Genomic DNA, 271,044 nt, shown 5'->3' with positions numbered 1-271,044 from the left:
GTACATGTAAAGAATTCAAATGCGAAGACGGTATAATAATACGCTATAACGACAATAAAACATGCATTTGGCAGGCCGTGCATCAACCAAATTTATTTAATTTTTTAAGAAACTTTTGTATATAAAGTATTTGAAAAAACACACCATTTATTAGAAACCTGGCCTTTAGCATCTCAGAACGCATCCTAAGAGTGATGCTCTTTGAATTCTCCACCTTGCATAAGAGCAGGTACAATAGCAGGCTATTAGCTAGCTATAAACATATTTTAATGAGATAAAAGATGAGAAAGAAGAGCAATGGGCTACAGATCTGTAGCCAGCTGCAGCACGGACTCCAAGACACAGTGTGTGTATGACAGGTGGGACCATATATTAATAGTACAGTAAATATCTATTGTATGAATTGATTATTAGATTGGCTATAGATAAATTGGAGTTAGCAGTGGGCTATACTATTAAACTTGCTCTAAGGCCATCCTAACCCTCCATGTCATCTAGTTTCATAGCATTTAATATATTGCCACATAAGTAAAAATCTGATGTGGCAAGAAAGTTAATGAGGAGAGAGATAAAAAGATAAAGAAACTATCTCTACAAGAATCAAGAATGAAAACAAGGGGATAGGTGGATAAAAGGAGAGAGAAGAAAGGTGATTGGATGATAATTTAATTTGAAGACACCATCCATTGGATATATATTTTCTATACATAGTGTCTATATGACATAGCTAGTATAGAAACTACTAGATAGTTTTTGGGTTGGGGATGGCCTAAGTTTAAGAAGCAATACACATTGATATTGCTTTCATTAGTTTGTAGAAGCAAATACTAGGCAGCAGTGCATGCATGGCCTTCACTGCATGCGCCTCTCAAAATCCATTGCTTCTGTCCGTCCTACTTTGCATCACAATATATGCTGAGAGCCCATGCTCTCTTCTCGCCCCAAAACATCAAATTGCTACCATTAGGACGACAATTAATCGTGCCATATCCATCTACAACGAGAGAATGCATATAGTTTTGGGATTGAGTGACACCAAGGAAAATGTTTTTGTCGATTTGCCGTGGTTGTCGTTAAGGTATACTCACGTCTAGCCCCAGTTCGTATGAGACTAATACTCCTCCAGCTTGGTGATTTCACCAGGTGGGTTATAAGCGTGATTTCCTCAGAGAGGACGCATCAAGAAGTGACGGTGTGGGAGAATTTAGATAATTTATCATCAAATCCGTGTGCCTCAAACTAATAATACCAAGAAAGAATCCTAATAATATATTATAGAGGGTATGCGAGTTAAGAGGTAAAAAAATTAAGGCACACGAATTTGATGGTAAATTCTCTAATTCTCGACGGTGTGGTAGCATCTAGTAGCATATGATTGAACTGTGTGCGAAAGATCACCAGGTAAATGGGCCACATTCTCTCATGCTGCGAGAAAACTTTGGCACACCTTTAGTTGTCAATTAGTTGAGCTATTTGATTCACATGGCTGTAGAGTCGGACATGTTGGGTAAGGTTGAAGGGCTTAAAAGGATAACCTCGCAATAAAAATGCACTAATGAAATGGCCTTTTGTCCTTTCTTTTAACACTATTGTTGTCAAGCTAGTCCCCATCCAAGCTTGGAAATGCCATTAAAGTGCACTTGGAAATTTCAAATTCTATTTAGATGGGTTTCTTTTTGTTATATATGGAAATTCTATTTAGTTACCTTTCCTTTTTTTTATACATAAGCCACAAATACTATACTATACACCAATGTAATTTTGTAGGTAAAATCTTTTCGTGTCTTAATCAAGCAGGCTTGAAGCTAATTTATGAATCCCACCCACCATCTAACGGTCACATCTACTGATTCACTTGCCCGTGTGCATATATATATCAACATTGTTCTCACTCTCATGTTGACATGGTCCTTAAGGTACGGGCTCAAATCAGCCATGCATGAACGATGAGGAAAATCAGTTCGACACCAAGAAAACTGGCATATACATCAAGTGATGGGCTCGATCGGAATGGGAGGTGTCGAGAAAATATCTTTGACCTTGGGGATTTCGAATTGCATCCGCTCCATACAGTTTTTGCGCATAGTATAGCTCATCGGCATAGGACCTCATTGTTACACTCATCCTAAGCCCCTTAGTAACGCCTAAGGGTCTTATGGCTAGCTTTACAAAATGGTGGGCTAGCTGATCTAGGTTCGAAGTCTCACCCCCTCTAATTATTTATTATTATAGGTCATACCCTAATATTCGTGTTTGGGAGCCTCCATGCAACAACTGTTCATGTGGCTGGTGAACTAACGTTGAAGTTGAAATACGGCTTCTGACTATTTTGAATATGGTTTGTCCAATTTCCGTTTGGTTCGTCCATTAGATAGTTTTCGCTGGCACCTCCGGTTTTCTTATCCAGGAGTGTAAAGTTTTAACGTGTCACATCGGGTATTATATAGGGTATCGTATAGAGTGTTTGGATACTAATAAAAAAATACGAAATCCGCTAGTAAACCGCGAGATGAATTTATTAAGCCTAATTAATCCATCATTAGCAAATGTTTACTGTAGCACTACATTATCAAATCATGGAGCAATTAGACTTAAAAGATTCGTCTCACAAATTAGCCGCGAATCTATACAATTAGTTATTTTTTTGTCTATATTTAATACTTTATACATGTGTTTAAACGTTCGATGTGATACGGTGAAAAATTTTGAGGTGGAACCTAAACATGGGCCTTAGCAGTGCAATGAAAAGTCAGTATAGATACCAGAACGTAGCTATTAACTTCATCCAGTGAGTGTCATCGTTTCTTGGCTGACATGTCCCGATCAGGTTTCACATTTCTGATTTCGAGTTGAAAACCGGTCCCTATCAATTCACCGAAAACCAAGAAAAACCAATAGAAATTGATAAAAAAAAACCATGACTTTCTGTTAACTTATTTATATGAAAACCAGGTAAAATTGTCTGGTTTTTACAAACCGAACCCTAACAGTTTTACCAAAATCGATCGGAATTATAAACCCTGGATGGAAGATGAATATCAAAGAGAGAATTCGGCAACACAATGTTAATTATACTCCCTCCGTTTTTTAATAGATGACGCCGTTGACTTTTTCTCACATGTTTGACCATTCGTCTTATTAAAAAAATTTACGTAATTATAATTTATTTTGTTATGAGTTGTTTTATCACTCATAATACTTTAAGTGGATTTATATCTTATACATTTGTATAAAATTTTTAAATAAGACGAATGGTCAAACATGTAAGAAAAAAAGTCAACGACGTTATCTATTAAAAAACGGAGGTAATATTAGCTTAGCAATTCATTAACACAATGTCAACGTTTGGCAACCAAGCCACCGGCTCACACGGCCGTATATATGGGCATCCAATCCCACGCCGTACGTTCGACTGTGTGGTGCACGTGCCCGGGCGACGCAGCAACTTTGGGCCGTTTTCGTCCTTCTTGTTGTTTGTGGCATATCAAGCTGAAGAAACCATCGACCATCGCTCTGAGTGATTACTGTCAGTCAGAGCCTCCGATCTCTCGCGTGGATAAACTCATGATTGTCTCTTAGCAGACGGTTTGCTAATGATTTGGTTTTGAATTTTGTCAACCATCACCTCATAACATCATTATATTGCCCATGTATATACTCTTTCCGTCTCAAAATATAAGCATTTTTTTAGATCCTGACACGGTCACCGAGATGCTACTTTAACCAACAATATCTATAAAAGTAAGATGTTTTAAATAAAAAGAGTTGCATATTATGATAGTTTGTTTAATGATAAATTTAGGAACGTCAATTTTACATGATTGGTTTTTTTAATTTTGTTGCTATTAATGGTTAAAGTTAAAATTGTTTAACTTGTCACCATGCTAAAAATGTTAATATTTTAAAACAGAGAGGGGACATGCCAGCATACATACATATATATATATATATATATATATATATATATATATATATATATATATATATATATATATATATATATATATATATATATATATATATATATATATATATATACGCCTACTCCCACTTCCCTGTAGCCCACGCTGCTCCTCTTTGGACATGGTCGCTACAGAAAATAACACATTACAATTCAGTAGTGGTCTTGCTTTCTCACTCTCTCTCTCTTAAAAAAAAAACGTTTTGGCCTCAGAAATGGGATGTGTCAGGAAAACACATTCGACGACATAGGCAAATCTGACGACTAACAAGGATGGTCAAGGCTCCTGAGTGGGTATATGTGCAGTGGCTCTTCTAGATTGGCCATGCGGATAGGTGTCCTCCTCGTCTTTGCTCTATTGATGTGGAGTATTAGCAGCCTTTTAACTTCTGGCAACTACACCACGGGCTTGGCAGCCGTTGACAATCAGGATCCGTGGTTAATTTATAGTTAATTTGCCCAATTCCAAATGCTTGTTTGAAGTATGTCAAGTCCAAGATATATTAATTCACGTGAATCTAAGTTAAGTTTTGCATCTTCTGCAGGAGTTGGTTCTTCATAGGCCAAAACAAACATGAAACATGACAATAGGCAGACTAGTACAAATACTTCCAACCCTCTCCCCCCAAAAAAAAAAACTAATTAATAAAGATCCTATTACGTGTGGAGATGTACCAATCGAGATTCTCTGACTTACTTCCGTCTGATGTTGGCAACTGACGTATGAATTCTCTACTCAGCTGATCTACATGTCAGTAATTTAAAGTTAAAGATAAGTAAATCAGAGGATCAAAATAGTACTCTAACAGTCTAACACATCATACATGGGACTATTTCAAAGCCGAACAGTTGATTTGAGCCACGCCGCACAAAAAAGTATCATGTTGCAAGCCTGCAATTCGCAGGTTAAGTGAGGTCGTTGGAACTTGGCACATGAACCCATAGGCCATAACAACAGGCGACGCTAGTAGTTGTCGGGAAAGTGGATGTCCACCCGTTTATTGCATGTCATCTAAATGGTTATGAAAAAAATTGAAAAAATATGAATAAGATAGATCAATATGTAATATATCAATCCACAAACATGCAATTTAAAATTCAACTTCTACAGATTGTAACAAAAATAACAAACAAAACTCAAATTACTATATGTATATTTACAGTTAAATTTGTTATTTTTGTTACAACTTGTATAAGTTGAATTTTAACTTACATGTTTGTGGAGTGATATATTACATATTGATCTATCTTGCCAATTTTTTTGAAAATTTTTCGTAGCCATTTAGTTGACATGCAATAAACGGGTGGACATCCACTCGAGCTATTAGAATCCATCCCCAGTAGTTGTCCTGTGCATGCCATTGTCATCTGCGATGTTGATCAAGCTTGCTCCTTCATGCTACTATTCACTGTCAGCTCAGTGCCTTAGGCTATGTGCTTGTTCCAATAGGTTTGTGCGTTTAAATCCTCATCCATCCGTTATGTACTTGACAATGTGTTCTTAAGTTTATATCCACAGTGACAGTCTAGGACACGACAAGCACTTCGGATTACAGAGCAATGTAAGCAAGTATACAAAGAATAGTGGTATCATGCTTGCGAGTACTAGCTAGGTGTTTGTTTGTGACAGTAAATTTAGGGGGCGGTGTGGAGCATGTAGTTTTGGGATTTAGGGTGTTTTGAGTGTGAATGAAATGTGGAGCAATGATAGGATTAACTGATTTAGGGGGGGGGGGGGGGGAAAGAATGCAGAGATTCGATTTTTATATATGACGATTAAACTTGAATGGTGGAACTATTTTGTAGAACAAAACAGGTGACAGTGCACGCATATATAGCTGCGCGCACATGCATGGCCACATGAAGCATAATTAACTTCGCTGTGCAGCACACAACATTCACTGCTTATTTCTGATATGCATCACAATATATGCTAAGAGAGTAAGAGTCTATGTTCTTCTTCTACAATGAGAGCATCCATAGTTTGGGAATGAGCGACACCAGGAAAGTATTTTTGTCGATTTGGCATGGTTGTAGTTCAGGTTTGCTCACCGTTAGCACCAGTTCGTGAAAGCCCAGTGTAAGTGTGATTTCTTCGGAAGTGGGTGTGCCCGTGAGGCAACTCAACATCCTGATCCCTCGTAGAGGTGCAATGCATCGTCGCGGTGTGGTAGCATCTGATACAACCGTGTTGGAATGGAGAAGTACCGGGTACACGGGCTAAATTTTCTCATGTTGCGCGAAAACTTCAGTATACGTTTTGTTGTCAATCATTTGAGCTATTCTAGTCATAGGACTAGTAGTCAGACATGCTGGAAAAGGTTGAGGGGATAAGCGGATAATCCCACATCGAAAAACTAATGAAATGTATTAACTTTTCACATTATTAATTGTCTCTAGTGGGCTAGCCTCCATCCAAGCACACAATGAAGCGAAAGTGAAATTCTATTTATTTCTTACTTTTAACTAAGCAGGCTAAAAGCTAATCTATGAGTCCCATCCACCATCTCATGATCACATCTATTGATGAGAGCACACTGTCCGTGTTGATATATGTACCCTGATACCCACGTTTCTGTGCTCACTCTCGAGTCTTGATATAGCCATTATAGCATATCCGGTGAAAACAGGTAAAGTGATAGAAACTCATGAAAATCATATCTAAATATTTTGTAAATCATAAAAAATTACTAAAGATAAGTGTAGATATAAAATAAATTCTTACCAAATCTCATGTACAAACTTAACTTCATTTGGGACTAAAAATATAAAACTAATTTTGGGTGAATAATAACAATTAATATGACACTATTCACCTGAGATTTGTCATTTTTGTTTCTCTCAAATGAAATTAAGTTTGTACTTAAGATTTGGTGAGAATGTATTTCATATCTAGACCTATTTTTAGTAGGCTTTTTTATAAATTCATAAAATTTCTAGATATGATCATTTCCACGAGTTTTTAACACTTACTCGTTTTCACGTAATATTTCCCCTTATATATGGGGGCTCAGGTCAGCCATGCATGAACGATGAGGAAGATTAGTTCGATACCAAGTAAACTGGTACATATATCGATCAAGTGATAGCCTCGGAATGAGAGATGTCGAGAAAACATCTAGATCGACAAGATCATCTGCTACATATGGTGGTTACCGTGCTTGTGGGTATATTCCAACCTCGATGTGATTCAAAGGTTTATATGGTTGTAGTCACGGTTCTCGGGGGTGACGAGGTAGGAAGTTTCAGTTCTTGCCGTCATAGTAAATTCGTGTCTGCTACCTGGATTGAAAGCTCACTGTTTCACTTTGATGGGAGTCTTCGCCCATATGCAACGATTTTTCATGTGACTGGTGCCTGGTGGACGATCCCGTCAAAATACGGCTTCTAGTTTTGTCCAGCTCTCATTAATTTGTTCCATCCGTCTTGTTTTTCACCTAACAAATTATAAATAATTTTTAGAACGTTGCTAGCAACGTTATCCACTCGTCCAGTGAGTGTTAATTAGCTTTGAAATATTCATTAACAGAATGTCAACCAAAGCCACACCGGCTCACATTGCCGGATGAACTTCCAATCCCACGCTGTTCGTCGGTGCTACACGCCCCAGCTAAATGGGCTACCATTGCCCGGGCCGCGCCTAGTTATCGTGCGTGGCCCGTGAAACTGAAGAAGTCACCGGCCCACATGCGGGTATCGTTCTGACTGTCAGTCGGAGGCTCCGATCTTTAGCACGGAGAAACTCACCGTTTTCTTCCCACCCACAGCGGTAGAGAAAGAACATTATAAAAGTAGACAATAGGCATAGGTGTAGGGACCAGGGTGAAACTCTCTCTGTTATAGATTTAATCTCGAGTACAAGCTAACCTCAAATGTCTCAGTCTAATCATGTATATATAGGGATCTTAGAAGAAGATAAATCTTATCTTTACTCCGGTTCGGATTGACTCACAAGAAATTTATTTGCTAGAGATTTGTTTCACGATACTGATGATGTGCTTTTGGATTTTGTCAATCACCACCAGCTCACAACCACATTACATTGCCCATCTGTTTACAAACCAGCGTACAAATATATTTCCGGCTACTCACTTCCTTGGAGTCCACTCACGCTACTCCTCTTTGGAGCTGGCCACTACAGAAAAGAACATTACAATTCGATGACAATGATGCAAGGTTGCGGCCGGGGGCCTTGGTTTCCCCAGATAAAGATAGTTTGGGCATTGAAATGGGAGGCGCCAGGAGAATACATTTGACTAAGCAGTTGGATACTCTTTCGACTAACAGGGATAGGAGATGCTTTTGGTGATAAAACGGTAAGAAGCGTGTGGTTTCAACCCTAAAGTTCCGTGTGGAATTCTCGACGAGAATAGTCAGAGCTCTTGAGTGGGTACAAGCACAGTGGCTCAGCTTGATCGGCCACGGTGTCATCTTACCGCCTCGATCCTCTTTGGCCTTAGGCTGTATGTTTGTTCTGATAGTTTGTGCGTTTAATCTTCTTCCATCCGTGATCTACTTGATAATGCGTCTTTAAGTTTATATACTCCCAGTAACACAGTGTCTGGGACGAGTATTTTGGATAACAGGGAAATACAACAAGTATACAAAGCATGACGGTATATTGTGCGAGGTGTTGGTTTGTGTATGTATCTAATCATCTTATCATCTCCTTAATTTCTTCCATTGTCACACTATCTCATGTTTCACCTGGTTTTCTGGTAGACTAGAGCACATACCATCCCGATGCCTATTTTTTTAATGGATAAAATCTGGCTTTTGCTTTAAAGAAGGTACGGCCATTTATTATAAAATTTGTTAGCTTATAGATAGAATGAAGACATAAAAAACACCCTACTACCAATAAAAACCACCCTACCAACAAAAGTAGAGATACATATATTTAGATAGAAATTCCCGATGCCCATAGTTGCTCTATCAGAATGAGGGGCACAAGGACCGTGAGACATGTACTACGGCCCAGTTTAGATGGCAAAAATTTTTTGTTTTAGGGTATCACATAGGATATACCCCAAAAGTGTGAGGAAGATAGTGAGCTTTTAAAGGCTGCATGCCGTATTCTTGAAACAACGGTTATGCAACTTTTTGTCAATTTTGGATGGAGGTTCAAATTCAATAATTGTGTACTCTTTATCTTGGGTTGGCAGTCTTTAAGTTGTTTCTTCTTGATGGTTGGTTTCATCTTTTAAGTTTCTTTGAACTTCACTCATTTTGAGTGTGAGATTGTAATAATTGGCTGTAACTCTTTGAGCAAAGGCCGGAATGCTCTATTCCATTATCTAAAAAAATCACATAGGATATACGGGCACACATTTAAAGTATTAAATGTTGTCTAATAACAAAACAAATTACAGATTCCGCCAGAAAACTGCGAGACAAATTTATTAAGCCTAATTAATCCGTCATTAGCAAATGTTTACTGTAGCACCACATTGTCAAATCATGGCGCAATTAGGCTTAAAATATTCGTCTCGCAATTCACACGCAAACTGTGTAATTGGTTTTTTTTCCACATTTAATACTCTATGTATGTGTTTAAACATTTGATGTGATGGGTGAAAATTTTTTGTTTTGGAAACTAAATAGGGCCTACATACAAATCAAGAGGACTGGAAGTTAACTATTGTACCCTTCCTCGGTTCCTTCTACTTCCTCCGTTTTACAATGTAAATCATTTTAGTATTTTTCACATTTATAATGATGTTAATGAATCTAGATAGATATATATGTCTAGATTCACTAATATTAATATGAATATGAGAAATGATAGAATGACTTACATTGTGAAACGGAGGGAGTATTTAACTGACCATCCATTCATCCAGGCATCCAGTTTTGATCTTTTGGCGGTTAAACAATGCATGCATGTTTCACATTAATGTAGTGGGTGCCTAGCTAGAAATGGGTGGCATCCGGAAGCACACGGAGCAGGCGGTGGCCATCGTCCATCTGCCATGGTCCATGAGCTCAAGTGTTCCCCAAGCTGGCAGAGACGCCAGAAAGGGAGTGCTAACGTCGGAGGATCCTGGTAGATTTTTGACCTCACCCATCCATCAACTGTGCTGTTACAACAAAACGGGCATGTATAGTATGACCCATGGATGAATTGTGGCAGCCACTTATTGTGTATTTCCTGTGTTGCAAAGAGACGGCCGAAGTACATGGGAATTCTGAGCTGTTCATCATAGAAAGTTTGGCAAATTCCATCAACCTGAACGCCTGTGCGTGGTAGATCTTTTTTGAAGGCTGTGTATTAATTTTATGATTTTCTTTATCATAGACTGGGAAACAATCAACTTAACAGAGAATTAGGAGTCAACTCACAACTGGAACCCCCCGTCCCCAGAGATGGCATGCTTGGACCATTGTGTTCCAACTGGCGTTACAGTTTTTGGATAGAGATCGATGCAATTCTTCAGATTTCGCTTAGCCTGCAAGCACAGGACCGTGAGGCGAAAGCATAAGTGGCACTTTAATTTTTTGAGGTAAAAGTGGCACTTCAATTATCAATAGAAATGTACCTCAACTAGCTTAGAGAATAAAAAAACTTGAAATCCATTTGCATTGAATTACAGTTATTAATGTTTTAGCGTTGTTAACAAACCATTTGCATTGAATTTAGAAAAAAAAATGGAATATACGAGGAGAACCAAACAAGCAAACCGTTTTTTTTAAAAGCCTCTTAAAATCTATAAATATTCATGTATTATTAAGCCAAACTTTGAGTAATCTTTTTAGGTGGGTTGCAGCTAGAACTTCACCCATAGGGAGGCTTAAAAGCCACCAATTTATAAATCGTACAAAAATAAGAAATTTGGCTTAAAAGTTAATTTATGTCAAAAAGTTGGGCCATAATAAAGCGACATTACATATCACCTAGAACCCATTATATCTCGTCTACTTATTATACTTATATATAAAGAATCCACCGTGAGCTAACTTCTCTCTAACAAATTTCAGTAGTGCAGATCTCTTGCCCAAACTGATAGTTACAATTACGGGCTCAGACCAGCCATGCTTGAACGATGAGGAAGATTAGTTCGATACTAAGAAAGGTAGTACATACATCAAGTGATGGTCTCGGAATGAGAGGTGTCGAGAAAGTATGTTGAACTAGAGGTCTGCATCTCTGATCCGATCGGCCTCCCCGGAGCCGACGAGCGCGCCGCCAACGCCGATCCGAAGCCGACGGCCGCGCCAGTTTGAGGAACCTGTGACTGGGGCTAAGGATCTGGACTGTCTGAACATAAATTTTGTTGAGAACCTGAACATGTTATCCAGCACAAGGTTTCTAATGATCAACAGTCATGTTACATACCTAAGCCTGCGAAGGCCTATGCATATGCGTCTTCTTACAGTTTGAGCTGTAAACTGGTATCTGTGCTTAAAGTTTTGTCACTTTCACTGCAGGAACTTTGATTACTCTGAAGAGTCGATGAACCAACATGTACTCCCTCCGTCCTAAAAAAACAAACTCTGGTTTCCGTGTCTAACGTTTGACCGTCCGTCTTATTTGAAAAAATTATGAAAAAAATTAAAAAGACAAGTGACGCATAAAATATTAATCATGTTTTATCATCTAACAACAATGAAAATACAAATTATAAAAAAATTTCATATAAGACGGACAATCAAAATTGAACACGGAAACTCAGAGTTTTTTTTTTTTGGGACGAAGGGAGTATATTATAGTTTATTTTTTTATACAAAATGCTGAATCACAATGTATAGTTGACGCCAGCCCGAGTAAACAGTCGTGGTTCAATCCTTTGCAGTTCATGGGGGATCAAAGGCGATTCATGGGGGAGTCGATCATCCGCTACTCTACAAATTCGTGAACCCCGTTAAAATGGCCAAAATCATTCAGAAATTCAGCCTTGTCTTTCTCGTTGAACCCATCGCAGTACGGACCCAAAATTAGTTGCTCTGCTTCCGAAGTAATCTCACTGTTGAGACTATAAATATACTCTGCATTGTTCTTGAACATCTCGAACCAGCGAGTCATCTCAGCATGGTCACGCTCTTTCTCGTAAGCCTCGCACCAGCGCTCGTACAAGGCCCATATGGCTTCGTCCGACTCTAAGTCTTTTCCCGAGATATCCTTACCTGGCTCAGGATCATCTATATCACAAAATACAACAACATTGATACAGTCAAACAACAGCGAAATTGGAGGCTTGTAAGTTGCAATTTGGTTGGTTGCGAGCACAAAGAAACGAAAAATTCAGATCTACTGTTTAGCCTTCGGCTTATAAACACAATTGGACACGTGAATTTTGAAGTTTTTCTTCTTAATTTACTTTTCGTAATACACATATAAAAGTTTTACCTACAAATTATTTTTAATCACTATTGAACCAAGATTCAAGACTTCAAGTACTCCTTGCGAATTGCAAACTCTCCAGAAGGGTATGGGCAGCAGTGCAACATTGGGATAGCATAGACCTTGGATGCTACACACGCCGCGTAACCCCATAAGATCTCTAAAATCCCTAATAATCCTAATAGCCTGAGAACTTTGGTGTGAGAGAAATGCTAGGATTTTTCGCCGTATCGCCGCCACTCCAGCCACCATCGTCGCAAAAATCAAGAAAGAGACCATGACCTAGGCCAAGGCGGGAGCCTCAAAGTTTGCTGAGTTAACTCTTTTGGAAGAGTCCCCGTAATTTCTTTGTTCGGGCTCCCGTTTCTATTGACATAGCCTTATAAATAGACCTTTGTTATGGTTGTTTTCTTCTACCCTATTAATATATGCGAGGTAAAGCTTTTGCCTTTTTTTCAAAAAAAAAAAGAAAAAAAAAAAGAGATTCAAGCACTACCAGAAAAGAGAGACTGAGTGAGGGGATTGGTTTACATGATGGCAATGGGCGGGTAGCATGGTCGTCGTCATCATCGTCGTCGACGAGGTAATATGGGACGCATGAGGCTACGCGGGCGGCGCGAGACGCCGCGGCGCGGCGAGACGCGAGCGCGGCGGCTGCCAGGCGTGCGGGACGACGACGACGAGACGGGGCGGCCGCCTAGGAGCGCGCGGCACGAGATACGGCGGCCGCGGCTACGCGGGCGGCGTCGCGCGCGGCCGCCGCGTCGCGTACGAGCCGCGCCAGCATCGACGACGCCCTAGGTGGCATTGCGTATCAACGAGGAGGGTTTTGGTTTGTCTCGTCGGCACTCGATAGAACCCGTGCCCTGGCTGACTGCGCCGATTGGACGTGGATCAGGTGATCGTGTGGCTCATTTCCGTTAGGCCTCGTTTTCAAGCCCATATTGGATTGGCGCATATTTGGAGCCCAAACTTCGCCACCGATGGAATCAAGGCCCAGCTCTTCTCTCTCGGGCCGAATAAAGATGCATTTGGCACAGAATTGCTAATTAGCACGTACGTGCCATGTACTTAACTCGCGCGCATTTTTGGCCCATAACTCTGCATGCGGCCCACGCCCTCATGCGCAGCCCATTAATCTTCGTCGCGCGTGGCAACCGTCGTTCCTCTTCTTTTTTTGGTCGCGAAGACGCTGCATGTGCACAGGAATCATGAGAAAAAACAGTGATTAGCTGCGCTTTACGTGATTAGATCTAATAATCACGGTCAATCAAGATATATTTCTTTTTTTCACACAACATTATTTTCCTTTTTTACTTAAAGATTCAAAACCTATCAACTTGAATTTTAAAAACTTTCAACTACAAATTTAAATTTTTAATTCAATTTGAAAACATTCAAGTCAGATTTTGAAAAATTTTAACTCAATTTTTAAAACTTTCAACTCGAAATTTGAATTTTTTTTGAAGTCAAATTTTGAAAACTTTCAACTTTCATCTCAAATTTGAAAAACTTTTAACCCAGATTTGAAAACTTTCAAATTAAATTTAAAAACTTTCAACTCAAATTAGAAAACTTTCAACATAAAATTAGAAAACTTTCAAGTAAAGATTTAATAACTTTTAATTCAAAAATAAAAACTTTCAATTCTACATTCGTAAAGAGGTGTGCGAAAGATTGAAAAAAATCGGAAAGAAACAGGAAAAAAAACATGCTCAGAGGCGATCGGAAAAAGTGCGAATAGGAAAATAAAAAAAAAAAGGCACGGGAGGCGGCCGAGCTGACGCGCGCCAGCTAAATTGCTGACGCGTACGCGCCCATTCGCGCCCCCCCCCCCCCCCCATTTGGCAGGCCGTGTATTGACGTCCATCGCGGCCCAAACCCCGTCGACCCCGGCACTCAAACCCAGCATTCCAATAACTGCCTTCTCAAAAACATAAAAAAAAGAAAGAAAAGAAAATTCCAACAACTGTTTCCGGTGCAACTTCTTCTTCTCCTCCTCCTCCTCCTCCTCTACTACGTTCTCTAATCTCTAAGGTTTGGAATTCAGCTTCCTCCTCTCATAAATCATGTAGGGCCTATTCGTTTTGAAGAAATTTTAACACAGAAATTACGAATAGAAATGGTGAAAGAATATGAATGTATGCATATTTCAAGAGGTTTGAGTGAATGGAAAATTTCCTATGTTTTCTCTCTACACATTGTAGAAAAGGAATTTGTTTTATTTTTCTGTATCTACATTTAATGAATTGAATGGCTTTTATAGAAATTAATTCTTAGGAAACCAAATCGTTTGAAATTCATCCAAAACGAATATGACCGTACATCTTTCATCTTGGTGACATGTTCGGATATGGACGGTTCATACCGGACCTGCTCATCGCAGCCAAAGCTTAGGATGCGATAAGAGGAGGACAATTGTAGAATATAATAAAGTTAATGGTAACAAAAGAGATTAAGAGTGGATCAAATGCTACCAAATTAACCCAAAAGATATATAGGATATGCATGCTACCAATTTGAGACGTTGAGAGAAAAAAAGGACAATATTAATGTCGTGGAGAGATATACTAGGATATATAACAGTTAAATGCATTCTAAATGATATTAGGAATGGATCATCCAATTTCTCTATATAAACACCTAGGAGAGGATCACCAAACATAGGGAACTAAGGATAGGCTAGCTACCACCACTCATTAGAAAGCTAATTCCCTCTAAATCTGAATATGGCTCTTCTTGGCAAGACTAGTTGCAAGGCTGCCGTGTTCTTGGCAGCTCTAGTGGTCATGGCTACTGCTTTTTCATCCTCTCATGCTGCCCAAGGACAAGGTAACGATAATACAATTTTCGTTCTGCAATCAACAAATTAACTATAAATGATTTACTCGCAGACAACAAATAAATGATTTAAATAAATGATTTTGATCATGAATTTATTTTGTCTGCGATGAGCATATAATTCGTTTTTGGTCTACTATGCTTTAATTTATTTTGATCATGAATTATATATTCTTACGGTTTACTATTTGTTCTGCAATCACCGAGTACTATTAATTATGAGCAATTTTACCATCCACCATTTGATATCTCGAGATATCACAAATTTTTATTATCTCAAGATACTTTCTAATATAAAAATTAGTACCTCGAGATACCATTATGTGGTACCTTGAGGTATCAAATGTTGAATGGTAAAATTGCTCATTAATTATATGTTCTGCGAGTATATCTTTTTAATTACTATTGATATTTATGCACGAATCAAACATATTCATGGCCTAACTACTAGCTGCACATTGCAATTTTTTGTTTAGGCAATGTAGGCGAAGAGAAAATGGCGTGTAAGCCGCTACAAGGATGCAACACAGAAATGTGCATGGGCTACTGCCAAATGCTCAGCTACCAAGGAGGCACCTGCATACACAACGATCCTGATATGTGCTGCTGCCCGTACTAAGGTCTCGTGTCCAATCACACGGATTAATTGTTAGATTTAATTGGGTAATTAATCCATTTAAATTAATTAAATCAAATAAATTCCAAGGCTCATTATGCTAGGAATTCATGTGAATTCATTCTTCTATGGGATATCAATGGGATGAAGAGTTTTGAGAATTAATCCATTTGATTAAGGAATTGGTAACTTATATCAATTAGTCCTAATTGATGGATGGTTGATGGTTGTGTAGTGGAGGATGGTTCATGGCTAGTTGATGACAATTAGTTGCTATATTCCTCTTCCTATTCCATTGGTAACTTACATCAATTACTCTTAATTGATTGTTGGTTGATGGTTGTGTAGTGGAGGATGGTTCATGGCTAGTTGATGACAATTAGTTGCTCCATTCCTCTTCCTATTCCATGACTCTTACTCTTCATCTTCCATTCCTCTTATAAAATGGGAATGGATTTGATCTCCCGCGAGAAGAAGAAGACACACTTTTATCCATTTTCAAAAGCTGTTGCTGCTACGGTAATCCCATCCCGACGAATGTGTGCACACGCGTTGGGAGAGTAGGCCTCCGAAACCACGCGTTGCTGCGACGTTTGCACAGACGGGCGGGCGATCAGGTTTTTGGGGAGCGCAAGGCGCGACTACTCACTGTTCGTCAACATCTACTTCATCTTCACCAACATGTCGAACACTGGAGACAAGGAGAAGGAGACTCCCGTCAACACCAACGGAGGCAATACTGCCTCAAACTCCAGCGGAGGACCATTCTTGGGGTATAACCTTATTACATTATTTCAATTAGAAGTTTTACTGTTAATGTTCATCGCAATGTCAACATTGTGTCATTATGTGATTGTTGATGCTTATTCAACATTAAGCATGCTCATGTTGATTACATTCACCACTATCACTGGATCAAATCCTATTGTAAATATCATGATTATTATCTTGTTATTTTGGATTAAAATATGCCGAATTATGACCAAATTTCCAACATTCCAAAAACCTTATAGGTCATTTTCGGTAGTTGGCTTTGCTGCTGCACTGAAACCACATGCTTTTGATGGTTCAAACTATAAGAGATGGAAAGCACGTGCACTATTGTGGTTGACAGCGATGCAGTGCTTCTATGTTTCACGGGGCAAACGAAGTGAACCACCTCTTTCTCCTGAGGAAGAGGCTAAGTTCGAGGCTTCGGATTGCCTGTTTCGTGGAGCATTGATCAGTGTACTCGCTGACAACATAGTGGACGTGTACATGCACATGCCTTCTGGGAAGGACATGTGGGATGCACTTGAGGCCAAGTTCGGAATTTCTGACGCCGGCAGTGAGCTGTATGTTATGGAGCAGTTCTATGATTACAAGATGGTCGATGACCGTTCTGTAGTTGAACAAGCTCATGAGATTCAGATGCTGGCTAAGGAACTTGAGAACAACAACTGTGAGTTGCCGGACAAGTTTGTGGCAGGTGACATTATTGCCAAACTACCACCTTCTTGGTCGGACTTTGCCACTTCTCTAAAGCACAAGAGACAAGAGTTCAGTGTTCCTGATCTCATTGGCTCTTTGGGTGTTGAGGAGAAGGCGAGGGCAAAGGACGTCCGGGGCAAAAAGGTTGAGGGAGGTTCTAGTGCCAATATGGTACAGAAGAAGAACCCTCATGCATCCCACAACAACAAGAAAGTCAAGCCTGATGTCAAACCCAAGGCTGCAACCAATTTTAAGAAGAAAAGCAAGGGAAAGGCAAAGGGAGACTGCTTTGTGTGTGGCAAGTCTGGGCATTGGGCCAAGGACTGTCCTGAGCGCAAAGACAGGAAGTCTGCCAACATGATCATTAGCGAGGGCGGAGGAACATCGGGGTACGGTAAAATATTACCTAGAGTTCTCTCTGTTTTTCATTCACCTGATTGGTGGGTGGACACTGGTGCTAATATTCATGTATGTGCTGACATTTCTCTATTTTCTTCTTATCAGGTCGGGAGAGGTTCCTCCTTGTTGATGGGAAACGGGTCGCTTGCGGCTGTTCATGGTGTTGGTACGGTCGATCTGAAGTTTACTTCGGGAAAGACCGTGCAGCTGAAGAACGTGCAGCATGTCCCTTCAATAAAGAAGAATCTAGTTAGCGGCTCTCTATTGTGTAGAGAAGGTTTTAGACTTGTGTTTGAGTCCAATAAATGTGTCGTATCTAAATATGGGACTTTTGTTGGAAAAGGTTATGACAGCGGAGGCTTGTTCCGCTTTTCTTTGAATGACATGTGTAATAATCATAATGTTGTGAACCATATTAGCGAGAATGATGAGTCTAATGTGTGGCATTCGCGACTCTGTCATGTGAATTTCGGTTGTATGACGCGCTTAGCTAACATGAGTTTAATTCCAAAATTCACTTTGGTAAAAGGTTCCAAGTGCCATACTTGTGTTCAATCGAAACAACCTCGCAAGCCTCACAAGGCATCTGAGGCGAGGAATTTGGCACCTCTAGAACTTGTTCATTCCGATTTGTGCGAAATGAACGGCGTGTTGACTAAAGGGGGAAAGAAATATTTCATGACGCTGATAGATGATTGCACTAGATTTTGCTATGTGTATCTATTGAAAACAAAGGATGAGGCATTGCATTTCTTTAAAATCTATAAAGCTGAGGTAGAAAACCAACTTGAAAGGAAAATCAAACGGTTGAGGTCTGATAGAGGTGGGGAGTATTTTTCCAATGAGTTTGCATCCTTTTGCGAAGAGTTTGGAATTATTCATGAGATGACGCCTCCCTATTCACCCCAATCAAATGGGGTGGCCGAAAGAAAGAACCGTACTCTAACTGAGATGGTGAATGCCATGTTAGACACTGCGGGGCTTTCCAAGGAATGGTGGGGTGAGACAGTTTTGACTGCGTGTCATGTCCTGAATAAAATTCCAATGAAGCATAAGGAAGTAACACCATTCGAGGAATGGGAAAGGAAGAAATTAAATCTCTCATACCTACGAACATGGGGCTGTTTGGCCAAGGTAAATGTACCTATAGCCAAAAAGCGGAAACTTGGACCAAAAACTGTTGATTGTGTGTTTCTTGGTTATGCTATCCACAGTGTGGGTTATAGATTCTTAATAGTAAACTCTGGAGTACCCGACATGCATGTTGGTACAATTCTTGAGTCCAGAGATGCTACATTCTTTGAGAATGAATTTCCTATGAAATATACACCTAGCACTTCTAGTAAAGAAACTGTCATGCCCCATGAGCACTTTACACCGATAGAACATAATGATCAAACGCCTGAGGAAAATCCTGAGGAGGACAACATTGTAGATACTCGCAAGAGTAAGAGACAAAGGGTTGTAAAATCCTTTGGAGATGACTACATTGTATACCTCGTGGATGACACCCCAAGAACCATAGAAGAGGCATATTCATCTCCTGACGCTGACTACTGGAAGGAAGCAGTACGCAGTGAAATGGACTCGATTATGTCTAATGGTACTTGGGAAATCGTTGAGCGTCCATATGGGTGCAAGCCCGTAGGATGCAAATGGGTTTTCAAGAAAAAGCTTAGGCCTGATGGTACAATCGAAAAGTACAAGGCAAGGCTTGTGGCCAAGGGTTATACCCAAAAGGAAGGCGAGGACTTCTTCGACACATACTCACCAGTTGCTCGCTTGACCACGATTCGAGTACTACTTGCTCTGGCAGCCTCTCATGGTCTTCTCGTCCATCAGATGGACGTTAAGACAGCTTTCCTAAACGGAGAGCTGGAGGAGGAGATCTATATGGATCAACCAGACGGGTATGTACTAGAAGGTCAGGAGGGAATGGTGTGTAAACTATTGAAATCCTTATATGGCCTCAAGCAAGCACCTAAGCAATGGCATGAGAAGTTTGACACCACGCTTACATCTGCAGGCTTTGTTGTGAACGAAGCTGACAAATGTGTATACTATCGCTATGGTGGGGGAGAAGGGGTGATCTTGTGCTTATATGTCGATGACATACTGATCTTTGGGACCAGCCTTAATGTGATTGAGGAGGTCAAAGACTATCTGTCCAAGAGTTTTGAAATGAAGGATTTGGGAGAGGCTGATGTTATTCTTAACATCAAACTACAAAGAGGAGATGAGGGTGGGATTACACTTGTGCAATCCCACTATGTGGACAAGGTTTTGAGTCGCTTTGGATATAGTGACTGCAAGCCAGCTCCTACTCCTTATGATCCCAGCGTGCTATTAAGGAAAAACCGAAGAATAGCAAGGGATCAGCTGAGATACTCTCAAATCATTGGTTCATTGATGTACTTGGCTAGCGCAACGAGGCCTGACATCTCATTTGCTGTAAGCAAGCTGAGCCGGTTTGTCTCAAATCCGGGAGATGATCATTGGCAGGCTCTGGAAAGAGTAATGCGCTATCTAAAGGGTACTATGAGCTATGGAATTCACTATACCGGGTATCCAAAAGTACTAGAAGGGTATAGTGACTCAAACTGGATATCTGATGCTGATGAGATAAAAGCCACAAGTGGATATGTGTTCACACTTGGAGGTGGCGCTGTTTCCTGGAAGTCTTGCAAGCAGACCATCTTAACGAGGTCAACAATGGAAGCAGAACTTACAGCACTAGATACTGCGATAGTTGAGGCCGAGTGGCTTCGTGAACTCCTGATGGATTTGCCGGTGGTTGAAAAACCAGTGCCAGCTATCCTAATGAACTGCGATAATCAAACAGTGATTATTAAAGTGAACAGTTCAAAGGACAACATGAAGTCATCTAGACACATCAAGAGAAGACTGAAATCTGTCAGAAAGCAGAAAAACTCCGGAGTGATAGCATTGGACTATGTCCAAACGGCTAGAAATCTGGCAGATCAGTTTACCAAGGGGCTACCACGTAATGTGATAGACAGTGCATCGAGGGAAATGGGCTTGATACCCACCTAAGGTTGCATAATAGTGGAAACCTGTCCATTATGATCGGAGATCCCGTGAATTTGGATGGTGAAACAAACTATTGTGTGACTGAAGAGACCCTTGAAAAGGGCTCATTTTCATGATGTGTTTCTCTTCTTTCCTGCATGGTAGGATGGCTTATGTCTTAATGTGATCCGAGTGGCTTTTCCAAGCAGAGATGTTGACCTGCAGAACATCTTAGAAGGAACACACCTATATGAGTTCGACTGCTAGTCACAGTCTATGAGATTTGGGTGATCTCTAGATACTCATGAAAGGCCTGGAGTATGACTTATAAGCTCCAACCCGAGGGAATACTAATGGTTGCCTAGTATCAGTTATGGAATTGAGTGAAACCTAACTGCACAAGACTGACAATTCAAGGCATAGTCCATTGTTCAGTTGTGGTCAGGTGTAGCTCCTTTTCTAGGTGAAAGTTCAACTTAACAGTCTTCACCGAAACACTGGTATATAAAAGCTGCTATGGAATAGAGAGCATTCTCATGAGCCTTGAAATTTGGTGGGGATTGTTAGATTTAATTGGGTAATTAATCCATTTAAATCAATTAAATCAAATAAATTCCAAGGCTCATTATGCTAGGAATTCATGTGAATTCATTCTTCTATGGGATATCAATGGGATGAAGAGTTTTGAGAATTAATCCATTTGATTAAGGAATTGGTAACTTATATCAATTAGTCCTAATTGATGGATGGTTGATGGTTGTGTAGTGGAGGATGGTTCATGGCTAGTTGATGACAATTAGTTGCTCTATTCCTCTTCCTATTCCATTGGTAACTTACATCAATTACTCTTAATTGATTGTTGGTTGATGGTTGTGTAGTGGAGGATGGTTCATGGCTAGTTGATGACAATTAGTTGCTCCATTCCTCTTCCTATTCCATGACTCTTACTCTTCATCTTCCATTCCTCTTATAAAATGGGAATGGATTTGATCTCCCGCGAGAAGAAGAAGACACACTTTTATCCATTTTCAAAAGCTGTTGCTGCTACGGTAATCCCATCCCAACGAATGTGTGCACACGCGTTGGGAGAATAGGCCTCCGAAACCACGCGTTGCTGCGACGTTTGCACAGACGGGCGAGCGATCAGGTTTTTGGGGAGCGCAAGGCGCGACTACTCACTGTTCGTCAACATCTACTTCATCTTCACCAACATGTCGAACACTGGAGACAAGGAGAAGGAGACTCCCGTCAACACCAACGGAGGCAATACTGCCTCAAACTCCAGCGGAGGACCATTCTTGGGGTATAACCTTATTACATTATTTCAATTAGAAGTTTTACTGTTAATGTTCATCGCAATGTCAACATTGTGTCATTATGTGATTGTTGATGCTTATTCAACGTTAAGCATGCTCATGTTGATTACATTCACCACTATCACTGGATCAAATCCTATTGTAAATATCATGATTATTATCTTGTTATTTTGGATTAAAATATGCCGAATTATGACCAAATTTCCAACATTAATACCATGATCAACGGCGTATACATTGTAAACTAGCTCTTGCGGTTGCTTTTATCAGATAATAAAACCTAATGGATTTTGCACGTTTTGTCTCGTATGGATGGAAGCACAATTCCATGGCAACCCTGCTACTTCATCCGTTTCATCATGTAAATTATTCTAGCATTTCTTATATCCATATCTATTTAGATTCATTAACATCAATATAAATATGAGAAATACTGAAATGACTTACATTATAAAATGGAGGGAGTAGAAACATATCTTCACACCCTATCGGCAATCCTGTTCTGACGGTCATGGACATTTTGTGTGCTGCATATGGCAGCTGTTGTCGCTGCCATGACATTAGGAGTTTATGACTATTTTAAAAAAAACATTTTTACAGATAATTATATTGTATTTTCACATGCGGATGGATGAACCGTCTCTAACTTAGAGGCATGTGGAAAACCTCAAGTTTTGCAGGTTTGTTGGAAATTCTCGATTTTTATAGGATAGTCTCTTTTATGGGACCGCATGTGAAAAGATTTTTTTGGCAAAAAAAAATGAAAAAAAAACACCAATCAGGTCCATTTATAGTTTTCAATTCACAAATTCACGATACAATTCCATAATAACATATTCAAAAGAGGTTTACGACAGAGCAAAAGAACAAATTACATCTGGATGGAGAGGACTACAAATTAATTAGTAATTAATAACTTTAGTGCACTCCAAACCATATGAAGTATTTCATCCGTCCTAAAATAAGTGTAGTTTTTCATTGTTCATGTCTAACGTTTAACCGTTCGCCTTAGTTGAAAATTTTGTATGATCAGTATTTTTATTATTATTAGATGATAAAACATGAAAAGTAACTTATGTGTGGCTATTTTTTTAGTTTTTTTCATAAATTTTACAAATAAGATGGACGGTTAAATATTAGACACGGATATATACCCATGGCTGCACTTATTTTGGGATTGAGGTAGTAATTAATTGAGATGCATGCATCCTCTCGTTTGCCGCTTCCTTCGATCTACTCCCTCTGTCCTATAATGTAAGGGATTTTAGGTGGATGTAACATATTATAGTATAGTGAATCTGGGCATACACTTTAGGATGTGTCACATCAAACCAAAATCTATTGTATTATGAAACGGAGGGAGTATATATATTAACCATCCAGCTTTGCCTCCACGGCGGTTAAACAATGCAATGCGTGCGTCGAGTGTGGGGAGTCGAGGTAGAAATGGGCGGCATGCGCACGCGGAGCAGGCGGTGGCCATCGTCCATCTGCCATTGTCCATGAGCTCAAGTATTCCTGATGACCACGGAGACTCCACAAGGGGTGTGCTAACGGCTGTCGGATTTCTTCATCGATTTGAGGCCTCACCCGTCCATCGACTGTGCTGCTATAACGAAACAAAACGGCCGTGGAGTGTGGACTAGAGATCGGTTTGCCCATGGTAGTAACCTGAATGTTTCTTTTAGAAAGTTAATTTTCCAATCTGGAAAATTACTATTAATTACCAACATGAATCAGGACTCCTCTGCGTGTTAGAATTTTTTTTCCAAGGCTATGTATTTATTTTAATTTTATGATTTTCCATATAATTCTCAGATTGGAAAATTAACAAAATTTAGAGCACTGTGTTCCAATTAGAACACGGAAGCGTTACATTTCTGAGCATGAACACCGCAACATTACACGTCACCACCTACCAACCCATTACATCTCGACTACTCATTGTACTCATAATATAAGGAATCCACCGTGAGCTGACTTCTTTAACAATTTTCAATTGTGCAGATCTCTAGCCCAAACTGATCAATTTATTTCTTCTCTATCCGAACTGTAGATTTCTAGTGCGGATTCAATGGGAATGAGCGGCATTGAGAAAACATTTCTAACAATATCCAATCCACTGTCCACTGATCATAGGACTGTCACAAGTCGCGCACCCAAGACATTTTCAAGCCCAATTTATGTTGTAGCATAAGTTTAGAGGTGGGGGATCGATGATGGGCCAAAAATATTACAGATGACACAATTTTCTTTCAAGGATTTAATAAAGATTTAAAATGTGTTGATTGTTTTACTCGGCCACCTTCCTTAAGAAAAATGTATGTAACACAAAATCATGATGGCCAAATGTTTTCATCTAAGATTAAAGCACTGTTAGATCGATATTATCTCTTCCATTTTAATTGCAAGATCTTTGCATCTTTGACATACATAACTGGCCTAGAGTGATCATGCCCCATCCTGTGTTAAGCTCATACTGTAGCAAGATTGTAATTCTATTACGAGATCAATAAAGCTCTCTTTTCCCTAAAAAAAGAGAAAAAAAACGGCCTTCAAAGATTGCTTGTTGAGGCATTTACGAGTTTAATTCACATGCATGCAGGAAGGAAGTGGCCCTTGTCTCTCTCGAGGAATATCCACTCGTTTTACCTATGTCATGTAATTAAAAAGCCATATTTTTTCTTTGACAGTATAGGTCAATATGAGATATCACTGTACATGCAAGTCCAAATTTAACGTATACAAGTTTAATAAAATAACAAATATACTATTATTTTTTTTCTTTGAGAAACACAGTAGGAACATAGGCGCACACACTCATCTCTATGAATACACAAAGGCACACCTTATTTTTATGAGCACGTGCACTCACCTCTATTAATATGACTATTAATAGTGTGTACTGTTTTGAGTCATATTTGTGATTTATAAGAAAAGATTATAGCTTTCTAGGTGACATGTAAAAACATCCCCTGAGAGAAAAAAAAAACCTTCCCCATGCCGTATGATCCATGTCAAGTCATCCTAGCTAGTTTTTGCATATTAACTTGTTAGCATGCCACATGTACATATATATCCACCTTTTGCTCTTCAGTATATGTATATTTCTCATAATCTCTTCTCTTCTTCCATGACATATCTCCCCTTCTTTTTTTTTCTCCATATCATACTAAGTACTCTCTCACTTGTCCTTTTCCTTGAGACCAAGCACAAGCACAGTCCAGCAGATCGATGGTAGTGGTGCATTGTAGGATAATATATAAGCGCTTAAAAAGGCCTAGCAAAAAAATTGGATGATACATCGAACATGTTCATCAGTTGCTCTCTATCGGAATGAGCGGCACCGGGAAGGATTCCATGAAGGTGGCAGCAATATACTGTACATCACTTCCTCGAAATGCTGCGGCGAATGCTATCGAAGTAGAATGGCCACGATTTTTATGACTTCCCATGGAAATGGAAGAATGGAATTGTGTTTAGTTTAGTTCCATGTCGTCTCGATCTCGTGATCGGCACACGGAGCACCAGTGCTTAGTCTATGAGGTGAATGCAGAATCGTCTATGAAGAGAATGAAGAATCGACTTGCTTAATTCAAGCTTAGTCTCTCAACTAAATTCAGTATAAGTGCTAAATGTTGGCCTCTTATTATATATCTGGTTAAACTGAAAGCTCAAATAATTAACTCAACTATATGTCTTGTACTACAAGCTGATACTGAAACGATGAGACTGTTTGTTATCTAAGAGTAGGAACAGACGGATAATTTTACCATCCATAATAAAGGTACTAAGAGATAGTGTAAAAATTTAGATACCTCGAGGTATTTTCTCAAATACTATAAAATTTTCTCGGAATCAGTTAGTGAAAAATATACACACTGCTGCGAATGCTCAATTTCAGTACAAGTTTTTATATTCTGACGAACTAGCCATCAGCACATCTCTTATTTATGTTCCTTGAATCGGTTCCTGGACGCCAATTAATTTCCATGTGAAGTTTCTGGCACGTGTGTTGATCGATGTTTACCATGCATGTAAATGCACATCTCTCTCCATTATTGATGATTCGCCACACATATATATGCAGGCACCAACCCAACCCCTGTGTGTATATCTTGTACTGTACACCCTGCCGCCATCACCCACCGTTCCACATCTCCACATTATATTTTATTGCTTCTGTGTATCTCTTGGCTGGCCGGTGCACGACGACGATATGATGAAAACCGATTGGAATGAGCGGTATTGGGAAGCATGCTAACTAATAAGGCTTATTCCCGGGTTGAACTCGAACTGCCTACACAAGAGCATTCTCATCAACCGCCTGCCGTTAGCGCTGATCAATTGGTCGGTTGGATCGAGAATGTAGCGACAAGTGATGGACGAGATACTTTTTTGGAGTGAAAGTATTCAAATGTTGTAAATTATTAGCTGCGATTGGGGTTCTTTCCACTGCCAGCAACTGAATGTTGTAAATTAGCTGTGGTGAATATTGTAGTAGCAGTGGAGTGGTGCAATGCTGCAAGACTGTTGTACTACAATCTTGTTCACTGTCATGCAAAGTTCCAGATTCAATTTTCCTAACAAATTAAAAAGATAAATCAAAATTTTACATTCTGGCTAGCTAGCCTTTCCCTTTGTCCTATATGTTCATCTTTTTTTTTTTAACTAAACCGAACAGGAGAACTGCCAATTAAGGTTTCAATAAGATCCACCCTTGAACTGGTAACTAATAACTACCCTCTCATTCATTGATTGCCCAGCATAAGTGCATAGTAACTGAGTTTCTCCGTAATATAATGTTAGGAGGCATTAGTTTTTCCACCCAAAAAGATTGTCGCTTCCTCCGAAGGATATATATGTTGACCATCCACCTCCACCTTGGCCTCTCTGCGGGGTTAAGATTAGCACTAGCTTATTGCGCACAGGAACGTGCGCGAGCATCAAGCGAGCAAGCATGCACTACTAGAGAACTGATCTTTTCTCGATGGGCCAAAATCACAAAACTACATGTTCACGCGGTTTAGAAATGGGTGGCGTATGGAACTGGGTGGTGAAGGGTGTACATTCGCCGGTGTCTACGAGCTAACTTGATCTTATAGACCTTAGAGTGGCTAGATTATTGGGAGTGCTAGTAGCAAAATAGCTACGGGCTTGACTAGTGGTTCAAGTCTTATACTTAAGACTGGTGCTCGTATTTATGGTTAATTAATTTTTCAGTGGTAAGCGACGTACCTCTCGACAATGAGGTGCTCGTGGTGACTTCATCAACCTCAAGATATGCTAGCCTAATCTTCTAAAAATGTTCATAGGCATAGGGTGGACATGTGTGCGTTCTTATGGATAAGTGTGTGCGCGTTTTGAGTGTTTGCTTTTGTAACATGTTTCTAAAAAAGAGTCGATACTACATAGTGCACATGAGATCATGGATTCGTGGCCATGCTAACATAAATCCAAATTTTAGTTTTCGTATCAACAACCCAGATTTTACTTTTTTTTGCGAGCCTTTTACTTCATCTCCTACACATGATCCCCCACCCCCCCCCCCCTAAAAAAAATGTTTTCTTTTAATTTTGAGGAGGATGAGAGGATCCATTCGTTAATTCGTCCGGTTTGATATATTACCCAGCACATACAAGTATACAGCAATAACTAACTGTCTGTCTTGCAAAAGAAATAAAATTGAGCGCATTCTTTTATTTCCCACACACGGCCACATCCTCAAATATATTGACCATCCGGTTTTGCCTCGCGGCAGTTGTAATTAGCTCAAGTGTCAAACCATTAGTAGAAGTATGCGCGTGTATGGCAGTGCGAGCGTACCATACGGGGTAGAAATGGGTGGCATCCGGAAGCACGAGGAGCGTACGGCGGCCGTTTTCCATACGCTTACGTCCATTGGCTGAAGCACCAAAGTGGAGATGAGAACCGACGGAAGTGCTCGGCTAACGACATAGAGAGAACTCGTTGGTTTCGGAGCTCGTCCATCCATCAGCAGCTGTGTTGCGGCGCTGCTATACAGCAAAACCGAGACGGGCGAGTTGCGTGGACGAGCAGTACATGCTGTGTGGTTCATGGATGAAATGTGTCGGCTACATGTTACTTGATAGTTTGTACAAAAATTCTGAGTTTTGTCCAAACTCAACTTCTCACACATTGAGATAAAAAAAATTCAGCGTATGAATATATAGTAACATACCATTCACACTCGAATTTGTCTTATTTTGTTTCCAATGTATAGATCAAATCTAAACTTGATTTTTGATGAACTAATAGATGCCACTATACTCTATTGTTTTCTTTAGAGTTTTTCACGAGGGAACATCCCCAGGGCAGTTGAATTCTAAGTTAACATGTTACTAAGAAAGAGAAAGGTAAAATTTGCTGATGTTCTAGTTTTACTAGTTGAATGACGTGCTTGGATACGGATAAGAGAAAATACATTAATGTGTTACCTATCTTTTTGTCATAGAAATTCACCTCGATGTAATATTATTATTTGTGATCATCCATTTATATTTAGTTATTTTTAATATCAAGAAGTTTAAGGGGTAGCACCAAATCTACATTGGAATAGATGGGGTGGCATATTTGCTGACACCATCGTTACTCTTTTTTAAAGGAGTTGAATAGTTGTTTGGCAAAAGACATTCCAACCACTATTTTAATATATCTTGGAAATTTTGCAAAGGATAATTTTACCCTTGGGCGACCATGTGCAAGACTCTAATGGAAACAAATATTTGTTGAATTTAAACATACTTTACAAAATTCAAAACTTGTCACCAATTATACAAATCAAAAAAAATTGCAAATGGTTGTTTAAGTTTAGCAAAATCTGTTTAGTTTTTAATTTTTTTTGGCAATTTCTGTTTTTGCAATTTCGAGCAAATTTTGAGTTTTCTAAATGTTTGAATTCAACTAAAATTTGTTCAGATTTATCTTGCACAGTGGACAAGTGTTGAACCGTCTTTTGTAAAGCTTTATCTCTTCTTCGAAAGAGGCTGGCATTAAAATAATGATCGAAATATCTTTTGGCAACAACCATATAACTAGAGCTTTATCTATTCTCTTTCCCTTGTTGGAATGAGAACACAGTAAACAAATCCTAAACGAGATTTTGCATATATATGGCGAGTCTTCTTTTCTTCTCACACATCGCCACTTCCTCTGGTATATTGGCCATCTGGTTTCGCCTCACGGCGGTTAAATTTTCCAGTAGCTAGTGTGCCCGGGTAGAAATGGGTGGCATCAGGAAATACGCGGAGCGGGCACAAGTGTCCATGGGCTCCAGTATTACTCCAGCTGAGAGATCCACAGATAGCGCTCGGTTGAAGCCACTGAAGTGCATCGATTTCAGATGCCACCCACCCATCGGCAGCTCGGCTCTGCTGCTAGAGCGAAACCTCGCGAGACAGCCTTGCGAACCGTACAGTCCATGGATGAAATGTTATTGGTACTTCTTGAGTTCTTGTGTTTGTGAGATCGAATAACACGACCCAGCTGGTATGCGCGCGGGGGCTTCAGGTTTCGCGTAGCGTGCAGGCGCAGAACGGGTGTGGTACTACGCTACTGTGTGAAATAGTGGATTAAGGGTGTGTTTAGTTGGGGAAAAGGAAATTTTTGGGTGTCATATCGGACGTTTGACCAGATGTTGGAAGGGGTTTTCGGACACGAATGAAAAAACTAATTTTAGAACTCGCCTGGAAACCGCGAGACGAATCTTTTGATACTAATTAAGCCGTCATTAGCACATGTGGGTTACTGTAGCATTATGGCTAATCACGGACTAATTAGGCTTAAAAGATTCGTCTCGCGATTTCCCCCATAACTGTGCAATTAGTTTTTCTTTTTATCTATATTTAATGCTTCATGCATATGTCCAAAGATTCGATGTGATGTTTTTGGGAAAAAATTTTGGGGAACTAAACAGGCCCTAATTGTTCGATGTTTGTTCAGCTTAATAAAGAATCCTTTTTTTTCCGGGAAATAAAGAATCCTAATTGAGATAACTAGCACTACTGATCACTTGGCACCTTATAATAAAGGAGCGGTTAGTATTTAAATAAGTATAATCAAATGCTATCATGAACGCCAGATATTATGATCGGAGGAAGTAACTCTAGTAGAAATGGACATCTCCAGAACCATTTATTTCCCCTCGTTGAAATGGGAACCCCCGTGAACAAAATCCTAATCGAGACTCTGGCAGGCACGACGTGCATATGGCGAGCACACACAGGCACACAGCCGGAGCCAAACAAAATCATCTTCAAACCGCGGCAGCCACAAGGCCGAAAGCACCGAGCCCCCACAAAATCTGCATCTCCACACGGCCGCGCCCCCCACACGTCCACGCTGGACTCCCCCGCGCCAATCCCCGCCTCCCACCTCACTCCCCCCTTATCCCCGCCTCACCCGCTCCCGCCTCCTCCCCCTTATCCCCCCCCCCCCCCCCCCCCCACACGATACAAACCCGCAAACCCACTCCGATCGCAAATACTCTCTCTCGCCGATAGCAGCAGCAGCAGCAATGGCCGCCCTCGCCGCCGCATCCACCGCCTTCGCCGCCAAGCCGCGCCTGGCGCGCGCGCCGTCGTCCCCGGCCGCGCGGTTCTCCGTGTCGTGCTCCGCGTCGGGCAACAACGGCGGCGCCGGCGAGATGGCGCAGTCGCTGGCGGCGTCGGCCAAGACGTTCTCCGCGGCGCTGGCGCTGTCCTCGGTGCTGCTCTCCTCGGCGGCGACGTCGCCGCCCCCCGCCGCCGCCGACATCGCCGGGCTGACGCCGTGCAAGGAGTCCAAGGCGTTCGCGAAGCGGGAGAAGCAGTCCATCAAGAAGCTCCAGTCGTCGCTCAAGAAGTACGCGCCGGACTCCGCGCCGGCGCTCGCCATCAACGCCACCATCGAGAAGACGAAGCGCCGCTTCGAGAACTACGGCAAGTTCGGCCTGCTCTGCGGCGCCGACGGCCTCCCGCACCTCATCGTCAGCGGCGACCAGCGGCACTGGGGCGAGTTCATCACCCCGGGCTTGCTCTTCCTCTACATCGCCGGCTGGATCGGCTGGGTCGGCAGGAGCTACCTCATCGCCATCAGCGGCGAGAAGAAGCCGGCCATGAGGGAGATCATCATCGACGTCGAGCTCGCCGTCAAGCTCCTCCCGAGGGGGTTCATCTGGCCCGTCGCCGCCTACCGTGAGCTCATCACCGGCAACCTCGTCGTCGACGACGCTGACATCGGCTACTGATCACCACATGGATGCTTGGCTACTCAAGCCCCAGGTGAGGTGAGATATGGCCATGCACCATCACATGGTGGATGATGTGCTTGTGACCTTGTTTGTCTCATGAAAATGGAAGAGTAATGTGGCATGTGTTCTTGTTTGTTTTGCAGTTGATTTGGCAGTGGAGGAAGAGGGCTCGTGCATGGTGATTTGTGTGGTTTGGGTGTAGAAGCTGATAGGATCATGGAGGAATGGAAGATCTGTTGTACTTAAGAAAAACTAAGTCTTGTATACCGTACCTCTCTCTTGTGTGTATTTACCATCTTAAGATTCTTGAGAACAATTCCTTCGTGCAATTCTCGTGCTGTTGTCGCTGCAGCTGCAGAGAGATTTTCAATCGTATGTACTCCAGCATAAAGTAGATAGAAACTCATCTGACCGGGACAAACTAGATTAATTGAATTGAATTAGGCGTAGTGCATCAATATCAATATTTGATCTCAGTATTCAGTAGTACAAACAAACTATGCCAAATGTGCAGGCAGCAAATTTAACGTGAGCGGAACAAATTAAAGAATAGCTGACATAATATGTCCCTACTATATTTACGAACTACTACACACTTATAATCACACTGGAAGTACTGAACACTTTAGTATGGTTGAGAGTAGACAATAACTTGTTGCGGTGATTTCAGTCAAATGGAGCACTATCATCATTACCTCCAGTAAATTGGTTGTCGGCATTTGCCAGTTCTGAAATGAGAAACACACTGTCATGGCACGAAACGAAAGGTTGATATTAAATTCAATCCTAATCTTAAGTGGCTAGTATTGTGTCAAAAAATTCTTAAGTAGCCAGTAAGTACATCAGCAATTTGGTAATCGCACAATTCAACTTCTATTCATTTTGAGGAAAGCTAAAGCAGATGCTCGTAGTATTGCTGAAAAGAGCGTGTCAAATTCAGAGTGCCATGAACTGGAGTAATAGTTCCCTCCCAGTCCTAGATCTAGATGTATAACCTGTTCTAGCAGTTTCTCGTAACGAATAATATACTGTTTCAGGTTGCTGGTATCAAAAGGGGGCGAAGCAATTCTGTTATTGTTAATAACATATTGAGTTCACCCAATTTATTATGAATATAAGACATTATTTTGCACACTTTAGGAAATTGGAACTATATTTAGTTGAAAATAACATGTCAAAGCAGTTTAAAAGAAGCATACAAATAGAAACTCAACAGCACCAAAACTTCTGTTACGAAAGTATTCATACTCTACTGCCATGTTCTCCGTGGGTACACATACCGTGGCTATCTGGGAGAAAGGCCTGGTCTGCCTCCACCACATGCCCATAGATTAGTCCTGACGGTTCCTGGAACATCTACAAATGTCATGACAAACAAAGGAAAAAACACCAAACAAGCCACTGACAACATTGCTTCAGATTGAGCACATTGCTTTGAAGTAAATCCCATAGCATGTTCAACTTATTCAGCGCAAAGTACTTACTACATTTGGATACAGATCACTGAAAATCGGATAGTCCCATGGACCAACTCCATCTGAGGAAATTCCAACATCAACATTTCATCACCCAGCAAATACATAATGTAGAAAAGTGGTTTGAGTTGATCGAGTTCACTGCAAATGTACTGTTGAACTATAAGAGTTTCAGTGTAGCTGCACACCTGTTACAGGACAAGAAGTACCAGCAGCGTCAGCTGTAGAGGTGCTGGCATATCCACTGTGCCGTGGATCTGCACCTGGGACCTATATACAGAAACATTTCAAGTCATAAACGAGAAATTACCAACTAAAGAATTTCAATCTTCATTTAGAAAGAGATGGACACGACAAAATATCATGTCCTAATATTTCAATTTCGTTTTTACTTACTACTGCAGTATTTTGAGATAGGATAGTTGATTGTACTAAGCCAGAGCCTAGACCGTTCAAGATGTTTTCCTCAGTCAGAGAGTAAGAAGTTCCATTATGCTGCATAGAAGGACCCTCCCGACCAGATTCTGAAGCAAGTTGAAACTATGAACAGTTATAGTAACTTGGAGGGTGTTCAGTGAAAATTAAGCAGGTATATACTTCATCCGTTTCACAATGTAAGACTTTCTAGCATTGTCCACATTCATATAGATCTTAATGAATCTAGACACATATATATCTCTAGATCCATTAACATCTATATGAACGTGGGCAATGCTAGAAAGTCTTACAATATGAAACGGAGGGAGTAGTATTGACCTTCATGCATACTTTGTTCATAAGGATACTGTTGCAACGGCTCTTTTAGTTGTGTGGAAGTTCCAGCAACATTGTATGGAGTAAATACGTGTACTGCTGAAAATCCATTCTGCTGTTGAAATCGATGTCCCTGACCTAATTACGCAACGACTTGAATCTTGAGTAAAATGAAATGACTAGGATTTTGTATGGATCATAATGAATATATAAAAGACCTTCAAGTGCAATCTGGTGATTAAAGCATGTTGGGTTGGCTTGTATGGAATGACTGGCATCATTTTTTGGAGACACGGGAACAGGTTGGCCATTGATCATGACATGATCAGGAATAAGACACCCCAACTTCTCCAGTTCCTCAAATTTCTGATACGCAGACTCCTTCCACTTGTTCATTTTACGCTGTAACAAAATACTCCATTATGTCATTCCATCACATTATATTATAAATGGCTAGGATTCAAAGTTGGAATTACGTTTATATAGGTAGGGTGGAACACTACAAAAGTACTCACAGACAACAACACATTTTAATCATCATTGAGTGGGTTTATCAACTTATGGCCAACGATATACTCCATAGCACAAATAAATATCTGATTTAACATAAATAATGTTCCCAAATTGTTTTATGCATTGGTCTTCAAATTGACTATATGACTCTCCCATGTTTATGTTCAGCAATGCCACATATAGGTTAGTCATGTGTTCCAACATTACATCTTGATGTACAAGTTGATAATATTTGCAATTGTTAGTAGGCCCAGCATACTAGTACTCCCTCCATCCCAAAATGATCATCATATATATTTATGCACCAAGATCAAAGATAATTTAAATCGCATCAATCAAGACATCATGCACACATTCTCCCATAATGCATGCATCGATTAAAACACCATGCCAATTACACCCTAGCATGCACACATTCTCTCATGCTGCATTAATTGTATTCCGATGAAATTTGTGTCCATGCGGTTATATGATGATCAATTTGAGATATTTTGGATTACGTTATATGATGATCAATTTGGGAAGGAGGGAGTACTATTTTTGTGAATATAAACAGATGTCAATATTTTAATTGCATCGGAATGGTGTTCAATAAATACCTGCTGTAGCTGATTAAGATTGTTGGCGTGGTAAGGAGCATAGGAGCCATCAACCGACATACCGACTAGAGCAAAGAAATCATTGAAGAAGATTATAGTATTTTTCTCAACTCTGTAAGAATGGATCTCATCCCCAGGATCAGACGTGGTTGCATGACTAATCATGGTATTCCAATCTTCATTCTTCATGCCAGTAAGCTGGTTGCAAGAAGATGTGAGTTTCTTAGCACGTGAATATATATAGCATTACTAGCAATTTTCCTTTCAGGAGCAAACATGGTATTACAAGGTAAAGTAAGCAATTAACTTGGTAAATAAACAAAACTGATGTTCACTGAACATTTTATTCCAATTAGTATACCTGAATGATGAAATGTAAAATAGATCAACTTGGTTTAATCTTTAATAAATTGGATTATTATAATAATTCTGATGTGTACTGCACCTACAAGAATGTCTGGGTTAACGTTAGTGCAAGCGGCAAGTACCGCCACGTTTTAACCCTTCAGCATGTGAAAGGTAAGTAGTTGTGTTCCACACATGATTTGTGTTTTAAATCTTGTTTAAACTACATGCAGCATACCTAATACTAATAACAAATATTGCACAAGGAACAGAAGAAGAAAAGAGAAAAGGTAATTACAGAAACTTCCGTAGAGTATGGTTCATAGGAGCTATATCGAATAGCAAGTACAGGCCGATTGTTTATAGCACTAACATTCATATTTATGAAATTTAAGTTATAAAATATCTTGGGACTTTTCTACTGAAGGCTAGGAGGCGGAGGTATCTTTTTGCAAGCTACAGCCATTTCCCAAAAATTGATAAGTAGCATCTCGCAGTTCACTTCTGTGGCATTTTTTTAGTTGGAATATGAACAATATACTGTTCCCTGACAAACTGATAGTATATACTTTTTGCAGGTAATTTGAAGAAACGGTAACTGTAGAAACATCATAGCAATTGCATAATTACCTTTTGGAGACCAGCTGGATCTCTGTGGTAACAGCGCATCAAATGCTTCACCTTAGTAATATATTTGCCCGCAAGGTCATTGCAACGTTTTCCTTTTAGGGAAATTTTCTTCAAACAATGAATCCCTTCTTCCTTAGATGGAGAATTGCTCTTTTTATTTACTGAAAGTAGGCAATAAGGTTGGCTGTGTCAAGACAAGATGTATGTACACAATTATTGCTGGTTGCTAGTATGCAATTGGTTCAGTTTGTCCATCTTTGCAATTAGTTCTAGGGGTATTTACCACATGTGTACCTGGCAAAGTGAAACAACTTGCTGTGCGTACTGTTAATTTACCGTCTATTGTACAAAATTACAGCGATCTGAACCTTTTTCCATTGCGCAAGACATTGTAAGTCATAAGAAAATCCCCAATGATCAACAAAAGTATAACAGACGTCAAAGGACTAGGATTGCATACTGTTTATTTCAGAACTCAGACCTGGAGGTGTTCCCTTCTAAAAGTGCAAGACAAGTGGCAAACTTCGTTTCACTAGAAAAGTGCCATTGCATGTACGAGACCAGAATAGCTAATGAAATATATATAATATGTTCATTATAAATATTTTGTCTATATTATCTTGGTAGCCACTTGTGCGAGTATCATGTTCTTCAGATGATTAGGCATAGAAAATGCTGCATTTTGTGAGAAACATACATCGTGTATTGGAGTTTCCAATCATGTATGGTCAAAAGGGTTCTGATGTTAAAATGAACAGGTGGATACTCACATTTACTACGACGGTCTTTGACAACAAAAGAATAGCTGGTTGCTTCCTGAACCCTGACTGCAAGATCCTGATATTTTACTCTTGCTGCCAATCTTAACCTTTTCCCATGGGAACTCTCTGTAAAGAAGAAGGAACCAAGATTGGCCTCACCATTTGTTAAATTGACAGTTTTCAATACTGACTCTTTCCCTTTGCACATGTATATCTGCTTGTTGAATTCCTCTTTGGTGAAATTTGCTGGTCCTCGCTCAGTGAAGAAATCATCATGGACTGGTAAAATCTCGATTTGTAGTTTAGAAAGACCACCCTGTGTGATTTGACTCCCATTTTCAAATATTGCAACTTTAGCGTTGGCTCCATTTTGCCATTGTACTGGAGAACCTGTGAAAAGTGGGTCTTCTGGTCTCTCAACATCAACAAAAAATAACTTAACCATTCTAGTGCTCCCTCCAGTTTGTGGAAAACCTTCTGATATATTTGGTCTACAATTTGAGATACAATGAGAGATTAATACATGTACATGGAATACATATCATAGTACACTTTCACTCCATCGCAACAACAGAGCACATTCTTAAGCATTCTTCCTATGTATCTTTAGGGCCAGTTTGGTAGGGCTCCTCGCACGGTTTTGGTTCCTATGTTCCTTTTGGTTATTATGTTCCTTTTGGACATGTTTGCAGTTCATAGGTAGAACTTGCAGTGCACTCAGGTTCATTTGTGCACCAAAGAAATGTTAGAATGCATAACACGACTTCATTTTCTTGGTTTTTAGGATCATGACATGGATCAAGAAACTTTTAAAGTGCCTTAATAGAGGAATTTAAATGCCCATCTAGTTTTCAACATTTTAGGAGAAGATACAAAAATGGCAGATACCTTGGATGCTGATAAGCACCTCCAGAAAGTAATGTTGTCTGTCTTTCCTTCATCTGTTGTATGACATATCAAAAGGAGTTAAGACAAAGCATATGTATAGATAGATCACACATTTTACGTGAATAAGGTCCAAAATACTGGCCTCTGAGTGGACAGCCTTGCGAACCGTATCTTGTATGGATTCCATCAAAGATCTTTTGGATAAGAAACAATAAGAGACCAAATTAATGATGGTAGCATTTATCTATCACATCCGTAACATTCAAAGTTTGAGATCAGATACAAAGAAAGAATTTCAAGAGAACAACGCTTTATCCATATTTTGGTGGTGTTTCTGTTACTTGGGGAAAAACAGAAGTTCTATCCTGGTTTATTTGCTAGATGGTATGTAGGTAACCTGGTAATCTGAAATTAAAACAGGACTATGATGTTCAAAATCATAAGTGCCAAGAAAAAAATGGTCAAGAACTGTTTCAGATAATTCTCGGGAAGTAGTTAGTGGAGCTTTGTAATGTTTTGCCTTTCATTTCTGACAGTTATTACTGCAATTATGCAATTAATAAGCAAGTTTCTCCAGTTGGTTTCTACAGAGGAGGAATTCCACTTATTCCAGTACTTTTCTAGGATTTGCAGGTAAACCAACCAAATTTAAACAGACCATCCCGCTATCAGATTCAAGCATATAGCTTTTTTCCAAAAAAAAAAGTGTCACGCACTTTTTGGATCATTCAAAAATAAAAACCCCTAAATTCTCTCTACTACCCCCAACACACATCCAATAAAATGATGGCAACCAAGGAGGAACTTGGTTCTCAAATAAATAGAAGAAATTGTGAGCGTGTTGAGACCCTATACTATACCCCCAATCCAACCTCCTCCACTTCCCCCAAGTCACGCCCCCATAATGATTACCGATGCATTGTCGACAACGAGCTGGCAGCGTTCACTGGTAACATCTAAACCCGACAATGAATCTCGAATTTCATGCTTGTAAAAAAAATGTATGTGTTCCACTCGAGTAAACAGAAGCAAACCTCTGAAAAATACCAAAGTGCTCCTCAAGCAACCTTCGGATCAGATACGGTTGCTCGAGAAGCAGCCTCTCCACGTTGCCAAGGCGCGCGACGAGAAACATGAGAAGCATAAACAATTTGACCATCTGCACTTGCATCTATTGCACGAATGAAGTAGTAGAAATTAATTAAATCAAAACCAACTTCACCCCCCAAAGAAAAAAAAACTGAATCAACTAACATGAACCATCACCCAGAAAACTAATTGGGAGACGATCCCAAATGCAGAGACCACAACCCACCTGCCGAATCAGGCGCGCCGCCATCTGCTCCACGCCGACCGGCTTCGGCTTCCTGCGCCTGCAAGAGCACAGATCCCACGCGAACCAAACGCAACCGGCACTGGTGAGTCGCTATTCCAAGGGGGAGGGGGAAGGAACCAGAAGCGGGGGGAGGGACGAGAGCGGGAACTCACAGCCACATAACGACGAGCCCCGCCCGCCGCAGCCGCTTGCTCGGGGAGAGCGGGGTCGCCGGCGGCGCGACGACCTCGAGCGGGCGCTCGCGCTTCCGTGACATCGCGCGCGGATTTTGGGGAGGTTTTGGGAGGGTGGGGAAGAAGCGAAGCGGAGGTGGTGTGGTGGTAGTAGTTGGTAGCAGCAGCAGCAGCAGCAGCGAATGGCGGGGTGGGCGATGGATTCTGAGTGGGATGGACTGCACACGCTTTTATGAGGGGATTGGGCGAAGTGGAGGGAAGAGGAAAAATGTGGGGGTTGTCGTGTTGGAGACGAAACTTTCGTGTGCCTGGCTCTCTCTCGGTGGCGCTCAACCGGGGCGGAAGCAGCGCCCCCTACCGGCTACCGCGTTGTGCACCAACGCGGCGTGGTGGAAATTTTGGATTGGCCCGTGGGCCGGGTGGTGCATGGGAGATTGGGAGCTATAGCTCGGGTATCCACGACCACGTCGGCCTCGACGTTGACATCTATGTTAGTTTAGTACTTTCTCTGTTTTTTTATTTAACATTGGTTAGTTCAAATTAACTAAACATTACACATTGAGGCTGTGTTTAGTTCAGCGTAAAGTTTAGATTTTAGTTAAAATTAGAGATGATGTGACTGAAAAGTTGTGTATGTATGACAGTTTGATGTGATGTAAAAGGACTGAAGTTTGGATCACAGCCTGAGAGATATAGGTAGGAGTAATAAACTACTCCCTCCGTCCTAAAATAAAGATATTTTTAGACCCTGACACTGTCTCCGATATGTTATTTTGACCAATAATACCTACTAAAGTAAGATGTTTTAAATAAAAAAAGAGTTGCATATTATGATAGTTTGTTTAATGATAAATATAGCAACATTAATTTTGCATTATTGATTTTTTCATTTGTTTGCTATTAATGGTCAAAGTTAAAAATGTTTGACTTGTATGCTATAAATGCTTATATTTTGGGACGGAGGGAGTAAATCGTTTTAACTTTTCTTAAGTTGATTTTTTAAGTTTGACTAAATTTATATAAAAACATACCAACATTTTCAAAAAACAAACACGATGTAAAAATATATTCAATATTAGGTTTAATGAAACTAACTTCGTATTATAAGAGAGTTGCTATATTTTCTCTATAAATTTGATCAAAATCATATAAGTTTAACTTTAAAAATCAAAGCTGCTTATAATATAAAACAGGAAGAGTGATACTTTATTTCTACTATCACTACCCTAAAATATAACGCATTGTTGGTATTCAGTAGTTACTTACCATTTAGAAAAAAAAAGTTAGAATGTTTAAGAATGTGAGTCCTTAAGAATGATATCGACTTGGAGCAGTTCCTGTTAGTTCTCAGGACCTGTTTAATTCGCGGATGAAAATTTTCGGCGTGTCACATCAGATATACGGACACACATTTGAAGTATTAAACGTAGACTAATAATAAAACAAATTACAGATTCCATCTGAAAACTGCGAGACGAAATTATTAAACCTAATTAATCCGTCATTAGCAAATGTTTACTGTAGTACCACATTGTTAAATTATGGCTCAATTAGCCTTAAAAGATTTGTCTCGTAATTTACATGCAATATGTTTAATTAGTTTTTTATCTATATTTTATACTCCGTACATGTGTCTAAACATTTGATGTGACATGATGAAAATTTTTTTTGTTTAGAACCTAAATAGGGCCTTACTTGCGGGAGGTGCTGTTGGTACTTTTGGGACCCTGTTTTTCGACATCTTATTATCGATGTATTTGTAGCTTAATGAAATTGGTCGGTCTCCTTGGGCTGGCCCGGTAAAAATACGTTGACATCAAATGCTCTCATCACACAACTTTCGGTACTCATGTATGTTCACGTACTTTCTAATGCTTCTTAATGTTCAGATTTGTAGGATGGATGATTTTGTTTGCGCTGTCAAACTAAACACAGAAACGCTTCCTGAAATCAATGCACGTCTTTGAAACACACGAGTATACAGAAAAAGGTTAAGATACATCGATCACTGGAAATATAGAATTATAGATTTTTTTTTGAAACTTATAGAATTATAGAATTATACTTCATATATAACTCCTTTCTCCCTCTTGATCGACGTTATCTCAAGAAATTTGTATCCTCCTGATTATAAGTATTTGATTTTTAGAATAAGAGATTTGGTCAAACCCTTAAAACTATAACAATCAATTTTATATAAGAAATGGTTTATAAAATTTAATAAGCTTATGATATTATGGTAGTGCTTTTCAAATCAAATAACAATCAGTTTTATTTGAGAAATGGTTTATAAAATCTAATTGGTTTAAAATATTATGATAGTGCTTTTGAAAATAAATCTACACATGTAGTCTTTTTTAAAAAAAACAAGAATTTGAGGTGTTAATGATGGTTGAAATTTGACCAAAACTTATTCGAAACGTCAACTATTTATGATTAGGGAAGTAGCTTTTTTTATAGGGCTGCCACTATTATCGATATAGTACTGATTGGTAGCAGTAATGCAAGCATAATTATGTATCATCACAGTTCAGTCAGTTCTCCATAGGTATTATTGTTCAAATCATCGTACATTTTGTGATCGTACTCACTAATCCCGTTTGGAACTGTAGGTGGATTATGGATTATTATCGCGGGAATACTTCCTAATTAAAAAGCTAAATGGTATGGTTTATTCGAGAACTTTCTTCATTGGCATTTCATATAAAACGTTAGTTTTAAAACAAAATTTTCAACTTCCTGATATTCAATTTGTTCATTTAATTTGTGCCCTCAAATAAGGAAAAAGTACAAATTACCCCCCAAACTATCGCGGTCGTCTGAATTACCCCCTGAACCATAAAACCGGACATTCTTCACCCCCAACTTTACAAACCGGACGAATTACCCCCCTCGATCCAATCCGCGGTGGTTTTGGTCTACGTGGCGCACACGTGGCAGTTCAGTCAGCATTCTATTTATTAAAAAAATGTGGGACCAACCTGTCATACTCCTCCCACTCTTCCCCTCTCTCTCTTCTCTCTCTCACTACTCTTCCTCTCTCTCTCTTCTCTCACGCGCACGGTGAGCAGGGCGGAGGGGCAGCGGCGGCGAGGCAGAGCGGAGGGGCGGCGGCGGCGGCGAGTGCGACGGCGAGGCGATCGCGAGGCAGGGCAGCAGCAGCGGCGGCGCGGAGGTCGTCGGCGTCGTCAAGAAGGACGGGGAGGCCGGAGTCTTCGCGAAGACGAGCGGCGGCAAGGAGTTCCACGGCGCCTAGATGAGCAAGCTGGTCATCCCCATCCGTCGTCGTCCTCATCCCGTCGCCGGCGTGGACCTCCGCCGCCGCGCTCGCTTTGCCGCCGCTGCCGCCCTTCCGCCCTGCCTCGCTGCCGATGCCCCTTCGCCCTGCCTCGCCGCCACCTCGCCTCCTCCGCCGCCGCCGCCGCCCTGCCTCCGCCCTGCCTCGCCGCCACCTCGCCTCGTTCGCCGCCGCGCTCGCCTCGCCACCGCCGCCCTGCCTTGCCACCGCCTCGCCTCGTCCGCCGCCACGCTCGCTTCGCCGCCGCCGCCGTCCCTCCGCCCTTCCTCACTCGCCGCCGCCCTGCCTCGCCGCCGCCTCGCCTCCTCCGCCGCCACGCTCGCCTCGCCGCCGCCGCCTCGCCTCCTCCGCCGCCGCGCTCACTTCGCCGCCGCCGCCGTCCCTCCACCCTTCCTCACTCGCCGCCGCGCTCACCGCTGCCGCCGCCCCTCCGCCCTACTCGCCGTGGGCGTGAGAGAGAGGTTGAGTGAGACAGAGAGTGAGAGAAGAGAGAGAGGAAGAGTGAGGGAGAGGAGAGAGGAAGAGTGGGAGGAGAATGACAGGTGGGTCCCACATTTTTTTAATAAATAGAATGCTGACTGGACTGCCACGCGTACGCCACGTAGACCAAAACCACCGCGGATTTAGGTCGAGGGGGGTAATTCGTCCGGTTTGTATAGTTGGGGGTGAAAAATGTCCGGTTTTGTGGTTCAGGGGGGAATTTCGGACGACCGCGATAGTTAGGGGGGTAATTCATACTTTTTCCCTCAAATAATGATCACGAAATCAATTTCAGCCATAATCCATCAGCCGCCCTAGTTCAAACGGCCGGGACCTAAGAAGCTGAAAAGCGCAGAGCTGATGATTCACTGGTAAATTGATGAAGCATGCGGCAATATCACCACTAGCAAATTAACGGCAGAAGTGCTACGAATAAGCCGCTTAATTATATTAAGGCCATGTTTCTTTCAGCTTGGGATTATTATAATCTAAATTATTGAGTCAGATTACTATAAACTAGATTGTTATAATCTGTAGTAGAATAAGCGGTTAGTTGTTTCTTTTCTAGATTATTAGAGCCTAGATTATTGGGTTTGCAAGTCTAAAGAGAGAGTGGGGTGGCATGGTGGATAATTTTTCACCCAATAATCTGGAAAAAGCTCACCTAAATGAGCTTATCAGATTATAATAAGCTGGGCTCCAAATTATAATAAGCTACTTCAATAAGTTGTCTGTTTCTTTCAGTTTAGTCCAAATAATCTAGATTATAATAATCCCAAGCTGAAAGAAACAGGGCCTAAACCCAACACCAACGGATCGACCTGTACTTGGCTCACTGTAGAACAAAACAAAACAAAACAAAACGATCGAAACCGTCGCTAATCCCTCGTCTCACCAAACAATAAAAAAAAAACGAGACGGGAGAAGCGCATGATCAGCAACTCAGTCCTGTTCTTGTGTGTTGCAGGTTTGCATGCAGCGGCCTCGCGAGATCGGCATATTTATGCGCTGGTTAGCCAGGTATTACTTGGAAGCTTCATCCTGGTTGATCGAGACGTACGTACACAATATTTGCGTATTTTCGATGCTTTCGTGCCTCTCAAGATAACCAAGGTGAGGATGAAGCAGGGAAAAGGGGTTAAAGAATGCGATCAGCCATGCACTTGCTGTGTGAAAGGCTGATTTAAATTGATGATTTTGTTTCAAACAAACGAAGCCTCTTGGTCATGCAGTGTGGTGATGTTTCCGTTAGTTTTCCGTCGATTTTACCAGAATTTTTCCTTCGTTTTTCTACAACGTATGTAACGGGGCGGGCTGGGCGGCAGACGATGACAGGGATGGTTCAGACAGCAACCCGAATATGCAATATGGCAAGTTGAATGCTCTTTTGAGATAAAATATTCTGGTGCTTTATTTTTTGTTTCGTCTCGTCTCTAGTAGATTAGTGCTGTTCGATTGCCTCGGCATGATGATTTGGCTAAGCCTACTGGAAACAAGTGGGTTTTTTTGTAACATCTGAACTGAACCGCTGCGTTTTCGGAGAATGATCAGCACTGCAAGTTCAGTGTGTTTTCCGGTTGAAATCTTCTGTGCAAGCCTGGGATGGGAAGATTATGGAAGTGTTTCAGAGTTCAGACACTGCAGCTTACACGGAATGGTCAGGGAAAGACTAATGAAACAGAAATGAAATCCCAAATGTTCAATTGTCTATTGAGATGCAGAAATTACGCATGTTAAATTGTTTTTTTAGAGGGCATATGTTAAATTTGTAGGCGGGCCCCTCTATTTTAGCTTGTATTGGGCCATTTGCAGATGGGCCATGGACGGATGCCAGCTGATTCAGCCAAGACGGCCGGCCTAATCACCGGTTCATTAGAAGGAAAAAGTCCACTTTAACTTCCTTAAAAATAGGCCGTATCTAATTCGTACCCTCAATTGAAAAACCAGATAAGACAACTCCCCAACTATTGAAACTAGTGCAATTTAACTCCCTTAATGGTTTTGAAGGGTGGTTTTGCTGATGTGGTGCTGATGTGGTGGTGCTGACCTGATCTTCATCCCATGTAGTGCCTATGTGGCATTAAAATTAAAAAATATATGAGGGACCCACTTGTCATTCAAATAAAAAAAGATATTGTGGAGCCCACCTATCATCCTTTCACTCTCCAACCCTTCTTCCTCCTCCCTCTCTCTTCCTTGTAGCTCTTTTCTTTCCTCTTCCGTGGTGGCGGCGGATGGCGCTACCCTTGCAGAGAGAGGGGAAATGGCTTCCACTGCCGGGGGCGGAGGCGGCTAGGCGTTCGGGGACGTCAGTGCCGTCCGATTTTTCGGCGGAGAGCTTCGACGACCGGCGGCAGAAGCAAGTGTTCGTCCGTGACCGGATGCCCAGCGTGGCCGCCGTCGCCGGGTATGTGGTCCTGTCGGTCATGTCCACCATTGTTGTACTGCGCCTCTACACCGAGCTGAAAGTACCACCACGTCGCCGTCGCCTGCCTCGTCGCGCTGGTGCTCGCCTTCTGCAACACGTACGTCACCGGCGTCATCGACATGAACATTGCGACCACCTTCGGCAAGGTGGTGGTCCTCGCATTCGGCGCGTGGGTGGGGCTCAAGGACGGCGGCGTGGTCACTGGGCTCGCCGCCTACGGCGTCATCATGGCGACCGTCTCCACCGCCTCCGACCTCACCCAGGCCTTCAGGACGGGCTACTTCATGTTAGATAGATCCCCTCCCCGTTGGGCCCAACGGCACAACGGGGATCTTGACCTGCGCCCTGATCGGGGGCGCCCAGCCCAATGGCTGGTGGGCCTTGTCACCCTGCGCCACATAAATAGAGGGTGGAGGCCGGGGCGGCACACGGCACGAGGTTCGCTACCACCGCCAACTCCACCCACAAAACCCTAACCGATCGAGGGTGCACAGCTAGTGACGGGAAGCATCACTGCGCGCCACGCCTCATCGTCACCACCTACGACCGCCGCTGCCGCGACCACCATCGCCATCAAGTCCACCGTCGCCACCGTCCACGTCAAGCACGCGACGACAACTAGGGATGGCAGTGGGTCAAGAAAATCGGACGGTACTGATGTCCCCGAACGCCCAGCCGCCTCCGCCCCCGGTAGTGGGAGCCATTTCCCGCTGTCTCTGCAAGGGTAGCGCCGCCTGCCGCCGCCACCACGGAAGAGGAAAGAAAAGAGAGAGACAAGGGGGAGAGAGAGAGGGAGGAGGAAGAAGGGTTGGAGAGAGAAAGGATGATAGGTGGGCTCCACAATATTTTTTTATTTTAATGACAAGTGGGTCCCTCATATAATTTTTAATTTTAATGCCACATAGGCGCCACATGGGATGAAGACCAGGTTAGCACCGTCACATCAGCGCCACGTCAGCAAAACCACTCTTCAAAACCGCTGAGGGAGTCAAATTGCACTGGTTTCAATAGTTAGGGAAGTTGTCTTATCTGATTTTCGGTGGAGGGGTACGAATTAGATTCGGCCTATTTTAAAGGGAGTCAAAGTGGACCTTTTCCTCGTTAAAATTCTCTGACGGCCCAGCTAGGCAGCTAAAGGCCTGATATAATTATATTTGTAAATAAACGAAATTATATCCGGTAAATAAACGAAATTATATTTAGCCCAGCTAGGCTAGCCATCATTTCGAATAAGCGAAACATATTTGTAAAAAAAATAATTTGTGAATAAAACTTTTATATATGTGTTCTTAGCGATATAAAAGTAAAAGATAAAAAATAAAAATTAATGAAAAAAACCTTGAAACAATTCAAAATTTAAGATTAAAAATTCAAATTTTAGCCGATAAGCATGAGTATAAACCTTGATCGGACAATTGCCATCCAGTTGTCCACTTGTACCACAGTATCACTAGCCCCAACCCACTGACGCTTGGGACCCGCACAAATCCGGCATCCTAATCCTTTTAAACCCACACCACTATGCCTCGGGACACGCGTCGCGCCCCCACTGGCACCACACTGTCGCCCACCTCCGGTCGCCGCCACGAGCCCCACCGCCGCCTATCTAAAACGTCACACTCACCGGCAAGTCCACCCCCACTGCCACGCGGGCCATACCCCCCTGTGGGCCACCACTGTCAGTCACAGAGCCCGTGTACCCGCATCTCGGAGTAGTAGATGCCTCTCGGTCTCCCTCGGATCCCCTCTCGCCCCGCATCCACACCCAGCTCCCCCCACACTCTCTCGCCTCCTCTCGCCGGCCGCCGCAGCCAAGGCAAGACGCCTCCTCCCCACACCCGATCTCCCCTCCCATCTCCGATCACTATATAATCCCCCCGCGCCGCCCGCTTGCCGCCCAAATCCCCGCGCCATTTCAAATCCCCCCCAACCCTAGCCTCGCCTCGCCCCCCCCGCTCATGGCTGACCACGCCGCCGCCTCCGCCGCCGCGGACGCGGACCCCTCGCTCCGTCAGGGCGGGGACGCTGCTGATGCTGATGAGGAGGAGGAGGAGGAGGAGGCAGCGCCTTCGTCGGCGGCGGGGGTGGGGGTGGGGGTGGGGGTGGAGGAGAGGTGCAGGGCGATGATGGAGGTGGTGAAGAAGGACGCGGTCGGGGGGAAGTGGAGGGTGTCGAAGCTGGTGGTGGAGCACAACCACGAGGTGGAGGTGGCGCCGTGCGGGGAGGGGGAGGGGGAGGTGGCCGCGGCGGTGCCGGTGATGGGGATGGAGTTCGAATCCGTGCACGCCGCCAAGGGGTTCTACTACGGATACGGCGAGAGGGTGGGGTTCAAGGCGCGCACGGGCTCCAATCGCCGATCGGTTGGTAATGGCGTCATGATCATGCAGAGGTTCCTCTGCTCCAGAGGAAATTACGCCAATCGGAGGAACAAGGCAAATGGTTTGGATGAGTTGAAAGAGGAGGAGGTGCAGGATGGTGCTGCAGGCAAGAGGAAGAGGGGCGCCAATAATAAGAGGAATCCCAACCCTGTGAAAAATAACTCAGAGGTGATCGAAGTGGAGAGCTCTGCGGAGAAGGGTGTCGGGACAGCAGTCCCAAATAACGGGCAAGAGGCGCGCAAGATGAGGGGTTCTAAGAGGGGTAGGACTAAAAAGGATGTTACAGAGAAGGATGAGAAGCCTGTTGTCGAATTGGAGGCCGAAAAGGAGGACGAGGTGGTGGCGCAAGATGGTGATGATGTTGAGGAGCAGAAAGGGGAAGGGGAGGAGGAAATGGAAGAGGAGGTACAAGTGGAAGTGCAGGAAAAGAGAGGGAGGGGAAGGCCGAGGAAAGCAGATGCCGAGGGCAATGCCCTGCAGGCACGTGTGCTGAGGGAACTCGGTTTGAGGGCATCACAGTACACTAATGAGGAGAGGAAGAAGATAGTTAGTAAGTACCTCTCAAAGCGACAGAGCAGACCTGTTTCGGCAAGGCCTGCCAAGGTAAAATATTTGGAGTTAGTTATTAGCTGTGACAAAGATGAATATAAATTACTGAGGGGGTAGATTTGAATGTATGTAGGCACCACTGAACACTGATAAGATGGAAAGTAAGAAGCTTGATACGTGACATTTTACTGGTCGTCATGTCTTTTAACATAGAAAGGGAAGGAAGTTATTTTTTTGTACTAGTCACACACTTAATAGAAGCTGCACAGGTAGCTATGCTTTATTTATGCAAATGAGCATATATATATGTCAAGAGTTTTGAACTCAATGTTGTCTCAAAATGATTAGCAGTCGCTCAACTGGATAGTGATCCAAATAGGAAAGCGACAAAGCGCTGTAGCCCACAACTGGAAATCAGGAACAATATATAGCTTTGGATAGAAATATATGCTGTCATTTTTCTTGTAGTGATTGGAAGCTGACCATTGTGCCCAGGCAATATAAGATATTTATGTCGCTAGGTCATGCACACACATTTTCATACGTGATGCATGCAAGGTTGATCATATTTAAGGATTTCAGATAGTTTTTCAAATTTCAACAAAAGCATGTGAGGATATATACATTTGTGCTAGAAATGTCAACACATAAGCATGTGCTACAAGTGTTGAATTGTCTGGATATATACCAACAGTAGTTGGTACATGCACATCGGTTAACTAGTTTCACTTGGTAAGTATATGCTTGTCGTTTTCAGATCGCCTCACATCAAGCTTTGGCTGAAAGACGAAAACGTGGTGATGGAGGTAGATTTCTGTCAAGCGAAGGACTGACGGTAACTTCCCTTCCATGTTACTAATGGATATTGCTGATGCTCTGTTTGTATTTTTTTTCCATTTTAGTACGTGATTAATTAGCCAATGAGAAGAGCCAAAATAGTACACATCTGGTATCTAGCAGTTAGTACCTCAGAAGTTAGAGGTCACACAACTCAGTTTACAACTCACTGCACTTGATATACTCACTTGCAAACTGGCATATAAATTTCCTTTTTTTTTTTGAAAGAATGCACTATCACTTCATTTGTAGTTTGCACAGTTTGTGTTTGTTACTGAACTAGGAATTATTAGCAATACACAAATCTTTTATTGCATACCAATGTAATTGTTCACTTCTCTGGGGTTAATATCAAAACAAACTGTGTATTCTGTGACACTTCTTGGCATCTGCTGCACAAACTATACATTAATTCTATATTGGTTCCACATAGATATTTCATTTATGCCATCTTGTTGTATTTTCTTATATTCATGAATTGGCAACCACTGCAGCAACCTTCGGAAAGGCGCTCTAAACGTCTTGAAAAGCAAAATCTCAAAAAAGAAGATAAGGTAAGACCCACTTGTGAAATGATGTATGTTTATTTGAAAAGTTTTTTCTCTGCAATGCTGCATTGAAGCTAATTGTTTGTGTCCTCCGTCTTATTTTTGATTGGGTAACAAAAGGGAACAATGGCTTATACTTTAAACTTTACATTATTAATTCCTAATGAACCCCAAAAAAATTCCAAATGAACCACTTCTTTATATTCGATTCCTCATTGCTTTAACACATACAGTTGTTTTCTTTGGTCCAGGGTGAGAGTAAAGAAGATGAAATAATTGAAGGAGAACCAGATCCAGAAATGGAAGTAGTTGCTGGACCTGGAGGAGAACCAAAAGTTGGAATGGTTTTCCTGAATGAAGACAAGGCCTATGACTGCTATGTCACCTATGCTGGAACTGTGGGGTTCAGCGTCCGAAAAGGATGGTTGGAAAAAACAGCAACAAATACTACAAAATCTCGGGCATATGTCTGTTCTAAAGAGGGATTCCGCTCTAAAAGTGTCAGTACTGATCCCAAGAAGCCACGGCCAGAAACAAGAACTGGTTGTCTGGCACACATGACTATTAAAATCACTGTGAGTGGCAAATATGTAGTGACTGAGTATGTGGCTGATCATAATCATGATCTTGAAACTCCTTTGGTGGACATCCAGGTTCTGAGATCACATAAGTTATTAGCAAAGTTACAGCAGCCTCCAGATCCACCAAGAGTTGTTTTGATACCAAATGATTATAAAAATTATGTAAGGACAAGGCACACAAAAGATATGCAATTAGGTGATACCCAGGCAATTTATGAATATTTGCAGAGGAAGAAAGGTGAACATCCTTCTTTCTTTTATGCCATCCAAGTGGATGAAGATGACCAGTTGACAAATGTATTCTGGGCAGATGTTAAGTCGATTCTGGATTACCACTACTTTGGTGATGTACTGTGTGTTGACACAAGATATAGCACAAGTGATCATAGTAGGCCTCTATTGTTGTTTATTGGTGTTAACCATCATAAGCAGCCAGTCATATTTGGTGCAGCATTGGTTTATGATGAATCAGTTGAATCCTTCAAATGGTTGTTTGAAACTTTCAAATCTGCAATGAGTGGCAAGCAACCAAAAACAGTTATGATCGATCAATCTACAGCAATCAGTGAAGCAGTTGCTTCTGTTTGGCCAAGGACCACCCAGCGCTTTTCACTGATTCATTTATATAAAAATGCCACTAAGATATTAAGGGATGCCTTCCAAGCCTCGGAAACTTTTGCAGACGATTTTAGCATGTGGTTGTATGGCTATGAGGAGGAGGGGGATTTCTTGTCAAGCTGGGAAATCCTCTCAGATAAGTACAATCTAAAGGACAATGAGTGGCTAGGTAAATTGTATGCAGATAGAGAAAGATGGGCTTTACCTTATGGACGTGATTCATTCTGTGCAGATATTGCAGCCGCACTCCGAAGTGATAATAACACTGATGCTATACTGGCAGATCTTCTAAAGAAAGAAACGGATTTCCCATCCTTCTTTAACAATTATGACAAACTTTTGGAGAACAAACGCCTAGCTGAACAACAAGCTGACTACCTTGGGGTTCAAATGGCACAGAGAGTAGCACCTCTGCGGATGCTTTGGCAAGCTGCTAATGCATATACTCCTACACTTTTTGAGATGTTCAGGTTGGAATTTGAACTGACCTTGACTTGCATGGCTTATTGCTGTGGTGAGATTGGACCAATATCTGAGTATGAGGTAACTGTCAAAAACAGGCCCCGTGACCATTTTGTTAGATTTGACTCATCAGAATGTATGGTTGTTTGTAGCTGTAAGAAATTTGAATTCACAGGTATTCCATGTTGCCATGTACTGAAAGTTCTTGAGGTAAGAAATATTAAAGAACTTCCACCACACTACATTTTGAAAAGATGGAGAAAGGATGCTCAGAGTGAATCTCCGAGGGAGAACTATGGTTTTGAAGCTGTAGATGAAGATCCCAGGTTCTTGTTGTCTAAACGATACAGCATGTTGTATCGAACGTTCTACAAAATTGCAGCAAAAGCTGCCGAAAATATTGAAGCTTATACATACATGGAGAGCCAATGTGATCAGTTTATAGAGCAAGTTGAACTTCTATTGCAAGCAAAGTTACATGATAAATCTTCATTGAGCACTATACTGAAAGTTCAACAGCCAAATTTGTTTCCGAATGAAGCCAGCAACAGTGAAACTCGCAGAGTAAGTAGTAAGAAAATTAAAAATGTAGATACGCGTCGGCAGCAGCAAAGTCCTCTTCAATCAAATAAGAAGAAAAAGGGTAGACAAGGTTTGTTCTTCATCCAAGCTTCTTCAGAACTAGATTTTATATAGATCAAGGATTGATCTTATTAAAATGTTGTAGGTCTACCGGAGCCTGAGGAGGCTGAAGTTCCGCTTAGGGTTGATCCTCCTACAATATCAAATGACATTCCAAATCATCTGAGAACTCCAACCAGTCAATTTCTTGCAACAAGCCATATAATGCAGGTAACATTTATATTTGCTTTCTGCTTTCTCCAGTCCTAAACCCCAGTTTTGATGAACAGAGTGCAGACGGTGATAACTGTAGTTTGTAGTTGAACTCTGTATGACCCATGTACTGAATATTGTTGCTTCACATATACAGGCACCGTATATTGCACAGCAATTCGGACTTAGCTCTCTTCAGGGATTTCCTGGCATATCACCATTTGGGCAGGTAATTGGAGCATTGACTACATTGATGAATGGCTGAAGAGAAGTGTCAATTTTGTTCTTCTTATAACTTGCAAATTTGAACTCCAAAACAGTTGCAGGAACCAGCACCTGCTCCTCTCCAGCAACCTCATCTACAGCAACCACCCTTTCATAGCGGTCCACAAATCCCCCAGGTGATTGTTATAACTTACACCCATGTTCCCTTCCCAAGGGATTTCACTTTCACAGATTCCATTAGCAATTACTAGGCTAAGACTACAAGTGTTCGTTGAGTATACACATATTTCCCTTGAAGATTTTCATGTAGGTGTGTTATAGTTAAATCAACCTTTTGTTATCACTCTGTCCCATGATCTCATTTGATACTTTTCTTGTAGTGGAATTAACCTTTGTTTTTTGATCATATAAAATTGCTTAACAAAAATTAATAGTAGGTCGCATGCCGTGTTTTCGTGTAGGCCCCACCTCCGGACATCCAGTCATTGCAGTTTCTTAGCAGCAATCCTCAACTGGGTCACCAAGCCACGGATCAAAGCCAGTACACCATTCCAGTCTGGGATTTCCTGTGATGTACGCTGTGATATACTAGCATGTACCATAGTACTAGCAATCTAGCTGTAAATTATGTAATGGCAATAATGTAGAAACTAAATTATGCCAGCTTGAGCAGCTTTTCTATGTTAGTGGAACAATTGAGCGCGGCTAAGTCTCGGATTCAGCCTTGTGCGCAGGTCAAAAGAGTGCCATCAAGAATGTCAGCAGCTGGATACTCGAATGGACTTGTGTAGTCAAGTTGTAGTGTTGTACAGGATATGTCAAATGCAAGAGAAAGGAGGAAGCAAAACAAGGCTGAACTGAAGTTTATATTCCTCTGAAACGAACATTCTTTAAGCTTAGCAGAAACAAATCAGTCTACTGAGTACAACATCAAAACACAATCCTTTCACGAGCAAGTGACAGGTTAACAAGAAGCGTATTTCTCACGGTGGTCGTCAGCTCCCAACAACCAAGCAACAGAGAACCGTGCAGGTTGTTGGATGAAATGCCATTGTTCAGTTAACTAAGTACGGCAAGGGATTTCTGATCAAGGTACAGTTGCCACTCATCGCCATTGCCTTCTTCTTGAAGCTGACGTCCACCTTCAGAGCAAACATTCTTTGGCCCGTTGTAGTTCAGTATGTCTGAGTTAGCATCTGCGCGCTTCCAATTGGAAGGGAGCTTCAGATAATTGTCATACAAGGCCAATGTTATTGCCAACCTAATTTGATCCCTGAAAAATGGAAAGTCCACAGACAAACAGTGCGCTATTTGAATGAGTTTGAGTGCATGGTGATCTGGCAATGGTGGATGTTGCCCAATACAGAATGTGAGTCACTGACCTTGGATTGGCTAGACTGAAAGCCCTGAACCACACCATGATAGAATCAATAAGGTCCTTCCGTAGTTTGCGTGGCTCCACCACAAGCACATCAAAATCAAGTAAGCATGCATCCTTGTCATAAGGTTCGGTATACACCAAATTTTTCGGAGCTGTTTTCTGAACGGCATTCAGAACATCTATACTAACATAGTCACCAATGCGCTTGGTACAATCTTCAACAGCAGCAATAGCATAAGTGCCTAAATCGATGCGACCAAGATCTTCAATTTTTCCCTGGGAGGAGATTGACGATTAACATAAGTTAACCCAAACATATGTATGGTTTTTGTATGTTTGAGTTGGATACACAACATTTCAATGCTCAAAAGCTTCTATGTCCTTCATCAAAGAACACAGCCATGGCAATATACTCAATTACTACTCACTTACATATGCAGGGTTTTGTTTCCTAATTGACTATTTGAAGCAACTGTTGCACCAGTCATGGAATCACAGATTTAGTTCCATACTCTTGACTTTTTTTATAAAAAAAACTTCTGATAATGCTAGCCAAGCAAAGTGATGTCTTTGAAGAAACTTGGTAGATTTGTATTCAATGTATTCCACATAAAAATCAGAATTATGGTTCACTATCACAAGTTGAAATGATTGAAAAAGGTGAACAAGCAATTAGATCAGCAATTGCATGGAACTGTCCCTGGCACTAATGCTCGCATGATAGTTTATACAGGTTCAATACTTCAATTATTAATTTTTTCAGAGAACTCAATGACAGGTTTGAGTAAATGATCACATATAGAGAAGTGTAAGTACCTTTACAATTGAGTCCGCTGAGATATAGACATATCTCTTTTGCGAGAATTGAGTCGTTCCAATAATGATGGGTGACAATTCATTGGGGAATGACCAAAAGAGGTTTCCTTCTGGAGTGGCAACGTTTAGCTTGTCCTCAATTTTCTTTTGACTGTAATGTAACGAAACAGGAATCAGGGTGCAACAATGCCCAGGATAAAAGTAGAGTTTTAGTTTTTTTCCCCCTCACCTAGCAACAGTAACATTCGAATCAGGCAGTACTGCTTTTAGCTTGTAGTAGGGCGATTTATCTGTGCCTCTTTCAGGTATTAAGAAATTGAAGGATATGTTATGGGGATCACTGTTAAACAAAGACAATTACATCAGAAAACAAAAACTTGAGAATGAAAACAGATTTCGTCATTAGTTCCATATCATTAACAGTGCAAATGAACACTGAATAATAATATCCAATAGCAAAAGAGTTTATCCTTTTGCTATCACTATAGTTATTTGAAATATGCATTAGTTACAAATGCTGAAATCAAACAGAACCTTGAGCTGGATATGGTGGAATTTGTCAGCACAGCAAGAGTCCGAAGATCCAGACAGCTTATCCAAGAAAAGACATTAACGCTTCCAACCTCATCGGGCAAATCCTGCAAAAGGAACCATCAGTACATCAAGAAATTTGTCTTTTCCCCTAACTCTGACCAAAACAATACCGTCTCCTGAGATATCTAGCATGACACAGCAATCCCAGTTTAAGTCACGCTGCCACCAACTACTCCCTCCGTCCCCAAATATAACGGATTTTGACATTTTGCTTGCACTGTTTGACCACTCGTCTTATTCAAAAAATTTGTGTAAATATAAAAAACAAAAAGTTGTGCTTAAAGTACTTTGGATAATAAAGTAAGTCACAAATAAAATAAATAATAATTCTAAATTTTTTAATAAGACGAATAGTCAAACAGTGCAAGCAAATGCCAAAATCTCTTATATTAGGGGGACGGAGGAAGTACCAAAAATGTCTTGTTCACACATTTCGCATTTCAATATCAAACCCAATTTTCACCTCCAGGATAAGGGGGAAAAAGGCATATTAAAAGAAAATATTCCATTACACCGTGAAAATGTAACAGCCTGAGCATGATAATGTAACTGGTGTATCACCATTCCAGAAATGGTACTCCCGGAGCTCAAACATGGCAAAAATTAATGGACAAAAGAGTAGAGCTATATGAAGCGAGAGTGAGAGAGGCAGTAGGGGGGGGGGGGGTGAAGCGCAGCAGCGGCCGTATCGTATCGTATCGTATCCATACCACCGGCTTGCGCGAGCGGTCGAAGGGGATCCAGTTCCGCTGGGGATCGGCGGGGTCGCGGAAGTGGGTGGCGGGGAGGAACTGGAGGCACCCGAGCACCACGATGGCGGCGATGGCCAGCTTCTGCACCGCCGGCCGCGCCCTGGGGGGCGGGTCGATGTCGCCGTGGAGGACGCGCTGCCCGCGGGGAGGCTCCGCGCCTTCCCCCCTCACCGCCGCGGCCGCGGCCGCCGCGGGCCGGCGCTGGAGGCCGGGAGATGGGTCCATGGCAGGTCGAGGGCGGGTTCTAGCGTTGACTGGAGGGGAGGCGCGCGGCGGCGACGGCGGCGGCGGAATGATCCGTGGTGGTGGTGGTGGTCGTCGTCGTGGGTTTCAAGCGGGGGTTTGGAGTTTTTGGAGACGATGGAGGTATCGGCCGGCGCGATCCTCTTTTTCCTCAATTGATTTTGGATTTTTTTTTACGGGTGTTTTGAGGATAGGGGGTCCACTTGCATAGAGATCGACGAGTGGTGATCTGGCAACGATGAAACGGTCCAAGGCTGTGTCCAAAGTTATAAGTTTTGGTTGAAATTAGTACGATGTGACTGAAAAGTTATGTGTATGACGGGTTGATGTGATGGAAAAAGTTGAAAGTTTGGATCCAAACACAGCCTAAGCCGCGTTGAAGCCTAGGACCATTCACCATATAGCTATGGCGTATAGATATCTTATTTGTGTTTGATTTAAAATTTATATGTTACTAAATTATAGTAGTTTAAAATTTTTAAATTTTACCTAAAATAGAAACATTAGTCTAAAATATTATCAACGCAATCGTGGATATCCATGGCTTTATGAAGCCAGAAATTCTCAGCTAAAAAAATTCTTGAATTAGGAGTTGTGCCAAAGAGAGCCTTAGCGTGTCGAAAATCTACTCCCAAGTTCCACGCATGTTAACCAGGTTTTCGAGATTGGCAAGTGAGTTTCGAGCCCAATAGAGACATTCATATTTTTTGTTAATTCTGAACGAATTTCTACTATTTTCACATAAAACTGTTATCAGATGCATATTTCGAGCCGCCTCAAAATATTCGAAATTAACAGAATCCATTCAGATTTCGTCGAGACTGCGAAACCTCGATGTTAGCATAAGAGCATAGACATAAGAATGAATTGTCTATGAAATTTGTCATAGTAAAGGTGTGTAGAAAATTGAGCGATGAACTGGATAGCAGTATATATAATCCATGTCACATGGTATATTTACACGATATTTTCTAAATAAGAATGGCATATAACTAGCTCTATAATAGTAATATATGTCCTGGTCCCACATAGAGTGTTTTCTGATTCCGACCGGCCGATAGTGTTATTATTATATTCGTTTTTGTTTCCGATAAAAAAATTTGAATCGAAAAAAGTCTAAACAGACGAAAAGTATCCATACCAGTTGCATCCCCTAGTCACAACAACACTTTGAGCTTATGATCTCACCATGAAGCTGCAGTTACAACATATCTCACTTTGACTGCTTGTTGTTATCGTTCTTTTATAAAAATTTCCTTTTCATGTGTGATTTATATTGTGAAAAAGCACAATAAATTTTAAATGGATTTATGTCTCGTGTGATGTGTTATGCGGATACGTCTATTGCACGTGCACGATTAGAGGGTGTCTGGTTGATTGCTTCATTTTACTACGTCACATTTTAGTCATGCTACATTTTCTCAGGCATGTGTTTATTTCGCTACCACAACTGTATCATACCACACTTTCTTACCCTTGGGACTCATACATCACAATCTCGAATTTAGAGCTAACATGTCACACTTGTGACCAACTACTCCCTCCGAGCTGATAATATCAGCCGTTTCGAATAAGGGTAAAGTCAAACTTTAAAATAGTTGACTATAAATAATTTCTAAAAAAATACTTCAAGAAAACTATATATTTGTTGATATTTCTATGTATATTATAATAGGAAATAGTTGTTAAAGTTACTTTTTTTTTTAAGATCGTACTCTTATCCAAAACGATAAATATTATTAATCCGGAGGAAGAATTTCTTAGCCATCCTTGCGCAAACAAATCATAACTTATACTTATGTTATAGTCCCGAATAGGTTGAGGGTAACCAAGACATTGAGACTTGAGAGCATAAAAAACCACTCATTTTCCGCGGAATTCGGTGTGCTTTTTGCTTAAACCTTGGACCCTGTTACCTGTTTGGCTGACTTGGTCAAACACAACTCACAACTGCGTTCGTCCAGGCCGGCTGCCGCCGAACCCACCACCATCCCACGATCCCATCCCATCTCATATCGTGTTCGGGCCCGTCTGCACTCTCCACTTCCACACTCCCATCCCACCTCCACCGACCGCGTCCGGTCCATCTCCACTCCCCCCACACTCCTACTCCTTTAACCTCCCCGCGCCGCCGCCTCCCCTCCGCCGAGACACCCAACTGTATACCAGCAGCAGCCATCCTCGCGCGCGCGCGCGGCGTCGGCGATGGCGGGCGGCTCAACCTCCTCCTCCTCGTCGTGGGGCCCCAGCCCGGCTCTGGTGACCGCGGTGGTGGCGCTGCTGGGGCTCGGCCTCGCCGCCTACATCGTCGGCCCGCAGCTCTACTGGCACGCCAGCGAGGCGCTCGGCCGCTCCACGGGGGCGTGTCCCGCGTGCGACTGCGACTGCGACGCCCGCCCGCTGCTCGCGCTCCCCGAAGGTCCGTGTCGGTGCTCACTCTCCTCCCAGATCTTGTTGACATGCGGGAGCTCATTCATCCAGCCATTACCCGCCCGCTGCTCGGATCCGATATCTCTATTCCTTTTTTTTTGTGCTTTCCTTCTTTTCTTTAGTATTCAGAGCTTAGCATCGCGGCTTCTTGTAGTAGCTTTACATTTTGCTATTGACATGTCGCAAAGGAATTTAGTTTAGTTGATGATAGGTTGGCAACCAAGTAGCACGATATGAGCGTGTAGATTCGGAGATCTGTAGCTTCTCTATGTTGTTGAGTTTAGCGTTCCTTGTCTGAAAAAAAAATTGTGTTGGGCTTGTGATGGCTGAATTAGTGATTGTTTGGCAGAATCTGTTCCACTTAACTTTAAGATTTTGCTGAAAACTGAGGGAGAAAATAATTTTGGAGTTACTTAGGAGCTCAATTAGATTTTAGTGGTGGAAAGAAAGTTGGATGCTGGACAAGATTGAATTGAACATATAGCTCGTGGGTATGCTAAAAAAGGATACTACTTTGTTACTATGGGTGTTAGTTTGTTATACAAGATTGTTACTTAATGATCAACGTGAGCCAATCCCTACCTGTTTCGTTGCTTCTGCTGTTGTAGTGTTATGATTTTTTACAAGCGTCAGATGGACTGCCGTTGCTTACGAAAGGAAATATTTTGTGATGTGTTTACCTTTTCTCCTACATCGATTCGGGCTATGATGAATGACAAGGAAGAATAGTTTTGTAGTGCTCTTTTAGGTTTCTCCTCTAACAAATGAAAGGTTTAATACTTTTGTGAGTATTCTTGATGAAATAACAAATGTTTGAAACTCTTTAGCTGCTCATTCATAATACCTAGTAGTAGTATGAAATAACAAAGTCCAAAAAGAATTGGAGGCTTAACAGGCTGAGTTCGCTTGGGCTAGATAGGAACCAATCTTCTACACACGGAAAACGGAGCGGTCCATTAGCACGTTATTAATTAAGTATTAGCTTTTTTTTTCAAAAATGGGTCAATATGATTTTTTAAGCAACTTTCGTATAGAAACTTTTTTTTTGCAAAAAACGCACCGTTTAGCAGTTTGAAAAGCGTGCGCGCGGAAAACGAGGGGAGGAGATGGGAACTTGCTGTGCCAAACACAGCCTCATGAGAATTGTTTCAGTGACCTTAGCCTCTATCGTAGCAACTCTAATTCTTCCCTGAATCATTATCTTGACAATGAACATTGTTACCTCATTTGATCTAAGCTTGCAATAAACATGACAATCACCTTTTGAAATTTATCTTTTATAGACATGTTTTGCAGTTGTTTAGAGGCTGCAGTTTCACTGATTGTGGTTACTTTTGATATTTGCAGACTGTTCCAAACAATTCAAGGATGTTAAGAGCCGTGCGTCTGGTGAAGAAACAGAGAAGAGTTTCACGGAGCTACTCATAGAAGAACTGAAGCAGAGAGAAGAAGAGGCAACACAAGCTCAGCAGCAAGCAGATGTAAAATTGCTGGAGGCGAAAAAATTAGCTTCACAATATCAAAAGGAGGCTGACAAATGCAGTTCAGGTATGGATACATGTGAAGAAGCCCGGGAAAAATCATCAGAAGCATTGGTTGAACAAAGGAAACTGACTGCTTTGTGGGAAGAAAGAGCTCGTGAACTAGGATGGAAACCTGGGAATATCAAACCACACCAGACGTAGTAACGAGCCCTAGCGGGATCGCGAGCAGCTCAAGCCACAGAGATCTAATTCCACACATGCTCCTCAAAGATATAGTAAAGTGACCGAGGTAACAAAGGTGCGACCTTACCTCCGTTTTGCGCTGCTTCACAAGCTTTTGTCCATAGTTGATTTATATTCAGATTGTAGTATACGTCCATAGCTGTTTGTGAGCATATGTTAAAATGATCATAGGATCAGAATGCTGCTCATCCACCTGTATCTGTATGTCTTGAAGGGAATATTGGTTGTTGTGTATGATGATGGTAATAAAGGAATTGTAGTCCAAGTGCATCTATTTCTGTTAGATTGAGTTAGGATTAGCTGCAGCTAGCTAGTAATTGAAACAAGCAATCATATCTGAAGACTGAATTTGAACCTTCGCCTCACATTCTAGATGATGGAGGGTTCAGACTTCAGAGGCACGAACTATACCTTTGAACCTTTGGCATTTGAGATTCCAGAGGAGCAAATGAAATTTCTTGTGTTTTGTGATTGTGAGAGTACTAGGCAGGCAGTATATGGGCCGGAAACCCCTCCACAGCTAGTATGGCCCAACTGCAGATAGTATATGGGCCGGCTTAGCACAAGCATTAGCGCCATTTCATGTGGAGTACAGGAAAAGGGAAATTTGCAAAGGAAAAAGTGCACCCGAGATCCTTAGGTTTTAAACCTAGTTTTAGTGAGACCCACATGGGCCCCACATGTCAGCGTGCCACGTCATCATCCTTACCTCTTTCCCCTCCTCTCCCTTCCTCCACGTCATCATCCCTATCCAGCGGTAAGTGGCAAAGCCGGCCGGCGGGTGGGGAAGAGGTCGCCGGAGCGACGTGGGAAAGGAGGACGTCCGGCGGCCGGCGACGTGGCGGCGAGCGAAGAGGCGGCGGCGGCGGCGGCTGCGGCTGCGACGAGGGCGGAGCGGGGGAGGAGCAGCGCGGCGCGGCGCGCGGGCGGGTGAGGAGCAGCGCGGCACGCGGGCGGGGGAGGAGCGGCGCGGCGCGGCGTGCAGACGAGGGAGGAGCGGCGGCGGCGACGCATGTCGACGGCGGCGGCTCCGAGCAGGGATAGGGTCGCCGTCGCCGTCCGTCCTCTTCTCCTCCACGGCGGCGGCGTGAGCGCGAGACTCTCGGCGCGGCGGTGCTCATGGTCTCCTCGTCGGCGCCAAGGACGGGGCGACCACGGCGGCCTCAGTCCGAAGCGGAGAGGCTGGGGGAGAGTGGAGGCCGCCGCCGCCGCCTTGCTCCCCCCTCCGCCGCCTACGCCTTGCTCCCGGTCGCCGGACTCCACCCGCTCCCACCGCCTCATCCTCGGAACCCACACCTCCGACGAGAAGCCCAACCACCTCTTGCCCGCTCAGGCTCCGCTCCGCTTCCTCCATGCGTCGGCCACCACCGCCTCCACGGGGACCTCGCCGTGGGCGGCGGCCATCGTCGACCTCGCCGCTCCTCGCCCTGCCACCGAGCGCCTTATCCATTACCGCTACCGTCGTCGCCGCCGCCGCCGCAGCAGCGAGAACGGTGCCAGCCGTGCAGGCACGCGCGGCCGAGCTCGGCCTCGACCGCCGTCCGCAATGGGCTCGTCGAGCTCTACCTCGCACACGGCGAGCTCGCCTCCGCGTGGGCGCTCGTTTCTTGTACGGCCATGGTGACAAGCCACGCGAGGCACGGGTTCTTGACGAGGCTGTGGTGCTTTTCTTCGCCATGGCGGATGATAGTGGCGTGTGCATCGACATCGTCGCCGCCGCCGCCGTCGCGTTCTCGGCGTGCACGCAAATTGGAGACCTTGCGCTGGGTCGGGAGGCGCACCGGCGCGTCGCGGAAAGGAAGGTTGCTCTGGGTTTCGTCGCGTGGAACGCGCTGGTTGACATGTACACGAAGTGCGGCGACGCGGCGGCGGCGCACCGGTGCTTCAGGAGGGATGCCCGTGCAGACCAGCTTGTTGAAGATGTTGAAATAGATGTTGAGGAGGTACCAGACGAGGATCATGGCTCCGAGCTGCATCGTCCGCGAAACGCCGCCGGCGACGGCGCTGCCGTCCGCCTTCCCGCCACCTTCCGCCGGTGGCGAGGCCGCCGCGGCCGTCGCCACCGCCATCTTCCTCGTCGCGGCGCCGCTGTTCCACAGAAGTGGGGGCGCGAGCAGCATGCGCCCGCCGCGAATGCCGAGCGGCAGCACGCCGGCGACCGTGCATCGATTGAGAGACGACAGAGTCGTCGTCATCGGGGAAGAAGAACACGAGGCGACATGCCGCCGCCGCGGGGAGGCCACCCAGGCTCTAGAAGTGGCCGCCACCACGGCCTACATCTCGCCACGCCGCGTTCCACAACCACGCGTCCACGGTTTCTTGGTCGCAACAATGGCGTCGCCTCACCGGACCAAATCAAATCAATCGATCGAACGCCGCCCTGGACTCTCGGAACGCGCGCGCGGTGGCAGGAGGACGAGACGCCATCTGCTACTTGTGGAGGAGGAGGGGTGCCTGCGGCTGCGGCGCGAGTGGGCGGCGAGGCGAGGGTCGGGAGTGACCGGCAAAACTAGTCTGCCGGCCTACCCAGTCCAGAGAGAAGAGTGGGGGAGAGAGAGAGAGAGAGAGGGGGGGGGGGGGGGGAGGAGGAAAGGAGAGGAAGAAGGGAGAGGCTGCCTTGCCGACGTGGCATCCTGACATGTGGGACCAACGTGGGTCCTATGCTGACTCAGCCGCCAGATAAAATCGGTGTCAAAAGACTTAGTTCGTACGGTTTTATAAGTTGAGGGATGTGTTGTATCCGGTTTTGCGGTGTACTTTTTTCATTTGCAAAAGATAATCATCCAATCTTGGGGTAAATTTAAACTGTAGTACCTTTCCTGCACCCTTATCGAAATTTTCAGGTCAATTCCAACGCAATTCTAGAATGAACTGCTGCATATTCCTAGATGGAAAAAGACTAGTACTAGTAGAGTTTTTTTTTTTTTTTTGAAAGGAAGTACTAGTAGAGTTTGACACTAGTCCAAACAAAGGCATTTATCTACTGAAACCTGAAAAAGTGTACTCCCTCCGTCCAAAAAAAAAGGTCAAACCCTGAGTTTCCGTGTTCAACTTTGACGGTCCGTCTTATATGAAATTTTTTTATAATTCGTATTTTCATTGTTGTTAGATGATAAAACATGATTAATATTTTATGCGTGACTTGTCTTTTTAATTTTTTTCATAATTTTTTAAATAAAACGGACGGTCAAACGTTGGGTACGGAAATCAGGGTTTGTCTTTTTTTTTTGGATGGAGGGAGTAGTCTAGTCTGTGATTGGGACCCAAGCAAGCATACAGAGAGCAATAAAAGTATAAAACACAATACAAGAAGTAAAAAGAACAAAAAAAATTCCAATCAAACTAAATTTCATCTTGAGATTTCGCAACTCGCGCTGATACTTTTGAGAACATCTAGAACCTTCCACACACAGTTCATTCCCAATTATTTCCCCCTATATCGTATTTGAGCCACTATATTGGCAAAATTAACACCAATCATAATTTCATAATAATCCATTTCACAAGCAACACTTTATTACCCCCTAAAATCGCTCCCATCCAGTGAGAGAGAGAGAGAGAGAAAAAAGAGAGAGATAAAGTGATAAACCCCATCTTGTGTTAATCATTCATTTCCAATTTTAAAGAAAAAGCCCCTGAAAAAGGCTCACGCGGTCGTCGCAAACTCCGCAGGCCTCGTTTTTCTTTTCCCTCGCCGCCGCCTCCTCCGCCTCGATTTTAAATTTCAAATCCCCACCACCTCCTCCTGCTTAAACCTTCGCCTCCTCCTCCTGCCTGCCACTTGGGGCGCAGTTGCTGCTCCTCCTCCTCCTCGAGGCGGATGAAAGCTTCGCCCCGCGCCCACGGCTCGGCTTCTCGGGGGAGGGCGGCGGCGGCGGCGGCATCGCGGTGAGGAGGAGGGGGAGGATGATGGGGTGGCTGCTCGGCTGCTTCCGGGTGGCCGGGTACAGCGGCGAGGGGCGACGCGAACGTGAACGCGACCAGCTGGTTTCGTCTCCCTCCGTTTCGCCGCCGGTGGACGCTCCCAAGGTATGCGGCGGCGGCGGGGAAGCTGTTGGTGGGGGGTGTGTTGCGGGGTGCTTCGATTTCGGATTTTGGGTTGATTGTTTGTGTTGTGTTTCGTGGTGAGGCAGGTCGGGGAGAGGAAGAGGCCGCCGTCCAAGAACGCGCTCTCCGCTGTATTCTTGCGAGAAGGTACATTTCTGGAGAGTTTTTTTTTCCCTTTTTGCGCCTCTCTTTGAACTTATTATCGCGATCATTTCTGGATTGTGATGTAGCGATTTTGTCATTTATTCGTGCTGATCTTTTTTCTTTTTTTGGGTTTGTTTGGATTTTTTTTGTTGGGTGAAGATGAGGGGTCGAGGGTTGAGCATAGTACGAGCTTGGGAGCGAACGGGATCACTGAGAGGACGAAGGTGGATCAGGAGCACAAGAACGAGGTATTCCGATTCCGCATACCGATTCACCGCTAATTTCTTCCCATTATTTATCATGACTAGTTCTTCGCCCTTTTGAAAATCTCACTCAAGTATCATGCCACTTGAGCCAGAATTTGGATGACTGACAACTAGTATCCCCACTGTGATTCGTAGTCAACCAAGGACCTTTTGATCGGTTAACTATATTATATTCGTCATTTTTCTATAAAACAACAATGATGAAGGAGCATTGTTCTCTAGGTGGTAGATACTTACATGTTACTCTAACCTCAAAAAGAACTAATATATCCCTTGACCCTTGTGGCTGTTGTTTATCTGTTAGAATTGTGCGACCAGTTGTGTTTCTAAATTGGAATAACAACCTGTTCCATTGGTCTTGAATGTACGATGCTGTTCATAGGTCATACCCAACCTATCTACATGAGAATTTGAATTTGTTGCTGTACATTAGGCAATACAGATTACAGAGTGGAGGTGTAATAACGATTTTTTTATTTGTTATTCCTTTTCCAGTAGGTTTGATTTTGGTAGACAGACTGACTTTCACCGGTGTCAACAGGTCCGTTTGCTCATACACCGTGATGCATTGGTGGAAACTACAAATGAAATCATAAAAGGGCCAGAAAATACTGACCAAAGTCAAACACATTTGACATGTCTTCCTGCCATTTCTGATGACTTACAATTCATGGAAGGGCTGAAGGCTGAGGCTTGCCAAACTCCATCAGGGTCTCATCAGAGCTCCATTTTACCTGATGCTATGAGGTATGCCAACCTTGTGCTATTCGCTACTAATGCCAATGCCTTCATCCTGTTACCAACTTCTGATGAGGCTGGTGGCTTCCTTTTTGCTGCAATGACTGAATAGATTAATTTAATATTTCGATGGTTCTGCTTAACTATGACAGTTCTTCTTGGAAAGAGTGCGATGCATCAAACCAGAATGATTCTGAAGCTGTGTGCAAGAGCATAGAAGTTGAGGTTGTGGGCAATGATGACAGTGCAATCAACTGTGGGAACAAGTTAACCGCCTTAGATTCACCGTCTTTCACATGTAGGGATGATATCAACCTGGTTGAATCCAAATCTTTACCCATTTCAACTCCTTCAGAAGCGACTGCTGAGATACAGACACCAGCTACAACTCATGCACCTGACCAGGAAGAGCTGAGAAATGAGAACAATACTAGGACTTGTTCAGAGCATACATATGAAGCTGTGAGTTCTGTTGAGGCCTCTGGAAGCTGTGAAAAATTGAGACTAGAATCCTGTCAGCCCAATATATCAGATGAGGATTTCAAGTATGCAAAGAATGACAGTTTGGTTTCTGTTGAACTTTCAATATCTAATGAATGTTCCCTATTCCAGAGTTCTGAGGGTTCAGTATCATCCTGTAATAAGAGAAGAGAGAATTCAAGCACAGAATCTGTGGAGAAATGTCTTAAAAGTGAGCCGCTAGTTCATTCCAGCAGAAAGAAGGTGCTCAAAGGAAATGATTCTGAGGTTGAATTCCCAAGCTTGTCACAGTGGTTAAAGCCTCCAAATCCAAAGGTGTTCAGGGATGAGCCCTTGACAAGTGACAGATCTCATTCTGCTAAGAGTTCAGAAGAAGATAGGCCTATTATTGGATTGGTCGCTGCTCACTGGAGAGACACAGAACCAGATACTTTCACTCCTAAATGGTGGGATGGAAATGGCATTCCCAACTCAACAAACAAATACAAAGAAGTAAAGTCTGCTTCTGCTTCTCTTACTTTCTCATATGTACATATAAAAATAGCTTATCTATAGTTTGTTACATAATTAGGATCAAAAGGTGAGTTGGCACGCAACACCATTCGAGGAGAGGCTTGAGAAGGCTTTATCTGATGAGAAATTGCTTTCACAAAGGTTCGAATTTCCTTTCGTTTTATATTAAATTACATGGTGATCGTACTATTTTATCCACATGGTTGTGTGGTGCGATTTTCTTTCTCATTTGATGATTTTGGCAGAAAATGCTCTAGTGGAAACACATCTCAGCTTTCTGGGCTGGAAGGAGAGGAAAATGATACTGCCGCATCTACTTCTAACTACCTATGTGTCGCTGCTATTACATGATATATTCATCCACCAAGAGGTACTTAAGCTTCTGGTATGGTATGGTTTTCCGCTGCCATCTTCCTAATTGGTGTGTTTTGCACAGTCCTGCTTCCCTCTGCTGTCCTCCAGCAGGTACTAGCCTACTAGGTAGTCCCCAGAAATGATGTTTCTGTCAATTTCTTTGTATTAAGACAATTGTATTTTAAGAAAAATCAGCATTGCTGATTTCAAATATAGCTGAGGTGTGACATTCTGAACTATGCTGCTACTGCTGAATCATATTTCTCTCCTTTTGCAGTGGTTCTTTTTAGTGTAAATTGCGGGGTGGTTTCTGATATTTCCTGTTATATATTCATGTTTTATTCCAGCTGATTATTTGTCATATGCGGCACATCATAGATAAATGAACACACATACCTGTTTGTCTTCAGAATAGATGCAAACAGAATCAAACAACTTTTTTATCCTGCTGTGTACTACTCCATTCGTTTCAAAATGTTTGACACTGTTGATTTTTTAGTATGTGTTTGACCATTCGTCTTATTCAAAAAATTTAAGTAATTATTTATTCTTTTCATATCATTTGATTCATTGTTAAATATACTTTCATGTACACATATAGTTTTACATATTTCACAAATTTTTTTGAATAAGACGAACGGTCAAACATGTGTTAGAAAATCAACGGTGTCAAACATTTTGAAACGGAGGGAGTATATTCGATGGTGCCTTTGCTCAATACAAATTTGTCTTTTTACCATTGTGTCACCAATTCTGTTGGTTCTGTTTTGGACTGTTTCTAGTCTATCACTGCTAGCTCAAACCATTTTATTAACTTTACATCTAAACACAACTCTAGTTTCCTTGGTCAGAGAAGCCACAAATTCTGGTTGTCCGCTTCCATGGTTATCCTAACACATTAAATATCACACATAAATATTTCGTATGGCTGGATGTTTTCTGTTCATGTGGTATGGCTCTTAGTGCCATTTTAGCTTCAAGATGGTGATATAATTTTCCGGGAAGTCACATTCAGCATCCAGAATGGTTGTACACATCTTTTTCGCACAACTGTTCATAGAGGTGACCTGAAAAGGATTTCTTATGGAATTTTTTACAGTTTCACCCCCTGTCACTCATCAGGTGATTCAGATACATTGAATTGAATCACCTGGACACCAGCTTGATAGTAATCCAGTTGATCCCCTCTAGGGTGCTGGAAGAGTCAAATTAGGAGTCAGCACAAGAAATTCTGAAAATGATCCATGATTTGTTTATGTGCAATTCTACAACTTATAACAACATTTTGTCCACTGATGACAAATCTTTACACCAGATCAAATGTCTACGTCGCACGCAAGTTGCAGATGGTTATGTCTGCGCATACGTGTGCAGCTTTGAATGACTTGTGTGAATTTAATCAAATCTCAGTGACAAAGCACTTATGTTATTACCTTTGAATTGATTCTTGAGTATGTTACCAGAGTTACAGCTATTCTCCTTAGCCAACTTTTATTTAACCATTGACAGTAGTTGCCTATGTACACCTGAGTGAGATGGGTAAGTTACAAAGGGAGTTGCACATTGCTGTTGCAATAACATCATTCGTCATGATCACCCCAAAAAATGATTCATTAAGTACTAAGAGATATTACCTCCATCTCAAAATCTAAGAGATATTATCTATGAATTGTATAGCCAATATCACTTATATTTTGAAACAGGTGTAGTATGCATATAGCCAGCAGTTCATCACAGACACAAGTACACAAGTAACAATCAGGTATCTTGTATGACAGTTCACATCCCATCTGGAGTGTATATATTAGATCAGAAAACAAAAGTACAAGACTAATAGTGATAGCAGCCTCTGCAGCATGGGCCCTACATGTCAGCCTCTCACACAAAGGGGGCACTGTTCTTGTCGGCGAATTCTGCATATCTAGCATCTATTCTGAAACCCTGTTCCTACTGATCAATATCTACAGTCATAGAATCCTGTTGGACTTGGATCAGCCACCTCCATCATCCTCGCAATCTCTTCCAAGTACCCATCCTTGTAGAAATCCGCGGCGGCGGCGGGGAAGCCATGGTCGTTTTGATGGAAGGCGATCGTCATCGCCGGCGAGCTCAGAGGCTTCTGCTCCGGCTCCGGCTTCGGCTCCGGCGGCGCCATTTGTAGGGAGCCCCATTGACTATGAAGCTTGTGGTGGCTGTGGCTGTGATGGATGCCGTCGTTGAAGAAGTAGCCGCCGTTGCAGCTCATCGTGCTCATCATCTGATGACGGCCGCCGTGCTGCTGCTGCTGGGAGATGGCCGGAGTCAGGCCGCAGTTCATGAACTCGTCGCCGCCGCCGTCCGACTCGAAGCTGCCGGTGTTGGAGCTCGAGTCCCCCGGCGGTGGGGCCTTGACGGTCACCGTCGCCGGCGGCCTCCAGGCCTGCTGCTGCTGCTGCTTCCTGTAGGTGATGCTTCTCTTGAAGATTCTGCAGATGGTCCAGACCTCCTGCATTTTTTTCAGTCAGAAGTGCACAAGTTAGAGGTCAATGCTATTAGGAGGCTGTACTCTTATCGGTTAGAAATGGCAATCGGTAGAATACTAGAAACACGTCAGAACGTGAGAGGATGTCCAGTACTCCTTTAAAACGTGGGAATTTCAGTAGGACTTTCACATGGATTAGTTCAATTTTTGTAGAATTTTCGCAAAATTTCTTCGTTCAAAAGGAGGCCTGTAATCTCGAAAGAACTGCTGAACTTAGCTTGAAAAAAAATATTAAGACGATTTGGTGATGTAAAGTATTGCAGATGATATTGTACTCCACACTATCAAATTGTACGTAGTTGTGATCTGTCACAGATGAGGAGAACCGGATATGGATATGGTGTGTTTGGTTGCTCGTATCCCTCTAGTCTGACCCATCTCTCTCGTCCAGGTTGAGTCTGGGTAATTCTCCATCTCTCTCCAGGCTGAGTTTGGGTAATTCTCCCATTACGAATGCACTTCTTACGTACATGGGATCGAGTACACGAGGCCTTGACGACGATGGAGAAGGAGAACGAACGAGCATGAGAGCATGGGAGTGCGTGCTTACAGCTTCTTGCATGCACGGGGAGGCGTCGGCGGCGGCGATCGCCGGCGGGAGGCGGAACTCGTGCATCATCCAGTCGGTCTTGGTGCCCTTGCCGGCGCTGCCGCGGTAGTAGACGAGCGACTTCTTCAGCCCGATCGACTCGCCGGAGTTGCTGTTGACGGCGGCGGAGTAGATCGGCCGGTCGATCCCCGTCGCCTTCCAGAACCCGGATCCCGTCACCCTGTTGGGCCTGATGCTGTTCCTGTACTTCCTCCCTCTCAGGCAGAAGAAGTACCACTCCTTCTCTCCACCTACCGTGCTCGCATCTGCACAAAATCATTCCATTCATTCAAACACAAACACAGAATTTAGCTCAATTATTTTGAAAATGATTTGTGTTTGAGGTTATTTGTCAAATTAATTGGGGATGCACTTACTGGGGAGATCCCATGGATCGTGCTTGTAGATGTCCATCTCCTTGATGATCTCTATACTGAGAGACTTCCTCGCCACCTTCCGCCGGAGGTAGAACGTGACGAGCTCCTCGTCGGTCGGGTGGAACCTGAACCCCGGGAGCACCACGTCCCCGTCTTCTTCCTCGTCTCCGGCGAGCACCACCTCGCCGACGTCGCTCTTGATCTTCTGATCCATGGCCGCCTGATCCCTTGCAAACTCCTTGCTGGTCACCATCTCCACGATCGATTATAATTGAACCTACGTGTTTTCTTGTGTTCTTGCTCCAACAATTATCTATGAAGATATCTTCTCTGATGCAATCTTGTAATGGTTGTAAATGGAGCTCTAGCTAGCTCTCTTGAGATATTGGCCTTTCTTTGCAAGGAGCAAAGCTAGCTATATATATATGAGTGTGAAGGAGTCCATGGAGCAATTAAAAGGGTATTCTTCTATGGCTTTATAAATGCATGAGAGCTTGGTCCAAGTCATGCACTGATCGATCGATGGGGTTTGAATCCTCTTGCTGTCTTGACGAATCTTCAGAGCAACATCATGCCTTTTAATTTGTACAAAGCTAAGCTATAGTTTGTTACTATACGCTATCCTTTTATGCCTTTTAATTTGTCTGCGAGAAAAAGCAGCTCAAAGTTGTACTTGCATCTAGCTAATTAAGCTACATGTCACCTCAACAGTGGCCATCCGCTGGTGCCTGACTACCTGGTGATCATGCCACGTCCATGTCGTTGGGTGTAAGGGTGCCAAGAAATCAAAGAGCCGATCGATGATATCTCTTCTTTTGACTGAGATACTGTTCAGGGGAAAGGAGTTTTTTCCCCCTAAAAAGACAAGGGATTTGCTAGTTTTCAGGCGGCTAAAAAATTATAATTTTAGTCGTATTTTAACCGCAATTTTGTTGTTGGTTTTATTTTAATTTTACATAATTTGAATTTTTTGCATGTAACTTTGTACACTTTTATGGGTTAATGTTTTTCATGTAGTTTTGTAAATTTTTGTATGTTAGAACGGTTTATTGTTCAATCATTGAGAGTGATAAGTAATAAGTAGTTGGTGAGTAATGATAACCATTGGATTTTCATCATCCAAGTGGTAGAAAAAGTGATGGAAATTTTTGAAAAATTCAGTCGCCTGAAGTGTATAGACACTCCTAAAAACAAATTATTGTGGAATTCGATGTGTTTTTGGTCTGAATTTTTTGGTTAAGATACCTTTTGTTATTTTGAGATGTAGTTTAAGGCACTTTCAGATATATTAAATAAGGCTGAATTTTTTTCATTCAATTTTGTCCTTTGAGTTAGGGGAGGGAATTCGTATGTAATGGACGACTAACGACTTCTTTTTTTGTAATGACAGAAGCGATTATTAATTTACAAGGTTAAGGACAGTCAGTACTGTAATTGACTTATTTGTTTTAATCTGCAAAACATCGAGTTAGTAATTAAGAACCAGAAAAGTGTGTAACCGGAGAAAAAAAGAAACCTCTTAAGTGACGACATTGTAATTAATATTGCACACTAATGTGGTGAGTCGCTATTGTTGCCAGATAAAAAAACATTATGGAGTATAGCAGGCAGCTGCATTGTCATCGTTGACAGTAGAGCAAGCGACCAATAATCAGAAAGCACGCATAATTCTTCGAGAAGCCCTTGATTATTAGCAGATGAATATGAAACGGGGCATCATGAACCATATGTTCTAATTGTCTATAGTGTACTGTGGATGTTCTTGCACTACGGCCCTTGAAAAGACAGGACCAATATGTAGTTTTTTCATGTGTTTGTTCCATCTGCACTGTACTCATCGGAGCCTATACAGACCGTAGGACTGTAATATACTCCTGCATAACCCATTTGATTATTTTCACAATACATATATATAGCTCTATTTATGAGCATCAGAATTTATACTTGGTGAGTTAAGTCATGTGCCAATCAAAGACTCTACCATCACACGAATGGTACTTTCCTGAATGTGGTTATGTTATATCGTTTTCAAGGGAGCAATCGGCTCACTAAATAATTTGGCCATTCAAAACTAAAATATTTTTAAAGGTATTTTAGTTGAATTTAGGTTTTGATCAGATATAAATGTGCCAATAAAAGATTCAACTCTTGTATATCTAAAGGTTTGGCGTCAGCTTGAAAATGATCAGCACCATAGCCGCAGCTAGAGCACAAATTTTAGTTAATACCGCTAGTATAAAAAATTCAATTGCAATAATGAGTAAAAATAAGTTCAATGTTTTATAGCATTTTCTTCAGCAGCAACTATTTTGACACTCTCTATGGCATTTGATCTTCCATATAGCAACTATTTTGACACTCTCTATGGCGGCGGGGAAGGAGGAGTCCAGGTGCGGACGCGCCGTCGACGGTGGGAACAATTATGGGCGGTGGCCTTGGCCGAATCGCTGAAGGGACAATGTTGTTGACCGACGACGATCCTTCTTGTGCGGATTGGTGGTGTGGGTTTGGACAGGGAATCGCGGGCGAAAGCCTTGCCGAGCCATTTGGCCGGCTGACAACGGCGACGCCGTTTGGCGTCGTTCCCCTCCTTGGAGGCGTTGTTTTAGCATACCCCTTTCCTTTCCCTACCATATTCTCCGGGTGAAAACCTTGCTTCGGTTCCGAACGAGCGGTGGCGGCGATCCACGTCGCATCCTCCTTGGGGGCACCGCTTTGGAGAAACCTCTTCGTGCAAGGATATTGTCATTGGTTTATGCATTGGCTTCGAACTTTAGTCATAGGCCTGGACGAGGCCTTCTAGCTCCACATTTTGTTTTGCATTTTTCAATTTGGGTCCTCTCTTCTCTTGTTTGGTGTGTTCAACTTGTCTTGAACTACACTCTCTTCTGGAGTGGATCTTTGTAATAATAGGCTGTAGTTCTTTTTAAGCAAAGGCCGGAATATTATATTCCATTATCTAAAAAAAAATATAGCACTAGGCTTATGGGTGGTGATACTCACATATCAGTGATCACATTCCTTTAACTTCACGCCAAAGGATCTCAATCCTACGATCAGAACTTTGATAATCTTATGTTGACAAGTGGAGACACAATTTACTAAAAGGCACTCCCTCCGTTTCAGGTTATAAGACGTTTTGACTTTGGTCAAAATCAAACTACTCTAAGTTTGACTAACTCTATAGAAAAAATAGTACACAACCCCAGCATAGTTTCATTAAATCTATAATTGAGTAAATTTTCATAATATACTAGTCTTGGGTTAAAAATATTACTACTTTTTTCTACAAAATTAGTCAATCTTAAAGTAATTTGACTTTGGCCAAACTCAAAGCGTCTTATAACCTGAAACGGAGAGAGTATTAAAGAATGTGGCATTTGTTGAAGACACAGTAAAAAACCGTGGTACTGTTACACAACTCTTTAAATTTGTTTTTACTCTACTATATATTATATTGGTTTCTATTAAAGTAATATATTTGGTTTTTAGGAGAGACAAAACTAAAAAAGAAATGGCCTCTACACCACTCTTATGTAGTCTTCCCCTATTTTAAATAGAAAATTGGTCACTACTTAGACAATCAGAGACATAACTCATGTAATTTTTTTTTTCTGGTTGCATTGCATAGAGTCATTCAAATAATAACAATTAATAACATGAATTCACCTTCTTTAATTTCTAAATCAGTTTAAAATCACCTATAAGTATAACCAGTAGCTAGCAAAATCTGGCTTTGTCTACAGGAGAGAAAACAGACAAGAAGGGACCAAAACACCAACCATAGGCTGTAGGCTGTGTTGAAGAATGTTCAGTGTTTTTGAAAGGGACTCCTTTTCAAGCCTTTGAAAGGGACTACCATTATGAATTTCAAAAAAAAAAAAGTATGAACCTCATATTTTTCTATGGCCCATCGGGCCAGGTCAACCGCCGCACTGTCCGCCTCCTCATTGTGGTGGGCCCCACTGCCACGTATGCACAGTTCTTCCTAGTTTCAACCTTCAATGCACGTGCGGAAGACTCTGGGTGTTGTAGCCACTGAATCACATCCTTGCAAATCCCTAGCTAGCCTTCCTTCCTGGAAGCTAGTGTTGGGCTCATAGTTATTTCAAGTTTTTTTTTAACAAGTTCAAAGTGACTTTATTGTTGGAAAATTTGATGACATAACTAGCCGAGGTGATATCAATAGTACTTCTATTATTATTATTATTATTATTATTATTATTATTATTATTATTATTATTATTATTATTATTATTATTATTATTATTATTATTATTATTATTATTATTATTATTATTATTATTATTATTATTATTATTATTATTATTATTATTATTATTATTATTATTATTATTATTATTATTATTATTATTATTATTATTATTATTATTATTATTATTATTATTATTATTATTATTATTATTATTATTATCTTCTTGATAAGTGTGGAGATTATGGATACCCCATATCTACATGACGGTTGTAATTTAGTCGGATATACAGTACCAAATATAGATGGAATATCTCTATGAAGACTCGGGTTAGGTTCTAAACTTGTATGTCAAGGAAATACCCGGGATCTTAGTCGGTTACGATTGTATTTTATCTATAATTCCATATTCCGTTAGGATATGGACTGTATTTTGTAAAGCGGACTCCTTCCCCTATATAAGGAGGGTCCGTGTGCCTCTTGGGGGGCGATTCTTTTTTCCAGTTTATACAATCAATAACATACTCGGCGGAATCATCCCCGGACAGGAGTAGTGTATTACTTCTTGAACGAGAAGGCCTGAACCTGTATAAAATTCCTTGTCTCCAAACCCATCCACTTTCCTAGCTTGATAGCCACCCCCTTTTATTATTGCCGAAATCTTGTTTCGACAGTTGGCGCGCCAGGTAGGGGTAGCGTCAAGTTTTTGCCGACTAAGTGCGATGGGTTCTGTTTCTGGCATCGACGACTTCGCCTTCCCTCCCGGGCAGGCGTTCCGGTTCGGCAGCCTCAACTTCATCACCAACGACTTCGGCAAGATCTCTCTCCATGACTCGGACTCAAACCAGTCGGGGAGAAACCAGGTCCCCGTGCCATTCGGTATTCTGAACTCGGCCGAGGCCTACTCTAAGATCATCTCTCCCGAGTCGGCTCCAAACCACTCGGACGAGATCCAATCTACTCTTCCGCGGCCGGATCAAGACGACGGGTCCTATCCCTCAATCCTGATGAAACTTCCTGATGATTTGGCCGCTGTCTTCATCGCCAAGACATCTCCCACTTGAAGATCTAGGCGAGCTCCGGCTTCGGCCCCAATCCAATCTAGATCCAGAGAGGTTGGCGTTATACTCCAACCTCTTGGGACAGTCTCGACGGAAGATTTGGATGGCTACCTCAGCTCCCCCGGCGTCAGTTCTCGACCAACCGAGATCCTCGACTACGACGATTTAGGCTACCACTACAACCACGGCGACCTCGACAACTTCGACGACAGCTATGAGGATAACTACACACCCCTCTTCTTTGGCGTATTCATGGCTGACAACGAAACGGAGGAACAGCGTCAAGCCCGAGAAGCGGACCAAGATCGCGCACGGCAAGAAGCTGAACGTCGCCGACTGGAGGAAGAGCGACAGTGACAGGAGCGAGAACGACTACAGCGTGAACAACAAGACCGCGAACGGATTGCAAAGGAGGCTGAAGATCGACGGGAACGCGCCTTGGAATCTGGGCGCCGAGCGAGAGAGCTCATTGGGCAACAAGACGTCGATGGAACAGCGGTCTTTCGCACCCCCCAGCAGAACGCGGTTGCAGCAATCACTCTCCTCGATACCCTCCTCAAGGAAGACGCACTCAACCAAGCCGATCATGTTGTCAACATCTTGAACCAGATGAAGACCATGATCGCTGCCTCGGTTCCAGCCAACTCCGCAAGCACCCGCACCCCGACTGGTAGCCGAGTCCCTCACTTCCGATCTCATGATTATCATCAGCCAAGCCTCAGCATCATCGGCACAGGATCTAGTCGCAGGAGCAGGGGTCACGACGAACGATCTGTTCACTCGCCTCTCGAACGTCACAGGGAGCGCCGAGTCGAACGGCCTCGCTCTCCACCTCACCAGCGTCCCGTCGACCTTCGCGACACGATCAACTAGCGCCGTGCAGCACGAGGTCACCGCCATTCACCAAATCTCTACGACGACGACGTGGATGGAGTAGCTGCCTTCACTAATGACCTGCGTCGAGTAGATTGGCCAGCCGGCTTTAAGTCGACTGGAATCGAGAAGTATGACAGCACCACTAATCCGGAGTCTTGGCTCACCGTCTACGGACTCGCAATCCGCGCAGCAGGAGGAGACAGCAAAGCCATGGCAAACTATCTACCTGTGGCCCTAGCGGACTCCGCCCGATCCTGGCTCCACGGACTACCTCGTGGCACGATCGGATCATGGGCGGAACTTCGTGATCACTTCATCGCCAACTTCCAGGGCACCTTTGAACGCCCCGGCACACAGTTCGATCTCTACAACGTCGTTCAGAAGTCTGGAGAATCCCTTCGAGATTACATCCGACGCTTCTCTGAACTACGCAACAAGATCTCCGACATCACCGACGACGTCATCATCGCCGCCTTAACTAAAGGCATTCGCCACGAGGACCTAGTTGGCAAGTTCGGACGTAAACCTCCCAGGACGGTTAAGCAGATGTTCAAAAAAGCCAACGAGTATGCCAAAGCCGAAGATGCTATTACCGCGTCCAAACAGTCGGGCACCACTTGGAAGCCAAAGAAGGACACGCCGACCGCAGGAGGGAGTGGAAGTAACAACCACAAGGATCGCAAGCGTAAGCCTGAAGAACTTGTGGCGACCACCTCTCCACCTTCCCGACAACGTTCCCGCGTCAACACCTTCGACAAGATAATGAACTCCCAATGTCCGCATCATCCCAACTCCAACCACGTGGCCAAAGATTGCTTCGTCTACAAACAGTTTGCGGAGCAATATGTCAAGAACGCGCGTAAGCCCTCAGACGGAGATCAAGGCACATCAAATAAGAACGATGATGAAGACGATGCCCCGACTGGTTTTCAAGATCATCGCAAAGAACTTAATCACATCTTCGGCGGACCCCTGGCTTATGAGTCTAAGAGAAAACAGAAGCTAACAGAACGGGAGATCAATGCGGTTCAGCCTAACACGCCCCAATATCTTCGGTGGTCAGAGACTGCAATCAAGTTCGACCGCTCGGATCATCCCGACCGAGTGGTCCACCCGGGGCGGTACCCCCTGGTACTAGACCCAGTGGTTCGCAATGTCAAGCTCCGACGGACTCTCATCGATGGTGGCAGTGCACTCAACATCCTTTTCGCTAATACCCTGGACGATATGCAGATTCCTCGCACGGAATTAAAGCCGAGTAATGCACCCTTCCACGGTGTCATCCCAGGATTGTCAGCTACACCACTCGGCCAGATCACGCTTCCAGTCACCTTTGGCACTCAGGAGAATTTTCGCACAGAAAATGTCTGTTTCGAAGTCGCTGATTTCGAGACAGCATATCATGCTATACTTGGACGACCGGCTTTAGCTGAATTTATGGCTGTCCCACACTACACCTACATGATGATGAAGATGCCTGGTCCTCGAGGAGTCATATCACTACAGAGTGACATCAAGCAGGCCGTCACATGTGACAAAGAAAGTTGCGAGATGGCCCAAACCCACGAGATTACTCTCGCCCGTGAAGAGATCCAACTGGCTGCGACCACGGCAAGCGAGGGAGAAGTGCCTGCAACCAAGCTGACGAAGACCGATGAAAGTGATGCCAAGACGAAAAAGATTACCTTAGATCCCTCCGATCCTGATAAGACTGCTGTAATAGGCGCTGAGTTAGATTGTAAATAGGAAAGCGCGCTCATCACCTTTCTTCAGAATAATAAAGATATTTTTGCGTGGAAACCATCCGATATGCCTGGTATCCCCAGAGAGGTGATTGAGCACTCTTTACATGTCAAGGAAGACGCCAAACCCATCAAGCAACGACTCCGCCGTTTTGCGCAGAACAGGAAGGATGCGATCAAGGAGGAATTAACCAAGCTGTTAGCAGTAGGCTTCATTAAGGAAGTCCTTCATCCCGACTGGCTGGCTAACCCAGTCCTGGTTCGGAAAAAGACGGAGCAATGGCGCATGTGTGTCGATTATACCGACCTCAACAAATCTTGTCCCAAAGACCCTTTTGGGTTACCTCGCATTGACCAGGTGGTTGACTCAACGGCTGGCTGCGAGTTACTCAGCTTCTTGGACTGTTATTCGGGATATCATCAGATCCGACTAAAAGAATCCGACTGCTTGAAGACCTCGTTTATCACGCCCTTTGGGGCCTACTGCTACATCACCATGCCCTTTGGATTGAAGAATGCAGGAGCAACCTATCAACGCATGATTCAAAGATGTTTTTCAACTCAGATCGGTCGTAATGTTGAAGCTTATGTTGATGATGTAGTCGTCAAGACCAAGCATAAGGATGACCTGATCGCGGATTTGGAAGAAACTTTTGCAAGCATTCGTGCTTTCAGGATGAAACTAAACCCTGAAAAGTGCATCTACGGAGTACCGTCAGGGAAATTGCTCGGATTTATGGTATCTCAAAGAGGCATACAGGCCAACCCGGAGAAAATCAACGCAATCCTCAACATGAAACCGCCAAGCTCCCAAAAAGACGTCCAAAAGCTGACTGGTTGCATGGCGGCGCTCAGCCGGTTCGTTTCACAACTCGGCGAGCGGGGGATGCCTTTCTTCAAGCTGCTGAAGAAGACTGACAATTTCCAGTGGGGACCCGAAGCACAGAAAGCCTTTGAAGACTTCAAGAAACTTCTCACCACTCCGCCAGTTTTGGCCTCGCCACATCCGCAAGAGCCGCTGCTGTTGTATGTGTCGGCGACCTCCCAGGTTGTGAGCATGGTCCTGGTTGTTGAGCGAGAAGAGGAAGGCCATATCCAAAAAGTCCAACGACCAATTTACTTTGTTAGCGAGGTTTTGGCCGACTCCAAGACAAGATATCCTCAGGTTCAAAAGTTATTATATGGTGTCTTAATTACCGTCAGGAAATTATCTCACTACTTTCAAAGTCACTCGGTCACGGTGGTCACATCGTTTCCACTTGGGGATATACTTCATAACCGCGAAGCGAACGGACGGATTGCGAAGTGGGCCTTAGAATTGATGTCTTTGGACATATCGTTCAAGCCACGAACTTCGATCAAGTCACAAGCTTTAGCTGATTTCCTTGCCGAGTGGACCGAGTGCCAGGAAGACATGCAAGAGGAAAAGATGGAATATTGGACTATGCATTTTGATGGGTCGAAGAGGATTACAGGCACTGGAGCTGGGGTCGTCTTAATTTCCCGGACTGGAGAAAGATTGAGCTACGTATTGTGGATACATTTTTCTGCGTCCCATAACGTGGCGGAATATGAGGCGCTACTCCATGGATTAAAGATTGCAATCTCTTTAGGCATTTGCCGTTTAATCGTCCGTGGAGACTCTTAGTTGGTTGTTAATCAAGTCATGAAAGAGTGGTCAGGTCTAGATGATAATATGACCGCTTACCGATAAGAGGTACGCAAGTTCGAAGATAAATTCGACAGACTCGAGCTCACCCATGTCCTTCGACATAACAATGAGGCGGCCGATAGACCTGGCCAATTTTGGTTCAAAACAGGAAGCAGCCCCTTCTGATGTGTTCGTTGAGCATCTTTATGAACCAACCGTGCCCAGAAAAGAAACAATTGAAGCCATGGATACTCAAGGCGTAAGCATGATTGAAGCCGACTAGAGAGAACCTCTCATAAAATTTTTTACTAAACAAGAACTCCCTCAAGACAAAAATGAAGCCGAGCGGATCTCCAGGCGCAGCAGACTTTACATTATTCATGAAGCTGAACTATACAAGAGAAGTCCATCAGGAATACTACAGCGCTGTGTATCTTTGGAGGATGGGAGACAATTGCTGAAGGATATACATTCTGGTATTTGTGGTAATCATGCTGCTGCACGGACCATTGTCGGCAAAGCTTACCGGCAAGGTTTTTTCTGGCCTACAGCTGTGTCTGATGCGGACAAGATTGTGCGGACATGCGAAGGTTGTCAATTTTTTGCCAGACAAACTCATTTGCCAGCCCAAGAGTTGCAAACCATCCCGTTGTCCAGGCCGTTTGCGGTCTGGGGGCTTGACATGGTCGGCCCGTTTAAAAGGGGCAGTCGGCGGTTACACGCATCTCTTTGTGGCTATCGACAAATTCTCCAAGTGGATTGAGGCTAAACCGGTCATCACGATCACAGCAGATAAAGCTAGAGATTTTTTCATCAACATTGTGCATCGGTTTGGGGTACCTAATCGGATCATCACTGATAATGGCACTCAATTCACTGGCGGAGCATTTAAAGACTTTTGTGAAGACTTCTGCATTAAAATTTGTTACGCCTCCGTGGCACACCCTATGAGTAACGGACAAGTCGAGCACGCTAACGGCATGATACTTCAAGGGATCAAAGCACGAGTTTTTGACCGACTACGTCCCTATGCTGGTAAGTGGGTAGATCAGCTGCCGTCCGTGCTTTGGTCTTTACGCACTACTCCTAGTCGGGCTACCGGCCAGTCGCCGTTCTTTTTGGTTTACGGCGCAGAAGCAATGTTGCCGAGTGAAGTGGAATTTGAATCACTACGATTTCGGAACTTCAACGAGGAGGGCTATGAAGAGGGCCGAGTAGACGACATCAACCGACTAGAAGAAGCCCGAGAAGCAGCTTTAATTCAGTCGACTCGATATTTGCAAGGGTTGCGCCGTTATCATAATCGGAATGTTCGATCGCGAGCCTTTTTAGTCGGCGACCTGGTTCTGAGGAAAATTCAAACAACACAGGATCGGCATAAATTATCTCCCTTATGGGAAGGACCGTTCATAATTGCTGAAGTTACTCAGCCTGGTTCTTATCGACTCAAGCGCGAAGACGGTACTCTCATCAACAATTCTTGGAATATTGAACACCTTCGTCGATTTTATGCTTAGGCATCTTGCTTGTATCTTTCCTATTTGACTGCTAACTTCAAGTTTTTCCTTGAAGTTTTCAGTCAGGGGGCTATTATGATAATAATGGAGTGTGATTTTTATCAATTCAATTTGCTTACTTGATGTATCATTGCCCTGTTTGATTTCTTGGCTTAGTCAATGAGGACTGAAAGTTTTTTAACAACTTTTGTGGGTTTTAGGCTCAACAAGGTTTGACAAAAACTTATAAGAAATCAGGAGCTAAGTTAAGATATCAAGCACAGCATAAATTCATCAGTATTGTACAAATTGTGCCTCCATCATCATTAATCATCAAAATCATTGGTACATTAATCAGTATAAGTTTTTTCATCATCAGACTTATCAGACCCAGTCGGCCGAAGGTCGACATCTTGGAATCTCTCAACTACATCAGCAGCAATTTTGTCAGCCGCTTTCTGCGCATCACTGATGAGGTCAAGAGCAGCATCTTCGCTCGTCCCGTCTGCAAAGCCATCAATGGCATCAATATCAACTCTTGGATAAAGGGATTTGGTCATCGCCAACGCCAGACTTGCTCCCATACTTCCAGCTTCTTTGATGTTCTTGAAATAAGTATCTGGAGTGACTCTCAGCTTGTCGAAGATTTCGGCAGCATCAAGTGTACTCGAACCAGCGTTATTGAAAAACATCGCTTGAACAATTGGGGCAACAGCGTTAGCAACCTCATCCCGGGCTCCTTCAAGTTTTTTGATCTTGCCAACTAGGATGTCAAATTGAGCTTGAGATTTGATCTTGCGGTCTGCATCAACAGATTCACATTAATAAGTCAGTATATGGAGGATAATGGCTTTTGAGGTATTGATTGTTGATACCTTCAACTTCCTTTAAAGCCAGGTCTCTTTGTCTCGCCAGTTCTGCCTTGTCATTTTCCAGAATTTGAATCTGCTTCTCCAACTGAGATATCTTGGCAGCTTGCACTACATTGATTACGGTTAATCAAGATTGCAAAGATAACAGTATGAGTCAGTTGAGCAGAGTTTGTGCGTACCTTTTGATGAGCCACTCAGTTCAAAATTTGATTCCTGCAGCTCAGCGATCCGATCCCTCAGATCATGTTCATTCTTCCTGGCAAGTTCTTTCGCTTCGTGCAGTTGATTCCTGGTGGCTTCGAGGGTTCCGAGATGAGGGACTAACCTCTCTAAGGTTACCGTTTTGGCTTCGTTCCTAAGATGAATCCTCTGCAAGACAGTTTAATTAGCGCATGAATTAAATGGCAAACAAGATGGTTGAGATCAGGTACCAGAGGGCTTACATTTACAATACGGGTTGCCTGACCAAGTGCCTTCTTCAGTAGGCATAACTCTTCGTCCTCTTTTTGCTTATTTATCACGATCCCTTGAGGCTGCATGTTGTCATCCCACCACTTGACCAGAATCGGAGGGCGTGAATCCTCAGCTGCTTGTATCCGGAGGATTTCTTCTTCATCACCAATTATTGGCCCTAGTGTATCCATGAATGAAGATGAAGCAGCTAAATAAAGTCTATTGGATCAAAATGATTTCAGATAGCGTGTCTACCTGTGATGATTCCCGGTCGGGGACGAGTGGACTTTGGTGTCTTCACAGGAGATCTGGGTTCTGATTCACTGTCAGCATCCTTCCCGAGAGGACTGTTCGTTTGAGCTTCAACCTCGGGAACCTTTTGGCTTGGCCCTGCATCCGACTGGTTTCCAGTCGGGGGCTCCTGGTTAGCGCCGACTTCAGCTTCGGCCGACTGGTTCCCAGTCGGGGGTTCGTTGCTGGGTTCTACATTGTTGGTTGCCGACTGCTTGTCACTCGGATGATCCTCAACAGATGGCCCGGTTTCTTTGGAAGAGCTTGTGTCTATGTTGGTCGGGTCAGAGTCTTTCCCAGACGGATCTATATCAGATGGTTTCCTGCAAATTTGATTATCAGTATTATTACCGCAATGGGTGCGCATCAATGCAAGGAAGATCATTATATGAGTTGCACCTGGAAGACTTCCTGATCTTTGGCACAGGGCGACTAGATGTTTTCTTCCTTGGAGTAGCTTGTTTTGGTAGTTTCTTGGTTGTCTCTCGGTCTCCAGGCCTCCTGGTGGTATCATCGGCTTCGTCGTCACTTAGAACCAGCTTCCTCTTTCGAGAATCTGGATGGCCGACTGGATCAGAAGCACTTGGTTGAGTTTTAGACCGAATTCTTGGTCCTCCGCTCCCTTGCCCAGTTTGGTGGCGGGGAGATCGGCGTTGAGCGATTGGGGGATCCGACTTCATTAAAGCAAATTCCTGGGTGTAATATCCTTCATTGTTAACTGGTTCAACAAGAAAACAAGATCATATTTTGAGAAAGGTTGAAGTGTATGAATACGTACCGGTGGAGGAGGATTGAATGCATTGAACGGTACGACTGGCAGCACGTGTGAGTAGCTGACAACGATGGCGTTTGAGAAGATCTTATACATTCTCTCCTTCATGACCTTGAAGTCAAGAGAATCTGGATCTTCACGGTTTGGGTCATGCTTGCCGTCAAATTCGAAGGCTGTGCGAGATCTTTCTTTGATTGGAGCTAACCGACACTTGATAAAGTGCCGGGTGATTTGTTCTCCTTGAAGGCCCTGTTCTTTCAGCTTTATCATCCTCTCCATCAATTCCACTGCCTGAGTAGCTTCATCTCCCATAGGCAATGAGTTCCATGTGTCCTGGTAAACCGGAGGAAGATAGCAGTACTCGGGGAGTGCGGGCTCAGGATTTTGAACATAGAACCAGCTTGCATGCCAGCCTTTGTTTGAGGTTTTGAAGGGCATGGAGAAGTATTTTTGGCTTAGTGTTCCCCTGAGTTGGAAACCAGCACCCCCAACAACGCACGGTTTGCTTTTGTTTGGCTGGGGCTTGAGGAAGAAGATGCGGCGGAACAAGGCGAAATGAGGCCTAATGCCTAGAAAAGCTTCGCAGGCATGAATAAAATTGGCAATGTGCACTATGGAGTTTGGATTCAGATGATGCAAGCTAATCCCGTAGAAGTTCAGAATGCCCCGGAAAAATCTTGAGGTTGGAAGAGAAAATCCGCCATAGAAGAAATGAGCAAATACCACGATTTCGTGTGTGTCGGGGGTCGGGAATGCCTCACCAAATGCCGGTCGCCACCCGATGATTTCTTTTGCTGGAAGAACGCCGTGCGCCACCATCTCCTTCAAATTATCTTCCGTCACATCGGAGGGCGCCCACTGACTCTCGAAGCTTTCTCTTTCTTCCGCCATGAATGTGAACTGGATGGTCTGATTTAGTTCGAGATACGGCTGGGAAAAGATGGGGAATCGGAGCGGTGGATGCAGGGATAAATTTCGTGAAGTTTTTGAGGGTGGATTGGAGCGGATTGGTGAACCCTAGTTTGCCCGGCGCAGTTTTGCACTGTAGCAAGAAATGGGGAAAATGGCGAGAGTCTCAGCAGGGAAGACGAAGAGACGTTTTTCACTTCGGTGTTATTAGGGTATCGGGAGTACTAATGGGCCTGGGCCTGTACAGTACTTTAGCCCAGTCTTATTTCCAGCGTGGCCCGTTGTGATCCTTAGGGACTTAGGCACTTTTTGCTTTGGCAATTTGTGTTCACAATGATGTGGCTCAATGCTGTTAAAATCCTTTTTAGTGTGGTTTGATAATTCTTTAAGAATTAACACGATGCAAACAAAAGGTGCCCGACAGAAAGGTGTTATACCGTTTTTGAAAGCTTTATTAGGCTGCAAAGGCTGTCTGGGTTGATTTGAGATGACTGGTTTATTAATAGTCATTCTTTTAGCATGTTATATGCTTATTTTGGTTATGGTAAGGGTCACAGCCTAGGCTATTGGACTCATTAATTACCATGATTTTCTATCCTGTTTGGTGGGTTATTTTATGAGATTTTTTACTCGGATTCCTATCAAACATGTCTATTTTTGGACCTTTTGAGTGTTTATCACTCGGCCCTTCTTGTATTTTTTGTCCTTGATATACTCAAGTTGAGAAGCAGTCGGCTGGGTATCTTACTAAGTACCATACGTGCTTCGCTATAAAACCACTCGGTTCTTGACTATATGTTTAGTTTTTCAACTAATCACATAGTCGGGGGCTACACCTAATTAGGTGCATCTACTCGATGCACCATGTTTTATTTTCGCCCTTCACAGTTTTTGATTTTTAGTACTCGGCAAGCTGGAGCAAGTTGAATTGAAGCACTCGGACTACTGTTTTTTGTTTCGAGAAGGCTATTTTGTCAACTGCGAAGGTCTCGGGGGCTACTGTGGAGATTATGGATACCCCATATCTACATGACGGTTGTAATTTAGTCGGATATACGGTACCAAATATAGATGGAATATCTCTATGAAGACTCGGGTTAGGTTCTAAACTTGTATGTCAAGGAAATACCCGGGATCTTAGTCGGTTACGATTGTATTTTATCTATAATTCCATATTCCGTTAGGATATGGACTGTATTTTGTAAAGCGGACTCCTTCCCCTATATAAGGAGGGTCCGTGTGCCTCTGGGGGGCGATTCTTTTTTCCAGTTTATACAATCAATAATATACTCGGCGGAATCATCCCCGGACAGGAGTAGGGTATTACTTCTTGAATGAGAAGGCCTGAACCTGTATAAAATTCCTTGTCTCCAAACCCGTCCACTTTCCTAGCTTGATAGCCACCCCCTTTTATTATTGCCGAAATCTTGTTTCGACGATAAGGTAAGTGTGATGTGCTCATGTGCACACATCATATACAAGTCTATCCATCAGCCATATAATAGAGGTGAAAAATTCACGTTAGACGATATTGATAGAACCTCATTCTTTTCTGCTTATTTATTGGATTATTTTCGCTGATTATTTCCTTCGTACTTCTTAAAAACAAGATTTCTTAAAAGAAATTGCTCTACTAGATTCCTTGAATCTCTTGTTCAAGTTCATAATATATAATATTTAGTTCTTACCTATAACCAAGTACTAGATAATGTACCAGCTTTTATCCACGGAAAAAAAATAAAAAGAATACTAGTATTTCACCACATAAATAACTTGTGATCAATATAGTATCTTTTTTAAAATATGTATATATATATATAATTAGGTGTATTCTTGTGTGCTTAATTAGGGGGACCACACTCTAGTTTATTGGTTTATACTATTACTATACATTGTGCACACCAAAACAGTATAAACCATCAATGCATGTTTATAGTACTCATAAATTCCGTGGAAAATCTACCGGCTCAAAAAATCTCAAATGCACTGTAATATGACCTTGCTACATAGTAATAACTTGTTGGTTGTTGCAAATAAATTCTTGGTCGCTCCAAAACAGCTTACTGTCTTCCTAAACTCACCATAGTTTAATTCTTATGGTACTGTCATGAATAAACATGATTTCAGATGTCAAAGAGAAAAAAAATTGAGGCCTGGTACAAACTATAGAATGGTTTTTAGCAAAATCTGGAGAATTGTAAACCATATGTGTTGCAGTGGAAATGGACTTTCATGGTACCGAAGCATGCATATATAAATAAGTTACTTTGTAACATCATATCAATATTTTCTAGTTGAAATTATGGATCTGAATAAGTTTAGCATTTATTAACTAGGAACCATTCCATCTTCTGGCCCACTTTATCCCATTATCTTAACCATGCGAATGTTGAAATAGAGATATATACACTACTCGTGCAACTTGACTAGCAGAGGCCACTTTGACAATTTTTGGATATGTTTATATTTTATCTAGATTAAAGCTTTTACAGTTTGCTCTTTTCCCGTTTTCCCCAAAGTTTTCATAGTAAAATTTAAAAAAATCTCTAATTAATAACTATTTGGTCTCCAATGTTCTTCTTCCCTTTGGATATTCTTGGTCAACAAAAGCAACCATGTTAGTGTTGTGTGACACACAAAAGGAACTGTGAGGGTGGCATACATAAATAATAGGTCTGAGGAGTGGTGAATCGTGTGGTACATGATATAGATACTCGATACATGATAGCGTGAAATTTCTTTGGTAAAGTTTTTACCAGCGCCAGCGGCATATTTTTTGGGTTGTCCTCAAAGTTTTTCGTTATAACCTTTATAAATCAATTGTACTAGATCTTAGATGTCCATTCACTTCAGATATTTTTTTTCAATAAAATCGAACATATTTTCTTTAGTGAACCGGCACTTAGAGGTGCCAATAAAATCAAATGTATTAGTGCTCCACGACATAAAGAATATCGTTGTTACGGAAGTGTCATACACATAAAGAGTGGCGGATTGCGGATACATGATAAAGACATACGATTCCATAATGGTCTAGAACTTTTTTATGTGATAGATGTGGTTAGGGATTTCCAAGTCGACCATCATCACCATACGTGATAAGTAGAAAAGATAAGTTTACGAATCATTAGATCGAGAGAATATTTATCTCATTCTCAATGCGCACGCTTCTCGAATTATTAACAATCCGTTGTTTGTAAACAAAAATAAATAGAAATTGCTTTTAAAAAATATATTAATCTATTTTCAAATTTAAAATAATTAATACTCAAATAATCCTACGCTAATGACTCACTCTTATATATCTTCTCAATCTCACTCTTCTCCTCTAACACTCCCCCGAGTAAAACCGTACAATCAAGGTCAGTAAAAACCACAAAGAAAATCCCATGATTGACTTATATACACGCACGCACGAACACATGATGTGCGTAATACCCTATAGTACTACTCCCTCCGTTCCAAAAAAAGACAAACCCTGTTTTCCGTGTCCAACATTTGACCGTCCGTCTTATTTGAAAAAAATATGAAAAAATTAACAAGACAAGTCACGCATAAAATATTAATCATGTTTTATCATCTAACAACAATGAAAATACGAATTATAAAAAAATTTTATATAAGATGGACAGTCAAAGTTGGACACGAAAATTCAGGGTTTGCTTTTTTTTTTTTTTTTTGACGGAGGGAGTAGCCGACAATTGCTTAATATCCGTTTGCTTCTTGGAAGGTGCAACACAAAAAACGAGACTTTGGGATCTCTACGTTCCCATGTACTAGTACAAACTACACACTAGCTATGCAAAGATTGGCTTCATGTCCTTATCACCATGCTGCTAGTAACCATTAGCCAATGTAGCATCAGGAATAAAAAAAGTTTTTTTTTTTTGAAGACAGAATAAATCGCTTTGTTGCAACATGACTGAAGAAAAGACCTTTCTTCGTCCTCTGATCTTTCTTCTTTCTGTCTTCAGAGGCCTCATCCTTTTGAACCTTTGGAGGAAATATTGCACCTAAATGCGACTTTGAATGCCTCTTGTTTCCTATAGTCAAGAAATGACATTGGATGCTCTCTACTTCCCAAGAGAAATTAAGAAAATAGCACAGGAGAAAAGGCAGACTTATGGTGATCCATATATGTTTTGAGTGGACACAAGTCTCAGGTTTATGCATGGTTATAAGTCTCTGAGTACAATTTTTGCTTCGGCATGCTTGATGCTAACATCTGTCGAATGTAATTTCGCGAGCTCCTTGTGCCTTCAAAAGAAACAAGCAATGGAGATTTTTTTTCTGAATACTTGGAGAAGATTGGTTGAATCTCTCATGTGTATGCATGCCCCCTGATAAGAAGAAATCTTGTTCGATTAATTCGTCTTCTGTTGATCATTGCTAGTGTAAAATGGAAGTAGCGTATTCCACTTCAGTTCTTAAGGTAAGCACAAATTGTACTGTGTTTTTAACCATATTTTCTTTTGACAAATGATGGATAAATGTGAGGTTTCTTCAATATTGCATACTTTGTACACAGAGGCATTTCAGAATTTCCCGCTATGGCGGCTAATTGCTGAATTCAGCCTTAAGATTCAATGTTACCTCAAATGCATACAGCTGTTTTATATCTAGTTATTTTGGAATATCAACATGATTATACCTGAGAAACGTATGAAATCTTGATTCCAAGTGAGAGAAAAAGTCAGGATAGGAGCATTTTTTGTTTGTTTTGCTGTCTGACAGGCAGGTGTCAACTTCTTTTGATGTTGTGCTTTGGAATTTTGGCAGTAGATTGCAGACTTAACCCCCAACATGAATCCAAGTGTTTCGAAAATGGAAGCACGGACAAAATTTTATAGCTCTTTGATTATTAGCCGCCATTCTGCCACCAACAAGCGTTTGGTAAACTTTGAAATTTACACTGTCAGAGATATTCAGTGAAGATTAATTTATCTGGACAAAATGACAAATAATTATAGAAGCTCAATTCTAGCTGCAGGAAAGAGTGTCCTAACTCCTAACCTAGTACTATTCATACGCCAATTACGAAATAAAAGATCTTGCAAATATCTTGAAAGTTACTTTGCCAAATAATGCTGACAGTGTAATCTTTTCTCTGGTCTCTAGGGCCGTGGCCTCAAAACTTGTAAATGTTAATTTTTGTACAATTCGCTTCTCCTCTATTCAATGAAAATTGGCGACTTGCCGATTTCGTTCAAAAATAAATAAATTTGCCAAATAATGTTCCAATACTCATGGAATTCCATATCATTCCATGAAACTGATCTTCTGATTTTCGTCAGAAATATGAGCATACTATCTGAGCTCTGTCCCGTACAGCAGCAGAAGTTTGAATTGCTCTTCAATACGTCATTTAGAAAGCTCCCTGTAACTTGGTCCTAAATCAATACTCCTACAGTGTATTAAATCTTCAGAACCTTTCTGTCCAGCAGTACGTAGCAAACCAGTCATAAATCCGGACAAAGAACTCAATACCGACAGAGACAAAAACCTACTTTTGTGCCTACGGATTCCTCATGATCAAAGTCTTAACAACAGCATTCTTGATTGGACATCTCATGTGTGCACAAGCAGATACGACGATTATCTTTACTGTTGCAGCAGCCCAACATTTATGAAATCCCAGACTTATGCAAGACTTATATGCAAACATTTATGAAAGATTATTTCATGATTTTCTTCCAGAGAGAATCTCATTACTGCGTCATAAGAAACCAAATGCTGCAAGACACGGCCACAGTAACATAAAGCATATCTATCATCTCAAAATCAATCCTGTACAGGAAAAAATATCTAAGAAACATGACCAAACGCCGAGTTGCTGAAATTTTGTAGCAATAGAGGATGAAAAAAGTTATGCAGCCACACTTAATTCGAGCCATCGTATTCGTAATTCCAGAGATGGAATCACTCATCTCAAGAGGCCCCGTTCTTTTTTATTAAGATCGATACAGATTTTACCTCGGTTTCCATTAGTACAGTTTTCCATAATGCTAAACGGTGTATTTCGTGCGAAAAATTTATATATAGAAGTTACTTTAAAATATCAGATAAATCAAAATTTCATGTTTGAAATAATTAAAACTCAATTAATCATGAACTAATGGCTTTCTCATTTTGCATGCTCGTACTTAATCTTCATCTTCAGTGAACTCAAAACGGTGCCTTAGTTAGTTGTATCTTTCCATGAGCAGTTTGGTGCAACAAAAAGCCAGGAGGATGCAGTTTATTCTGTGACTGTTTTCAGGTCTGCTACAGCCTAGAGCTAATTTTTCTGTTCATTTTCAGTCACATTGTGCATGCATTTTCTGTCCTTGTTTCTTGCATCTCTTTCGCAGCCATGCAAGTACAATTGCATAATAAATACAGTCCAAGATGAAGGGCCTCTCTCCTGTCATTTTTCTTCTGCTGGTCCCAGAGACAGATTGTAAGCTTGTAATTTAGGAGCATCAATTGCAGACGACCTTCCAACAGTTCTGCTTTTGACTGGAAAAATTGGCAATGTTGAAGTTTTGCAGATGAACTTGGAACAAAAGGTTATCTGTTGTCAACTTGGACTTGCAGGTTTAGACTTGATGAGGTGAAGCATTCTAAGATGCTCTAGCTCTGAAATCACCCTACGCATGGATTGTCAAAACTGACCATTTGACCTGGAACAAATTACTGACATTTGCTCAGAGCTAGATGAAAGGTCTATTTCTTCAGACGGATAGACATACCAGTTAGTCAACAATTCAACCTGATAAGACCATGATCTGGTCCCGACTTTTGACCAAATGATTAAAATTGATTCACTTGCTTGCATGTCTAATTATCTATCACATGCTGTCATGCCTGATCATCCCTAGGGAATATGATAAGACTAGAATCCCATAATTCAGTGGTTAATTACCCAGGTTTATCTTAGTATGTACAGAATATTCTGAAAAAAATCAGAATAAATAAAGCAGAAACTGTGTGCAATATACTTCCTTTGAATGAACATATGACAGCAAATGTTGGTTGCTTTGCCGTCTTGCAATCTTCAGTTAGACCGTTTCCTTTCCGTCAGTCCGTCTTAATGAATGACACGCAGAGATTTCGTGCTCTCTATTAGAAATCTTGCCCTTTTTTAGTTCTAAACTTTTTCTTCAAACTTCCAACTTTTCCATCACATCAAAATTTTTCTACACACACAAACTTTCAACTTTTCCGTCACATCGTTCCAATTTCAGCCAAACTTTCAATTTTGGCGTGAACTAAACACACCCAAGTGTTCTTCAGATAGTACAAACTTAGGCCGAGTTTAGTTACAATTTTTTTCTTCAAACTTTCAACTTTTCCATCACATCAAAACTTTCCTACACACATAAACTTTCAACTTTTCCGTCACATTGTTCTAATTTTAACCAAACTTCTAATTTTGGCGTGAACTAAACACACCCTTACTAGCTCAGGAACTGAACCATGAATTCAGACAACTCATTCCGTCAGAAGATGAATTCAGATAATTTATTCCATCAGAAGGTTCCGCGCACCTGAACAATCATCAATGGAAGGTTGAATGCAAATGACTTGTTGTCCTCGAAGTTTCCTTTAGAGAAATTTTAATGAAGAATTACTGTAAGCTTTTTGTACAATGAATGCCACTTGCTGTCCTCGAAGTCTCCTTCAGAGAAAATTTTATGAAGAATTACTGTAGCCATTTTGTACAACTTATGCCAGGTATACTACGATGACAAAATGTTTTGACCCCTGAAACAATGTCAATTACGACTTGGACGGTTGGACCTGTTCTGAAGTCGCCCGAGTCAGCGGGATATAGTGATCGATAAAAATGTTGGGTTTTTGAGTTTTGAAGGATTCTGTTTTTCTAGAACTGACAAGGAAAGGTGAGGTCGCCAAGTACTGTTTTTTTATATAATAGAATTTTTTTATTGAGCTTTAATTACATCAAGATGATGATACAATTACTCTGAGCATAGCTAAGTTGCCAAGTACTGTAACCTGTCCCTTCTTCATTCAGATTGTTTCACTTTCACCTCAGCAAAACTGACTTGTAGTAATAGGATAAACTCATAAATCCATCACTCATCAACCTCTGGCAATCCAAGGTCAACCACACTGTCACATCGTAGAGTGGTCAGAACTCATAATTAGCACATTGTTAGATGATCAACTGCATTAGCAACAGCATTTTGACCTGTGACAAACTAATCGCGACTTGACAGCAATTGTTTTGTGCTGTTCTGATGTTATCTGCTACTATTATCATCATGGCAAGAGCGATGTTGCAGTCCTGCAGAAGCTTCGGCTATAAATGTGGAGCTGAATGTGTATCACACGCTCCTTCTCGGTTCCTTCTTGCTGATCTTAAACGACTCCTAAATCATCAACGCAAGCTTCTTGACAAACAAAGTATACAATGCTATATTTAAGGGAAGAATTGACACTCCAACAATGTCAATAATTCTCAGTTGAGAATTCAACAGCATTTAACACCACATGGTGAAAACTGAGACATTCTGGGAACCCTCCTCATCCCATTTTTAATACTCCACCAAGCCTCCACAATAGGCCAGATGACATGGCACTGATCAATCTTATTAGGCCCTGTTAGGTCCCACACAAAAATTTTACACCTTGTCACATCGAACATTTGAACACCTGCATAAAAGATTAGTATAGGCTAAAAAATAACTAATTACACAGATTGCGACTAATTTGCGAAACGAATCTTTTAAGCCTAATTGGTCCATGATTTGACAATGTGGTACTACAGTAAATATTTGTTAATGATGGATTAATTAGGCTTAATAAATTCGTTCGCTGTTTACTGACGGATTCTGTAATTAGTTTTTTTATTAATGCCCGAACACCCCATGCGACACCCTATACAATATCCGATGTAACACGCCAAAACTTTACACCCCTGGATCTAAACACCCCCTTACTCATCTTTGTGCATCCTCACATAAGGGTGTGTTTAGTTCACACTAAAATTGAAAGTTTGATTGAAATTGGAACGATGTAACGGAAAAGTTGAAAGTTTGTGTGTGTAGGAAAGTTTTGATGTGATGAAAAAATTAGAAGTTTGAAGAAAAAGTTGGGAACTGAACCAGGCCATAGTATAACATTGGGTGTGTTTAGTTCACGCCAAAATTGAAAGTTTGATTGAAATTTGAACGATGCGACGAAAAAGTTGGAAGTTTGTGTGTGTAGAAAAGTTTTGATGTGATGGAAAAGTTGAAAGTTTGAAGAAAAAGTTAGGAACTAAACCAGGCCATCAGTAAGTAAGGCCCTGTTTAGATTCCAACTTTTTTCTTCAAACTTCCAACTTTTTTGTCACATCAAACTTTCCTACACACACAAACTTCCAACTTTTCCGTCACATCATTCCAATTTCTTTAAACTTTCAATTTTGACGTGGAACTAAACACATACAGCCTAAGTTACAATTCCATCATCTAGCAAGAAAGAATTCAAAATGGCTTCAACCTAAGCTTAAAAAAAACGCAGACTGGAGGCTCTGAACAATATACTTTAGCAGGATATTGAGTTACTCAATCCAGTAACTTGCATTTGTTTTTTGGTTCAGATCTATGGTACAATCAGCACAGCATGTTAAGGTCGATTAACATGAACCACTACAAGTCATCATGGTCATGGCAAAAACAAAATTCTGTTTCCTTTTAGACAGATTAAAACATGGAACCAGATTTTCCTTTCCCCATCAGCATGTCCTTTGCCTCATTTATCTTCGAAGCGATGTAATGGCTCCCACCAGCATCAGGGTGATTGGCTACCATTACCCTCTTGTGAGCCTCCTTGATCTTATCGAATGCAGCACGTTCTCTGATACAAGAAAATGGTTTCTATAAGTACCAAAGACAGTGGCAAAACACTCTTTAACACCAAAACAACTGAAGATCATTAAGCTTAACAAGAGATTTAAAAAACATCACACAGGATACAGTCTACAGGTGCAAAGAATTGAGAAGAAAACCCACCTTACGCCAAGGATCAGTGCCGCCTCTCTTCTTGTCATTTCTCTCTCGAATCCACCAGGGTAGAACCGCCGCACTCGTGGCATTGCTGCACGGGTCCGGAAGGCTTGCCATGCCTGGAGCATATATCTGCTTCCCATTGCAGCAGCAGCTACTGACAACCCAGCTACCAAGGGAGTAGCCTGTTGGCAACACATAATGTTCCAAGATGGTGATCAGATGCAATACTCAAGTCACAGTAATATTTGGTACGGACTTCAATTTGCAGAATTGAAAAAACTGAAGCTCATATTGCTAGGACAAACATGCACCTCTTTTTTTGTTCTGGAGATGCAAGGCGATGCAGTTCTCAGACTGAACACCTTACATAACAACAAACTATATGAGCAAGGCGATACAGTTCTCAGATCATATCCCTTACAGTCGCACAACAATCTAAATGAGCAATTTGCGACATGACTACTTTTTTAGGAAGCACGATTGAATATAACCAAACCCCTACAGTGGAATTCATTATGTTACCCACAATCACCCTGAAACCGGTCATGAGACTCGTATTCTTAAACTTTACTTTAACGATAAGCTGCTGATGCAGGTTTAATCAAACAAAACGTACTAAAAATCTGATCTGAACAATTTAACATCTTTGCATTTGAAGATCACTAACCACACTAACATAGTTTACTTTTCTGTATAAAAAGGACAGTTTGGTTCAACCAAAAAAAGGAGCAACTAGACATGACTTCCTGACTAATCAACGACATTACAACAAAGGTGAACAACTCAATTGGAGATTTCAGCACATGAACCAATAAAAGAATATAAACCGCAGGTGCAAGGCAGTGCAGTCCGGCGTCTGCTGCTCTTCCCCTGACCACACAAACACCACCCGGGACTTAATGCCCGATTCCTCCTAGCTCCCCAAGTCAGAGACCTCTCCACATCGCAAAAGGACGCGCGGAGACAACCATGGCAGAAAAAAAAAATCCCCCAACGTTTTTATCATCGTATTGTACAGCACCTCCTCTCGATTCTCGAACACACGCTACTAACTAATATCATCGTATTGTACAGCGCCTCTCGATTCTACACTGGTGACAGGTCTGGAAAACTTTGTGCCTCGCATTGATGAACACCCGGCCCGGGGACCAGACCGTGCGGGACACCGAGGCTGGAAATTCCTCGGATGATGAGGGAGAGAAGAGGAGGAGGAGGAGGAGGAGGAGGAGGAGGCGTACCATATCGACACCGACCGGGGACAACTGTATCCGCGGGCGGAGGGGGGAGGATTCCGGCGAGACGGAAACGGTGGGAGCGAGGCAGGCGACGCGCGGCGAGCCGGAGTGGAAGAGAGCGGCGGTAGATAAAGCTATTCGCGTTCTTGCGGCGCAAGAAAGAAGAAACGGGAAGGTGGGAGGCGGCGCGAGGTCGGTTTCGTTGCCTTCTTCTTGAAGAAGGGGACGACGAGGCGAAGACGAAGACGAGTCGAGGACGAATTCGTTTCTTGATTTTATTTTTGTATTTTTTTTTTCAGCGCAGGAGATGCTTCTGGAGAGGGCTGGATCGACTACTCGTGGGCCGCCTCTCGTGCATGCGGAGGTGGAGGCCCATGTGGCCCAATATGAGAACCAATCTGCTGGAATTGGGCCGGGAAAAGGGAATCTATGGGCGGAAAAGCTAACGCGTTTCGTTGGCGGCGAGCGTTTCCAATAGTTTAGTCTAATTAACTAAGTGATTAGTAGATATATAATGACGGTAATTAAGATATAATTTTCTTTTTTCTGAAAGATTTTTTCTACTAACCGATTAAAAACTTTCAAGTTAGATTTGAAAACTTTTGAAGTCAAATTTTAAAAACTTTCAAAACTCAATTTGAAAATTTTCAACTCGAAATTTAAATGTGTAAGACAAATTTTGAAAACTTTCAACTCATATTTAAAAATTTTCAACTCAGATTTGAAAACTTTCAACTCAATATTTGAAAACTTTCAAGTACAGATTTGAAAAAATATGAAAACTTTCGACTCAGATTTAAAAACTTTCAACTTGAGATTTGAAAACTTTCGACTCAGATTCGAAAAATTTGGACTCAGATTCGAAAACTTTCAACTCGAGATTTGAATACTTTCAAATCAGATTTAAAAATTTTCAAGTTAAGATTTAAACTTTCAACTCAAAACATTTTGAAAAAAAAAATAAGTGTGCTAAAGATTAAAAAAAGGTAATCAGAAAAAACCGAAAAAAATCGCAAAAGATAAAGAAAAAACAAATCGTGAAAAAAAAAGGAAAAATGGGCTGATGGGCCGAAGGCCCGGGAGCAGCTGACGCGTGCCAACTAGCAATCCCCATCTATGGAAGAGCCCCAGACTCCCAGTCGAGGTGGAATTCCATTCTTCTCCTACTTTTTAATTTGGAAAGTTTGTATTAGGAAGTTGGAGGTTTGTTTAACTTTGAACTGGAAATTTCTTGTTAGGTTTGATCAGCTTTTATAGTTGAAGTTTCAGAATCTAACAACCCAATCGCAGATAAAAGATCACACGAGACAAAAGTATAGTAAGTACCTCTCTACTTGGTGGTTACCACTTACCAGTCTACCACCAGAACATGTAGGAATATTTTTGACGAGTAATGTTCAAGGGATTTCCGAAGGAGCGGTATTAATAACTAATCAGAAATTAAAAAAAATCATTCTTAAGGCGAATAACAGAATCGAATTCATTCTTTTTTTTCTCTTAGGCGCTCAAGCTACTTCCTTCGTTTCATATCATAAGACTTTCTTAGTATTGCCCACATTCATATATATGTTAATAAATATGGACAATGCTAAAAAGTATTCTAACCTAAATAGTAGATCAAAAGGGTTTCATGCTTTGGAGCAAAGAGTACAAATTCATCTCGTGCAAGCACGCCCTGGACATGGACCTGCCCCACCATTTACCGGCGCCGCTGTCCCGCACAACGATCGCCTTCTTCGTTGCTACGGCGAGCTGCACGAGCCCGACGTTGACGATCCTCATCAGCACGGTGCCGCTTCTCTCCCCGAACCCCTCGAAGAAGACGGTCTGGTACAATCTCCGTGCTTCCACACTCCGATCAATCGCCACCCTCGCGATCACCACCTGCCGGCTCCACCTCTCCACCGCCGCTGCCTCCTCCTCCAACGTCCACACCGAGATCACCTCGCGCTCCGCCATGACAAGGCTCAACACCGCCCCGCCCCGCGACATGACCAGCATGAGCTCGCTCATGCTCTTGGCGTTGCTGCAGCCCAGCATCCTGTCGACGCACCCCGGTGGCAGATCGATCGTCCTGGCCGCCGCCGTGTCGGCGTGCAGGGCGACGACGCGCACGCCGTAGGTGTTAGTGCTAGACCCTCGATCGAACACCTTGCGTGCGTACTGCAGCAATCCGGCACGGCAACGAACGAGATTCAGAGGAATACAGAGCAGAACAAGAACACAGGAAATTGAGAAGTTTCAGAAAACAATAGCAGATAGGAAATTTGTGGGGCTAATTTTCTGTGGTTTTCATTCACTGAACAGAGTAACATGCAACTAGAATAACAGTACAAAAACTCCTACTTAAATTCCACACAAAAGAAAGAATCCGAGGCTCAAATCGTGCCATCCCACGATCCGCTTTTCTCTGAATTCGACGACTCACGCACCCGCGCTAAACTCACGCACACGAACGCTACCGACGCGGTCTTCTTCTGACTCGATCACCGCATCATTTGCATCTGCTAACAAACGCAGACTTATTCCTTCAACCGTTGCAACTGCAATCACCAGGAACACGTTGGGGCCACAGCTGAAATAACAAACTCAACAATCTCCCCCTTAATTCTGCTGTGGCCCAAGAAAACGAACACCAAGAAGGTGCCGAGCCGTTGCCAGCTTCGCCGCCGGCAAACCTTTTGTCAGAGCGTCTGCCTGCTGTTCCTCAGTCCGGACAAACTCAATAACCACTTTCCCTCCATCAACACACTCACGAATGAAGTGATATCGTGTATCAATATGCTTGCTTCTCCCATGAAACACTGGATTCTTCATAAGAGCAATCGCTAATTTGTTATCCACAAATAGCTTAACCACCTTCGCCGGTCCTCCAACAATCTCAACCAGCAGTGCTCTTAGCCAAAGCGCATGACAAGCTGCTGTCGTGGCCGCCATAAACTCAGCTTCACACGACGACAGTGCCACGGTCTTTTGTTTCTGCGAGCTCCAAGCAACCAAACTGCCATTGATGTAGAACGCCATACCACCCGTGCTCCGGCGGTCATCAACATCCCCAGCGGGTCGCTGTCTGTATACCCAGTAATCTGCATATCACCATTTCAAGCTGCATACACAAGGCCGCAATCAATTGTACCTTTCAGATATCTGAGAATTTGTGTCACTGCTTTGAAGTGCATAAGAGTTGGCCGCTCCATAAATCTGCTTGCCACTCCAACAGCAAAGGAAAGATCTGGCCTTGTGTGTAACAGATATCGAAGACAGCCGATCACTCGCCGATACTCAGTTACATCCCACCGGGTGACCATCTGCATCTTTGTTCAGCTGCATCCTTGGATCAATCGGAATTGAGGTTGAATTACACTCCAGCATCCCGAACTGAGAAAGCACTTTTCTGGCATAGGCAGTTTGCTTGAGCGTGGTTCCATTTTCTCCCTGATCAACTTCAATCCCGAGGTAGAACGAGAGCAGACCGAGATCACTCATCTCGAACTCCCCCATCATCTGTTCCTTGAACATCTTCAATTCAACAGGATTTTCACCAGTCACAATCAGATCGTCGACATAGACGCCAACGATGACACCACCACTGCCTATGCCCCAAGTATACACAGCCTGCTCCTGCGTGCACCGCTCAAAACCGAGCTGTTTCAGACATCTATCTAGGCGAATGTTCTAGGCTCGCGGCGCCTGCCAGAGTCCATATAATGCCTTGTTCAACCTGAGCACGAGATGCTCTCTACCTTGCTTGACAAAACCTTCTGGTTGTGCAACATATACCTCCTCTTCTAGCTCGCCATTCAGAAAGGCTGACTTGACATCAAGGTGGTGGACCTGCCACCGGCGATCAGCTGCTAGAGCAAGAACAACTCTTACGGAGATGGATTCTAATAGCTCGAGTGGATGTCCACCCGTTTATTGCATGTCAACTAGATGGTTACGAAAAATTTTCAAAAAAATTAACAAGATATATCAATATATAATATATCACTCCACAAACATGCAAGTTCAAATTCAACTTCTACAAGTTGTAACAAAAATAACAAATTTAATTGTAAATTTACATATAGTAATTTAAGTTTTGTTTGTTATTTTTGTTACAACTTGTAGAAGTTGAATTTCAACTTGCATGTTTGTGGACTGATATATAACATGTTGATCTATCTTATTTATATTTTTTTTAATTTTTTTCATAACCATTTAGATGACATGCAATAAACGGATGGACGTCCACTCGAGCTATTAAAATAGTTTCCCTAACTCTTACTGTATCAAGTCTTGCCACCGGTGCAAAGACTTCATCGAAATCGACTCCCTGTCTCTGCACATATCCTTTTGCCACCAACCGAGCCTTGTGTTTGATCACTTCTCCCGCAGTGTTCTTCTTGAGTTTATAAACCCACTTAAGCCCAATTGCCCTGTGGCCAGCTGGCAACGTGGTGAGCTCCCACGTCCCGTTCCGCTCAATGGCATCCATCTCCATAGCCATGGCGTCCTCCCACGCCGAGTGACCGGCTGCTTCACGGTAAGCTGACGGCTCCTCCGTCTCTGCAAGCAATGCCTCACCATCTTGTTCATCATCAACCAAATCCACCCTGGGCGCATCTCTCAAAATATCAGCAATGTGCCTGTACCGAACAGGAGCACCGTCGGTGTCAATTTCGCCAGCAGAGTGTGGTGTGCTCTGTTCACCGATAGGCGTGGCAGGAGTGGTCGGCAGTGACGGTGACGCCTCCGCCGTGCCTGCCGGAGAGGAAGCTTCCTCTTCTACCACCACCGGCTCCTTGCCTAGACGCCTGCCGGGTGATGGCGCCTGGTACCTCGGTACCGCGCCTGGCAACGATGTCGCCGAGCCGGCTGGTGACTCAACGATTTCTTCAACATCAAATTCAACGGAGACTTGCTCGCCTGCATCTCCAAGCCACTGCCAAACAGCATTTTCTTCAAATATGACATCACGACTTACGTGGATGCGACCGCGACGTGGATCGAACAGCCGGTGCGCCTTGCTTCCTTCTTCCACCCCCAAGTACACATACGGTGCACTCCGGTCGTCCAGCTTCTTAAGATGTGGCGTTGTGATCTTCGCATGTGCAGTACACCCGAACACACGCAAGTGTGCCAAATGTGGCTTCTTCCCCGTCCATGCCTCGTACGGAGTACGATTGCCCATCGCCTTGGTTGGCAGCCGATTGAGGATGTACACCGCGTGGCGCACCGCCTCCCCCCAAAGTCTGCCTGGTACACTCATCCCCTTCAAGAGGGAGCGCGCCATCACCATCACTGATCTGTTCCGGCGCTCCACCACCCCGTTCTGCTGCGGCGAGTACGGCGCAGTGAGATGCCGCTGGATGCCAGCCGATTCGCACACTTGTGCAAACTCGCCGGACAGGAACTTGCCGCCGCGATCCGACCTCAGCGTCTTGATGCGCCGCCCGGCCACATTCTCGGCCAAGGGTTTGAACTTTGTGAAGGCCTCCACTGCTTGATCCTTGGATTTAATCACAAACACCCACATCCACCGTGTGAAGTCATCAACGATTAAAACAAAATACTTGTTACCAGCCATCGTCGCCGGCGAGATCGGCCCGCACAGATCAATGTGAATGAGCTCCAGTGGTTCCTCCGCCCTGTAGTTCACCACCACAAGGAAGGACGCCCTGATTTGCTTCGCCACCAAGCACGCCTGACAAAGCTAATTCGGGTGGACGATGGCCTGTACGCCCACTGCCATGTCTTTATCCACCAACAGCTTCATCGCTTGGAAATTCACATGCCCCAAACGTGCATGCCACAGCCACGCCGGATCATCAAGGCTGGACAGCAGGGACACCGGATGGGCAAGGTTGAGCTCGATCCGGTAGAGACGATTCGACGTACGCCTCACCTTCATCACCAGTCGCCAAGGACACTTGTCGAACACCTCGAGGACATCCTCGTCCATCACCACTCGATGCCCTGTTTCAGTGAGTTGCCCCAAGCTCACCATGTTGCAACAGAGGCTAGGAATGTAGTACACATCCTGGAGAAGCCACTGGTCACCATTCTTGCAAGAAAAGAGAATAGATCCCTTCCCTTTTATCTGCACCGATGATGCATCCCCAAACCTGACGCTGCCGGTGATTGATTCATCCAGCTCCCTAAATTTCTTGCGATCTCCGGTCATGTGGTTGCTAGCGCCATTGTCCAAATACCAGACGTTTCCAGCCATTGCGCCACTATCAGCCAGCAGCAACTTTGGCCACACACGATCCTCGTGCACAACCATCTCCTGTGTCGCTCGCGCCGGCGCGTTCTCGGTCACCGCAAGCAGCAGCACGGCGCCAGCGTCCTCGGTCTGGGCCAAGTGTGCTTCTCCTTTCTTCTTCTTCGGGTGCGGACACTGGTTGGAATAGTGACCATACTCCTCGCAGTTGAAGCATTTGATGTGGCTCTTGTCACGGCCACCGCCGCCTGAGCCACTTGCAGAGTTGCCGCGAGCAGCGCCACCGCGCCCACCCGCACCACGGCCTCGCCCGCGTTCGCGACCGCTCTGGCCGCCTTTAGCTCCCTCGCCGGAAGCTTTCCCTTTCTGAGGCGACGATGACTCCCCGCCATCCTTCTTAAACCGCGCCTCCCACTCAGCCTGAGTGAGAAGAACCTGCCCGTCGGCGGTGACTCCGCCGGCTGCTGCCTTCTTCTTACGCACCCGCTCCTCGTAAGCCTTAAGCCGGCCCACAGCCTCCTCAAATGGCATGTCATCAACATTATAAAACTGCTCAATACCTGCGACAAGGCTGACGAATTTCTCTGGCACCGTGTCGAACAACTTCTTCACCATCGCGGCATCGGTCAACGTCGAGCCCAACACCGAGTGGCGCACGCTCATCGCGGTGATGCGGCCTGCGTACTGATCCAGGGTTTCCCCCGGCTCCATCACCATGGCGCCAAATTTGCCCTTCAGCGTCTGCAGCCGCGCGTCACGCACTCAATCAGCACCCACGAATCTTGTCTTGAGACAATCCCATACTTCCTTCGCCGACCGTTTCTTCGCCACCTGCATGAGGAGATCCTCTGGCAGCGACTGCAGTAGGTGCGACTTCGCTTTCTTGTCCTTCCGAGGGTCGACGGCCGCCCCGGCCGCCGGTTCAATCGCCTCCCACACACCCTGGTCCTCCATCATCGCCTGGACACGGATCACCCAACTAGTGTAGTTGGTGGCTGTGAGTTGTGGATACAGGAAAGCGCTCCCCGAGCTCCCCCTCGCCGGATCCGATGTTGCCAGAACCAACGCCATGGTGTCAAATTAGCCCTCAAACCTGATTGCTCTGATACCACTTGTTAGCGCTAGACCCTCGATCGAACACCTTGCGTGCGTACTGCAGCAATCCAGCACGGCAACGAACGAGATTCAGAGGAATACAGAGCAGAACAAGAACACAGGAAATTGAGAAGTTTCAGAAAACAATAGCAGATAGGAAATTTGTGGGGCTAATTTTCTGTGGTTTTCATTCACTGAACAGAGTAACATGCAACTAGAATAACAGTACAAAAAACTCCTACTTAAATTCCACACAAAAGAAAGAATCCGAGGCTCAAATCGTGCCATCCCACGATCCGCTTTTCTCTGAATTCGACGACTCACGCACCCGCGCTAAACTCACGCACACGAACGCTACCGACGCGGTCTTCTTCTGACTCGATCACCGCATCATTTGCATCTGCTAACAAACACAGACTTATTCCTTCAACCGTTGCAACTGCAATCACCAGGAACACGTTGGGGCCACAGCTGAAATAACAAACTCAACAGTAGGCGCCGTCTTGCCAGTAGTCGCTCGCGACACCGAGCCAGTGCACGGCGCGCCCGACGATGGCGGGGAGCGAGTTGGGCACCGGCATCCGCGGCCGCCGCTGGTGGTGGCCGGGTGCCAGGTGAGCCGCGCGGACGGCGTTCCATCCTCCTTTCTCCGACGAGAACGTCTGGGTTCGCAGGTTGCAGTCCATGACAAGCAGCTCGAACGACGACCGGCCGCCGCCGCCGCCGGCGGCGCCCACGGCGAGCAACGCCGGCGGGTAGATGTTCTTGTGGCTCTCCATGTTGACATGCATGGCAGGATCCATGGGAGGGAGGAACGTGGTGACGTCGCCGCCGCCGGTGAAGATGCTGCAGACGCACACATTGAAACTGTAGCTCCTCCCCTTGAAAAAGAAGCCGTTGCTGCGGTGCTCGCCGCCGTCGCCGGCATTGTTGGCGACGCGCTGCTTGAGGACGAGGAGGCCGTCGCGCGAGGCCATGGGCTCGAACGACTCCAGGAGGCTGGCATTGAAGCGGAGCGGCGAGGACGACGACGTAACGCCCACGAAGGTATTAAGATCGGTGCGGAGCCTGTAGGAGACGCCGAGGAGGAGGCTGGCGTTGCCGTTGCCGGCGCGGTGCCGGTGGCGGAATTGCTGGTGAAGGATGCGGCGGCGGAGCGACTTGCAGGTGGCGGCGGAGCGGACTATGGATGCAGCGTCGGAGCGCACGAAGATCTCGAGCAGCACATCGTCCGGGAGCGTTGAACTCGAATCCATACACGCTAGCTTAACTGGATTTTAAGATACGAGCGTCTGCCAGTAGTACGTGCGTTAGAAGTAAATATATGTACGTTTAGACGTAATAGTTGAATTACAAAATTAAAAATAAATGGAGTTCTAGAGATAAAGATAAGATATAGTTGTAGAGATAAATTCTATCATAACTTGTATTGTACTCTGTATATATCTATTGAGAGGGTTAATACAATATAATAGAATAATATATCTTTTTACATTACTAGAAAAAATATCCGTGCGTTGAAATGGGTAAAGATTATTTTAATCTTGTTATTATTATAAGTTAAGGTGAAATTCACTTTGATAATTCGTTTGAATATATATTTTTCTAGAAAATCATAAGTTTTAATTAGAAATATGATCCTCTCAAATTAGCATGCGAGTTTTTTCAAAAGGTTTCTTATACGATTCTTTCTGTATTTCTAAATGCGAATGAACTTAAAAACCGACTCATACACAGATGACGTACCAAAGTACCGGTAAAAACATTTTTAATTTTTATAATAGTAGAGATAGATATATTAGAGCCTTAGACTAACGTTGCTTGATACATCCCCGGAGAGATGAGATCAATCCTATAATTTTCTTAGGAGGCCGCATCAATTAGCTACTTTATCAATATTAGTGTTAGATCAGATTGATCAACCTGTCTCTCGGAGCAACGCCGGCGATGTTTGTGACAAATCCGGGAGTTGTTGAAGCATAACCCACGGCTACAGCAGCCCAGTGAACCATTGCGACAAGATTGTACTACCTCCGTTTTTTAATAGATGACGTTGTTGACTTTTTCTCACATGTTTGACCATTCGTCTTATTCAAAATTTTTTTTCAAATGTATAAGATATAAATCACACTTAAAGTATTGTGAGTGATAAAACAACTCATAACAAAATAAATTATAATTACGTAAATTTTTTTAATAAGACGAATGGTCAAACATGTGAGAAAAAGTTAACGGCGTCATTTATTAAAAAACGGAGGGAGTATTTCAGGTGGATGGTCCTTCACCAGAAGACACAATTGTTGATGGTGAAGAAACAAAGAAGAAGATGGAAATCCAGCCGTTTTATATGACGCATTTGTATTAGTATGAGGAAATTAAATGAGTCGTGAAGGTAACAAGCTCGGGAATTGCTTTCCCGGCCGTGACGCGATACTTCATAGAGAATGGTTGTTTTTTTTGTCAGTTGGTATAAATCGCGGATTTGGTGAATAGGAAAACAGATTAACACCTTTTTCGTTTCGTATTACAAAACACTTGATTTTTTTCTTGATCAAATTTTGATCAAGTTTATATAAAAATATAATAACTTTTATAACACCAAACTAGTAAATTTAATGTACCATTAAATATATTTTGATAGTATATTTATTTAGGGTTTAAAATGTTACGATATTAATTTTTCTATAACTTCGATCAAAATTTGACTTAGTTTGAAGAAAAAGTCCTAACGACTTGTATGTAATATGGAACGGAGAGAGTAGCAACCGTTTCGTATTAAAAACTGTTTTGATTTTTTTTCTAAAAAGTTTGACAAAGTTTATAGAATAATATAGAAACATTCTCAACCCAAAACAAGCATATTATTAAAATAAATTAAACGTTAGTTTTAATGAAACTAATTTAGTGCGGTAGATATTGCTAATTCTTTTTAAAACTTGCTCGAACTTAAAAAAAACTTGATTAAGAAAAATATCAACAGGACTTATAATATGAAAGTGAGTTAGAAATCATAAAATAGAAGGATAACTATATATGGTACGAATTCTTTACTGCACTGCTAAATTACTGAAAGTCTAGTATAGGATCCAAAAGTAAGTCTCTTTGTTTCATAACTTCAGAACAGATATACACATGAGTTTGACTAGGCCAAAATAATCAAGCAATGAAACATAATTTGGTCTATGGTTTGTAAAGGCTGATAAATACAGCTTACACTATACCGAACGATGGTTTCGTTAAGTCCAAGGAATTTCAAAAACAATAAATACTACAGCATTCGTCTTTTAATAGTGACATCATTGACTTTTCTACAATTATTATATGACAGTCCGTTTTATTCAAAACTTTTTACAAATACAAAATTATTTAAATCATGCTTAAAAATATTTGATAATAAATCAAATCATAATAAGATAAATAATAATTAAATAATATTTTAAATAAGACGAATGATTAAACATATCTTTAAAAATATCAAGAACGTTATAATTAATTAAAAAAACAGAGTACAGTTTTGCTATTTGTCAGTCGATCCCTTTTTTTCAACATGTCAGCGATTTTTGTGGCTGTAAGATCTTTTGACCAACCTATAAAAGTATATCTAGCTAGGGAAAGTCTATTCCTCTCTCGAGCGAATATTCTCTCATTTTCATGTATCATCTAAGGGTCTGTTTAGATCCATTTAGAATGGTAAATGGCAAAAGTTTTGGTGGTAAAAATTTTGGCATTGTAAAAGTCCTAGTTGGTGTTTAGATGCATGTTAAAGTTTTGCCATTCTAGCACTAAAGTGAGAGAGAAAAAGAGAGAGGGAGCGGTCCCAAAGCACTTTTTGGCACAATTTGCTACTATGTACTAGCAAATGCCAAATGCCAAATTGTCAACTTTTGCTACTAGTGTTTATATCCAAAATGGCAAAAAGTGCTATAAAATGGCAAAACTTTTGCTATTTTGGAGGATCTGAACAGGGCCTAAACAGTCTATATTTTTTTTAAAAAAATAATATAATAGATTAATATGTTATATACCATTTAAGTATGCAAGTTCAAATTCTACTTATATAAAAAGAAATAAAAATCATTCTTTTGCTAGGAGGTTTATAAAAGAGTTGTATACTTGATAGTGCTGTCCTGATTTCCGAACAAGCGATAATTAATAACTAATCAGAAAATTTCTTTAAAAATTCATATTATTTTGCTACTAGGATGTTCAGAAAAGAGTTGAATTCATTCTCTGCCAGGCGCAAGATCGAAGTGTTTCATGGCTCGGAGCAAAGAGTACAGATCCACCTCGTGCAAGCGTGCCCTGGAGATGGAGCCCGACCACCTCGTGCTAACGCGGCGCACAACGAGCGCCTCTTTCGTCGCCAGGTTGAGCTGCACGAGCCCAAAACGATGCAAGCGCAAGAGCACGACACCGCTCCTCTCCCCGAACCCCTCGAAGAAGACGTTGCTGTACATTCTCGCGGCTTCCGCGCTCCGGTCGATCGCCAGCCTCGTGATCACCACCTGCCGGCTCCACCTCGCCGCCGTTGTCGTCGCCGCCGCCGATGATTCTTCCTCCAACGTCCACACCGAGATCAGCTCGCGCTCCGCCACGACCAGGCTCAACGCCGTGCCGCCCCGCGACGCGGCGAGCATGAGCTGATGGCTGTCCTTCCTGCAGCCCAGCATCTTGTCGGCGGAGCCCGGCGGTAGCTCCATCGTCGCGGCGCACGCCGCGTCGACGCGCAGGGAGAAGATGACCACGCCGTGGGCTTGGAGCTCCCAGTACCGCTCCGTGCCGGCGAGCCAGTGCACGGCGCGCCCGACGACGGCCGGGAACGTGGTGAAACGGCATCGGGATGGAGGGCTTCCGGTGGCCGGCGTCCATGCGGATCGTACGGGCGGCGCCCCATCCGCCGCCGCCGTCCTTGGACGAGAATGTGAATGTCTGTGTGTGCAGCTCGTTGTCCGCGACGAGCAGCTCGAACGAGCGGCCGGCGTCGCCGACGTCGAGCAACGCCGGCGGGTAGATCAACCTTCTCTTGACTTTCATGGCAGGATCCATGGCAGGGAGAGAGGTGACGTCGCCGGTGATGGTGTTGCAGACGCACATGTTGAAACGGTCGGGGCCGGCGTAGACGTAGTCCTCGAGGACGACGACGAGGCCGTCGCGCGACACCATGGGCTCGAAAGTGTTGAGGATACCGGCGTCGAAGCGGGGGAGAGGCGAGGACGATGGTGACGACGCGGCCTGTGTTACGCCCACAAAGGTGTTAAGATCACAGCGGAACCTGTAGGAGACGCCGCGGAGGAGACTGGTCGCGGCGTTGTTGTGCCGGCGGCAGAATTCCTCCTCCAGGATGCGGCCGCGGAGCGACTTGCAGGTGGCGGCGCAACGAACTATGGACACAATGTCTGAGCGTACGGCGATCTCAGGCATGAGATCGTCCGGGAGGATCGTCGACGCCATCCGTGTGATCGAGCGTGGTACACGATTGCTGATCGACTGCAGGCTGACAGGTTACCTGTTTGTACTAGTAGTGATTATTAGGAAAAGAGTTTGAAGGTAACAAATATAAAGAAGTCTATGGGCCTGTTTAGATCCTAGCAAAAATTTTTCCCTTAAGATTAATTCTACTCGAAGCAGAATAATTCAAGTATATTGCACCAGAGCATCTCTCTTAGACATATGCATGAAACATTAAATCTCTATCTCTACTATTATAAAAATTGAAAATTGAAGATGTTTTTGCCGGTATTTTGGTACATCATTCGTGTATGAATCGGTTTTTAAGTTCGTTCGCTTTTGGAAATACAAATCCGTATTTGTGTCGATTTTTAAGTTTATTCTTTTTTGGAAATATAGAAGGAATCTATAAGAAATCTCTTTAAGAAAAACTCGCATACTAACTTAAAACAATCAAACTTTTAGTTGCAGCTCATTATTTTCTAACAAAATATATATCCAAGCGAATTTAACAGAGTGAATTCACCCTAACTAACTCATATAACAATAATAATAAGATTGAAATAGTCTTTACCTGTCGCAACGCACGGATATTTTTTTTCTAGTATAGCAAAAAAAACTAATTATACAGATTACGTGTAAATTACGAGACGAATTTTTAAAGCCTAATTGCTTCATGATCTAACAATGAGGCGCTAAGTAAACATTAATTTGCTAATGATGGATTAATTAAGCTTAATAAATTCATCTCGCAGTTTACAGGAGAAATCTGTAATTTGTTTTGTTGTTAGTCTACATATAATACTTCAAATGTGTGTCCGTAAATCAGATATGGCACACCAAATCTTTTCACATAGATCTAAACACAGCCTATACCATTATTACACGAGATCGGGGATTTATCTAGCGGCCGTGTGCGATGCGAGATACTCTCGAACGGCTGTTTCCTTATGAGATAATTTCGTGAATAAAGAAACCAGACGGTGCACGTATCGTATATATCGATCACCTAAATTTCCAAAATTTATCGCTGTTTACATCTAAAATCACGGGTGGCTCAGTGCCGGGCCGGCCGCGCAAACCGGCGCTTCATCAACCTAAAACACACCGGAATTTACGTAGTACGTACGTGCAGGTTTAGAGATTGACCTCTCGCACGAGTCAAGCGGGCGTGGACGACGAAGTCGCGCACCGGCCGTGCCCCCACTCGCGAACCCATCGATAGCTTACACGCCTCGACCACGACGACGACCACGACGACAACGATACCACGAAACCACCGTGCAATTCCCACATCAAGCCGTCCACTTCCCCCACGACCACCAGCGTCCGAGCGGGTCGAGGAGGCCATGTCCGGCGAAGCAGAGTCCCGCGAGGCGTCGCGGCAGCGGCGGCGGCGGGAGCGGGCTGCGGCGGTCGAGCGATTCGTCGGGGTGCCGCTCGCCGACGTGGTCAGGGAGAACTCGCTCGTGCACCTCCCGCCGGCGGCGGCGGCGCGCCTCCGCGTCGTGCACCCGTCGTGGGCGAGCCACATGTCGTCCCCGCTCTTCGCCGTCGCGCACGCGGCCGCCCCGAGGCGGGTCTCCGGGGTGTTCGTCCCATCAGCGGGGTTCCTCCCCTTCGACGGCGACGACGACGCCGTGCCGTCCCCGTCGCTCTCGTTCGTGCCGGCCTCGTCGGAGCTCGTCGTGCTGTCGTCGTCGCGCGGGGTCGCCTGCTGCTTCTCCCCCGCCGACGACGCGTACGCCGTGTGCAACCCGGCTACGGCGTCGTGGACGGCCGTCCCGTCCCCGCCGTGGCGGTCCTGGCCGCGCCCGGCGATCGTCGTCCTCTTCGACACGAGCGCCTACAACTTCCGCGGCGACTTCACGCTCGTCTGCCCCTTCGAGTCGGAGCCGGGTTCTTCCGGCGCCTACTGCTTCCAGGTGTTCACGTCCGGGACCGGCGCGTGGTGGGTCACCGACGCGATGTCGCCAGCCGAAGGGCTCGTCGCCGCGTCGGGCGTGGCGGCCGGCGCCACGGCGTGGTGGCGGACGAGCATCGGCACCGCGGTGGGGTACACCCCTGTCACGGGGCGCGTCGACCTCGTGACCTGCCCCGGCGACAGTGACCAGTGGGAGATCGGATTGGCCGCGGGCATGCTCCACTGCGCCGTGATCGACGGCGGCGACGTGGTGGTGTTCCGGCTGCACGAGCACGGAATCTGGGAGGTGACCACCAGGGTCGCCGTCGCAGAGATACTGCAACCATCTCAGCCGCCGCCGCCGGCAAGGGCGACGACGTCCACGGAGATCGTGGCGTCCCAGCAGCACGACGAGTCCGGCGCGGAGGAGGAGGAGGGCTCGCGCGCTGTTGTCGCCGCGGCGAATGCACCACTCCGGCTGGACGACGGGGTGCGGCTGCTGGGTTTCCAGGGCGCGGAGGTGGAGGTGGTGGTGCTGGCAGGGAGGCGCCTGGTGGCGTTCGACGCGCGGACGCGGCGGCGGCGCGAGGTCGCCGTGCCGGACGAGGTCGACGCGGCATGGGACGGCGCGGAGCACGCTGCGCACATCAACACCCTCGCGCTGATCGCGCCCGCCGCTCTCGCGGCCGAGCCGCCGCTCGCGAAGCCGCCGGCTGATCCATGAAGTGGCAATGGCATCGTCATCTTAGCGAATCTTACTGCAATGCATGGCGATCAATCACTCGATCTAAGAGTAAGTTTGTGGATGTGAAGTTCCATTTTGAGAAATTTAACTCGCAAGCTGCAATAAATTGTGTATATTAATCATCAGATGAGCTTTTTCCCCAGTTCAATATATGTTTTTCAAATAGTTTTTGGGTGAGGTACTTGCCAGTTGAGTTGATCTATACTTTAACAGTGGGAGAATGAATAGCTACTTTGTCACTTTTTTTTCTTTGTTTTTGGGTGTGTTAGTTGACGTCAAAATTTAAAGTTTGATTGAAATTGAAACAATGTGACGTTCAATGGAACGATGTGACGCAAAAGTTGAAAGTTTGTGTGTGTAGGAAAGTTTTGATGTGATGAAAAAGTTGAAAGTTTGAAGAAAAAGGTTTAGAACTTAATTCGGCCTTTGTCTTGTGGATGCTCGTTAAATTGCATGATTTAGTTCAAACTCGAAACGACAATATGGATGTGTACCGAGTGTGTATAAGTCTATGCTTTTACCAGAGCTTTCCCTGCAAGTAATGCTGCCGTGTCATTGCACTTATCTTAACTGCCATTAGCCGACAATTGCCGAGAAAAAGTAAAGGGGAGGGGAGAAAATAAAGGTAACTGTGGGCTCACCATGATACAACCATTGGGGCATGGTATTCCCAAGCTAGCCTTTGCACAGGACTCCAGTCCTTTACTCATCTGAAAGACCGCGCTTCTTTCCGTGACACATGTCCAGTACGAATCTCAGTGCAAATAGTCTCTTCTTCCTCTTCGTTCCATGTCCTCATGAGATTAATGCATGACTGTGGTCAATCCTGCTAGCCCTTGCCCGTCCATGTTGCCTCCGACCAGGTGCTAGACGGTGGCATCGCCGCCGTCTCCAAAACTGGAATGTTTATTGTATTTTTTAACACAGTAATATCATAAGCAAACACAATCAGAACTGCTAACCAAGACTCAGTTCTTCAGTTTCTGTACCTGAAGCAATAGTGGTATAGGTTACTTGGGTAATTTATTTTAATAAACTTAGCTTCGGTCATAAGCTTAAAAGGCAAATTAATGATGGAAAACTAAACTTATATTTTTAAATAAAAATCCTGCGCTTCCCACAACTTGCAGTCACGGTCAACACGAAACGAATATCCCCAAAACACAAACAAGTTACAAGTCCTTAAACTGGAGTAATACTCAAGGAAAAGGAGATGTCAGTCACGGTCACAGCCTCACAGGAAAACGATCCCAACTCCGACTCACGCTCACGGCTCATGTTGTTGCGGTGTTCCCAACGACGAAATTCCGTATCAACTCGGATTCTTTCTTCTGAAACTGAAACGGACATCTGCACACAGCGCCGATCGAGTTCGAATCCTACACCCGTATCCACCCCCTATATACGCAGCGCTCCTCGCCGCCTTGAACCTCACAGCGAAACCTGATCACCACCCCACCAACCAGAGTTCACCACGATCGGTTCGATACTTCGATCTACGCACGAGCGCCGCAGCCGAGAACTCAGGCTCACGCACGCAGCAGCCGCCGCTGAGGAGGAGGAGAGCGCAGCGCCGGCCATGGAGGACTGGGTCGTTCTCAGCGACAGCGACGGCGACAGCGTGGAGCTCCACGACGGCAGCGACGTCGGCGGCTCCGACAGCGAGAGCGGCTTCGCGGTCGTGTAGGTCCGCGGCCGTGCCGCTGCGGTCGTCGGCGCCGACACGCCGGCGGCGCTGCCGCACACGACGATCGCCGTGGAGGCCGTGCCACTGCAACCTTCGCCTTCGCCGCCGGGGTTCTTTAAGACCGTCTCGTACCGCCAGGCGTTCTCGGGAATAGCTTCCGAGCTCGTCGCAGCTTCTTCTCACGCTCCGGTGCTCGACGCAGCCGAAGAGGACGAGGAGGACATTACCGAGGTGTCTCCGGCGATCGCCGGAGGTGAGCACGAGAACGCCGAGATATCTGACGTGGCAGAGAGCAACAATGACCACGTCGACTCCAACATCGCCGCCGCCGAGGACACGACCTTCTCCGGCGAGGAGGACTTGGATGATGAGACCGACGGTGACATTGAATGTTTTGATGAGGACGACGGAATCTGCGAGGAGAACCCCGATGACGAAATCTTCGACGACGATGAGGAGGAGAGCGATCCCGAGGAGGACGACACTGGAAGCTCTGACTTGGAGACCGATTCCGATGAGTATACAGAAAGCACGGACGAGGAGAGCGATTACGAGGAGGAGGATACCACTGACTTGGAGAGCGATTCTGACGAAGATACTGAAAGCACTGACGAGGAGAGCGATTACGAGGAGGAGATCGATGATGAGGAGATTGACGATGAATCTGTTGAGGAGGACATTAACCTGGATGATGAGCTCATGGGTTTCGCTAGTGGCCTGTTCGGTGACGATGACACTGAATCTTCCCATGACGAGGAGGACCTAGATGATGATGATGATGAGAGCCTCGACGACGATGGCTCTGAATGCTTTGATGAAGAGGACATAATCTGCGCGGAGAACCTGGACGATGAAATCTTCGACGATGAATACGTGGACACCGGAAGCTCTGACGAGGAGGAGAGCGACGACGAGGAGGACAGCTATTCTGACGAGGAGATTGACGACGAGGAGGAGAGCGATTGTGACGAGGAGATCGATGAGGAGGAGGAGGAGGAGCACGGTGGTAATAAGTACGACGCCATTGACAACGAAAGCTTCGGTGAGGAGGAGAGCGTCTGCATGGAGCAGAGCTATGCTGAAGAGGAGTGGCCGGAGTTCACCGGTGTCCCTGTAAGTTACGACGACATCGACACCGACTCTGACATGGAGATCGACGGCGGCAAGTACGACGACATTGACAGTGAGAGCTTGTATGAGGAGGAGAGCGTCTCCGACGAGCAGAGTGATGATGAGGAGGAGCCCGAGGAGTTCGCCGGTGGCGGCTACGATGACATCGACTACGAAAGCCTTAACGGCGACGACTTCGAGGAGTACCTGCAGGTTCTCGCCGATGGTGGCATTGACAATGAAAACTTTGGTGAGGAGGAAAGCGTCTTGGACGATGAGGTCATGGATTTCTTCCATGGCTTGAGCGATGAGTTCCTGGATTTCTTCTATGGCGACACGCTCTACGACGATGAAACTGAAAGCTCCAGCGACGAGGAGTGCGAGCACGTATGCGTCTGTGGCCGCTGCATGGAGCTCATCGACGGCGAGGAGTTCTATCAGCTCACCGGAGACGAGTTCGATGCCACGCAGCTCGGAGAGGAGATCGGTGGCGACGCAAGCGGCGTTGACGGGGAGGAGCCCTCTGACGCCGGTGAGAGCGACCACGACACTGCTCCCGACGCCGGCGATGGCGAGGCGCACGGCAACAGCGCCGACATGGCAGGCGAGAATAGCGCGGCGGCGACGGCCGAGCCGGCGTCCACGCCGTCGCAGTTCCGGCAGGCGATGCAACAAGCGGCGGCGCGGGACCAGGCTGCAGAGGCGATGGTGAGGGCGGCCGACGTGATCGATTCGTACATGCGGGCCGCCGCCGGCGGGCTGGCGGCGCACGACGTGGAGGCGCTGTCGCAGGGAGCCACGAGCCTGCGCGCCATGGCGGCCGCGCCCAGCTTCGCCGTTGGCGTTGACGTTAGCGCGAGCAACGCGGCGGCGGCGACTGCGGCGGCCTTCCTCCCTGATACGCTCGCACGCCAAGACGGGGTGGTTTCGCTTGCAGTCTTCTACCTGCTCTTTGGTGTCGTGTACCTTCTTCTGCGAATCTGCGCATTGAATTAGAATTAGGGATTTATTAGGGAGTGATGCTAATAAAGTTTGTGGTTTAGTACTGCAAATATCAATGTATAGTATTTTATCATGTTCTTTTATTATATATGGTATATACGATATGATATGAATCATATGATCGATCGTGATTGACTGATGGTATATGTTTGTTACTCCTAATTTGCCTGTTTTTTTCTTGAAATTTCTCAAGTTGTATATATGTAGTAAGTACGAACAAAATCCTCCAATTGGGTTTAGTCGGAATAAATTTGGTCGAGATTCAATCGATGAAAACAGGGGTTGATATTCCATTATATTTACTAGTCTTATTTTGGCAATGAAAGTTTATAAAAAGCAAAAATAGAATCATTGGCAATGTAATACTACTATATTAATAATAACGTTTAAAAAGAAAGAAAAATAGTTTACATACGGTGATATCAACGAGGCAATACGGCGCCAGTAAAAACCCAACTCACTGAAACTGGGCCCAGCCAAACGTGGCCCACATCCCAATCAGAGTTATGCACAAGTTTAAATGCGCGATTTGTAGGGGATTTGGTAGATAAGATCGCAACTTACGCTAACTAAACGCAAGAATCAAGGAACGTAACAAGAGAGGACTCGTGAAGGGCTTATACATGTTCTCCTGATCATCAGCAGCAAAGAGAGCCGGCACGAACCCTAGATGGCGAAGAGGCCAGCCGCCGCCATGGACGAGTGGGTCATCCTCAGCGACGGCGAGAGCAACACGGCGGCGGTGGTCCTCGACGGCAGCTACGACAGCGACGGCACCGCCTCCTCCGACGATATCGACACCGCCGCCTCCGATGTCTACAACTACATGGCCAGGTCACGCCCCCTCGTCTCCCACTTCGGCGGCGGCGGCGGCGTCGATGGCGGCGCGCCGCCACCGCCGCTATTCTATGACGGGCCTCTAGGAGCCGTCGTGGCGGCGGCGGCGGCGGCGGCGCCACCAGCGCCTCCGAAGTTCGTGAAGGAGGTTAGGTACTCCTATGGCGAGGCGCTCTCGATCGGAGGAGGGGATGAGATCAAGCAGAGGCCGGCAGCTTCGGAGATCGAGGCAACAACTGAGCGCTCCATCGACGCCGCGAGCCAAGAGGACACCAGCTGCGAGATCGGTAACGCCGGCGTTGTGATCTGCGACGGCGACGTGGTCGAGCACACGGCGGACGTCGACGGCGGCGGCGCGACTACCGATGACATCTCCGTCGTTGATGTCACCGACGTGGCCGAGCAATCGGCGGATGTAGACGATGGCGGCGCGACCACTGATGACAACTCCGTCGTTGAAGTCACAGACGTGGTCGACAACACGGACATGGCGCATGTTGACGACGGCGGCGCGACTACTGATGACGACTCCGTCGTTGATGTCACCGACGTGGGCGAGCACACGGCGGATGTCGATGGCGGCGGCGCGACCACTGATGACATCTCCGTCGTTGAAGTCACCGACGTGGTCGACAACGCGGACATGGCGCATGTCGACGACGGCGGCGCGGCTACTGATGACAACTCCGTCGTTGAAGTCACCGACGTGGCCGAGCACACGGCCGATGTCGACGACGGCAGCGCGAGCACTGACGATGGCATCGCCGTCGTTGAAGTCACTGACGTGGTCGACCACACGGCCACGGCGCACGTCGACGACGGCAGCACGAGCACCGACGATGGCATCGCCGTCGTTGATGTCACCGACGTGGTCGACCACACGGCCAGGTCGCATGTCGACGACGGCGGCGCGGCCGCTGATGTCATCTCCGTCGTTGAAGTGCCACCATTGACGACAGTATCAGCCGCTCCGCCGCCGCCGCCGACTACGAGCGAAGTCGACGGCGAGCATGAGAGCAGCATCAGATCGCCTCCTACTCCTGCAGTTGTGGCTGCATCGAGGGCTACTAATCCGCCGCCGCCGCGACGAAGGACCTCCCGGGCGCCGAGACTGCCCTGGAGGTACAGACCGGTCATCGACGAGCACAAGAGCAAATCTGGCGACGCGCCACCGACTCCCCCCGCAGTGATGGTTTCACCGGCGGCGACTTCTCCGCCGCCGCTCGATGCAAGAACGTCCGGCGAAGTCGACAAGTCCGTGGTGGTGATCAACGACGAGCCTGTCCATGTGCTTACTGCAGCAGCTGCTGCAGCAGCAGCAGCAGCAGCAGCAGCAGCAGCGATGAAAGCAACGGCGAGCGACTCCGGCGGGAAGAAGGACACGGCGCACGGCGGCGGTAGCAGGTGCATGGTGATTCGGGAGGTCGGGGAGGAGGAAGAAGCATCACACCATGCCGCCTACGAAGCTCGCAGGCGCGCCGAGGCGTTCCACGCCACCATCAAAGCCGCCACCGCCGCAGAAGCTCCATCCCAGCCGCCGCCGGCCGATCGCCGCCATGGCTCGGGGCAGTCCGCCGCCCTCGAGGCTCGCACCCAGCCGCCGCCTGCTACCACCAACGCCGCCGCAGAAGCTCGAACCAAGGTGGCCACGGAGCGACGGCGTGGCTCGGAGCCGAGCGCGGCGGACATGGCGGACTTCGCCATAGCCTACCTGTTCTCCTCCTCGTGCATGATCCTCTACTCGTTTCTTCTTGCTTCGTATTTCTACTAGTCTAGCTAGTTATTGGCTCGATCGAAACAATCGTATTACTATTGGCAGTTATTTAATTAGTTTGGATAATTGGATTTCAGCACTTTCATATCAGTAGTCGATTTGAAGTTTTGAACTATTATGTTTATGATTATGATTTTGTATTCGGTAGTATTGTCTCGTCGTTAAGGAATTGGATCATCAGATTTACGATTATATATGGTTCATCTTTCCGTATATGCTTTATTACTTGTGCTAATAGCAAAATGCATATTCAATTTTTTTTTCATGCGCTTACGATGGTGTGAGTCTTTCCTCGATCAAATCAGGGGCTTCTTAATTGTTTCAAATGTAGATACCGTGATGTTATAACTTAGTATCAAATCAGGGTGATTGACTTTATCGTGATATCAACAATATAAAGTACTACCGTCCTATAAAAGTTAAATTTCTACCTTCCTTCGTCCTAAAAGTTAATTTCTACCTTTGAATCTTTATCTCATAAAAATTGTATTTTTATTAATGTAGCACCTGGCAAATTGATTACATTAAATATGTTTCCTTGTAATTTCCCTTTCTTCCATCTCATCTCTAATACGTTGTCTCAACCTTCCTTTTAATTAAGTTTATATATGAAATGTGTGCATGTATTGTTTTCATTAAATAAAGTTATTGTGGTTATTTGTCTATCCTCCTAATATATGTCCTTAATATCCTAAAAAATTATTTTTCATGGGATGGAGGTAATTTTTTTAACCTTATAATGAACAGAAAAAAGAAAGATAAAAACACAACCGCAAAACGTCCATTAATGTAAAAAACACATATCCGTAGAAAGTCATACACCGTACTTTAAGTAGAAAGTCATACACCTAACTTCTTTTAAAATTAACTTATCTATTGTATTATTAATATAGCACGCACCATGTTTTTGTGGAGGCTATAAATTCCACATTAATTGGGGAAAAATAAAAAAAGGTCTTAACCATTGAACTATTGTAATTTGAGATTATAACGGTATAAATTGATTGATATAGTTGTATAAAATACAATTATATTTATAGAAATATAAATTGAGAGTTGTATATGAAATCTCGGTATTATAGGAATAGAAACTAAGAGTTGTATATAAAATCCAAGGATTATAGAAATATAATTTAAGAGTTATACATGAAATCCACAAGGTGGTTTTCCGGCCACGGGTCTTTTGGTTAGCTCCACAAGGTGGTGGGCTAGACGATATGGGTTCGAAGTCTTACCCCTTTTAATTATTTGATATTAGGTCTTTCCCTAATATTCGCATCTTTTTAAATTCAAAGTTAGGTTATTCCTTAATATTTGCGTCTTTTTAAATCTAAAGTCTCAAAAAATAGGAGCTAAGAGAAACTGCGCGGGGGCAATCCTCTAGTTTCTCTAACAAAATAGTAAGTAATCTTGATCTTCTCCTAATTTTCATTAATAGAAAGAAGTATTTAAAAACAATCCTAGAGAGCTCCTAATATTTTCATTAAAAATATTGAAAACAACCTAAAAAAAAGTTACTCCCTCCATCTACTTTTGATAGTCATATTTTCAAATCTGAAAATTTTATTTTTGATAGGCATATTTCACTTCAACAACCTATCATCTTAATGACTTTCTCGGATTTAATGCATAACTTTCCATTCTTCCACACAAGATTGGCTACATAGGTATCAAGAAACGTAAATATCAATGAATCGCTTGTTTACGAGGAATGACTAGTAGTATGTTTAAATGGATGATAAATATCAATGAATCGCTTGTTTACGAGGAATGACTAGTAGTATGTTTAAATGGATGATAAGTAGAATTACTTATTCTTGTTCTGTGTGCCAAGATAAAATATAACTATGATGGAGAGAGTAGTAAGTAACAAGCATGGAGCTGAGGCTGAGCATTCCATCACGTGCGAAATATTTACGCCATGGCATGCGAGATACTCCACTAGTAGTACGATTTACGGAGGGAGAGGTATTGGGATGTCCACGGTGGCATTCCTGCGATGGCAGCCTCACAAGTCAAAGTCACGGGCTGATCAGTGCGGATGAGGTAACCAAACACCAACCAGAGACACTCCCCCCCCCCCCCCCCCCCCAATGGCGGCCGCATGGAAACGACAGCGCCGCGCGCCGCCACCGCCACCCAGCAACGCGGCCGCCTGAGTACCTACCCCTCCCTTCCTCCTCCTCCTCCTCGCCGGTGAGCCTATGGCGGTGCGGCGGAGCACGATATCGACGCCCGGCGAGACGGATTTGTGATCGCGCGGCCATGTCGATCGTCCCGCCGCCGAAGAGCAGCCCTCCTCTTATGGCCGCTTCGCCGTCGCCCACCAATTCGTCCTCGTCCTCCTCCCCGGCGCCATCCGTCTCGCCTCCACCGGCGCCGTCGAATCCACATGGCGGCGGCGGCGGCGCACCCCCGCCGTCGCCGGCCAGGGTCCCCTCCCCGCCGTCTCGCTCCTCCGGTGGCGGCTCCGGCTCGGAGGACGTCGCCAGGTCGGCGCTCGCCTCCGCGCGCCGCGGCGGGTACAACGCCATGGTCGAGATCGTCTTCGCCGCCGTCGGGGCCGCCGCGCTCCTCGTGCTCCTCGTCGCCGCCTGCCTCTGCTGCTCGAGGAAGACGGCGCCGAGGAGGAAGAGGAAGAAGAAGCCTCACAACCCCGTCACGCATTTCGACGCGGACACCTCGGGATCCAAAGGCGGCGGCGGCCGCGACACCAGCGGGCCGAAGCCGCCGCCACCGCCGCCATGGCTGGCCGAGCCCCGCGCGGCGCCGTCGACGAGCGACGCGGCGGGGATGAGCAAGGGGACGTTCACCTACGAGCAGCTCGCGGCGGCGACGGGGGGCTTCGCGGAGGAGAACCTGGTCGGGCAGGGCGGGTTCGGGTACGTGCACAAGGGGGTGCTCGCCGGCGGCAAGGCGGTGGCCGTGAAGCAGCTCAAGTCCGGCAGCGGCCAGGGGGAGCGCGAGTTCCAGGCCGAGGTGGACATCATCAGCCGGGTGCACCACCGCCACCTCGTCTCCCTCGTCGGCTACTGCATCGCCGGCGCGCGCCGCGTGCTCGTCTACGAGTTCGTCCCAAACAAGACCCTCGAGTTCCACCTCCATGGTCAGTCACTCGATCACTCTAGCTTACCACGCCATTGCTGCCTCCCTCACCTCGCCGCAAGATCAAGAAACATCCAATTCTTGTTGGTTCAGGGAAAGGCTTGCCGGTGATGCCATGGCCGACGAGGCTGCGCATTGCGCTCGGGTCGGCGAAGGGGCTCGCCTACCTACACGAAGACTGTGAGCACCATTGCTCCAATAAATTTGATGTTTAAAAATGTCTACGATTTTTCATATCTGAATTGAAATTGCATTTGCCATTTTGACCATGAAGGCCATCCTCGGATCATCCACCGCGACATCAAATCCGCCAACATCCTCCTCGACAACAACTTCGAAGCAAAGGTAACATTTCAAATTGCTGCAGATTTTCCTTTCTTTTAAAAAAAAATTGCTGCATTTCAAATTGCGGCATCCGATTATCTGATGGTTTGTGTCATTTCAGGTGGCGGATTTCGGGCTGGCGAAGCTGACGTCAGACAACAACACGCACGTGTCGACGCGCGTGATGGGGACGTTCGGGTACCTGGCGCCGGAGTACGCGTCGAGCGGGAAGCTGACGGAGAAGTCGGACGTGTTCTCCTACGGCGTGATGCTGCTGGAGCTCGTGACGGGGCGGCGGCCCATCGACGCCGGCGCCGCCGACCACCCCTGGCCCGCCTCCTTCATGGAGGACGACAGCCTCGTCGAGTGGGCGCGGCCGGCCATGGCGCGCGCGCTGGCCGACGGCGACTACGGCGGCGTCGCCGACCCGAGGCTGGAGGGCAGCTACGACGCGGTGGAGATGGCGCGCGTCGTCGCCAGCGCCGCCGCGTCCGTCCGCCACTCGGCGAAGAAGCGCCCCAAGATGAGCCAGGTATGTCAATGCCATGTGTCATGACCATCGTCTCCGGCGCCGGCGGCGCCGCCGCCAGCCGTGCAGGGCTCACCGGAGATGAAAATCGGTGCAGATCGTGAGGGCGCTGGAGGGGGACATGTCGCTGGAGGACCTGAACGAGGGGATGCGGCCGGGGCAGAGCATGGTGTTCGGCACGGCGGAGACCGGGGGCAGCATCAGCGAGGCTTCCGGGTCGTACACGTTCGACATGGACCGGATCATTCAGGAGGCGACGGCGGCGAGGCTGGAGTCCGGCCGGCGAGACGATGTGTCTTTCTCCGGCGAGATGAGCGCGGAGTGGAAGCAGCCTCCGCACCGGGTGAGCAGGTAGCAGCAGCTTCTGAGTTGCTGGGTATCACTTGGGGTGGCCATGTGTGGTGTGGGAAGTCAACTAACACAAAGTGTGCCCAATTTTTATTGGAAATATTGTTGGATATAGAAAGAGGAGGAAATGGTTTGATTGTTCCATTAAATGAAAGAATCGATAAATCTGCTTGCAGATTTTGAATGAGAAACAAAATCTAGGGTGTGTTTAGTTCACGTCAAAATTAAAAGTTTGGTAGAAATTAGAACGATGTGACAGAAAAGTTAGAAGTTTGTGTGTGTAGTAAAATTTTGATGTGATGGAAAAGTTGAAAGTTTGAAGAAAAATTTTAGAACTAAACTCAGCCCTAGTGAAGGGCTAACAGAATACAGAACTGAATTTTGTTTCAGGTTGTTCAAATGACTGACAGTGTGTGATTGTCAAATTCTCGAGACATTCGCCTGAATATAGCAGTAGCAAAATAAGTGTAAGTGGCAGCATACACAGATAATACGGTCATCGAGAAGGTACCAGTTTAAAATTTGGTTACTCTCCAAAACTGTAAAATTTCTCCCAACCAAAATGTGTAAACACACAAACAGCTTTTCAAGCCAAACAGTAGTAGTATCCTATCTTACTATAAAAGTTATCCTCTACGAACTCCTTAAACTTAACATACAAAGATGCTACATCATCATCCACTAACAAGATGCCACATCATCATCCACTAATTAACAAGATGTCACATCATCATCCACTAACAATCATTACATTTAAACATCATGCAAACATGCTATATCTTTATAGTGTTTATAATTTAAGAGCTTTTCAAATACAAACATGTTAAATTATCATCCAACATAATTCACATAATATTTCAATGTATATCTTCATGCAAAGATGTCACATCATCATCCACTAACAATCATCACATTTAAACATCATGCAAACATGCTATATCTTTATAGTTTTTATAATTTAAGAGCTTTTCAAACACAAACATATTAAATTATCATCCAACATAATTTACATAATGTTTTAATGTATATCTTCATACTAAATTCTCGCAGCAATGCGCGGGGTTTCACCTAATTTATTTAATGACAGCTTCCTCATGCTGACACGACTTGATTTATTTATTCAACAACAGTTTCCTTTTTTTTTCTTTTCCATTTCGTTTCCTGGAGGTCGGAGTAAAGGAAAACAACGAAACTACAGTACTGTAGAACTGGCTGTAAGCCTGTAACAACTCCAAAACGAACTTAAACTTATTACAAGATATGAAGACTCTAGTAATCTTGTTTAACTCAAGACAATAGCGTGCCAAACGTGTCGTGTCAAACTTTCGGCAGTGTGGTAGTGTTGTAAGGAGTGGATGGCTCAACCTACAAAACAGATTAAATTACAACATAAATCCCTCAGTTCTAGGGTATGAGCTGTCAAGAACACTTAGGAAACTAAATTTAATTATATAACATGGATAATAAATTATGATGAACTATCAAAGAACGTACAGCAAGATATCGTGTCAGCAAACTTGTAGTACTGCTGTTAAACCCCAGGACAGGCTTTCCTTCAACGCGGGATGCATGTAGAGATTTTCTCACTTGAGAGGCAAGAGACTGACACGAAAAAAAAATACAGACAACACAGTTCAGTCTTCAGATGAAGAAAATAAGACAAACATATGCCTGGGGAAAGTTGAGAGTCACACATGCTAGAATTGAAGCCAAAAACTAGACCTTCAAACAAAATGGAAATATATGTATAAATATTCAAGCACTAACCTTGCCCAGTTCCACTCCCCACTGGTCAAATGAGTTTATTCCCCATAGGAAACCCTGGACTGCAATCCGGTGCTCGTAGATGGCTAAAAGCTGAAAAGTAGAATTTGCTAGTGCTTAGTACGTCTGTAGAAAACAATAATGCAATTTATAGTAAACCAAGTATTATTCCTGGTAATTTGGAGTCAACCAAATACTCTTCCAAAGAAGACATGAATGAAAAAGGATGTGCATGGATTTAATAGCTGGTCCAGATCATGTAAATTATAACTCAAAGGATTGCATCATGTAAAAAAGAAAAAACTATATTCTAACAAATGTTGTGCCATATGATTACAATCAAGAAAGGAAAATGATGAAGCAGCACAATTTTATTTCTCTGCTCACATGCTGCAGTGGAGGGGGCAGCTGCACACAAGCTTTACTATCATAGGTCTAACAAGCAAAGTAGCTTGCCCACTGTCCTGCACGTCAATTCATCTCAATTTCCCCCCTTTTTTTACATAAAAAACAGTTGATTTGGTATTAAACATAGCAAGAAACCGGCGTAGTCATGTTTTTTCTTGAGAAAAATGGAATATGCTGGTCAGGCTTTCCTTTTTTCGACGCTGATGGTCAGGCTTTCCTCATGAAGAAGAGAAAATGCATTATATATATGAGCCATTTTAGGGCACTCCATCTTTACCTCCATAGAGGTAAGAGAGCCACGGCACAACTCTAAACAAGATCAGAATCCTATTGGTGAAAAGAATTGATATGGTTCAGGACTAAACTTGCAACTCTAAACAAGTGTCCGAATGCATTTGCATACCTGTCCAATCTCATAAGCAGATAATGAGGGCAGCAATAAACTAAGCGATGGTCGGTTGCCCTGAAAAGTCTGTAACAAGAAAGGACCAAGAAAGCACTGTCAGAAGCTACATCTATAGCTGAAAGCATAATGTCTTGGGAAAACTAGACAAGGAATGAGTGAATTATTATTACCTTATGAGGGATAAGATGTTCAGGTACTTTCTCGCTATGCAGTTGTTCAGGAGTCTGGAAATATCCAGTGAACTGCTGTCAGAAACAACAAAAAGAAACAGCTCATGGAAAGTGAGTATATCCGAAATACATCATTTACCTTTCCATAAGCAAGCGCATCAGGCTGAGCAAAGAAATTGGACATCAATTCGTCATGATTGCTCACAATTTCCCCTAAAAAAATACGCACAACATAGGTGTTCAACATGCAGTTGAATAATCACAAGGTCAACATGCAACATATTAAGGTTTGAAAGAAAAAAAGGATCATGTACAACACCTTTCAAGTAAACAGGTTGCTGGCTTTTTACGACACCGATAAAATCACAAGGAATAACTCTTCCCTGGAAGTTTAGGCACAAGTATTATCAACAAAGATGTTTTTTCTTTCATAAAAAACAAAGATGGATATTCACAAATAAGTTTCCTAACTAATTCTTCTTTTCCTTTTGCATTATTAGATACTTAGAAAGGTAAGAACTAAGAAGTCAGTGTTACTGAGATAACTTAAAATATTTTGTTGAAAGAATGACAACGCAGACTGAAAAACACAGTGCTGATATCGCATAGAGCTATAGAAGAAATCAAGAACAAGACAAGATAAATGTACAAGGTAGCATGGTCGCAATTTGCATAATCCATTCATAAAAGTATAAACATATTGATGCAAAAGGACGATGGCATAATAAATGGAGCATATCACAAATCAGCAAAGAGAAAAAGAAATGCTGTACGCTAGCAAAATATCATCAACTCTAAGCACCATGGCATTGTCAAGCTTTGCATACCTTAGATGCTAGTCAAGTAAGTCCTAGATCATAACATGCTAGATGTACCAATCATTACCTGATGGATTAATTGATAGAAGCTGTGTTGCCCATTGGTTCCAGGTTCACCAAAATCAATTTCACCACTCTCAAAGGGCAGTTGAACACCATCAATGGAGACACCCTTTCCATTACTCTCCATGCTAAGCTTTACACCATAATGAGCACATGTTATGACTTAGAAATAACCGGACGAGAATGCAATAATGGAACTGGGAAAAAGGAAGCTAGTGAAGAACCTGCTGAATATGCGGTGCAAATTTCTCAAGTGCTTGGGAATAGGGCAGTATTGCCTAGAAAAAAAAACATTTATATTAGAGATAGCACCCAAATGAAGGCATGGGTCAATTCGTAATTGAAAATACGATCCAATGGGACAGAATTTCTTACTCTAGCTGGATATCCGAGAAATGAAACATTCCACACACTCAGCAAACCAAGGAGTACCTACCCATAAATGATAAGAGCCTGTTATAAGGGTGGTTGGCAACAGTAAACACAATAGAAAAGCCACTTACAGGAATATTTTTCTCAAATGAAGATGAACGAAAGTGTTTGTCGATGCTGGCTGCACCCTCCAAAAATCTTCAAAAGAAAAGAATTATTAATAGAGCACCATCTATCATCGAATTTTAGCCTCAAGGCCCTCCAACTTGACCAAGCGAAAAACTTATTAAAGAATTCCAGCATAATTTAATCATCATATCATCGGATTTTACTTTCCATAGAAACAAGAAATTTCACACCGTACATCAGTATCCTCATTATGACCACATCCTACATAATTTCCACAGTACCACAAGGACCAGAAGATACATTCTGCTGGACAAAAAGGGACCCCAGGTCTTATATTTCTGTGTCAAGGCGACCAGTGATACGTATATGAAGTATGAAACAATGCAAAAGGGTATCCTGATTTAACAAAATCTTTTCCTAGAACTTGAAAATAGGTATAGTTATTAGCACTCACCTATCGGTAAGATAAGTCTGCAGTATTATTATCATGCTATAAGCTTTTCTGTTTCTAGTATATCATTGTTTAGTGCCACAGTGCCATTGTTTTTCAAAGACTCTAGCATAATATGTGTATTGCAAACACAAGAGAGCCAAAGAAAACAACAAATTATTTTATAGTAATGAAATTGATCCTATGCTGCAAATTTGAACTCCTAACGGTATTGTATTATCTATTTGTAATTAAAAAAAGTAGACATTTATGAATAGATAGCATACTTCTGAACAATCGGAAAGCCATACTGAAGAGATAAGGGCAGGACACCAACAGCACTGCAAACTGCAACATAAGATTAAAGTTACAAACAAACATAAGGTATGCATATTTTTTAATTGAAAAAATTCTCACCACTATAGCGGCCACCAACCCAGTCCCAAAATGCAAAAGCATTTTTCGGGTCAATTCCAAACTTCTCCACAAGCTTCAAAACAAGAAAAATGTATAGATGAAATTTCATCATATTACGATAAACAGTACATTGATGAATAACACTACATTTGTAGTATGAAAGCATAATAGCTGAACATGTCAACGATGCAAGTTCAACACAATTTATAATCCAAATGTGACGTAATTTAGAATGCAGAAAATAGATTAGATCAAGTGAAATTTGAATCGAAAAATAAAAGCTCCAGAAGTACCTCAAGATTGGTACTGACAGCAATCATATGTTTTGCAACAGCATCAGGTCTGAATCAATACATTTAGGATCAGTCACGATGATAATGGACCCGAAAGGTGTTTCAGGTGCTAATAAACTAACCCAAGAGAAGAGACAATCCACTCCTTAAGAGTTCGAGCATTTAACATTGTTTCAGCTGTTGTGAAGGTCTTCGAGACTACCACAACTGCAAGTTTTTACACAATTAAAACTTCTGCAGATATTCGTAATGTCTGACAGAACACCTGTACTGAGTGTTAGTATGAAAGAGCAAAACATGGTGATTACCAAGTGTTGTTTCAGGATCTAAATCTTTGATGCTTCGTGCAACATCAACAGGGTCGACATTTGCAAGACTACAAGATAACCAAAATTACATATAAATTAATCGATGAAAAGCATTGTGCATGAGTGATATAAAAATATGGAAACTGAATAATAGAAACAGTAAAACATCATTCAGATTAAGATTAGTGTAAATTAAAGTGCTCAGCATAGCACAAGACCCTATATAGCATAGAAGAACAAGATCTAACAGGAATCGTGACTGATTTCACAAAGTAAAAACTGCTGGAACAAATTACTGAGAAGACATAAAGGCAGAGGTAATACTATGACCCAGTAGAACAAATTGCTGGAACAAATGGTGTTCACATTAGTATTAGAAATATGCCGCAGAAACATACAGTTCACAAAGCATTGAATAGAATTGCTGTTTGGCAGCACATTACATTTGAAAACCTGTCATACACACTTACAATCTTAATTGCCGCCCTTTGGCAGATTCTGCAGCTTCTGGATCTGAAATTTAGCAAGACTTTCAGGGTTCGCCAGATCATAATTTTCGGTAAACAGTCAGAGTCTGGAGAACATAAGAATGAACAGTATAAAAAGTTCACCTGTCTGGAGGGCAGCATGCACAAACAGAGGACCAAGAAAGCTACCACCTATTCCTACTGACACAACATTTGTCAATGCTTTACCAGTTGCCCCAACCTACAGTATAAATAATAGCAGTAATCAATCTTCGGTGTTCAAAAACATTTGGTGAGTTCAAGAAAATCTTCAACTTACCCATGATCCACTCCTAAAAGTTTCTGAAAATTGCTTGATTTTATCTTTTACACCCCAAACTTCGGGAACCACATTGACCCCATTGCTATTTATTACTTCGTCTCTTGGAGCCCTTAGAGCTACATGAAGCACTGATCTGTTCTCTGTGCTATTTATCTAAGAAAAAAGAAATCAAGTAATGTTACAAATGCATCACAGCAACTTCAAACAATGTATATGGAATGGGAAACTTAAAAATAGTCCAAACGTTAATACTAAATTATGCATCAGATCTCAGAACAACTAGTCAAGCTTTTTACTAAGCAAAATTACATGCAAGCTATGTGTACCCAGTGTTCATGGAAAGGCACTCTCTTTAAATATGATGAAATTACTGAATAAACGTCCCCCTCAGGAGACTGAACATCTTTTGCAGGTCATGATGCTTACCTTGTCACCTCTAAACATCTTCTCAATCTTCTCCTTGAGCTTTGCAGCCTACAATAAATTGGATAGGGATATTATCCCAAATTATTATTCAGGAAGACCAACCCCACCATATAAATGACACCAAAACCATAATACATCAAACAGGTCTCACCTCGGCCAATTTAAACAGCTTCTCCATGGTTTCGCCAGTCGCACGCTGCCTCGAGTAATCCAGATATATGCCTTCATACTCACTGTCAATCAACAAGCACCTGAGAAACGAAAGCAGAAACCAACACATGCAATGCAACAGCAGAAAAAAGAATTCAACCCTTACGCTGTCATTGCCTTGCAGCGCTCAACATCATGCATCAGATGGCGCAGGTGCGTTTTCTGAATCTCCCCAACATGCGCCTGCTCCCCGCACCAAAACACGAAATCATAGTGAGCTCTACCAATCTAATCGAAGCATATACATCGAATAAAAGCGGCAGCAATGCGAGCACTCAAAGCTTCGCGCGCGTATGATAACAGAGCCATCAATCCACGCACCTGGAGGCCCTTCCACTGCTCGGTGTCGCAGATGAGCGCCGACGACGCCATGGCTGCTAGCTGCAACAACCAAAAAAAAAACAACAAAAATCACCCAAACGATCAACGAAACCAACCAAATCATCAGCGCAAAACGCATCCATCTTCACCGGAAATCAGAACCAAAGCGGAATCGAACGAAATCGGCAGAAAAACCAGATGCGATAGCAAACAGTAGAGAGCAAAAAATAAATTCGTGGGGGCGAGGAATTATACCGTGGGGGGAAGAAGCCGATCGGTGGGTGAGGAAGCGGATCCGCGCTTCGCTTCCTGCGAATTACTAATTTTTATATCTCAGATTTTTTTTTCCTTTTTCCAATTTCTTCCCGTGTCTTCCGTCACCGTGGGCTGAAAATAGTAGGGCTCCGCGCCTCTGAATTGGGATATCCGGTTGATATGGTGGTGGGGGACGACGGTGGCGGTGGCAAAAAAAAAGAAGTGCAGACAGATGTACTACTGTTGCTTGGTCCACCGTCCACCTAGTCTCCTAGGCGGCGACCGGAAACCGGCGGCGACGAAACGGCGGCGGGGGGGGGGGGGGGGGGGGGGGGGGGGACGGTGGTGGCCCGGAAGGTCGTCGGAGTGCCAGCCAATGGGAGAAAACTGACCGATGGGAATAAGATCATTCCCCCATTATCTTTTATACTTTTTTTTAACTACACATTACAACGCAGACACTCATAACGCACGTACACTCACCGTTATGAGCGTACGCACATAAACCCTATCACTATAAGCATCTTTGAAAATGGCCGGCAAATTCTGAAGATTGACAAAGTCACCTAAGACGTCTCGCTTTTAACGGGTACATCGTCTATTACTGAAAGCACAAAGCCGTTAGTGTCAATCAAATTTAGTGGTTAGCTTAGGCTATGTACAAAATAATTATTAATCATCATTATAATCTAAAGTTGATATTTATTTTACTGTTATAGCCTTGTTCTGTTATAGATTATAATCTTAACTTTAAATTTTTCATACCCTATATTGTTTATAGCAACAGAAAGAAAACTTAAATGTTAATTTAATAATGTTATTTTCACCAAATAAAATTTAATTTATAATAAAATAATTATTGATCAAATATTGAATTCTTTACATGTGTGCCTATGGAGAGAGTAATAATTACTAAGGACAAATAAAATGTTTAACTAAAATTTACCTGAAAATCAAACTTCGGGATGCTAGAGAAACACCCTGGGGTCTTTCGGCTAGTTCCATAAGATGGTGGGCTAGACGACTTGGGTTCGAAGCCTCACCCCTTCTAATTATTTGATATTAGATCTTTCCCTAATATTCTTTAGCCAAAGACAGTACAGGCTTTGTTCGGATTATAGGATACGGGCTTTGTTCGGATTATAGGATAGGAAAAGTATAGGAATCTAAGTGTGAAACAGAGAATTTTTTTAAAAAAAACTTAGGGATGCTAGACCAATCCGTTTTCAGCCAAAGACAATATGGGCTTGTTCGGATTATAGGATAGGAAAAGTATAGGAATAGACCAATCCGTTTTCAGCCAAAGACAGTACGGGCTTGTTCGGATTATAGGATAGGAAAAGTAAAGGAATAGGAATAGGAAAGGAATTTAAGTGTGAAATAGAGAAATGAAAATCAAAGGAATACAAAGTTGAGAACATTCAGATCACAGGAAATTGAGTGCCTAGAATTGCATGCAGGAAGAAGAATAGGAAATGAATCTAAGTGTTAAACAGAGAAATGAAAATCAAAGGAATACAAAGTTGAGAACATTCAGATCACAGGAAATTGATTGCCTAGGATTGCATGCAGGAAGAAGAATAGGAAAGGAATCTAAGTGTGAAATAGAGAAATAAAAATCAAAGGAATACAAAGTTGAGAACATTCAGATCACAGGAAATTGATTGTCTAGGATTTGCATGCAGGAAGAAAAAAAAAGAGCTCAAGGATAGGATTTGCATGCAGGAAGAAAAAAAAGAGCTCAAGGTGGATGTATTTTTCATGTACTTTTCTTGTGAACTCAACATCAAAGGAAACTTTCATTTGGATTTCCTATAACCAATTTTCATGATCTGAATGACAGGAAAGGAAAAAATTCCTATGCACAGTATTCCTCCAAAAATCCTATGAAGATCCTCTAATCCGAATAAACCCTACATGTGAGGGGAAAAAGAAGAGGTACCCAAACTTTGATAACGCTTACATTACCATATTGTAGTTATATAGTTGTAGATTAAGTGTCAGTGTTTTTTCCAACCATTTTTCTTTCGCGAACACACAAAAGACATTCCATTTGGTTCATGTAGGATAGTCCTACTTTCCCTTTTCTATCTTACCTATCACTAGCTATAAGTTAAATTGTTTATACTGCATACCTTACCATAGCTGGATCTCTACAACCGTTTCATTTAGCTAGGCTGCATCTCTCACAAGCTTGTTTCATATCTACACAAATATATGTTTTGCTACATATTTCTCACTAGTGCATAGATTAAGTTGTTTTCTCTATGGGGCAGGGGATGTGGATTGGCTCGTATCTGTACGGCTGTACTCTGGTTGTCTGTACTCCGGTTGTTTTCTCTTTTGCTGAATGACTCATGGTGTAACCGATGCAACAGTCCAACTTCTACTCCTTCCGTTTTAAAATAAATTAATTTAAGTTGTATTTTATACTATAGACTTATGAATTACTACCTTACTAATTATTTGGTAGCATCAAAACTAAGATAAGTTTTGGCACTACCAATTCTTTGGTAGAATTTTATTGTATTGGTTATATTTGATTTGCTACCAATATGAAACTAACATGTGAATTATAGTGTAGAATGCTCTAGATTGATGTCAAATTTAACATGAGCATTACCAATAAATTGACTTCAATCCAAACCAAACATAAATATTACTATTCAAACTACCAAAACATCGGAAGAGCATTTTTTTTGAAACCTAAAACGTGGGAAATTAGCACCTATTTTTTAGATAATGAGAGAGAAACTAAGAAGGAAATTAGCACCTATTTTTTTAGATAATGTGGGAAATTAGCACCTATTTTTTAGATAATGAGAGAAATTAGCACCTATTTTTTAAGATAAGGGAAATTAGCTAATGTGGGAAATTAGCACCTATCTTTAGATAATGAGAGAGAAACTAAGAAGTAAATTAGCACCTATTTTTATAGATAATGAGAGAGAAACTGAGAAGGAAATCAGCACATGTTATTGAATACTATTTTTTTAGATAATGAGAGAGAAACTAAGAAGGAAATTAGCACCTATTTTTTTTAGATAATGAGAGAGAAATATTTTTTTAGATAATGAGAGAGAGACTGAGAAGGAAATCAGCACATGTTATTGAATAGAATTATAAATAGATAATGAGAGATAATGAGAGAGAAACTGAGAAGGAAATCAACACATGTTATTGAATAGAATTATAAATAGATAATGAGAGAGAAACTGAGAAGGAAATCAGCACATGTTATTTTATTGATAGAGAGAGAAAATGGTAAGATAACCCACGCACGAGACATGACTCGAACATAGGCCGGTCCAAACCCTGGTAGTGCTGCTACCACTTGACATCGAAAGAGCATGTTTTGGTAGCAATCTAAAAAGATCCTATTGCTAACTTATTATGGGACGGAGGAAGTAATACAACATCTCAAAATAAATTAATTTAGTGCGTTGATCAACTACTCCAGCATCTCAAAACTGGAGGGTAAACATCAACTTGAAGGAAATGAGAGTTTTCATATCAGAAAATGCTTACATGGATTGGAGCACAGAGGCCAGATCTATCTCGTGCAAGCACAGTTCCGAGGGTCTGCTCATTTTGTCCCAGCGCCGCAGGATGAGGCACTCTTTCGACGCAAGGTGGAGTAGGGCGATGAGCACGGTGTCCAGCACCCGAACCTGCATGAGCACGGCGCCGCTCACGAGCCCCAGTCCATGGAAGCAAACGACGCCCATGAACATGTCGTGCCCGGCCTGCCTGTCGATCGCCAGCCTGCTGATCACCACCTGCCTGCTCCACCTCGCCGCCGGCGACCCCCCCTCCGACGATGACGACGACGACGATGGCAGCAGCGTCCACTGCGATATCACGAGGACCTCCGCGACGATCAAGCTCAGCTCCCCGTCCGGCGACGGCGAGGGCGCCAGGATGATCCCGTCGGATTGCCACCCGAAGGGCTTCATCCTACTGAGGCAGTCCGGCGGCAGCTCGATCCGCGACGCACGACGGCGGTCGGCGCCAACGTCCACGGCGAGGATGTGGAGGTCGGCGGTGACCCCGCCCAGCCTTTGCGGGCACAGCCAATACACGGCGTTGCGGCGGCTGACGACCAGTGGGCGATGGGCGTAGAGTGGCGATGAGATCGGGTGAGGTAGTTCTTCCATGGCGCGGATGGCTCCCCACTTGCCGTCCTCCGACGAGAACGTCTGGGTTTGCAGCCTCTTGTCCATGACGAGCAGCTCGTAGCTGCGGCCGGCGCCGCCGGTGGCGAGGAAGGCCGGCGGGTAGTCGTCGACGACGTCCGACATGGGGAGGCGGGTGGTGTCGCCGGTGAGGCTGTTGCAGATGCACAGCTGCTGACGAGGAACGGTGCAGAATGCACGGACGCCGACTGGTCTCTCCCGGAGGACGACGAGGACGTCGCGCGACGCCACCGTCTCCGAGTGCTTCAATTCCGAGTCGTATGACTTGTAGATAGGGAGGACGGGTCGGTACGACGACGGCGGCGGCGGCTCGACTATGTGGCCGAGGAACTTGCCGGAGATGGCGAACGGAGCAGCAGCGCCGCCGGCCGCCGACTGTGGGTCCTCGACGATGAGCACGGGTGGATCGTCCAAGCGAGCGAGCTTGTAGGAGACGGCGAAGAGGAGGGTAGGGTCGAAGCCGGCACCGTTGGCGGCGGCGCGGAGGGCGAGGCGGATGCGGCGGAAGGACGGGTCGAGGATGGCGCGGCGGATGGACTTGCCGGCGGCGGCGCAGCGGACGGTGGTCGCGGCGTCCAAGCGCGCGACGATCTCGAGCAGGAGATCGACCGGGAGAGTCGTCGTCGTCCGCGCCTCGGCCGTAGCCGCCGCGCGTGCACGTAGCCGCTTTGCCGCTGGCTGCATGGCATTCTCGTCGAAGCACGAGCCGTCTCGTAGGCGTTTTGCTGCCATCTATCCCGGCACGTATGGAACAGGTACTCTCTCGTTGGCAGGCACAATATGCGTCTGTACTGAGCTACTCAGGCAGCGCCAAATATGTAGTAGTAGTACAAGTAAACCGATTCCAACTAGCTATACGTCTCTTGGTCGAATTCATTGGCGGACTCCAATACATGTACAAATCGGTTTCTCTATTTTATATTATATAAATCACTTTGAATTTTCCTTTAATCAATTCTTTTTTAGTTTCATCAAGTTTATAAAAAACTTAACAATATCTATAGCCGACTGCATCGTTCGCTGTTCGCCGATCTCCAAACTCCGGCCATGTCGACGAAGCGCCGGCGAGCTTGCGTATGCCCGAACGAGGTCACCACATCAACGGGGTCAACGGGAGACCTGCACGCATGCCACGAGACTGGGGCCGCGGCCGGCGATCGGTCGTCGTCGCCGTCGCTGCTGGATCTCCCGCTCGACGTCCTGCTCAAGATCGTCGCCCGCTGCGACGCCGCCACCGTCTTAAGTCTCGCCGCCACATGCAAGGCCCTCCGCCGCATCATCCTCGGCGACGACTTCCGCCGCCGCCTGGCGCTCCAAGCTGCCGCCAACGGCGGCTTCGACCCCGCGCTCCTCCTCGGCGTCTCCTACCGGCTCCACGAGCACGGCGGCGCGGAGGATGATAGACGTCTCGTCCAGGCATACGGCCGCCGCGCACGCTTCGACGAGAGCCTGCTGGGATCGTTCACGCCGGTGGCCTCGCGCGATGGCATTCTCGTCCTCCGCCGCGAGCACCGGGATGCGAGCTCCGGCGGCGGCGGCGCTGGCCAACTTTGTGCGATCAAGACTCGACCACTTGAGCTGCTCGTCTGTAACATGCTCACCGGGAACACGTCGTCGCCTCCTACCCTGAGCTTCTGCGACGACGACTTCACCTACCCGCCCGCCTTGCTCACCGTCGCCGGCGCCGGCGCCGGCTGTTCCTTCGAGCTGCTCGTCGCCGACAGTCACCTGACAACGCAGACGTACCAATCACAGAACGGTAAATGGGGCGCCCGCCGTGCCATCGCCATGCCCCCGGACCACCCGCGGCTCGGCGCGCGGGTGGACGGCTGCAGCGCCGCCGTCACCGGACGAACCGTACACTGGCTCTGCCATAAATCCCGACCAAACTCCGGCGAACACGCGTTCGTCGTCCTCTCCGTCGACGCCGACACCGCCCGGGGGACGGTGACGGAGCTGCCGCGTGAATGCATTGGCGGGAAGACCGGCGCCTTCGACGTCCACGGCCTCCATCTCGCCGGCTCGGCGGCGGACGGGAGGCTGAGGCTGGTGGCCGCGGGGATGTAGGCCATATCGGTGTGGACGCTGTCGCCGTCGCCGGAGGCGGAGGAGGAGGCCGATCGGTGGAGCCAGCAGGCGGTGGCGATCCATGTCCAGCGAGGGATCGGCAAGACTCTCTTCGGCGAATCGTGGAAGCCGATACGCCTCGACGAGTCCGGCAGGCTGCGGTCGACGACACGATTCATGGGGTTCGCCGAGAGGAGCGGCGTCGGGATCCTGTGGATGGAGGGAGGCGGCGGGCTCGCCCGGTTCAGCCTCGCGACGGGAGAGCTCGCCGTCCTCCGCCGCGCGCCGGCCGCCGGCGGCGTGCGAGACGCCGGCCATGTCTCGTGCGTGTTCTTGCATGAGGTAGACTTGGCATCATTGCTACGAACCATGACATGCTTGTGATCCACGGCGGCGCGCGCTGCCTCGCCGCGCGCCGGCGCGCGAGAGCGATAGCGAAACAAAATCCTCCGTGGGCCAAACGGAGGCCCTACAAATGGGCCATGATATTGGGCTCGTGTGCTCGGGCCCGTAAACACGATTCGGCCCAATGTTAATCGTAGCAGACCTGCCCGGTCGACGGCGACCCTCTCCGGTGACGGATTGACGCTGCAGTTGCGACAACTACAGAAAACTGTAATGTTCCAATGACAGCGAAAGGAGGTACAAGCAGCAATAAATCCGAGAAAGAAAGCACACAGATAGAGATGAGGTACTAGTAGTCAAGACAGGCAGAGAATGCTGCTGCTCAACGCACGTACAAATTCCTCTATGTACAGAAATCTTGCAAAAATATATGTATATATTTACTGGAAAACCTTGGTAAATATACAAATCTAACCTAAGATCAATCACTTTCAGAAATCAACTCTTGTATCACGTTTCAAAGTCAGTCTGACACTCACTCAGGCCTCACAGGCACAGCACCCATGGCGTACTGATAATTCAATTAGCTCCCTTGCTACATCTGTGATCATGCCACCCAATATGTTCTTCTCCAAATCCCTGACGACTTCATTTCTCTCAATCGGAAGGTCAGAAATGCGGTTCCAACCGAAATCCCACATCGAGTTAGCATCCGGATGATTGTTTTGCATGTCCCTGTGAAGTATCATTCGCAAATTTTCAGCTGTGCAATCTTCACCCAGATGTTGAGATTTCTTGGAGATGTTCAGGCTCTCAATATCTCCATCCAGTTCCATGATAAGATCATCCAAGTATTGCAATTTCATGTTAGTTGTGTTTGCCATGCTAACTTCTACAATTGCCTCAGTTCTTTTACCTTTCTTTCTGATAACTTCCCGCGCTATATCTGAAAAAAGAGAGCTGCCTTTCTCTGACCATCTATCTGCACTGGCATTGACAAAATGTACAGGGACAGGATTTCTGACAAGAGCCTTTGCAGTTTCAAGCAAGTATTGATCCTTTAGCAACATTCTCATAAGCAGTAGCTGATTCTCTGTGAATGAATCACACGAGACCACATGCATCTTTTGGTCTTGCAAATCCGTTGGATTGCTGGTCTCTTTGGCATCACCCAAATCTGTAATAAAGCATTCAGTGTTATACATGCAGTAGATTTTCAAAAGTTCATTTAACAGAAACTGGTCAAGAATATGATACCATCCAACGGTTTCTCTTTAAACTCCACTAATTGCAGATTTTGGTGATGTTCCCCCTCTGTGAATGTCTCTGGTGTTTGTGTAGTTTCACTAGCTGTATTAGAACTTGTGTCATCCTGCACTTGCAGAAAAGAAAACACATTTCATTAGACTGATATGATGGGTGCACAAAGTATTTATGCAGGATGACAAACTTACATTTGTTTGAGTTACACTCTGATCTACCACATTTGATCTATCACTTGCATGCACATCAATTGAGGTCACTTCAGTTATTTGCTTCATAAATTGGTCTGGGGAAGCCATTCCAGTTGTTCTGCTGTCTTCCACCATTCCTGCAAATTGCTCAGAAATACCTCCATCCCCATGGCTATCTGATGGCTTGACAATATCATTATCTTCTTCATGCTTTCCATTCTCTTGCTGTATCTCTGCAGTATATGGGAGAATTTTCAATTGTGTCGCTTCTGACTTTGTTGACCTCTTGTGCTCTAAGTTCTGAATGCCTTCTTTACTCTTCATTTCACGATATTTCTGAGATTTCTTTGGCATGCTATGTACATCTGTCTGTTTATTGTATGATTGCCGCTTCCGTTGATCTGTTTTGCCGTTCTTCCCTCTTGCTGCATTCTTGATTTCAGTAGTGGCAAGGTTTTCCTTGTTAAACTTAACTCTAGTTATCTTAGATTTATCCTCACTGTCTGTGCCCAGCAATTGTTTCATGCTTGTAGTTTGCTTCTTCCCTGTTGTGCTCTCTTCTTGAATAATGTGCTTCTCTTCAGTGACTTGTCTGCTGCCTGAAATTTTCCTAATTCTTTTCAGAAAATCCATCTTTTTCCCTGCATCGGTGCGGCATCCAACATTCGCAACCTTCTGCTGATTAGTTTCTTCAGTCAGTTTCTTCTCCTCATGGAGTTGTTGTCCTAGACTACCTCTTCTCTCTGCATTCTCCATTTTGCTTAACATTTGTCTCATGGTTTGCCTTGTTTGCTTATCAGCCGCAGGAATCGATGAACTATTAGACACCTGCAAATTAGCACTTTTGTATACTTCATAATTTTTCAGGCCAATCTTCCACTCACCTGGCAGCAAATTCATGTTGTGTCCTTTGGATGACACCCTTTCTGAACCTATAATCTGAATCGGCAATCTGCCGCCGACCAAATTCGTCCTCCTATCCTTTCTTGACAATGCTTCAGGTTTCACAAACTTCTCCATGCCCTTGTTTGCTACCTTGGTTGATGGAAGATTGTCCAATCCCATCAGCTTGGCAATCACATTAGGCATCCTGACTTTTGCATCATCCTTGTCAGCTTTAGAAGAATTGCTCCTGGAATTGTTGCCTGTAACAGTAGAGACCTGCAAGACTGATGAGCTGTTTGGAGTACTGAAACCTTGTGAATTCTTGTGAGGAACTATCTGCATTGACAGACTCTTCGAGTTCTTGGCTTGCTCGGCCTCTGAATCCTCATCAACAATCTCCACCAGCCTTGCGGAACTCGGCGAACGCGCCGAGTTCTTCAAGTTCTCCTTGCCCTCCAGTAGCAACACCTTGCCATTCCCGGATCCTTCCATGTAATCTGATGCCTCCTGAAGCATCACAAGCATGCTTAGTGACTCCTCCAAATCCATGGCTCCTCCGAAGAGCTCCCTCCCAATGTCAACCGAGCTCCTCCTGCCCGTGTCCCTCGCGCCGCCGCCCGATGAGTACACCATGAGGATGTCATTGAGCTTCTTGACGCCGATCGCCACCTTGCCGACGTGCGCGCTGGGCGACACGAGGTGGCTCTCCGGCATGGCGTGATCCGTGTCCCTGAAGAAGATGGAGCCGTTGCGCGACACGAGCTCGATGTTCTGGAGCTTGCCTCTGTTGCTGAGAGCGATTGCCAGCGCCATCTGCACGTCGATGCTGCTGTTCGCGGGCTTCTGCTTGGCGCTGCCTCCTCCTTGGAATGGCACGATTTGGTGCGAATTGGCGACCGGCGTGGCGCGGTGGCGCGGCTTGCCGGCTCCGGCAATGGCATTGCCGCTCTGTGGGTGCTGTGATCACAGAGCAAATTGGGTAAAGAAAGCTAGAAAAAAGTGAAATGGGAGATGAATTTGGGAGCAGATTGGTGAGTATCGTTTGGAATTCTTTGCTTACTGATCTGTTTGCTGTTGCTTCTGCTCTTCCTGCTCGAGGAGCTGCTTGTTGTGGCTTCTGGCTTCGATGTGGCCTCTGAGAACTCGAATGAGAATCTGTACAGACGAGTGCAATTTCAGAACTTCTGCAGTATGTTCAGTTTCAAGAAAATTTACTGTTCATCGTAATTTCGCGTGCCATTGGAAAAATAATTAGCAAAAATAAAAGGACAGCGTTTATCTCACTGACAAAAAAAAATTATCTCCACGACTGATATCTGAACATGAATTCTTCAGAATTCAGAATTCAGAGAGGACGAACTCAAAGAAGGTGGGGAACACAACGTACCTCGAGGAAGAACGGCGGCGTTGGACGACGACGTGCGCTGCGGCGGCGCCGGCGAGTCGAAGCCGAGCCTCTCGCGGCGGCGCCGGAGGTCGAGCAGCAGCTTCTGGGCGAAGTCGGAGCCGAGATCAGGCACCTTGGCCATTGCCTCCGGCTCTCAGGGAGAAGAAAACACCCTCCTCTCCCTCTCCCCTGCAGCTGTCCTGCACCATGAAATCACAGCCAGTTTGTTGCCTGAAGAACAGAAAAAAGAAAAAGAAAAAAAAAGTACAGTGTAGTTTTCCTCGAGTTGGTGAGTCATTGTGTTCAACCTCTCATTATCCTGGCTCACCTTTTGCCTTGATCTGCTTCAGTGAGTCTCCTACAGTGAGGTGAGATGTCTCATCTCATCTGGGATGATGCATCCTGTTCAGTGGAAGATTGCCTTGGAAGTAACACATCACTCTGACCTGTTTGCATCCTCAGTTTCACCAGAATGCAAGCAAAGCAAGAAAGATTGTTTGCATTTGGAATCATCCTTGATGATGAGCCTTGTAGCTGTAGCTTTTTGATTAGGTTTGTTGTTAGTGGGGAGTGATTTTCTTTTTTTTTTTTTACTATGGTGGCATGTCCCTTGTGGATGTTGTGGGAAATGTGAACAACTTTAGTGTAACTTTTTGGTGGCAAGTATAGGTCAGGAGAGTTTCTGAAAAAGATATCTTTGGTTAAAGAATCATATCGATTCAGAGGAGAGGGTAGACTAAGATGTGACACGTTAGTAGTAATCTAGTATTTCCAGGGCTGCAAAAGCTTAAAAAGATGTTGATAGTTTGGTGCAACAAATCACAATGTTTCTTTCGTGAGGTTTTTGTCTTGCAAAGTTTGGTTATAAATTAGAGAAAACAAAAGCAGTTATACCATGCTATACCAGCTTTATTGATACCATCAATGGAGATACAGTACAAGGTTCGCTTTAAATACCATCTCTCCAAATACTTTATGCATAGCTTGATAACTGACGCTGACTAAGAAACAAGAAGAAACTGAGAGTAGTATACAGTAGAGACTATTGTCTGCCAGATTGCATCTGAAACAGAAAAGGACTAAAAAACATTCTGACACATTGCCTAAAGACAAACCCACAAACCTAAAAGCGAGTACATCCACAGGTGTACATGGTCCAAAATCTGGAAAAAGCTCAAATAACTAACCATATGACACAAATAACTGGTCACCTAATCGAAGTAATATATGTACAAGATGCCATAACATGCAACGATTTGTAGGTGCAACATCACCCTCTGCACTTGTCGGTCACTTAATTTCCTTCAAGCACACATTTAAGAACCATTTGATGGCTCAAGGTAGCAGCAAGTGATTCGACTCTTTATTTGCCATACAGACTAATATTTACATCTCAAGGGAGCAAAAATGATTGGCATTGCAGACAAGAGAGCAACAGATTCCAGAGTGACTGCAGAATCGAAGAACAAAAAGCCTCACTTATATCTACCACAAGCATGAACAGGAAAGATGGTTGGACAGTTAGTTCCCTACAGAACAAGATAAAGACACATCTACATTCATGGGGTGGTCTGGCCATCAGGGCAATCGCCGCCTGAAGTTCCTACTGGTGCTTTGGTACGTCCGGACCAGCAGGCCAACACCCAATCCAACACCCACACAAATACCAAGGCCAATCCCAACCCCAACTCGGACACCAGCATTAAACCATGAAAGCTCACCGTCCTCGCCCTCTATAAAGTCCTGCCTCGAGTACAAGCTGTTATAATCAACATCCACATCTTGCTCAGATTTGGGATTCTGTGATTCTGATACCTGAAATGAGCGATATGGAAGGAAAGGGTACAAACTATCAAATATCTGCGAGATAAGAACTGAATCAAAGAATGCATCACTTGCAATCAAGATTGCAAAACAGAAGCATAAATCTATTGATTGCTACCCATTATACATGTCACTGTTATTTGGACTGGTGCATCATATTTATAGGAATAGCAACAAATGTCTCAATGAAAACATTCAAGCATGGACAGAGAAAAGCATGTTCCTATCATCGTTAACAGTGAAGGAGGTGATACTTAAGCTATACTAGCAATTACTGGTTATCTTTTATCAATAGACCCTGGGTTTACCAAATTCACTGCTAAAACAAAATATACTTAACATGAATGAATAGGCAAAGTAAGAGAAAAACAGCCAGTTAGAGTTGAGGATGTAATCAAAATGAAGATTTAATTTCTAATATCGCCAGGAATACGGCCACACATAAGCATAACGAGAACTGTGGGCATCAACCTAATTAAGCAATTAATTGTTGATAGCAATCTAGCTTGCATTCTCCCTACATTCTCTTGCTAAAGGCTGTGGTGTTGCTAGTTGCTGTACACTTAACAATTTAGTTGGAAGGCGAGTATTATTTTACAACACATATTCATAGCAGCAATGCTGTCAACAGTCACCCTAAATCATTAACCTGGGAAAGTCAAACTAGTGTCTCTATAGGCTATTGAGTGAAGGTACCCTACTTACCTTCCAAGGAAGTTGACAAGTTAGGCATCATTTATTATCTAGGATACATAGAGTTAACTAGAAGGATATGCCTTATATGTTGGCTTAGAACTAAGGGTGAATTAGTACGCTGAATGTTATATGCATGAATGTAACAAAAAAATTTCTCCATGTTGTCCATATATACTTTGCAACTTGCTTGAGATATTCCCTGGAGCCACATTTTTCACATTATCCACTACAGCAGTACTTATGCTGACAGTACTACTAAATGATCCAACTACTACCAACCTTTACAGTATGTACTCATATCTGTTATCATTATTCTCTGAATCTAAATTAAACAGTATCATTTTCAAAAAGTGAAAAATGACATTCCACTTTAAATAGTCAAACAGATCAATGTATTGATACTTTGTGCATTGGGTGCTCTCATACGACATGACGACAGCTAACTGATTCCCATATATAATTAACATACATTTATCAGTTTGACAGAGTGAAAACAAAAAATAGCATTTCAAACCATTAATATTCTGCTGTTTCTACAGTTCATTTTATCTCATGTGCATGTAAAATAGCAACCAGATCTGCATCAATCAGCCAAGAGAAAAAAGTGATGGAGATGCGTGCACACCCTCCATGTATTTTGCAACTTGCACTGTATATGAATATGGTACAAGTACTGATAATTGAGCTTATATAAGGATTAACAACTGTTCCTAGACTGATTCTAGTCTCTCTGTTATCCTTGTAAAAGAGAACATGGGAAATGACATGGCTATGGTGATATAGTGTTGTTTTCACAGAAACTTGCATAACAACACGTATATGCATTGGAAAATTTAAAAGGGTCTGTTTATACTCCTCATATTGAAACATATGTTATCTGTAGTTGGCTCTTAGCTAAACTAACATGCTGCAAAAAAATGCTCAAACTATTTCACTGTTTCTTATGCACAGTTGCCTCACTGCTTTTTAGGGGGAAAAGGAGTCTCTTGAATTCAAAGCTATCCATCACCTCCCAAATATGAGACTATAGACTACCTAAAACCCTAAATGGGGAGTTTGAGATTGTAGACAAATAAAAACTTTCAAACATGCTTAGCAGGTACCTGCAAAGAGTCCTCATTTAACTCTTCTTTTTGTTGTTCAGTTGCCTCATTCTCAGGGATGGAATCAAGCTTTAGTTTCATTTGGGATTTCCTCCGTGATATATGCTGCACAGTCTTTGTTAATATAATAGGTGTGCCACAGAAAGTGCCAGCAAGATAAACCTCTATCACAGGATGTACAGACTCTGAAGCTGTGGACGGCTTCCCCTTGAGAAAACCATTGCATGATGATGCTGGTTGGCACTTCATATTCCATCTCTTGCTGCTGTTCTTCGATTCCCCGACAACTCCATTGGCACTGCACAACTCTAGGTCGCCTGTGAGCAGCAGATCGTTCTTATCGAACACCTGAAACCTGACACTCCCTGTCATCCTTATACTATCTGTGCTCACGAATGTAGCCTCCTCGGTCATTTTGTCAACCCTGTCCCTCCTGAGGGATGAAGAGATGAACTCGGTGTGCATGCTACTCCGCTGACCATTCACCTCGATAACCGTATCGGGAGACAGCGGGATGTGGTTGAGCGTGAGACGGTCCGGCGCAGACTCATCCACCTCGCAATTGCTCACCCTTACATAGAACACCTTCAAGTCAAGCCACGGCGAAGACCTCGGCGTATAAAGCGGGTGCATGATGATCTTCCTGGCAGTCTCAAAAGCCACCTCATCAGCCATCTTTTCAACCTTCTGGTACCAATTCGACACGATTCCTTATCACGCCGACACGGATCCAAACATATGTATTACACTACATGAATAAATTTCTCTTTCTATAGCCTATAGGACAGCTCCAGTTCCAGCATCTGCAAAAGAAGAATCAGTTCAATTGATCAGCCCGACCTAATGAACCCCCCTAAATTCTCCCAAATTTTGTAAAACAAACTGACGCCGTATTAATCCTGAAGAAAATCAATCAAGTCCGGATGGATCCCCAATCCACGCCGGTTGATGAATTGGAAGCGGACGAGGAAGGCTAAAATACCTTCAATTCGATTCCAATCCAAGCCGAGAGACACGGAGGCCGCGCGCGTCGCCCCACCAGACCTTCTCGCCGACGTGCGCGTGCGGGGAGGAGGCCGTCGCCGTCACACACACACACACCGGTGCCTCCGACGAGCGCGGGATGGCTCCTCCGCTTCGAGGCGGGGCTCCGGCGGCGGCGAGGGGGCGGAGGCGGCGGTGGCGGCCGGATCAGGATATCGGGGGGGAATAATAAAAAAATCGGGTTCGGGAGAGAATTTCCGGGAGCAATTCGTTTTGTTTTTGCTTTTTTTTTTTTTGGTTTTGTCTTTCTCTCTCTTTCTTGTCGACGAAATGGGGGTGGTGGTGTGGTGGAGGTTGGAGGGGGGTGATGAATTGACGAGTCGCGTTGGCTTTGTCTTCGGTCGGTATCCACCGCGAGGGCGGCTGTCATATCTCCCGTCGCCGATTCGGTAAACGAACAAAACTACCGCGTGTTTTTTTTTCCTTGCGTAGTCTAAATCTCATATTAACTTTATAGGATTTATTTATGTGTTAAAAAATTGTTTTAAACCCTATATAGATTAAAAAAGCTTTTGATATACTTACTTCGTTTCACTATGTAAGTCATTCTGGCATTCTCATTTCCCCACGTTCATATTGATGTTAATGAATCTATAACATCAATATGAATGTGGAAAATGTTATAATGATTTACATTGTAAAATATAGGGAGTAGCAAGAAGAGAAGATTTTCGTATGGGTTAAAAGGTAGGCATATTCAGCCTAACAAATAAAGTTTTTTTTCTTTGAAAGGACTAACAAATAAATACTTAAGTTTATTCCTGTACGCTTGATTTTTTTTTCATCATGGATACATGCGCGTAGGTGTTTATTGATTTTAAGGCTTTGTTTGTTTCATTAAGAGAGAAGAATATTTAGAGTGCACACGAAACAAGAAAACTCATTAGCATATGATTAATTAGATACTCTCTCTGTTTCAAAAATATAATAACTTTTAGCCTTTTAAATTTGTCCTAAAATATAACAACTCCTCCACTAACATTCCCTTCTCAACCAATCACAACTCTCCGTCATTCCTAGCTAGCTTCACTTCTCAACCAATCACAATATTCCACTATTTAATTTTACCTACTTTCTTAATAACCGTGTCTAACTCTAAGGGCCAGTTTGGTTCATGGCCTATATTTGGCTTACCAATTTATGGGACACATAAACAGTAGGAACACAAATTTGGTTTGGATCCAAATATCGGCCGGCCTGAAGAGAAAGAATCGGTAACGTCATTGATGGGAGCCGAAGTGCGGGCTTGAAATTTGAACTCATACGCAGGCTTTGGCGGTGGCACATTGACCATATGTATTCCACGCTGCACACAAAAGTTGGCACCAAACCAAACCTGGTTTAGCCAAAAATTGGCAAGGTTAGTTTTGGCCCTTAACCAAACACAATTTGGCCTTGTCAAATATTGGCCATGCTAAATTGTACCTTTGGCCAAATATTGGTAAGGTCCGTTTTGGCCTCAAACCAAACTTGCCCTAAAACTCCTTATATTCTGGAACAGATGGAGTACTAATTATTCTAAACTTGAAATTTTGATTTATTTAATTTTAAAATAACTTTGATATATATTTTTTTTAAAAATACCGTTTAACAGTTTAGGAAGCGTGATAGCAAAAAATAGGAAGTTGAAGTTTGGAGTTGGTGTATAGATGCATAAGTGGTTAGGTTTTTTATCATAACCATAATTAATCATTTTAATTTTTATATGATATTTTACTATGTTCATCATAAAATTTTATGTTTTTCTGCCGGGATGAGAACCAAACAATACAACTAGACTCGTTGTTTCAGATGACATGGATATGTCCATGAGTTGTGATATATGTTGTATTTGACAAAGTTATCCTCCATAAAAAAAATAAATGTGATGTGACACAAGGAAGAAAACTTGAGCTCTCAAATCTTCCTGAGATTTTCTTCATAACCTTTTGTTTTCAAAATCATTTTCTTGCTATTTGATTGGTCTTACATACGCTATCCCTTATCCGCTTCAAGAACTTCAAGATATCTCTATACGCCTTCTACCCGAGAAATCAGATGAGGTAGATGTTTTCCTTTTTTTCAATAATGGATTAAAACCCGATCCCTACACCAATAAGGATGTACTCCGTACGTAGCTAAAGAAGAGGTAGATGTTTATCAGAGTCCTTGAAAATATCCTCCACAAAAATAATTTGATCGAGGCAAGAATTAATCCGAGACACTCTGAACCTCACATTGGTAAGGCTGCAAATCTAACGTATCAATCTGACATCTGGCCTGTCTACTGATTGTTCGATGAGTCGTTGTCATTACCCCCATCAGATTGATAAATAGGTGGGGAGAAAAACGGTCAAAATGGCTAAGCATTTTTGTAGCAAACAACTCGATTTTGTGGATGAGAGCATGTCTACGCATGAACAAGCTTATGTCACCACTTTTTAGTCCAGTCAAACTATGTTAGGTATGCCGTACCAGCCAGTTGGAATTGGATCATGCCATCTTGTAAAATTCGCATCCTCTAATTCTAATCTTATGGCCTTGTTCTTGTGTGAAATAAAATTATATTGAATTTTCTTGGAATGCTTTTCTATAACAGCTTTTCAACTCTAAGAATTAATTCATTTGTTTATATCCTCAAATAGCTGTCACAAAAATCAGATAATGTTCGCGTACTATAATCATACGAATGCTTCTTTTTGTTTTTTTTTTCATTGCCGTTGGCCAGATTTTCATTTCCAGAACTGGCATTGTATTCAGGTCGTAAAAGACGCATACTAAAGGAGGATACAGACAATTCATAACTGAAGAAAGATGTGGATTAACTCATTGTAAAGGATAAAGACGCATGATGCATATAGGTCGCACACGTAAGATTCAGACAACAATTATGCTTCATTTGAAATTGCTATAGATAGAGCACCACACGCCTCCTCTTCCTAGTTCCAAGGAATGAATCAATCAACAACTTCAAATCGTGATAACAACGGATGATGCCCCTGAAACATGACACACCAGATACCGCAATGAAAATATATTTGCTCATTCCAAAACAAGAACAGTTCTGATTTTAAAATTCCAGCGCGAAAAACAATCGACAGATTCAATAAACACTAAATTATGGTACATCATAATTCTCCTTTTTCTCTCTCTTTATATACGAATGGTACATCAAGCACTCAAGCAGCATATGCATAGCCATAGCCATACTATGTGTCTGAAGGACTGGTGCATAAGGTATATTCTCGGTTGCATACAACTCTGAAGGCAAAAATAATGGCACATAGTAACCGCGATTATACATAACCAGCTATAACACAGGGCACATGCAACATGCATGATTATTACTATACAGCAGGCAGGCGCAAGGACGTGTTAGTGTGAGTGTGAATCGTTGGAACAAAGACACTCATCAACCAACTGGCGTAGGTTGGGGTTCTCCAAGGCGGCTGCTACCCTCTCCTTGTCATTCAGTTGCTTGTTTACTGCCAATTGTAACAATCACATTGTTAAAAATACCAAATACCAGAAAATGTGTGTCAAATTATCATTCTCCTGATAGAATTACTGCTTGGTTCCATAAGGTAGGTCTCGTGCAACAACCATTATGTGATATATGTTGAAAATATTTACCAATATATCTCATAGGAGCCTATGTGGCACACATAACTAAGAATACATCAAGCAAACCTTATAAACTCCACAAATCTGCACAATTGTTTTAATCTGAAATTTTAAGGTAACATAAATGGCGTGGGAAGTTTAATAAAATAAAGATAAACTTTAGGAGAGACAATGGAACAAAAGCACAAAAATACAGGACTATTTTGAAGGAGAGGCATCCCCGTTTGACAAATGGAAGTCACCAGATCCCAGTCCAACATAAGTTGTGAATCTTTTGAGGTTCCCTACTTCCCTTATTTGTTTGAATATTTCAACACACCATGTAAAGACAACAAAAAGTTTTAAAATTGATGACGTGAAAATATCATGGCTATAATGTTCTGATGACATGACTGGATCTCATGGAGGAAACCAATAATTACATGAATGTTGTAATGAAGCCCGTGAAGAGTTACATTCCTGTACTAGATTGACATGCATACCTGATTCTTCATTAGCAAGAGATCCTGGAGCAACTTTAATGTCAATCTGCATATTAATAAACAAAATTTGAGGGATCATGGTAAAAAAAAATGCTTGATAGTTAAAGTCAATATAAATTAAGGATAACTACGAACAGGAGGAAATGTTTCTCTTTTTATTTGGCAATGATGAAATTATGAAATAGACCCTGTTAATACAGTTTGAATATTATAAGGTGGAGGCTTCCAGCATTTTGTAGATATGGCCAGATGCCAGAGTGTTGTTACACTTACACCACGTTCTTCGCCAGGTCAGATGAGGTTCTGACAAATAAGGGAAAGCTATGCCAACCAATTCAATAGGTAAGAAGTGTTGTTTCAGAGGACAACAAAAAAGATTGTGGTTGGCCTTATGGCTGCTGACTCGACGCTGTACTTTCCTCAGAGCACTATTGAGTATTGACGACACACTGGCCTAACGAGAGTTGGGGAAGAGGGGCCTTCTATTTCTTGAGAAATTTTTTATGGAATGGCCTCTATGAGTGTTATTTTCCGGACTTTCCTACCTTCAGAATGTTATTTAGCAGTTATCTTGCTTTGCAATTTTTACTCTTATTTATTTGATTTCTATTTTGCCATATGGAACATCTTGAAGGTCAGTTTAAGCATAACTAGCGTCATATCTATGTTACTGAATACCAGTAAACAAATTCTGGAGAAATGTCTCTGTTGAATAAATATTCCAGTTCAGATCAAAATAAGGTCGCCAGACCTGCGTATCAAATATTTCTGTGTAAAAATGACAATTTTGTTGAAATTTTGAGCCCCAAAAGGATGACTTATAGTTCCTTGAGGCACATACAGATTTCTCACAAGTGTTTCACTGTTCCCCATTAGGTTTGGTACAATATCTTAATGCGCATCGATAGAGGAGCTTCTTAGAGTTAAGAGCATGCACAATATGTTGCAGGATTTGACTCCATCTATCCCATATTTAATAGCACAAATCAACTGGAGTAAAGTGATTTCCCAAAACAAGCATGATTACATAACTCACATCTGATGGTATGCATATTGCACAAAGACATAATATGAAATTGTGAACTGTAAAATACCTTCATTAGTTGGACACAGTACGCACCTTGAAATGTGGAGGAAAGTTCTGCATCAATTTAAGCCGAAGGCACAGACCAATCACTGTAGCCATGCTACAGTGCTGCACAGTTGGAGTGAAGGTTATCCTGCAGGTAATTGTGAGGTGTGAACAGTGTCCCAAAAAAGGAAGCTGGATGTCCTCTAAAAAAAGGAAGCCGGATGTAGTTCTTGGATCAAGACAAACGATCATTTCTACAAGTTAGAATGAGCGGTACAGATCAGGATGAAAGTAACATAGGATGCTCCCAATAAGCAAATGTATCAAACTATCATCACACTCTTGTAAGTCGTTTTGACTTTTTTAAAGTCAAACTTTTTGAAAGTTTAACCAAGTTTATAGAAAAATATAATAAGATTTATAGCACCAAGTTAGTTTTGTTGGTGAAAGTTAAAATAGTTTGACTTGGAAAAAAGTCAAAATAGCTTATAATATAAAACGAAGGTAGTAAAGATTGGCAGGGATAGTTGCAACTAACTGGCACAAGTAGATACCCTAAGGCACATCAGAAATCACAATAAAAGAAGTCCAAGAAGCTTGGGATTGCAGCCTCGTGCTAGCAACTAACTGACACAAGTAGATACCCTAAGGCAAGTCAATCCCCACACATATTTGGTTGCTCAATGTGTCGATCTCTTGCTAAGGAAGCAAATCCTGATCCAGCTAGCTGAAACTGCCTGAGTAATGCACATTTCCCACACTTGCACTCAAAAATCACAAGGATTCTGACATTATTAAGGAAAGGTCATGTCCTATATAAGTGCTAGTAGTACTTGGCTACTCCAAAATTGAGTCGCATCACAAACACAATTAAACATCAAGCACCAAATCCCTCGCCTAAACCCCATGATTTCATACCCAGATCACAAAGATTTATCACGAGCTCACTCCACACGCGACGCCAAAAAGGAACGGGAGTGCGAGCATACTGGATGCGGCCGAGCTTCTCGTCGACGGAGACGGACTCCTCGGAGAGCACGCTGAGCTGCTCCAGCGAGTAGGGGTGCTCCGGGTCCTTGATGTCCCGCACCGTATCTGCAGGCGGCGGCGGCGGCGCCAATCAGTTGAAGCTAGCGGGGGGTGGAGCTAACGGATTTGAGCGAGCAACTACGGTTTACCGAAGACGTCGAGGGCGTCGATGGCGTCGGCGGGGTGCGGGTGGGCGGCGCGCTCCGGCCTCTCGTGCACCACCGGGTTCGCGTTGATCATCCCCACCGTCATCTTCCTCCCTCCTCGTCGTCGCCGCCGCCGCCGCCGCCGCCGCCTCCGCGCGAGAGAAGAATGGGATGGAATAGATGCGTGGCGTGGCGTGGCCGCGTGACAGTGCGAGTGATGATTAGAAAAGTAAAATCCGCTTTAACCAATTCGGTCTTACCCTAATTTATTGCCATGCCTCCCTGCGCTTTGGGGAAACCGCAGACAGGGAGGTTTACTTTCTCTTGACTTAATTTATTAGAGTAAATTTGATTTGACAAACTGATGTAAAAACTACGCATTTAAGAATGTTAATACAGATTTAACGCTCGATAAATTTAAGATATCATAAAATACAATACAGATTTAGTGATAAAATTATAGAAAGAACTAAAGTTAGATCATAGCACTATTATTTATTTGAAGTTATAAAAGCTGTGGTTTTGTGGTAAAAATGGTCTTAGATGTCTGCAGTTTTACAATAGGATGTTTTAAATCTTGAAAAATTTAGTGAAAAATATATAGTTTTGTGATATAAATACTTAAATATACGAAGTATTTGTATAAGTAGTTGTACATAGTTTAGTTTAAAATTAACACCAATTATTACTACTAGGACTACTACTTTATTAAGCCCGTGGGCCGTGCGGCCCACTGATCCGCACCGGCACGGCGGCATGCGAGATGCCGCCGCCTTGGAGCTCCACGCCGCCGACGCCGCGGCGGCGGCGCGGCCGGCGATGGTGGCCGCCAGCGATCACTACGCGCGGCTCCTGCAGCTCTGCCAGACGGCGGCTAACCCGGGCGCTGGCCGTGCCATCCACGCGCGCGCCGTCAAGGCTGGCCTCCTCGCCAGCGCCTACCTCTGCAACAACCTGCTCTCCTACTACGGCGAGACCGCCGGCGGCGCCGGTGGGTTGCGGGACGCGCGACGCCTGTTCGACGAGATCCCCTTGGCGCGGCGGAACGTGTTCACCTGGAACTCGCTCCTGTCGATGTTCGCCAAGTCCGGGCGCTTGGCCGACGCCCGCGGCGTGTTCGCGGAAATGCCTGAGAGGGATGCCGTCTCCTGGACAGTCATGGTCGTCGGGCTCAACCGCGCCGGCCGGTTCGGGGAGGCTATCAAGACCCTCTTGGACATGACCGCTGATGGGTTTACGCCGACGCAGTTCACTCTCACAAATGTGCTGTCGTCGTGCGCCGTGACACAGGCCGGCGCAGTTGGGAGGAAGGTTCATTCCTTCGTCGTCAAGCTCGGGCTCGGTAGTTGCGTGCCGGTGGCGAACTCGGTGCTCAACATGTATGGAAAGTGTGGGGATTCTGAGACGGCGACTACTGTGTTTGAAAGGATGCCGGTGCGGAGCGTGTCAAGCTGGAACGCCATGGTATCTCTGAACACTCATCTGGGGAGGATGGACCTTGCCGAATCCTTGTTCGAGAGCATGCCAGACCGGAGCATCGTCTCATGGAATGCCATGATTGCAGGGTACAACCAGAATGGGCTTGATGCCAAGGCACTGAAGTTGTTCTCAAGAATGCTTCATGAGTCTTCCATGGCGCCGGATGAATTCACCATCACCAGTGTCCTATCAGCTTGTGCAAACCTCGGAAATGTAAGGATTGGAAAGCAGGTGCATGCATATATCTTGAGAACTGAAATGGCATACAATAGCCAGGTCACAAATGCTCTCATTTCAACATACGCCAAGTCTGGCAGTGTTGAGAATGCCAGGAGAATCATGGATCAGTCAATGGAAACCGATCTGAATGTGATATCCTTCACTGCCCTCCTGGAAGGCTATGTCAAGATTGGGGATATGGAGAGTGCAAGGGAAATGTTCGGTGTTATGAATAACCGAGATGTTGTTGCCTGGACTGCGATGATTGTCGGATATGAGCAGAATGGCCGCAACGATGAGGCTATAGATCTCTTCAGATCAATGATCACATGTGGCCCAGAACCAAACAGCTATACTCTGGCTGCTGTTCTTAGTGTCTGTGCAAGCCTGGCATGCCTTGATTACGGCAAGCAGATCCACTGCAGGGCTATCAGATCATTGCTAGAGCAATCTAGTTCAGTCAGCAACGCCATCATCACCATGTACGCCAGGTCAGGCAGCTTCCCATGGGCCAGGAGGATGTTTGATCAGGTTTGCTGGCGCAAGGAGACGATCACATGGACATCCATGATCGTGGCTCTAGCACAGCATGGCCAAGGAGAGGAAGCTGTTGGCCTCTTCGAAGAAATGCTCCGCGCTGGCGTGGAACCGGATCGCATTACCTATGTCGGCGTGTTATCAGCGTGCTCGCATGCCGGTTTTGTCAATGAAGGGAAGAGGTACTATGATCAGATAAAGAATGAGCACCAGATTGCACCAGAGATGAGCCATTACGCCTGCATGGTTGACCTCCTCGCCCGCGCCGGCCTGTTCTCTGAAGCTCAGGAGTTCATCCGACGAATGCCCGTTGAGCCGGACGCAATAGCCTGGGGATCACTCCTCTCAGCCTGCAGAGTGCACAAGAACGCAGAATTGGCTGAGCTCGCAGCGGAGAAGCTTCTGTCGATCGATCCCAACAACAGCGGCGCCTACTCCGCCATTGCCAACGTGTATTCCGCCTGCGGGAGGTGGAGCGACGCGGCGAGGATATGGAAGGCGAGGAAGGAGAAGGCGGTGAGGAAGGAGACGGGGTTCAGCTGGACGCACATCCGCAGCAAGATCCACGTCTTCGGCGCCGACGACGTGGTGCACCCGCAGAGGGACGCCGTGTACGCGATGGCGGCGAGGATGTGGGAGGAGATCAAGGGGGCCGGGTTCGTGCCCGACCTGCAGTCCGTCCTGCACGACGTCGACGACGAGCTCAAGGAGGAGCTGCTGAGCCGCCACAGCGAGAAGCTCGCCATCGCGTTCGGCCTCATCAGCACGCCGGAGAAGACGACGCTGCGGGTCATGAAGAACCTGCGGGTGTGCAACGACTGCCACGCCGCGATCAAGGCCATCTCCAAGGTCACGGACAGGGAGATCATCGTGCGGGACGCCACGAGGTTTCATCATTTCAGGGATGGCCTCTGCTCGTGTAAAGATTACTGGTAGGAAAACGTTCATGGTGATTTTGGCGAGGAAGGGGGATATTTGTTTGTTGTTTCATGCAGAGATGTACTCCATTGTAAGCTTGCAAGAACAGCCAATTCCAATATTCATGAATCACATGATTAAAATACATGGCAATTTACATTCATGCCAGAAAGATGCTGAAGAGTTTAGTGTTAGCTGAACTGTTTAGCAGGATAATTTGAATTTTTATAATCTGTGTATTGTTCTTTGCAACATTTCACGGTATTCATCAAAGCACCGGGAAGCTACATTTCACTGAAGATCACGAAAAACATCACAACATTTTTAAACCATCTGGTCAGAGAAATAAAACAGAGCTCCATGTTGTAAAATATTTAGTATAGGCCTATGGCGTACACAATTAATCCAGGAACGGATTGATACACACAGACAGATCCATGAAATGGAAAAGGCCACCGCAAAATTTTGACTATTGAAATCTAGAAAATAGGTTAGTCCTTCAAGGAAGCAATCCGAGGGCTTGGTAACAAAATTGGTAATGATTGGAGATAGGTTAGTCTTTGAGCGCTGCTGCACCATGACGTCTTTCTTTCTTGTAACGAGATTGATCTGGATCAAAGCCACCTTCCTCTGCACCATAGACAGCCCAGGAAGGTGTGAGAGCCATGTAATCTTGGCTCCTAAAAGGCTTTCCGGATGTCACCTGCATTGGTGAAGCCAATTGAGATACATGAATTATCTTCTTGTCTATGTTGCATACTAGACTACTAGTTATTCTTGAGGAAAAGCTCACCAGTTCATGGAATCGATCATAATCTATCCAGGTATGCCATTTGCCGTTGATCTTGAACTTATCCACCTTTGCAAGTAGAACACAGCATGAATGAGCATGCTCACAAGCTACTTCATACACGCCACCGCTTTTTAATGCCAAAGCCTCTGAGAAATCTTTTACATCAGAGTGCCAGGGGACATTTTCCATCGTTAACTTGGAAGTTGCTGACCTGAAAGCATTTGTCACAAAATATAAGGTAGTTAAACAAGCAACTGAAGAGACAGGCTGCAATCCACATGAAAGAAGATTATAAGGCACTTACGAGCCACAATATGTCACACCCTTGATTTCAATGAAATCGGGTTGGCCAAGGCTTAGTAACTTTGCATAACCATCTATCTCTTCTGCATTCCAGCCTTTAACCAATGTCAGCCGGTAGACAGTTCGTTGATCTTTGTCATGCAGTGACTTCAGTGAATCCTAGGGCCACATCAAGGTAAATAGCACGAAAAACAATACAGATCAGTATATGCAAACCTTGTGTTCATGATGTGCGTCTGGAAGTATTTTTGCATTACCAGAAAACGCTCCCAGAAGTCTGAAAATAATGGTCTGTCGACAGCTTTCAAGCTTTCCTTTGTAGCTGCATCCACACTGACATACAGCTGCAACCATACAAAAAGATATTTTTAAAGCTTGTTGCTCCGAGCACTTAAACGCCAAAATAGATCTTAATTCGAATATGACCTGAGTGATTGGTTTCAGTGTCTTAATCTTATCAGGAAACTGTGCATTAGTGACAAGAAATGTAGATATGTGTCTGCGGTGTAGCTCATCGATCAGAACATTTATCTCTGGATACATAATCGGTTCCCCGACCAGAGATAATGCACAATGTCTAGGAGATAGACCCTCTGCCAGCCTCTCTGGCTTTACTCCTGAAAAAGCATGGATCAGCAATTCAGCATTTTTATTTTTAGCCAAGAAAGACTGCAGTAATATTGCTTGCAGATCCATCATGACTGGCAAACCAATTTTCTTGCCAGAAATTTTGCATCATAGTTTTCTTGCAAGGCTGTGTTCATAAAAGCAAAATTTAGAAGCTTCACGTCTGATAAATGCAGACATCCCTTACTGGAGCATTTTGACATGATTGATGCGAGAATATGTGTTGGAATCCTGTTCAGGTTGTTTTCCATATAGGCAAGTAAAACTTGCAGGCAATGGAATGGTCACAGCTTGATTTTCCATGGATTTAACTTATTTTTTAGTAGTAACAGTATGTAAGGCATTTAACTTATTTTTGGGTAGTAACAATATGTAAGGCATTTTCACCATCATGAATATTTACATAGGACTTTAGATACATACATACCTGGTACCCCTTTCATCTGCTTAACCATCTTTGTGTGTTGATCAATTGCAGCATTAACAATGTCGAGAGGATCATCCATCTTCCATTTCCAACTCTTCCCAACAGGATTTGTGTGATGCCTCCAACAAAACACACACTTATTTGCACAGGCCAGACTTGGAGTTGCCTCCATACATCTGCCAAAATGAGCAAAAATAGAAAATAAGATAAGCAATCAAGGTCGTCTACGTAGTATTATTTTCTCATAATATAAATTATGATTCTTCTACAATATCCAAGGTTCTAAGTGGCAAAATATTAACAAAGATAAACATAGCGAAACTGCAGCTACCATCTAACAAGCCTTCTGCATACATTGCTACAATGCTACAGAAACAAAATTTTCACCTGTGACTTTCTATGCCATAAAATGAGTGCTTGTAACACCCTCCGCGGCCTCGGAGTTGTGACTTTGTCCATCTACAAATCTTCACCCCACTATGAGAACCGATAATTTTGTAACCCTGAAACAAATAAAGGGGTAGATTTGGATTACAGTTAAGACCAATAGATGTTACCCATCTACACTAAGCATGCTTAACACTCATAACTGATGTGAACATATGTGATCAAGATATTCCATGTGGCCCTAAAGCTTAACTGGAATTGCACATTATGTATCAATCGTAAAATGTAGAGAAATATGATCCTCACTTGCTTCTCTAAACTCGTCCTGATGATTGGAGTGACCATGTCCCTCACACCATTCTCCCCTCCGTTGGACAAAGCCCCCTCCACCTTCCCATTCCGCCTCCTTGCCGCCGGTGCCTTCCCGGCAATGTCCTCCATGTCGACCTCCCCGCCATCGACCTCCTCTTCGTCGTCGTCATCATCGGATTCCTCCTCTTCCAACTCATCAAAGCCATCGCTCTCTCCGTTGTGCCCCTCTCCGATCTCCTCCCCTTTCACCACCCTCACCACCCTCCCACACCACTCCTCGAACACGACCTCGAGATCCCCACCATCCACGTCACCCTCCCCGACGGCGACCACCTCGGCGGCGCCGAGCGCGCGCAGCCACCGCGAGAAGCTCCTCGCGGCGGCGTTGAACGTCTCCCCGTAGGCCCGCGACCCGACGCCGAAGACGGCGAAGCGGAGCCCCGACAGCAGCGCCGCCCCCGCGCGGAAGTCGGCGGCGGACTCCTCGAGCCAGCGGGCGAGGAAGGCCGCGGCGGGAGGGGGCGCGCCGCCGTCGTGGGTGGGGAGCACGAGCAGCAGCAGCGGGAGGGAGGGGAGGTCGTCCGGGTCGAAGGCCGCGGCGTCGGCGGGGTGGGCGGTGACGCCGGCCTCCGCGAGGCGGCGGGAGAGGCCGGCGGCGAGGGCCTTGGAGGTGCCGGTGGCGGAGGCGTAGAGGAGGGTCGGGGTTGGGGCGGGGCCCTGGCCCGGAGGAGGGGATGGTGGGTTGTTGCGGCGGAGGCGGAGGGACTTGTAGAGGAAGAAGACGGAGGAGGATGAGAGGAGGAGGAGGAGGGCGAGGTGGGAGGTGGTGGAGGCGGCGGCGGTCGCCGTCGGGAAGGGAGGAGGCATCGCGGCGGCGGCGGCGTGGGGAAGGAGGTTGCCCGATTAGCCCTTGGGTTTTGGGGGGTTTTGAAACAATCCGATGAGAGACTCTTATGTAATAAAATTCGTACGAAATTTAAAAACATATAAAGGACCTAAAAAGAAAAAGGTAAAGTATACTTCGATTGAAATTTTTGAAGGCAAAAATCATAGTCCTGTGGTCCTGACCCTGTAGTATCAAAAATCTTGGTTTGCTCTTAAACCATTCATATGTACATCATGAATTGCAATTTCTTTTGTTCGTGTTAATTGGATTTATGCCATTATAAATTCTTCACTTTTGATATATGTCATACTATTCAACTATTTAGAGGTCTGGTATATTTTCAATATCTGAAAAATTATAATGGCGTAGTAATGGTATATGTCAAAACTGAAGAATTTATAATGGCATGGATCCAATTAACCCTTGTTCTTAAGTCTTTTCAGTTTCTGCATGCTAAATGGTTGCATGATCATGTGAATTCATGATGATAAAGCCTGAGGCAAATTTCATGTGACAAATTGCTGCTTTTCTGAAATACAATGTGGATCACAGGTACAAGAGAATGGACAGTAGGAAACACTGTTTGTATTCCAACATTTTACATGCAATTTGAGTTGCATGCTTTCTTGTGGAAGAGCAAGTGCAGAGAGTAATACAGGAAAAGGTTTTGTTCTCGTCTTACGTACAGTATTCACACATTTTTACAATTTTAAACAGCACCAAGCAATTGTTGCAATCTTTACATATTGTTACAATTTACAAGAAATACAAACAATTGCTAAATGTTACAGCTTGTACAACCCTGTTTTTCAGTATCCAGCCTGAATTTCAGGGTCTCTTCCTCGCGCCTGGAACTGGGATGCTCCAGAAGTATTCTACAACAGGTAGTAGATGGCTAGCATATTGTTGGTGCAAACAATGAATCAATCGTGTATCTTTAACCCAGATTAAGAAATCAATAGCTGTACGCCTGTACCACTTCAAAATTGGTATGTCGGGAGACTCGTATCAACAGATTAGATCATGGCCGCCAAGTCGTCTTCTTTACAGACATGATGCCCGCCTTGTCCTTCCTGAATGCCATCACTATTTCCCAATGCAATGATTTCAGAATTTTCTCTAATGGATCAAGGATCTCAAGCTTCTCTCTGATGATGGCCCAACCTCCAGGCCTCAAAATTCGGTCCATCTCAACCACGATTGAGACAGGTTGCTTGCATCTACATAATTCAAGCAATAGCATATCAAGCATTACTTTAATTATCATGCATCAGGACATAGAAGCTAGATGCTCAATGTTTCGGTGAGTTTGGAACTTATGCAAAATGATGTGTCCTAAAAGAGATTTTTTTTAATGGTCCTTGGTTGTGCGAGGTACATATACCTCTGTACATTCCCAAGGACCATAAAAGAACTCTCCAAAAGAACCATGAGATACAGTCATACAGCATAAATAAGCGGCTTCCAATAACAAGATGAAACTAAATATCATATGAAGCCCAAGAAAGACTAGTATTTCTATGACATACCTGTTGTTCAAGCGTGAGAACAAGTGGTCAGCATGTAGAAGATCATATGACCTTGGGTATGTGCTAAATGGTTCACACCAATCATGGTAGACACCAATCAGCCCACGCTCGTAGATTATGGGTAAAGTGTCCGGAGCATGAACAGGAACAACATTCATGACCCAAACTTTTTTCGATGCCAGTGCAGCAGCAAATCTGCAAGGAAACAGTCACAGCTGATTCATTACATATTTTCTCTATTTATTTTTAAAGTAATACTGCATAGTTGCATATTATTACTCAGAGCAATTCTATTAATCTATCGTCAATCAGTAGTTAGAAAGCAGAAGAATACCCTCCAAATACAGCTCTCATATCCAGAACATTTCGGATATTTGACCAATCAATTCCCAATCCATCCAGATATGATTTCTCAACAACAGCCTTCCAATGTTTATGATCAGCTTCCACCCTTGTTTGCAAGTCCCCAAGCCACTCAGGAAAAGTCTCAATCCTCTTGGGCCACTCTTCAGGCCATTCACTGCCTCGTTCTTCAATGCCAACAGGAGCTTTATGCAGGCAATGTCTGATCAGAGTATACCTAAAAGGGAAAACCAAACTTACCATTGTACAGGCTTACAGGAAAAACATTTATCTCAATGAAATGATGTAGTCATGCCGTCCAAGTAATCGTCTTACCATGCAGGAGCTTTGTTCTGGTCTTCCTTACAAAATGGTGGATCTTTTTTTGCTCTCAGATCATATTCATCATTGGAAGGTGGTCGTTGGAATATCTTCACTCCAGCTTCACTGACATCATCACTGTTGTAAGCTATTACATTCCAACATATAGCAGTCATTGAAGCTGATATTCCTGGAAAAGAAAATTGGGAGGAATGTGAATAAGAATATAAAAGGTTAAGCTAATTTTCCTAGTTAGAATAATATTAGGAACTCAAACATACATGACATGGAAATGCACAATTGCATATGCTTCTATAAATTAAAATGGCATCAAAATTAGAGTCATTCCAGGTTTTTCTACAAATATAAAACTTCAACATACCTTCTTCACTCTCAAGGTCACCATGTTTGCTTGATATAATGAAGTATCCTCCTGGACGAAGGATCCTATTTATCTCTAGGAGAAGCTTTCCACCTAAACCATGGAATACATGTAATTGCTTACGATGTAACAAAAGATAGTATCGTTATGTACAATAAAAAGTAATGCAACAGCATGCACATACCATTAGAATGCCATGGTATGTTGCAATCACCACAGTGGATAGCATCAAATGCACCACTAGGGAAGGGTAACCTTTTTGATCCAAGACTGCCAACTGTTGCAGGGATGCCACGTTCAAGGGCAACTTGTGCAAGGTCAGTTTGATCATTCGTAAGACCTAAAGATAGTGTTATCACATCCTTCTCAAGTAGAGCGACACCAAAGCCAGCACTCTTGCATCCAATATCCAGTACTACTCGAATATTTTTACCCCAGTCAATGTCAGGTGCCATCTAAGTGACAAAAGAAGTGATGTGCAGATTGTGTTAGGCATTAAGACAAATGGAATGCCTAGAAGAATGAATAAAGCAACATGCAGTTCAATGTAATTGCAGTTTTTCATACACAAATTGAACATATGAATTCACATCATTTTAACCAGGACACGGAACACAGATCAATGGAAACAAACTTTTCATTTGAGAAAGCCACCTAGCAATCACCCTTCAGAAATCAGAGTAGGCATCAATTAATGCACAAATTTCAAGTTGGAAGGGAGTGTGATTTTACTTGTGACTGTTCAGCTATATCCTCCTATCCGACAAAAATAATCTAAAGTCACAACTAGCCATCAACCATCATCTACAGACTACACATTATGGTCAATAGTAAACATGCACAACATATTTGCTTTATCAGCCAAATATTGTTTTCACATTCGGTTTCTAACTGGCTTTTAATTCTCAAAGGAAAGTCCATCCACTCCTTAAACATCATGCAAATATTTATGGAAAATATTCTTGAAAGAAACATCATTGAAACACCATGAACTATACCACTAGTACAAAATTTCAAGTGTAAACTCGGTGCTCACATCAAAAAACAATTTGGCTTATGGATCAACCTACTTGATATCCTTGGCCACATTGCAGGATAAAAGACAATGTGAAGAAAACCGTATCAAGGTATTTTGACAATGGTGGCCAGTAAGTACTCGTGTGCAATGTGGTAGTCAAGTCTCTCTTTGCCATGTACTTGTAGACCAGCAATTCCTCATCATCCATGGCCAAATGCCCCAGCAATGGAACAATCCTCCCATGGGAATTCTTTCCAAGGAAACCCAAAGGTTGCATCTAAGGGGAACAGATTTGTTACCTCATCGATTGCTTCGACGTAATGCCTTGATCCACCTTTAAATTCCCACTCATCAGGTGGGAACATCAAGTAATCGCCAGTCCGGTTCAACCAGCCATGACCCTTAACATAACTTGACAACCTAGGATGTCCAATATTCCCATACCAAACCTGCAAGCATGCCAACAATCACCAAAAGAACAACTTCAGATATCAATCCACTATCAATGTCCAACTATGAATTATGTGATCCACCTTCTCTTTCCTCTCCGGCCACGGAGCAGGCGGCTTATACTCCTTGGGCATTGACACGAGGCACGTCGCCGGCAACCTCGGGCAGCTCCGCTCGCGGTGCCTCTGGCTCCCATCCCCATCAAAATCCACACAAGGGATGTAATGGTGGCCGCTCTTGGCGCCGCAGTGCTTCCAGTGGTAATGTGCAGACGAGCTGAACAAGGGCGGCTGCTTCTTCGTCTTCTTTGGAGCTTTCTTCTGCCCCTCTTCCGCCTCCTCGCCGTACCCGTCTCCCTCGCTGAGCTCGTCGAGCTCCAGCTCCGGCGCCTTCTCGCTTTCCTCCTCGGGCGCCTTCCCGTCTCCGCTCTCCTCGGGCATGGGCAATTCCGCCTCCTTCTCCTCCTGATCTTGCTCCACCTCCTCCTCCTCTAGCTCAGTCCCTGGCTCCGGCTCCGGCTCGGCGGGTTTTGACTGCACGGCGTGATCCGCGTTTGCCGGAGTGGAATCCGGCGAGGCGGTGGCATTGGGGCGGTGGGGGTGGGATCCGGCGGGAGGATGGCGCTTCTTGTGGCTGCGGGAGGTAGTGGGGCGGGGCTTCCTGTGGCCGCCGGCGGCGGCGGCGGCGGTGGTGGTAGTGGCAGTATGGTTGTGGGAGGCGGGGGGAGGGTCGACGATGTCGGCGGCGAAGGAGGAGCGCTCGGTGGAGATCTGCTGGGAGGAGGAGGTCGGGGAGAGGGAGGTCCAGACGATGGCGAAGGAGAGGCCGAGCGCGATGGCGATGGTGACCTTGGCGCCGAACCCCAGCGGCGGGCGCCTCCTCCAGCACCCGAGGCAGCCCGACGACGCCGCCGGCCGCCCCGGCGGGCCGCGCGACACCGTCATGCGGCGTCGGCGGCGGTGGCGGTGGGTGGGGGCGCGGCTGTCGGTGGGCGGTGGTTGGCGTGGACTGTGGAGAGTACTGGAGAGGAGGAGTTGCAAGTTAGAGGAAATGAAAATATGAAATGGGGGAAGAGCAAGTTGGTTACTGTTGTTACTGGCTTTACTTTGTGAGAAATTTGATGGAGTAATTTGAACTTCTTTTTTGAATTGTTTTAATTGACACTTGTGAGAATGATATGTGGGACCATATGAGTGAATGAAAATGGGTCAAGATATCAAATAATCAAAACCCATGTTAAGAAGTATTAAATTATCAAGTCTCTCATTTATTACTACTAGTTCTTTCTATTTTTGTGTGTACGTTTTTATTTACCTTTTTGTGCTTGAAGAGCTAGATGTGTTGGTTAGTGACTAGTGAAAACTGAAAACACAACAATTTTCTTCAGTTTTGTGCAAATTTGAGTTGTTTCATTTTAAAAAATTTAAGTTGCATTGAGAAAAAGCTTTTTTTGAAAGGAGGATTTTTTTCCTTAGGGTTTGTTCGGTTAATCCCTATAAAAAGTAGACTAAAGGGGGAAGGGAGTAACCAAAGGAGGCCTTGATGAATTTTCTTTATTCTAGTGGAACCTTAGGTTATATTTGAAAAAATAACTTCTTGGCAAGCATTATAATTCCATCGTGAATTTGAGAAATTCTTGCATTGCTGTTTGTATAAAGGGAAGGGAACTGGTTAGCTGACATAAACAAAGTTTCAGCGTGTACAAACAAACAAGAATACCTCTTTGTCCAGTGTCTTGAATTGGAGGGCTCTGAATAAAGAATTGAAGAAAATAATTGAAATCCATTTGTAACACCTAGCTTGGTTTTAGCACTTCTCTCGGCATAGGTTAATTTGAACCCTCAATCCTCATGCTCTATTACTAAAAGTGGTGCTTTTAAAAATTATATTGAGTAATCATGAAACAAAGCAGGGGAGATGTCGTTTTTCTTTCAGGGAGATGCAGCCGTTCGCTGAGCTGGACATGTCACCAACAGGGTGACTGATCTTCAGTCCGGAAGGTTCCAAACCGATTTTTGTTAGTATCAAGCGAAGCAAAGTTCAAAAAGAACATATGGGGCCTACTTGGAATACTACTTTACGGTACTAATTCTTTGGTAGCAAGTTTCCACAATCAATTCTTTGGTAAGATAAAAACTACATTCGGTCATATTTGGTCCGCTATCAACATGGATCCAAAACGTGAAAATATAGTGAAGAATGTTATGGATTTTCACAAATTCTAGCATCGGTATTACCAATTTAACCAAAATAAACATATGTACTATTCAATCTACCAAAACAATAAATTAGAGAGGGAGAGACGACGGATTAAACAAAAGAATGATAGGTGAGTTGGGAGAAGAGAGGGAGGAGAGCAGGAGATTGAGTTCCAGGAGAGAGGAGGGTGGAGAGGGGGAGGCAAAGATCATAGGTGGGACTTTGTTAGAACCCATGCACAAATAACAAAAAAGACTAAATAGTAATATCATAGTATTGGATGACGTAGTTTATGTTGTTGAGCTTATCATAGTAACATACCTATATACTATAGACGGGTATTTAAAATATCATATTGACATCAGTATGAATCTTGTAAATTATGAACCACCCAATTATTTTAAGATTCGTGCAAAGAAACCCAACCCTAAAAATTTCCTTATCTTCCTTTCTCCCGACATTGCTTCGCCGCTCTAGTGTGCTGCCACCGGGCCTCGCCGGCTGGCCGAGAAGGCATCAACGGCACTGGCGAGGCCCTCTCAGCCGGCCTCCTCCCCCTCCCCCCTCTTCCCTCTCCCATCTCCTCCCTCCTTGAGCTACCGACGGTGAGATGCCCCCGGTCCGCCACCAATGTCGGCTCGCTGCCCTCTTTCATCCCTGCGGCTCCGGTGGCACCGCGCACCCACTTCGCCGCCCACCGCCGGGCCACTGCCTCCCATGACCATCCATTTAAACTCGGCGACCTCCCCCTTCTTCCCCTTCTCCACCCCGGGACCCTAATTCATTGATCCTCCGCCGAAGTTTGGGTTGTCATCGGCACCGAAGCACCGAAGAAGAAGAGGAGGTCGCTGGAGTTGGAAAAGAAGCACCAGAAGCATGAATCGTGAAGCACATCCGGTGATTCAAAATCTGCAATATTTGAGATGCATTTTCTGTCGACAGAAGCTTAGCAATTCGGAATAAGTAAAGGGTTGCAGATGGTTTTTTTAAGTAGTGACGTTTTGCGGCGGCCGGAGGCGTACGATCGATGGAGATTAACAGCACAGCTAGCTATAATAAATCCGCACGTGCTTGTCTTCTCCTCCTCCGGTCCTCCCACCGCGACAGCTCCAGCCTCTGCTATACCTCCCCCTCCTACGCGCCATTAATAAACTGACCGCATCACCCGCCGTACGTCGCCGTCGCGCCACAGTCCGCGCGCGCACGTCGATCGCACGAGGCGATCGTCGATCGAAGGAGAGCCCGGCGAAAAATCGCGCACCACCCGCCTACCACCCGTGCCCCGACCCATTACATGTGCACACAATTTAAAGCTCTCCCCCGCCAAAAAAAAAAAAAAAAAAAAAAACTAGCTCATGTACGTGTGGCCCTCTTTTCTTATCTCTTCCTCGCTACTAGCCTACTACCACCTTAAAATGGCCCACACTACTTCCGTGTAAATTCACCGGAGAGGTTTTAGTACGTGTGGCTGTGTGCATGCCATGTCCAAGGAGGAAGAGGAGAGGGAGAAGGTGACGGCGGCGGCGGCGGCGAGCGAGGTCGTCGTCGTCAATGGCGGTGGCGGCGAGGAGGAGGGGGAGGGGGTGAGGGCGCTGCACGCGCGGGTGGAGGCGGAGTGGGGGCCGGTGATGCAGAGCGCGTGCCAGACGGCGGCGGCGAGGGCGCTGTGGGGGCGCGCGGTGCGCGACCCGGCGGCCGGGGTGCTCGCCGGGGGGAGGTTCCTGGCGGCGCTCCGGGAGCGGATGCGGCGCGACGAGGAGGCCGGGGCGAGGGAGGTGCACGGCGTCATGATCGCCGTCCGCACGCTCTGGTTCGACGCCCGCGTCGAGGCCGCCGTCGCCAGCCTCGGCGGCGCCGCCCAGGTCGTCCTCCTCGGCGCTGGTAATTGATTTCGTAATTAAACACAAAACCTAAGCTATCCTCATCTGCTATGATCATGCAGGCATGTACTGTGTGTGCATGCATATGCTGACATGCATGTAACATGTACGTACTTAATTAGTAACCTTCGTCCCATAATAATTATATTTTTAAGATATTTGAGATAAATTAATAAAAACACAATTTACTACGATAACCATATTTAATAACTACCTGATTAAAATTGAATAAAATTGAAGGTTGAGACACACTTTCAATATGTAAAATTAATTAAAAGGAATGTTGGGATACAGATTCCACTTGTTGGATCCCATTTTATCAGAAATTCAATTTTTTGGGACAAAATTTGAAGGGTAGAAATGCAATTATTATGATAGTACTAGTATTGTGCACGCTCAGGAATAGTATGTGTGCGCAACGTACAGTACTGAAGTTTAGTGTTACAATACGTATGTATTCTACGTATTGTATTTGTACAGATGTGTGCTAATACTACAGTACAGTGGTATATACATCATGCCATACAAATACATATATTAGAACATAAACATTTATCAGCTTTGTACACTAATAGGCAACTGATTAATAGAGCTTTTGCAAACATGAACTATATTCATGCGTGGACAATTGGCGGGTCTTCTTCCACGTTGTCCATTTTTAATTATGTGGCAACAAGCAACTTGCCAGGATTTTTTTTAAAAAAGAGAAAGAATAAAGAAAAAAACTTTGGTCTCGTTACGGAATGCCGACATTTAACATAAACTTGCATAAGTGTTAAGTACATTTGGACTAAAGGAAAAAAAACAGAGAAATAATTGTGGCTGGAAATGAAGACACCCGGCAACATAACAGCAAGAACAAAGCTATCCAACAATGTGGGGATGCAGGAGTAGGACGTTCAAGCTTTCATAGTACTGTTTGTCTGGACTCCACATAGCACGTCAGCTTCAAACAGTGAATGCCTGATATTTATATTTGCTCCTCCCTTTCATATTGACACTTGCTGTTAGATCCCTTCATCGCATTATTAGCTGTTTGGCACGATGTACACCATGAGAACTTTTGAATTTTATTAACCCAGGATGAGGATTACACTCAACTGCATAAGGTTTCAACATCAACTTCATCACTATTGGTGTGCTAATCTGGAAAACAAAATGAAAATTGGCAGTACATGAGAATGTGTCAAAAACTCTGTGCTCAAATATTTTGGGATTCAACCATGCGCATTAAAATAAATTTACCAGGAATTACCAAGGCTACTATTGCCTATGCACATTCTGGTATTTCATTTGCACGCACGGCATGATAACAACCCATACAAAGACGACTGAATTCAACAAAGATGGCGAAAAGATTATAGTAGTTTTCTCAAGAATTTCACAAAAAACTTCTGTAACAAGAGATACAACCTTTTTCAGCTGAAGAAGGGACTTTATTTCTTACAAAGTTTATACATTCGTACATCTGTTCCTAGTGAGAAAAAGACTGACTTGGAAAAAAAAATGAATTTGTAGGGATGGATGCGAGAGCTTATCGACTGAGCTGCCTGAAGGAGTGCACGGTATTTGAACTTGACTTCCCGGAGCTCCTAGAAATGAAAACAGATCTTCTTCACGAAGCAATGAGCTCTGCAAATAATCAGAAACTCACCATGATGGCAAAATCATTGACTAGGGTTCCTGCCGACATCCGAGATGGAGACTGGATCACCAAGCTACAGAGCTACGGCTATGTTCCTGAAAGGAACACCATATGGGTTCTTGAAGGCATCCTCTATTACCTTCACCATGTCCATGCAATGCAAGTCCTCGAAACCATTGTGGCCTGCCGCACCTCAGTCCACACTGTCCTCCTGGCTGACTTCATGAACAAGAATGCAGTATCGCTCTCTCGGGCAATGTACCATTTCTACCATGACAGCCCTGATCTCCTGCTGCCTTCCATTGGGTTCTCTCAGGTAACTTTGTCACAAATTGGAGATCCACAAGCACATTTTGGGCTGCTAAGTCACCCGCAGAACCTGTTTGATAAACTGAGGAGATTGCCAAGATCAGTGGAGACAAACCCAGAGGATGGCACACCATGCTGCAGATTGTACTTGGTAGAAGCCTCTGCTTTTCCAGATGACCAGATCACTAAACAGGGCATTTAAGTCCATTGATAATTACGCTTTTTTTTTCATCTTCCCTGATTGCTTGAGGACTTCATCACCGTTCAAATTTCAAACATAGATGTGAGTATGTGACCTGTATAGCAACATTCAGTTCAAGTTAAGGGCCTCTTTGAATCGCAGGAATGAGAAAACATAGGAATAGAAAAAACGCAGAATTTTGATAGGAATGTAAGTGTAAAACAGAGGATTGCAAAACACAGAAAAAACACAGGAATGGTCGTTTGATTGGACCGCAGGAAAAACACAGGAATTAGAGGAGAGATAAAGACTTAAAGGAAAGTTTCCAAGAGGTTTTACCTCATGTTAGAATTCCTCCAAAACTTGCATGGCATTAGGCAATCCATAGGAATTTCATAGGATTCCATAAGATCTATTCCTTTAATTCAAAGAGCTATATAGGAAAAATTTCTATAGGAATAAAATCCTCTAAAATTCCTATGAATTTTCTTTGAATCAAAGGTGGCCTAATAGAGAAAGTCTTGCCGATAAAAAATGTATTGTTTTGCCTATTATCTAGTAACGCACAATAGCTTCCGAATAATCATAGTTTATTTAATAACTATCGATTAGAGTAATCAAATTAAGATCAAACGGAAGAAAATATTCCATTAAGTTTTAGTTTAGTTTAGTTTTATAGGTAACGAGATATGCCTAACAAACCATAAGTCTAAAGTACAAACCATAAGTTTTATAGGTAATGAGATATGCCTAACAAACCATAAGTCTAAAGTACATGGGGAAGATATTCCCTAGAAGGGAATGAGTGAACTTTAAAAAAAGAGAGAGAAAAGGATAGCCTTCTACAATTAAAACCTCCCTAATTACTTCTGATATTTTTCATTTACCCTGTCATGGAATGACCATTGTTACCATAAATAGAACACGTCGAATCAAACATACAAACTGGTCAGACAGCAATAGGTACTGATGAAGAAAGGAACGCAAACTTTACCGTGTGGGTATATTTAGGTTACTCTGAAATTATTTAAGCCTCAAAGAGTCAAAGGTGCTTCTAGAAAATTATAGATACCTAAACAATATTGAACACTCCATTCAAATTTGTCAATGGCAGAGACGGTGCTCAGCAAGCCATTCTTCATCTTCTCTCTTCAGTATAGTGAAGTTGATAAGTGCCGTGCATTTCCTAGCTTGGAAAATATTCCAAAGAAATTCAACAAAAATCACATGTAATCGACATCCTAAAACTCCTTTTGCTGGGAACGAAGGATTCCTTCATTTCGGAACTTCACCATCTGGATGAAACTACCAGAATAGAAAAAAAATAAGAGCACAGTTTTACAATCTGTCAGGTCCGCATCAAAGAAGCTCACACCGAACAGCATCTCCCTCGACTGCTTCAGTAAACTAATGATTTTTGAACATTCATCTTTATCTAAAAATATTGTTTAATTCCTAAGCACTCAAGAATTAAAAGATCAACCATCACAAAAAAGTAACCCATCTGAACTACACGGAGTTATTTACTCAAGGATCAAGGCATTAATCTCCTGTACCATAATGCACAAGACACAGAGCATTATCCTCGTCAGAACTCAGAAGTGAGTTGATCACTTAATCTGATCGAGCTTGATCACTTATCAATCATGCACAACAAATATATAGTTTCCATGAGCAAATTTTAAAGCATGCTATTCACATTTGTACAATTAATTGGACATGGAGAAAAAAATCATAAACCCTTGACATCAGTTGTTATGCATATGGATATATAATTGACATCATAGTCGCATTGAAGGGTAGTAATATATAAAACAACATGCAGAGCATGAATCAGATAGTCTCAATTCAGAACTAATTTATGAACATTTCCATTGAATTGCACAAATAGAATAGATAATACAATTATCCAACCTGAAGTAGAAATGCCTTGTTGCTGGTGGCTCGCGTCCAAGGATGTGAGCCGCGGTGTGGACGTGGACCATGAACAGATGTCGACGGCGAAGGAACTAGATCTCGAGGCGATGCGGGTGTGGAGATGGCGCGGTGGGGAGGGATCCGATGGTTGCAGGCTTGCGGCGGCGCGAGCATAGGGTATCTAGGTGAGTGCAAGAGAGAGAGAGAGAGAGAGAGATTGAGAGAATGGGAGCGTGTGCGAGAGAGAGGATGGGAGGTCGGGAGGCTGCGCGTGGGATGATTTGGATCATTCGATTGCATGTGGATGAATACGGTGCGTTGGATTTGATGAATGAGTAATGTAGGTGCAAGATCCAATTGGTGAATTATAGGGTAGATTACTTCACTATAATCACTAATAATGTAAACCACGTGTCGAGGGATGGCGAGGGAGACTAAGAGCAGGTACAATAGCAGACTATAAACCAGCTATAAACATAATTTAAGGAGATAAAAGAGGAGAGATAAGAGCAACGGGCTACAGATTTGTAGCCAGTTGCAGCACGGACTACAAGACGCATGTGTGTATGACAGGTGGGACCATATATTGATTGTGTAGTATATATTTATAGGTAATTATTGTATGAATTAGCTATTAAGTTGGCTATAGATAATTTGGAGCAAGAAGTTGGCTATACTATTAAACTTGCTCTAAATACGGCCGCGGGTGGGCGGGGCGTTGAGCCGCCCAGCGACAGGGGGAGGTCCGGATTGGAAGAGCTTGTGGCAGCCGCGAGTGAGCGACGGTGCGTTAGTTCGAGGAGAATTTTCATAATATGCCATCGAATTCGCACTACTTTCAGGATATGCCACCCAATTCGTGCTACTTTCAGAATACGCCATCGGAGCACGAATTTCCTTCATTCCGTGCCACTACGTCTCTTCCGTCTGTAGCGTCGTCGTCTTCTCCGCCCGGCGCCGTTCACCACCGCCCGTGCCGGCGCCCGTGTGTTAACGACCAAATTTGGTAATATCTACATCGGAAAAGAGGATTAGATCGAAGCAAAATCAAAGGCGGAGATCGATTCGAGAACAGAGCAAGAATCGGCTGGAGTCCAGATCGGCTACGATTAGGATCGCCTGGGTCCGAGTCAGACTGGGTAAGCTGATACAGCCGATTCCGACAATACGACTTGGTGTACGACATCGGGTTGAATTGAGGTGCTTCAAGATGGTTGCCGCACATGGATAGAGTCCTGAGAAGGCAATTGTATCTATTAATTAGGATATTTTATGTAATCTCCTTAGAGATATGTTTGGGCAAAAGTCTGCCGTAAAGACTTATGGTATCTTAGAGTTTGTTAGAAATAAGAGTCGTGTCCAATATGGACATAGTTTGTAATTTTCGGGTATAAATAGACCCCGAACCCCATGTAATCAATTAACACACACGTTCAATACAATTTCGGCGCATCGCCACCCTTTTGCTTTAGTTTTATTTCGACGAGTTCTTGCTTTCGGGTTGAGCTGCATCGGTTTCGATCTTCAACAAGAGGTAAAACTTGTTACGACGGTTTGCATTCTCGTGATTAGTGCTTCCATCTTTATGATACTCTAATCTTGTTTATGTAATTCATCGAGTTATCATATATCTTACATAATCTCCGGCGATATCGCTATTTAACCTATTATCGGCTAACATCTGTCGGTAGAGGGCAGCCGATTAGGTTAAGCATCGATGTTGACTTAGATTATATAAGATATCCACCACTCTATGAAACTTCCAGCGGTTTGATTATCTAGATATTGTTATTCTTTTCATACTTAATGCTGTATCAGTTGAGTTTGATCTATTAAGTCGTGCTTAGAATATCAATCCCTAGCCTGCCTTCTGGTTGCCGATTAGGGTAGTATTGGAGTTTCAGCCGATCTTATCTGATTTAACTATATTTGCTCTGTATGCTTCATTAACACGTTAAATTTTCCCTTTATGTCAAGATTTTATTGCATATAAGTATATTAAGCTTCTGTTAGGTATATTTTGCTTGTTTTAACATCTTAACATAGAGTCGTATCAGAGTATTAGCCGATACATGCTAGATCTATCTGATCGGCTATGCTATAAACACATATAGTCCCGTTATTAATATATATTTCGATCTAAGTGATTTATATTGTCTAGGCATGGCGACCGATCTATCCCAATCACTTGATTTAAGTATATATCGATATAAGAACTATATATTGTTAATATCTACAGCCAATCAAGTAGATTTAGCTCTTTATTATCTATTCATAATCACCGATCGATTTACATATGACATCGGCTCAAAGATAAATGATACGTCATCGGCGCTTAGCCGATCGGCTATCGTTTATAGGTTTAACTGCGGTTTCTTTGTCGTTATTTCTTGTTGATTGCAGGATCAAATCAACTGGCACGCTAGCATACCCGAAGGCGAGTTTTGGACCTGGACTAGAGTTAAGCAGATCTCCCAGGCCTTGTGTTTTACGTCAACACCATGTCAGCCGCGCCGGCGACTGTCCGTCACCGGCATTGTCCATCCTCGTCGGCGTCCATCGTCGCCGTAGTCGTCGTCCATGGCTCGATGGGCGCGGAGGGAGGGTCCGCCACCGCCGGCGCCGGCGCCAGTGTCAGTCGCGCCAGCGTCCGTCCGTCGTCGGCATCGTCGTCGTCCACCGCCCGCGCCGCGCACGCCCGTGTCAGCCACGGCGTCGTCCGTTCGCCGTCACCGCCATCATCGTCCTCCTCATCTTCCTCCCCACCACCACGGACACCGCCCGCTCACTGCCCATCCCCGCTGTCCACAGCCGCCGCATTCCGCCTCGCCCCACCCCTTCCCCGCCGCCGCAGCCGTTTCGCCCGCAACCGCAGCCGCCGCTTCGCCCGCCGCCGCAGCCGCTGCTAGCACTCGCGGTCGCGCTCGCCATCCGTCCCCTTCAACTTCTACAAGCGACTCCCCGCCAAGTCCGACGTCCTCCTCTGAACAATCCAAGTATCCAACTACTACCTACCCATTCCGTTTCCTTCCGTCCTTGCCAATTCACACTCATCAACTGGACCAAGTACGTGCAGCAGCAACAACATACAGGGAGTTTTTACCGGCCGCCCTCTACTCTCAAAATTCACAAGGCGCGCGCACGAGGTCCAGTCCCGGGCGGTAGTAGACGCAGACGCAGACAGTCAGCTTCGCCCGCCGCCGCAGCCGCTGCTAGCACTCGTGGCCGCGCTCGCCGCGCTGCTAGCACTCGCGTCGCTCTCGCCTCCCTCCGTGCCCACGCCACGCCGTGGACGATGACGACGATGACGATGGACGCCGACGAGGATGGACGATGCCGGCGACGGACGGGCGTCGGCGCGGGCGATGACGGACTGACGACGGCGGCGCCGGGCGGAGAAGACGACGGTGCTACGGACGGAAGAGACGGAGTGGCACGGAACGAAGGAAATTCATGCTTCGATGGTGTATTCTGAAAGTAGCACGAATTGGGTGGCATATTTTAAAAGTAGTGCGAATTCGATGGCATATTCTGAAAATTCTTAGTTAGAGTGGATGATGTCAAGTTTCAGACAGCTAATATGGATTACGTATTCAGTATTCATGTCTTCGTAGAACTTTGACGGGTACAATACAGAAGCGCTTCTTATCGTTTGATGGCGCCCACATAGGCACATACATATATGTGGGCGGATCCAAGAAGAGAGAAACCCTAGCAGCGCCCTTTCCGAGTTCCGACGCCGCAGACCCCCTTCCACCCCTCTCAGCTCCAGTTTCATCCAGATCTTTCTCTATTGTTTCGTGAAAAAAAAACTTCGCCCTTTCATATTTAGAAGATTCATGTCGGAACATGACGGAGGTAAGGAAACAGTATGTGATTTTTCTGTTAATCAGCTATTTCTTTCCCCCCCCCCCTCACCATGGGAGGCTGTAAGGAGTCATTGCCCTCTTTATTTTTTCCTTGAAAATTAGTACTTGTGAACCGCGATGTATCTTTCTAAGGCGAGATCCGGAACCCCTGTTTGTTGCTATTTAAAGGTGGGATCTGTGGCTTCTGGTCATATTCCTCCGACCGGGAGCTATTCTTCATGTCAAAATCTAATATTTCGACTGATACCGACCTTAAGGGTTTGTTCGGATCTCCAAGTTCCCAACTTCCCTTGCTTTGTTTTTCGCGCGCACGCTTTTCAAACTGTTAAAACGGTGCGTTTTTTGCAAAAAGTTTCTATACGAAAGTTGCTTAAAAAATCATATTGATCCATTTTTGAAAAAAAATAGCAAATACTTAATTAATCACGTGCTAATGAATTGTTCTGTTTTCCGTGCGTACTGTTTTGGGTTGGGAACCGGCATATGCAACACAGCCTAAGTAATTGTCGCACCCCCGTTTTCAGTCTATAGTGTTTTATCTCCACAGCAGGACGTCGAAATGTGTACTCTAGCTGTGTATAGGACCAGTAATGTTTTTATTTTTCCCTACCTCCCTTTGATGTAAAGCATCGAAATCTCTCATAGTCCAGGATCAGAAAGAATAAGTTGTTGACGGGCATCAGTAACCATTAGTAAAGTCTGGCAGGAATCACATGTTCAGCTATCACTTTTTTGCTTTTACTTTGTACATGCATAGGTTTTAGCATTCCCGTACAACTAGTATGTGTGAACTTCCTTTTGCCCCTTAATATCACATTTTACCTTATCCAGATGTGTGATGGAAATTCAATATTTTCTTTTGCAGCGTAATATATATTTTATGTTTCAGCGATGCATGCTTCCTCCAATTCAAAGTATATTTTGTTTTAGGATTCCTACTGGTCAAGCCATTTTAACCCTGGTCATCAGTATATAAAAATTAGAGATTGGCAATGTAAGATAGCTATTACTAGATTCATCATGAAAATTACTTTCATAGTTTAACCATTTTATTTGAAAGACCATATTTTCATAGAATTTGCTAGTCAAAATTTTACCTTGTAGATCATGTCAATGTCCTAAGCATCATATATTTTTTAATCCAAGGGAGTAATCCATTTAGAAATACTCCATTTTGTCTTCGTGGCCAACAGGATCATCGTTCAACCATTTATGAGTCTTACAATATATTAGTAGCAATAGAAAATTGTTGTATGTTTTAATGTATTCCATTTTATAAATAAACCTCCTTGTTCCTTGTTTCAGACAAACAAACTACGGGAAGTCTTCAGACCAGTTCTTCTCAAATGGAGAAACACGAGGTGGTGTGCGGAGATAATGCTAGACTTAAAGAAGAAGGAGCAACTGTGGATAATATGGATCCTTCCCGTCCTTTTCTATACCTTGAGAAATTCGATCAGAAAAAGATGGATGAGGTATGTTGGCTACCCATCTCTGTGATCCTCCTCTTGGCTTCTGTTTTCTTCCCTTATGAACTGGCATTTGACATACTCTCTTCCAGTGGGTAAAAATTAAATCTGTTTGGGCCGCCAAGAACGTAAAGAACGATATCATGACAGATCCTACTCCTCAGGTTTTGTTTCTATTTCACTTACAGAATTCAGTTGACAGATCATTCTGTTATATTAGTTATTTCTTTCTAACCTGCAGCATTTTGGTGTATCTAAGTAGTCCATGTTGAAGCTAAGTGTTCTGTTACTTAATTATAAAGCGCATGCCAGTGAAGCTTGTTTATTATGTTCTGCTTTATCAACTGGAAAAATAACTGGCCTTCTTTTTCATTTGTCAATGGATCGATCTAGTGGGTGCAAAATAACTTCTATTGTTTAACTCCCTACTTGGAACACATCCTGAAAAAGGATAGTACCCGGTGCTTCCGCCGCTTGTTTGCAAACTCTTGGATATTGGCATGGGATTTTACCATTACCTCTGAAACCTTGACCTACATGGTCAGGCATAACGCCCTGCGATGTGCGCCAAGTTGTATTGGAGGGCAAGGCACCTGAGCTCAATTATATGCATGCTAATCCCAATTGCATGAATCCATATGGATGTTTTGCACTCCATGAAGCTGCTGAACGGTTCTTTGTTGACATGATCAAGTTGCTCTTCCGCCATGGTGCTTCAGCTAATGTACGCACAGTTGGTAATGCTGGCACTGAGGACCTTCTCCCACTCCATATTGCAGTTGAGAATACTTGCATGCATAAGTATCTGGAGGATAATCTATCTCCTACCCAGTATAATGAGGATTATGTATACAAGCTCATTCATCTGCTGTGCTTACCTGAGATGGTTTGTTTCACTTTCCTCTCTACACAAAACGTGTGCAGAATGGCATTTTAAATATGTATACCTTTTTGAATTTTTCATATGTGGTGCAGCCTGTTTTTATTTCAAATTTAGCAGTCATTTATCCTGAAATTCTACTTCCTCAGTTGCAAGTAAGGTGTTTTAGTTTTGTCCTTAGTCAAAGTTCTTTAACTTTGACCAAATTTATAGAAAAATAATTAACATCTTCAATACAAAATAAATAAACTATCAAGACATATTTCATAGTGGATTTTAATTGAACTAATTTGATGTTGTTTATGTTGGATCATTTTATAGAAAAAATAACATCTTCAGTTCCAAACAATGTGATGTTACGATATGGGGAGTATTAGCTAAGTAAATTTTATTTGGCTTGAAGATTGGTCCTAATTCATGCCTTGTAATTAGAAGAAACTAGGTGATGTAATATAGGAAGTTATTCAGTGCTGCTTGATAAAGGCAATCTAATTTTGTTCCTTGGCGGCCTTTTTGTTTTGCAGAAGATTTTCTTGGATACAACTAGACTGCTTGCCGAAAAAACAGATAATCTTGTTGATGAGCTATGGAATTACATGAAGGATGGCAAGCTTGTACAGTCAGCAGTTCTACTCCTGACAGCTCAAAAACAGTTTCGGAAGGTCAAGCCTGAAGGATTTCATGTTATCGTGCAGCGATTATGCTGTGCTCCCCAAACACGCGAGAAAGGTGATACTGGAGAGGCACAGAAGCAGCTGGAGGAGAAGGGAGCACGTTTTAATTGTTCTTTACAGCTTGTTAGTATAATTTCTCTGGCTGGCGAAGTTCTTGACAAGTATATTCAGGCACATTCAGAGGTACCACCTCTTTTTTAATCATTTCGCTGTTTATTTTGATAGTGGTATTTTACTATATACTTTCAAAAATCCATGCTCTAATTTGAGCAAGAAGAATGCATAGTTCTGTTGATTTCCACGCCCTTTCCATATAGTGTGCATGTGGGAGCATAGTCAGCGTAAAGAGATTGGTGTGTCCTGTTTGTGTTAAACCCATGAGAAGAAACTTGCCACTAAAGTGATGTTACTTCTCAAGATTTTTCATGAAGCTTATGACGTCGGAGCCCCCGGTGTTTTGAGAAGCTGGAGCCCCTCGAGTCTTAGGGATGCGGCCTTAGCATGTTGAAAGAATTGACTATCAAATGGTTGAATTGAGATAGGACTGAATTAGTTGTTTGGGGTATGCCATATGTCAAGTAAACCCTGATTTATGTAGCCTGTTATGGTGATATCTACTAATTCATGACAACTAGCTTCTTAAAAAATACTTTCTGGAGGAAGCTCACCCCTTCAACGATGCCTTTAGAGTATTCACATCACGTCACGTGCTGATATGCATTGTGATTTAAGAGTGTGGTAATATTACATTTCGTTCAACCTTATTTGATATCATGCCAGCTTTGTTTAATACTTTTGCTGCAACCTTTTTTGTCCTGTTTTTGTTCTAGGAGATCTCCCTAAAACCGATTAACGCTATGTACAGAAATATACAATATATATATTATATATCAGTTTGTTCTTCTTGTCGGTGAGGTACCGAGGTTGCTGCAAACCCTTTCTTTTTCCTCGCTACATACGTGCATTACCACTGCCGAGCTCTACATGGCATTTGCAGGAGCAGGACCCACCACATTGCCGCCTGCTTGTCCTACAGACTCACTGCCAGAGGGGTATTCGCTATTTTAGATCACCCCCATCTTCAGTTCAAGAATTAGGGGGCCTAAATGACACCAACAGGATCTGAGACCACTGATGTATTTTACCCATTACTCCCTCCGTCCCAAAAAAAGCTAATTTAGGTATGGATTTGACATTACCTAGGACAACGAATTTGGACATGCTGGACATGCTCTACCTAGGACAAACTTTGACCTAAAACATCAAACTGCGCAGAGGCGCTGCATGCAACAATAGCAAGGAGAGTAAATACGAAAATGATTTTCATTGCTGCGGGACACTAGATCTTTCTTTTTTGCTGTATAATGCTTGAACGTAGAGCATGTCGAGATTCGTTGTCCTAGGTAATGTCAAATCCATGCCTAGGTTGGCTTTTTTGGGACGGAGGGAGTATGTTTGTTATATACATTACGCTGAATATATGTCTCTTGAGGATGCATTGACTTAAGCGAACACACATAAATTGGATGCTGAGACTTTCACCAGTCCTTTTTTTCTTTTGGTTAAAATGTCTTGAACACTTTTGCCCATGCATTTATATAAAGTTAACTACAGCTACAAAATTGAAATTTGAATAACTAGAAGACTCTTCAATTTGAATATGTTTGTATATGTATTTTATGAAACCAAGCATGCTTGTATTCGCTGTGATTGCGAACTGTTCTATCTCCTTCCATTTCATATGGTATGACTAAAATTTCTCCTCTTGGCCACTCTTTCCGTTATCTCTTTGCCACCATTTCTTATAGGAATTCTTTTTCCTACCCCCATGTGCGCCCTCACAATATGGGTGTATCTAACACATCTGTAGCTACACTAGACTGAATTACTGAACAAAAATTCAGTAGCTACACTACTGATGGTGACTACTGATAGTCTGCTACCGAACATAGTTCAGTAGTACAGTGCATTCGGATCAGTAGTTCGCAATCAGTTTTCTTGGTAGTAGTTATATGTGTGTGCGCGCGTGATGTGTGTATGCACCATTTTTCTGTTCCCTTTTCCTTTATCTGATATGATGGTTTAAATGACATTCAGGTGCCCCAGGTGGAGGTCCTTGCACATGTCTCATATGTTCTTAAGGAATTTGGGTTCTGCCATAATGAAATATGCATTGACGTCATAAACCTGTACTACTCTTGCATTTAATTAAATATTTTTTATGGAAATGCATGGTTGTTGATTTAATTATTTCTTCAACTTGTTTTTGAAGCCGCCCTTATGACTGAAAGATTTCTGACAGGGAATTACATTTCAAAGGTATGTGTTGATTTTTTAAGTACTTGTTTCTGAATTTCGCAGAATGTGCCATTGTTACCTTTATTACATGGTTATGTAGATTCAACCAAGGCAGTTACAGAGATGTCTTCCATGCACTCTGTAGAGGAAAAGGTAAATATATTCAAATGCTACCAATAAGTTTCTATTTTTGCTTTTTGTTAGTTTTCCATAGCTCCTTTGTTAATTATTTTGTGCAGCAGCATGTGAGGGATCACATTGTGATAATAGCACACAAGGAGCATTAGCAAGAATACTTATTAGTTTTCTAGATTCCATGTTAGGTTTGTTGTTGTCATCTTACTGGCTTGTGCATATAGGCCACACCATTACCACGTACTCCATTTGTTCCATCTATAAGACGATTAGGGTTTGTCCTTGGTCAAACCTCTTCCAGTTTGACCAAGTTTATAGCGAAAACGTAGTGGCATGTACAACACCAACTTTGTTCCGTTAGATCCACCTTTGAATATATTTTTATAGTACATTTGTTCTGTGTTGGAAATGCTGTTACATTTCCTATAACTTTGGTCAACTCAAACTTGAATAAATTTGACTTAGGACAAACTTAAAACGACTTACAATATGGAAAGGAGTAGTTCTCATCTCTGGACTCTTCTTTTTCCCCCTGTAAGCCATTGCTGCTTGGTGATTTATACAGCAGTGCTTCGCTGTAGACCGAGTAGATAAAATATGATAAACTGGATAAAATATTTATGCTTTAGTATTTGGTGCTTTGGATTGATTTCCCCTCATCTGTTGTGGGCGCATGGTCTTGCAATAAATTTTGGCGTGCAATGTTCTTATTTGGTTGTTCTGATTGTAACTTATGTGAATGCTTACGCAATGAAATTATGTATGATTAGTCATATTGCAGTGGCATTGTAATAAATAAAACTGCTAGATGTCTGTCATTTTCCTGGATGAAATTGTGGGTACTTGTGAAATTCTTGGAGGAAATTGCAGGTACTCGTGAAATTCTTGGAGGAAATTGCAGGTACTCGTGAAATTCTTGGAGGAAATTGCAGTGTGATAGTCTTAGGCTCTGTTCGGGAGTGAGGGTTGGGAACCCTCACTCCCCGGCACACAAAATGAAGCAACGTTTTAGTACGTGATTAATTAAGTTTTAGCTATTTTTTAAAAAAATGGATTAATATGATTTTTTTAAGCAACTTTCGTATAGAAACTTTTTACAAAAAAAAATACACTGTTTAGTAGTTTGAAAAGCGTGCACGCGGAAAACTAGGAGGAGTTGGGAACTTCCACAACCGAACGGAGCCTTAGAGACAACAGCAAAATGATGTTTCACTTGCTATGTTTCTTCCATGCAGCTTACTGATTTACTTGCCTTGTCATGTTGCTTAAGTAAGGTACTTGGGAACACATCACCAATAAATTATGGTTTAGCTGTCTTCTCGTATACACACCATGCACACCAACTAAAAATACCAAAAACTTCCCTAAAAAAAATATTACCAAAAATTGTATACAAATTTGTACATGTACTTTTAGTAGTGCTATATCTGTGTAAAGTATCATCTTCAAATTCATTATATATATAGGGAGCAAAAAAGGACAATTCTGACATATTTATACTCTTAAAATTGTCAGAATTTTTAGGTTAATACTTTACACATAAGTGTAATACTATTGGAAGTACATGTAGAATTTTTGGTGAACTTTGTTAGTTGGTGTGCATGTTGTGTACACAAGCTTGTGTGCATAGGATATGTTCACATCTTCCATGCAAAATGAAAATAAATTAAATGCTCTCTGGTAGATCATGCTGAATTGTGAATGTTTTGGGTCTTCACACGTGTAAAATCTTTCTCAAACTATTAATACAGGCTGTGAGAAAGGGAGCACTTATAGGATGGGATCCAACATACACAAGGAGAAGTTTTCTCCCCTACTGGAGATCTGCATTAGGGCCCCGGGGTCCATCTCAGGAAGCAGTAGAGGTCAAGTCCATAGTGGAGAGCGGACAATATTGGGGTAGTTCAATGATCCCTGGGTACAATCGTAAGATCTGGTTAATGGACAAAATTCCACAAATACAAAGTAGAAGACGGTCAAGAAGGTACAGTAGTGCAACTGCGTTGAAAATGCTCGTGAAGGTGCTAAAGATTGCATGAGTTGAAAGGTATGTATTTTTAGTTTCTTGTTTGAAGTTTCTGAACATGTCAGAATGAAATACATGGGAGCACGTTGTAACTGAAAAGAAGAGAAATTATACTGCCGAATAGTTCGTAATACATGGTAGCGCGTTGTAACTGAAAAGAAGAGATTATATTGCCGAATCGTTCGTTAGGGCTAGGGACTATATGCTTGTTGTTTATATACTTATCTCGATAGAATTTCCCCTGTTTAAAATTTGCTTAATACGCCTTTGTGTACATGCTCATGTTGAACTCAAGTCATCTCGTTATCATGTTTGTGCAGGTAGCTGGTGGCACATGTGCTTGATCATAATTCGGCAACCTGATATTACGTGTCATGCTAAGTAGTATCATAAGTTATATTTAACTGCTATTATGCCGCTTAAACAACCTTTAGATGTAAACAGGTTATCATGCGACATACTAGTACAAAATTGTAAACGAGTGGCTGCATACTGTATTTTGTTATCATGCGTCCTACAAATGTAGCTGACTTTATTTTGTGAGGCTATCTCTATGTTAAAAGTTCTCTGTTAAGGCTGCGTTCGGATGGGGTTTCCAACCCCCCTCCCTCGTACTCCGCTCGCACGCTTTTGAAACTACTAAACGATGTGTTTTTTAAAAAAAAAATTCTATACGAAAGTTACTTAAAAAATCATATCGATCTTTTTTTTTAGAAAAATAGCTAATACTTAATTAATCATGTGCTAATGGATTGGCTGTATCTTGGCAATGGAATGGGATTTGTTTCAATCTATCGTCCCACCTCCCACGTCTCCGGTGCCACTGCTGGGATCTTCATCATGCAAAACTAGCCAGTGACCGTGTCCCTTAACCTCGACAGAGTTGAAGTAATTAGCTAGCCAGTAATCTCGCTGCAAAGTACTACCACGTCCGTCCCAGAATGTTAGCAGGTACAAGCGATTGATGGAGGATGTGATTAGTTGTGAAGAGAATATTGGTGGAGAAGTTATATTTTAAGATAAATCTTAAAGCTAAAAGTTGTTATATTTTAGGACGAAGGAAGTACTTTGCAGCTAGCTGGAGTAACTTCCATGGCAATGCAGCAGGGTTGGTTGATGAAGAAGCGTCAAAAGCCTCGGGTCGGAGAAAATTGACATTTAGCCACTTTCAAGGATGGGTTTCGCTGTAATGCCATTCCGCCAACTTGCTTCGCTAAAATGCCATTCCCACGCTCGCGCAACACGCTGCTTCGCCGTTTTTCCACTTTCACCGGATTAACACACAAAATCAGGAGTGTTGTGACCAATGTGCCCTTGGGTCATTCTTTAGGTCAGTGAGAGAAAGGGGATCGAGATGCGTTGGCTCTTGCTCACGGCAGTGCCCTAGATCGATCTCGTCGGCATCGCCATTCCACCCGCCGCCGCAGTGACCTGTCGCCCTCACCCAGCTGTAGCTCACGGCGGCGCTGCCATCGCCATTCCACCCGCCGCCGCCGCCGCCACCGCTGCAGTCCCAATCTCGCGCTCACCCAGCTCTAGCTCACGGCGGCGCCATTCCACTCACCCGCCGCCTCCGCCGCTGCAGCCCCCCCTCTCGCTGACGCCGAGGGCAGCCTTCGGATGCCGTCGTCCCCGACATGAGATAGGAACAAGGTGGAATCGATGGATTGTACCTCGCATGAGCTAGTCGTGGGGTAAGAAATTGCTTGTCTCCGTGCTTTGATTTGTAACCTTGATTTGTCATTTATTTTCATTGCCGACTGCTGCGAATGAGTTAGAGATTGTTGTAATAATCTTTCGAATTTTTTTCTCAGGCTCGAGGAGGAGCCTGCACTTAGTTTAGAACCCGAAATTGACCATGCTGTTGAATCCGTTTTTGTTGTTGCGCCGGATGGGGTAGTGGAGCCAGTTCCAGCTGGTGGTTTTGCCCCAGCTAGTTCCGATATTGATTGGGATAGCCTAGAGATTCTTGCTCGAGATGATGATGAAGGGAGGCTTGATATCGTTGGGGATGAAACATTCTACGAGCTATTGGGTTTGAGGGCTGAAGATCAGGCTGCAGAGGAGGCTAGACAAGCTGCTACGCAAGGTGGAGCTCCTGAGGGTGGTGCTGATGCTGGTGGTGTTGCTCCTGGTGCAGCAGCTGCTGGTGGTGTAGCTGCTGCTCGTGCTACTGATGATATAGCTGGGGCAGCAATTCCTGTGCATGATGAAGTACCAAGAGAGAGGGTCATGGCCTATGACCCTAATAAACCTTCCATGAAGGCTGGCACAGTGTACCCTAACATGAAGGAATTTAGATTGGCCATGAGACAGTATGCTATAAATGCTGAGTTTGAGTTGAAGTTGGTGAAAACTGACCCTGAGAGATACATAGGTGGTTGCAAAGTTGAAGATTGCCCATGGCATATTGTTGGGCATAAACTACCTAACCAGAAGACAGTGATGGTATTTAATTTCAGTGATTTAATTTCAGTTATGTTTGATTTATGTTTGATTCTGGCATAATAGGTGGAGAATTGATGAATTGTAATTTGCAGGTTACAGTGTTAACAGACTTGCATACATGCACTTCAAGCAGCAGGAGAAGGACTACCACAGCAACAGCTAAATGGGTGGCAAGCAAGGCAGTTCCTCTTCTGAGAAAGAATCCAGGTATGGGCCCTAAAGCCATGCAGACCCAACTAGAGGAAGATCATAAATGCACAATTAACTATGACACTGTGTTTAGAGGTAGAGAAAAGGCTATGGTTGAGCTATATGGGACCTGTGAAGAAAGTTTTCATATGCTTTATAGATGGAGAGCAGAGGTTCTAAGAACTTCACCAGGGAGTGTGATAGAGATAGATACTGTGGAGGTTGGTGGGAAAGTGTATTTTCATAGGTTTTTCTGTGCTTTGAGGCCCTGCATAGATGGTTTCCTAGAGGGATGTAGGCCATACATTAGTATAGATTCCACTGCTTTGAATGGAAGATGGAATGGACACTTGGCTGCTGCCACTTCTGTTGATGGGCACCACTGGATGTATCCACTAGCTTTTGGGTTCATTAATGCTGAAACAGAGGATAACTAGGAGTGGTTTATGAGACAACTACATAAGGCTATAGGAGATGTGAATCCACTAGCTATTTGTACTGATGCATGTAAAGGCTTAGAAAAGGCTGTACATACTGTATTTGAGCATGCTGAGCAGAGAGAATGCTTCTGGCATTTGATGAAGAACTTTGTGAAGAGATTTGGTGGTGATGTGCACTCACACATGTACCCAGCAGCAAGGGCATACAGGGTAGAGATTTGGCAAAGGCACATGAAAGAAGTTATTCAAGCTTGCAGTGATGTGCTTCCTTGGCTTGAAACCTATCATCCATTGAAGTGGATGAGGAGTGGTTTCAATCCAGCAATAAAGTGTGATTACATTACTAACAATCTTGCAGAGAGTTTCAACAATTGGATCAAGGATTACAAGGCATCAAAAGTTGGTAAGGGGGTGGGAAGTCTAAAACCAAAACTGTTTCAACTGACAATGATCCAGGGAAGAGGGTGTTGGTAAGGGGGAAGAGAAGGTGCAAGGGATGTGGTGAATTTGGCCATGTTCAAACAAGCTACAAGTGTTCTCTTAATGGAACCAAAAAAAGGCAAGTCTGCTTGACCCATAATACTGTTTTAAAAAATACCTCATGCCAACTTAATGCATGACTATTTCTTGTATTTTGCAGGAAGAGGAAGCCAAGGAGGAACACTACCAAATATGGGAATACTTCAGAAATTCCTAGTCCCAAAAGACCAGCTGTGCAGACAATACTGGAAGAAAGCCCAGGAAGAATCACAAGAAGGTAATCATGTAAAACCATCACAACAATTTGGAATTGAGGCATTTACTAACTTATTGAACAACCAATGCTTACAGCCGACTATCAACATTGATGGAAGGAGGAGCAAAAAACATTGCAGCTTCCAGTTCCCAGCCTGCTCATATTGGAGCTTCAACTTCTGAGCCTGATCAAGCTCAAGCTTCTATTTCCCAGCCTGCTAGCTTTGCTGGACCAAGCTGGCAGCCCAGAAGATCTCCCAGGAAGAAGATGACACCAAAGAAAAGGCCCAGAACTTGAACTTCCTGGTTATATGTTGGAATTAGCCAAGTGTTGGCGGTAGATCATTTTGCTCCATGTGTGGAGTCCAATATATTATGTCTGGACCTATGTGCTATGTAGTTCTATGGTGGAATTAGCCAAACATTTGCTGGCAGTAGATCATTTTGCTCCATGTGGCTCATTTTGCTATCCTACCATGTGTTATCTGAAATTGTGATGTGAACATGCCCTGCTATCCTGCCATGTGTTATATGAAATTGTGATGTGAACTTGCCCTGTTATCCTGCCTGCACAAATTATGATATTTGTCTTCAAATTCGGTGAGCTGTGTCCCCTTCTAAATACAACATGCTAATTTTCCTTTTCAAAAGCACTACATTGCAAACTATACCTTCTCTGAAAATGTGTGATGTGATTATGTACTGTCTGAAACTACCATGTAATTCTTGAAGTTGGGACAGTTTAATATCCATTCCAGATTGACATTGCATAATATTGTAAAATACAACATGCCAGATTTTTTTCTCACAACAACATGACACCATTCATTACCATTTCAGCAAGCAGCATAGGCAAAAGTTGCCATTCATACATTCCTGAATACATTATAGTAATTCACTTCAAAATCATCACAAACACGCCAATAAAACCTAGAACTAGCAGGCCGATGTTGATCATCACCAATACTTCAATCAAATTTATCAGCTTATCAATCTTTCCATCATCAACTGAACTCCGCTTCATCTCTATAGAACCATCAACCAGTGCAACATCACTTGGACCTTCATCAACAACATGCTCACTCATTCCTTCAACCATCTTCCTATAACTTTCGATCCACTTGAAAAACTTGCAACAATTTGGCACCTATACATACATCAGTACAAAATTAGCCCCAACAACCAAAAGCAAGCAAATGCAACGAATTCAACCACTCACATCTTGTTCGTTTTCCTCGCATTTGAAGAAAACCTTTCCACCATGCCTCATCGATCTGCACTCTACTACTGCAGCGCCACACCTAGGGCAACGAATGAGAGGAAGGTCGCTAGATCCTACGGGTAGCCGAGCAGGAAAGGAGCAACCTTGCGACATCCCGAAATCCTCGCTTCCAGCTGCATACCTTCGCTGCATAGCCCCCCTAGGGTTAGGGTTTCCTCTCATCTCCGCAAATCAGCGCCGGCGAAAGTGGCACAGCGGCGGCGGAGCAAAGCGGCATAGCGGCGGCAGCAGATAAGAGCGGCACGGCGGCGACGGCGGAGTAGAGCGGCAGCGTTGCGGCGGAGTAGAGTGGCGGCGGCGGAGCAAAGCGGCACGACGGAGTAGAGCGGCAGCGTGGCGGCGCTTGCTGCTTCATTTGGCACAAAAGGACCCCTAGGGGCAATTTGGTCAGCAGACAACTCACTTACGGGATTAATCCGGTGAAATTGGAAAAACGGCGAAGCAGCGTGTTGCGCGAGCGTGGGAATGGCATTTTAGCGAAGCAAGTTGGCGGAATGGCATTACAGTGAAACCCATCCTTGAAAGTGGCTAAATGTCAATTTTCTCCGACCCGAGGCTTTTGACGCTTCTTCATCAACCAACCCTGCTGCATTGCCATGGAAGTTACTCCAGCTAGCTGCAAAGTACTTCCTTCGTCCTAAAATATAACAACTTTTAGCTTTAAGATTTATCTTAAAATATAACTTCTCCACCAATATTCTCTTCACAACTAATCACATCCTCCATCAATCGCTTGTACCTGCTAACATTCTGGGACGAACGTGGTAGTACTTTGTAGCGAGATTACTGGCTAGCTAATTACTTCAACTCTGTCGAGGTTAGGGGACACGGTCACTGGCTAGTTTTGCATGATGAAGATCCCAGCAGTGGCACCGGAGACGTGGGAGGTGGGACGACAGATTGAAACAAATCCCATTCCATTGCCAAGATACAGCCAATCCATTAGCACATGATTAATTAAGTATTAGCTATTTTTCTTTAAAAAAAAGATCGATATGATTTTTTAAGTAACTTTCGTATAGAATTTTTTTTAAAAAAAACACATCGTTTAGTAGTTTCAAAAGCGTGCGAGCGGAGTACGAGGGAGGGGGGTTGGAAACCCCATCCGAACGCAGCCTTAACAGAGAACTTTTAACATAGAGATAGCCTCACAAAATACAGTCAGCTACATTTGTAGGACGCATGATAACAAAATACAGTATGCAGCCACTCGTTTACAATTTTGTACTAGTATGTCGCATGATAACCTGTTTACATCTAAAGGTTGTTTAAGCAGCATAATAGCAGTTAAATATAACTTATGATACTACTTAGCATGACACGTAATATCAGGTTGCCGAATTATGATCAAGCACACGTGCCACTAGCTACCTGCATAAACATGATAACGAGATGACTTTAGTTCAACATGAGCATGTACACAAAGGCGTATTAAGCAAATTTTAAACAGGGGAAATTCTATCGAGATAAGTATATAAACAACAAGCATATAGTCCCTAGCCCTAACGAACGATTTGGCAGTATAATCTCTTCTTTTCAGTTACAACGCGCTACCATGTATTATGAACTATTCGGCAGTATAATTTCTCTTCTTTTCAGTTACAACGTGCTCCCATGTATTTCATTCTGACATGTTCAGAAACTTCAAACAAGAAACTAAAAATACATACCTTTCAACTCATGCAATCTTTAGCACCTTCACGAGCATTTTCAACGCAGTTGCACTACTGTACCTTCTTGACCGTCTTCTACTTTGTATTTGTGGAATTTTGTCCATTAACCAGATCTTACGATTGGACCCAGGGATCATTGAACTACCCCAATATTGTCCGCTCTCCACTATGGACTTGACCTCTACTGCTTCCTGAGATGGACCCCGAGGCCCTAATGCAGATCTCCAGTAGGGGAGAAAACTTCTCCTTGTGTATGTTGGATCCCATCCTATAAGTGCTCCCTTTCTCACAGCTTGTATTAATAGTTTGAGAAAGATTTTACACGTGTGAAGACCCAAAACATTCACAATTCAGCATGATCTACCAGAGAGCATTTAATTTATTTTCATTTTGCATGGAAGATGTGAACATATCCTATGCACACAAGCTTGTGTACACAACATGCACACCAACTAACAAAGTTCACTAAAAATTCTACATGTACTTCCAATAGTATTACACTTATGTGTAAAGTATTAACCTAAAAATTCTGACAATTTTAAGAGTATAAATATGTCAGAATTGTCCTTTTTTGCTCCCTATATATATAATGAATTTGAAGATGATACTTTACACAGATATAGTACTACTAAAAGTACATGTACAAATTTGTATACAATTTTTGGTAATATTTTTTTAGGGAAGTTTTTGGTATTTTTAGTTGGTGTGCATGGTGTGTACACGAGAAGACAGCTAAACCATAATTTATTGGTGATGTGTTCCCAAGTACCTTACTTAAGCAACATGACAAGGCAAGTAAATCAGTAAGTTGCATGGAAGGTACTCTTTGGAAGTTAAGTGTGCTGTTTTTTTTCCCTGGTTTGACGTCTATGTACTGTCAACTACAGCAGGTTCTATGATTCGAATGAAGCAGAACTACCGAAACCTGTGTGCCTGAATCAATCAGAAGATGCTCCTGGCACTGTCCTAGCTTTCAAAGGGCCAGTTGCTGCTATTGGTTCACCAAGCAAGGTGATTTGATTATCTTTCTATTTTACCAGATGAGAATAATGTTAAAATTTCCTTCCTTGTGCTATGCTATGTTGTATAGATACACTGTTGTTTTGATATAGTATTTTGGTTTAAGTGACTTGAGTGTAAGTTAATCAACAGCTTAGCTTAAATGCCATATATTGTATTTTGATTTGAGAAGCATGCTAATACATTCATAAGCATACCTTGGAAATGTGTCTTATGGATTATTTGTTGCATATTAAGGGTCCATGGATTATCCAGACTATTTAGACTAATTCTGTTCTATATATATATATATATATATATATATATATATATATATATATATATATATATATATATATATATATATATATATATATATATATATATATATATATATATATATATATATATATATATATATATATATATATTAGGTGGGTTTTTATCATAAAAAGATAGGGGCTTGGAGACCATTTCAGTACAGACAGACTTCATATTGGAATCCTTTCTTAGCAAGACATTACTGCTCTCACAGTGATAATGCAAAACAGCTCTATGATATCAGTTCTCTGGAAGTTGTAGATGATGATGTCGAAAAATTTTTGTCTGACTTGAATCTTGCGATGGCTGATATGAAGAAAGAAAGAGATGCTTTGGCAAAAAAGGAGGCACTTGAGGAGGAGGAAGATATTCAATCCATGAAGGATGAATATATTCGGGATATCGTCCCCGTCTTGTGGCGGCATGTCTCGTTATGCCATGCCCTTTGAATAGTGATTACGCTGCATACACGCATGGCCCGACACATAGCATTCTTAAACGCATGCCTGTGTATCTTTCTGCTTTGGACCTGATGAACAGCAAAAGAGAGATGACTAGGTACCGGTGGGAATGTTTATTGGCTCACATTCTCAAGAAAAGGATTATCATTGCTGATGATTGGGAGAATTCTTACGGGAAGATAAAAATCCTCTTTCATGAATTCATTATGGAAGATTATGATGATGGCAAGCCGATTTTCATGGGCGTATGTGATGGCCAGTTTATCCAGTTATTCAAGGCAGATGGAACTCCCGAAGAGTTTGGCCTTGCTACCCTGGCTTATATACTGTGGAAGAGGAACATTTTGATTGCAGCCAGAGTACTGAAAGGGGTGCTATGCCCTAACAATAACGTTGCTGAAAGTCTTGCCTGCTCTGCATTGATGCAAGATTGCCTCTTGAGGGAGGATGTGGATCATCTGTCCATATTAACAGATAGTGGTGCAGTTCACCGTGCGATAAGTGGAGAACCTGTTTCGGAACATGGTCCCAACAGTGATGAATATGCTCTCTTGAAATTCCTTGCCTCCAAGTTTAAAACATGCACCTCAACTCAGCAGCCTAGGGAGGTTATCTTTCCTGTAGATCAGCTGATAAGGGAAATGGAGGAAAGTACTAATGTAAGAGACACATTGGAGAAAGTTTTGGCTAAATTTGCCCCCCACTTTGGCGGACAACCACTATTTAGATTGAGCCAGAACTCAAGTGCCAAAGATATCATCAACAGCTTAGGTACATTACTGAGTTTCTTCCCTCTCTTGTTAACATATTGTTGTAGCTGCCTTGACATCCCCCGTCCTACCCCACAAAGCTCAAGAGAAATCATACATTCATGTTGATGAAAATTTTAAACTTCAAGCCTATATACATATTACAAATGATCTTTTCCCCTTGAAGGTGGTATTGGTCTTTGATAGCTTTGAAAAAAAGCCATTGTCATTTCAGAATGAAGTGAACAAGTTATTACCCAGAGGTACAGTTAAGCTTGTTGAAGGCGAATGCACAACCTTTACTATATGTAGGGTATCTTTTTTGGGGGTATGTGCTAATGCCATGTTCTTCTCAGATTGAATTATTGCATGTACGCTTCTAGGCTGCGAAACAGTGTAATTATTTTTAAAATGAACTTTCTATATAGACGAAGTTTTAAAAAAAATCAAATAAATGCATTTCTTCAAGTTTATAATAGTTGATACTTAAATTAATTATTATGCGCTACCTATAGTACTACTCCCGCAAACCGCCCTCTGATCAGCCAAACCACAACTCTAATTATAAACGGATAATTAGAACCTCTAAACGGGGGCACAGGAACATCAAATCAAATGCACAGCCAAAAATTATAAAGTCTACTCCCAGTAGTATCCTGTACCATCGCCCTAATAAGAAATTTATAAGTCTGTATTATCCTGTACCATCAATTTACTACTTCTAGTATCATACAATAGGCAAGGTACTCCTACTATGTAGGAGTAGTAGTAGAGTATTATTATTGTTTCTGTGGTAAACAATGGATCTATCAATCAATCGGGCAGTCAAATCTACTCCTATTCGCAGTCAAATCGGCAAGCAGCATCATTACGGTGCAGAAACGGAAGGCGGAGACGGAAGACGGCGGGGTGCAGATCCGGTGACCCGGCGGCATACGGGTCCCTGGAGCACCTCTCTGCATCCCTACCTGCACCACACGCGGTCAAATCGCTAGCGATTACACAGAAATTGATAAAGTAGTGCAAGATATAACCAACAAAAAGTATACTCCTCCTCACCGTACCTCCTTATCTCTCTTTTGCAGAGAGGTTTTCCACATATAGTTCACCTTCCCTCTGCAAATTTCCCGCTCCATCAGATTCCTTCTCCTCAAACCACACACACGCCCTGCCGCAAAGAGAGAGAGACGCATAGGAGTATTTGACTCCTCAGATCAGATCTGATCCCTTCGGATGTGAAATCCCATCCCTACCCTGCAACCCTACCTCCATGCGAATTCCCTATTGTACTCCCACCTGGCCTCCTGGGCTTCCAATCCGTGGGCCTGCCTGTTTCAGCTTTGGAGTGTTAAATTTATGGAATAAGTTCACTTTTACTCCCTTAAAAAGTGGCCCGAATCTAATCCATGACCCTAAACCGCAAAATTGGATATCTTCACCCCCAAACTATTGAAACCGGTGCAATTTTACTCCCTTGGTGGTTTTGGAGGGCAGTTACACTGACGTGGCAGTGTTGACCTAGTCTGTGTGCTGACGTGGCGCTGATGTGACATTTCAATTAAAAACATATATGTGGGACCCATTTCTCATTCGCACACACAAAATTGTGGGGGCCCAATGACGTGTGGGCCCCACATGTCATCTCTTCCCTTTCTTCTTCCTCCCGGACCTCCCCTCCTCCTCCCTTCTCTCTTTCTGTTCTCCCTCTCTCCTTCGGCCGTCTGCAAGGAGCGAGAGGCGGCGGGCGGGGTCTGAAGTGATGGCGGCCGGCGGGAGCTGACGCGGGAGCTAGCTGGAGCAGCGGCAACGGTGGGCTGGAACTGGCAGCGGCGGGTGTGGGCCGGATTGGTGGCGGTCGGCGAGAGCTGAAGCGACGGCGGGCTGGAGCTGACGCGAGAGAGGACGGTAGCGCCGACGCCGACGAGATCGAGCGGGGGGGGACGGTGGTCTACAGGCTACGGCTTCGGATCCATCCGCATCGCGGGGATCAGAGCTCCTCGTCGCCGTCCTCCACCACCTCCCCGCATCCATCCTCGCATCGCCGTCGCGAGGAGGTGAGACCTCGTAGTCCAGTGCCTCCTCCTTCTCCTCCATCCCTTCACGCACGTCAGCTCCAGTGCGGGAGGGTGCGAGACGTCGACGACGGCGGCGGGCGCGGGATGTCGATGGCGGAGGCATCGAGCGGGTTGAGCGGCGTGCGAGCGAGCGCGAGTGCGGGAGGAGGCACCGACGGCGGCGACAACACGAGCTCGGTGGCTCCGCCTCTCCCCTCTCCCTTCCGGCCCTCACGCGCCGCCGTCGCCTCTCGTGTAACCCACCACCTCCGTTCCTCCCTCACCTGCTATCCTCTCCTCTCCTCTCTCCACTTGGCGAGGCCGATGGTGAGGCCGCCGCCGCTGCTCTGGCCCCGCCCGCCGCCGCTCCAGCTCTAGCCGCCCGTGCTCCCCGCGGTCGGCCGAAGGGGAGAGGAGAAAGAAAAAGAAAGAGAGAAGGGAAGAAGAAGAAGAAAGGGAGAGAGAGGATGGCATGTGGGGCCCACATGTCAGTGGGCCCCACAATTTTTTATTTTGTGTGTGAATGACTAATGGGTCCCACGCATATTTTTTATTTCTAATGCCACCTAAGCGCCACGTCAACGCCACGTGGAAAGAAGACCGAGTCAATATTACCACGTAGGCGCCACGTCAGCGAAACCGTCCTCAAAAAACCACCTAGGGAGTCAAATTGTATCGGTTTTAAGAGTTTGAAAGTCGAGATATCCGATTTTGTGGTTTTGGGTAATGGATTATATTTCGATCACTTTTGAGAGTTCCTTGAATTTATAGGGGGCTTATAGAATACGCGCAGACGCTAGCTGAACTCGTCTGCCGTGGCCTGCGTGCTCCCCTAACGTGCGGCGTGGAGCCCACCAAAACTAACGCTAATCACGTTTAACAATAACTAGAAAATATGCGCGCTGTTTGGCGCGCTTAATATCAAACCCGTTGGTTCATATGGGTGTGTTTGGGACTCACCATCCGCGCATATAAAACGGAACGACGTATTTTCTTTTCATTAATGAAGTATTTAATATTTTTTAAAAAAATAAATTAATATAATTTTTTTCAAGCAACTTTCGTATATTTTTTTTAAAAAACGTGCCGTTTAGTAGTTTGAAAAGCGTACGTGTAAAAAATGAGGGTGTGTTAACAGTGAAATTTAGTAAGCCTGGAGTAATTATCGGCTTCGAAGTTCTAAGATTAGCTGATGTAAGCCTGGAGTAATTATCGGCTTCGAAGTTCTGAGATTAGCTGATGAGAGTTATCAAATTGTCAGTTGTCGGATTCTTACTATATTCGGTTAAGGAAATTGATCTACTAAATGAAGCTTATCCAGAAGAGACCGAGTTCAAAGAGAATGCGGCATGGCAAGTTATCTATTAATAAGGAATAGTTTGTTAGTTTACTTTTATCTTTAGGAAAGTGTGTTCAGTGTCCTATAAGGTCTTTATCTTTTCCTTTTATCTTTAGTTTCTTTCTTATCGGATAAGGACTAGTATCTTCCTATGGGTATAAATATGTACATCCGGGGTCATTGTAATCTATCAATCTCTCGACCAATACAACTACTCTTGGCGCATCGCCGCTGTCAGGGTTATGGATACCACATACTTAATAGTAGTTGACTAAATCTCGACAAGACCCACCACATACTATGTCTTATACGGAAACAACCTTCGGATATATGAGGAGTTCCGGATAAGAAAAGACAACTAGAGTTCTACATGGAAACGACAAGAACTACTCGGATATATATATATATATGAGGTTTTTTTATAATACCCACAATTATTTGACCGTTTAAAAAGTGTGTTCACGGTAAATGAGAGAGTTGCAAAAGCGAAACGAGGTTTCAAACACAGCCTAGGCAACTGATTAATTAATAGATTTTTTTGCAAATAGGAACTTTAATCATGCATGGCCAAATGGACAGACTTTATATGTGGCAAGCACTTTGCGATCTGCTACCTGGAAAAAAATGAGAAAAAAAGAAGAGAAAACTATGGTCTCGTTACGGAAGATTAGTAGGGCTAAGAATGCGAGATACATTATCTATGTTTAGAGTATAACCTTGCATAGGTGCATATAGACTAAAAGAAAGAAAAGGGAAATAATTGGGGCTTGAAAAGTCGAAATGGAGACACCCAGCAACATAACAGCAAGAACAAAGCTATCCAACAATGTCACTCTTTCATAATATTGTTTCTGGACTCCACAGAGCACGTCAGCTTCAAATAGGGAATGGACTCTAATGCCCTGATATTTATATTTGCTTTTCATATTGGCATTTACTGTTAGATCCCTTCATCGCATTATCATCTGTTGGCAGGATGTACATCATGAAACTGTTGGATTGTATCTCCACGATTAGTATTACACACATACGGTTTCAGCATCATCTTCATCAACTGCTGGTGCGTTAAACCTGGAAACCAAGACACAATTTTTTGCATTTTGGTACATGAGAATCTGTCAAAACTCTATGCGAAAATATTCTGGGATTCACCCTTGAGCATTCAAATAAATTTATCAGGAATTGCCAAAACTGCTATTGCAGATGAATATTCTAGCATTTCATCTGCATGCATGACATAGCGGCAATAATTAAAAAAAACATGAATTGAACAGAGATGGAGAAAAGATTCTAATGTCTTCTCAAGCACAAAACTTATGTAACAAACTTAGTCAGCTGGAAAAAGTGAATTCATTCGTAGGAGTACAGCACATGACAATGTACCATTTCTACCATGACAGGCCTGATCTCCTGCTGCCTTCTATTGAGTTCTCTCAGGTAACTCGGTCACAAATTGGAGATCTACAAGCACGCACGCTGGGCTGCTATGTCACCCACAGAACCTGTTTGATAAACTGAGATTGCCAAGATCAGTGGAGACAAACCCAGAGGATGGCACACCATGAAGCAGATTGTATTTGGTGGAAGGCTGACCGCTAAAGAGGACATTTAGGTCCATTGAATAGTCATTTGAAAATGATTATGGCTTCCCCCCCATCTTTCCCTGATTGCTTGCAGAATTCATTACCATTCAAAATTTCAAACCTGATGTTAGTATGTGACTTGTATTTGTATAGTTCCCATTCAGTTCAAGGTAAAAATTGTATTACCAAGGTTTTTCCCTATTATCCATTACTGCATAATAGCTTCCAAATAGTCGCAGTTTATTTAGTAAGAATCAATTAGTATAATCAAGCTTATGTTGGACTAAAAAAAGAGGAAGTAAATATCCCATTAAATTTTATTTCCGTTAGTTTAATGAGTATCAAGAACAAGATAATCCTAAGAAACTAAAAGTTTAAGAAGTAAATGGATAACGATTTTAGTGATGCTATGCTGGCCGGTAATTAGTGGAGCACAAGTGCACAACAGACAGAAGATATTGAAGGGAATGATTGAACTAAAGAAAGAAAAAGATAACCTTCTATAAACAAACCTCCCTAATTACTTCTGATATTTCATTTTCCATGCTATGGAATGACCATTTTTACTGTAAAGAGGATATGTCAAATCAAATATGCTAGTCGGAGAACAACATGCTCTGATGAACAGAGGAGCTTAACCTTACCTCGTGGGTAGATTTAGGTTACTCTGGAATAATTTAATCCTCAAAGGTGCTTCTAGAAAATTCTAGATACCTAAACAGTCTTTAACACTCTGTTCAAATTTATCGATGGCAGAGACGGTGCTCAGCAAGCCATCCTTCATCTTCTCCCTGCAGGATAGTTGAGTTGATAAGCGTCATGCATTTCCTAGCTTCGCAAATATTCTGAATAAATGCAACAAAGAATCACATGTAATCGGCATCGTAAAACTCATTTTACTGGGAAATGTAAAGAAATAAGCAGTTGAGCACACTATCATTTCCATTGAATTCCTCCATCGCACTAAGAATAAGATTACAAAAACCAGTTCATGGGAACATGAAAGATGTTCCAAACTGAAAGGAAATGAGATAATGCAGTCCAAGGAATCATGTAACTTGGTTCCTAGTTACCACCTAGAATGACATAAGACCTACCTTAAATTTTCTCCGGACCGAAGACCTACCTTAATTGTTTAAAGAGAGGCCTTTGGCACAGCGAAAAATTAAGGTATTATGTCATTGTTGCCCATGGATGAGTTATTGAATATACCATAGCCAGATGATAAAAATAGATGGCTGCACTGCAGAACTCAAATAGCAACATTTCTGATTACACCATATATATGAAACGTCAATCTATTCTACGGTTAAGAGCCAAGTGTATTCGAGCTGGTAACATGGGAAAAACTGATATAGATGATGTGGAGATAGTACCCACCTATCAGCAGTGAGCTCAATGTTACTGTTATCCACCACAGTTCCCAGGTCAGAGAATGACCTGTACAAAGCAATTTGTAAGTGATTAGAAGTTTACCCAACACAATATAAATTACAAAGCAATTTGGTAAGTTTCTTTGTTTCTGTAACGGGAGTGTTAAACCTACTGTATTAGCTCGGCAAGCCTAGCATCAGCTTCAACCTTGAGAGGGTCCTTATCCGTGAGCAGCGACGCGGCATTCTTCAGTATCAAGCTGAATGTGCAGACCTGAAGCGTAATTCCATCAAACACCTGGTGTACCAAGAAAGAAAAGCAAACCAAACCATGGATATTGTGAGCGCCTCCCAAACCTCAACGCCGCTCCGCGACTGCAGCGAGACGAGTGAGTTCCTCTGCCGCGGCACACAGTCTCGCCCCGCCGCGGCGAGCATCCGCCCCACCTCCTCGACGTCGTCAGCACCCACATTCGCCGAAGCTGCACTCCGAAGCCACATTAGTGAAGAAATTTAACCCAAATTGTCATAGCTTGAGACGGATCGACCAAATTGTCATAGCTTGAGACGGATCGAGTGTACAAAAGGTGATCAAATGGAGTTACCGAGAAGGCTCTGGGCCTTGAGGAGGATTTCGCGGGAGGCGGCGATGGGCGCGAGTAGGAAGCGCGCCGACTTCTTCTTCTGCTCCCGCAGCAACTCCTTCGGCCCAGCTGCGGCATCCCAACAAACAACAACAGCGAGAACAACCGGAGAGGAGAAGAGGTGAGAGCACGGTCTCCGGCGAGCTGCAACAAGTGCAGAGTCAAGGGAGGTATTCGTACGGATGCCGAGGGAGAAGGCGGCGGCGGCGGTGGGCGGGCGGGGCGTCGAGCCGGCCAGGACGAGCGCTAGTAGCGCCGCCCGGCGAGAGGGGAGGTCCGGAAGCGCTTGCGGCTGCCGCGAGGACTCCCGCGAGGCGCGGGCGGCGCTGGTCCTTCGCCGGAGTGGTCGCGTCGCCGTCTCCGTCGCCGGCGCCGGCGCCGCCGGCGCCGCGGCGAGCGAGTGGATGGCGCGCATCGGGCCACTCATGGGTAGCTCTGGGATTTGCTTCGTCTTCGTGTGGGCCTTCATGTTGTGTTGAACACATCGCTTCGAGGATGGATTACATATCCCGTATTTACGTCTTCGTGGAGATTTGACGGGTTTGACTTGAACTACGCTTACACTCATGTAATGGCGTCGAGTAACTCCTAAGATCATATGATAATCAGGGTTTAGGGGTTAATATTCTAAGAAATAGTAACTTTTTTGGGCTTCCGCACCTGAATTTGTCATTTCATTGAAAGGAAGAGTGCAAGGTTCATTACGTAGAGTTTAGAGTTCGTAGGTGGGAAGAGAAGATTTCTTTCCAAATAGAAATTACATGGTGATCTTCAGTCTTAAAGTTTTCAGCCCACATTGTAGCCTCTCGCACACAGCGTTGCAGACATGAAGCAATCGAGGGGACTTGTCATCTGAAGACAACATCATGTCCGTGATTCCACATTGCCCATAAGCAGAGGAGGTAGAAAACCTAAAAATGTAGAATAGGCACTCCTTGTCCTGGCTTCAGCTGATGGAACGGGTTCACGTCTTGAATCATCGGTTGCACTCCAATTTTCTTGCCTGGGCTTCAGCTAAAGAAATAACTTTTGATAGTTAGCTTCGAAGAATCTAAGCAACTATAGATTATTACAATATGGATGAAAAGCTTAGCTATTTAGGGGAGCTTTTGGCTCTAGTCTCTCATGTATTCAGGCTCACGTCATGACAGCAGGAAAAGAAGGTGAACTTTATGAAAAGCAAAAAGGATACGTGCAAGGTTGCACATCAGAGAATACAATACGTGAGGATAATTGGAGGTTATAAATTGGAACAATGGATAAAAACATGTTGCAAGCATAGGATGAACGAGTTGATCGAAATGGATTCGCACAACCTCATCTTTTCATAAAAAGAAAAGGAATCGCATATATAACTCCAACCAATTAAGACGATAACACAATCAACAGAAGATGCTAGATGCGTGATGGATATATCGCATCACAAGCTTCACAAAAAGATTATTCTGTCCTCCTCAACACTTGCAACAACATTTTAGCCTTTGGTTTAGGATATACGTGAGTAATGCAACATATCGAATTTGTTCGATTTTCTTGTCCTTGGAACAAATGGATTCCTGCTTACAAAAAGAATCGAAGTTCTTGTGCCAAACTGCCAATGATGCAGGATGATTGGGAAAAAAAAATCTTGTACCAAACTGCCAAATGCTACTCCTAGTAATGCAAGCCACGTGCTTCAGTGCTCTCACCGCGAATCGTGTTCGGGGTTGGCATCAGATTAATCTAATCACGCCGTCCTAATCCCGACCTTAGCCGCAACAAAAGCCTCTGAAAATAGATCGGATCGATCACTTGGAGTACTGATTTGTTTGTCTCATGCGTCTCGCCCATTAGCCTATTCTCACTCGCGCAAACTTAACACGTACTTACAACTTTATCATAAGTTGAAAGCTACTCACTCAGTACAAAAAAATATAAGCATTTCTAGCATAGTACTCCACAAGTTAAATATTTTTAACTTTGACTATTAATAGCAAAAATATAAAAAAGATCAATCATATAAAATTGATGTCACTAGATTTATCATTAAACAAACTATCATAATATGTAACTCTTTTTTATTTAAAACATCTTACTTTTATAAATATTGTCGGTTAAAGTAGTATCTCAGAGATCGTATCAAAGTTAAAAATACTTATATTTTAGAACGGAGGGAGTAGGTTAATAATTGGACGAAAAGCTTTAACAGAAAAGGTCATGTCATCACTTATAAGATACTACTACTATAACCCAATTTGGAGTGTAATGCTCCCTTTCCAAGTCTATACTACTCCACTTTGTAATCGGTTACTAACCCCACTCTCGCAAGTAATTAAGCAACAAGAGCATGCGAATACTTTGACAAGCTAACAAGGACAATGCGACCAAAGAACTGAAGATATATACCAGTGCAAGCAAAGTGCAAAGAACTGACCCAAGCATGTGCCAAAATGCAACTGATAGCTATCGATCGCTTGGCTGCTTCGTGCAAGAAGACGAGTGCTGTGCGTGCAGCTACTGGTGGCGCACACGGCGTGAGTTATCTATCTATCCAACACGCGTCGGTGGGGCCCAGAAGGAGAGGAAGAGGAGAAGAAAAAGCGACGGGAACGGCTATTGTTCTCCTCCAGGAGTTGTTGATCCAGAAGCCCACGTGGAATCCACGGTCCAAATTGCATGGGAGAATCTATTCAACGGCCAGGATGCCCCATCCATGTCGATGCCCTCTTTATGCCCAGATCAAATATTGATATGCTCACCCTGAAATGTTCACATGGTATTAATAAACCTCTTGGTTCTACAAACAATATAATTCACTCATGTCTGGCTCTCGTTATATGGGTGTTAGAAATATTTATTTTAAAGAATCGATATATCAGGAGCATACGTTGTATTGGAAAAATAGATTGAGGTCGGATCATATCTTGTCTTATCTTGATATTTGTCGTATGTCCTTTTCACCCGTGTCTCCTATCTCACCCATTCTTAACGGATACCTATATTGTCGCATGCACATTGAAACCCTAATTTTAGTCCTTCTCTCTTGTTCCATCTTCTTCCTCATCTCCGATAATTAATCGCCATTAAAACCATTTTTGGTAAGCTCATTTCAACACTCTCGCATTACCTACTCTGACATACACCTTAAGCGAAAAACTCTACAATTGCAACCACTAACATCCCTATTACCAATTCATCAGGTTATCAGAGATACATCCAACTTTGAATTTTTTTTATAAAAACGATAGTTTAACTGTGATATGATCTGATCTGATGTGATATTGAGGACGTTTGAAACCTCTGCATTGGAAATCAATCCACATCTTTTTTAGCAAACCGCTTCTATTAACACATGTACTTTAGGTGAGCGTTCGTGTGGCCGGAGCAATATCCCGGAAGCGGTAGCCGAGCCGCACCGTCCGTTTCCCCCCTCGAGGCCCTGAACCGCAAGGCCCCCCTCGTGTGTGCTTCTCCTGCTTGGCGCGCCCCCGGCCAAACGCATCCCCACCTCCTCCCCTTCCCGTCGCTCGCTGGCTTCCAACGCACGCGAGCCTCGCATCGCATCGGAATCCTCACGCGATCCCTCCGCCCCCCGCCGCGGCGCCGGCCACCACCGCCAATGCCCGGCGGCGCGCGGCGCCGGTGAAGGGTGAGGGCGAGCAGCGCCGTCGCGCGCGCGCCCCGCCCGTTTGGATTCCATTCCTTCCTCTCCCCACTCACACCCACTGCTCAATTTATTCCCACGCGCCCCACGCTGACGCCTCGTCGCACTCGTGTCTCGCGTCCCGTCCCGTCTCGGCGTCGCCTCGCCTTCGCCTTCGCCTATTTAAGGGGGGGCGATATGCTCTTCGCCAGGAGGCCGCTCGCCACCGCCGCCAGCCACCTCGCGCCCTTCTCCCCTCCCCTCCTCCTCTTCTTCGCCTCCGCCTCCTCGTCGTGCTCATCCGCCGCGTCGCCTTCTTCGGCCTCGGGCCCTAGAGGTAAGCGCGTTTTTCCTTTTTTTTTGTTATATGGCGTTTATTTTTTTTGGTTGAATTTTGCGGTTCTCTGGTGATTCTTCTGTGCATGTGCTATTGTTGGTATTTTGTTTTGAAATGGCAGATTTGATCCGACGCGAGCCGCGGAGGAGGCTAACCGTTTTGTTTTAGCCGTCCCATGGCCGACATGGTGCGGTTATATTTGCCGGTTTTTTTAATCATTTTTTGCTGGTTGTTATAGTGAATTTCACGCTCCATCTTAGTTTACAGTGCGACTTTGCTCTCTTGGTGTATTTTACATGGTTCGAATTTTGCGGCCGTTTGCTGAATCGGTAATGGCAATTGGGTATTATGGATTTTGTTTGAATTTTGATGTATTCTTATGTGTGTTTCACACTTGTTATTACATTGCAATCGTAGTACAATTGTTTAGGGAATGGATAGCAGTTCAAATGTTCATTTTACTCTATGTAATCGGCTGATCATCCGTCAATTTTTACCTAGATGCTGGAATTCCAGATTGTGGCACTGCACTTTTTCACTGATTACATGGCGAACATCAATTACTCAATGTTTAGCGTGCTCTGTCCTGAAATATTGATCTCATATCAGGGTGCAGTGCTGTAAGGATGGAGACCGGTGCGGTGGAGCCAGCATCAACAGGAGCAATATGGTCAACGCCATCAGTGGAACCTAGAACCATTTCTGTTGGGAAAGAGATATTCTGCAACCGGTCACTCAACATGAGGAACATCACTGCAGTAGGATTTGATATGGACTACACTCTTGCGCAGTACAAGCCCGAGACATTTGAGGCTCTTGCTTACCATGGCACAATAGAGAAGCTTGTCAAGGACCTTGGCTACCCTGAGGAGGTTAGTTGCACTGAAACACATGCATACTTGTTTGGTGTGTAAAGATAAAACTGTATTAGTTGGTTTAGATGTTTTGAATTACTGTGCCAAGTTCTTCTCTGTATAAACTGAGATATTTCTCCCCTTCGAGTAGGCAGCAATTTGTTTGTGCCGTAGCATCCTCGTGCGTCCGCTGTAGTGGCTGGTGCCTGGTTGCCAATAAGGTACCGGCGCAGCGACGGCAGCCTGTTGTGGTTTGTTCTTGTAGCTGTTGTAAATACTGTAGCTTGGAACTTCTTCTTTCCAAATCTCAATAAACTTCAGCCGGCTTCTACACCGGCCCGGCAATAAACTGAGATATTTCATGGCACAGAGGGACTTTTCTTCTTTTGTTTGTAAGATTGTATTATTTGACTGTCAGAAAAGTTAAACTGTGATGGGACTTCCTTTGTAGCACGTTAGCACTATCATAATGCAATTCTTGTGATGTTTGAATGTAACTTATTTAATGAAAATATAGCATTGTGGACTACTGGGATGATATGATGTTTTTTCATATCATTTCTTTACATTTTTTTATATCATTTCTTTATCTGTATTGAGTAAGCATATATGTGGATATGAAAACAATGAAGAGAATACCACCACAATGTATACTAACATTCTCATGCTCTGGCGTTTGTGTTATTGACTACAGCTGTAATTTGCTGGTAAAAGTGTTATGTAATAGTCTTTTGCAAATTTGCTTGTTCCATACATTGTTTTTTTATTGGACATGTCATCTAACCCGTTCCATATTTAATGTTTTGATGCTGAGATGTATGAAGCAATTGTTCCTTTGTTTCCTTTTGCTCTGAATTTGATATTCTTTGTTTCCATTGTGCAGCTGTTAACATGGCAGTTTGACTGGAAATATATGGTCAGAGGATTAGTTCTTGATAAGAAGAGAGGGAATATCTTGAAGGTCAGCTATTGTTGGTTGAACTCACCACACTTATGTAGAAATAGTATTATATGCGCTTATTCTTATATGAACCATCATTAAGTCAGCAATCATATAAAGCAAAGTGCAATACATATTGACATATAATGAGAACTAGATTGAGGAAATCACAAATCAGATGTTATAATGCCTAGTTTTTACTTGATATCAGATATTATAATTGAACCTTAGATCTTTAATCATCATCTTATTTGTGAGTAACGCATCTATACTTCTTCAAAATGCTTATTATTCACCGAGCACTTTCATCACTTCGGAAGTATTTTTCTTGCATCTCTTGATTAAAAAATTCAATTGCTAAGAGGCAACAACCATGTAGTCCTAGGCTCCTAGCATACTTTCTGGTACTATTGGACACTCATTGCTAGTTTTTCTTTTATATATGCCCTCTATGGTGGAGAATTTAACGTGATAACTGTTTGTTTCAATGGATATCTAATGAATATATCATAGGTTCTAAAATTCAAAAGTCTTATATTAGGTAAAAATACAAATGATTTGCAAAACGTATGCTACAAGACACATGCACAAATGTTAGATTTATCCATAGAATATCCCACCGGACCATCAACGCAATAGGTGGTTCTGTGATGGTAGACTTACACCACCACTAGGTTCTTTTTCATTGTATGTAGGAAGCATATCTAATGATTTGTTGCTGTAGTTTTGAGCTGGACACGACATGAGCAACTCATTGTTTTTCATTTGGAAAAAAAAAACTAACTCTAATTTACTGTTGGTTGGTGCAATATCAGATGGATCGGCACAAGTATGTGAAAGTTGCTTATCATGGATTTAGGGAAATGTCAAAAGAAGAAAAAGTGTCTGCTTATGGAAGTACATTGATACGAGATTCCTTTGATGAGCCTGACTATGCCCTCATAGATACACTTTTCTCATTGGGTGAAGCCTATCTGTTTGCTCAACTTGTTGATTTCATGGATAACAATCCTGGAAAAGTACCTTCAGGCACTGAGTATGGTTATTCCAATCTGTACTTGCTGATAGTCTTTTTACCTTGAGAGCCAAAGTGTTCACATACTGTGGTTTTGTTTTAGAGCTTGCATTCTTTTTTCGGTACAGCTATCCGCTTATGTACAGAGATGTGAGGTCTGCTGTTGACTTGTGCCATCGTGATGGAACATTAAAGAGAATGGTCGCAAAGGATCCTAGCAGGTACAGTTTTGACAAAATCAAATCTTCTTTTTTCTGTAATAGGCTAGTTTGATCCAATGACATCATGCATCATTTCCAATATTATAATCTGAACTTCTATATTGTGTTGATTGCATTAGGATTATAATTCTGTTAATTTATGTAGTTTGAACTTGACAGGTACATCAACGAGGACTTGGCCATTGTACCGATGCTTGAAATGATTAGAAAATCTGGGCGCTCAACATTCTTGGTGACAAATAGGTATATGGATCCCTATGTTATTTCAGGCTCCATGGGAGGCTCGTGTTCCCACGTTACATCAAAGAAATGCTGTGTTGCTATTGTTTCCTTTTCCTATATTGCTGTACTTAAGTAAAATGGTTTTGCATCTTGCTTGTCCTTGCAGTCTGTGGGACTACACAGATGTTGTCATGAACTACCTCTGTAGGCCATATACCTCAGATGTAAGCTCCAGTCACAACCACAAGTGGCTTGGATATTTCGATGTTGTGATAACAGGAAGGTTGGTGTGCTCTAACGTTCCTTGTTTGTCCGTTTGTTTTGTTGTTGATATCTGTTCCCTGAAGGTATTTTGATTCCTCAACTTGGTCTCTTTTTGAACCTTTTCAGTGCAAAGCCAGGGTTCTTCCATGATGGTAACCGTGCTGGACTGTTTGAAGTTGAGCCTGATTCTGGAAAGCTTTTAAATGCTGATCTTCATGTTAGTAATATGATTTTGTAAGTACAATTTTTCTGTACACTCCACGTATTTCTAATGTTCTGATATTCTTCTGTGAAGATTGGAAGCCCCAGATCAGGTCAGCAGCCTTCAAGGCCAATCCACAAAATTTACCAGGTACCTATTTTCCTGACAGGATGTACATAGTAATTTTGGCCATATAGTGGTTTTTCCAAAAGTAACCAGAGGTCAAAATGAACTTTGCAAACTATTATCTGGCCAGTTAACATCAGTTCTATTGTTTAATTTTTATGACATGTTTTGATTATTGCACTAAGTAGGATTTAATTCTTGTCATATTTTTAACAGGGAGGAAATGTTGGTCATCTTCACAGATTACTTTCTGTTGCTTCTAGTTCTCAGGTATCATCATTATTTGTGGCTGGTTGCCTACTTGCATATTTTCTTACTGATCAAATAATATATCATCTTAACATTGTATAGATCTTATATGTTGGAGATCACATTTATGGAGACATACTGCGCAGCAAGAAAGTCCTTGGTTCGTCGTGCTTTTCATTCCCTCTTTTTCTGTCTGATCTTTTTTATTTAATATATATTGCGCATGATATTAAATGGTGTTGCAATAGTTAGATAAATGAGTACACTTAAAAGTTAGTTTCAATGCTAGTTCCACTCAAGCAACTATAAGTACTGCTCAGTAATGTTTAAACTGTTTGTTTCTCATTGTTTTTCAATTCTCATGACAATCTTTCTATAGTGTCAATTTCAATATGAAAAATATGGCAAATCTTTTGAAAAATGTGTAGCATGGCATAAATCATATTTATATCATCGCTGTTTTCATTCTTATATGTTGGAGATCACATTCCTATAGTTCTCTTTGTTTGCATGCATCATCAGTGCAAATTAGCCAAGATGTCAATTTTTAACATGAAAAACGGCAGGAAATACAGTTTTACTTTATTCAATCCCTAAGTTATTATGTGTTGTGATTTTTCTTTTAGGTTGGCGCACAATGCTAGTAATACCAGAGCTAGAGCAAGAGGTGAAACTTCTTTCGGAATCAAAATCTACTCGAAAGGTATCAGTTATACTCAGTTTGCCAATCCAGAATGAATCCAACAGTCTTGTGTTAGCATTCTATGCAATTACCAGCCTGCAATCCTATACAACATAATAACAAAATGGTTCTTGTCAGGAATTAGTATACGGGTCCAGAATGTTGAGATGTTGTCTGACCTGAAAGCTTTTCATATCTTCCCTTGCATAGTTTGGTGTCAATCAGACAATTATATACATGATATTGTGCATGTTGAGACTGATTGTATTATCAGTCTGCCAAGCAACTGCTTCATTACCTCTTTTTTTTTTATGTGCTAACCTAACCAGGAGCTTAGGCATCTTAGGATGGAGCGTGATTCAATTGAAGATAAAATCCATCGTCTTGAATGGTCACTCAAGTATGTCAAGAAAGTTTCTAGCTCTCTGCTTTGATTACTTCTACATGTTAAATATCTTATGTCTGCCCCTAATAGTTTGCTTATTATATTTTCTAGTAAAATTTGAGTACATCACATTCCACATCTATTACTGATTCACTTTTGTTTAGGTTTGAAAATCTTACAGAAGATGAGAAGGAAAAGTTATTCTCGGAGCATGACATTCTGCTGGTACGTATATATTCTGAGTTGTAATAGCAGTTGGTACTTGGTACTGAAATGAAAACGATTGATATGTCTATGGTGTGCTTGAAAAAAAGAAGCCACCCTCTTTCAATCTTATCCTTTTAACTATGAGTAGCATTTAATTTGCACATATGAAGACAAAAGTCAATATGGGAAATGATGGCTGGAAAGTAGAAACTTGGCCACCTGGGTTCAATGTAGTTAATCGGATTTACCAGTCCACTCATTTAATAGAGAATTAGTTTTGTACCACAAGATCACCAGCTTAGAAAAATACACGTTTCTGGTAGGTTGAACTCATAATTTTTTTGATTACTGATGGTAACCAGTCATGATAGTATGATGTGCCTTTTGTTCTGAGAACAATGTCTGTCCTGGCAGCGTATGGTCTCATCTTAAGATTTCTATTGCTTATCATTTTCTCTGGGTACTGCAGCAAAAGAAGGAACATGTTCGTCGGCTTCATCAAGAGGCTCAAAGGCAACATCATCATAAGGTACTTTGCTTGGTACAAAACCTTTCAATGTTTCATCCAAAATTGAACACCTAACTCAAAAAAAAACTTTGAATTGTAACCAACTACCTTTTCTGGACTTCTGAATTTTGCATAGCCTCTTCTTCCCCATCTATTGATTGCTACTTTTTATTATAATTTAGTTCCATAAAGTGTGGGGGCAACTCATGAAGACGGGTTATCAAAACTCCCGATTTGCTCATCAGGTAACATGCTTTTAAACATCGTCTGGCGTCCTGTACTGAATGTTCGTGTTGGTTGCCATCTCTGGCAGTTGATATAAGACTCATCTTTTGCATTTTTTTTTTGGATTAATCTTTCTCTTTGCATGTTTACACAGGTCGAGAGATTTGCGTGCCTTTACAGTAGTCAAGTCACAAACTTTGCTTTGTATTCTCCCAACAAGTACTACCGTCCAAGCGAAGATTACATGCCCCATGAGTTCGATGTGCTTGGGCTGTAGGAGTTCTCCCGGTCTCCTTGAATAGATTTTCAGCTTGCATCTGGATAGGAGCATGATCTTTTGTCCTGTGGCTCTTACCGTCTAATAACATTGTAGTTTCTGTTAATTTTGTAAGCAAGTGTGGGATTAATCTGGTGAATGTTCACCTGTTCTTTTCAAGTTACCGCTGAAAAAAGAAAGCGAAAGGTTTGTGTAATTATAGTCGGCCATAGCAGATCAGCAATTTAACTATATCTTTTTGTACATAATAACAAGCTTATAGTGAAATTAAAGGAAAAGTTCTTGATGGAAAGTTTTAGCTCTCTGTCTTTGATTTTGCTATATATTAAGTATAATATATTGTATTGTAATTGCATTATAAGTTATAACTTACATATATCTACAATATAAGCTGTAGATATCTTCCATATAATTTTGAATTGTTATATTTAGTCCGATGACCTTTGCTTTGTGAAAATAGCGTGTTAAATTTTTCAAGGTTACATATTTGTACTTACGTATAAGTTACAATGTTATTATACAATAACAGTACATAGGGTGTGTTAGTATAAGTTACAATGTTATTATACAATAACAGTACATAGGGTGTGTTTAGTAGTGTAAAGTTTTTGAACTATACGGAGACACATTTGAAGTATTAAACATAGACTAATAACAAAACAAATTATATATTTCGCCTGTAAACTATGGGACGAATTTATTAAGCCCAATTAATCCATCATTAGCAAATGTTTACTGTAGTCAGGGGCGGATGCAGAGTATATTAGGGGGGTGCCCAGGAATCCAGTCAAAAAAAAATTTAAGCTATACCTCACCTATTTTCACCATGTGTACAGCTTCGCCCCTGACTGTAGTATCACATTGTCAAATCATGGCGTAATTAGGCTCAAAAGATTCGTCTCGCAATTTACATGCAAACTGTGCAATTGGTTTTTTTTTCGTCCACATTTAATGTTTCATGCATGTGTCCAAACATTTAATGTGATGTTTTTGGTCAGATTTTTTTTGAATCTAAACAAAGCCATAATTTATCGATAATCGTATGGATAGCCTCTTTGTTTTTGCAATTGGCGGGCTCCTTATGCGTAAAGCTGAAGCTATGCTAAATCTGACACGGGTAGCAAATGAAAGGGTTTGCATACGTTGGTTTAAACCCTTTTTTGTGTCTAATGCCGACCCTTTTCCTTTTGCCAACACCAACAGACATCGATGCGCGTTGCTTTCTACTCCAATTGTCAAACGACTAGTTCCCGTTAAAAATTTAAATTACATTGCCCTGTCGCAATTTTTGCCATGTTCCTTCCTAACGTTCCTGTGTCTCAGTCAACCCGTTCATTTCATACCAGGGAGTCCAGGACTGAGAGGACAGATGGGCCAGACACTGGTGCAATTGCCACAAACCGGCCCGACGAACCGCCTCCGCGTCCTCTCTAGGCCGCATCCAAACGTAACAAAAGCCCAGCCCACCAACGCAAGCTGCAGCGCCTCTTCCTCCCCTCCTCCACCCGGCAACCTCCCCATCCACTAGCTCCCCAGGCTGCACAGCCCACCCCCGACCACCCCTCGATCCGCCTCCGCCTCCGCCTCGTCGTCGCCGTCGACGCCCCCACCCACCATGGCGGCGCTCCTCGCCCGGCAGGCAGCGCAGGCGCTCCGCGCGCGCCAGATGGTGCGGGAACCCTATCACCCCTCCTCCCCCGCCCGCGACCTCCTAGATCTCTCTCTCTCTCTCTCTCTCTCTCTCTCTCTCTCTCTCTCTCTCTCTCTCTCTCTCTCCCCATCTCCTCTCTCAGATCGAGTATTCCTGCTCCGAGCTTCTGGGTGTTGTGATTCGCGTGTGATTCTTGGGGTGATGGTGTTTGCAGGCGCAGCTCGGGCCGTCCGCGACGGCGATGCAGGGGCACATCCGGACCTACATGGGCGCAGGGAAGCCCACGAGGTTCAAAGGTCGTAACCCTTATCCCTGTGTTACTGCACTGTTCAGTATCCGAATTGCTACTTTGGAACCGATACGTTCTACGTTGGTTACGTCGTGTGATTGCTAGGAATCCTATACGTTGGAAGTATTTAGCCCACTAGTGTGAACTGTGAAAGAGTAGTGAATCCAATCTGTTGGTGTTTTGTGGTACATACAGTTGTAAGAGTAATGAATTAACGATGTATCGGAAGCTTCACGGTGTAGTTATGTCTGGAAACCAATATGATGAAACACGCCTTGCCTGCGTGTAGTAATTTTATTATAGTCTGCAGAACTTCCTAGCCAACAACTCATGAAGTTCCATTCTAATTGGTGTGATGTCGCTATTTTTTTCTTATACTTTTTCTTCCTAATTACCAGAGGATGAGGAGAAAGAGAAGCTTGCAAAGGAGATAGCGAAAGATTGGAATGCTGGTGAATTTCTAATGATACTCTTTATCTATGCATCGGAAAAGTTTGTGATCCACTATTCCCTTTAATGCTTATTTTGAACTTTCTTGCTTCAGTATTTGAAAGGAGCATCAACACATTGTTTTTGACTGAAATGGTCCGCGGTTTGATGCTGACACTCAAGTACTTCTTCGAGAAGAATGTTACAGTTAAGTGGTGAATTTGGCATACTGTTTCCTTTATAATGTAATTGCATGCTTGTATTTACCTTCTTATCCTACCTCCTTACAGATCAACTATCCATTTGAGAAGGGTCCTTTGAGCCCTCGCTTCCGAGGAGAGCATGCTCTCAGACGCTATCCAACTGGAGAAGAGCGTTGCATCGCCTGTAAACTATGTGAAGCTGTAAGTTACATTTTCTTTTGCACGGTAAATAAGTGAGTTGAAGTTATACCTAGTTAGCCCTAGAAGAAGTAGATATTATAGGTATAACTAAGTGTAGGAAATTAGCCAATCCTAAAGGAAATGCAGTCTTCCCAGTTTCCATGAATAATAGCTGGATTGGTGATTCTTCTTTATGTTTAGATAATACTGAATTCACTCATGTAACTTAACTTTGCTGCAATGTTCCTCATATCAAAAAGAACTTCTGTGTGCAATACTCAGTTCAGTTGATTGAATTATTTAGACTGCTACTTTGTAAATACTTAGAAAGTTAGAATTTTAGGTTGGCCATTGCAGACTTGCTACCAAATTTAAGATAGTAATCAACTACATACTGGTTGTCCTTAACAATAATCGATCAATTTTTTTTTCTTTAAATTGGACAGACTAAAACTACCTTTAAAAATGCCAAATCACTTTCCAGGAAACATTACCACCAAGTAGAGGTTTTTTTTGGCAGAACTGGAATTTGAGGGTTGAAGCCTTCTTGTGAACTTTGAAACCTTGAGTTCGTAAGTAAGAATCCATAGTGTTTGAACTTTGAACTGTATATCAATTGGATCCCTTTCTGAACCTATTATGGTCCATTAGATTTACTTATTGTCTGTTCAAACTTATACATACTTAGTGCACATAATAGGCCTAGGAAATTTTTGGACGGGTGTCATATCTTGATTGTTGATATTTCACAGTTGAATATATGAATATAAACTTTACGGGGTGTCGGGGTCTGCATATGTGCACTAGTTGCGTACTGAAAAATTTGCCAAAGATTGCCAAAAAAAACTGAAAACTGTAGAATTCCTGCACTCAGCTTGGTATGCAATGTTATTGCTACCAACTAAGGCCTTGTTTGGTTAATCCCCATGAGGGAGGGATTGGAGGGGATTTTTTCCACACTTATTGTGGTGTGGAATTATTCCCCCTCAATCCCCTCCAATCCTCGTCAATCCCATCCAAACCGAACAAGGCCTAATGCAATGTATTGGTTTGTTTGGAATGTTAGAGAAACAACTTGTAAAGCTTAAGGTAATCAGCTTTACTTATGTAAAGCAATGCATGTTTAACTTGAAGGCTTGATGATTCTCATGCTGATTAAGGGTAGTTATTGTTGCGTTTTATGCGTTCTGTTAAACAATCTCTTTTGCTCACTTGGCATTACAAATGACCAGATATGCCCAGCTCAGGCAATCACAATTGAGGCAGAAGAACGTGAAGACGGTAGTCGTAGAACTACAAGGTAATCCCGTGGCTGGCTTTCTTTGATCCGTGTGAATTATTGAAAAATGATTTACTGCCTCTTCATCTGCTGTTAAGCTCTGTTGTGATGAACTCCTTTTTGCAGATATGATATTGATATGACCAAATGCATCTATTGTGGCTTCTGCCAAGAAGCTTGTCCTGTTGATGCCATCGTTGAGGGTCCTAACTTTGAGTTTGCTACTGAAACCCATGAGGTAAAACACTTGATTCTGCTGCAGATTCTTTTTGACATATTGCTGGGATATCATACATGCATCTTTTTTCTGCAATGACAGGAACTGCTATACGACAAGGAAAAATTGCTTGAGAACGGCGATCGTTGGGAGACTGAGATTGCTGCAAACTTGGAGTCCGAGAGTCTTTACCGTTGATTTTTGTTACTCATGATAAGGATTCAGCATTTCCCTGTTTTACTCAACTAGCTGATAAATAAGCAAACTTTGTATCATAACCTAAATACCTGGTACCATGCTTTTGTACCTTGGTCCATCATTTGTTATTTTGTGCCAGGGTAAAGGTGCATTACCATGTTTTTTTCGATATCATTGTACTGTTGTCGACTCAGATGGCATTTTGAACAAAATATTGTGGTTCAGAATGCACCTTTTGTTAGTAAATTGCTTGCATCTAGACAATGCAGGACCGATGCTTCTGTATTTATTCTTCTCTGCGTAAATTCATTCCAACATGGATACTGCTCTATCATTTCCCATTTCATAAGCATCTTCTCTATCATTCTCTTATGGAAATGGGATAGAACTCAACTGCTTCATGCCTCAAGCTTCAACCTGTTGTTGACAAGCATGAAGCAATTGAGCTCTGAAGCAAATGAGCAACCAAGATGCTTGTGCGTAGCACACATTAAGCAATTGACGTCTATACAATCAAGAGAAGTAAATAAACTCGAAAGAAACTCAGAGATTTTGAGCTACGAAAGACAAGCAACAAAGAGCTTTCGTAGCTCAGTTGGTTAGAGCACCCGTTTAGTAAGCGGGAGGTCTTGAGTTCGACTCTCAACGAAAGCAATTTCTCTCTCTTTTTTTTTCTTCTATTTTGTGCTCATAGCTACATCGTTCAGTTCAAGATAGGTTGTTTTCTATGTTGTGTTCATAGCATCATTGTTCAATCCAAGACAGGTTATTTTTTAAGTTTCATTGTTTAAGATAGGTATTTGTGTTCATAGCTTCATCCTTATAGAGACAGTGGAAATGTTCGTTTTTCAACCTCAGACAGCTCAGTCTCCCGCAGGAAGGGGAACGGCATCCGTTCGGTTCATCGCCCGCTAAAGGAATATGTTCATTTGAGGTCCCTTAACTTGTCAACGAATCCAATTTTCATCCCTCAACCCGGAAAACTAGACACAACGAGTCCCTCAACTATCAAAACCAGTGCAGATTAGGTCCCTCGGCGGTTTTGAGGGCAGTTTTGGCTGACGTGGCGCCTACGTGGCTAATTTAACTCGGTCTTCATCTGACGTGGCATTGACGTGGCGCTTATGTGGCAATTCGAGCCGAAAAAATAATAAAATACTCAGGACCCACATGTCAGTCTCACATAGAAAATAATAATAAAAAATTGTGGGACCCACGTGGCCCCATATGTCAGTCTCACACATAAAATAATAAAAAAAATAGTGGGACCCACGTGGGCCCCACATGTCAGTCCAACTCACCCTCCTCTTCTTCCTCCTCTCTCCCCGTCTCCCCTCTTCATCTATCTCTCCTCTCCTCTCTCCCGGCGACGGAGAGGCAGCGGCACGCGGTGGCCGGCTGCCGGCGGGAGAGGAGGGAGCGGCACAGCCAGGCGCGGCGTGCGGAGGCGGTTTGGCGCGGCGGCGCGGCACCGGTAATGAAGGGGAGGAAGGCGAAGGGAGCTCCATGGGCGGCGGTGGGTTTGGGGAAGGGCTGGCGGCGGCGGGGAACTCGGTGGTGGCGGGGATGGAGGTGAGATCAGCGCGGGGTGGAACGGGGAGGTCGGCGCGGCGTCAACAGCATCGGCCGGGCGCGGTGGCTCGGCAGTGCGCGGCCAGGAAGTGGCATAGGGGGGAGGAATCGGGGCGGCGCCGGGCAGAGGAGGGAGGGAAGGGGAGCTTCACGGGGCGGCGGTGGATTGGGAAGGCCGGCGCGGCGGTGTGGAGAAGAGGAGGCTGGCGGCGGTGGGGATGGAGAGGATGGCCGGCGAAGGTGGGGATGGAGAGGATGGACCGGCGTGGTGGGGAAGGGCGACACGAGGAGAGGCTGCCGCGGGCGACGCCGGCGCAGCCGTGCTCGGCTGAGCGTCGGCCGACTCCGGCGGCGGTAGGAATGGAGAGGTGCGCCGCCCTTCTCCCCGCCGCTCCATGGCGCACCATCGCCTCGCGGGCCGCCGGAGGCGGAGGAGGAGCTCGGGCGCCGCTCGGTGACGCCGCGTGGGGCGGCGGCGGCGGCCGCGTCCATTGGCGTCGGCAGTGGAAGGGACGAGGCCCCGCGCGACTGCGGCCCACGAGGCGATGGCGCCGGGCACGCTCCTCCGCCCGCGAGGCGATGACCTGAACGCCGCGGAGGGAGGGGGCCCGTGGCGGTGGCGGTGGCCATGCTCCTCCACCCGGGAGGCCCGCCTTCGCCGAGGGGAAACATGCGGCGGCGGTAGTAGAGGAGGAGACAATGTTGCAGCTGCTGGCGCATGGCCGTGGCGGGCGGAGCTCGAACGCGACGAGGTGCGTGGGCGTGGAGACGGTGGAAATGAGGTGCGCCGCCCTTCTCCCCGCCTGCCGCCGCTCGTCGGTCGTCCTCCCCATTGGCCGCCGCCTGTCTCGGCGCCCCTTCTCCCCGTCGGTCGCTGCCCGTCCCCGTGCCCATTCTCCCCGCCGGTCGCCGCCTGTCCCGGAGCGCCATATCCCCATCGGCTGCCGGCGCCGCCCCTTCTCCCCGCTAGTCGCCCGCCCGTCTTCCCGCCGCCCGTCGGCAGAGAAGAGAGAGGAGAGATGAAGAGAGGGGAGATGGGGAGAGAGAGGAGGAAAAAGAAGAGGGTGAGTTGGACTGACATGCGGGGCCCACGTGGGTCCCACATTTTTTATTATTTTCTATGTGAGACTGACATGTGGGTCCCACTGGTTTTATTATTTTTTCGAATTGAATTGCCACATAAGCGTCACGTCAGTGCCACGTTGAGAGACGAAAATCGGATTCGTTGACAAGTTGGACCTCAGTTAGAAATCCACAATCCCGTTCTGGCCCAATAAATATGGCCTGCACGTGGGCCACAATCCCGTTCCGGCCCAACTTCGTCTTTTCGGCCCAATGGGCTAAACCGAACACGGTGGCGACGCACCGCAGTCCGCAGCCGGAGGAACGACGGCGACGGCGACGTGGACGTCGACGAGAGAGAGAGAGAGAGAGAGAAGCAGTGGCGGAGAACGCAACGAGATGAGATGAGCTTCCCGGGGAGATGGGAGGAGAGCTAGCTAGCCGCCGAGGCTGAGCTCGCCTCCCCGCCTCCCGATCCCCGCGACCCCTCGCAGCCACACCCCCACCGGATAACGCAACGCCTTCCCCCTCCCCCATCAAAACCCCCCTCCCCCCTCGCGCGCCAACTGCTCTCCTCCTCCGCCGCCGCCGCCGCAACCAACCAGCCAGCCAGCCATGCAGCCCGACTCCGCCTCCCACCGCATCGCCCGCGTCGCCGCCCACCTCAGCCCGTCGCCGCGCCCCCAGGTGCGCCGCGAAACAGTTCATCTCTCGCTCTCTCGTTGCGTGATGTGAGGGGATGACCAATCTGTGCGTGTGTGTGTGCAGATGGAGGAGGGGGTGAGGCCGGCGCCATGCAGGGCCAAGGGCGGCGCGCCGGGGTTCAAGGTGGCCGTGCTGGGCGCGGCGGGAGGGATCGGGCAGCCGCTGTCGCTGCTCATGAAGTTGAACCCGCTCGTCTCTGTGCTCCACCTCTATGATGTCGTCAACACGCCCGGTGTCACCGCCGATGTCAGCCACATGGACACCACCGCCGTGGTAACCTACTCATTCCATCCCGTTCGACTGCTAGCTTATTGTGGTAGTATTGTACTAGCACCTGGTCTGCACATCGGCAGTGATGATTGATGCCTGAAATCACTTTTCAGTTTCTTTCCCTTGCAGTCTGTTTGGTTGGAGGGAGTTTCTAGGAGGGATTGGGAGTTTAAAGGGATGAGGCTATTAACTGTTTTGTTTGGTTGGGGGACATGGGAATTTTGGTGGGATGAGGATGGGGAATTGAGGAATGAACTCCCTCCTTTTCAATACCTGGTTAGGGGCAGGTAATTGGGAGGGAATTCCTCCTTTACTTCGCCTAAACAAATCTCAGCCATCCGTTTTCATTAATGATCTAATCTCCAACTAAACTCCCTATCAATTTCCACCACCTCTACCAAACAAGAGACTGGGATGAAAAATCAAATTCACATCTTAATCTCACCATCAATTCCCTCGTGTAAACTCCCAATCCCCTTCCCTCAAGTTGCCAAACAAGCCTTGTAGTTAACCAAACGACTTGCCAACAATGAGATCTCGCTTTTTCTATTGTTCCAGTGAAGTCCAAAAAATATATATAGAAAACTATGATAACATCTTATCTTGTGTTGAAAAAGAAAGCCACCTTATGTTAGTTCCTTTTCAGTTTAATCATTATCAACAGTAAATGGTACTGTAGGTAAACCTCTTGTTATTGAAATTTTTAATTCATTTATAAAAAAAGGAAAAAAAGAGAAAAGATTTGCCTGCAAGCTAAAAAGGATAGAAGTGAAAAAAATGATAATTTTTTACTTGCAACTTACAATTGCACTCCACTATTTTCAGATAGTTCGAATGGATTACTGATTAGTTATTTATCGAATGGATTACTGATTAGTTATTTATCTGTGCATAGATACTGATGTAACAAATAACTGTACCCAAATTCCCTTGTAGGTCCGTGGTTTCCTTGGGCCCAACCAGCTTGAGGCAGCACTTACAGGAATGGATCTTGTCATTATCCCTGCTGGTCTCCCAAGGAAACCAGGAATGACAAGGGATGATTTGTTCAACAAAAACGCTGGGATTGTTCGCTCACTTTGTGAAGGCGTTGCCAAGTGCTGTCCAAATGCAATTGTGAACTTGATCAGCAACCCAGTGAACTCAACCGTCCCCATTGCAGCAGAGGTTTTCAAGAAAGCTGGAACTTATGATCCCAAACGTCTCCTTGGAGTTACAACACTGGATGTAGCAAGGGCAAACACCTTTGTGGTATGCATTCTAACAAATTGTTTTCATATCATCTCTTAGATAACATTAAGATACATGTAAATACTGTGTACTGCTCTTTGACCATAAAATTTTTCTTTTTCTACTGCTTATAGGCTGAAGTACTTGGAATTGACCCAAAAGATGTCAATGTTCCAGTTGTTGGTGGGCATGCTGGAGTGACTATATTACCCCTCCTCTCCCAGGTATTATTCCATCAATATTAGCGCATGTAAACACTAATTATCCGCATTTCAACTTCTGCAAATATAATAACTTGCTAATCCAAGACCTGTCTCTCTGCAGGTCCACCCCCCATGCTCATTTACCCCAGATGAAATCAGCTATTTGACTAAACGCATACAGAATGGTGGCACAGAAGTTGTTGAGGTACAATGCATGCATATTCGAAGTGCTGAAATTAGCCTTGATGCACGTGATTAATTTTGCCCCAACTATTCTCTTTGTTTGATTTTCTACAAACAGTACATGCATATGTGCACATCTTATTTACACAAAAATCTGCATAAAGCTACCATAATGTAGTTATTTGTGTGGAGTTGTCTAATCTAGCCCAAATTTCTTATTTATATTCAGAAGCAATGTCTATATGCCAAGTTCTAGTCCTGTTGATTCAAAATGTCTGATTTCAATTAACAAACCTTCTAGCTCTGTCTAGGTTCCAGAAAGAAAAAAAAATATAACTATGAATTTGTGATTTATTTAATGTCAAATATTGCCTCAACTATAATTTCGTTCCCCATAGCCTTAGTAGGCCAAGTTACTAGGTGTTGATGAGCAAACGTTTTTGAGTTTTTAGGAAGAAAATTTCAGCTCCTACACTACAAATGTAACGGATGCCCTTAACGGAGACTGAAGAAAGCTGTTGATAACAGTAGATAGCGGTATTTGCATATTACTTTAGTTACACGTCATTACATGTCTGAAACTATGGGGATTCTTTTTTTCAGTTTTGGTGTTTCTAATTATTTGGTCATACATATAATGTTCCTTTTGTTTGTGATTCAGGCAAAGGCAGGAGCAGGCTCTGCAACTTTGTCAATGGTAGGTTATATGGCTGCTTATTCTTTGTGAATAGTATCCGAGTTATAAATGCATACTGACAGAAAACCATCTCAGGCTTTTGCTGCAGCAAAATTTGGTGATGCATGCTTGCGAGCAATGCGTGGTGATGCTGGCGTTGTGGAATGTTCATATGTTGCATCTGCGGTATGCTTACACCATCCAAACATTCATCCTTCCTATCAACCGATAACACCATCTTATGATTATTCTCATTTTCTTTCAACTAGGTGACCGAGTTGCCGTTCTTTGCAACAAAAGTGAGGTTAGGTCGTGCTGGAGCCGAAGAGGTTCTCCCTCTGGGGCCGTTGAATGATTTTGAGAGGTACATTAGTTGTATCTAAATATTCTCTTTCAAATGCAGTTGCCTGCAAATACCATCCAAAAATAATTGGTGTGCTTAATGTGTGTTTTAACTTATTTGACACGACAGAGCTGGCTTGGAGATGGCAAAGAAAGAGCTGATGGAGAGCATTCAGAAGGGCATCGATTTCATGAACAAGTGAGGTGTATGAAGGGACAAAGTTATGCATACATGTAAAGAGTGTCCTATATATAGTGCTCATATACATGTAAAATTTTCGCCGGGCTCATATACATGTAAAATCACTTCTGTAAAACGACCGTGAAATGCTAATTACCCTTTAGTTGCACTAAACCTTTTTTTCCTGATCATGGAATAAAAATCCTATACTAGACAACATCCTGTTGTGAACAATTTTGCATGCTTATTTTCATGGTGTCGTGGCCTAATCTGGATTTGATGATCTCTTCAGCAGATCACATTGTTTTGCTCTGCTCCAGGCTTCCAACAGTTTGACTTGCATTTACTGCTGCCGATTGTGTGCCTGCGTTGCTTGCACAAGGCCTCATATAATTGGGGCCTATGTCTAAGTTATTTGATTAAGGGATTCTGCACCGCATGGAGACAGAGTCCAAACTCTGATGAAGGTTCACATAAATTCTAGACCATCTCTTATCAGGTTTTGGACAAACAGTCGGAACAGAGCAGTATAACCTTTCTGAATTTCAGTATCAGGATTTGCTTGAGACAGGTTACCTGAGCTGAGCATCATGTGAGTATCTTATCAGAAGGAGAATGCCTCTGAGGAAGTTTTTGCAGAACATCAGATGGGCCAATCAAAGAGTACATCGATGGAGGAGAAGAAAACATGAGCTGACTGTTTTCCTTTTTGGAGAACTAGCATGAGTTGACTTCATTTCTGACGCAAAATGCTGCAGGATTCTTCTCTCCCTCTATAGCTTTTCCCTGCATTTCCCTTTTCTGTCCTCTGTGAATAGAGGGAGTTGTTGGGTTTGGTGGTGCGTGAGTGCGCCTCTGAATCTCTGATCGATGTGATCATCATTTCCATAGGATTCTCCCTGTCCCACTTGTGTCCGGTCTTAGATTAACTCGCATTTGTGTCCCAACTATGCCTCTGCATTTCTTCTCTACCAACTTCTCCATGGGAAAATAAAATTCGCTGGCATTTTAAGCAATCAGTGCCCCTGTTGTTGCAGATCAGCAAGATGACATGAGAAAATCGAGTGCCAACCAAGATTTACCGAACCGTTTTGAATAGGGTTACAGTCACCCTACAATTTCGCGGTTATCACTGCGCGAGGTATACCCTAGTTTTAAAAACTGAAGCGGGCATTTTACGGAAATACAACATAATAGAGGGTCCTATTAGTAAATTAGCCAGCACATCCTTTTCAGTTAGATCTGGGCCGCACGGTTTGTATCCAACGGTGATCGCTGCTGCTCGCCTTTTCTCTCCGCTGCCGTCGAGCAGGTTCGCCGGCGGCGAGCGATCCGGCGCCGGCGCCGGAGGCGGAGGTGGGGAGCTGGGCCGCTCTCTCCATGAAAATTCTCGGGAATCCGGGTAAAACCAAGCGCTTCCCTTGGTAAATTTCTCTCTCCTGATTATCCCCTCGATTTCTTTCTCCTTTCCTGTCCTTTTCGTTGCCGCGTTTTTCTTTTTTCCTTTTTGAGTTTTCACTTCTGAATCCAAGAAACTCCTAGGGTTTATGGTGTCTCTCCATGAATCCACAGATGATGAGCAATCATTTTCCTTGCAATTAACACGACGCGAACACAAAACTGTTCCTTATTATTCCGATCCAACATCTGCATAACAGAAGAGAGAGACTGATCGAGACAAGAAACGAAAATCAAACAAAAAAAAAGAAAGGAAAAACAAAAGAACATGCGTGAGCGATTGATCATCAAATGGTCCCTCCTGCGTGCCCTGTCACTGTTCTCTAGAGCAGTGCCAATGTAGGCCCTTGTTTCGGCCAAGTGCACATCTTCTTCAGAGAAAGAAGAATGGCAGCAGCTCAAAGTCCCAGTCCCCTACCATGTGAGCAGTAGCAAGCTCTCTTTCTCTCTCTCTCTCTCTCTCTCTCTCTCTCTGTACTCTGTTCATCAATGGACCACCACCCCAATTACAGGCTTGCTTCTGCCTCACATTATGGGAATTGATCAGTGGATTCAGTGCCATTAGCAGAGCATCATTTGGAGTGACCTCCCTTAGTTTCAGAATCTAAGTGTACTTTGCCTGTTCAAAACAGTACAAATGGCTGGATCATTAGGCACATGAGGCTACAGTGCTAGCTAGCTAGCCAAGTCCTTTGCTGCATCCTGCATGACCTTGTATTCTTGTCCAAAATGCTCCAGCAATGGATCCAGATGAGAGGAATCTCGAGTTGATGCTTTCTACTACCGGTACACTTGTGGCTCATGCCTGCATGCATGAACATACTCTGCAAATGTACAACACACAGTGGGGTGTTTATTAGCTGAAGCATACTACTCTAAGTTTATTACTGTGGTAAATAGTGGTGTGGTGAACAGTAACTCATCAGTGAGACACTGAGGCTGGCATTAGCAGTATTGGTGCTCGTCTCTGACGACCAGCCAGCCACAAAACCAAAAGCTGTAGTTGGAGAACTGTTTGCTTTGCATGATTGCAGTAATGACAGCATTGCTGCTTGCTCCAAAGGAGACCAAATTCTTGGGGAACCTTTCTGTTCTTTGTTTTTCTCTCCTACCATGATGAAGCAAAACAACCTTAACCTCGCAGCTGACAATCTCTATTTTTTTTGTTTTGCAGATACAGATAGAGAAACAGAAGCACCTCCTCCTGCAAAATAGCTGGTGACAGAATGTAAGCTCCTGAACTTTTACTTTACATTACATGCAGATAAACTGAATTTACCTGCTTAAATAGATAGTTGAGAGCAACAATACATTAATACTCTTGAGTGATAGGAGTAATTACTAGAGGATTTGTGCATGTGTGAATACATGGCGTTGCCACTGTGTGCAACATTTGCTGTTTCGTCTCGTTGCCGATGTGACCATTCTGTTGGACGCATCGAACTGCACCGAATAAACGGCAGCAGTGCAGCGTCAGAATTCAATACCGTCGCACTCTCCTTCTGATCTGATCTGATCTGATCTGATGGTCCTTTCGCCTCCTAGCATTATCACCAATCGCACAATGAAATCTATAGGTACAGCCGACCATGTCCATTCCTTCACGAGCAAACCGACTTTTGCGAGGATTTTTCGGGATTTTCATTTCGGAACAAGACAATCCAATATTTGAAGAAGAAAAGGTTTAGAAGAACCAATATTCGAATATAAGTACCTCGTGGTGTTCGATAGGTATATTATATCTCTGGATTAACAACAAAAATGTCTCTAGATTCAAGAACAGGAGAGAAACTTCAAAAAGGTTAGGCACTGGTGCTGAATGATTGTAGTAGGGGAGCAGAGAGGCATCATCATGTGATGGACCTCACGCAGCACTATCTCCAGCACTTGGCAGTCATGCTCGGGAGAGTCTTGATCTCTGAATGTCAATCTCCAGATTTCATTTTGCATTTTTTTTAAATGGAATTTGAGCGATTTTCCTAACAGAATTTATTTCACTACTCCAGATTTCAATATGCAAAAAGATTATAGTAAATATTTGTTCCAAACAGGCTAACAAAAATTTTTGGACATTAGAAAGCGTGGATTTTTAGCACAGTTCTTCTCTCCCCCATATATGCTGATCCCACATAATCTGATGTTGCAATAGTGCACTTCATGTTATGCAAAGCAGCCACAAAAGGGTAATCATTTGTTAACCATTCTTGTGCCAGCTTTCTATACACATCACAAAAGAGAACAAAGGAAGAAGCACTCTGATTCTTTGATTTCATTCAGCTCCAAAAGAATAAAAAGAGCAGAATACTTTGACTTTGCTTGATTTAGTGCATATCTGTTCACCATGCAAGGGTGCTTTTCCATGATGGCATTCTAGTATGGGTTTCTCAATTTAAAGGACCCAACTTGAACTGTTTACACAGGACCAGGAACTCAGGAAGTGCTTTAAAGGAAACTTGGTTCCACAGTAAAGCTTAGATTTTGATTCTAAATTGGATAGAAAGCCATTGCCTACATTGAAGATGGATGATAAAAGGCTCTAAAGTACCGAAACTCGCTACGGAATCCTACATTGCAGCACCAAAGGAAACAAACTGGTAACAGGACAACCCACCAAACTGGAATATGTACAGCACAGAACACCTAAAAACTTACCAAGACCTAAATCCATACCTAGATAAGTTTCCGATACTGAAGCTTGCGAACTTTGCAACAAAAGGTTGACAGCAATTTTAGACTTGGTTACTCATATGCTGATGAGATCAGGAGGTGTAGTTGACTCTGAATTTGTTTGCTGCTGCTGTTGATCTTTCGCATCACCAGTTAGTGCTTCTGCAGACCCAGAAGGAACTGGAGCTGGAGGATTGGATGCAAAACCATCGACAGCGTGTGAAAGCACTTCTCCTTGCCTGGGAGCTAGCTTTGGAAGCTCGCTGAGGATCTGTACAACCTCCCGCATTGTTGGACGCTGCACGCTCTGCTCCTCAATGCAGAGCAAAGCGACATAGAAGACGTGCATGACCTCATGAAGTGGAACTGTTGAGAGCCTTGGGTCCAGGACCTTCATCACTTGTTCCTTGTTTGAGTCGGTCATCATCCTCACCCATTGGACGATGTCAACGCCATCTCCAAACTCCCCAACAGGCTTCCGTCCAGTAACCAGCTCAAGAAGCACAACACCAAAGCTGTAGACATCACTCTTCTCATCGACCTTGAGGGTGTATGCATATTCTGGACATCCACAAAAATACAATCCAACAAGGTTCAGTCCATTTGAAGTGAACAAAGACATGTCAGATTATTAAGCAACACAATTCATGAAGGAGCACGAGGAACTAAAAACAGCAATTCAAGAATTACTCTTACATTTCTTTTACCAGAGGAAATATTACTTTGCAACTAAATACAATACTATCAATACACTGCAGAACGAACTGAAATACCATGAGATATGATGTTTTACCTGGAGCAATGTATCCATAAGAGCCAGCAATGGCAGACATGCACTCAGATGCACCGGTGTCCTGCAAGAACTTTGCAAGGCCAAAGTCAGCCACATGTGCTTCAAAGTCTGAGTCAAGAAGGATATTGTTTGACTTGACATCACGGTGAAGTATCAAAGGGGAACAATCATGGTGAAGGTAGCAGAGCCCCTTTGCAGCTTCAATGGCGATCTTGTACCGGGTGTCCCAGTGAAGGTGCCCGCCTTTCTTGCCATGGAGCAGCTCCCCCAGGCTTCCATTGGGCATGTATTCATAAACCAGCAAATTAGTCTCATTGTTTGAGCAGAAGCCTAGCAAACGCACAATATGGCGGTGCCGAATTCTCCCAAGTGTCTGTATCTCTGCTGAAAAACCATGATCATGTGAAGAGCCACGGCCCATAGCTGGGAGACGCTTCACAGCAACATGATCTCCGTTAGGCATAGCCCCCTTGTACACAATTCCAGCACCACCTTTGCCGATAACGTTTTCTTCCTTCAAGCAGTCAAGCACATCATCACAGGTGAAGTCGAGGCGCTGGAATGCTGTGAGTTTCCACACACGTGCCTCACTGGCTTTCTTCAACGACCGAGCCTTCAGAATCGCCCCGACAGCAAATGCAATGGAGCAGGCCAACAAGCCTAGGACAATGAGCAGTTTGACACCATTGGATAGCCCGCCATGACCATGACCACCATGGTCGGTGCCAGCAACACCAGGGCGGCATGGTCCGAGGTACGGTCCACACAAGCCTGGGTTACCAACAAAAGATGTGGCATTGAAGTAGCTGAATTGACCAGTTCCTGGCACAAGCCCAGACAAGTTGTTATATGAGAAGTCAACCGCGGTCAAGCTCTGCATTGTTGCAATGGATGGAGGTATCTCTCCATCAAGATGGTTCCGGGACAGGTTGAGATAGTTGAGTATCCTCATTCCAGAGATGGCCGGAGGTATCTTCCCAGAGATGTTGTTCCGGCTCAAGTCCAAGTAAGTGAGCAACCGGCATTTCCCAATCTCCGGTGGTACACCTCCCTCAAGCGCATTGCTGCTAAGGTCAGCCTTGGAGAGTTTCTGCAGTCGCCCAATCTCAGGTGGAACGACACCAGAGAATGAATTCCGATCAAGAAGCAGCTTCTGAACACCAGAAAAGTTTCCAATTGATGCCGGCAGCGCACCAGTGAGCTGGTTGTTGGACAGGCTGATCTCCCCAAGATTAGGCGCCGCAGCGCCGGACACGGCCGGGAAATTGCCTGTGAGGAGGTTATCTTGCAGCTCAACCTGCGTCAGCTTCGGCAGCTCAAAGAGACCCTTCGGAATTGAGCCGTTCAAGTAGTTCTCCCCAAGACGAACACGGCTCAAGGACTTGCATTCACCAAGGGAGTCCGGGATGGCGCCGAACAAGAAGTTGCCAAGCGCGATGAGCGTGTGCATCTTGCCACCGGCGCAGAGCTCCGGCGGCAGCGTGCCGGTGAGCCTGTTCGACGAGAGGTCGAGCAGCTGGAGGCGGCCATTGCGGCCGAGGCGGCGCGGCACGCCGCCGGTGAAGTTGTTCTCCCAGAGCTGCAGCACCTCGAGGCTGGGCAGGTCGCCGACGAAATCAGGGATGTCACCACGCAGCTTGTTCCGGAACAGGTTGAGCAGCGTCAGGTTCTTGAGCTCGGAGAAGCTCGCCGGAATCTCGCCGGTGAGGACATTGTTCGATAGGTCCAAAGAACTCAGGCTCTTGAGGTAACCCAGCTCCGACGGTATGCCGCCGGCGAGGCTGTTCACCTGCAAGAACAGCGTGTCGAGGTTCTGCAGCTTCCCGAGCTCCGGCGGTATCTCGCCGGAGAGCCCGCAGTTGGCGGCGTCGAGGCGGACGAGCTCGGTCAGGTTCCCCAACTCCGGTGGGAGCCCACCGGAGTAGCTGTTGTAGTAACCAATGTACAGCTCCCTGAGGCTCGTCAGATTCCCCAACTCCGGCGGGATTTTGCCGGAGAGCTCGTTCCCGGAGACGGCGAGATACTGCATCCGGCCCCACCGCCCGTACTCCGGCGGGATCTCACCGGAGAAGAAGTTGCCGCCGAGGTGCAGGTGGCGGAGCAGCGGCATCTGCACCACCTCCATGGGGAGCGGGCTGGTGAGGTTGTTGTTGTAGAGGTCGAGCACCCGGAGCCCCCGGAGGCGCGCGAGCGCCGCCGGGAAGGAGCCATTGAACGCGTTGTTGGAGAGGTTGAGGTAGGTGAGGAACTGGAGCCGCCCCAACGACGCCGGGATGGGGCCGGAGAAGGCATTGGCGCCGACGGACAGCCGCATGAGCCCGCGGAGCCCGGTCAGCTCCGCCGGCAGCGCGCCGGAGAGGTTGAGCCCGGACACGTCGAGGCCAACCACCGCGCCGCGGGAGCTGCACGTCACGCCCGCCCACGCGCAGTGTGCCGCGGCGGCGGCGGTGGTGTTCGTCCTGGTCCCGTTGCCGCCCCACGACGCCAGCGCGCCGGTCGGGTCCGACATGGCGGCCTTCGCCGCCAGCAGCGCGTCGGCGTCGGCGTCGGCGTCCGCCGCCGCGGCGGCGACGCCGACGAGGAGGAGGAGGAGGCGGAGATGCATTGGGGTTTCTTGGCTTCTTGGATTGGAAGAGAGGAGAGGGGAGAGCTCACGCTCGCGGCGAGGAGAGGAGAGGAGAGTGGAGACAAGAGAGTGAGAGGGAGTGAGGGGAGGAGGGAAGGGGAAAGGTGGGGGTATTTTGCAAGTTTGCTATGGTTTTGAGAACACTACACACAAGGCCACAAGGGGGATTGTGTGTGATATTGGGGTCATAAAAAAGATGTGATATTTTTCTTGTTTTCTTTTGGGGTGGGGTGATGTGTGGGGTGTGGTTCTTCTTTTTGGGGGATTGGGTTGGTTTTATAATGTTATCTTGGGTCTTGGATGGATAGATATGGCCATATGGCAGTTTGACAACTTTGACCCATGATTATTCTTTGTTTTGTTTTCTTTATCATAAATTTAGTATGTTTTTTTATTGAATTAACCTCATATTTAGGCTGAGTTTCAGATGTTGTTTGGCTTCTACAAATACTCTATTACCGTGATCATGTTTTTTAAATTGTTAAATGGTATATTTTTTAAAAAATAACTTTTATATGAAAGTTTATTTAGAAAATTAAATGAACTATTTTTAATTACTAAGACTCAATTAATCATGTACTAGTGACTTATCTCGTTTTATGTATCGTCATTTAGCTAACTCAGTTTGGGTTTATTTATCTGTTGTTCGATGGAGCGAGTATAAATTAATGGTAGAAAATTTTGTATACATAAAAAATGGTATGTGTTCTATATATGATAAGGAAACAAAACTACTTGAAGTTCATTCTAATGACCCTGATTTTTGAAGCATTTGGTGAAATAGGCGGTGATCGGTTGTGCTGGCTATAATTGTGCAGCACAGCCGTAGCAAAGGGAAGGGCTGCAGCAGCTGCCATAGCTAGTGGCTGCAACAGATAACCGAGCACGCTCGTAGTTTCTTGATAAATATTTTTTTCTAAAAAAAATTGGCCGCTCTAACAATCTTCCAAAATAGAATGCACCTAGTTTTAAATGCTTAGGTGCACAAATTCTACAATTCCTGCAAATTGTTTATTGTGGATTCTTACTATCCGAAGCATGTCCTACGATACATATATAGCTGCCAAGAGATATAATAATTTGATAAAAAAAAACTAAATATCACCTCTCAATCCTTTACTTCAAAATAAATCCCAAAGTAAATTACTGATTTACTGCTAGCTAATATAAAATGAAATATCCATACCTGAAGGAGAAAACTTTAGAAAACCAGTTATTTCATAGTTAAAGGTATAAAACAAACCACTGGTATTATGATGTATGGCAATATAACCTCAAGTTACATGGTCTCAATGTTTCATAAAACCTCACTTTTATTCAAATCTTGATAAATTCTAGCATATATATTAAAAATTAAAAGTAATAAAGAATTAAACTGTCAATCTTAATCAACAACTTAATAATTAAAAATTACATATAAATTCTATGTTTTAGAATTTTAAGTAAATTCGATCTCAAAATACATAAGGGTAGTATTATGTAAAACTTTATAAAACCATCATACCTGAATTATGTGTCATATATCATAATACATATGATTTCTCTAACTTTGACCATAATACATGTAATTTTAATGAATGTACTCACTCTGGAAATTACACGCAAAATCAGGATTCAGATACACCGCGCATGCGCGCACCAAACGGATACCGATGAAAAAGACGGGGTGACGAATGCAATGCGATGGCAGCATGGAAGTGGCGCGAGCCAGCAAAAACTTCAAAGAAAAAGAGGAGGAAAAAAAAAAAGCAAAGCTTCAGAGCAACGGCGAGACACCGGCAGCCGAGCTGCTTTGCAGAATGCGGCATCAGGCTTCCACTTTCGTAGTAGGGCAAGCAGATCGACAGCGACGCCTGCACAAAAACTGCAGCAACCAAAAATCATCACCCAGCAGCAGCATAGCACGGTACAATTGAGGGCCGGATCCTAACCTCCGGCGAATGCCAATTCCATGAAATTTCAGTCGAATTTGTTGTTTCAAATTTAATTTGTAAAAAAACAGTCAAAATGTCCCACTGAATCTGCTTCTGTCCCGACTCAAAATTCTAAATTTTTGTTGTTTTCGATCGGTTTTCGTCTAAAATGCTACCTAGTACAGTACTCCCTCCGTTCGACCGTTCCGCAATAGTTATAGTTCTAAATTGTTTAGCAAAAACTATGGTTTAATAAAAACGTCTATAGTGCCTCCTATTAAATGATATGGGGTTTGGAATGAGAGGATAGCTGAGGGCAGAATGAATTAAATTTTGAATTGGATGTAATTGATGTGACAAAAGTTACTCTAAAGTGATAGTAAGTTTTTGGTAACAAATTTTGAACTCTAAAACGATAACTGTTTTGAGACGGAGGGAGTATAATCCAACTTCTTTTTTTCTGATTTCTATTTTTGCCAAATCAGATGCAGCAAACAAACAGTGCGTGATAATGGCACTGACGCAGAGCAGCTCATTGGGCTTCAAGCCCGGACATAACCATCATTACGCCGCAATAATCACGCTAAATTCCAACGCGGAAACAGCACAAGCAGATCACTCTCCGTGCACGGCAACAACAACACCAGCAGCAACACTCCCAAGCTGAAGAAGAGCAGCAGTAATAACTGATTAGAGGACAAAAACGTGCGAGAGATTGATCATTGATGGCCACCGTCCAATCCACAAAACAATATCTCGCCGGTCGCCGGCGCCGGCGAGATCGGTCGGCTACGGAGTACTGTAGTAGAGTACAGTACAGCCGCTGCTGCTGCTTCTTCGCAAGCTGCCGGCTGGGCCGCATTCATCACTCGCCGCAGAAAAAGTCGCGGCCACGGCCGGCGAATTTACAGGCTTCACCAATAATTTTGACCCTTCAGGATGGCACAACAGTGTGTGATTCAGATACTGCTGTTTCCTACTGCGAGTACATGCTGTGTATCTGCTTGTAGTGTGTACTTCTCCAGCTACGGGGATTTCGGAGGATTGTTACGGGCTATTACTCCATCTGTCCTAAAATATGTTAACTTAGAACTAAATATGTTGTAACATAATACTCCAACGAATATAGATAGGAGGTTGTCCAGATTTATTATACTTCGTATTAGATATATATTTTAGAACAAAGAAAGTACTAATTAGTACTCACCCTATCATAAAATATAGAAATCTAGTATCAAAACACTAGTACTATGATCTGGAGTTCTGGACATACCAGTATGCTCAATTCAATACTACATTTTTATTTTTTAAGACGAAAGAAATACATGTACTACTATAGGTTGCAGGCTTGCAGCTGTGCATTGACCAACTGACAATTTACATTTAAGCGGCTGCATTCAGAGCAAATTTATAATCCGCAACGATAATCTTGATTGGAAATATGGAGTATGTTTGTATTTGTTTTGTTCAGGCGGAGTATTGTATTATTATAAGGCTGCATTTCCAGCAGCTTTATAACTTCACCAACAATGTTGACCTGCAGGAGGAAAAGGAGTAAAATCGCAATAGTACCGTGAGCTGCTGTCCGCAATTCATCAATTTTTTTCAGAGCCGCAGTTAATTTTGCAGGCCTTGGTGTACATATCGGCGTTTGCAAGAACTGGCCGGAGAGCTTGACCACTGCACCCTGAAAACTAAAAAGTCCATCTTTTTTTTCTTATCTAAAAGAATCCATCTTTACCAACCGCAATTACAGTTTTTGTTACTGATTTTGATTGCAATTTCAGAACTTGATCAAAGTGAGGGCCCATGAGAGTAATTTACTCGTTGCTCTTTGTCCAGTTTTTCTTTTGCAGATTTTTTTTCAGAAGTACTCCAGTGCTACTACTGCTTTACTCGAGCAGGTAGGCAGAGGGCAGGCAGCGAGCGTATCATTGCTTTTCTACTGCTGGCTTTCGTTCTTTCTCTGACACCGTGGGGCCCATTCCTGCCTGGCACTAGATGAGAGGAGAGGAGAGGACAGTCAAATTCTCGAGCTTGCCCATTCCCTCGCAGCATCGCAATCGCAGCGGCAGAAACCATCTCTCCATTTCCTCGCGTAATTCCAAGATTGCCAGCTTACTTCGCTGTTCTATTCCTCGGGGTGTGTTTGGATAATGGGTTAAGAGAGATGGGATTGGGAAATGGAAATGAATGGATGGATAGGATGAAATGAAATGAGAAGAATGGATGGCTAAAATTGAAACTTACCTTTTGAGGGGTGGGAAATCATATCCCAAACCCATTATCCAAACATGGCCTTAGAGTTTCGCCATTGGCGATGACTAGGCGGAGAGGAGACCAAGACCCGCGGTAAAAAAAAAAAGCACTCCCTTTTTATTACTGCACATATTTACTGTGGTAACATCCACTGATCCAGAGTTAACAAGAGGATGCTAATGGCTCCTTTTGAACATAGGATTTTTTATAAAAAAAACAAAATGTGAAAAACTATAGAAATGATTGTTTGGATGGAATGAAAAAAAAAGGTAAGAATTAGATGAGAGAATAGACATAAGAGATTTTTTTAAAAGGTTGGACTTCATTTTAAAACTCCTTTAAAACCTTCAAATCCCTATATTGCGAGCCAATCTGAAGGAATTTTATAGGATTTTTGAATAGCTATGTTTTTAAATCCAAATGCTATGTTTTTAAATCCAAATGACCATACAGAGTTTCTTTTTCTATATAATTGAATCCATTTAAAATTTCTTCCCAAAGGTAGCCTAAGAATTGGAGTGATGCATAGCTTAATCTGATGACGAGGGATGCGCGTATTTCAGTCGTCAGTCTACCAAGTTTCTGCAACTGCAACACAGAGAACACCAAGACCAACAACCACCACTTCTGTAGAATAACCTTTTCTGTCTCTCATTTTAATCAATGGCTAATGAACTGTAAGAGCAGGTACAATAGCAGGCTATTAGCCAGCTATAAATATATTTTAATAAGATAAACGATGAGAGAGAAGAGTAGCGGGCTACAGATCTGTAGCCAGCTGCAGCATGGACTCCAAGACACACTGTATGTATGACAGGTGGAACCATATATTAATAGTATAGTAAGCAACTATTGTATGAATTAGCTATTATATCGGCTATATATGAATTGGAGCTAGTAGTGGGCTATACTGTTAGACTTGCTCTAAGCATAGATGCTAAACAGTTGATACGTGGGCAACTGGGCACTGCATAAAGAAATTGACCAAGTAACCACAAAGGCTGAGCTTCACAGCTCAAAAGAAAAGAAATTAGGAAAGGCTAGGACCTGCAGAGCTCGTTTGCTGATCAAAAGTGTACACCCCTTAATCACCGGGGATTAATAACTTAACCCCAATGATGACGATGTTCTATTACAGTATTCCCACTGTTATTAGATCTATAAAGTTTAAGAGTATTTCACTATGGTGATGTAATCAATGTGGTCTTTTAGCCTATCAGCTGGTTTTCTTTTAAAGTTATCCTTTTTATTTGGATAAGAAAGTGTTTTATGGTATAGTTCAGGATGTAAGACATTTCTATTATCTAAAACAATTAGATCTTTGAAGTGTGGACATGAACTTGCCTCTATCGAACGCAGATTCAGTGACATTCCCCCATGACATTCTCGGTGACATTGTGTCACTGACATATGGGTCGGTGACATTGAGTCACTGACATATAAGTCCCATATGTCAGTCACTCAATGTCACCGAGAATGTCACGAGGGAATGTCACCGAATCCCAATCCCTATCTTTAAGCTGCATGTGTTGAGTTCTGAAGTCTAAACTCCGGAATGATATATTGATATCTTTAATCACCTTCAGATAATCAAATGAACTCAAAATCAAAATGTTTGTGCGTTTTTATGGGCCTCTGCTTTAGTAAAAGAAAGGTCCAGCCAAGGCCCTTTACCCCACACAGCCATGTGAAGGAGTGCCTTGAGATCGGTGAAAAGAAACAAGAGAGGAGATTCAGAGATTCTCCCTGCTACTGTAGTAGGCGACCATGGGTGAAAAATGGCCCCAAAGCATGCAGCCTCTAGGTGGTGAGTGGTCACCTCCATCAAAAACCTCCATGGATTCTTCTGATCTTCTCCTCCTCCTCATATGGTCCCTTGTTAATTATCTCAATCTCCAAGTGTTAATCATGTGGTACTAGTGCTTACCCCCACTGAACTTGTGTTTGAAACCCATTGAATGAACTGAAGGTTGGGGTTGATAAATGGTACTAATGCTTGAGCCAAAGTTTTCAACGTAGTAATGATCAATTATGTCCTTGATTAGGGTGTGCTTGTGATTGTGTTGTTTAGAGCCTAGGTGGAAGTAAACAAAAGTGATGGCGTATTGTTGGCCTAGCAAAATAAAGTAAAAATTGTGCTTTGGTGTGAGTGAGGGTCGCCACTTGCAAGCTCCGAGTTGGGTGCAATTTGTCCCCCTTGCCAACCCCTAGTACGCATTCACACTCATAGAGAAATTAATGGCCAAGCATTCTAATTAATCAGATAAAAGACATGGTTTATCTGTGGCTAATTACAGTAATTTCCATCACATTTTCATGGGACAAATTGATTAAGTAAATTACTATAAATTTTTAGTAGCACGATGCATATGCAATGAAGCCTTGGCAATTGTGACAAAGACGTGGTTCCAAGGAAGCCGCGCTGTTACGTACGGTAGGTGTCTGAATTCTGCAATCTGCAGAATGCAGGTGGCTGGGCTCCCAGAAGAAACCCTGTCGCATGCATCACACTTATCTCACTGTCTCAACGATAGTGGCTCACTAGGACAGGCCAAGACGACTAACAGCTAATTAAACTGCTAAAATGAACGTGACGCATGCGACAGTGCTATCAAGCTTCTAATCATGTATTCATGTACTATCCTAATTGAAGCCTACTTATTGATAATGCCCATAGTAAATTTGATAGTATCAATAACATTCTTCATCGCAGTATCACAATTTGGCTCCATATTAGACTAGAGGCCGGGAGTGATATCAAGATGGTTATCTTGATTTCAATAAAAGCTTGCTTTCTTTTTTTTAAAAAAAAAAAAAACTTGGCTCCGTGTTAACAGTAAACCGAAGAATTGACAGGGTAGAGGGATCCAAAACGGCCCCAAGTTCTTAGCAATTGTGCAGTGGTGCACACGAAGTTAACAGGGCCTTAACCTGTCAGTCATTCAGTTAAGAAGGTAGCCAGACTGAACAAGCCCCAGCTGGCTGTCATTGTGGATATGGCATTTGGTGCAGTTGCAATGTGCTCGCCGTGCTGCAGCTACAGCTGCAGCGTAGCATTCATCAACCAGACTGAGAGAGCATGAATGAATTGAGCATGGCAATGGCCGGGACCATTGCTTGTGGGTTACCTTACCAGCTTACCTGAGCTGACATGAATGGTGGTCTCCAGAGTAGGTGAGGTGAGTGACGCCCAGGAGGTTATTGAATGATCCGGAGGAGATGGAGATCCTACCTGCAACAACTAGCAGCCCATGCACAACACATGCCTGTGCCCATCGGCCATGTGTCCTGTTGATCAATCCATTTATCAGTGTGGCAAGAACAATTAACATGCACATGCCTTGCATTCCAGAAGAGAGCACAAAGTTGATGTGAACAGTGGTGAGTGATGCTGATATCTGCTGAAGTAGTACTCATTTTGTTTCATCAGTGTTTTGAGACCGATCTTGGAATAATTCTGTTGATTTGATGGGTGCAAAGGGGTTACAATCACAGCAGATTTACATGCTTACAGCATTCTGAAAAATCGGATTCATCCTACAGAAAAGCTACTGTACAAAGGAGAAGAAACTCAAGAAAGACTGGAGACTAACAGCTACTGTACAGGGTGGAGTGAGCCATCTTGGGGTTCATCATAGAGGCATCAAGATCAAAATGGCCGTGGCCTCATGGCCGCAGCTTTGGCTGATATCCTAACATCTAAACTGAAGCATTTTCATGAACTCAGGGTAACATTGGTGTTGGGCCTGTTGGCAGAAGATGTAGGAACGGGCTCCAGTGGCAAACGTCCGGCCTGATAATGTGCAATGGAAGAGTGCTGATGATGTCCTTCCTTCCTCACTGCCTTTCTTCTGTATACCAGGAATCCTGCAGATTAAGACAAGTTGCAATTTCACTTCTGAAATATTCTGTTGTTTGAGATAACATTGTTCTTTTTACCTTAATTGGTGCGCTAGTAACACATTTGGAATGCTATGCTTATTTAAGTTGATGTTACTTCCTTTTTCATTTTAGGTTCTCTTACTACATGAAAAACCATGTCTACTTGGGACCACGTGCATTACAGATTTCCAATCATTGTTTTTGTGTATAAGGGAAGACTGTTTACCTTTATTTGTACAAGCGAATCTCCATTGCGAGAATATGAGGTGGGGTATTCCTTACTGCAGGGAGTTCTCTCGCTTTCAGTTCCAGGAGAAAAGTTATACATTTCTTTTGGTTTTCCCGGGGTAGAAAAGTATGGCATTGACCTTCCATTTGTCTTCTGTTTTCCATCACCATCAAAAGGCGAGCACTCAGACATCATGTAGTAAGAACTGAGGTGCTCCTGCCTACATACTGTAGGCGTCTCATGTTGATTTCTGAGATAAGACATGGTGCTGAAACCATGTTGGACAAAGCAAGCAGACGGGGAATAAGGCTGTGATTGCGGGCTAGGAAATGACATGAATGGTGATAGCCTTCCATGGGGTGAAAAGGAAGGTGGGGTAGTAACATCAGGACTTGACACAGGCAAAGGACAGCCTTCTATAGTTAAGCCTTGCTTCGCAGCTAGTTTAGAAATCTGTTTCTGGTTTAGCCCTGTTCCATAAATAATGTTCCACAGACTCCTTAGAGATTCCCTCTGGTTATATATTACTTGATCCCTCATAGCCATCTCAATTTGAAGCTCGGCATTAGTCATCCCCTAAAACACACATTATCCATAAGCAGATTGTGGAGTATCAACTATTATGAGGAAAACATACTAAAATGTGGTGGTTACTCACAAGAAGTCTGTACTGACTGAGAATGTGGAGGTAGGTTCTGTTGCCATTGTTACTGGTGGCTTCCTCGATCATATCTTGGAGTTGACGTTTGCGACTCTCATTCAGTTCAATATCCTACATAGTGTTTGCCATATAAGTTTGTTTTGAGGAAACCAAAAACAAAGGACAATCCGAATTTATATTACAAATACCTTTCTGTAGCCAGCACCAGCTTCATCATTGTCGCGTATGTTGTCAAGAATAACTTGTCTCCGTGATGTTAATGCTTGCAGAACAGCCGAATCCTTATCTTTCACCTGAACACAAATTCATCAGAGTTCTGTACACTGCAAAGAAAATTTCTGAGATACTATTGTAACAACATATGTGGTTTAGAGAGCTGCAACAGTCTGCGATGCCACAATACAATTCTTAGTTATGCTATCTCAAAGATGACAACCAGTATTTCCCTTATTGATGTTGCACTACAGGTATTAACTAGAGTTCTGATTGGAAGAGGCTTGTAAGCTGCCAGTGTGTAAAAGAGTAGTTTTTTGAGTTGTCAACAAACTGAATAGGTGAGTAATCAACCTGTTGTCTTGCAATTGCATCATCAAGATGCTGGAGCTCCATTCGATTGCGCTTATTGGTTTCTTCAAGTTCAAACAGTGCTTTCTGCAGATTAATGCGTTCTTGAACATTCTCGCCAGTTTCCTGGCTCAAGATATTTAGCCAAGATAGCTCATTGTCTGCAGCTTTTTCAGTAGGTTTTACACTTAACTGATGCTCCTTCTCAGCTAATTCCTTCTTCAACTGAGAAACCTCAACCTACAAAGTCATAATGGAACATATTTTAATGTGATGGAGTGCTGATAGAATTGTAGAAAGTTCATTTGTGTTTTTTCAGTAAGGCAAACCTGGAGATTGTCAATCATCCTTTTGTAGTCTTCAACATGGGTGTCAAGATGTCCAATGTTTTTCTGTACAGGACAACAAACAACATAAGAACTGGTTTTTTCACATTTATGATTCAGAACCAATTAAATATTTTGCATGGGTGAGAATAGTGATGACTACATAGACACAGCATCTTGTAATTTGTTATGCAGACTAAAAGAAATGGCCCCTTACATGGACATGTGTTTTTATCTCCTTTGCACGATCAGCATACTTGAGTGTATTGGTGGTGTGATGATACTGATCATCAGCTGGTGATATCGTAGCAACCATAACAGTACGAGAGTTACCAGAGAGCCCATCCTTCAGGATTCGTGTTAATTTGCTGCAGAGTACCATTGTCATATAACTAAGATTTTTAAAACGATGGATTCCAGAATGATACACCTGAAAATGGAAATACCTGTTTCGATATGGAACATATGCAAGACCTTTCTTGTTTTGCTTGCCAAGGGCATTGATGCAGTTCGCTAGCGCTAGAAGTGAACGGTTAATGTTGGCTCCATCTCTAAGCTTTTGCCCAAAGTTGTTTGTTTCAGAGGCCCTCTCACTGTTATAATATAAGCGTTGCTTTATAGCTTACTTTCTTAGCAGGGTGAAATGAGAAAAACAATCCAAAAAGGAGTAGGTATTAGTGTATTACCTGCCCGCAAGGTCAACCAACGCAAGCTTTCCACGAAGAACCTGACTACCATATTGTCCTTTTTGTTTTCGCTTCACAGTTATCTCCAGGACAGCATGTGACCTTGGATTTAAAAAAAAAGGATAAATCTTATTAATAGAATGTAGTAAAGATGTCCAGCACTACGTCCTACAGCAGCTGTCTTCGTAGAAACAAAATCTCAGTGATACATCAGATTAAGATATTAAGTATCCTCCTTAAATAGCAGTTCATTAAACAGATAGAAATGCATTGTTTTGCTAAGCAAGATATCAACAAATTCTTCAAAAGCTGAATGGCCATAACAGCATCTACTTACAGAAAGGAAAGAAGGAAATTCACAATATGTAATTACCGTGAAGAAGTTGAGTTTGCTTCTGTGCTCTCTGTCTTGCGCCGACTGTTGCCTATGTTCAAGAGTTCAAGAATCTTATCTGCTGAGTGAACCTAAGCAAATAAAAGATTGATCATCAAAATATTCTTATATGTAGAGGTGAATGGAATGTTGACTAGGCCTATTTTTACGAATATGATGAGGAATGGCATGCAAACACAGTAGACCACTTGCTGTTGTTACAAAGGGCAGAAATTGGTTGTATGAACTAATCATTAAAAGAAAAAAGATGAATAAATAGCTGAAGAAGTCTGAAAGGGTTGGTATCTACAAGTATTTCTTCCAGAAAGGACAAAAAAAAAACCATGCAGATAAATTAAATAGTGCAACTTAAAAATCATCTCTTCCTTAATTGGCTCAATGACGAGAGGATATTATATGCACAAAAGAGGTTACAAGCATTAGGATGGCCAAAAAAATATGAAGAAAACAAAACAAAAAATGCCAGAATTGACACTATTACTACAAGGCATTTGTTTTCTAATTATCACAAAAATTAAACAGATTAGAGGAAGCTAGAAACCTTAATGCTTCTTAAACCAGCAACCATTATACCATGCACAGGATCTTCACGAAGCTCCAGGTGACCTGACGATTTTTCAAGCAAATCATAGATAACCTGGAATTCAGAAAGCACAGAGTTTTTTCACGAAAGTTTATATGTAGTATAGAGAATTTAAGGACTAATAGTTAACTTTTTTAAGAAACTATATATTGCACATTACCTCATTGTACACTTCAAGATATGAACATGAGACCTCAAACGTATCTTTACTGTCATCCTTCTTTACCAGATCAAAGATTGTGCGAAAGCTCAGAACCATAAGACCAGGATCACTATGGGTTCCAACCATTGTATAAGTTTTCCCACTGCACAATCACAAATAACAGAATATTTCACATTATGCATATGAAGCGTAATACTAATAAGAGCCATTTCAGCTTCTAGATCAGTATTGAAGTATTTGTAAAACTTCATTATTAATGGACACAATGATGAGCGTGGATTCCCATAAAAAGGAAAAATGAACTTGCCCAAATAGTATAATAGCTTCACCAAGGAAGCTCCGTAAAGTGGCTAAGTCATATTTTTCATATTATGTCATGATTAAAAAAAAACTAAAGAAGCCTTTCTTACCAAAGTTCAAGTTTACTGAAAAGGTAGGATGGTCTCAGTTTGTTTTAGCATTTATTTAAGTTTCACAAAACAAGAATGGCAATGGACTAAACATAATCATGATTTTGTTTACAATTGGCATGAGGTGAACTCAGCAGATATAGTATATATCACATATCACAAATTCACAATAGTTTTAAGTTAGGCATCTCAAAGGAAAAAAACATAAGAGGAAATCAGGCAAACATAATGTGGTTGATTTGAAGAAACACTTTCATATCATACCAACTGAGTGTAGCAAGTTTTTCAAATGTAAACCATATCTAACAATAGCAGCAAATGAGATAATTCAGGGTTCAGAAATTTACGGCAGTATGTGTGATGATAGCAATATGTGCAGCAGGCAGTATGCTTGCAAACAACAAAACTATCCAGTGAGCATGTACCTTCCAGTAGAACCATAAGCAAAGACTGTCGCATTAAGGCCTTGAACTACACCAGCAATTGTAGAAGATATATTCTTATATACATCCTGCACAAGTAATGTAATTGCATTATCAAAGCACGATCTTAAAATGTGATAGTGGAGTACAAGAGAACATGGCATTTGCCCCCAGCAGTTAACAAGCAAGCAAGCTGGTGCATACGTGTGCGCACACAACAGATTCTCATCTTGTAATTCTCATACATTTTTTCAGTAATGGAAATATAGATACTGAAAAGCTCCCAAGATCAAAAACAAAATCTATCAAGACTTACAGTTTTAGGCAACTGCAGTTCAAGAAAACATTTGTACATAACTGCAAACCAGTTAGCATATAATTGCAAACTGGTTAGCCCAATTATGTATAAGATAATTAAAATTTATTTACAGAGCATATGTTCATTTACATGTCTTCATTAATCAGCCCAACATGGTCCAATGATCACACAATTATTTATGTTTTGTACATCTTGTCTATATGAATGTGACTGACAGATGTCAGATATAGAACATAAAGCATTTTAGCGCCATTGAATTTTTTTTCTTGTTTTTTTTTTAAAAAATAGGGATGTATTTCTATGAAAAAGATAATTATTTTTGTAGACCTGTTGGACTACAATAATAAGATAGGCTATATGGTAGAATAAGTTGCTACCATTTGATAGTCAGTTTTCTTGTTTCCGGCCAGGATCTTGCTGACTACAAAATTTGCAGATGGATTTTGCTTTAAACAGGCTAATAAATTAGTACACAAGCAATTTGGCGCTCCTGCGCTCAGCGCTCTCATGGTTGTATGGTCCACCAAATAAACACAAGACATGTGCGGTAACTCACTACCTTACATAATTTTCAGACCTTAATACAATAGGCACAAGAGGTCGTGTATATCTAAGATGGCCGTGGTGTCGAATACTGTAACTGTGTCAGGAAGACTGGTTTTGACAGGGACCCAGAGTTGCAAGTATTAAAGGTTGGAGCAATGAAGTTAATGTATAAGCGTGCAAAGCATGCTTACAGTGCAGGTTTTCCTAAGAAGATCTAGGTTGTAGAGTTTAATACAACAACTAAACTACAGTCCTTTTCCCTTAACCAGACGTATGTATTTGTTAGGTAGACTACCTAACACTAGTAACAGTACATACTGGATTGCTCCAGACTGAACAATAGTACAAATACTTCGTGTTGGCCTTTTGTTGGTACCAACAGTATTGTTTCAACTGTACAAAGCACGAGAACCTCCTAAATTTAGCAGTTAATGATCCAAAGAAGTAGGTTGGGGTTTGGCCTTTAGGGGCATCATTTCCTAACATGCTAGTTATGAACAATTCAGGAATTTCCAAACTGTGGTGCAGTTCCAAGCACTTGCTGTAATCAGCATATGAGCCCATTTGGTAACAGACAAAGCAGTTCCAGTTTAGAGCATCACAATCTATCTGAGCCTGCATACCGCATTGGAGCACCCGGGCGCATACACATGATCGAAGCTGTATCTTCTCTCCTTGGTCCTGTTTTGGATGAGTTCAAGGTAGTCCTTGGACAGATCAGGGTCCAGCACAACGACATTCTGGGGGGCAAAAAACATACAGGCAACACATTACAATCACAATCTGGCAGAATTCCAACTGAACAACTGCACAACAAATTACGCATTTTACTACTAAACTAGAGCCTGCACCTTATCATCAATGACTTGTATGATATGCCGCGAACGCCGCTGCTCGCTGTCTGTCAGTGGCCTGCACTTCACAGCCACCTGCAGAGAGACACATGATTACACATCGAAGCAACAGAGCAAGCAGCATCATCCCAACAAAAAATCAAGAATCGCGAGAAATTACTCCATTCCATCCGTTTCATCGCAGAAGGATCTATAATCTACCTGTAGCGTGGCCGTCTGCTTGGAAGCCGGAGCTCGGATGCTCGGCATTGCCAGGAACCTTCGCTCGAGAGCTCCCACCAAACAAAAAAGATGCGGTTTTTATCTACCAGAAACCAACGCAATTGCGCCGACGCTTGATAGCCACGCCACGCAGAGGCGGCAAAAGGGGGCGAGGCGCATCCCCACCACACACCAGCAGCAGCACACCGCGGCGGCGAAAAGAAAGAAAAAAACACAAAAGCTTCCACGGAAAGGCGCCACTGCACCGGTGACGACTTGCCCGGCCGGCCACCAACCGCCGCCGCCACCGCCGCCGCCCAAGAAACCGCGAATGCCGGATCAGAATGCCACCTGAATCTCCAGAATCCGCGCAACTCTCTCTCCAAGAACAGACAGGAAGGTCGGGGCCCCCAATCCACGTTGCTCCCTCCACCCAAATTGCCGGGAAGAGGGAAGAACCCGTCACGGCCCCCGAGACGAGCAGTTGGTGGGCAGCACGACACGACGAGGAGACGAGAAGATTCCGGAGGAGGAGGAGATTGGGCGCGAGGAGGAGGGGAGACGACGAGTGGGGGAAGTGGAAGGAAGAACAAGAAGAAGGGTGGAGGTGGTTTAATGGGGTGGTAGAATAATTAATTGGCGGCAGCTGTCGCGGGGGAAGAAGACGACACGGAACAGAAGAGGGGTGTGTGGGGCCCACTCGCAGGGCCGGGCCCACCCTCACCAACGGTCCGTTTCCCTTCCCTCCCTCCGGTACACGACGCCGTACACTACCTCCCTCCCATCCCACACAGCACACAGCTGCACCAACCATCATCCAACATCCATGGCGCCTCTGGACCATGGTGATAAACTCCTCCATGCCTTTGCCATGGCGCCATCCTCTGCCTGCTGCCCCCTCACCTGACATTGACATTGGATTCTACACACTGATCGGTGAAAAATCCCAAATCCGTGGATTACTCCCAAAATGCAAGGATCGGATTTAGGAGTGGTATAGAAAATCAGCGTACCGTTGTGCCGCAGCCAACATCAACAGTGTCATAAACATCTCAATGCAATGGCAGGCTGCAGCAACCATAGCCGCACCCATTTCATCTGAACAGCTTTATAATATATTGTTTTACAATAAAAAAAGAAGCATCCTTAATCATGGCATATGCATTTTTGATGTGTTCTTTGTACGGATAGATGAGTATGGAAACACTTCGATGCAATGGTTACTGTTTATTTGTGCGAAGAAAAATGATTCTTTTTTAGACGAAAAAACATTTCTGTCTGGTGGCAAACAACAATGACATGATGTTTAATTAGTACCTTTTGATTGCCCTGCCTCCTTAATAAGCCCTACGTTAACCGGTTGTGAAAGCAGCAGTAACGTGTAATCAACGGAGGAGTACGTATTTAAGTTTAATGTTGACGTACGTTGGTCACGTTCATAACTGCATGCTAAATTAATTCCTCCATCAAAATAGCCATCATCTGGGATCTGGAAGTTGCTCCCGTGGACGCAATCTTGCACTCATACGCATGCTGATGCCTGAGGAGCATCTTTTTTGGGGACAAATCCAAGATTAAATTTTAATGTCAATTTCTCATAAATATATTCATAATAGGTATAAAATCAACTTTGTGGGGGAAAGTATTTTAAATTACGAATCTATTGGATTAGTTTTAAAACACCGCTTATACTTTGAGTTTGACTAATTTTGTGGGCCACCGTTGGAAAATACTAATTTTGTGGGTAAATTATCTGGAAGTTTCGCTGTTTAAAAACAAACCCAATAAGAGAACACTTGATACTTTGATGATTGGGTACCCTATTTGAAGATCGATCGAATAGCACCGTCCAGTGTACTGCTAGCTACAACCTCGAATGTTTGATTTTGTATCTTGTATTTCCGTGCTAAATCTAACCTGCTTCTGGATGCACCAAACAATCATTGAGATTTGGTCCGGATCACGAACACTATTCATCTTGAATTTTGAAACGAACACGTCAACAAAATCATTAAATTGCTTGCACAATTATTTTTTCTTTTTTACAAATATCATTTTCTTGCATTAGTGGCATCCTCCGTGCCGCACCTAACATGGGCACGACTTTCTGGTGGACCGATAGAACTGTTCACTTTCTGGAGATGCAGTGCCACTGGCCACTGCCAACCCGCCTTCTGAACTTGAACTAAAAAAATTTTGAAATGTACGTGAAATAATTAAAAACACCCAACTACAAAACTGACTCGTTTGTTGTGTTTGTGCTTTCATGTCTTCAAGGCATCAACACAGGCAAACAATAATTTGACACGAAGTTCAGAAGTTGAATGCACGTGGAGCCAACAACAACCAAATGAAAGCAATGTATACCTCGGTGAAGTTTTTGAAACGTGTGTGTGAACAAAATAAAAGCCCCAACAACGAAAACTTCTGGTAGTTATGCTTAAGCCTCAGATACCGGAGGCATTCAAATGAAAATTCAAAAGTCAAATGGCCATGGAGCCAAAACAATTCATATATATGTGCACGCACGGCTTGGATCATACTTTTCAAAGTAATTTGGCACGCATGTCAGCACGTAGAACACCAATTGGATCATGGAGTGCAACCATTCCTTTTGAGTATTTTTAAACACCTGCGTATTGTCAACCGGATTTTCCATTTGTGAAGTAACCAGGCCTCTTTTCTAAATACTTTTAGTTTGGATGATTACTTTGTTTGCAGAACGAAGGAACCTTTAAAGCAAATAGTTTTGGACTGGTTGCAAACTTTGTAATCTTTTAGTGTTTTTCTTGTAACCTTGTACGTATTTTCTCTCTATAATGAAATTACACTACTAGGCAAAGCCCTGATAGTTTTCTCAGTCAAAAAGAAATAAGTGGAAAGATCGGAAAAGGAATACTAACCGAAAAAGAGTATAGTAATAGAAGAGCGGATATATATGAACCATCTCCATGGAATAGGCGACATGGGTACATGTGGGTCCATAAGCTGTGGAGCTCACATGTCAGCCACTTAAAGTCAGAGGATAATAAGTTAGAGGATCTGCTTTTCATGGGATAACAATTAAAAAACTACTTTCATTTTTTTTGAAGAGATAAAAAAAAACTACTTTCATTTTAAAAACTACTTTCATTTTGATTTGTTAGATTTACTTCTTCTTTTTAGAAAATCTCACACTAAATTAGAAGGTGCAACAAACTACACTGCTACCCTCATTAGTTACGTCCCAACCATCTTTCTGATGCAAGCATCAATTTTTTCATGAGCAGTACTAGTATGGCTATATCTATTATCTATGAATAGATTAAAAATGCTTTGAAATGTGAGAACGATATTTTTTCTAAAAAATAATGAATGCTAGAATGATAAATAAACTGGTACGAAGAGGATACAACATTTTCGTGTATTAATGTTTGTTTTTTTCTACAATTGCATACTCCCTCCGTCTGTTCCGTCCATTTCATATTATAGGTTTTGACTTTATCTAGGTCATACTATCAAGTTTATAGATAAAATTAGTAATATCTACAACACCAAATTAGTTTCATTAAATTTAGTATTAAATATATTTTAATAATATGTTTCTTTTGTATTAAAATTATAGTATATTTTTCTACGAACTTAAAAAAATTTAACTAGAAGAAAAAAATGACTTATAATATAAAACAAATAGAGTAAAACACGTGACATTTAACTATTTGTCACTTTTAAGATGTGGCAATTAAGAACTTGCCACTCGCTGTGTATGACATGTGAGTCCTCACGTGTCTATAATATGTTAGTCCGGTGGTAAATCCTTTATCACAACTTGTAAGAGTAGCAAGTAGTTAATTATTCCATAGAAGACGGACACACCACACCTAAAACTGTGAGGTGGTACTTGATACTCCGTGAACAATTCGTGAACATATCGATTTAAAATGTACAGGAGTGGAGTAAAATGTAAGTTTGGCTTGTTTGGCGCAGCTCCGCTCCTATTTTTGGTGGAGTTCTCTCTCACAAAATAAACTATAGATGTGGAGCTGGGTTTAGGCAACTCCACAACTACACTCAGGACCCAACTCTTGAATCTAAATTTTGGAGTTGGAGCTCTTGGCTTACTCCTCACTGACTCACTCCTCCGTTTAAGAGCAAGGCTAATAGTATAGCCAGTTGCTGACTAATAGTCCATTGCTTAAGCCGACTACTAGTATAATAGATTGTCTGTTGGCTGACTACACCATATAATCAAATAGTTAATTATAACCAGTACATATCAATGTATATGATCAAGAGTGAATTGCATCCTTGTAGCCATTTGTGCCAGAGCATATTTAGAGACCATATCAACCAAAATATCTGTAGTACAAAAATTGCAAGGCACTATTACTACATGACATTAACTCAAATATTCCCAAAAATAAAACTTAAATACCATAGATTAATCGATAATAATCTATTAGCGGGCATGAGAGATTAGCGAGGGGAAGAGGGAAAGCGGATAATAGGGGTGGATTTGTGTCAATCTTACCGGATTTTTGAGGCCGGCAAAATAGTGAGATGTGATTTTTTGGGGCGGATTTGTGTTAATCTTACCGGATTTTTGAGGCCGGCAAAATAGTAAGATGTGATTTTTTTGGGGTGGATTTGTGTCGGGAGGGGAAGAGATCTTCGCGCGCGGGAAGGGAAGAGATGGCGCGCATGGGAGAAGAGATGGCGCGTGGGCACATCTACATCACGCAGGAGGGGCGGAGATCGAGCGAGCACGGCTGGGCATTGGGGCAGAGGGAAGGGCATTTTGCTCGGTGGGGTGGGGAAGGGGATCGGCTACGGTGTGGGGGTCCACAAATCGTGTTTTTTTATTGCTGAGTTGGGCTGCAATCTAGCAGTAGCGCATGGGAAAGAGAGCTATCGCCGGGTGATAGATTTGTCGTTCGTTCTCCTCTCTCATCAATTCTCTCCTCTCCACATAGAAATATGATGATGTGGCATAATTTTAAAGTTCGTCTAGTCAGCTTTTTTACCTGCTCTAAACCCTGCCATGGCCAAAGCCTACCGAGACGGTGCACGGCTGCACACCCTTCAAGATACGTGCACTCACTCGCTCCGATTAGAATACCGGAAACGGATACCCCCGTTAATTGCCGCAAACAAGCACGGCTCGTGTCGCGTTCATGCGCGCGCGCACGGAGACGAAGCGGCGGAGGCCCCAGCTAGCGCATACCTCAATCACGGGGAGGCCACGCCACGGCGGCAAAGTTGCCGACGACGCGGTGGTTGGAGAGAGAGACACACTTTGGCCGTTTGCCGCCACTCGCCACGGATCCCCGTTTATTTTACTCGCCGAATCATCGCCACGCAGGCAAAGAGTAGTAAGTTCATCATTGGGCTAATCAACCACGAATCATGGCTCAGCGGAATCTAGCGAGCAAAGCAGTGTCATATCCTTCCCTTTCTGCTGCATTTCTTTATTTTTTCCCGCCCCGATGGGATTAATATTAGCTGCTGGTGTAAGGTACGGATGCCTCCGTTTCTTGTCGACGATTGTCGATTGCATCTGTTCCTGCAGTTTCTGCGACGGTGGCAGCCACTGCTAACAGAGGGTGTTCAGGGTGTCACATCGGTTATTATATAGGGTATCATATACGTTAATAAACTGTGAGACGAATTTATTAAGTCTAATTAATTTATTATTAGCACATATTTACTGTATCACCACATTTGTCAAATCAAGTAGTAATTAGGTGTAAAAAAATCATCTCACAAATTATTCACAATATGTGTAATTAGCTATTTTTTAATTTTATATTTAATATTTTATGCATGTGTTTTAGGGTGACTTCTAAATAGGCCCATAGCATGATGGATTCCTCCTGCGATGAGATGGCAGCACAGTATTAGTAGTACTAGTACCACACACCGCGCAATGCCCCGTGTGTGACGAGGTGCTGTGCCCATGTCGGTGGCAGTAATAGTAGCGGTATGCCGGTACGAAGTACGAACTGGCCAGCTGGGTTCTCACAATTGTTTTGCTCTTTTGCTGAAACACAGACATAGTGCACGGAGGGTAGAATTGAGTTCACTCCATTAGTGTCTGCAGGCTACATGATCCCAAGAAATGGCCGTGCCAAGCCTACAAATCGATTCATCCCGAGTCCCCGACCATGTGACTACGGGAGATGGGCTGCAGGTGCCGGTGACGAATGAGCTCGTGGCGGCGCAGGGAACAGGAGCAGGACAAGATCTTCCTGGACGCGTAAACAATGGAGCACTTGGAGAGAGGGGATCATGCTACAAGTACTAGCGAGAAGAGATGCCGCGTCCACCGTCTGGCGAAGATCGCGTCTGGATTGCTGCCACTGGCAGCATCACAAACCCATTATTTTTGCTGCCGTACTACGTGCAGGCAGGCAGCACGGCGGGCGATCTCATCTCGTGAGGTTGGCGCACCGGGTCGATCACCCACCGGCACAAATTAAACCGACTCGATCCGCCTCGTGGCACGGCAACTAATCGACCGGGTCGTTCCGTTACCTGTTCTAGTTGTACCAGCCCGCGACCGCGACGGCGACGGCGCCCCACGACCACGAGCAGTTGGGATCCTCTCCAAAATTCCAAGCTTCCAACGTCTTGGCCCAATCCAATCCCCAGCCACAGGTCGCGGTCACCGCCAAGCTCACCACACGTACTACGTCGCGCCATCCGCTTCCTCCGCCCGCACGGCGCAAGCGTGCTACGCCGCTACGCGCTGCGTACGCGTCGCAGAGGCCGAACGCGATGTGGAGGAGGGCATTTAACTCGCGGCGCACGGGTTTGTGTCCTCGCCGCCGTGGCCGTGGGCGTCGGCGGATATTGAGTGCGGTTCGAGGCGAGCGAGAGGAGGCGTAGCCTCGAAGCGAGGGCGAGGCGAACGACCGAACGAACTGTGTAGTACGTGACGCGCGGGGCGGCACGGGTGGGAGGCAATAAACGGTGTGCCGGCTGTACACCAGTAGGATCGCACAGGATCATCGCGTCGTGCACGTGATGCGCCGTACCTGAGGTCGTGATTTTTGCCGTACCTGCGAAGGCGTCGTTTCCCTTGGAACGCAGAGAGAGCCAGAGATCGACAGAGCCGAGTACTGCTATTGTATAGTTGTATGCATTCATGTATAGCCCCAGGGAGCAAGTATCCCAGATCCACGTGATCGCGTTCTAAGATTATACGTCTTGTATTGCTTGTCTTTGTGTTACTAGTACTACAAAAAAGTACGTATCTACTTTTCCCTTGCGATTTTGCTAGATCTTTGTCAACAGATTTTCACCCCCAATATTTGTCGTTTTTCTATCCGTAGGATTTGCGCCATGATTCGTGCATTTCCCTGTGTGGATGAGACCGTGTGGCCTGTGAGCAGATGGCCTGGGAGTCAATGTGGGCCAATCCATGTTAAATTTTGGATTCCGCGCTATTATGTCCGTAACCGTTGGTTGTTTCCTCGCTCTCTTTCTTTATTCTCGCTCTTTCTCTACATCTCTTTCTCCTCTTTCTTTTCTCTTCTCGTTTTCTCCGTCGAGAGAGAGAGCTCGCCGGCGAGAGAGAGCACGAGCAGCTCCCCGGCGGGAGAGAGAGAGCGCGCGCGCTCGCTAGGGGAGACAACTCGAGAGAGAGTGTTTTTTGAGTTTCTTCCCTGATTTGCTGGCATCATTAGCTTGTGTTTTGGTTTTTTCAATGTCAATAGGGCTAGGTTTAGAAGATTCGGGTCAATACATGACGATTTTTTTTGCTCCCAACGTATGGATCTGATTCAGAATCACTTGTTTTAGTTTTGGAATCCGTTTAGGTTTTGGATTCCCTAAGTTTTTAGTTATAGTTTGATTCAGTTCAGTCTAGGGTGTTTTGTTACTAGTCCATTGTTTGCAAACGACCAGATTCGATGGTGTTCTATGTTTTTTTTTCTAATCCACGAGGGTTTTTGTATTTTTGGTTCGATTTTTCTTCAGGGGTGTTCATGTTGGGGGTTGGATTCAGGGGTATTTGATGGAGTTAAAGGTTTAATTCGAGGTGGATTTAGGGGTTTTTTCTAATCACCCAGATAGTTGATCATTTTTTGGATCCCTGCATGAATTTTCTTCAGGGAGGGGGTCAGATTCATGAGTTGATTATTTTTGCTTTGATTTATGTGTGATTTGAATATAGTAGGGAAGCATCATTGCAACTTTATCTGAATGTTGCATTTCACTTTCAGTGATTAGTTGACTGATCTGTTAAACTCCTTGCATGAGTCTGAATTTTTCTGCATGTGAAGCATTTCGTTTCAGAGATGATTTATCTGTCAACTCCCTGCATATATCTGAATTCTTATGCATCTGAAGAATTTCGTTTTACATATGCATGCTAACTGAACCCCAAGTATGTTTTGTGTTGCCTTCTGCAGCATATGAATCATTTCGTTTCAGAGATGTACGGTTTGATTTCCCAGTATGCTGAGTTGCTTGGTTAAATTAAACCCAAACCCCTACATGCGTTCTGCTTTCTTCAGATTGTATTCTACTGTACTATTTGCTTTATAAAATTCCTGTACATGTTCTGAACTTTTCAGTGCTGATCTAAATGAGTTAGCAGCAAGCCAATACCTGAACTTGGTCCCTGTTGCTTTGAGAAATTATGGGCTATTGGTTGCATCTGCTCTTTCTTCTCTTCTGAACTTTTGTTCATTGTCAATCGCTCGTAAATCGTAAATCTGTTTGAATTGGCGCTATTTCTGAACTTGGGAACATAATTGGCACTATTTCTGAATTGGGAACAGGGGATAGCACGCTCGTAAATCTATTTGAATTGTCAGTATTTTTTGAATCTTGGAGCAGGCTATTGCACAGTTTCAGTCGACATGAGCTTTTTAAAATCTCATACTTCAGCAAACTGAAAAATAATTTGGAGGGTTTCAGTCTAATGTTGATCTAATGCATTTCAATGGTAGCAAAACCAAGGTCACTTGGGTGCCTGGAGGTATTCACATGCCTGAAATATCTGTATGATTTTTTTTCTTCTTTATTCTGAATGACCCATCGTCCCATCCCAATATTGTTCCCATGTTAATTATGTGTGGAGCTTGTTAGTCAGTTAACTCATTTGCTGTGAAATTTAATCGGGAGGCTCAACAACAACACCCTGTCTGGTCCATTCCCTTCTGGTCCATTCCCTTCTGCATCAGCTAACTTGTCACATCTTGTTGTCGAGTGATTTTAATATATGTGCACAGAAGTTTGAGATATGTGCAAATTATGTACAAAATTTAATATATGGGCAAATTTGTACACAACTAGAGATATGACTGTTTGGACCACAATGCTCTGTTTTTTTTTATCCTAGGCTCTAATCTAATTGTTGTGCTTTGTTAAACACCACTGTCTGAAGATGATTTTCACTTGAGGAAAATCTTCAGTCCATTGTGACAAAGTGACTCCTTTTCTGAAGAAATTCTTTATTTTTTGAAGAAATTCAAGCATGCTTGCAGTTTTAGCCCAGTTACAGTCTATATGTATTGTAGTTACATATGTAACTTTTGTTATTTCTCACTGTAACTAACTATAGATATATAGTCCTTGAAAATTTATCAACGCTACAATCTCTAATTTGTTGTATATAATTTTATGCTAGATTATATTATCTGCCAAGATCATTTTATGGTGCATAATGCTAGGTGAGCATGATAACTGACCTTTCAATGTTTTCTTGCTTCTTATTTCTCTGGACAAAATTTTGTCACTTTCATATCTCTCCGATTGCATATCCCCTGATTTTTCAGACTGTAACCCATCAGACCCTGCATGTTTATATTATTTGTAACATAATTTAGAACTTGTTATAATAGGGGAAAATATTTAATGCTGCTGCATGAGTACTGAATTTTTTTGAAGAAATTCAAGCATGAAAGCTGTTATAGCCTAGTTACAGTTCAGATGTAATGTAGTTACATATGTAACTTTTCTTATTTCTCACTGTAACTGACTATAGATAGATAGGTCTTTAGATTTTTCAAAGCCGCCATCTCTAATATATGTGCTAGATTAAATTGTCTGTCAAGGTCAAATATGGACCATAATGCTAGGTTATCATGATTATGACCTTTAGTTGTCTTCTTGCTTCTTTTTTCATCAGACGAAATTAATGTTATCTCTTTCAGATCTCTCTGATTATGTATCCACTGTTACTTGAGATCGAATTGTAACAGAACCTGCATAGATAGGTTATTTGTAATATAATTTAGATAATGTATATTAGACAAAATTTTTTTGAAGAAATTCAAGCATGATTGTAGTTACATCCCAGTTACAGTCAATATGTACTGTAGTTACATATGTAACTTCTGTTACTTCTCACTGTAACTGGAGATAGATAGTTTTTCAAAAAAAAAAAAATCATGCTTTCATGTATACAAAATTGTGCTAGATTTTATGACTGACAAGATCAAATTTGGTGCATAATGCTATCTGTCCATTGTTCTCACCTTCAAGTGTCTTCTTGCTTATTAATTTTTCTGAGAAAATTTTGTCACTTTGACATCTATTTGACTCTGTATTCACTTTTGCTTGAGCTTCTAATCTATCAGGCGTTGCATGTTTCAATCATTTGTAGTACAATTTAGAACAAGTCATAATAGTAAAAAAATGTTAATGCTGTTGCATGAGTACTGAATTTTTTGAAGAAATTCAAGCATGATTGTAGTTAAAGCCCAGTTACAGTCAATATGTACTGTAGTTACATATGTAATTTCTGTTATTTCTCACTGTAACTGGATATAGATATATAGTTCTTTAAAAATTTATCATGCTACTATCTCTAATTTGTTGTATATAAATTTTTGCTAGATGACATTTTCTGACAAGATAAAAAATGGTCCATAATGCTAGGTGAGAATGATTCTCACCTTTAACTGTCTTCTTGCTTCTCATTTCTTCAGACACAATTTTGCTTCTCATTTCATATCCATCTGATTGTGTATCTCCTGATTTTTGAGATTGCAATATACGTGACCCTACATGATTAGGTTATTTGTAATATAATTTAGAACATTTTGTCATAGGCAAAAAAAAAGTTAGTGCATGAGTACTGAATTTTTTTTAAAAAAAAATCAAAGGATGATTCCAGTTATAACCCAGTTACTGTTCAAATGTACTGTAGTTACATCTGTAACTTTTGTTATTTCTCACTGTAACTGACCGTAGATAAATAGTTCTTTATATATTTGTAACATAATTTAGAGCTTGTTATACTAGGGGAAAGTGTTTTAATGTTGCTGCATGAATACTGAATTTTTAAAGAAATTTAAGAATGATTCCATTTACAACCCAGTTATAGTTAGATGTACAGTAGTTACATCTGTAACTTTTGTTATTTCTCACTGTAACTGACTATAGATAGATAACTCTTTATATATTTGTAACATAATTTAGAGTTTGTTATAATTGGGGAAATGTTTTAATGTCGCAGTATAAGTACTGAATTTTTTAAGAAATTTAAGAATGATTCCATTTACAGCCCAGTTACAGTTTAGATGTACTGTAGTTATATATGTAACTTTTGTTATTTGTAACTGTAACTGACTATAGATTGATAGTTTTTGTTACGAGTTTTTCTGAAAAAGTTACATACTTTTAACTACTTGATCTAAAGAAATTTCCTATTCCAAGCACTTTTCTCCAAAAGAAATTCACTATTCCAAGTGCTTTTCTCCAATATTTTTACAGAACTGAGTTGTTTTTGTTTGATTTAAAAGATGACTGGCAGAATATGGTGAAGTCAATGGGGAAAGGTAAAGGTGGATTTTGTGCTAGGTAATTTGTTACCTGGAAGATTATGTCTTGTTGATTTCAACTTCTTGACCTCAATGTTCTTGGTAAGAATTTGCTTCTTCTTCTTTTTCTCGTTCTCCTCACTGTCTATGGCGTGCTCGATTTGTTTTGCTCGATCTAGGGGATTTGTGCGAACTGGTGTGGTCTCCCTGTGTTATTTTGTTTTTTTCTAACCTTTATTGGATGTGAAGTTGATCATTATGGGCCATGATGTATTTTGCAGTTATGGCCTGTATAATTTTTTGTATTGTTCTATGGGCTAGAATTCGAGCCCATGTAGTTTTGTGATCTGACTAGTCAGAGAAAAAAATATGTAGCATTTTTTGTGTCCTTTGGATCTTAATCTAACGGTAGGAAAAAATCTGGGTGATTTTGACCCAAGGATTTGTCGACAAAGACATAGCTAGTTCCTTTCCCTTGTAGTATTACTCCATTATTAAAAAAAAATGGAAATACATGGATAACGAGCGAGTGCTTCGGTTTCGTACATGATGGGCTCTGTATGAGATTTGGACATTGCGGAGGGGACAAAGAAATTGGTCAGGGCATCAGGCCCAGAAAAGTTAGATGGGCTCAACTATAGGCCACTCTAAACTAAAAGTCAGGTGGGCTTGGCACAGATTTTTCCTTTTCGTTTTATGCTTGCTTGGTTGTTCTACGACTAATAACAATTAACACGAAAATGCCAGGCGTCAAATGCCCGATGGGCCCGAGAAAAATCGGGCGCCGCGCAGCCCGCGCCAGGCGTCTCCACCACGTGCGTCCAGTTGCAACAGTCTTCCGGATATAACGGAAACACCATATTAAGCGAATCCGTTTTATTTTTTTTCCACCAATAATATTGCAATAATCTTGTTTAACTGGTCCTTATACAACAACAATCCCTCGTATCCCTTATCATAATTGTACTATTGAAACATACATCCACTTGTTTTTGACCACGATCATGAAGAAACCGCATTGGAGAAGAGTGGATCTATCCCACCCTAACACCGTCTCGCCATCCCTCAACATTTACTTTGTGCTGTTGTCCATAGAGAGGGTATGCAATTTTCAAAAGTTTTATGGTCATATTTTAGGAGTTCAAGTTCGTAGACTATTTATAAATGGATTGAGACCCTATTTATATGGGAATAAAATTTTTAAATCCCTATCACATCGGATATTTAGACACTAATTATAAACATTAAACGTAGACTATTAATAAAACCTATTCATAATCTTAGACTAATTCGCGAGACGAATCTATTTAGCCTAATTAATACACGATTAACTTATGTGATGCTACAGTAAACATTCTCTAATTATAGATTAACTAGGCTTAAAAAATTTGTCTCGCAAATTAGTTTTCATTTATGTAATTAGTTTTGTAAGTAGTCTATATTTAATACTCTAAATTAGTGTCTAAATACAGAGACTAAAGTTAAGTCTCTGGATCCAAACACCAGACTGGAGCCTAGTACTACCTCCATATTTTAATGTATGACGTCGTTGACTTTTTATCTAACGTTTGACCATTCGTCTTAATCAAAAAATTTATACAACTATCATTTATTTTATTGTGACTCGATTCATCATTAAATGTTCTTTAAGCATGATATAAATACGTTCATATTTATACGAAAAATTTGAATAAAACAAGTGGTTAAACGTTGGTCGAAAAATCAACGGCGTTATATATTAAAATACATAGGGAGTATCAGATAACCATGCTCAGACAGAAACCATGTGTTGGAGCACCCAATGTTTCGCGGTCGTTATGGGATTCTCATTATCTGCAGATGATCCCTGTCCTCGCGGTCGTACTAGTCCTCAAACAACAACTTTGCACCGTACTGCTGCGTTCGGTAGTACGAGTGTACGAACAATATCGACATCAAACCGTTGCCACTCCCACACGTATCGCTTGGCCGCACGAACGCGTACACAAGCCTAACGCAACACGCCCATGTGTGTAACTGTACCACACTGTTTAGACTGGTCCATGGGCCAGCCAATGCCATCCCCACGAACGAAAAATAGTTTTTGACCGGTCCGGAACGTCCTTTTTAGCCTGCCGTGTCACGTCTTAAAGCTCTTAATTATCCGATCACGAGAAGGGAATACAAAAACACACACAAACACGCATAATATGAACGAGCAGTATTGCGACCGTGACGCGCAGGATGGAATTCCAGGTAAAACTACAAGGTAGGAGTCGCAGATTGCAAGCTTGACTCGACCACTCCGGTCACTGGCCTAGCTGTAGCTAGCTTGCTGACGCTCACGTCTAGTAGTACTGGTCGGCTGCTGGCCGAGAGGGGCACTGCTGCCGACGTGACATACGAAGCTTCTTTTATCGATGATATATATAGGTAGACCGTCCCTCTTATTTAATAAATTAATAAAAAAATAAAAAAATTAGTCACATGAAATATTATTCATATTTTATCATCTAATAACAACAAAAATACTAATCATAAAAAAATTTTCTAATAAGACGAACGGTCAAACATTGAACATAAACAATACAAAACTACACTTATTTTAGAACGATAGTACTGCTACTCCTCGTCCTGAAATAAATAAACTGATATAAAATAAGATACTCCCTCCATTTCAAAATGTTTGACACCGTTGACTTTTTAGCACATGTTTGACCGTTCGTCTTATTCAAAAATTTTTATGAAATATGTAAAATTATATGCCTACATAAAAATATATTTAACAATGAATCAAATGATAGGAAAAGAATTAATAATTACTTAAATTTTTTGAATAAGACGAGCGGTCAAACATATGCTAAAAAGTCAACGGCGTCAAACATTTCGAAACGGAGAGAGTATATTTTACTAGTAGTATTATAAATCTGAATAATTTGATTTATTTTGGGTTAAAAGGAATACATGTTTAGGTTCGTGCACCCATGTTTAGTCGTAAACTAGCTGCACTAGTATTTTCCAGACACTGTTGTGTTGGGAGTATTCCGTACAAAAGTAGGTGTTTAATGAAATATAACTAGAATTGTAACTGGTGAAGAGTTGATTAGAGTTGATGCCTTTGGTGTTGTGTCAGCGTGCGCGTCTCACTCTCACCCCTGTCGGCATTTGGAGTGGCCAATCATGCAAGCGTCCATGTACACAAACAATCTCGACGACCCAGGTGAAGACTTGGACCGGGCAGCGGCCTTCACAACTTGGATCATTCGGCGACACGGCGCATCAAAATCATTCGTCGACTGACAGCTATATGCTCGGACATACTATATGCGCACACACAACAAACGGAATTTACCACAAGTCGCTCGAGTGGTGAGTTTGGAATTCTTGCTAGATATAGCTAGCTTCAGCCGGTAACGAAAATAAGTAATCGTTTCTTCCATTGCTACTTTTCCACGTGCAGTTGCCAGGTTGTGAACTTATCATGTTGCTCTCTCGAGTCGCCGTCGTAGACTGAGTAAGAGTAACATATACACTCGTGTGCTAGACATTTTGAACGATTTTCTTAGAACAGGTGGAGCAAATTACTCTTTAAAGAAGATATATAAAGTGTCAAGTAAAATGACAGCTATCTATAAAACCATACGAAATAAGTGGAGCAAATTACATAAGTGTAAATGTTTATAACATTTCGAAGAAAATAACCTCGAGCGAACACGATGACACGACGAGCGGCACGCTTCCTCTTATCGTGTGTGTAAAACTGATCGAGACGCCACCTTCGTGAGCTTTCCTTTCCGAAAACGACACGAGCCTAAAAAAAGGCGAAGTGGGATGCGAGAGAACATTCCGTATCGCGCACTAGTAAAGAGTGGGTCCCACAGACAAGGCGACCTAAACGTGGGCCCCACAGACCCCATGGCCCACGTGCCAGTGACGCAGCGGCACACGCGGGGGGTGGGAATCCAGTCCGGTCAGACTCCACCATCTGTCGTTTAGAACCTCCCAGTGGGGCCCACTTGGCAGTGAAGTGGGAGGGCCTCGCAGTGGGGTCCACTTGGCAGTGAGGAGGAGTGGGGGGATGGTGGTCTCCACCCGCGTCCCCCCGCGGGCTCCGCGTGGTCAACTCGCCGGAAGCCGAAATAGGCAGGCAGGAGGCCGCCCAAAAAGGCGAACACCTTGCGCGCACCACGCCACCACCTCCACCTCCACTTCGCTCGCTCCCGCTCTCGCCATGGCCGCCGCGCCCGCGCCATGAGGTGGCCGCCACCGCCACCGCCACGCCACTCCTCTCCTCTACCCTGCCGCGCGGTGCTGTTTCCTCGTCCGTCCCCATGCTCCCGCGCTGCCTCGTCGCCGTCGCGGTTCTCCTGCTCGTCGCGTCCCACGCCGCGCGGGGGGAGGAGCGGCGGCGGCTGCTGCTCGCGAGGCAGGACGTGCTCGCGCTCCACGGCCTGCGCGGGTCGATCGGGGTGCGGGCGGAGTACTGGCCGGTGAAGCGCTATCCCTGCAGCTGGACTGGCGTCGTGTGCCGCGCCGGGCGCGTCGCGGAGCTCCGTCTCACCGGGCTCCGCCGCACCCGCGCGGGTGCACGGAGCCAGGGGTTCACCGTCGACCCGCTGCGGGAGCTCACGGCGCTCGAGGTTTTCAACGCCTCGGGGTTCCCGCTCCCTGGTCGGATCCCGGCGTGGTTTGGCACCGGCCTCCCGGCGTCGCTGGAAGTCTTGGACCTCCGCTCCACCTCCGTCAATAGCACGCTTCCAGCCGATCTTGGCATGTCCGGGAACCTGACGACCCTTGACCTCGCCGGTAATAGCATCTCCGGCTCGATTCCGGCGACATTGTTCCTCATCAAGGGCCTCAAATTTCTCGATCTTTCTGACAACAATCTCACCGGGGAGCTACCAAACGTGTCTATCTCTGCCGGTGATGGAACCGGAGTTTTCAACGCTTCCGGGAATTCGTTGTACGGTGCCATTGGAGATGTGCTTGGGCCCCTCAGGAAGAGATTTCGTCAGGTTGATTTGTCGAGAAATTACTTCACTGAGGTGATTGGAACTGGATTTGGGAACAGCTCCGATGGAGCAGTGGACATAAACATGAATTGCTTGTCCGGATCAAGCCAGCGAAGCCAGGGGGATTGTGAAGCATTCTACAAGAGGATTGGTGTTTCATTGCCAGAGCCACCAAATGCATTGCCATCACCAAGCAAGAAAGGGGTGAAGTGGAAGTATGTACTTGCCGGAGTCCTGGCAGCCGCAGCATTTTTGGTGGTTCTTTTCCTTGTAGCATTAGTGTTCTGCTTGATGAAGAGTGGGGGACGGCGACCGAGAGGAAGAGGGTTGGAGCAGAATGAGGAAGGGATTCGTTCGGGGCGCAGGAGTAGCAGCGTTAATCCTGTGATGCTGTCATCCATGGCAGCATCACCGGCAGCAAATGGTGCTGTGAAAGGTCTGCCTACCATTGTAGATGAGTTCACCTATGAGCAGTTGCATAATGTTACTGGGGGTTTTGGGGATGACAATCTTGTCAAGCATGGGCACTCTGGGGCCATTTACCTTGGTGAACTGGAGAGTGGCTTCAATGTTGTTGTCAAAAAGGTTGATCTGAAGAGCAGTAATAAGAACTTGGGGGAATTGGGCTTCCTTGCAAAGAATTCCCATGGGAGGATTGTTCCATTGCTGGGGCATTTGGCCACAGATGAGGAGGAATTGCTGGTCTACAAGTACATGGCAAAGGGAGACTTGACTTCCGCATTGCACAGGAAGTCAGTGGATGCTGAGGAGGGGCTGCGCTCGTTGGATTGGATAACAAGGCTGAAGATTGCCATTGGTGTTGCTGAGGCATTGTGCTTCCTGCACGATGAGTGTAGTCCACCATTGGTTCACAGGTATGCCTAGTGATATTATTGGCCTGTTAGCTAATTTGCTAATATAATGTGCAGCTGATTGGTTTATAGTTAGTGAAAATATTTTAATTGCAAAAAGCATATGATAACTGTGCTAAGAAAAGTTTGAACATTAACGCCATCATAAAAAAGAGCGCGGAAGTTCCACATGTTATTTAGCTCACATGAATTGCCAATTTAATGAAGAAGCTGCACTGATTATGGCAAGTGCGTGAGTGAAAGAAACAGGACAATTTAATATATTAATTTAAAACTGTTTCTAGTTACACATTTGATAGTCTTCTACTTAGCCTCTTGTGGCCCTATTGCATCAGTTGGCCCACTATTTCTTTTCTAAGAAGTATAGCTGAAAGGGGAAAACAATATGTGCGAAGCTTCCCTGACAAACTGTTTACTTGTGAGGACATGAAATCCCACATTTAAAATATAATATTATACGGACTATTTCACCAAGTTGCATTGGATCCATATCAGCACTACCAATACTATCTGACTGTACTTAATTGATTTTTAATGATTTTCCCCCAGACGAACTGCTTGCCTTTCTGAACTTTTAGAATGTTGCTTCTTGTTATTCATGTGCATATGGCTTGTTCACAACTTCTCATGTGCAATGTATCGTAGGAAATCAGGAAAGTTTCATGCAAGTATAAGTACTGTACAGTATGTATAATTCATTATATGATTATACACTGTCTAACTATGTGAGAAACTCATGTCTCTATCATGAAAAAAAATTGCTGCAGTTATTTTATGGAAACTTTATCTTTTGAGGTTTAGTGTCATCAATCATTGTAGGTAACTCAATGCACTAAATATCGATGTATTTGGTGCTAGTCATCTTTTATTCCAGCTGCATGACTTAGCTGCTTCATCTTTCTATTTCATTTTATTTTACTCTGCAGTTCTTATTTGATGCATGCTGTTCAAGTTCTTGGATGTTTTAATTACTTTCAAGCCAATCTTTTTTCCCCTTATCTTTTCATTATAACTGTAGAGATATCCAGGCAAGCAGTGTGCTTCTTGATGACAAATTTGAAGTGTGTCTTGGAAGTTTGAGTGATGTATGCACTCAACAAAGTGAGGGAAGCAGGAGTTTCTTCTCCAGGATGTTGAGATCATCGAAGTAAGACTTTTATATTTTATCGTCTCCTCATTTTTATGCATGAGTTTAGCATGGGTACAACTGTTCTTATGATCTTACCAATTGCTCTGAAAATTGAGTCCATCATGGCATATTCCTTTTAAAAGAAACTTGATTTTATGATCACCTGAACGGTGCTAACTTAAGGGTGCCTTTAGCACTAAAAAGTACTAAGACAAAAGCAATAACTTCTTTATGAAGTTAACACTTTAACCTAAGTTTAGTTATTGAACTGAAGGTAATGTACTGGATTTTGTTAACAAAATATGGCGGCAGTGTTTTTTTTTTGGGTTTGAGTATGTATAAGGGGACACATATTCATTTGTAAGTGTTTCTCCTTACATGAATTCTTGTCAAATGACTTCTAAAAAGGAAGTTCTCATCAAGAGTTAGTCTTGTAAATTAATGGCCAGACCCACACAAATAAAAGAAGAAACCCTACCACCTGCAGATCATAAAATATGGCAACCCACTTGTTATTTTGTTAACATGGCAACATCACGTTTGCTATGAAACTTTAGTCTTTGTTTAAATCTGTAAAGAACATCGGGGCCTTGCTTAAACACTGATATTCGTCTCTTTCTTGTGGCAGGTCTCTTGACAAGAACGCATCAGGTGTGTAAAGCTTCTGCATAACTTTTTTATGGATATTTTATAATCTCTACCATTATACTATACAGCTATTTGTGTAGGAATTCTAATGCGCAAAATAAAGATAACCTAACATTACTGTATGTATCTCTCACCTAACAGGTCCACCAGCTAGCTGCTCGTATGATGTATACTGCTTTGGAAAGGTGCTACTGGAGCTAATCACCGGGAATTTTGGTGTGAGCGGCTCAAATGACACTGGTTCAGAGGAGTGGTTGGCAAGAACACTGGATTTTATTGACGCCCATGACAAGGAGGGTCTTTCAAACATTGTAGACCCTTCACTTGTAGTAGATGAAGACCACCTAGAAGAGGTATGGGCAGTCTCCATTGTTGCGAAGACATGCCTGAACCCAAAGCCCTCCAGGCGTCCACTGGCTCGGTACATCCTGAAAGCATTGGAGAACCCGCTGCGGGTGGTGAGGGAGGAATTACAGTCGAATTCATCACTCACGAGTACTTCATCTCGAAGCTCTTGGCATTTTGCTTTTCATGGGGACTCGCGCAGGAGCTCGGAGCTCAGGCCAACATTGGGGCAGTCAGCCAGGAAGCAGTCAGTGAAGTCACAAGGAAGTGACGAGGATGAGGACGAGGAGGAGGATTCATTCTCCTTCAAGAGGGCTTCAAGGGAGATTCTCCCTGACCCGGTAGAGTTGGAAAAGGATGCAGTTGTGTAGAATTCACCACAGATTAGCAATACATGCTACTGAGATTTCATCTCAGTGTGTATAATTCATCCTCTGATGCGCATCTCCTGATGCCTCTAGGTGAAAAAACTGTGCATATAGGAGTTAGACTTGTTTCTCTTTTTCCTTTTCATTTCAGTGTTGTGTAATCTGTAACTGAGATTTTGAGAATAAGTGGAGCACAAGGGTGCGCGGTGCTTGAAATGCAAGCGGCCAGAAATTTTCGTAGACAACCATTTTGTCATTCTGGACTCTGGAGTGTGAATCGAAGCACAAATTTTATAGTGTAAGCCAAAGGATCAGAGAGATGAATGAATCGATCTGCGAAATGAAATTATATGTTGCTGATCCAGTCACTGCCGCCTGTTACAAGAACATTCTTCCTGACTATTTTCTGGGTTTTCTGTTCTCTGCTGCTTGGAAGAATAAGATTGTTGTCTGTGTTAAAAAAACACACAATAATTTAGTTTCATATTACTACAGTAGAAAACAATAAGTTACTCGCGAACGGATATTTTAGCACTAAAAGAGAATTAAAGAAAAAAAGAGGTCCCACCGAGATTTGAACTCGGGTTACTGGATTCAGAGTCCAATGTCCTAACCGCTAGACCATGGGGCCATTTTGAACACACGGATTTTTAATCTCTATATATCCATACTTGCATCTAGTCTAGCATGGGCCCCGGCCCATGATACGTTCACCTGAAAGCCCACTCATGCGACGACTTGTCAAAGCCCAACAAGCGAAGAAGCCGATGCTTATAGAGGAAGCCCGGCTACCACCACGCCAACGCGCTCATTTCGTTCATTCTAGGGTTTACAACTCACGACCTCCGCCGCCGCCGCCATGGGACACTCCAACGTGTGGAACTCGCACCCCAAGAACTACGGCCCCGGATCCAGGGTTTGGTAATCCTCTCTACTCTACTCGCGATCCCCCGCGCCGTGTTTTCATTCAGTTCGGTGACGAACCATAGGAGTATTTCTTCTATCTGTGTGCGTAGCATCGGGTCAGATTTGTCAGATTTTGTGGCGTGAATTCGCATGTTGCTAGATTTTATACTGTAGTAGTTTATCTCTTGCTTCCGGTAGAAAGGTTCGTGCGCCCTTTTTCTTGGATTGCTTGACGAGTGCTTACGGATTTGTGGTGTGGATTTGTTGTTGCAGCCGTGTTTGCGGCAACCCGCATGGCTTGATCCGGAAGTACGGGCTCATGTGCTGCAGGCAGTGCTTCCGCAGCAACGCCAAGGACATTGGCTTCATCAAGGTATACTCTTCATATTTTTTTTAGGTTGCTAGTTGCTTCCTGTAATATGCAGGCTCAAGTTAGCAGTTTTACTTTTTGATGGTGAAATTGTTTGGTGCAATAGTGTTGCATCCCGTGTGCGGTGTTGTGGTAGTTCCTAACGACGTAGCGATAATGTCACAAACTGTGCCGCGTTGTTCCTCTTCCACGTTTTATTTCCTGCTTGACAGCTTGTGTATTGTGTTATCCGTTGTCGCCTCATGTTCCCATTCTCATTTTGTCAGTTCTGTTCTGGTCGAGCTGATATGAATAATTACAGATCATAAGATGGCCAGTTAGAATTGGAATTGATGCACACACTGCTTTTGTTTCTGAGATTATCTTTTGCAGATGCCAATACTATAACAATATTAGTTAATTTTGAAAACCTGTCTTATTTGTTATCTTCACCACTTATCCAACATAGTATGAGTATGTGCCATGTGCCCCATGTGAGCTCATTAGCTATCACTTGTAGCTGCCTTCTAAATGTCAACACTTCAAACGTATTGCAAACATCTCTCTGTAGTTCAACGAATAATAGGAGGATCTATTGCTAATCAATAGACTACAACTATCATCTTTCATATGGGTTCCCTTCTTTTATGTTTTTCCTTTTTGATATGTTGCTTCCAATTAAAGCAGGGTAGTTTCCTTTTGTTAAAAAAAAGTTGCTAACCACAATTCAAAGGCTACCTCTTGCTTAAAATATTAATGCACCCGATTTCATGCTAGAATTGTGGAGATGTTAGAATTTTCCACATCGTCTCATCTTATTGTTATGGAATACTTGAATGAATGTGGTTATTTACTTATTTTATCGTGCAGATGTAATGCACCCGATTTTATGCCAGAATTGTGATGTTAGAATTTTCTACATTGTTTTATCTTATTGTTCTGGAATACTTGAATGAATAAGCGGTTATTTAGTTATTTTTTTGTGCAGATGTTTGTGTTATCTAGCTTTTTGCTGTTATTTTAATCCCTGGACCTCTCAAAGTGCATCTTATTCATTTGCAGTACCGTTGAAAGTTGGGAGCTCAAGTGGAATGGGAGCTTAGATCGGGAAAATTTTTATGGAAGTGTAAAAGCCTTGTCGAGTATTATCCCTTTTGATACAATTGTCGTCTTATGATATGTAACAGATTATTGATATTTGAAAGTGAGTTATGGTCTGATGGACAATACATGTTCTGGTATTAATTCTCATATTATCGAGCATGTTCTAGTGCTGTAATAGAAGATGATTATATGCTATCTTGAGTAGCAAGCTTCCCTTATTTCTGATGCTGGCACTTTGACCCTTAACCGGTCTCAGCTTGCTTTGATATCTTATATGCTTTATTATTAGATTGTTTTGATAGTTCAGGCTGACAATTTGGCCGGGTACAATAGGCAACGGCCATTCGGCCAACGGTGCAAAAATGCCAGGTGGCACTGCACAAAGATTTCAACTCGACATATGGGACAATATGGAGATATTTCACAGCTGGATAGAGTATTTCGTCTAATCTTACTGTGTTTTCTACAACAAACAGTAAATTGATGGGTTTAGAGGTGATTTTTTAACTTTCGTGAAAGTATAGGGTATAAAATGGAACCTGCGAAGGAGCAACAAATCTTCAATTGAGCGTCTGAACCTATAAACAATAAACTAATAAGATATATTAGTATAAAGAATAATATTGATACTATAATTTACTCTTTTTCCCGGACTATATAATGTACTCTACGATACATGTTTTTTTAGATAAAGTTTATTCTACACGTTGTCCAAACAATATTCTTGTATTTCCATTAATGCCATGGTAGAGTATCAGACGAGCCGAGCTCCAAGCCTCACATAGCATTGCTCGAGCCGAGCTCGAGCCTAACAACCCTCAAGAGTTCAATACTAGGATAGGGCGATAGGCTCCAGAGCCCCGACTCGGCTTTGAGCCTATTCAGGTTGGCTCGCTCGAGCTCGGCTCGTTCACCGCCCTTTGGTCCCAAATTCCCCTCCGCCGCTCACCGCCACCCTCTCCATCTCACTAGCTCCGGCGGCGAGCATGCCCTAGCTTCGTCTCCATCGCAATCGCAGCCTCCTCGAGCAGGTTTGGATCCAGAGGCGACGCCGCCGGCCTCCATCGCATCGCGGTTCGAATCGAAGGTATTTCATTCTTCTTTTTCTCTAGTAGCTCTTCCTCCCCCTCGCTCAGCTTGGATTGAACATCCATTCAGAATTCGATTGTTGTTTGTTTCAATCCAATTAATCCATCCAGTTTCCTGTCGATTTCATGCGTGATGCAGTACTAATCGAAGCAATTTGTTTCCAGGATCAAGAAAAATTGGGGGTTCAGCTGAGCTCTATGCCCCAAGTGAGGCCTGCCTCTGCCGAGAAGCCGACTCGGCAATGGGCGGCATGGACACGCCAAGAGGAACAGAGCTTTTTCAATGCGCTGCGCCTGGAAGGAAAAGTAAGACGCATCGATGTTATGATGCTACGCTGTTTCTTGCAATCTGATCAATGTGTGCGCTGATCGATAGATGCAACAATAACTTTTCCTTTGTGTCAGAATTTTGAGAAGATCACGCTCCGTGTCCAGAGCAAAAACAAGGATCAGGTACACCATTTTCGGCCAAGAGGTGTAAGATGTTCATATGATATTTAACATTCTGTATTGATACGTTAGGACGTTGAAGCAGTGGTAGATACACATTAGATCATAAATTTAGTATTTTTTTATGATATTTGTCGTTCTTTATTTAACCAATTAGGAAATTTGAATGAAAGGAAGATTCAAGTTAGGCTGTAAATTTTAGTTCTACATGCAATGTGCTAAATAACTTTCACTATGATGGGATGCCAATTAGAATTGAATAAATCTATTTTGCTTTGAGAAAAAAAAATCAGAAGTAACTGTCATGGGCAAATCTCATTTTCAACCATGGTCGTTGTTGTTGCTTGACATAGCACCAGCATCCTGTAGCATATACCTACATTCTTGCTGATTTTCGTGGTTCAACTGGAGAAGGCTGCAGGGTGGATGGATTACAACATCCCTCCTTTTAGATTCCCATCCAGATTGTGTACTTTCACTTGGAGCCGATTTATCTTCCTCACTTGCAATTGATCCCTCTTCTTTACTAAAGCTGATTTCATCTTTTTTTCAAGTTTCTATTGATATACTTGCAGCCGATCTGTTATGGGAAACTCAAACTTCAGAACATGATGTTTTTTTTTTCGGGAATACGCCAGAGGCGAATTTTTTCCATTAAGAGAAATAAAGGTTATTTACATTTAAAGAAAGAGCAGCAGGGGACAGGGACTGGAAAGCATTACAAAATCAAAGGCCTAATTCTCGCAGCACATTTTGGCTACCATGATTCTCTCGGAAGAGTAGGGCGGGGATTGCTGAATTCGCTTGACGCCAAAGCGTTGCCTCTTGAGCCATTTCCCTCGCCACATCTGTCCATGCCCTAAAACTTTGGTTGAAGACTCTGGCATTCCGCTCCTTCCAGATCGTCCAAGCCACAAGTGTTGCTACCGTATCGAAACTCCGGCATTGAGACTTGAGACTCTCGGATTTTCAACCGGCTGCTACACAGCCACTGGTTGAAAGAAGTTTCGTTCATCGGTAGGCACTCCGGGTGACCTATTGCTCTCAATGCCAAAACATGATGTTTAGAATTGGCACTAAGTTTTATTCAGGCTTTAGATGTATCTCGATATTATCCCCCTATTTTGTCCATCTTTGGCCATAAAGCACACTCCTCAGCAGCTTACCACCTAAGATTCTGCACCTGGAGGCTGGAACATTTAGAGAGGAATTTTCCTGCACTGCTCGTTCCTGATCATCTAAGCATGTTCTGTTGACTATGTGGGCACTGGACATGCTTAAGTGATAGCTGCCAATAAATCAGTACAGTTTTCTCTCTGATACATAGACACTTAATTATCTCTCAATCCTCACATAGCTAGCATAAGTATGTTCATCATATATAAAGTTATAGATAATATTTGCATCAATTAGAGAAAACCTGAATTTCTTCTGTTGGACTGAAAATTCATTGCCTTTTATTTTTTGCAATATAGGTCAGACATTATTACTATCGTCTTGTTCGACGCATGAAGAAACTTCTTGGTCCTGAGTTCTCACTTGATGCAAAAAATTCAAAGGACACTGTTGCTGCTATGCTCCGCTGGTAACGGAATGAATGTCTGCATGCAAATTAATCTGATTAGATGTGGTCCCTACTGCTTGATATTATTTATATAACATGATTGCAAAGGGTAGTGTTTGGCCTCAAAAATTTGCTGAGCTATCTTCATGATATATATCCTTTTCCTAGTAGGCTAGGAACCTAGGACTGTAGTAGGTACGTGATCCTTTTAATTTACAGAGGACACGTCTATAATTTACTGCTATAATGCCTAGTAGGTTAGAACTATGGGGCCTTCATACCAATACTGTATAGACACCTTAACATATTTACTGCTTCTGTTTTAGATTGTCAGACCTGTCCCATAAAATGGTCTCTGAAATTTTGGTGGCATACTTCGTGGTTCAGAATATTCTTCTGATGAAAGATATATTTTTTATTTCCATGCAGATTGCATTCTAGTCTATGCACAAGAAAGATACTGTCTGTTGTTTATTGTCATTGCTTTTGATTTGATCTGATGTTGTTTCTTTTACATTGCATGGAAAACTCTCCGATACTGAATTTGTTCTATGCAGGTGGTCTCTGCTTGAAAAATTTAGCTGCAGTGCATCAAAACTGCATCTGAAGCCTCGGAGATTCAAAACATTCGTAGAAGCATTGGTGCATGACCATTTGTTACTTTCCCACTCCTTTGTAACTGTAAAAATGTTCATTTTTGTTTTTTTTTTCTCATGTGATATATCCAACTTTATAGGGAAATCAACTGCTAAAGGACAGGAATAAAACCAGAAAAAAGTGTCCACGAGGGGATGAGTGCCTTTCTTCTTCATCTCCAATTCTGAACAGGACTGCTGGAAATGAATCTTCCTCAGTAAAACTCCTACCTGTGGATGTCTCAAATGGTAGCAAAGTAGCATCTTCAAAAGGGGCAGTTTTCAAGAGGGGTGCAGAACCAAATTCCAATAACAAGTCAGGTTCAACTAAATGGGACCTCTCTGCCACAATTACTGTGAAACAGAAAAGGAGAGCAGGTGACACTGCTTTTTTTTTTTTTGGTTTCATGTGGCACACCCTTTACTTTTTTCATTTTATGCGATATGCAGTCTGTATGTCTTAGCTAAATGTCGATAATCCAATAAATTTTATTATGTGAGCTTAAAGTGTCGAATTTTCCTTACAATAGTTTTGAGAGCAGTGGACTTGTATTTTAGGTGGTGGCATTGCATCTACTGCATATAAAAAATGGGAGAGAGATGCCATGGCTGGTGTTTCTTTAGTCGCTGATGCAGCTGAAGAGCTTGAGCGCAACACAGTGAATGTTGATGCAAGGACATTATCTCCCTCATCAAACAATGTTTGTACCGTTGATGGTATTCTTTCTTATCACTGCTCTCTGACTAGAAATGGCTGGTACTGGTTCCTATTGTCTTGATGTTTTATCCTGCACTGGCAGATCCAGGCACAAATCGTATGAATGAAGCAGATCAACAAGCACCTGCAAAGCTGAAATTGCAGTTATTTCCAATCAATGAAGCCACACGAAAGGCATTGGAAAAGGTAAATATGCCTGTTTGTTGCCACCAAGCTGCAATATGAAATTATGAATCATGTGTTTCCTGCAGCAGCTGTGTTAGCACAACAGCTATTACTGATTTACTATTGGCTCGGACACTCAAATCACTGTGGTTGATAAAATTTCTCAGGATAAATGGGACTAATGGAATGTGGAGTGCAAATAACCTTACTAGCACTATTTACCTTATGAATTTTCGATGGTGTTTGAGATATTGATAGTCCTATCTTTTTTCAACAGGATGAACATAATCCACATCTGGAACTCACAGTTAGCGCTAGGAAAAAAATATCTTCTGTACTAGAACATCTTAACCGCAAGTGGGGCAGCTCAAACATTGCGTCTGGAGAGCTTTTGCTTTTTCCATATTGTGCTCACCGAGAAGATTTAGCTACCTATCAGAGATGGACCACAAGAGATACAGTTGTGGTGGCTGATGTTTTTCTTTCTGTGAATAGCCCGCCTGTTTTTCGATTAAGGTATGGATGAATTCCTGGGTAACAAACTATAATATTGTGATAAGACCATTTGTTGAAAGCCGTAACAAGTGCTAACTGTTGTCGCCAATAAGGTATGGTTGGTTTTCCCTTGCTGAGCTTGAAGGAGGAAGTGGAATATCTTCAACTCATTTTAAGAATTGCATGATGCCTGAAGACATCCATGCCAAATCTCCCTCAGACGCTTGTGTGCAGAAGGATGGTACTTTTCTCAATAGTTGTGCTCCTGAGGAACACCTTTGTAATTCAAAAGATCGGCCGGCATTATTTCTTGCTATGACATTTAGTACAGGCAAGAGCGCTAAGGGGCAAGAGCAGCACAGTGATTTTCCCGCCTCATGGTTTAGCAGGCAGAAGCAAGAAAAAGATTCCACAAACCAAGTTTTAGAGGTCCAACTTCAGTTCCATCCATATTTTTGTCAAGTGAACATTAATCTGCTATCTTCTAATTGCTTCTGTTATACTTCAGGCTAATCTGGGGATGGATTGTGCTATAATATCTGAAGGAGAGTGGGCAGATACCCTTACTGATATCAGTGTTGGATACTTACTAACAGAAGCATCCATAGGTACTAATACAGATTGTCCAGGGACAGCTATTGCCAAAAACACATTGTTTCTTGAGAATCCCTGCAGCTATGATTCATTTGATGCTGCTGTTGCTCTTCACGCTTCTCGTCATAAAACAGTAGAGCAGCCAGCCCTTGCATCCCATTCGACCATCTGGGGTGCTGAAGAAACCTGTGATGAGTTCAGTTTTAACTTGGCAGCATCTAGGAAGCAAGAAAGTTCAAACACTTCAGCTAGCAGCTGTCCTGGTAGTGATAGTGGTGTTCTTCCTTCAACCTCACAAGGGTTTCAAGGCTTTCTTCAGGTTTGTTTCCATCTCTTGGTCTCTTGTAGAATAAAACGACTTTTTATACATCAATGTTGTTAATCTATGATTTATTTCATGTTTGCAGGACTTAGCAGGAGCAAAGGTTGCTGATAATCCTTGTATGGATGATGCCAAAGATATGGAGGCACTTTGTGCCAATTCTCCACCTCGAAGTAAAAGTGATTCTGGGTTAAAGGATCAATCTCTAGCTGACTTATATTGGGTACTAGACAGATATCCTATCCCTGCCTGTTTTAGTTTCTAGTATAATCTATCAACACAGATCATAACTTACTATGTCTTCTCTTTGGATAGGCTGATTCACTTGGACCACTGGACTTAGAGATACCATCCGTGAGATACCAAGCTGAGGACTTACTCTTAGGAGACAGTCAGAATAGTTGGAATCGCATGATGGTGAATAGCCTGGATGCGTTTCGAAACCTGTCATTCTTCATGGCAGATAAGAATGACTCAATCCCATCCATCATGTAGAACTGTGAATTCTGGGCGCCGTTCATTGCTCTCGTCGCTTGCTATATTGGCTAGTGAAGTACTACCAAGGATGCATCTCGCTGTAGAGGAGGGTTTGCATTGTCCAAGTGAAGCTGTTTGTGGGAAATCCAACAGCTGCGGACTTGCTGTTCTTTGCAGTCAAGAGGGACGCATTCTGCTGTGTAAGATATATAGTAAGAGCTGTACTAAGATGTTACATGTATGTCGTGTAAATTGTGGTGTCCCTGTACAAAAAGCTCACACAATCTCTTGGTTACAGTAAAGCTTCTGATGACTGCCGTGTATACAGGTATGCTTCTGATCAATTGCCCTGAACTGTTCTCAGTTTTGCTTTGATATCTGAAGTTTATCGGCATACTGTGTTGTTTATGATAGTATGCGAGCAGCGTTTGTTTCTTCAAGGCGACGCCAGAATTTTCTGATGGGTTTGGTTAGGCTGGAAACCTGACCAGTACATGCGAGATCGCTCAGTTGGGCTTCTCCCAATTAATTTTGGGCCATACCCATAGGTAATCTTGTGCTTCTCCCTTCGGCCAGATTCCTCAATGTTCGCTGAATATGTAACAGCGATTCAAGGACATACTCAGACATAAACTCAGGCCCTAATCACAACCTATATAACAAGCTACATCAAGTAAGAAGTGTAGAATAATTGGCTCATAAGGACTCGTCAACAGATGCAACTTCCCAAATCGGGTAAAGGTGTAATCTGATCGTCGTAGAAGTAGGAACAATGGCACCAGAGATAATATCGTTATTCGTAAAGTAAAGAACTAAGATTCACAAATACCATCAATATCTATTGGAGAGGCAGCGAATCGTCCATTTTGTTTCCCTTTTTTTCTCTCTCTCGCCTCTCTATTTCCTCCACCATGAAGAACACCTGACATGTGCATGCCATCAGCAATGCCAAACCAGTACGTCAATTTGATACCATGAATTCGTGCCTTCATGGCCACATCGACGACGACATCGAGCAAAGCATGGTGATTGGTGAGCGTAGCACGACAGTACGTACGAGGGCCCTGATGCCGACACCATGCATGCCCTTGCGGGCAAGCAATCAGATTGCAGTTGCCGCTAAATTAAAGAGGATTTTCAATGGTAGCAGCAGCAGCAGCAGCAGAAGAGCACGCAACTGCAGCCGTCCGTCGTGCGGTTCATGGTGGCTACAAGTTAGAGAGAGAGAGAGAGAGTAGAGAGATTTAACTGGGGCAAATGAGTGACCCAAGGCATGGGGATCTCATGTTGCACGCCGAGCCATCCTTCCCAGCACTCGCTCGTACTATGTGTAGTTGACGAGGAGAGCTATAGATCGGCACACGCGAAATTCGTGCGTTGGTCCACTAAGAAAAATCTGATCGCACTCTACATTTCTCAAAGCGTTTCGATCACATTGGACGGAGCCAAAATCATCCCCACTGCCTGGTTAGACCCAACCGCACTTAATTTGACCGACAGAACGAAATTGATTTATTACGGTTTGTTCTGTTCAATGAGAAAAAAAAAACCCCTCAATTTGAAAAGCTAAAATTTCTGACAAGATCAAGATGTGAAGTTTAACACCTCACCAAATTTTGGTATAGTTTTATGATTAAAAATTTGTTGAATTTTTATATGTTATTCCCTCCGTTCTAAAATATAAAAACCTATAACCGGATGAAACAT

The 271,044-nt window shown here is 43.4% G+C and overlaps 33 protein-coding genes, 2 long non-coding RNA genes, 2 other non-coding genes and 2 pseudogenes across 69 annotated transcripts; 21 read left to right on the top strand and 18 right to left on the bottom strand.

Annotated features, from left to right (window-relative positions):
* The first annotated feature begins 30,177 nt into the window (after positions 1-30,177).
* LOC4334300 (photosystem I reaction center subunit III, chloroplastic) lies at positions 30,178-31,553 on the top strand. Of its 2 annotated transcripts, none has more exons than XM_015777022.3 (2): positions 30,178-31,260; positions 31,368-31,553. In XM_015777022.3, exon 1 carries the CDS (start codon positions 30,511-30,513, stop codon positions 31,219-31,221), a length of 711 nt encoding a protein of 236 aa, XP_015632508.1. In that variant the 5' UTR covers positions 30,178-30,510; the 3' UTR covers positions 31,222-31,260; positions 31,368-31,553. The 2 variants fall into 2 exon arrangements, with proteins under 2 accessions (XP_015632508.1, XP_015632509.1); XM_015777023.3 differs by having other exon boundaries at positions 30,299-31,255.
* A 79-nt stretch (positions 31,554-31,632) lies between these two features.
* On the bottom strand, positions 31,633-38,896 carry LOC4334299 (calmodulin-binding protein 60 B). Of its 6 annotated transcripts, none has more exons than XR_001544763.3 (15): positions 38,677-38,896; positions 38,504-38,561; positions 38,223-38,359; positions 37,331-37,382; positions 37,189-37,241; positions 36,310-36,791; positions 35,540-35,700; positions 34,565-34,762; positions 33,671-33,854; positions 33,468-33,590; positions 33,096-33,239; positions 32,888-32,969; positions 32,709-32,761; positions 32,505-32,571; positions 31,633-31,952 (listed from the first exon to the last, which is right to left on the bottom strand). XR_001544763.3 is itself a non-coding variant. In XM_015777017.3 (15 exons), the coding sequence occupies exons 1-15, from the start codon at positions 38,778-38,780 to the stop codon at positions 31,891-31,893; spliced, it is 1,965 nt and encodes a 654-aa protein (XP_015632503.1). In that variant the 5' UTR covers positions 38,781-38,896; the 3' UTR covers positions 31,633-31,890. The 6 variants fall into 6 exon arrangements, 5 of the variants coding, with proteins under 5 accessions (XP_015632503.1, XP_015632504.1, XP_015632505.1 ...); XM_015777017.3 differs by having other exon boundaries at positions 32,505-32,580; positions 33,096-33,223; positions 33,456-33,590; XM_015777018.3 differs by having other exon boundaries at positions 33,096-33,223; positions 33,456-33,590.
* Positions 38,897-46,653: 7,757 nt separating this feature from the next.
* LOC4334298 (protein FAR1-RELATED SEQUENCE 6) lies at positions 46,654-52,644 on the top strand. 2 transcript variants are annotated; one of them, XM_015775435.3, is made up of 8 exons: positions 46,654-47,884; positions 48,588-48,665; positions 49,162-49,221; positions 49,467-51,528; positions 51,604-51,728; positions 51,868-51,939; positions 52,037-52,111; positions 52,397-52,644. In XM_015775435.3, exons 1-8 carry the CDS (start codon positions 46,862-46,864, stop codon positions 52,505-52,507), a joined length of 3,606 nt encoding a protein of 1,201 aa, XP_015630921.1. In that variant the 5' UTR covers positions 46,654-46,861; the 3' UTR covers positions 52,508-52,644. The 2 variants fall into 2 exon arrangements, with proteins under 2 accessions (XP_015630921.1, XP_015630920.1); XM_015775434.3 differs by having other exon boundaries at positions 52,031-52,111.
* A 140-nt stretch (positions 52,645-52,784) lies between these two features.
* On the bottom strand, positions 52,785-55,840 carry LOC4334297 (uncharacterized). Its single transcript, XM_015775436.3, has 6 exons — positions 55,437-55,840; positions 54,667-54,770; positions 54,362-54,472; positions 54,133-54,283; positions 53,318-53,592; positions 52,785-53,208 (listed from the first exon to the last, which is right to left on the bottom strand). Exons 1-6 carry the CDS (start codon positions 55,701-55,703, stop codon positions 52,995-52,997), a joined length of 1,122 nt encoding a protein of 373 aa, XP_015630922.1. The 5' UTR covers positions 55,704-55,840; the 3' UTR covers positions 52,785-52,994.
* A 1,923-nt stretch (positions 55,841-57,763) lies between these two features.
* On the top strand, positions 57,764-60,148 carry LOC4334296 (uncharacterized). The gene is made up of 2 exons (XM_015772917.3): positions 57,764-58,140; positions 59,499-60,148. The coding sequence occupies exons 1-2, from the start codon at positions 57,927-57,929 to the stop codon at positions 59,834-59,836; spliced, it is 552 nt and encodes a 183-aa protein (XP_015628403.1). The 5' UTR covers positions 57,764-57,926; the 3' UTR covers positions 59,837-60,148.
* A 3,509-nt stretch (positions 60,149-63,657) lies between these two features.
* Positions 63,658-66,709, top strand: LOC4334295 (protein JASON). The gene is made up of 7 exons (XM_015773167.3): positions 63,658-63,907; positions 64,012-64,072; positions 64,229-64,317; positions 64,877-65,082; positions 65,226-66,045; positions 66,125-66,207; positions 66,312-66,709. The coding sequence occupies exons 1-7, from the start codon at positions 63,785-63,787 to the stop codon at positions 66,415-66,417; spliced, it is 1,488 nt and encodes a 495-aa protein (XP_015628653.1). The 5' UTR covers positions 63,658-63,784; the 3' UTR covers positions 66,418-66,709.
* Positions 66,710-68,185: 1,476 nt separating this feature from the next.
* Positions 68,186-70,456, bottom strand: LOC4334294 (transcription factor JUNGBRUNNEN 1). Its single transcript, XM_015773360.3, has 3 exons — positions 69,908-70,456; positions 69,492-69,796; positions 68,186-68,905 (listed from the first exon to the last, which is right to left on the bottom strand). The coding sequence occupies exons 1-3, from the start codon at positions 70,158-70,160 to the stop codon at positions 68,375-68,377; spliced, it is 1,089 nt and encodes a 362-aa protein (XP_015628846.1). The 5' UTR covers positions 70,161-70,456; the 3' UTR covers positions 68,186-68,374.
* A 23,303-nt stretch (positions 70,457-93,759) lies between these two features.
* LOC4334293 (mitochondrial import inner membrane translocase subunit TIM14-3) lies at positions 93,760-95,576 on the bottom strand. Of its 2 annotated transcripts, XM_015773261.3 has the most exons (4): positions 95,480-95,576; positions 94,553-94,603; positions 94,245-94,423; positions 93,760-94,089 (listed from the first exon to the last, which is right to left on the bottom strand). In XM_015773261.3, the coding sequence occupies exons 1-4, from the start codon at positions 95,480-95,482 to the stop codon at positions 93,936-93,938; spliced, it is 387 nt and encodes a 128-aa protein (XP_015628747.1). In that variant the 5' UTR covers positions 95,483-95,576; the 3' UTR covers positions 93,760-93,935. The 2 variants fall into 2 exon arrangements, with proteins under 2 accessions (XP_015628747.1, XP_015628748.1); XM_015773262.3 differs by lacking the exon at positions 94,553-94,603.
* A 7,361-nt stretch (positions 95,577-102,937) lies between these two features.
* On the bottom strand, positions 102,938-104,032 carry LOC136355693 (uncharacterized). Its single transcript, XM_066308516.1, has one exon. It carries the CDS (start codon positions 104,030-104,032, stop codon positions 103,262-103,264), a length of 771 nt encoding a protein of 256 aa, XP_066164613.1. The 3' UTR covers positions 102,938-103,261.
* A 3,073-nt stretch (positions 104,033-107,105) lies between these two features.
* Positions 107,106-108,231, bottom strand: LOC136355600 (uncharacterized). Its single transcript, XM_066308392.1, has one exon. The coding sequence runs from the start codon at positions 108,225-108,227 to the stop codon at positions 107,106-107,108; it is 1,122 nt and encodes a 373-aa protein (XP_066164489.1). The 5' UTR covers positions 108,228-108,231.
* Positions 108,232-109,250: 1,019 nt separating this feature from the next.
* Positions 109,251-111,097, top strand: LOC4334292 (uncharacterized). The gene has a single exon (XM_015773838.3). It carries the CDS (start codon positions 109,574-109,576, stop codon positions 110,849-110,851), a length of 1,278 nt encoding a protein of 425 aa, XP_015629324.1. The 5' UTR covers positions 109,251-109,573; the 3' UTR covers positions 110,852-111,097.
* A 1,354-nt stretch (positions 111,098-112,451) lies between these two features.
* LOC112938262 (uncharacterized) lies at positions 112,452-114,665 on the top strand. Its single transcript, XM_026023937.1, has 2 exons — positions 112,452-112,493; positions 112,560-114,665. Exons 1-2 carry the CDS (start codon positions 112,452-112,454, stop codon positions 114,663-114,665), a joined length of 2,148 nt encoding a protein of 715 aa, XP_025879722.1.
* Positions 114,666-115,341: 676 nt separating this feature from the next.
* On the top strand, positions 115,342-117,279 carry LOC136355692 (actin cytoskeleton-regulatory complex protein SLA1-like). Its single transcript, XM_066308515.1, has one exon. It carries the CDS (start codon positions 115,342-115,344, stop codon positions 117,277-117,279), a length of 1,938 nt encoding a protein of 645 aa, XP_066164612.1.
* A 2,101-nt stretch (positions 117,280-119,380) lies between these two features.
* Positions 119,381-121,988, top strand: LOC4334291 (proline-rich receptor-like protein kinase PERK4). The gene is made up of 5 exons (XM_015772976.2): positions 119,381-120,388; positions 120,481-120,567; positions 120,662-120,732; positions 120,833-121,243; positions 121,338-121,988. Exons 1-5 carry the CDS (start codon positions 119,548-119,550, stop codon positions 121,593-121,595), a joined length of 1,668 nt encoding a protein of 555 aa, XP_015628462.1. The 5' UTR covers positions 119,381-119,547; the 3' UTR covers positions 121,596-121,988.
* Positions 121,989-122,510: 522 nt separating this feature from the next.
* On the bottom strand, positions 122,511-129,478 carry LOC4334290 (glucose-6-phosphate isomerase, cytosolic A-like). Of its 2 annotated transcripts, none has more exons than NM_001418730.1 (24): positions 129,168-129,478; positions 128,913-128,972; positions 128,698-128,774; positions 128,533-128,614; positions 128,382-128,429; positions 127,953-128,108; positions 127,778-127,874; positions 127,637-127,679; positions 127,167-127,234; positions 126,981-127,065; positions 126,859-126,907; positions 126,566-126,638; positions 126,436-126,496; positions 125,721-125,787; positions 125,593-125,649; positions 125,442-125,495; positions 125,222-125,350; positions 124,656-124,719; positions 124,476-124,549; positions 124,337-124,390; positions 124,164-124,232; positions 123,356-123,445; positions 123,083-123,190; positions 122,511-122,953 (listed from the first exon to the last, which is right to left on the bottom strand). In NM_001418730.1, exons 2-24 carry the CDS (start codon positions 128,961-128,963, stop codon positions 122,906-122,908), a joined length of 1,704 nt encoding a protein of 567 aa, NP_001405659.1. In that variant the 5' UTR covers positions 128,964-128,972; positions 129,168-129,478; the 3' UTR covers positions 122,511-122,905. The 2 variants fall into 2 exon arrangements, with proteins under 2 accessions (NP_001405659.1, NP_001405660.1); NM_001418731.1 differs by lacking the exon at positions 129,168-129,478 and adding an exon at positions 129,062-129,149.
* A 3,213-nt stretch (positions 129,479-132,691) lies between these two features.
* On the bottom strand, positions 132,692-134,095 carry LOC136355725 (uncharacterized). Its single transcript, XM_066308576.1, has one exon. The coding sequence runs from the start codon at positions 134,093-134,095 to the stop codon at positions 132,692-132,694; it is 1,404 nt and encodes a 467-aa protein (XP_066164673.1).
* Positions 134,096-134,373: 278 nt separating this feature from the next.
* Positions 134,374-135,430, top strand: LOC112938261 (uncharacterized). Its single transcript, XM_066308217.1, has one exon. It carries the CDS (start codon positions 134,411-134,413, stop codon positions 135,428-135,430), a length of 1,020 nt encoding a protein of 339 aa, XP_066164314.1. The 5' UTR covers positions 134,374-134,410.
* Positions 135,431-136,193: 763 nt separating this feature from the next.
* LOC4334289 (uncharacterized) lies at positions 136,194-139,969 on the bottom strand. The gene is made up of 6 exons (XM_015776207.3): positions 139,830-139,969; positions 139,502-139,701; positions 139,175-139,269; positions 137,230-139,071; positions 137,033-137,147; positions 136,194-136,952 (listed from the first exon to the last, which is right to left on the bottom strand). Exons 2-6 carry the CDS (start codon positions 139,641-139,643, stop codon positions 136,315-136,317), a joined length of 2,832 nt encoding a protein of 943 aa, XP_015631693.1. The 5' UTR covers positions 139,644-139,701; positions 139,830-139,969; the 3' UTR covers positions 136,194-136,314.
* Positions 139,970-140,842: 873 nt separating this feature from the next.
* LOC4334288 (uncharacterized protein At1g01500) lies at positions 140,843-144,449 on the bottom strand. Its single transcript, XM_015776208.3, has 3 exons — positions 144,107-144,449; positions 143,125-143,927; positions 140,843-141,316 (listed from the first exon to the last, which is right to left on the bottom strand). The coding sequence occupies exons 2-3, from the start codon at positions 143,797-143,799 to the stop codon at positions 141,080-141,082; spliced, it is 912 nt and encodes a 303-aa protein (XP_015631694.1). The 5' UTR covers positions 143,800-143,927; positions 144,107-144,449; the 3' UTR covers positions 140,843-141,079.
* A 2,784-nt stretch (positions 144,450-147,233) lies between these two features.
* Positions 147,234-150,738, bottom strand: LOC4334287 (protein AE7-like 1). The gene is made up of 5 exons (XM_015772391.2): positions 150,504-150,738; positions 150,315-150,420; positions 149,374-149,473; positions 148,254-148,299; positions 147,234-147,632 (listed from the first exon to the last, which is right to left on the bottom strand). The coding sequence occupies exons 1-5, from the start codon at positions 150,604-150,606 to the stop codon at positions 147,523-147,525; spliced, it is 465 nt and encodes a 154-aa protein (XP_015627877.1). The 5' UTR covers positions 150,607-150,738; the 3' UTR covers positions 147,234-147,522.
* A 449-nt stretch (positions 150,739-151,187) lies between these two features.
* Positions 151,188-153,815, top strand: LOC4334286 (pentatricopeptide repeat-containing protein At2g22070). The gene has a single exon (NM_001418727.1). The coding sequence runs from the start codon at positions 151,257-151,259 to the stop codon at positions 153,669-153,671; it is 2,415 nt and encodes an 804-aa protein (NP_001405656.1). The 5' UTR covers positions 151,188-151,256; the 3' UTR covers positions 153,672-153,815.
* Positions 153,816-153,860: 45 nt separating this feature from the next.
* LOC4334285 (S-adenosyl-L-methionine-dependent tRNA 4-demethylwyosine synthase-like) lies at positions 153,861-157,421 on the bottom strand. Its single transcript, NM_001418728.1, has 8 exons — positions 156,497-157,421; positions 156,191-156,306; positions 155,804-155,979; positions 155,176-155,366; positions 155,007-155,093; positions 154,751-154,908; positions 154,447-154,657; positions 153,861-154,356 (listed from the first exon to the last, which is right to left on the bottom strand). The coding sequence occupies exons 1-8, from the start codon at positions 157,367-157,369 to the stop codon at positions 154,207-154,209; spliced, it is 1,962 nt and encodes a 653-aa protein (NP_001405657.1). The 5' UTR covers positions 157,370-157,421; the 3' UTR covers positions 153,861-154,206.
* Positions 157,422-157,952: 531 nt separating this feature from the next.
* On the bottom strand, positions 157,953-162,451 carry LOC4334284 (probable methyltransferase PMT28). The gene is made up of 8 exons (NM_001418729.1): positions 161,514-162,451; positions 161,280-161,429; positions 160,147-160,417; positions 159,963-160,055; positions 159,596-159,770; positions 159,252-159,497; positions 158,918-159,112; positions 157,953-158,608 (listed from the first exon to the last, which is right to left on the bottom strand). Exons 1-8 carry the CDS (start codon positions 162,372-162,374, stop codon positions 158,410-158,412), a joined length of 2,190 nt encoding a protein of 729 aa, NP_001405658.1. The 5' UTR covers positions 162,375-162,451; the 3' UTR covers positions 157,953-158,409.
* A 2,522-nt stretch (positions 162,452-164,973) lies between these two features.
* On the top strand, positions 164,974-167,805 carry LOC4334283 (uncharacterized). The gene is made up of 2 exons (XM_015773442.3): positions 164,974-165,510; positions 167,028-167,805. The coding sequence occupies exons 1-2, from the start codon at positions 165,111-165,113 to the stop codon at positions 167,663-167,665; spliced, it is 1,038 nt and encodes a 345-aa protein (XP_015628928.1). The 5' UTR covers positions 164,974-165,110; the 3' UTR covers positions 167,666-167,805.
* A 5,479-nt stretch (positions 167,806-173,284) lies between these two features.
* On the top strand, positions 173,285-176,754 carry LOC4334282 (uncharacterized; annotated as a pseudogene). The gene is made up of 5 exons (XR_010740169.1): positions 173,285-173,419; positions 174,736-174,905; positions 174,992-175,063; positions 175,293-175,785; positions 176,304-176,754. The product of XR_010740169.1 is annotated as an uncharacterized protein (transcript).
* Positions 176,755-182,574: 5,820 nt separating this feature from the next.
* Positions 182,575-185,022, top strand: LOC136355691 (uncharacterized; annotated as a pseudogene).
* A 5,857-nt stretch (positions 185,023-190,879) lies between these two features.
* Positions 190,880-191,384, bottom strand: LOC4334279 (uncharacterized). Its single transcript, XR_001544259.3, has 2 exons — positions 191,274-191,384; positions 190,880-191,177 (listed from the first exon to the last, which is right to left on the bottom strand). It is a non-coding gene; the product is annotated as an uncharacterized lncRNA (long non-coding RNA).
* Positions 191,385-194,269: 2,885 nt separating this feature from the next.
* On the bottom strand, positions 194,270-197,688 carry LOC4334278 (uncharacterized). Of its 21 annotated transcripts, none has more exons than XR_010740260.1 (9): positions 197,383-197,688; positions 197,164-197,271; positions 196,916-197,040; positions 196,732-196,832; positions 196,566-196,625; positions 195,830-195,976; positions 195,196-195,751; positions 194,986-195,104; positions 194,270-194,673 (listed from the first exon to the last, which is right to left on the bottom strand). XR_010740260.1 is itself a non-coding variant. In XM_026024379.2 (6 exons), the coding sequence occupies exons 1-6, from the start codon at positions 197,669-197,671 to the stop codon at positions 195,892-195,894; spliced, it is 768 nt and encodes a 255-aa protein (XP_025880164.1). In that variant the 5' UTR covers positions 197,672-197,688; the 3' UTR covers positions 194,719-195,891. The 21 variants fall into 21 exon arrangements, 2 of the variants coding, with proteins under 2 accessions (XP_025880164.1, XP_025880165.2); XR_010740263.1 differs by having other exon boundaries at positions 195,196-195,272; XR_010740262.1 differs by having other exon boundaries at positions 194,986-195,116; positions 195,196-195,265.
* A 2,953-nt stretch (positions 197,689-200,641) lies between these two features.
* LOC4334277 (uncharacterized) lies at positions 200,642-207,830 on the top strand. The gene is made up of 17 exons (XM_015775115.2): positions 200,642-201,161; positions 201,771-202,033; positions 202,899-202,976; positions 203,771-203,991; positions 204,099-204,191; positions 204,351-204,434; positions 204,580-204,696; positions 204,804-204,894; positions 204,973-205,029; positions 205,222-205,275; positions 205,357-205,414; positions 205,881-205,957; positions 206,266-206,336; positions 206,486-206,546; positions 206,998-207,057; positions 207,219-207,281; positions 207,416-207,830. Exons 1-17 carry the CDS (start codon positions 201,023-201,025, stop codon positions 207,536-207,538), a joined length of 1,710 nt encoding a protein of 569 aa, XP_015630601.1. The 5' UTR covers positions 200,642-201,022; the 3' UTR covers positions 207,539-207,830.
* Positions 207,831-209,057: 1,227 nt separating this feature from the next.
* Positions 209,058-212,269, top strand: LOC4334276 (uncharacterized). Its single transcript, XM_015775118.2, has 8 exons — positions 209,058-209,207; positions 209,404-209,485; positions 209,877-209,930; positions 210,023-210,114; positions 210,198-210,311; positions 211,523-211,590; positions 211,696-211,807; positions 211,889-212,269. Exons 1-8 carry the CDS (start codon positions 209,154-209,156, stop codon positions 211,982-211,984), a joined length of 672 nt encoding a protein of 223 aa, XP_015630604.1. The 5' UTR covers positions 209,058-209,153; the 3' UTR covers positions 211,985-212,269.
* A 295-nt stretch (positions 212,270-212,564) lies between these two features.
* Positions 212,565-212,638, top strand: TRNAT-AGU (transfer RNA threonine (anticodon AGU)). The gene has a single exon. It is a non-coding gene; the product is annotated as a tRNA-Thr (tRNA).
* A 2,330-nt stretch (positions 212,639-214,968) lies between these two features.
* On the top strand, positions 214,969-218,625 carry LOC4334274 (malate dehydrogenase, glyoxysomal-like). Its single transcript, XM_015775116.2, has 9 exons — positions 214,969-215,305; positions 215,387-215,596; positions 216,530-216,844; positions 216,958-217,047; positions 217,148-217,231; positions 217,871-217,906; positions 217,982-218,071; positions 218,155-218,249; positions 218,358-218,625. Exons 1-9 carry the CDS (start codon positions 215,234-215,236, stop codon positions 218,428-218,430), a joined length of 1,065 nt encoding a protein of 354 aa, XP_015630602.1. The 5' UTR covers positions 214,969-215,233; the 3' UTR covers positions 218,431-218,625.
* Positions 218,626-219,668: 1,043 nt separating this feature from the next.
* LOC136355618 (uncharacterized) lies at positions 219,669-228,016 on the top strand. Its single transcript, XR_010739952.1, has 3 exons — positions 219,669-219,832; positions 221,041-221,094; positions 227,564-228,016. It is a non-coding gene; the product is annotated as an uncharacterized lncRNA (long non-coding RNA).
* On the bottom strand, positions 222,108-226,009 carry LOC4334273 (leucine-rich repeat receptor-like serine/threonine-protein kinase BAM1). Its single transcript, XM_015777449.3, has 2 exons — positions 223,327-226,009; positions 222,108-223,094 (listed from the first exon to the last, which is right to left on the bottom strand). Exons 1-2 carry the CDS (start codon positions 225,929-225,931, stop codon positions 222,610-222,612), a joined length of 3,090 nt encoding a protein of 1,029 aa, XP_015632935.1. The 5' UTR covers positions 225,932-226,009; the 3' UTR covers positions 222,108-222,609.
* Positions 228,017-233,572: 5,556 nt separating the features above from the next.
* On the bottom strand, positions 233,573-240,969 carry LOC4334272 (kinesin-like protein KIN-8B). 2 transcript variants are annotated; one of them, NM_001418725.1, is made up of 16 exons: positions 240,365-240,969; positions 240,161-240,238; positions 239,933-240,049; positions 238,448-238,533; positions 237,610-237,754; positions 237,408-237,503; positions 236,846-236,937; positions 236,473-236,574; positions 236,233-236,379; positions 236,004-236,154; positions 235,790-235,852; positions 235,464-235,700; positions 235,085-235,189; positions 234,894-235,007; positions 234,233-234,811; positions 233,573-233,991 (listed from the first exon to the last, which is right to left on the bottom strand). In NM_001418725.1, the coding sequence occupies exons 1-16, from the start codon at positions 240,410-240,412 to the stop codon at positions 233,962-233,964; spliced, it is 2,190 nt and encodes a 729-aa protein (NP_001405654.1). In that variant the 5' UTR covers positions 240,413-240,969; the 3' UTR covers positions 233,573-233,961. The 2 variants fall into 2 exon arrangements, with proteins under 2 accessions (NP_001405654.1, NP_001405655.1); NM_001418726.1 differs by having other exon boundaries at positions 233,573-234,811.
* A 15,296-nt stretch (positions 240,970-256,265) lies between these two features.
* Positions 256,266-260,715, top strand: LOC4334271 (probable LRR receptor-like serine/threonine-protein kinase At2g16250). The gene is made up of 4 exons (XM_015777043.3): positions 256,266-257,983; positions 258,999-259,127; positions 259,738-259,760; positions 259,899-260,715. Exons 1-4 carry the CDS (start codon positions 256,428-256,430, stop codon positions 260,471-260,473), a joined length of 2,283 nt encoding a protein of 760 aa, XP_015632529.1. The 5' UTR covers positions 256,266-256,427; the 3' UTR covers positions 260,474-260,715.
* A 314-nt stretch (positions 260,716-261,029) lies between these two features.
* On the bottom strand, positions 261,030-261,101 carry TRNAQ-CUG (transfer RNA glutamine (anticodon CUG)). The gene has a single exon. It is a non-coding gene; the product is annotated as a tRNA-Gln (tRNA).
* A 170-nt stretch (positions 261,102-261,271) lies between these two features.
* Positions 261,272-263,047, top strand: LOC9267266 (small ribosomal subunit protein uS14). The gene is made up of 3 exons (XM_015776997.3): positions 261,272-261,391; positions 261,650-261,749; positions 262,788-263,047. The coding sequence occupies exons 1-3, from the start codon at positions 261,330-261,332 to the stop codon at positions 262,794-262,796; spliced, it is 171 nt and encodes a 56-aa protein (XP_015632483.1). The 5' UTR covers positions 261,272-261,329; the 3' UTR covers positions 262,797-263,047.
* A 694-nt stretch (positions 263,048-263,741) lies between these two features.
* On the top strand, positions 263,742-269,681 carry LOC4334269 (TSL-kinase interacting protein 1). 2 transcript variants are annotated; one of them, XM_015776996.3, is made up of 13 exons: positions 263,742-263,916; positions 264,083-264,223; positions 264,323-264,370; positions 265,843-265,952; positions 266,489-266,573; positions 266,668-266,944; positions 267,125-267,283; positions 267,367-267,470; positions 267,727-267,965; positions 268,058-268,373; positions 268,453-268,857; positions 268,946-269,083; positions 269,176-269,681. In XM_015776996.3, the coding sequence occupies exons 2-13, from the start codon at positions 264,116-264,118 to the stop codon at positions 269,353-269,355; spliced, it is 2,169 nt and encodes a 722-aa protein (XP_015632482.1). In that variant the 5' UTR covers positions 263,742-263,916; positions 264,083-264,115; the 3' UTR covers positions 269,356-269,681. The 2 variants fall into 2 exon arrangements, with proteins under 2 accessions (XP_015632482.1, XP_015632481.1); XM_015776995.3 differs by lacking the exons at positions 263,742-263,916; positions 264,083-264,223; positions 264,323-264,370 and adding an exon at positions 265,239-265,384.
* Positions 269,682-271,044: the final 1,363 nt, after the last annotated feature.

Source organism: Oryza sativa, chromosome 3, assembly GCF_034140825.1.
Source record: "Oryza sativa Japonica Group chromosome 3, ASM3414082v1".
Classification (NCBI taxonomy): Eukaryota; Viridiplantae; Streptophyta; class Magnoliopsida; order Poales; family Poaceae; genus Oryza; species Oryza sativa.
The sequence above is the reverse complement of the archived record's forward strand: the minus strand, read 5'-3'. Positions and strand labels throughout refer to the sequence as shown.

Coding starts and splice junctions, on each gene's coding strand:
- LOC4334300 (XM_015777022.3), top strand. CDS start 30,511: ATGGCCGCCCTCGCCGCCGCATCCACCGCCTTCGCCGCCAAGCCGCGC.
- LOC4334299 (XM_015777017.3), bottom strand. CDS start 38,780: ATGTCACGGAAGCGCGAGCGCCCGCTCGAGGTCGTCGCGCCGCCGGCG. Junction 35,701..36,309: donor CAAAGACCGTCGTAGTAAAT/GTGAGTATCCAC, acceptor GCCTACTTTCAG/TAAATAAAAAGAGCAATTCT. Junction 34,763..35,539: donor ATCCAGCTGGTCTCCAAAAG/GTAATTATGCAA, acceptor TCTTGCAACCAG/CTTACTGGCATGAAGAATGA.
- LOC4334298 (XM_015775434.3), top strand. CDS start 46,862: ATGGCTGACCACGCCGCCGCCTCCGCCGCCGCGGACGCGGACCCCTCG. Junction 49,222..49,466: donor ATCTCAAAAAAGAAGATAAG/GTAAGACCCACT, acceptor TCTTTGGTCCAG/GGTGAGAGTAAAGAAGATGA. Junction 51,940..52,030: donor GCATATCACCATTTGGGCAG/GTAATTGGAGCA, acceptor ACTCCAAAACAG/TTGCAGGAACCAGCACCTGC.
- LOC4334297 (XM_015775436.3), bottom strand. CDS start 55,703: ATGGACCCATCTCCCGGCCTCCAGCGCCGGCCCGCGGCGGCCGCGGCC. Junction 54,473..54,666: donor TCCACCATATCCAGCTCAAG/GTTCTGTTTGAT, acceptor TTTGTTTAACAG/TGATCCCCATAACATATCCT. Junction 53,593..54,132: donor CAGCGGACTCAATTGTAAAG/GTACTTACACTT, acceptor ATCTCCTCCCAG/GGAAAAATTGAAGATCTTGG.
- LOC4334296 (XM_015772917.3), top strand. CDS start 57,927: ATGGCGGGCGGCTCAACCTCCTCCTCCTCGTCGTGGGGCCCCAGCCCG. Junction 58,141..59,498: donor GCTGCTCGCGCTCCCCGAAG/GTCCGTGTCGGT, acceptor TGATATTTGCAG/ACTGTTCCAAACAATTCAAG.
- LOC4334295 (XM_015773167.3), top strand. CDS start 63,785: ATGATGGGGTGGCTGCTCGGCTGCTTCCGGGTGGCCGGGTACAGCGGC. Junction 63,908..64,011: donor CGCCGGTGGACGCTCCCAAG/GTATGCGGCGGC, acceptor GTGGTGAGGCAG/GTCGGGGAGAGGAAGAGGCC. Junction 66,046..66,124: donor CAACAAACAAATACAAAGAA/GTAAAGTCTGCT, acceptor TTACATAATTAG/GATCAAAAGGTGAGTTGGCA.
- LOC4334294 (XM_015773360.3), bottom strand. CDS start 70,160: ATGGTGACCAGCAAGGAGTTTGCAAGGGATCAGGCGGCCATGGATCAG. Junction 69,797..69,907: donor CGATCCATGGGATCTCCCCA/GTAAGTGCATCC, acceptor GATTTTGTGCAG/ATGCGAGCACGGTAGGTGGA. Junction 68,906..69,491: donor CCCCGTGCATGCAAGAAGCT/GTAAGCACGCAC, acceptor AAAAAAATGCAG/GAGGTCTGGACCATCTGCAG.
- LOC4334293 (XM_015773261.3), bottom strand. Junction 94,424..94,552: donor TCTCCAGAACAAAAAAAGAG/GTGCATGTTTGT, acceptor TGTTGCCAACAG/GCTACTCCCTTGGTAGCTGG. Junction 94,090..94,244: donor GCACTGATCCTTGGCGTAAG/GTGGGTTTTCTT, acceptor TTCTTGTATCAG/AGAACGTGCTGCATTCGATA.
- LOC136355693 (XM_066308516.1), bottom strand. CDS start 104,032: ATGGATTCGAGTTCAACGCTCCCGGACGATGTGCTGCTCGAGATCTTC.
- LOC136355600 (XM_066308392.1), bottom strand. CDS start 108,227: ATGGCGTCGACGATCCTCCCGGACGATCTCATGCCTGAGATCGCCGTA.
- LOC4334292 (XM_015773838.3), top strand. CDS start 109,574: ATGTCCGGCGAAGCAGAGTCCCGCGAGGCGTCGCGGCAGCGGCGGCGG.
- LOC112938262 (XM_026023937.1), top strand. CDS start 112,452: ATGGAGGACTGGGTCGTTCTCAGCGACAGCGACGGCGACAGC. Junction 112,494..112,559: donor GCGACAGCGACGGCGACAGC/GTGGAGCTCCAC, acceptor GCGGTCGTGTAG/GTCCGCGGCCGTGCCGCTGC.
- LOC136355692 (XM_066308515.1), top strand. CDS start 115,342: ATGGCGAAGAGGCCAGCCGCCGCCATGGACGAGTGGGTCATCCTCAGC.
- LOC4334291 (XM_015772976.2), top strand. CDS start 119,548: ATGTCGATCGTCCCGCCGCCGAAGAGCAGCCCTCCTCTTATGGCCGCT. Junction 120,568..120,661: donor CGCCTACCTACACGAAGACT/GTGAGCACCATT, acceptor TTGACCATGAAG/GCCATCCTCGGATCATCCAC. Junction 120,733..120,832: donor ACAACAACTTCGAAGCAAAG/GTAACATTTCAA, acceptor GTGTCATTTCAG/GTGGCGGATTTCGGGCTGGC.
- LOC4334290 (NM_001418730.1), bottom strand. CDS start 128,963: ATGGCGTCGTCGGCGCTCATCTGCGACACCGAGCAGTGGAAGGGCCTC. Junction 127,066..127,166: donor AGATCCTGAAACAACACTTG/GTAATCACCATG, acceptor AAAAACTTGCAG/TTGTGGTAGTCTCGAAGACC. Junction 122,954..123,082: donor TGCTGACACGATATCTTGCT/GTACGTTCTTTG, acceptor TCTGTTTTGTAG/GTTGAGCCATCCACTCCTTA.
- LOC136355725 (XM_066308576.1), bottom strand. CDS start 134,095: ATGGCAGCAAAACGCCTACGAGACGGCTCGTGCTTCGACGAGAATGCC.
- LOC112938261 (XM_066308217.1), top strand. CDS start 134,411: ATGTCGACGAAGCGCCGGCGAGCTTGCGTATGCCCGAACGAGGTCACC.
- LOC4334289 (XM_015776207.3), bottom strand. CDS start 139,643: ATGGCCAAGGTGCCTGATCTCGGCTCCGACTTCGCCCAGAAGCTGCTG. Junction 139,270..139,501: donor CGCCGCCGTTCTTCCTCGAG/GTACGTTGTGTT, acceptor TCGTCTGTACAG/ATTCTCATTCGAGTTCTCAG. Junction 137,148..137,229: donor AGAGTGTAACTCAAACAAAT/GTAAGTTTGTCA, acceptor CTGCAAGTGCAG/GATGACACAAGTTCTAATAC.
- LOC4334288 (XM_015776208.3), bottom strand. CDS start 143,799: ATGGCTGATGAGGTGGCTTTTGAGACTGCCAGGAAGATCATCATGCAC. Junction 141,317..143,124: donor TAAATGAGGACTCTTTGCAG/GTACCTGCTAAG, acceptor CGCTCATTTCAG/GTATCAGAATCACAGAATCC.
- LOC4334287 (XM_015772391.2), bottom strand. CDS start 150,606: ATGACGGTGGGGATGATCAACGCGAACCCGGTGGTGCACGAGAGGCCG. Junction 149,474..150,314: donor GAGAAGCTCGGCCGCATCCA/GTATGCTCGCAC, acceptor AATTACCTGCAG/GATAACCTTCACTCCAACTG. Junction 147,633..148,253: donor TCTTGCTAATGAAGAATCAG/GTATGCATGTCA, acceptor TACAATTGGCAG/TAAACAAGCAACTGAATGAC.
- LOC4334286 (NM_001418727.1), top strand. CDS start 151,257: ATGCGAGATGCCGCCGCCTTGGAGCTCCACGCCGCCGACGCCGCGGCG.
- LOC4334285 (NM_001418728.1), bottom strand. CDS start 157,369: ATGCCTCCTCCCTTCCCGACGGCGACCGCCGCCGCCTCCACCACCTCC. Junction 154,658..154,750: donor GGTGTGACATATTGTGGCTC/GTAAGTGCCTTA, acceptor AAATGCTTTCAG/GTCAGCAACTTCCAAGTTAA. Junction 154,357..154,446: donor ATGATCGATTCCATGAACTG/GTGAGCTTTTCC, acceptor TCACCAATGCAG/GTGACATCCGGAAAGCCTTT.
- LOC4334284 (NM_001418729.1), bottom strand. CDS start 162,374: ATGACGGTGTCGCGCGGCCCGCCGGGGCGGCCGGCGGCGTCGTCGGGC. Junction 161,430..161,513: donor GGCCGGAGAGGAAAGAGAAG/GTGGATCACATA, acceptor GCATGCTTGCAG/GTTTGGTATGGGAATATTGG. Junction 159,498..159,595: donor CAGAACAAAGCTCCTGCATG/GTAAGACGATTA, acceptor TTTCCCTTTTAG/GTATACTCTGATCAGACATT.
- LOC4334283 (XM_015773442.3), top strand. CDS start 165,111: ATGTCCAAGGAGGAAGAGGAGAGGGAGAAGGTGACGGCGGCGGCGGCG. Junction 165,511..167,027: donor GGTCGTCCTCCTCGGCGCTG/GTAATTGATTTC, acceptor ATGAATTTGTAG/GGATGGATGCGAGAGCTTAT.
- LOC4334278 (XM_026024379.2), bottom strand. CDS start 197,671: ATGAAGGCCCACACGAAGACGAAGCAAATCCCAGAGCTACCCATGAGT. Junction 196,833..196,915: donor AGTCGCGGAGCGGCGTTGAG/GTTTGGGAGGCG, acceptor ATTACGCTTCAG/GTCTGCACATTCAGCTTGAT. Junction 195,977..196,565: donor ATTGAGCTCACTGCTGATAG/GTGGGTACTATC, acceptor ACTATCCTGCAG/GGAGAAGATGAAGGATGGCT.
- LOC4334277 (XM_015775115.2), top strand. CDS start 201,023: ATGCTCTTCGCCAGGAGGCCGCTCGCCACCGCCGCCAGCCACCTCGCG. Junction 206,337..206,485: donor CGTCTTGAATGGTCACTCAA/GTATGTCAAGAA, acceptor ACTTTTGTTTAG/GTTTGAAAATCTTACAGAAG. Junction 207,058..207,218: donor AAAGGCAACATCATCATAAG/GTACTTTGCTTG, acceptor ATTATAATTTAG/TTCCATAAAGTGTGGGGGCA.
- LOC4334276 (XM_015775118.2), top strand. CDS start 209,154: ATGGCGGCGCTCCTCGCCCGGCAGGCAGCGCAGGCGCTCCGCGCGCGC. Junction 209,208..209,403: donor CGCTCCGCGCGCGCCAGATG/GTGCGGGAACCC, acceptor TGGTGTTTGCAG/GCGCAGCTCGGGCCGTCCGC. Junction 209,486..209,876: donor GAAGCCCACGAGGTTCAAAG/GTCGTAACCCTT, acceptor CCTAATTACCAG/AGGATGAGGAGAAAGAGAAG.
- LOC4334274 (XM_015775116.2), top strand. CDS start 215,234: ATGCAGCCCGACTCCGCCTCCCACCGCATCGCCCGCGTCGCCGCCCAC. Junction 215,597..216,529: donor ACATGGACACCACCGCCGTG/GTAACCTACTCA, acceptor ATTCCCTTGTAG/GTCCGTGGTTTCCTTGGGCC. Junction 217,048..217,147: donor TATTACCCCTCCTCTCCCAG/GTATTATTCCAT, acceptor GTCTCTCTGCAG/GTCCACCCCCCATGCTCATT.
- LOC4334273 (XM_015777449.3), bottom strand. CDS start 225,931: ATGCATCTCCGCCTCCTCCTCCTCCTCGTCGGCGTCGCCGCCGCGGCG. Junction 223,095..223,326: donor TTATGGATACATTGCTCCAG/GTAAAACATCAT, acceptor GTGGATGTCCAG/AATATGCATACACCCTCAAG.
- LOC4334272 (NM_001418726.1), bottom strand. CDS start 240,412: ATGCCGAGCATCCGAGCTCCGGCTTCCAAGCAGACGGCCACGCTACAG. Junction 240,239..240,364: donor AGCAGACGGCCACGCTACAG/GTAGATTATAGA, acceptor GTCTCTCTGCAG/GTGGCTGTGAAGTGCAGGCC. Junction 237,755..238,447: donor GCTTATGGTTCTACTGGAAG/GTACATGCTCAC, acceptor GTGATTGTGCAG/TGGGAAAACTTATACAATGG.
- LOC4334271 (XM_015777043.3), top strand. CDS start 256,428: ATGCTCCCGCGCTGCCTCGTCGCCGTCGCGGTTCTCCTGCTCGTCGCG. Junction 257,984..258,998: donor AGTCCACCATTGGTTCACAG/GTATGCCTAGTG, acceptor TTATAACTGTAG/AGATATCCAGGCAAGCAGTG. Junction 259,128..259,737: donor AGGATGTTGAGATCATCGAA/GTAAGACTTTTA, acceptor TTCTTGTGGCAG/GTCTCTTGACAAGAACGCAT.
- LOC9267266 (XM_015776997.3), top strand. CDS start 261,330: ATGGGACACTCCAACGTGTGGAACTCGCACCCCAAGAACTACGGCCCC. Junction 261,392..261,649: donor GGCCCCGGATCCAGGGTTTG/GTAATCCTCTCT, acceptor TTGTTGTTGCAG/CCGTGTTTGCGGCAACCCGC.
- LOC4334269 (XM_015776996.3), top strand. CDS start 264,116: ATGCCCCAAGTGAGGCCTGCCTCTGCCGAGAAGCCGACTCGGCAATGG. Junction 265,953..266,488: donor GTTGCTGCTATGCTCCGCTG/GTAACGGAATGA, acceptor TGTTCTATGCAG/GTGGTCTCTGCTTGAAAAAT. Junction 267,966..268,057: donor CCGCCTGTTTTTCGATTAAG/GTATGGATGAAT, acceptor GTCGCCAATAAG/GTATGGTTGGTTTTCCCTTG.